At 36.1% G+C, this 288,358-nt stretch overlaps 5 protein-coding genes and 1 pseudogene across 9 annotated transcripts; 5 read left to right on the top strand and 1 right to left on the bottom strand.

Moving 5' to 3' along the window:
- Nucleotides 1–30,486: 30,486 nt before the first annotated feature.
- LOC113108467 (serine/arginine repetitive matrix protein 2-like) lies at nt 30,487–41,454 on the top strand. Of its 3 annotated transcripts, none has more exons than XM_026271613.1 (8): nt 30,487–30,630; nt 33,503–33,635; nt 34,952–35,144; nt 35,244–35,314; nt 35,455–37,908; nt 38,028–38,464; nt 38,792–38,875; nt 39,592–41,454. In XM_026271613.1, the coding sequence occupies exons 2-8, from the start codon at nt 33,608–33,610 to the stop codon at nt 39,592–39,594; spliced, it is 3,270 nt and encodes a 1,089-aa protein (XP_026127398.1). In that variant the 5' UTR covers nt 30,487–30,630; nt 33,503–33,607; the 3' UTR covers nt 39,595–41,454. The 3 variants fall into 3 exon arrangements, with proteins under 3 accessions (XP_026127398.1, XP_026127400.1, XP_026127399.1); XM_026271615.1 differs by having other exon boundaries at nt 30,507–30,630; nt 33,545–33,635; XM_026271614.1 differs by lacking the exon at nt 30,487–30,630 and adding an exon at nt 30,744–31,055.
- Nucleotides 41,455–42,075: 621 nt separating this feature from the next.
- Nucleotides 42,076–51,507, top strand: LOC113108468 (calcipressin-1-like). Of its 2 annotated transcripts, none has more exons than XM_026271616.1 (4): nt 42,076–42,483; nt 49,372–49,545; nt 49,998–50,157; nt 50,295–51,507. In XM_026271616.1, the coding sequence occupies exons 1-4, from the start codon at nt 42,361–42,363 to the stop codon at nt 50,468–50,470; spliced, it is 633 nt and encodes a 210-aa protein (XP_026127401.1). In that variant the 5' UTR covers nt 42,076–42,360; the 3' UTR covers nt 50,471–51,507. The 2 variants fall into 2 exon arrangements, with proteins under 2 accessions (XP_026127401.1, XP_026127403.1); XM_026271618.1 differs by lacking the exon at nt 42,076–42,483 and adding an exon at nt 48,008–48,468.
- A 2,781-nt stretch (nt 51,508–54,288) lies between these two features.
- LOC113108466 (dnaJ homolog subfamily C member 28-like) lies at nt 54,289–56,668 on the bottom strand. Its single transcript, XM_026271612.1, has 2 exons — nt 56,536–56,668; nt 54,289–55,617 (listed from the first exon to the last, which is right to left on the bottom strand). The coding sequence occupies exon 2, from the start codon at nt 55,593–55,595 to the stop codon at nt 54,462–54,464; it is 1,134 nt and encodes a 377-aa protein (XP_026127397.1). The 5' UTR covers nt 55,596–55,617; nt 56,536–56,668; the 3' UTR covers nt 54,289–54,461.
- A 960-nt stretch (nt 56,669–57,628) lies between these two features.
- LOC113109312 (protein mab-21-like 3) lies at nt 57,629–61,028 on the top strand. The gene is made up of 7 exons (XM_026272930.1): nt 57,629–57,787; nt 57,977–58,117; nt 58,226–58,297; nt 58,551–58,842; nt 59,647–59,828; nt 60,295–60,489; nt 60,620–61,028. Exons 1-7 carry the CDS (start codon nt 57,740–57,742, stop codon nt 60,851–60,853), a joined length of 1,164 nt encoding a protein of 387 aa, XP_026128715.1. The 5' UTR covers nt 57,629–57,739; the 3' UTR covers nt 60,854–61,028.
- Nucleotides 61,029–69,122: 8,094 nt separating this feature from the next.
- On the top strand, nt 69,123–90,694 carry LOC113108040 (sodium/potassium-transporting ATPase subunit alpha-1-like; annotated as a pseudogene).
- A 63,205-nt stretch (nt 90,695–153,899) lies between these two features.
- On the top strand, nt 153,900–287,506 carry LOC113108465 (low-density lipoprotein receptor-related protein 1B-like). 2 transcript variants are annotated; one of them, XM_026271611.1, is made up of 20 exons: nt 153,900–154,344; nt 220,182–220,280; nt 231,011–231,026; nt 233,506–233,513; nt 237,314–237,451; nt 252,183–252,302; nt 257,008–257,136; nt 259,936–260,193; nt 261,420–261,582; nt 267,720–267,942; nt 270,635–270,821; nt 271,032–271,175; nt 272,957–273,193; nt 273,389–273,569; nt 279,773–279,992; nt 280,861–281,050; nt 283,099–283,221; nt 284,061–284,201; nt 285,487–285,612; nt 287,312–287,506. In XM_026271611.1, the coding sequence occupies exons 1-20, from the start codon at nt 154,251–154,253 to the stop codon at nt 287,440–287,442; spliced, it is 2,928 nt and encodes a 975-aa protein (XP_026127396.1). In that variant the 5' UTR covers nt 153,900–154,250; the 3' UTR covers nt 287,443–287,506. The 2 variants fall into 2 exon arrangements, with proteins under 2 accessions (XP_026127396.1, XP_026127395.1); XM_026271610.1 differs by lacking the exons at nt 220,182–220,280; nt 231,011–231,026; nt 233,506–233,513 and having other exon boundaries at nt 153,902–154,344.
- The last annotated feature ends 852 nt before the right edge of the window (nt 287,507–288,358 follow it).

The raw sequence follows: 288,358 nt of genomic DNA, 5'->3' as shown, positions 1-288,358 counted from the left end.
ATGAAAGAATTGCAGTAGACAGTATGTTACACAATCACTGCTGCCTTCCATACTCTGTTTCTCAGCTTTCCATTGCAGCCAGTGTTTTTCCCTTCCTTATTTATTCACGTGAATTTATCATCCATTACTCTGATGAAAGGGGAGAACGCTAATTAGATGTTCTCAAATGCAAATTCATAATGATCTGAAAACGTGTTTATACTTTTAACCTGTCAGAAATTAGGTATTTCATGTTGGTGCCTATTAACTGAAATTATGCTTATTATCATGCCCAAACACCAAGTAGTTTTGATCTTTTTCAAATACAGGCATCAAATTACCCAAAATGATGGTTTAGCATACTCAATACAGTTTCAGGCAGCATTCTTTAAACCACTTGGTCAATGATTGTTGCACATGCTGTGACATTATCATAACGATTTGCTTAAAAAAAAAAAAAAAAAAAGATATATCTAACTTACTTGTTTGCTTAAAGCACAAATCTTATGAATATAGGCCAATGAAATAGAATAATGACTACAGCTGTAGAAAGGAGGATGCAAAGGGACCAAAAATGTATCATAGAAGAGGTTCTGAAACTGAACTGACACAAACAAATCACTATAAAAATCCAGTTCAAAAGAATGAGACATATGAGATATATGAGAGATTGTACATCATGCATCATGAGTCATGCAAAAGAGATCTGATTCAAAATAATGATTCAATTATTGCACTAGACATAAGAAAAATATCAGACTCATTAAAAAGATCTGACTCAAAAGAACAGTTAATTCCTGAAAAAAAAAAATATATATATATATATATATATATTTCTAGTCATTTGAACCACTTTATGATGCTCACATTATTTCATCAAATATTAAAAAAATATTCATCAAAAAAAAAGAAAAAAAAGGAAATCAAACAGAATTGATAAAGTTTGAATTTTCTGTCAAGGCACCCATCTGATCTGGGTTTGTTTACGTTGTGTCCTGGTCTGTCTGGAGCACATGGCCATCAGTTGGTATTTGTGTTTGCCATGTGCTATGTTGTCTATTGTTACCCTGCCCCTGCAGATTATCTTGTTAGGGTAAATGTTTGTTTTAGATCACTAGTCACCTTTATATTCCCATCTTGTTTTCTGTCCTGTGCCAGACTGAATCTCTACTCTGCTCAGTTAACCTGGCTTTTGTCTCTGTTGACTGTGATCCTGCTCCTGCTGTTGTCTAGTCTTGCATAGTTTCCTTTGCATTTAATTTATACTTTTTCATATTAGGGGTTTTATTTTTTCATTTATTTTTTTATGTGCTATCTAGTTCCCTGTGCTACCTGCTTTCCTGTCTTTTAAGGCACTAGTAAAGCTGACATTTCTCCTTGTCTTAAGTGGACAGTTTTCTCACCTCACACTGTGGGCTCATCCATCTCTCAACTAACAACAGACCATTCCTAAATCCACCTTGTGTTGCGCTGAATGGAGAAAGCCCCAATCAAGAGCAATTCGGCTATCCTTTGTCTATATGTGTATGCGTGTTAACCAGAAGGCTGAATGACTGCATCAGCCATCGGTGACAACCTATGTATCATCTGAAAAATAGGCACTACCTGTCAACACAAGTTTATACTGCGCAGAGTCTAAAACTCTGAGCAAGATGCTATTTTAATGCTCCTTCTCTTTGGAAGTGCAACAGGCCAATTTCTGCAGCACATAAGTCAGACCCTGCCTGTAAACAGACTACAAAGGCTTTTCAGGCTTCCAGACAGAGACATATCAAAAAGGTTACTGTGAAATAAATTAAGTCACAAGAAAAAAAAAAGAAGAAAAATAATAATAATGATTTCTTAATGTATATCATCCTATACGTTTGTGATTAGTAACTTTAATGTAAATGCACATGAATGTAATGTAAATTATAATGTACATGTGCACATTTAAATTGGATCTCTGCAATGTGATCTGATTTTCACAATAATAGAGAAACACAGTATGTCGAAAGGGATAGTCCAGCCAAAAAATTATGTTCCTTTCTTACATTTCTTTCTTCTGCAGAACATAAAAGAAATCTAAACCCTTGAGCTATGCTGAAAATATTTTACCTAATTTGATGTTCCTGGTTAAAAAATGACCGGCCTGCTTTGAAATGTTATATATATATTATTATTATTATTTTTTTTTTTTTCTATTAGCAGAGCTTTTGTATTTGAATTTGGGACTGATTTGGGATGAACTAAATGCACCTCAGTTTTTCCATTTGTGGATAGTTTTGGCAAGGTTCACTCAAAAACTGAGGACTATGATCAATCAGTTCAAAAAAGGAAATACAAAGCCTATGCCAACTTTAAGACAACAAGTTAAAGGGGGGGTGAAATGCTCATTTTCACTCAATCTTCTGTTAATCTTGAGTACCTACAGAGTAGTACTGCATCCTTCATATCTCCAAAAAGTCGGTAGCACTTTATTTTACAGTCCTGTTCCTCATGTACATACTATGTACTTATTATAGTAATAACAATAACTATGTAATAAATAGGTACTAACCCTGAACCTACCCCTAAACCTAACCCTACCCCATTGTAGTTACCTTGTATTACCAGAACTTTCTTAGTTAAATACACTGTAAGTACACTTTAAGTACATGTTAGTACACGTACTGTAAAATAAAGTGCAACCAAAAAGTCTTTAGTTTTATTATATTTACAAGAGAAAAATAGTCTGTGCCGATTTTTTTCGGAAAAACACGAGCGTCTGGAGGCGTGACGTGTGGGCGGAGCTAAAGAATCACGAGCGCGAGTAAGCTTTTGCGTTGAGAGCGTTTGGAAGTTGTGACATTACCATGAGGAAAAAAAAAAACATCATCCAAAACAAACCATGGCTAACAGTCAGATTCAGCCGTTTATTTATGATCCAGAATCAGATCCCGAGGCTGAAACTGAACGAGAGCAGCATCAGCAATGACTACAGCAGGACATCTCTATGTGGTAGCTATGTATTGAAACTGTATATATTTGCTTAGCAGTTTTGGAAAATGACTAAGTTCCACTTTATGTCGTCTTTTTTTTCTTTAAAGGTGTACAAGGTTTACTTGATGTGCTTACGCGCCGATAGCTAAGTTAACAACACAGAGATATTTGAAGCAGTTTTACTCACCGCCTGCGGTTCCAACAAACGATCGTGACCCTTTTTCGTTGGGACCGCATTATCCTTAAGAAATAAACGATACGCAAATCCGGCGTCAAACTGGGCCTTGTTTGTAAAACAAGCATCTTCGAAATGCAGGGAACAAACACAAACACTTGCACAACTCCGTCGATGCTCTGTAAAAATAAACTCCGTCCACTGGTCCCTTAATGTTTTTTTTTTTTTTTTTTTTTGGTAATCTGTGCAGGGTTGTCTTGCCCTCACAACCAAAAACACACTTCTTTTGTGACATTTCGTGATCCTCTCACTCTGATCAGTGAATGTCTCTGCTCCGCTCTGCTCTATGGCAGAAGTGCCCTTAGGACCCATATAAGGAAATTCCGCTCCATTTAATGTCACACAGACCCATACTCGAAAAAAACTTTCCGTAACTTGTGACAATACGGAAGGAGTATTTTTGGAACAAAAATACTCCTTCAAACGTACAACTTAATTTTTGAAACTTTTGAAAGTAGCATGTTTAGCATGAGAATCCAACTCTTTAACAGTGTAAAAAACTCAGTATGCATGAAATAGCATTTCACCCCCCTTTAATAAAAACATTTTATTCAATATTTGGTAATAACATAGAATAACATTTAGAAGCAGTTTTTTTGTAGCACTACAAGTATAATGAGGGGGGACAAAAATCACACACACAAAAAAAAATTAAGACTTTTTTAAATATTAAGACTGAGTTGTAGCCCAATTTGATGACATTAAGTAGTTGGGGGTTCGATGCCTTGCTCAAGGGCACCTAAGTCGTGGTATTGCCAGCCCAAGATTCGAACCCACAACCTTAGGGTTAGGAATCAAACTCTCTAACCTCTAGGCCACAACACCACCATAATATATATAAATCTTTCTTCATTCTGTATTTTGGGGTAAGAATAAGAAGCACTTCATCTGGTACTTAGTGTTTTTTTTTTCCAACATGTAGGCTTGACACCAAGTGGTTGAACTTGGTATTGCAGTCCAAATTCAAAATACTGGAGAGGGTTTTTTCGCCTGGCACCTCCTCCCCACACTTGATGCACACGCAGGTTGTCAGATTGACGATACAAACAGGAACGAAATATGCGGTGTTTTCCAGCAACTGGCAACCAGGCATGACAAAACAATTGGGTAAACTGGCAGTTGGCAGGTTTTAACAAACCAAAACAACTACAGGCATTCCGGCCTGGAACACACATTTTCAAAGGATAATTAATGACTGTAGCATTGTTTTTCAGATAAACAATATGTTAACTTAGCATGTTTCTTAAATATTATGAAAAAATATATATTATGGTATTTATACTTTAGTAGAGACAAAAACTTACAGCACATTTAATGTATCTCAGAGGGGACATGGATTTGTTTAACCAGATGCATAAATAATGTTTTGTTTTTAACATAAAACGTTAAATACAAATATTTTAAATCATTTAAAACATTGTCAGTAGGTGGCAGCGATTAACTGTTAATAAGTGAGTCATTGAGATTCAACAGATTCATTCAAACGACCGATTCATTCAGGAACAAAGAATTTGACTGTGTTAATGAGTGAATCACTGAATAACTTCATACGCCAGACCACTGATTCGTCCAAACTTTTTTTATTTTATTTTTTTGTATTGAAAATGTATTGGAGTAAAAATATTGATTTTAACAGGGCCCTATCTTCCGATTATTCTGTCAACTTTATATAAAATCTTGTATAAAGTAGAAGTTATTACAATGAATTGATTATCAAATACACAAACAGAATATATATGCGCAAAACAAATTGTATTCAATTCATTTTTTGAGATCTAGTCGTCTGGCTACTTTTCATCCAGGGAAACCACTTTCAACACGAACATGCAAGCAGTTGTCGTTGTAATGAACAACAGTTTGGCAATTAAAAAACATTGTGCAATAAATTTTGAGAACAGAATGAGGAATAATCAACAACAACAGTGCTTTTTTAGTTTTTTAGTTTTACATTTAGGAATGCAAGAAAAATAAGCAGCTACCCAATGTTTCCATACAGACAAACCGTGCTAAGCCTAAGACACCACACTAATGAAAACAAATTATATCAGGACAAAAGAAACCCAAAGTGCACACACAAACACAATTCCATTTCTCATGGGCTTTTAAAGAATAACTTACTGATCACGCTAGAGTGGAATCTTTTTGGCCTTTCTTGCAGCATGTCTCTTTCAATTGATAACATTGATAGTCCACATAATCTTTCCTGTGACATAGTTGTCCATAGATGGTTCTTAATGAATTTAAGTTCTGAAAAGCTTAGTTCCCCTAAAGCTATTGTCACTGGGATGGTCAGTAAAATTTGATATGCAACTTTGGCGTAAAGGAATGTGCCCTCAACAGACATTAGAAATTAAAGGGCCTCAAGTGCTGTGTTGGTTCCCTGTGGTATCATCTCTCGCATCACTTTCAGCTTGGAAAAGAGATCAGAGCTTTCATTTCTTTATCCGACATTACACCAAATTTGGCATCATTAAATAATAAAAAAATAAAAATAAAAAAAAAAAATTCTAGGAAATCCTGCATTTGTTGAAATCTTGAATTCAAAGACACCAGGGCTTTGTCGATGATTACTAAAAAGTAATCTGTTTCAAACTTCTTCTCTGGTGAAATATCAGTGTCCTTTGCCTTTCATTTGTGACGCTTAATTCTGAATTTCAGCACAACCTTCAATTTCAAAGCAATCTCGGTCACTGTAACTTTAGCAGACTTAAATCCTGTTTCTCTGAATTTTTGAAGGAAATCAATTAATACCTTAACAAGTGTGAGGGCAAAGTCCAGTTGCATATCTTTGATTGCAGACGTTTACAGCAAACAGTATTTCATACCAAATGACCATTGCAAAAATTAATTAAAAGTTTTTTTTTTAACTCATAATTTATAAGAGACTCAGTTTAAAATTTTGGATCATTGCTGGTATCCGCTATCTCCTGTAAAGCATCCCTGATTTGACTAGTCTAGTAGGGAATTGCTGTAACATTCTCTATCCGACATTCCCATTGTATGTTGATTAAAGGTTTAGGAGTGATGGATGAATGCTTCTTTATTATCTTCCATTGTTTTGTTGAAGATGAGAAGAGTTTGTCAATTCATTGTACCACTCCGAAAAATATCATTGCTTTATGACAAGACTTTGCCATGTCTTCAAATTAAATTCAGGCTGTGATAACCACATGGGGTGAAAAACGCACGGGGATTGAGACGGAGGATATGTGCTTGAACACCTTTACTGTGTCCCTTAGAATTTGCCCCATTGTCATATCATTGCCCACAACAGTCGCTGATAAGGAGGCCCATTCTATTGATGGATGCCAGGAGAATGTCTGATAGTCCTGTCTGATCTGTAGTCTGTATGAAGTCAAAAAAATGTTCTCTGACGCTTACTTCCTGCAAAGTCATATTTACAAATCGAAGTAAAAGGGACATTTCTTCTTGATGTCTTATGTCTGGTGTGCAGTCTAGAATTACCGCAAAGTATTTGGAGTGTCACAGTGTCTGGGTTGTGTCCCTGGGTTTCCACTAGATGTCCTCTTTTCCCACGGTGTCTGTCACTTTATTAACTATCTGTTCCCTTATTTGGTCACCTTCATCCTTGTTTGGGTTAATTGATTATTCCCCACCTGTCTCCATTTCCCTCATTACCTTCTGTGGTGTTTATACCCGGTCTGTCTGAGTATGTGTCACGGAGTTCTTGTCTAATGTCTTGTCATTCCGTAGTCTTGATCCTGCCTTGTGTTTTGTCTGTTCTTGTTTATTTGGATTCTCTGGTTTTGACCCTGCCTGGACTGTTTACCCTTTTGGATTGCCCCTTAATGAATATCTTACCGGCACTTGGATCTCTCCGTGTTTCTTGTATCGCCGAACGTGACATAGAGGTCTTGACATAATGGATTTTTTTTTTTTTTTTTTTTGTGCATTATATGCCATCAAAATTATTTCATTCTGTATAGAAGGATTAATATTTTTATAGCAGAGCAATACAATATGCTCTTGTATTGTAGGGTCAAATTATGCAATAATTTCAATTAAACCCAAAAGTTCCCATTATTTGGCTCATACTGTTTTGCATTTGTACCATGAAATGCTAGATTGTTCTGTGATAAGTACTCCATAGAAGCCAGAATACGAGTCAGCACTGCCTGCCCGTGTGCTCTCTCCCGATTAATCTCACGTTGAGCCAGTACGTCAATAGTCTTACTTCCCTGTAAACATCGGTGCATTTCAAGCCATTTCATTACATTAATTATGTGATAATCGGTTTATCCTTGCACTTTCAATTTTACAGCTAAGTGCCTCCAGTCATTAATGTCATTTTCTTTGCCAGTTTGGTTGTGGTTTTTGAACCAACCAATTTTACAGTAAAAAAACAGCCAATTTCTTTCTACACTTTCTCCATTTGGCAGTTTTCTACAATAGAACTCCTCTAAAAAAAAATGTCTAAGAAAAACATGCTCTTCGCTAGAGATTTTCAAAGGCCTTCTTTCCACTAGCATGTCTATCATATTACTGGTAAGATTTTCTGGCCATTTAGCAGGGTTAGTGATGTCTTCCACAGTTTTTTCAATGCATATGACTGAAGCTGACTCGATGTCTGACCTCGTACTAGCAGCACTTACCAAGGCGATTTTTTTTCAGGAGGAGGTACAACGTCACCCACATCTGCATGTCCATCTTCCTGCGCCTTTTCCCTCTCTCCATCTCTGTCTTCATCTTGTTCTCTCAGTTAACACTCCTCAGTCCTTGTTTCCACACATCATCTAATAAACTTATTCAATTAGCCTTCTAAAGATGCCTATAATTATTTTTTTTTTTTTTTATTTTTTTACTCCTTCAGCCCCAAACATTTACTTTTGAAACTTGTCTTGATCTCGGCTTGTCCTTATGTTGAGCAATTAGGTATTTGAGCAATTAGGTATGTGTCTGATAAGGTGTAGCATCAACATCACAAAAACAAAATAATAGTATGCCTTAGTATCGCTCAGATAATTATTTTGAATGAACTCTTACCTGATAAAATCAACTGAAACACTGAAATAAATCATGATGCTTATTTATTTTTATTTTTTTCAAATGATTAATATCATTAATATTTTAAATGTTTTCCCATGCCGTGGGGTGCCCCAGAGGGTGGGGCCTGGTGCATAGCACACCCTTCCATTTTAATTAGGAAATGTAATGGAGTAAAATTTGGCTGAAATATAAAAACTCAAGTAAAGTACAGATACTCCTAAGAAATACTTAAGTACTGTAATAATGTATTATTACTTAGTTACAATACACCACTGGTAACATTTGCCAGCTATATGCAAGTCAACACCTCTCAGTCTTGAGCTGCTTTGATCAAAGCATAGCTCACATGAGGAAATGCTTTCTGTCTATAGCAAGTCCTACATTTCACAATGCTTTTATATAGTGCACAGCACACCTCACCAACACCTCGGATCTCATTACATTGATTAGACTTGAGGAAAGTTGACAACAGACAAGCTCATGGATAAGTCATTAGCCTGGGGATTCACATTTTGTTTACACATTGTGTTCAATAAGGCATAAAATGCCTTAATGTATTATTATTATTATTAGTAGTAGTAGTAGTAGTAGTAGTATTAGTATTAGTATTATTATTATTATTATTATTATTATTATTATTATTATTATTATTATATTTTCTTTTTTGTAACTTAGCTGAAGATTAGAATCAAATGTTGTTGTTTTTTTTTTTTTTTTTTTTTTTTTATGAGCAATTAATGCATAACTTATCACATACTTTTTCCTGCAAGGAAGTGATGTTGACTGGTGCTGAGAAAAAAAATAGTTTATCCATTTTATGTTCAGTATTTTCTCATTTCACAGGTATGGTTTTGTTTTCATCAAATGTGCAGCATTCAGCCACATTTAATACAAGAGGAGCAAACTACAAATGTTCTCTCAGACACAGTGCTGAAGGATCACATCTGTATTCGTCATTTAATCTGCAACACTTTGATTTAAAAGCCAGTCTGCCGATTACTTCTGCAAACCTCTGGGTCTCTTATAGGTCTTTGCTAGCAAAACGTGAAGCAAATTTTGAATGTTAAGAAGTCTTCTCAGATGTTGCTGCTTTCAAAAATGTGATTACAGCCTCTTAACTTTGACATTCTGACCTGCTATTGTCTGAAATTATGTTTTATCACCTCTCTGGACAAAATATTATTCGATTTAATGTGAGTAGACTTATTGCTTCTAGCTTCTCAAAAACAAACAATGTGGTTGGTCCACATTTTTTGTTGACATTTAGGCACAAAGAATGCACAGCAAATCGATTGCAGCTCCAAATAAGATGACCTTGTCCTAAGAGAGACAGGAATTAATCAATACCTACACTAGGAAGGTGACCTCCTATCTGAGTCACCTGGGCACCAGCTCTTCAGGGATGTGTGCTGTACATCTGAATGAGCGGAGCATGTGCTCTCCCAAAGAACTAATGACTTCAGCTTCAAAAATAACCCCCTTGAAACAATCTGTCACAGCTGGAGTTGAGCACGGTTCAATCTGTGTCCCGGTTTAGAGGTTTATTTCTGCTCTGGCTCATACACCCTGGTGACTATATGACTGGCATTGAGCGTTCAGCACAACTATCAATCAAAAATGTGCATAAAGAGACCAACACATCTGTCAATGGGGAGAGAGCTGCACTAGTCCATCAGTCCTCTTCTAATGACCCCAACCTGGTATAAACATGGGACAGACTCGGCTCGCTCTGTCTGGTTCTCTAATGGTGTGGACACTGGCCAGCTCAGTAGTGTTTCCATTAGAAGTTCATTGCACCTCAGCTTTCATCCATATAAAAGCCTTCCATTTGAAAACATCTAGTACCGTGCAATAAAAATAAATAAATAAATTCAGTAGTTCAGCACAAAAACCTGTACCTTATTGGTGGTGTCTGAAAGATGAAAAATGTGGTAAACATATATGGTTATATATATGGTTTATATATATATATATATATATATATATATATATATATATATATATATATATATATATATATATATATATATATATATATATATATATATATACTTTAAACCACTTAGTAAATGGAAACCATTTTTAAATTTATGACTAAAAAAAATAATTATTATAGGTTATAAAGAGTATGTATATTTATCTTAGATCATTAGATCATCAAATGGACTATTTTACTGTTGTCCTTGCTGCATTTCTGTGCCTTGATTGTGGTAGTATCCTTGCTGTCTATGAAGGGTCAGAGAGGTCTCAGATTTCATCAAAAATATCTACATTTGTGTTTTCCGAAGAAGAATGAAGGTCTTATGGGTTTGAAACAACATGAGACTAGGGTTGGGTATCAATATATATTGTATACTTTTACAATGGTCCCGGTGCCTAAGCGGTGCCTGAACTGATACTTAAAAAAAAAGAGCCACAAAAAACTATGGATAACATAAAATTAAAAATATTTAAAATATCCATAGCTTTCACAGGCTTCTCAAATCCTCCATTTCCCAGGCTTCCCAAACTCTAAAACTAATAAATGTATTTCATGATCTGGGTCATTATTTAATACAAAAGTACACATAATGTTTCTACTGTATCTCTGTCAATCACTCTGATATTTAGTTAAAATGAGTGCTGTCTGTCACTGTCTTTAATCAGTTCTGTGAATGACTGTATGGTCATTCTTTATAAAGTAGAAACAGTATTGTGCAAAAGTCTTAGGCACATTAGTACTTGCACATTTTTTTTTTTTTTTTTTTTTTTTCAGGTAGCTTTACAGAAAGGTTTATTCAAGTGTCTTGGAGATATGACCACAGTTCTTCTGGATTTAGTTTGTCTCAGTCATCTGTTTCTTCATGCAATCACAGACTATTCGATGATGGTGAGATCAGATCTCCATTTGGAGCACCGGCTGTTGTCAGACTGCTTGTGCATTCAGAAATCTCACTAGATTATTATTAATATTAATGGCAAAATTAATGTTTGGAAATGTAAACTGATATTTTCTAATGACACACTACAGCAGAAAATATAAATAACTGGCCGAACACCATTCTTTGGGGTGAAAATACTAACCTGCCTAAGACTTCTGCACAGTATGTATAAAGTAAGTATAATTAAATTAAGTATATTTAAATAAGTTTAATCAAAGTATGCGTTTACGTGTGTTAAGGGCTAGATTTTCGCTGGAGGAAACAGCTGCGGTATGATGAGCAGTGAACGCAGAGAAAACTTTACAGTAGATGGGAAACAGATTGCTCCCTCGTGACCTTTTATAAACTGTATTTATGACAAAGAACTGCACAGATACAGATATTCTAACAATCTATCGATAAACACACCTTGTGTCCACTGTTTCTGGTTGAGTCTGCTCGCGCTGCTCTGCTGCGGTCTGAAAGACAGGGAGGAGACACGTCTGCCACTGTTTTCATATGAAATTTAAGGGAACTGACTCTGAGGCGATCACAAAATTTGTGTACAGTTTATGGAGCTAAATGCTATAGACCCTCTAAAAAAGCCTAATAACGCCCACGCTTCTTGCCTACACTTCGGAGAACCAGGACAAATATTTCAATCGATCACTCAGGCATTTAAGAGGCACCGAAATGAGGCACCAAAATCTGTGTTCTGATTCGGTTCGGTTCCTACTGGTTCCATAGGTATCCATATTGGCACCGGGTTTCGGTACCCAACCCTACATCAGAGTGAGTAATTAATTACAAAGTTTTCATTTTTGGTTGAACTATCCCTAAGACATGACGTGGCTTTGAAGCCTGTTTGAAACTAATTTTAAGTAAATGCACAAACTTCTTTCCTTAATGCCAAATAAAAAAATATGTATATATTTATTTATTGACTATTGCGGTCTATATTTTCTGGAACTAAATAGTAACTTCTTTTACCGAACAAAATGGCAGCAAGTAGTAAAGAGACAATTTACTCAATTACTCAAACCAAAGTGATCTACAGTGCCTTCAAAAGAGCTAAATGGACCAGTACATTAGCATCAGAATGAGGTTTCTCAGCAGTATTGATACACAAACACTTTATATTGCCAAATAAAAGTCATCATACTTCCCTTCATCACATCATCTGCCCACGCTCGTCACAAACAGTCCTAACGTCCTATAAAGACTTTTCTAACCAGCAGCAAGCGCTACATTCAGAAAGCAATAGGAAACTTTGCTGAGCGCCGATTTCAGTTCAGGCACATTGTTACACATGCTGTGGACATTAAAAATCATTATACAAGTCACTTTATCTGACATTCAAATTGTCAGCTTCATCTCTGAAGAGGCGTTGCATAGCAGTTTAGTATAGCAATTCAAAATATGTCCATGCACAGTATGCACTGCTCCCCAGTTATTTCCAAAAGGCATAGGCTTTTCACAATTCAGGGTCTCGATTAAAGTCCATTAAAATACAGGCAGCTAAGAGAGGGAGGTGGAGAGATTGATGGATTTGTTCATTAACCACGTCGCTGTGTTAAAAGCATGCTGGCAAGATTAGTGACAACATTGCTTGTTTAAACAAATGCCTTGCCACTCTTGTTTTTCACTTCTATTAAGAACAATAAGGGCAAAGGCATTTTAAAAAGACACATATGTGAGGCAAAACCAGTGCCAGCACCTCTTTTCCTTTTTCAAGACATTTGTCTCTCTAGAATCAGTCAGCTATGTCTCAGTGACATGACCACACAGGTCAGTGGAAGGAAAGATAATTTTCATGAAAGCTTTTTGCTTATATTCTCTTTTCCTCTCTACAAAATGTGTAACTCAGCATGAGATGCGGCACTGAAAACAAATGCGGCATCTGGTGTATGCTCACTTTTTGACCTCTGCTTCTCATCATTAATCAAAGTTGCAGCATGTGCCTTTTAATGGGGAAAACTACAACACACTCTGTACAATTCTGCATAGTGAAAAAATAACAGACATCTCTAGCTAAAAAAAGTATGAATAGTTGCATCTAAAGAAAAGTATCAAGACGGATGTGATTAGTATGATTTTGAGTTGGTATTGCCTTTATTCAAAAGTTCTAAAACAAGAAACCTATATCAAGTAACTCTCGTTTTTGCTTGTGTGGCATTGTTTAATTTTGCGTTTGACTGACGCTTCTGCCTAAAGCAACTTTCAAGGTATCACATCTGTACGTGTGATGTGAAGAGTGAATCTGAGTGTTGCATCCAGTGACATATGCTCTTTATATTCAACATATTCAGTGTTTCTTAACAAATACAGATTTTTGTGCAAAAAAAAATTAAGAAGCTCACTCAATTTACTAACTAAATACAACATTACCAAATAATTATATAAAGGGTTCCCACAGTTTTGACCAATACATATCCGTGACTTTTTCATTGTATTTCTGTAATACCTCAGTAGGCAATTTGTTTGTTTGTCTATATTCTGACTAATTCACTAAAGATTTGTTAAAATCAAATCATGTGAAATGAACTGACTTAGTGTAACAATTTGTTAAAAAAAAAAACATTAGTATTTCACATTATACTATTATTATTATTATTATTATATTATTAATAATAATAGCACATTAAAAAAGACAAACCAAAACTCCCACTCCAACAGAGTGCTCCATTCAAGCTATTTTAAGTATTATGGGCAATGTTTAAGAGTAAATCAATAACTAGAAAGATTCTTGGCTATATTCTTTAAAAAATATATATATATATATATATATATATATACTGTAAGTAACAAATTTCCTTTATTATTATTTCAAGATTTCATTTAAAGCCCCATTTTAAAATGCCCTGATATTTCCAGGTTTTCCACGACTGTGGGATCCCAGTGCATAATGATTGATAAAACAGGATATACATTTCCTATTACCACTTTCACATTATATTGTACCAACACTTCTCTCTTATATTCCAACACATTAAACTTTTACAGCATACACTTTATTATTCAGCACTGGTCAGCTTGACCCACAGGGAACCCTGTGCTGGACCAACCACCGGAGTAGATAAAGTTGAGCTAGTTCCACAATGATTGTGATTTACCAAACCTGGAGATCTATCACAACACTACAAGACAGCACACACACACAAACATGCTTCTTTCCCTGCGTGTCAACATACGCATCTATACACTCCAATAGCTTCTCTAATACCCTGTATTTTCCGGTTTGCAAGAGAGAGATTGGATTCCAGCCTAAGCCTTTCTTATGAGTTTGTGCACAAATAAGATTGAAAATTGTATCCGCATAATTCCAGATTGCATTACAGCAAATACATTGTGTGCTCTCCTCAAGGGGCTATTTCTCAGAATATCAATGATCTTGTAAGGGACAGTGGAGAGGAAAGAAACTCAGAGATGAGAAAAAGAGGAAAAGATGATGAAAGCAAGGAGATGATATTTATAAAATTTCTGTGAAATTACAGAAAAATACAGCCTGCTATTTTTGACCAAACTGGACTGAAACACAATAAAAACTAAGAAGAAAATGACATTCATCTCCCACATGATTTTCTGAGAAGATTGTCAAATATTTGAACACTAGGTTCTTTGAACATACACATAACATTGCAATGCTGCTTCATCTCGACTGTTGCTAGGTAGACACTGAGAAATCAGCATCTATAATTTCCAATATCTCTTGAAGAATGTGTTTAATTTGCTCTGCAGGTCTCTCTTATACTGTAGGGTCACCGCAATGCTTTGAAGTGCTCCCAGACCAGCTGTGTGAACGTGATCTGTCGGTGGATCACAGTGAAAGTTCATCGACTAAACCCATGATACTTGGTTCTCCAATAAGATACTGGTCAACACCACCAGAGCCGCCCTGAAGCAATGAGTGGGCTCAGAATCCAGCAATTCCACTGTTAATCTTTTAAACAATTTATTCCCACCCACACCCTCACTTGCTTTTCTCCACTGTATTGTGGGTTGGGTATTATGGCTGTTTGCTATACTCATGGTAAATGGCACACATATGTGAAACTGAATATGCCTAGTTTATATGCAGCTCAACATTTCTATTTTTGGCTTCTGAACAGCTATACTGCTTTTGCTAATTTTTGCTTTACAAACCTGCCACTGCGATGATAACCTAAGGTAGAAAAGCTAAAAGGCATATTTGTACGTTATTTTCTCCTAAATAAAGTGTGCATATGTGTACCTTTTGAAAGAGAACATTTTCAGTGACAGTTCTTTCTTTACCTTTTCTCAAAGAATGTATTCATAGATTTTTATATGTAACACTTTACTGGTATACACACACACACACACATATATATATATATATAAAAACCCAGTTTGCTGTGTGCAGAGCTGTTTTTGGCAAGGTAAAAAGGGTGTTGTTTTACACTACCATTGAAGAATTTTTAATTAAAAACCATAAAGGATCATATCAACTTGTGGAAAATGGGCATCCAATGACCCCTTTAATACCCTATGTGTGTCTTCTCCATCTCAGAAGATCAAATTGTCTGAGGTTCTATAAACCTTATTATATACATTATTAATAATGTAACTTTCAGTGTGTAAACATAAAAATGTCTCTCACTTTCAATACCATTGCAGATAACTGACTCCAATATAACCAGGCATTATCTACACTGGTACTGGTACACACTGATACACTGTGTATACTTTATTCTATTCCAGGTTAATGAGCAGAAACAACCACAAACTATCTTATTATTTATTTATTTTATTTTATTTTTTTGTCCCAGGTCTTGTGAAATTAAGCAGCCTTGGATGTGCTACACCATAAAAAGTGCCATACATAATCTTTTTACCGGGTCATAATGATTCCAGGGCCAAGGCACAGCACTCCTCTATGTATGTTTCATCAGAAAATAGGGTGATGAGAGGTTTTACCACATGCACGGATGGTCTCTGGCAGAACTTTACAGCAGGACATCCTCACAATGTATTCCTAAAACCAAGCAGCCTAGTAGCCGAAGTTCTTTTTTAGGAGCCCGTGGGAGAAGACAGATCAATAGAGGAAGCAAGAAAAGAAAGTGAAAGGGAGAAAGAATAGCTTTGAGTCCTTTGAGCACAATATAGGGCCTCAGACTGAGTTACCTAATGGATGCTCTTTGGCTATTCGAATGGAGGAAGAGAGACGGAGCAGTCCATCCTCTGTTGTCATTCTTCATGATCTGATGGATTTAATGGAAAGGGGAATTATTTTCTACTGTTTGTCCGTGCAGAGGGACCAGGACAGAACTATCAGGATGAGCTGCAGTAATGGGAAGCTGGATGTGATGAGATGTCAGGTCAGACTCCTTCTCTAGAGATGCCACAAGACGTGTCCTGCTGGGATTGCTGGTGACAGGGCCAGTGGGCTGCACCCAAGCAAGAGGCAGGTAATGGGACCGGCTTAATGGGACTGTCCTCGGGCGAAGACATCGCAAAGGTCTCACGCACACACACAAGCAAAGAAAAAAATACACTCAGTGACTTTTCCCTTTCACAATGGCGGCAGGTAAGCACCAGCAATGGACACATGAGCTCGGGATTGAAAAATCGAATTCTCTAACATAAACCAGGGTGAAAAACCATCAGAAGATGGCACAGATGCAGAAGCACATAAATGTACGAACCTGACTAGCCTAAAGCCACACCACATGTGATGACTGCACAATCAATACTTGCTTATTGGGAGTGGAGGATGAATGGAATAAACAGAGAAAGGCCAGAGGGAAAGTAGCTACAGCCATAATTTCAATAGCGAGTTCAAGTTTGCAATCTGAGATGTGGGAGGAGTGTGAGACATAAAATGCATCTGGAATAAGCTTCAAAATATGTTTTCAAAATATAAATGCAGTGGAGTCAATGCTAAGGTGGGTGGCCCCAGTTTAAAGCTGAATGTAGAAAATTGCTGCAATGTTAATAGAAAAACCTGATGAACAAATACCAGCAGAGGGATAGAAAAACAGCATTTGTACTAGTCTAAATGCATTTCTATACAAAAAAAAAAAAAGAAGAAAAAAAAAATCACACTTGCACTATTCAGTTTTTTACATGGGAATATTTGTTTATTTTGTTAATCATTAAGTCTTGTACATGTACTGTACTGTTTTTGCTTTTTCTCAGTATGAACAGCTATCCATTTTCAAGAAATGGCTAAAAAAACATCTCTTACATCTACACTTGGCCCTCTAGCACTAGCATTCTCTATTCTTTTTTAGCTACTTGTTTTATTTTTTTATTAAAAAGGACCCTCTGACAATAGTGTTCTCAATTTGTTTTCTATTCCATCTACCTGTTTTATTTTTTATTTATTAATTATTAATATGGTTATTATTATTTGATAGCTTGTATTGTCCTCATTGGTAAGTTGTTTTGGATAAAAGTGCCTGCTAAATGACTAAATTTAAATGTAAAACTTATTTGTGTTTTTGATCATTAATTTGCATAATTATTGTAGGTAAAATATATATATATATATATATATATATATATATATATATATATATATATATATATATATATATATATATATATATATATATATATATATATATATATATACAGTACATACCAAAAGTTTGGACACACCTTCTCATTCAAATAATTTTCATCACTATGAAAATAGTTTTCATGACTATGAAAATTGTAGATTCACACAGGCATCACACTGAAGGCATCAAAACTATGAATTAACACATGTGGAATTATATATGGAATTATATACATAAAAAAGTTTGAAACAACTGAAAATATGTCATATATATATAGGTTCGTCAAAGTAGCCACCTTTTGCTTTGATTACTGCTTTGCACACTCTTGCGCTTGTCGGAAGGAGAAAACAACACGATTGAGAGAGGTGGGGCATAGAGTACCTAGAATAATGTACAGCATTCTCTTGATGAGCTTCAAGAGGTAGTCACCTGAAATGGTCTTCCAACAGTCTTGAATGAGTTCCCCGAGAGATGCTTAGCACTTGTTGGCCCTTTTGCCTTCTGTCTGCGGTCCAGCTCACCCCTAAACCATCTCGATTGGGTTCAGGTCCGGTGACTGTGGAGGCCAGGTCATCTGGCGCAGCACCCCATCACTTTCCTTCTTGGTCAAATAGCCCTTGATGCCTTCAGTGTGACTACAATTTTCATAGTCATGAAAATAAAGAAAACTCTTTGAATGAGAAGGTGTGTCCAAACTTTTGGTCTGTACTATATATATATATATATATATATATATATATATATATATATATATATATATATATATATATATATATATATTAAATTATAATTAAAAGTGCAATAATTATGTCATTGTGAACCCTCACGTCGTTCGAAAATCGAGTGTGATGGAGGGTCATGTTAGTCATGCTTGCATCAGCTGACAGTCAACTGTTCCTCACGTGTACCAATCCAGTCTCGACACCTATCACCTGTGGTCTATTTAAATTCCCATTATTCAGTGTCTCTCCATCGCATTGCTGCTTGCAATTAACTCCCTCCTCTAACCCCAACTCCACCAACTGAACCTGTAATCTGATCTAACTTGTTCTTTCTTTACAGTGATCTTCATTGGAAGCAGTCTCTATGACATTTTGTTTACAACTCATGTAATTGTGAATTGTAATTATGTATGCTTATAATGGTTCTGTTCTGTAGCCCAGGGGGGTTTGTCTTGCTGCTCTCCCCGCTCTGTCCAAGCATGGCTGCATGGACAGGCATGTGGAGTGTTGCCCAGAACCATACCGCCAACACTAACTGTATGCAATTATAAGTGTCATTAAATATACTTGACGGAAGTGGTCCTGATTGAACTTATGTTCAGTTGCAATTTTGCTTAGTTTATTTAAAAAAAACTTTGCAATCTCAAAAAAACATAACGCAACATAATGCTTTTTTAAAACTGTATGACTTCCTTTCTTTCTTCTTCAGGACAAACAAAGATTATATTTTACAGAATGTTGGTAACAAAAATGGTTTGGTTACCCATTGTATGTAAAAAAAAAAAAAAAAAAAAAAAAAAAAATATGTGCCTGGAAGGACACAAGTCACTATCCTAGAAATTTGATTATCCCGGTAATTGGATTATTGGGGTTATAATGTGAGCCAGTACTGCCACCTGTGATCTCTTCAAAAATAAAAATATAAATTAAAAATGGATATGCGAGATTCCTGACATTCAGTTTTAGTTCCTCAGTTCCACATTGTGTAAAGTGGCTTGGTACAAGAAAGATGCTGGAGCTCAATGCAGTCCAATGCTCAGAGCTGCCCTCAAACAATCTTTAAAAACAGCTCAGTAGTTGAACTTGTCAGAGCTCCCAAATTGTTTCCTAACAATTTAAAGTGGGTAAATGTGCTGGGTCACACACGTACAAAAACTTCTTCTCAGTGTCTCTCACACAACACGTGCATTATAAGATGGCCTATCTTAGCTTATTTGACCTTTCAGCCTTTGTGTAGTGAGCACATCTATATGATGTCTTTACGTGCTGCTTATGTAGGCAGTTTGAGTAGAACATAACTTGTATCTGATGGCACATTAGACACAAACAGAGACACCATCATTAGAATACTTTAATCAATATGGGAAAATAAATGAATCCTCTGAGTTATTAAACTTGTTGAGAGCCAGACATGCATGAACACAAAACCATATTTTATCATCCCCTGCATTCTTCTAATTAACTACTAATACAACAGTGAGCGATTAGCTTATTGTGTACGGTATCTGTGGCATTCCACATTCCAGTTTTATACAGTAAATGAGCTTAATTATTTATGATTACAGACTCCCCTTGTCTATCTTTTTTTGTACGTGTCTGACCCGGCACATTTATAACAGTCATTCAATCGTTATACAATTAGACCCTCATTAACTAATGATTCTCTGCACCAAAAATGTCATTACCATTCACCTCATACCTCATGTGCAAAGCTTTTAATGTTTACTTCGCCAAACTGTATGAAAAGTGCTCTTCAGTCTACTGAAGTTCAGTTCAGTTCAGTTCATGAATGCAGATATTTGGAGATAAAACCATGATGCTTATATTTCATTTACATGATGCAGTCAAAAACCACAATTAAAATGGCAAAAATAAACAGAATCGTTTTTTAAAGGTTTCATTCAATATTTCACTTGAATATTTCATCAGCTCTGAACAATGTTATGCTAAACGATGGCTAGATACAAATGATTCACTGTTAAATTACTTAAAGAAAAAAAAAGGAAAAGCAATCATGACCTACTTGTAGGCTGTAAATGGTTCACTCTGATACTCATTGTTAAAATCGTATCAGTTGAAATGACTTTCACAATTTACTTGCATCAATAACAAACAGACACTAAGACGAATGCTTGAAAAGGTTTATGCAGTTAATTACATAACTGTGTTAATAAATTACATAACACGGCAATAAAAAGGCATCTTTTCCAAGCATTAGAATTAACCTATATTTTAAAGAATAGTTCACCCAAAAATGTACATTTGCTTTTGCATTCAGGATATAGATGAGTTTGTTTCTTCATTAGAACAGATATGGAGAAATTCAGCATTACTTGCTCACCAAATGATCCACTGCAGAGAATGGGCTCCAAACAGATGAGAAAAACACCACAATAATCCACAAGTCATTTACGTATTTTGAAGTGAAAAGCTGTGTGTCTGTAAGAATAAAAAATCTTGAAAAGCTGTGTCTGTAAAAAAATTAATAAATGAATGAATAAAAAAAAAAAAAAAATCTACCATTTAGGAATTTTTAATTTTGGTCAAAATACAAGGCCAGAACTCTCAGCTTTTCATATTTACAAGATGTTGATTGATGGACTGGAATCATGTGTCATTACTTTATGGATTATTGTGATGTTTTTATCAGTTGTTTGGACTGTCATTCTGACGGCACCCATTCACTGCAGAGGATTCACTGGTGAGCAAGTGATGAGATGGTACATTTCTCCAAATCTGTTATAATAAAGAAACAAACTCATTTATATCATGAATGGCCTGAGGGTTGTCACGTTTGTTTAGTTGTGTTATCATCGTCTCCTGGTTCCTGAGTTGTTAATCAAAGTATTTTGTGTTTGAATCACACTCTGAGGGCCCTATCTTGCACCCAGCGCAATTGACCTTGCACACCGACGCATGTGTCATTCCTATTTTGCACCTGCGCAAAGCGCGCTTTTCCCTCCACAGAAGCACGTCGCTAAACTAGTGAATGAACTTGCGCTCCCTGGGCGGTTCAGCGCAAAAAAAAGGAGGCGTGTTCCGGCGCAAACAATCCCTGGTGCTATTTTGCTGTTCCATTAAACAACTGCGCCACTGACCAGAAAAAAACCTAGTCTAAAGTCAGTGGCGCGTTGCGCGTTGTTCATTATGCTATTTTAAGGGCGCATGCTTGACCATAATGTATAGCGTGCACAACGCGCATACACTTTGCTCATGTAATCTACACAGATGCAACAGTTATTTTTGCAAATCATAAATTGTTACACTAAAAAAATATTAACACATGAGATGACGGAAATCATTGTGGTGTGCCACGAAGATGTGAAAAAATAGGCATAAATCTAGCTTACAAATTATTCAGGCTAATTGTAGTAATTAAGGATCAGACCTGTTTGAGGTCATATATGTATATAAGGACATCTGACAAATTGGTTTGTCCGTCAAGAACCAGGAAAAAAAATCGATGAAACAATTGTGGCTATTTCCTCCCACGCCTGTTTAACCGACGCTATTTTGGGTGGGTTTCTCCCATCCCCATACAACACAACTTCTCTGTCTTTCACTGCTCTTACAAGAACATCAGTCTCCTCGGCTGTGAACCGCTCCTGGCGTGGGCCTGGTAAATACGCCATAATAATAGCAATCCATAATGGAACTTGCGCACCTGCTTTTAAAGGGAATGTTGGATGACGCTCTGATTGGTTTATTTCACGTTACGCCCAAACCACACCTATGAATAATGAAGCTACTTCAGACCAACCCATCTTAGATTTGCGCCGGGCGCAAGAGCCATTTATCCCGCCGGGAAAATAGCAACAGCGCCGAGACCCGCCCACAAACTTACTTGCGCTTTGACACTTGCGTTTCAGATCGTTAAAATAGGGCCCTGATTCTTCAGTCCTATTCCTGCTACACACTATACACTGACAAGGGTGAGTACATTTTCAGTAAAAGTTAATTTGTGGGTGATTTATTCTTTTTAAGGTCAATAAAATATGCTCAGACTTTACTTATCAACCAATGCTTTTATCGAGTTGACCTTGCCTCGGAATGATATTTTGGAACTTAGCATTCAGGAAGGTTATGAAGTTCAACAGTGTTCTGTGCTCTGTGGGGTTCTAGTGGACTTCAAAGAGGATTAAACTCTTATCAAATGAGTTGGTTCTGTTCTGATAGAATCAGAGATGGAAGGGGGCTTCAAATCATGTAAGTCAGAAAAATAAATAAATAAACACCCAAAGGGCATAATGAAAATTAGACAGATGTGAGCTTGCTTGGGTTTATCCCTTTTGGTTTGTTTGTCTCAAAAGACAACCTTGGGCTATTGTAATAAGCCTTAATGGTTTCCTAAGTACCAAAGATGACACTTTAACATATTAGGAAGACCATGTGCACACCAGAATCAAGGAAGATCGTAGGATACTCATTGATTCCATCCGTCTCATTTGTTTCCTCTATCACAGATCAATAATGTGTAGATCACAGTCTGGGAGGGATCAATACAACAACTTATTCCTGTCAGCGAGCCTCATTTCTCCCGAGCGAGTGAATTTAGAAGAGACTATGGGTATAAATGTCTGTCTGTCTATTTATCTATCTATCTAATTTCATATGGCACCTGTGCCATATAGATTTTCCCTGAAAATTCAATTTAATAAACAACCATTGAGAAAATTTATGTAGTGAGTTGTGAAAAATTAATAGAATTATTTTATCGCCTTAATAGAAGATGTTGTTTTGTCTGTAGAACTGTGCCACACTAAAAAATTTATGTAAACTAAACCACACACACCCACACAGTAATAATAAACATAGACCAAAAAATAAACTATTAACATCGGATATAAGCCTGCAGCCGTATTTTGCGGTCTCTGAGGGTTATCTATTGCACTGATAAACAAAATGAACTGCCCTCCTTGTCACCATGAGTTAATTGCCTCTGGGTTCCAAAACTGGACCACAAATGTTTATGCATATTATGTATTCATGTAGTTAGCTATCAGTGTTTATAACTCTCACTTTCCCAGTCCTGAAACAGATCCTTATGTTTCATAAACCCTTGAGGGTCAGGGGTGAGATTGTTACTATTTTCTTTCAGCACGAATAAATAATTGACCCATTTACATAGCATTTAGCTGCACCAGAAACATCACTCCACAAATTGTGCTTAAAAAAACAACAAAATGTTTGTGAGCATTTTTTTTTCCATTGTAGATGAACTACATAATAGTAATTCATGTCCCTTGAAGGAGAGGAACAGGGCAATGCAGAACAGAGATGCCCTGCTTTTGAAAAGCAAACTGAAGTTGGTTCAATTTGATTCAGTTCAATCCCTCATAAATGCATGCATGCTTCTTAATTATATATAGATATATAGTTTTTTTTATGTATCTTTTTTTTTTTTTTTTTGCTTATATTAGCCAACCATAAGTCAACCTCATGAGAAGAGTAAAACACACATATATACACATATTTCCTTTATGTCTTCATCTCACTTTCCTTCTCTGCTTAAAAAACATTAGCTGTACTATATGAGGGACATGAGAACATGAGGCGCACATCTCTGTGACTGCACCAGGAGAGACGGTGCTCTATAGATATGTTTTTATGAAGCCATAAACATCGGCCCATCTGCTGCTGCCAATGATCTCGACAGCAGAAAGAAGTGCAGGTTTATGACTCCTACAAAGCCTACAGCACTGAATATAAACAAGTGTGAGAGAAACAACCTGCAGGTGATGGGAGAAACTCATTTGGCAGGTGCTCATCACATGGGCCTCCTTTGAAAACCTGGTTTAACTTTCTGAGTTGTAAAACATACAGATCTCATATGGCTTTTGTGAGAGCAGCTGTGAATTTTAATATGCAACATTCTATGCACAGTATATGTCTGGAAATATTACTGTGGTACTAAGAATGGAGGCATTTAATGAACTCTGGGTTTTATGTTTTCATCCATTTCACGGCTGTTTCTGCTTTAGGTGATGCAAAATCTCTCAAATGAAAAGCTAACTTTAAATGCTGGCTGATGTGAGAGAAATGCTTTGTTGTCACACTACATAATTATCCAGAAAACATCAGTGTGATAAAAGAAAATTGTAAACAAAAAGGAATAAATGACCTTGAAGCACTATTTCTGTTCCCCACAAAAATATATTTATTATCTGTTCCACAAAAAGACAAAACATCATTCTATTTTTGTATATAGCGTTTATACTCTGCACCCTGAATGAACAACAGAACTTGAAGACATTCTATCCTGAGTACATACATGAGAGGAACTTTAGCATTGAAACTTATATGAAACACTAACTGCTTTACATAAAAAAACAACAACATCAGTAATGGCTGCTGTTATGATATAATGGCTGATTTGTCAGTTCTAATTGGAGCTACGGTTGTCTGAAATGGTGTCACCATTGCAGTGATTAGAAATGATACACCACTCACCCCCTTGACCTTCCTCTACAGACCACACATGCTCTCTCTTTTTACATAGCTTAATTGCATCTTGCCCACTGCAGATGTGGGTAATTCAATATAACGTCATGTTCTCACACTAGACTCGTCTGGATTAAATGTCCATCAAACTGCTGCAGTTTTTCATAATATATTTTGTGGCCACAGACTACTCTAGTATTACAGATATGATCTGTCCTATTCCAGCCAGAAAGGTTTCAGAGATTAAATGTAAATGTAGATGATCAAATAAATCTAAATGTGTCACAAAATAATAAAACTGAACCCATATTCCATTTAAAAGTCTGTCCGAACCAACTAAAATGAATTACTGATGCATGCTAACTGGTTCTCTTCAGCTTTCTAATCAAATAATGTTGTCAATAAAACAAATAGAGTTGTAAAGGATAAATACACATTAAATCAGGTGTCAAAATGATTCAGATATTGTCATCATTATTCACCTCTATTTGTGGATGCCAACATCTCATAAAAGGTTATATAAAACATTATAAACCAGAATTTACAGTTTGCTTTTAATCAAACTCAATCACTGCACATGCAACTATAACAGTCAACACATCTTCATCTGATCCTAATAAACATTTATACTACCTGACAAAAGTTTGAACACACCTATAATGAATTTATGATCTGAAAAAAACATTTGATCTAAAATCTAATGCTTAAATGATTAAGAATAATTTTGTTATTTTGTTCCTTTTATTACAAACCCCTTTTAATGGAAAATAATACTGGATTTTTTTTTTTTTTTTTGTCTTTACATAATATTCTGATAAAAAAAGGAAAAATACACAAAGGATGAATATTATTGTCAAAGGGTTATAGACAGAAAGGCTGCTGGGTCTTGATATAATGAGTGTTGTTGTTTTCAGTGATGTGCAACCTGTACATATTAATCCAACACACACACTGGTAAACAATAGACAAGAGACAAACCACAAACAAGCAAAACCGGACCCTGAACACAGGAATTGGAAGGACTTAAATATGAAACAAACAAGGTAAATTAATGAGACACAGCTGAACTCAAGATCAAAAAAAAAAAAGTCAGTAATCATGATAACAAGCAGGAAACTCAAACAAGGCAGAAAGTAACTAAAGAAACAAATTAACTGACTGGAATGAGGGAGGCGACAACAGAGTGGGGATCCAATTGCAGGCTTTATTAGAAGATTGTGGTCAAAACTGGCATGGCCAAACATCAGCAAACAATAACATCCAAGCAATGACAAAAGAGTAATCCATGGAACAAGTGAGGGTAGTTAGCAAACAATCAAAGTCAAGGAAACGGCCCACATTCAAAACACTAAGACAAGGCAAACCTGGAAAACTTAGGAAAACATAGAACTCACAAGAAAAACATACAAACATTCAATCACCAGCGAAGACAGTATGTGTTTGCTATTCTTATAGTATTACTAATATGAGGCAGCTGTAAGTGGATAATTAGTTAATTTACAAAAATATTAATTACGAGTGATGTCTTCATCACTCATACTTTTGGGTCTGTATATGAAAATACATTGCTGTGGTCCCATATAAGACGTTCATAACATTGATGTCTGATGTCCTTACTACTTTTCTGGACCTTGATCGTGGTAGTATCCTTGCTGTCTATGGAGGATCAAAGAGCTCTCAGAATGCATCAAACATATCTTAATTTGTGTTCCAAAGATAAACAAAGGTCTTACGGGTTTGGAATGACTTGAGGGTGAGTAATTAATGACAGAATTTTCATTTTTGGGTGAACTATCCCTTTAATTTAACTTTCTTTGACAAATGATAAACTTTCCCTTTTTCACAGTCCTGCTGAGAGGCATCTGAAAATAGAGACAAGACGTTACCAAGCAGTGATGACTGATCATAAAAGTGAGCATGACTCTTTGAGTGCAGACTCATGTGGTATGATATGAGCGTGTAATTCAAATTTTAATTGCCTACCCTGTGTATCTTTTCCCGCAGGCAACAAGGTGTAGTGTCTGCAGAACAGAGCACCCAGAGCCATTATTTCTCCTTTCTGTTTTGCAGATGAGCACAGAGTCCCACTGTACATTATTAGTGTTGGCATGTTAATATGAGGTGGTTTAAAGAACCCTTTAACACGCCAATAAGTGGCACTACAAATACGAATATTCTGCAAACGAATGGTGAAATGGTGTGTGTCAGATATCTCTACTTTAAGAATCTAACTGATGTAAATTATTTCTCAGGTATAAAGGGATTTAGACCAACCGTTGAAGTGTTGCAGAACATCATTTGAATTTTAAACTAAAGGGCCAATCAAAAGTCAGAATTAAAAGCAGCTGCCATTATGATACTGAACTGTTTTATATGCTGCGCTCAAATGTCTCAGAGGTTATTTATTCCAAAAGGTTACAATGTGAGAATTAAAGTGTCAAACTGGACAGACTGACAGTCCCCTGCTGTATACTTGGATTAGGCCCCTGTGTGGAGCATATACTGTATGACTTAGAGAACAAACAGTGTGTGTCATATGTCTAAATGACTCCATGTTGTGTTGCAGCCCTAAAAGCAAGTCATTAATGTGCTATTTGAGCAGAAAACAACAGAAAAAGTCTAAATGGAATCTGATTTAGCTCTTGGGAGCTTTTATAATGGGCATGCTGTAAAAACAACTTAGTGGAAAAAGATGGCCTCTCCTGAAATTACATCAGTTACATGTAATGCTTCCAGGAATTAGTCATTTATTCAAACTCATTCAGAGGCCTGAGTAAGACTTTAAATAATCTGTTCCCCTTTTAATTTTTCTAGGACGCCTGACACAATGACTGCATGGGCCTCACTAGGCCATCTTTTTTTTTGGGGGGGGGGGGGGGGTTACCCCTCATCACCCCACAGCTGTTTTGTGCAGTGAAAATGAAGCATAACACATACTTTATAAAACAATCATGTTGCCATTTTCATTTGAAAATGTAACTTTCATATTCCAGTGCATGTGGTAAAGAGTTTTGCATGCTTGAGCTACAGAAAGAGGGTTGTACTAGAAATGCAAACAGTAAAATGTTGTGTTTGTACAGTAAACAGGTTGTTTGTGTGAGATCATGAAGACTTGTATTTGACTTATTCAGGACTCAAATGTTATACCTATTTATGCAAACCAGTGGAATACTGCAGTAAGTTTTGTATATGACCCCTATTAATCAAAAATGTTTAATCTTATATATCGGCATTATAATGGTATGCATCCTAAAATTGGAGCTTGATGGTGTACAGAAATAAAAAGCGTGTTCACATTGACAAAATCTTACTGGTGGGGACACTAAACATCTGCGATTCGTCCTCACAGACATCTGAAATACTGTCTCTTCTCCGCAAATGGGCTTATGAGAAGCTTCTTCATGCTGCTGTTCTCTATTGCAGTAGATATTGAGAATCTTTCACTGTGCAGATGTTGCCACAGGTTTCTAGTGGGTATTCCAATTTTTCACCTCTGAGACTTTTACAACACTTGCATGGCTTATCGGAGAAACTCAAACTGTTACCTAGGCAACTGTCGCAATACTTAGAGATAAGTTAACAACCTCAGCCACCTTAACTATTCTGTGAAATCCATAGTCTTGAACTTTAAACATTGTTCCTTGCTTCTTGATGCTAAAATGATTCAGATGAAATGCTTAATGGTATATGTTCTGATTAGCTGTGTCAGTGAGCTCATAATTGCTAGTGGTCTTGTGTGTATCCATTCGGAGGAAGAAGCAATATTGCAGCACAATGCAAGTGCTCCCTCAGTTGATTTTAAATGATACTGCATGTCCTTGCACAGTCAACAAAGTGTGCTTTGCTTCTTTTATAATTAATTTACATATATATTTACATCAGCAATACACCACAAGGTTATTTTATAATGTCTCTACATAAAATTACAAACTTTTCACTGAATTCTCAATACAGTTGGTCTAATATAAAACAAAGTGTACAGTATATCAATCAACCAGATTATCTGTAATATAATTTAAGAATACCTTTAAATCACATTTAAATTACTGAAACATAATACAGAATTTCAGTTTGAATTCAAGAAAACAGAATCGGTATGAAATGAAACTGACAGAAAACTATTTAACAGTTGTGTTTACCTTGGATTTTAAACAATTAAACAATTATATTTAAAAGTTTTGGATAAAGCTTTGAAGTTCGAAGGTTATTAGATGTGACATTAAGACTAGATGGATAGATAGATGGATGGATGGATGGACAGATGAAATTCAAAGAAAATAATTTAACTATTTTATTTATTTATTTATTACCTTGAAAAGCATTTTTTAAAACAAATTGGATTGATGGATTGATGGACAGATAGATTCCTAAGTACTGAAATTTGCACAGTCCTGGTAGTAATTCACATGACTTTCATTGCAAGAACACATCAATGTTTGTGCACTTGATATGAAGCAAAGATGTTGTGCTGTTGTTGAGTAAGGGGTCTCATACGATACATGCTGTATGAGAGATGTGCTGAGTTAGCCTGAGCACACCTCATGAGACTCTCTCCTCCTAACCCAAGTCTGAGAAGACAATAATATTTTGCTAAACAGAAATAGTCCAAATCTATTTAGCGTCTACCCGGAGATGTGGATCAAATGTGATTTCCGCAATAAAGAGGAGAGCTGCCCACACCAGTATGGGTCCCTGGTGTCATGAAAGAGCATCTACATCTGATACAGGGTTTAGCTATTCACTCACTGTGGTCTCATACTGCCCTCTGCAGGAAACTGCAACATCCCTTTTCCATTCTTGTGCGTTCTTACACTTGAAAACCATTTCTTCAAAAAAATAAATAAAATAAATTCATTAAAAAAAATAATAATAATTAAAAAAAAAACCACATTCACAGATAAATTATCAATTCCTTTATCAAAGAACACCAGAGGCAAGACCATCATACATCTTAGAAATGTTTGATTTAAATGGTTTTGCCTTTCCTGTTATTTTCTGTATTTCAAAAGCTCAATTATTTAATAGACTTTTTTTAAAAAATCAAATGAAGATTTAATGCATTTAATTTAATTCTTATACAATATCAACAATTATTAAACTATTATTATTTACAATAAAACTTAATAAATAAAACTGCAACATCTTCAGACCCAGTTATAAACATTTGAATTGTGACACAAAGTAAGAAATAGCTAAATCACTAACACCCTTACTGTCACTTTTAAAGAATATACAGCTTCAGTAGCTCAACTGGTATAATATTTTGCCAGGTTTTTTTTTTTTTTTTTTTTTTTTTTACATACATGCTTAAAATGTATTTACTACCACAAAATTGAATATATATATATATATATATATATATATATATATATATATATATATATATATATATATATATATATATATATATATATATATATATATATATATATATATATAAATGTAAAGAATATGTTTGAAAATGTGAAAATGTGAATGTGTAACTGTAAATTTAGAATAGCTATCCATCTGTCTAACCTCACACTATCTATCTATCTATCTATCTATCTATCTATCTATCTATCTATCTATCTATCTATCTATCTATCTATCTATCTATCTATCTATCTATCTATCTATCTATCTATCTATCTATCTATCTATCTATGTAGAAGCTGTGAATGTGATGTTATTAGGTTGTCACTAGATGCCGCTCTGTTTTTATAGATACGGAGATAGGCGAGCGAAGAAGTCTTGGGTCCTGTTTCATGTGTTTCTGGGATACTGGCGGACTGACTGCGTTCTGAATGTCATGGCGACCAACAGCGAGCAACTGTCCCTTTGCTTCGTAACTGATACAAATCAAAAATTCCACAGCGAAAGTGAGTATAGTGGGTGAATTATTTCTCAAAAAGTATGGCGGCCTGGTTTAAGAATACGACGGGAATTGGGGGGGAACAGATTTTTGTTTTTTTCTGGTTTTGTGTTTTGTAAAGCCTGTTGCGAGTGGGATGCTAAGCTAATACAAGCTATCTAGTCTTTGTCCGCGTGATCCGTGAGACGCGTATCCAACCGCGTTTATAATGCGTTATTATTTTCTACGCCTTCATAATTTTATATTAGCACATCAATTAATTGATTATATAGAACCTGTAAATGAGCAGGCAGTGCAGTTGCAGAGCACGCTTGTAGCCTTTTTGAGATGCGCGTGTTGAGATAGCTTCGCGGGAGCGCATCTCCATTCTGTCTTCTGAATGAAACGCCATGCAAACAAACATTTGAAGTACTACATGTGGTTATATTAACGGTAGGTGTGGTTATATTGTAATAAAAATTAAACTTTCAAAAAAGGGATTGTCTATCCATGTAGTGCATAAAACAAACACACAAGTTGTCTCGTGCGCTTTCTTAACCGTGCTAACGTTAGCCGGTTTGCTCAACTGCATCTAACATCCATGTAACGTTAATGTGGTAACGTTAGTATTCTTATATTTATGTTTCTGTATGCTTGGCCTGAGTGGTCGTTTGTAAAAACTGCACTGATTGGGATAAGTAGTGTTGGTTGTAACCGTAGGCCGTATGCTTACAACATAGTAACATAACAAATAAAAAATATATATATATATATATATATATATATATATATATATATATATATATATATATATTTATTATTATTTTTTGTGAATTTACAGTAACGTAACTGTAGTATCCATGTTATTTGGGGGGGAAACCGATTTGAAAAGAATGGTGATACCTAGTAATATATGTGTTATTCTTAGGGTATAATTTGTATAAATGACTGAAAGTGATAAGAAGATTTTTAAGTTGAGGGATGCATTTAATCAGTCCAATTTACATGACCAGTTCTGAAAGTAGAGAAATTCCAGTTATCTTTGCCATTTAAACTAATTAATTTGGGAAAACATTAAAGGGATACTCCACCCCAAAATTACAATTTTTGTCATTAATTACTTGGCCCCATGTCATTCCAAACCTGTAAAAGCTTCATTCATCTTCAGAACAAAATGTAAGATATTTTGGATAAAAACCGGGAGGCTTGTGACTGCCCCATAGACTTCTAGGTTACACTAAGAAGAAAACAAAAATAAAGACTTTATTCAACGATTCCTTTATTAAACGTCTTTTCTGTGTCTCTCCGCATCACTCAAACTGGCTACACTCTTCTGTGTCAGCTGCATCACAAGGATGCACGGATTACTTTCAAATCAAAGCATGAATACACATAGAAACAAGTACATCCTTGTGGCTGGCTGACACTAATAGCTGTTATTATGCTTAAATGAAAACCAAAGGAGGCAGTGGTATTTGATATCCTATTTCGTTTTATTGTAAATATACAGTAAGGAAAATTGCAGTAGCCAAGACGAGCTGATTGAAGTTATCAAGTACGCTGCTGTTTATAGATTTAATGGACTTGCGTCTTCGCGGACATCACACTCCCGAGACAAATGCACAAAGTCTGAACTAACTACCGAGGATGCACGTCCAAAATCAGCGTACTTTTTTTTTTAATCAGCGGTACTTTGTATTGAGAAACGCGTGCAGACCTACGTCACCGGTCTATTTGCCTAATCTTCCCGGTACTTTACACCGCGGTGGAAACGCAGAAAGCAACAGGTCTGGGGGGAAAAAAGTTCCTGGTACTAATGTTCCGGGTAATTTCTGTGGAAACGCGGCACAAAATATCTTAAATTGTGTTCTGAAGACAAACAAAGGTTTTACAGGTTTGGAACTAGGGCTGGTCGATATATCTAACGATATGATCATGCGCATCTAATCAGTAAATCTGGTTCCTTGATTGCCGTTAAATCCCCATCACCTGCTTGTAATTGGAGCGGCATTTAATAGACAGAGCCATAGATCCCTGACAAGCTACACAATATCGCGTTCATTATCCCAGATGAATCGCCTTCGATAATTAGCGCGATATTGTGTAGCTGGTAAGCGATCTACTGCTCTTTCAATGACAGTTGACAATCGCGGTGGGTTGTCACGGCAACCATCCCAGCCCTACACACTGATTCAGTTTCCCTCTGCAGCGTCAACAATTATATAATAATCAGGCCTGATTCACTGGTTGAAGTTATCTTATGAAGTGATTTGCCAGGCTGATGTTATTATGCAACAGCTCTGCTTATTGAGTGCATAGAATTTCTGTGTGCTCAGCCATGCAGGTCAGATATTATGTAACAAGCCCTAAAAACATCCTTTCATGTCTTTATATAAGATGCATTATAACTATTTTTAATTTCAGGGCTCAACATTAAGGTTTTTTGGCCCAGTCATTCAGATATTTTTACTGGTTGCTTTGCCATTATTCGTATTTATTTTTTTATTTTTTTGTAAGCAAATATATATAACAAATATCTTTATATTTTTATGTTTATAAATGTTTTAATATGTTATGTTACTTTACTAAATAAAAATTTTACTGTAAGAGCTGTACAAATGCGTAGAGGGATAATGTCATAAACACACTTAAAAAAAAATATGGTGATTTTATTTGATTTTCTGCCCATTCAAACTGATGCTTACAAGACTATCACAAATCAGTGTTGCAGAATCTCACTGCTTTTGTGACATAAACAAAATCCACAAAAACAACATAACAGAAAACAAAATGTTTACATACAAAAGTTAGATCACCATCATCCTTTTTTTGTGTGCGTGTATGTGTGTGGTGTTTTTAGTTGGTTTGTTGAATTTATATGTATTTATTTTTAATTTCAGAGTGAAAACAGAGGGTTAACGCATTTCGTGTCCAATTTACAGAGCAAAGACTACAGAAATAATCTCAAAAACTAAGACTGGGATTCAGTTAAATCAGTTTTTAAAATGGAGTGTGCCGTAGACACCGGTCCTGGTAAGTTACAAAGTTTTTGTAATTAATACTCCCACAGTATTAGCATTGTGCTTTAATCATGTGAAATGTTGCTAATGGCACATTTACTGTTGGTATTGTTACACAAAAGTGCTTTCCATGTTAGCATATATTCAGGTGTTTTCAGATGTGCCACATTATTCATTTATTTGATGTCTTCTGACTTCTCCTACATTTTTCTCACAGATAACTTAAGGCTGGTTCACACGGCAGGATAATTAGGCCGATTTTAGCCCGATTCACCCCTTCCGACAATTTTAGGATGCTCCGATTATCGTAAAATAATCTGATCAAATATTCCTGCCATGTGTGGTGTGCTAAGACTGCTCTCCTATGCTCGGAAGAATGTCGGGACCGCTCCGATCTCAAATCGGGGATATCCAACATGTTGGATTTATTTGGCACGATTTCTTCTCGTGTGTGGTGTCCCCCGAGGACAAACAATCATGCTGCCTGTGGACTGTGGCGTGTAGCCAATCAGAAAGCGAGGTGACGAGGCGGTGAGGAAGTACCGGGAAACAAAATCAAAACAGCCGGCGTATATAATATAACAAATACAAATAAAGTCGATGGGCATAACTACATCCACAACTGCAGTCCACCAGAGTACATGGAAACGAATATATGAATGTTTATTTTAACGGTTATTAATCTGTGTAGTACGTAACAATATTTCTATGAGATAAAACAACAACTTATTTCCATATTATGATATAGCAAGTATAGTCCATGCTCGTGTTGTCTCCACCTCTATGACCATCGCCTTTTCTTATTTTTCTTAAAAAAAAAACAAAGCACAAACTATGGCCACTGCATCCTCTTCGTCCGCCATGATTGTTTACTCTAAAGTCACGTTTGATCTCGAGGGACTTGCGAGATTTCCCGTCTGACCTGGGAATGCTCGGGAGTCAAATCGGTTCGTGTGTGATGTGTTGATATTGCCGTGTGGCTGCACACCACACACGGAATGACCAAAACTGTTAGACCCCTTTTTTATTGCCGTGTGTGGGGTCTCTCAGGTTTGGAAAATCGGCCGACAATTTTAAAATCGTCCCGTGTGAACCAGGCCTTAACTGATATTCCCAGTATTTGTTTTAGATATAAGTTTGATATTTGGGATTCAGATATTGTTGCCATTAGGTTCTCTGTGTCCATTTTTAAGGTATAGCTAAGTCTGCATTATAACTTTGTGACTTTTTAATATAACTTTCTTGTAACTGTTAGGGAACACTTCTGTCATGCTGTAGTTACTACGTTAACATAACTATGTTTGTAAACATTGTACGTTACCTCTACAGATGATGGGCCATCTGATACTGCTGTTCCATATGAAGCCATTACTGTAAAGGATGGGAGTGAGACCCCAAAAAAGAAAAACAAGAAACATAAGAAACACAAAAGTAAGAAGAAACGTAAGAAGCGCAAGGGAGAAAAGGAGAGTAGCTCTGAATCTGGAGTAGAGTCAGATGGCGATTCCCAAACAAGAACGAGGTGAGAGGTTTAGTTGCTTGGCAACGCTGAATGTATTTTTTTTCCCTTGATGCTTTTAGATTCTTTTAAATTAAAAGCAAATATTTTCCTTTTTTACAGCATGAAAAAAGATGGCTCATCTAACCTTGAGGCTGATGATCATGCGAATGCCACAAAAAATTGCACAGAAGGTATGTCCGTGTTTTTTTTATTTTTATTAACAGACGTCCGGCTAATTATGTTTATGTATGATTTGAAACCAATTTACTGTGAGTTTTAATTGGAAATGTATTGTTTGTAAAGTAAAAGCACATTATATGTGTCTTTACAGACCTCAGTGATGTGGAAGCTGATGCCAAGGTTAAAAAGCAGAAACATCGTGTTGGGAAAAAGAAGAAAAAAAGAAGACGGAAAGAGGAGGAAAAGCAGGACGTTCCAAAAAAGTCCTCATCTCGCTCAAGATCGGCGAGTACCTCAGGGTCAGAATCAGAACCAGACTCCAAACAATCACAAAAATTGCAGATGGCATCTTTAAATTTGGACAGGAAGTCACCTATTGCTGCAGCTACATTTCCAAAAGACAAATTTAAAGATAGCATGCCCCAATTGGAAGATAAAAAGAGAGGAATGACTTCGGATAACACTGAAGAAGAAAGTTTAAAATTAGAAGGGATAAGAAAGATGTCTCCTGAGACTGCACATGCACTAATTGCAGAGAGGGACATAAAAGTGGAAGCTGTTGGTGAACAGGAAAGTTTTGGTAAAGTGCAAGAACTTCCTGATATTATTCCTAAGCAAGAGAATGTGCACAAAGAGCAAGCTGTGCAAAAGAACATTTCGAAGGAAGCAAATGGTAATCAGAAAGAAAAGAAAAACCAGTCCCTCTCCAGGTCAAGGTCACGATCGCTTTCAGACACTAAAGGGAAAAAATCTAAACACAGTCGCTCTAGAACTCCAAAGCAGTCATCTGGTAAATTAAGACATCATAATGACAGATCATCTTCAAGGGACAGGTCTGTGTCTGCCTCTGGTGGTAAGGATCGAACAAAAAGAAGCTCGAGGTCTCCATCAAAACAGTCACCGTGTAAAGTAAAAAAGAAAACTGGACGCAGGTCAGAGTCGCTCTCTGGAAGAAGAGCATATCGCTCAGACTCAAGGTCCCGCACAAGGACCAAAAGATCGAGGACTAGGTCTCCACGACGTGGTCATCGCTCAAGATCTAGGTCAACTAGAAGACCAAGACATTCACGCTCAAGATCAAAACAATCTGTTTCTCGGCGGAAGAATCGGCGCTCAAGATCACGGTCCAGATCTGTACGGAGAGGAAGACAGTCAAGGTCCCGCTCTCGAAAGAGGACACCTGTTTCTCGGGCAAGGCGGTCCAGGTCTAGATCCGTCAAAAGAGCAAGGCGAACTCGCTCAAGATCCGTTGTGATTCTTAAGCGATCTAGATCACGCTTAAGAAGAAACAGGAGATCTAGATCAAGATCTGCTCGTAGAAGATCAGGTTCAAGAAGCCCAAGATGTCGAAGTAAGTCTCGGTCCCCTCAACGCTCCAGGCCGTCCGAGTCACGTTCTCCTGCAGTCCGTCAAAGGAGGTCAAAATCTAGGAGCCCTCATAGCACAAAGTCAGAGTCCATATCTCCTCAACGATGTAAGAGATCAAAGTCACGGACATCTTCACATAATTCAAAGTCTGAATCACCAAAAGTAAGAACTAAAAAGCAAAAAAGTAAACGGTCAAGGTCAAGGTCAGTTTCTCAGAGACGCACATCAAGATCTATTTCCAGGGAGCGACAGTCATCAGATAGTATATCCCCTACCAAGAAAGCACACTCTAAATCTCCTACTAAAGAGGAGAATTCCTTAAAGGATGAGAGTTCAAAAGAAACTAAACAGCAAATTGTGGATGCTGTAGAGGAAAATGTAGAAGTTAAAGCGACAGAAGAGTCAAATCAATGGAAACCAGTGTCTACTGAATGTGCTGTGCAAAATCCATCAAATGAGGACACAACATCATCAGAATGTGTGATACAAAATAAAAAAATAAAGGAAGAGTCTGAAAATCTCTCTGAATGTGAAGAAAGACCAAACCGATCCAGATCTTTGTCGTCAGAGCCAGTTCCTCAACATGGTACTGCAAGATCAGATGAAGATGATCAATCAGGGGGCTCACGATCACCTACACCAAGTAAAGTAAAACAATCAAAGTCCTCCAACAAAACGTCACCTGTACGGAGAAAGCGCTCCAGATCAGTTTCGTTCACACCGAAAAGGCGATCCAAGTCTAAATCGGTCAGTAGAAAGAAGAGGTCAAGGTCTCCTGTTAGAAAACGCAAGTCCAGGTCTCCCTCACATAGTCGTAAAAGGAGGACGAAATCTCGGTCACCTGTTCGGAAAAGAAGATCACGATCAAGATCAACCAATCGAAGGGCAAAATCAAGATCGAAATCTCACACAAGAGCAAAGCGCTCAAAATCGAAATCCCCCAAGCGGAAACGGTCAAAGTCTAGATCGCCAACTCGAAAAAGGAGGTCCAAGTCACGTTCCCCTGCTAGAAAGAGAAGATCTCGTTCACGGTCAAGGGCTCGTCTGTCCCGATCCAGAAGATCACGCTCTGTTTCACGTCGTAGGAGACCAGCATTTCGTGGGCGATCTTTTGATAGACGAGATCGATGGAAACGTGAACCAAGCCACTCACCAGTTTTGATTCTCCGTAAGAGGAGGTCCACCTCAAGATCTCGACGCAGCTCTAGCAAGACGCCACCACGTCTTACTGACCTAGGTAAATATACGCTTTGCTTGGCTTCCCTTTCTTGGTAACATAAATAATATTAAAGTTGACTTAAATAATAACATGAAATGCTTGTGTACATAACTTACCTTAATTGATTTTTCAAACAGATAAAGATCAACTGTTGGAGATTGCGAAGGCTAATGCTGCTGCAATGTGTGCTAAAGCTGGAATGCCCATACCTGAAAGTCTCAAGCCGAAGGCAATTCTACAGTTACCTCTGCCAACCCCAGGTCCAGCCCCCTTGTCTTTGCCTCTGCCATTGCCTGTGCCCAATTTACCTATGAATCTCCCCATGGGTATACCAGGTATGCCTGCAATGCCAAACATGACAATGAACGCTGCCATGGCAAGTATGAATGCGGCGACAATGACGGCTGCTCTCTCAAACATGGGTGCCCTGGCCTCTATGCCTCCAATGGCTCCACTTCCTACCATTACCAACAAGCCCCCTTCAGCACCAACACCTAATCTGGCCAGTATTGAGGAGGTGAAGAGGAAAGTGGCTCAACAAGCTAACAGCATTAGCATCAAGGAGTTTACAGAGGTAAGATTTGTTTGTGTGAACTGCTATCCCAGTTGTTTAATGTATCATGGAGTATAAATATTGGGTTAAGTAAGGTGTTTTAGTTTTTTGTTTTAAAAACATTAACAATCTGCTTTACCATTATTAATAAATAAATAATAAAAATCAATTATTAAGTTTTCACAATAATATTGTTTTGCTGTACTTTTGATCAAACAAGTGCAGCATTGGAGAGCATAATAGACTTATTTTTAAAACATAAACCTTACCAAGCCCTAATATATCTATATAAAACCAATCTTTATACTATTATTACAATTATTATTATTTTTATTTTTATTTTTTTAGAAATGTAAACAGATCGCAGAGAGTAAGGAGGAGATGAGTATTGCACGGCCACATGTTTCAGATGATGATGATGATGAGACACGGGTGAGTATTTAGGCTTAAATTTAGAGCAGCAAAACCAAGAATGTGTGAGTCTTGAAACAAAATTAATGGAGAATTATTGTTTTTGGCCACAAATTCAATGGGCTGAACACATAATCAAAAGTGATCGTCATGCATATCTTTCAGTGAAGCACGGTTCTGTGATCAGAAGTAAATAATATTCCAAATATGCCCTGCCGACGAAAGGCAATGCAAGTCGTTCCAGGGTTGTAGCTAGAGAAGGGATAATAATACCACATTTAATAACATGTTTTTATTTCAGTCTCACTTAGCATTGCATTATAAAATATACTTATTTATAATTAAATTATAATAAGAAGAACTCAAAAAAAAAAAACATTGTGTATTTATTAGTCCCATTGAATCAATGAAAGCAGTTCAATCTTCTGTTTCCTGCAGCAACATGCTTTACCTTTCTTCCGCGGTGCATATTTGGAGTTTCAGCAAAAGAGTGCCCTCTGGCCTTCAGAAGGAGATTTACTGATTACAGAACTGTGCTTCACTGAAAGATACGCACGACAATAGCAGCTTTTTCCTAATCACGATTGTGATTTAATTTTGATTAATCATGCAGCTCTAACAGTTTTATTAATTCGCTTCGTTAATTTAATCATGTTGTGTCCTTTTGAACTTATTAAAAAGAAATTCAGTCTTGTTTGCCTGTATTTACCTCTTGTTTGTTTGTAACTATTTTGCAGTAACCCACTGTCATTCTGCTGCATCTCATATATAGTCCTGATGATGGTAACCTGTGGCTCGTATTTGTGAAAAAGGATGATCTCCGTCATGTAAATGAAGCTTTTGTTTGCTCACAGGACATTTGAGCATCTGGACACTTGAAGCTACATTGATTTCAGTTATCTTTAAATGGTCATTTGTTGGAACAACTGCAAGCTACAGGAATCTTTTTTTACCCTAGACTAAAACCTACCAGAGTAGACCATTCAGTATGTCTAAAAGTGGAACAAAGGAGGTAAAGTGTAAAACAGACATACTATCTGCCCAGACTGACAGTGAAACAATTCGCTTTCAGGCTTGTTTTTACTTTTACTACATATGGTGCCTCTTGATACCATGAAGAAGGACCTCTGGTAGATTTAAGACGGAGTTATGGGTGTACCTAAAAGAAGAAACCGATTTTGGGGTGCAGTTTAGATCACAGGTCAGGTCTGTTGGTACACATTTTCAGAGCTTTCTGTTAACATACAGAGTTATGATTATTTTAGGAGTATATTTTCCGTCTTTTAAAAATTCATGATGTGTTAATCACTTGTTTAAATGCATTGGTGAAGAGAATTGTGTTTGTTCCTTAACACTTTTGTGAACTTTTAAAACAAATTAAATGTTGAGGTTCAGAATTGTTGCTGTACTTGACTGCTATACTTAACATGATGTTTGCATTGGGGGTGCATTGTAAGGCTTTTGACCACAGACTTTCTTTGAGTTACATTGGTTAAACCTTGCCGTGCTGCTTGCCAATTACTGGCATTGTGGTCTGTCTTTATCTAAAAAAAAAAACAAACAAACAAAAAAAAAACATTACAGATTAATTGATGAAATTTAATCTTTTTTTTTTTTTTTTATATCATGTAATGCATCCTTGTAAATGACAGACCATGGTGCGGTTGTGTGGTATACAATGCTGTTTTATCTTTGTGACTGAAAAATTTGACCCAGCAAAGCTGCAGGGTGAGATGCTGTATTTACAGGAGTGAGAGCATGTCAGCCATCACTATTCTAGATAAGGAGTGATTAAAATGCATATGATTTGAATAAGATTATTGTTTAGACATACTGTATATTGTGTAGGTGTGCATTTTGTCCATTTTTTTTTACCTCTCCCCTCCACTGTGTTCTATGGTGGAGACCCCTTTACCAATTTAACTAAAAAGAAATGTGATGTCACACTTCCTACTAATTCACGTAAAAAAAAAAAAAAAAAAAAAAATCTAAAGAGTATGTTCAACATGAGATGTTACATGCTACATTAGCTGTAGATTTGGCACTATTGTTGTCCACATTAAATGTAAAAAAAAAAAAAAAAAAATCTGTTCAAAACTGCTCTACACTTTATTAGATGAATATTAACAACAGATTTCAAACTGTAAATGTAAAGCATTGTAAATTACAGGATCTAATTTTGCCATTATTTTCTTATTGTTCATTTTAAGGGACAGTTAGCCAAAAAATAAATATTCTGTGGTCATTTACTCACCCTCATGTTGCTTTAGACCTGTATGCCTTAATTTCTGCAGAACATAAGATTTTGAAGGTTTGGATAAACATGAGGGTGAGTGATGACAATGTTAATTTCTGAACCATCTCTTTAATTAGAAAGTCGTCATCGTGAAATGAGTTTGGCCATGTTGAAGTCTCCTTAAGGATAATATGAAAAAAAGGTTTTTTTTCTGCATCTAAGGTACAAGCCCACATTCCTTGCATAAAATGTGTACCGACATCAGTTTTGACAAAGCATTTTTATCCTTTCCATCACATTGTGAAATATGATGGCACTTTCTATATAATGCAACTTCAAATATTAAAGGAAACAATCTACACAACTTTTGGAAATGTGTTTTCTTTGATAACCAGTTAAAATGAAAAAAAGTTGGTCACTTATTAAAAATATAAAAAGATCATTGTGTCTGATTTAATTTAAGCTCCACAGTACATTTGACATAATTACACAGTTTGCTCTCATGATATCAAAGAAAGTATGTACCAGTGATTAACTCTTATCAGTTCTGTATTATCAAGGAAAGCATATCTGCCACTTAGTACATGACTCTAATAATCTCTTTTAGATTAGACAGTATAGGTCATATGAAAGAAAAGGTGCAACACTTTCGTCCATTCTAGTCGCTATTCTACAATTTACTTATATATTAGATATAGGTATTTTAATTTGACTCAAAGACATACTGTCCGTTTGCGGACCGCGGCGTCGAGAAGAGTAAGTAAGCAAACCTAACGTTATAGCCGTTCAATCTTGTGTAATCTATAGAAATAAAGTAAACGGTCGAAGAATAAGTAATAACAAAAATTCCCTCTCAGTGATGTAAATCATATTTTTAATGCAACTTATTTCTAAATACTGCAGTTATTTTCAGGGATGTTTTACCGCCCCCTGCCGGAATCACAGATTATGTCGAAAAGAAAAGGAAACGGGAAGTTGTCGAGTGCGTTACGTCGATTGCTGCTTTTCCGCAAATGAAAGGTTGAACCGAAGTTACTTTGTTCTTATAACACTCTAATTTAAAATTAATAAGTACAGTTGAGCACGTCAATGCCGATATATAAAAAGGTTCCCAAAGTCAGCGTGAGTCGTAAAAGGGCAGTGACATTTGCATATAGAATGGACAGAATAGCTTAGCTTACCAAACCGTATAATTATCGCCAGTTCTGTAAGAATTAAACTTATTTTACTACGTGGACAGTAGTTTCCTATCTGTTCCCATATTAACATTATGGAGCAGTCGAGTAATGAGGACAGTGAGGCCACCGTGGACGTGCATTTTACCGAGCTGACTGATTCACTAGTGGCCTGGAAAGTTCACATGGAAGTTTTTGCCATAGAAAACCCTTTAAGAGTGAGTAATATTGAATTCACACCCCTGTATCCATCTGGAGAATTTTCTTAAAGCTTGACGTGTGTATAACCCCGCGTATAGATGCATTTAAGGACTGCTATATATTAAAATAGCTTTCTTGTCAAACATATAGCGGACATGTCCATATTGCGATGAACTACACAAAAATAGTTTTAAGCACATCATGTGTTTGCTTGGTTTAATAGTGTGTTGTCGGATGAAAAAAAAATCATATTGTTATAGAGTCATGCAGTTGGGGATTTGTTGGCTGCACATTCATGCTGAAAATGTGTCTTTCCACTTTTTCCAAAAGATGCTGTTGGACTGAAATCTGTTGACTGTGAACTCATGGAACCAGAGATAAATTGCTTTGTGACATGGGACTTTATACCGCATAATCTTCACAGTAATCTTATTTAATGGGCCACAAGAAGATATAATCTTTTTCCTAATGATATGATGCAAGCTTCAGATTTGATGATTAGGCATTTGTGAGGTGGTTGAACCTGAATGTCTTTAACTTGGAATTTTTTTTCTTCCCCTTGGTATAAACGGTCACAACTACTAACCTTTTAGTTTTTTGGAATATTTATGGAGATTTGGACGTCAGTGAATTTCCCTGACAGATTCTTTGTTCCTCATCATAAAAAAGGAAAACAGGAACTTGTGGAAATAGCATTGTCATTGTAAAAGTATTTGAATCGATCCAGATAATAATAATAATAATAATTATTATTATTATTATTATTATGACATTTTGTGTGTTTGTGTATGGTGTTGGTTGCATATCATTTATCAAACGAAGCATTTAGCTTAATACACTCTTTTTTTTCCCCTCAAAGTGTAGTGTCACATACTTCCTTCATAATTTGTTTAATGTAAGTTTATGATGTATTGAAGTAGTAGCCGTGTTTTCAGAAATGGAGACATATTATATACCCGCTAAGTCCCTTGAGTTTAGCTCTGAAATATTGACGTGCCTTACAAGTCAAGTAATTCAGTGAATAAACAAAGTAATAAATAACAAAGCATATTGCACTCATTTGTTTGCCATTTTTCTACGAGATGATTAGGACATTGCTGTGTTGAATAGGTGTGTTTGTCTTGGCTGAAGAAATTTTCCACTTGACGTCACCTTTGTTGAGCTGTTACACAAATCCTGGCCATCAGACAGCCTTAAGTCAAGTTGTAGACATTGTTATTATAATGTAGAGCAATGACCAGTTGTTTCTATTGCCATTTTTATATAGTTCAACTCAAAGATTGATTTACAACAGTGACGCACAACAGGTTTTGTCAGTTTGTCTCATGATAAATGAGCATTTGTTAAGGAGATTGAGAAATAATACACAATATACAAGTACTTATGTCCAAAGACTAGAAGTTGTCTATACCACAAATAGGATATTTTTTAGCTTAGGCAACAGGTTTCTGGTGTGTGCAGTTTTCCAAATAAGATGGAAACCTTGAGTTTAATGGAAATGGGATGAGAGAATAATAGTGATAGGAAAATAGTCTGCTGTTGAAAAATGGAGAAAATGGAAAATCTGTTCCATTGTGTTTTGCAATGTGGAAACAGGAAGCAAGTTCTAGGACACGTATTACAATGCGTATGCAAATATGATTGAAGAAGAAGGTCATGTTACCATCATAGACGGAGGTCCCAAATATACAGTTAGAGGTCATTCAGTAATAGTAGAGCTTTTTTCAATGGTAGCTTGATTCTTAAACATATTATTCACTATTATCGGACACTTCTTCATTGTTGTGAAGGAGCCATGAATGGAACTGATGTAAAAAATGCTATATGATTGCATTACAGTTAAATTGTGGGAATAATTTACTCAAAAATGAAATTTGTTTCCTTTTCCATTAAACACAAAATAATTTGTTTTGAAGAAATAAAAACAGTTTCTGGTCCCTAAGATTTTTTGATTAATGTCTATTGTTTTTTTTTTGGCCAAAACTGTTTGGTTACAAACATGCTTCTTTGTTAGTTTTTTTGTTTTTGTTTAGAATACAGGTTGGAACTACATTAGGAGGAGTAAATAATGTCCAAATTTTCATTTTTGTATAAACTGTTCCTTTAATTGTGGTACGCCACTCAAACACTTTAATTTGCTGTATGTTTGTACGCACAGGTTCCACTGGAACACACACATTCTTTTCACAATATCAGCAGTTTTTGCTCGTGGCTGTTTCTTTTCTTTTTTTTTTTTTTTAACCTCTGTGATGCAGATCATGATCTCTGCCCAAGTAAACAATCTTAATTTCAGAACTTATCATTGTGGTGTCATCTTCCACCCTCAGTTCTTTGAACCGGCCTGTTGACAGTGGCACATGCGTGCAGCATTTTGTCCAAACAATAATAAAAGGACACATTTAATTTATAATTTGTCTTAAATCTCATTTTGTAAAAAAAAAAAAAAAACCTGAATCGAATTGTTATTGAATCGTTACATCCCTAGTGAGGTCTAAATTTTTTAAAGGGACAGGCAAAAATCCCTTTCTTATTACATTTACTATACTCTTGGCTTCAATACTAATTTTGTTCAAGCGTACACATTTACAGACTAACAAGTCCGTGTCTGTTGTGAACATGAGAGAGTCTTGTGTAGTTTAGACCATTCTAAATTTGAATTGGGCTTTTAAATTAATATAATTTGCCTAATATTCAAGGCTTTATCAAATGCATTAATTTAAGCATTGCATTTTAATTAATTTCTTTATTAGTTAATTTAGTTTCACTATTACTGGAAAATTTTCCACTGGTTTCACCCTCAATCAATGCGTCAAAATGTGTTTTTTTTTTTTTGTTTTTTTTGTTTTTTTAAAGAGGTTATTCATAGTCAGCTGGTTGTCTCATGGTGAAAGAATCCACTTTGGTTGTTTGTTTCTGTGGAAAGTCTGGAAGGAGTTTTGACACTTGCTGTATGTGACACGGGCCCTGGAGCAGTCATAAACTCAGCTGGGTGTCTAGTCAGTGGAAAATGTAAGCTGTTCTTGTAAAAGTGTCAGATGAATTGACATTCCCTGAGCAAACCCATTCTGATATCATAACCTAAGCCAGGGTCTTATAAACAAAACACTGACTCATTTGGAAACTTGAAACCCACTTCCTGAATTGGTGCTTCAAAACACGAAGTGTGCCATTTAAGTGCACAAGTGGGTGAAAACTTGATATGGAGCTCAGGTCAGTTTGGGCTATTATTATCTTGCTATTTGTACCTTGTGCCATGACCCATATCCCACCTTTACACACATTTCTTGATAATGACCTTATTTGCCATTAAATTGACCACAGGTCCTTTTATTTTCCATTACATTGATGACAGATAATAACTTCATTTGCCATTACATCGACAGAAAATAATTACTTTATTTACTCTTAAATTGAGGTTAGAAAAGAATTGAATTTGCCATTTGACTAAATAATGATCCAGTTTCCTGATTCTTTGACATCATACTTTTATTCATCATTACATGAAAATGTCATTTTCAAGTATTCAATTTAACAATACATATATGCTTAATGTAGTAACTGATATTCCTATATAAATATAGGAAGTGACAAATCAAATTAAGGCAAAGTAAATATGAAAATATTTTTATTATAAAACATCATTTTCTGTAGATTATTTATTTGTTTTTTTTGCTGTAATTTTTACATTCCATAGTCCTTTTATTTGTTGTTACTCTGACGGTAAATAAGAATCTAAATTTGTCCTATATTTTAAACCTGTATTTTCGGCTTCTAGCTATTTAAAGCTGATGAATTCAGCTGTTTGTGTTGTATGCTTTTGAACGGAATGGAAAGTTTTTATATGCATAACAATACCTTTTGGCTTCTACCTGTATAAAAGCAAACATAAAACCCAGCAGCACAACTTAATACTGTCCTGTTCACCATTTTCCACTCTGTATTCCTTTTTGTTATAATTCTGTTTCAAGGTTGTTGTTTTTTCTCTCTCCATTCCCTAATAAGAGGCCTTGTTCCACTTGAACTAGATTCCCAGCTTTTGGACTAAAAACATCTGCACATATGACTGACAGATGCTTATGGCCAGTGTAGACATCTCTGTGCTTATCTTGAAGAGGAAAGCTTTTACCAGATAGAGAGGGGAAAATCTGAGTGAAAGGCATGCTGAGAATTTCTAGTATGTATGCTCACTTCAAGGTTTTATTTAATTTGAGAAAATAGATAGATAAAAGAAATGGGAGTTCCAGAGTTAGTTCTGTCTAGATCAGTAATATTTATTTTGAAAGTAGTCTTTTATTCTCAGGAGGGCTGCAATTATAGAATCAGAAATACAGGAACATTGTTTTCTCTATTGTATGATTTATTTTATGATTATTTTTATATGTAATTTATTCCTGTGATGGCAAAGCTAAATTTGCAGCAGCAATTACTCCAGTCTTCAGTGTCACATGATCCTTTAGAAATCATTTAGGCCTAAATATACTGATTTGGTGCTCAAGAAACATTTCATATTTTCAATGTTGAAAACAGCATTGCTTAATATTTTGTGTGAAACTGATACTTTTTGTTCTCACAATCCTTTGATGAATGGAAAGTACTGACACCAATGTGTAAATATATCAAATCTGTGTACACTTTTTTTTTTCTCTCCAGATTTTATCTCATCAGTTTTGCTGTACAATTTTATATTGCAGTCATCATTAACTGGTTGTGCTTTAGGTAGCAAATCATGGTGAGCCAACACCGAAGCAGTTTGTTTGTGCTCAATTTGTCAGAGTGTTGTTACTTGCATTTTATTATATTGTTTTATTTTAGTTTACTTCTGTTTAGTGTTATCATGCCTGTAAAAGTAGATGATATGTTTAGCTTGATAAAGAATTAGAGTTAATCTCTGTGCATCGGCCGCACTGTCGTCAGTGTCAGTATTTGGTAATAGTTGTGTGTACACAAGAGACTGAGAGAATATGGATCATGTTTGTATTGCTTGCGAAACTGAGAAAATAACACCATGCAGATGTGTTAAAGATAAGACGTGATAACTGAATGCCACTTAAACAGATAGAAAAAGAAAAGCTGCTCTTCAATAATAACAGGACAAATCCACTGCCCCTGGAGTCAGACAGGAGAAAATGAACACCTATGGAAAGTATGCTGCGGGGAGCGCTTGATAACACAGCTGCCCTTCTGCCCAGCTCAGCTGATTTAGATTTTCCATCACGATGGGAGGGGCAGCATGAAAGAGACCGATACAGATCATTGTTTAACCACACTGTGTGTCCTGAAATGGAATGACTGAATTGAGCAGAGATTGGCCCAACTGGATCTGAGCTACATGGAAAGCAATGGCGCATAGTTTCCAAGAGTTGCATTCTCAGGGTGTGTGTGTTTAAGTGTGAGTCTGTGATTAGTCAGCAGAGCCATTCGTTTCGGTACAGAATGGGAAAGTGAGGCGGAACCTGCTAGCCGAGTCACCCCTCCCCTGTAGTAGGCGGAGCCTGTAGTTGTGCAGCTGAGAGGGGCCTTTATATAAAAGGAGACAGCTGAGTGAGCTGCAGTCTTACGAAGCTTTCAAGACGTTTGATCGGTGGTGCAGGAGGACAGACCATTCCAGAAGATTCTGTCTCAACAAAGCAGTGTCACGTGACCACACGGGGGGGTTTAGTTTCTGTGCATTGCTCAGTTTGACCCATTTCCTTTGTGAAAACGCTCTAGGCTCTCTACAGGACTGAGACCGTCTGAGAAGGACAGGAAGAAAAGCAGAAGCGAAGAGGGTGATTTCGAAGCATTTGTTTCCTGAAGCAGGCGTCAATCGTGTCCTCACGCTGGGGAAGGCAAAACGGACACGTCTCAGTCCCTCCTGCCCTTTACATTCTCTAACCTCTCAAGTCCTCCGGAGGATCCGTCAACAGGCTTCCGTCATGCACCTGAAAACCATGAAGTGTAACCCTTTCTGCCTTATTGCTTCCTTGGAGGATCCGGATATGTTTAACAGACCTGAGCAGAGGGTAAGGCTACATTGACATGGTGCCTTATGATATCAAACTAGCTTTAAATGCTGGAAGTCAGACTGCTAGAAAACCATGAATGACAGAACGCTGTCAGAAAGCTATCCAACAGCTCTTTGAATTCCTCATGCAATCTCGTCTTTATTGATGCCAACTTGATTTGTGCTTTCTGTGAGGTTTGTGGTTGACTGAATGACCTACTTATGATATTTGTATTTAGCTAAATATCCAGTTGATTGGTTGTGGTAGTAGTGGTTAGGTCATGGAATAAGATGCTGTGGGAACATTTAAAGAGCATTTGGCTGGACAATTTGGGGGTTTTGTATCTGACGTAAGCACTTACGCACACAACACCTATGCACAATCGGAATAACCCGGGATGTGTGGATCATACTCTATTAAATCTCTGCATAGCTTGAAATGGTCCATCAGGACTTTTTCTGTCAGGTCCGCCTGCATGTTCACAGCATGCAGTAAGTCTCTGTTACCTTGGAAACCAATATCTTGCCGAGCACTGACAGACGTGATCATTTTTAGGATGTGTATTAGATTAGTACTATGTGCGTCAGTATGGTTTAATATAGAAGCGTTTACTGAATATCAGTCTGGCAGCATCCCCAAAAACAAGCTAAATGGATTTGGCACTATAAAGTCTTAGGAGTGTAGACTCACCACGGGGTGGGGGTAATCTAGTGGTTTAGGCTTAAGGCTGGTTAGAAAGGTTGTCAGTCTGACTCTGAGCCTAAATGGGGGCACACTTAAAACCTGACCTCAGATTGCGCAACAGGGGATGTTTATTCGTGTACTCCTGAATCACATGCGAAATGGTCCTTTCTTCATTTCTGTTTCCATGAAGATATAAAGTGAAATGTATTCATCTGAGATGTTTCCTCTCATCCCCAGGCGAGTTTTGAGGATCTGTTCCGTGCCTTCGACCGAAACGTCACCTTCCAGTTCTTTAAGAGTTTTCGTCGGGTCAGAATTAACTTCACCAATGCTCTGGCTGCTGCAGAGGCAAGAGCAAAACTGCACAAAAGTGACTTCAATGGCAGGGAAGTGCGACTCTATTTTGCCCAGGTATGTCAATTTAAATGTAGCCTATACATATATTGCATTTAATAAATGTGTGTGTGTGTGTGTGTATGTATGTGTGTATGTATATATATATATATATATATATATATATATATATATATATATATATATATATATATATATATATATATAAGTAATAATAAGGTTATTTTTTTATGATCATTAATAAAAATAAGAATATATATTTTTTATTTACCACACTTGTCAACTGGGGGGTGGGGTGGGGGGAAAGATAATGACCGACTGTATAAACAAACATTTTGTATTTTTTATATGCTATATCATATTATAATGATTGTATATTGATTTTATGATTGTGTAATATTTTATAATGACTTCTAAACTGTAATGTCTTTTTATTACTGTTTATTTTATCACACCTGGTTAGAGCTACAGTGTACTGATTATTACAAAAAAAAACCTCTTCTTTCTAGTCTGTGCATATTGGCAGTCCACACCTTGAACCTCCAAAACCAGATAAGCAGTTCCTCCTGTCCCCTCCTCCGTCGCCCCCTGTTGGTTGGGAGCAGTCAAAGGATGCCACACCTGTCATTAACTATGACCTTCTGTGTGCCATTGCCAGACTAGGGCCAGGTAGGAAACGCTTTCATAAATGTAATCTTTTTTTTTTTTTTTTAATGTTCCATTCTTAAAAAAAAAATAGGTCATAAATTATTCATTTAATATGACCCGCTCTAAACGTCTAATAATAAATTCTCTCTGTTCAACAGGTGAAAAGTATGAACTCCAACCAGGAACTCCCACCACTCCCAGCGTGGTTGTTCATGTTTGTGATAACAATCAAGAAAGCTCAGGAAATGAGGAGGAAATGGATGGAGGCAGACGTCCACGTCCAAAAATCGTCCAGACCCGTCGACCAGAATACAGTCCCTCTGTCATGCAGTGAGCCTAGGGAAGCTCTCGTTGTGCCATAATCTTTGCTTTACTATCACAGGACCCTCTGGGGATCTGTCGTAGCATGCAGTTGGTCCTCCTCACCATTAGAGGACGCCTTAAGACAGAACCTCAGCTCTGTAGAGAGCGACATAACGTATATGTCCACTATCTCACAGGGCAAGGGGTTCATTGCATGCATTCGATGGTAGACTGACTCATTCTTCTGCAGGCTGGGGGTTTTCAAGAGTGCTTTCATTGGTAACTGTGGCCATGGAGAACATGAGTCTCCAATTGTGTAGTGTTTTTTGTATTTTGGGAAGCATGTTGAATCCCAGTCAGTGGGTGTGATAATATGATTAGTTTATTTCTTTTAAGTTTAGCTTGATATTTTCAGGCTCTTAATAAATACTTGTGCAAGATTACTGGAACCTGAACTAGAGTAAAGTCTGATGATGAAGTAAATATTTTTGTCATAAAATCTGGGGGGTGCTTTTCCCTTTCATATTGCAATTAATTGTAAGTCTCGTTCCACCATGTGCCTCAGCATGTTCCTAAATTACGGATGGCCATTAAGTGCTCTCGTTTAATTTTATTTTTTGGTCTAGACATATACAGCTTAAAATTTAGTTATACGAGAGTCCATTGTTTTAACGTTTTTAATAATAATAATAATAATAAAAAGACTCAAAATGGCTCAAAGTAGTTGTTTATCCATTAGTATGTACTGAAAGGCATGGTCCTCAATTTCATGCACTTGGGAGTCATTTGTAGGACCATAACACTGTAATTAGTTTTTGTTGGAAGACTGTTACACTCTTGACCAGGATAAACACCAGTTGATTTTTTTTATTACATTGACCTTAATAATGTATTTCTGATGCCTTTTACTGTTTGTTATGTCTGTATATGATGGTATATGCTGTTTTTTTTTTTTTTTTTTTTACTTAGTTTTGAAAATGTCACTGACTTGGCAATGGCTTGGGTGTTTGTCCTGTCATACATAAATAACAGCCATAACATGTCATTAAAATGTTTTTTTTTCTTCAATGTTGTGTTTTGTCCTTTTACCTTTTTTTTTTTTTTTTTTTTTAAAGTGAAACTGTATTTTAGTCGCAAAATAGTAAGTGTTCTGACTTTCAGCCCACATGCCTCTTGAGTTTTATGCATTTATCCATTTTCAAAAGATGACTCAGTCTTGTATGCTGGTATCGCAGTAATGACGCAAGTCGAGGACTTTTCAAGGTGATGTCAATTTTTTTTTTTTTTTGCCCTGAAATTGAATCTGTGAGTCTCGAATTCCTGGCTGTCTCAATGTAAACCATTGTTCCCACTTGCATGTGGAGTTATTCAACATCAAGGTCTAGCTGGCAGAGTTGATAGAAATATCTAAATTCCCCAGTGACTCATGCTCCTCTCCACCAACATAACACTTAACTAGCCCGTTAACGTCAAAATAATAAATTCAAAAATATCATTCTCTCTCACATTGGCTTTTAATTACATCTGTGGTTGATTGGTGCAGGATCTGACCACGTCATTGGTAAGACTTCTGTTCAGGTGCAGACTTTCCCTGTGTTGAAGCTGATGACCTTGACTTGTTTTAGATTCATTAAAGCTGTTGACATCTTGAGAGGACTGGGTCCTTCTGAATAAATCTCTCTATGTTCAGAAATGGGTGGAACCATGATCTCAGATACTGTCCTGTCTTCCTTAGTGTTTTTCTATATAGAAGAGCTACAGGGAGACAAGCAGGAAAGATCTACAACACACTGTTTTGGCTTCTTTTCCATTAAACTGAAACTTCCTATTACCACCAAAACTAAGGTATGTCTGTTATGCTTATATTATATACCTTTCTCTCTTGCTTAAAAACCAATATCAATTTGTGTCTGTATATTATATACTGGACTGCTTTGCTTTGACAATGATAATATATATATATATATATATATATATATATATATATATATATATATATATATATATATATAGAAAACTGCTGGGTTGCTTACTATTGTTATGTAAAAAAGAACTGCATTTATTTTAAAATATTTTGTAATATAATCAATGCCTTCAATATCACTCTTGATCATTTTAATGCATCATTTCTGGATAAAAATAATTTAGTTAAAAAATATTTTCTTTCAGAAAAAAGTACAGATCCCAAACTTAAAATTATTCGATAATATTTTTTATTCAGTATAGCTTTCGCATTTAGATCAAAATATTAAGATCATCAGAACGAAATTCAGTCAAGTGTATCCAAACATTTGATTGGTTGTATATATTTAGCAATATAGAAGTATTCCTAAAAAATAAAATAAATAACCAAATGATGAATTCCATATCTGTATATATATATTGAGTTCAGTATCTATATCCACAGTGGAAAAAAATGCTAGAGCAGAACTACACAGATATCCACGCTCTGCTGGTATCCTGGTTGCAGCACTACATTAATGAAACATGGGTGGTGGGCGCAGCTCCGTATACACCACCACATCATCCACCTGTGCATCTGAGTGGAGCTCCGGTCCCTGATAAAGGTCACGGCATGATTTACATCTGTCTGATGGTGGGACTCTTCAGTTTCTTTACCTTTGGCATTATGTTCAGCTATATTCGCTCAAAGAAGGTGGAGAACTCACAGGATCCATATCATCAGTATATAGCTAAAGACTGGGCTAGTATAGCCTCTCCTGTGGTCATCAGTAACCCAGCTGCCCTCGGACACCTTCCGGGCTACAGTGGAAGAGAGCAGGAGCAGGCCTAGATTAAAGCCCTAGACCGAGTTTGATGAAACATATTAAAAAAAAAAAAAAAGTGTCACAGTTGTTCATTATGTCAAAAATAAATGAAACAATTGAATTCTACAGTCAGTTTGGTTTTATAAATGCCACTGGGTCATCTTATCTGCAGGTAATAAGTCTAGTACACAATGTCCAAACAAACAGATTTTGTGGATCAGTGTGTTAACCCTTTTAGCATTTGTTATAATGATCACGTTCAATTGGCATGTATAAGGTCATGGAATGTTTGAGATGTGTAATCAGATTTTCCAAGAATAGCTTTCATGCTTGATCATGAATGACTGGCATGACAACTCCACAGAAACAAAATAATTGCTGTCCTTCGGAGACTTTGGACAAAATTCCCTAGAGTCACTTTTTTTTTTAAAGGAATTTTGTTATTAAAATGAATTGGAAGTAAATTCCTTTTTATTAAGCGATTTTAGGGCTCTTTGGGACAAATCATGCAGTGCCAAAAAGGCCAAGCCTCCTTGTTACTCATTTACATTTATATGTATCTGCCAAATAATGTACTTAATTTGTTCATGTTAATTATCAATATTAAAGATCTATTTCAGCCCAAAATAAAGAAAAGAAAGAATTTTATACATTTTTTGTACATATATCTACATATTAATCAGAACAAATCTTTTTAAAATTGGTAATAATGAGTGATTCTTGAGCACGAAATAAGCATATGAATAATATCTGAAGCATTATGTGACACTAAATACTGGAGTAATGACTGATGAAATTTCAGCTTTGAATTCACAAGAATCAGTTATAATATATGTGTGTGTGTGTGTGTGTATATATATATATATATATATATATATATATATATATATATATATATATATATATATATATATATATATATTGCCATCACAAGAATCAATTATTTATATTATAACTTATAATAATGTAATAAAAAATGTAATAAATATTTGTTGTAATATATGCATAGATAGATAGATAGATAGATAGATAGATAGATAGATAGATAGATAGATAGTAAAAACATGCAAAAATGTATACATCCACATTGTGTTGTATTTATTTATTAATTATCGTCTTTACTTTTCTGCTAGTTTTTAATAACACAAAATAATTGTTTCATACTGTATTACAGTAATGATAAAAAGAAGGAAGGGGCAAAATAATCGTAATCACACTAATAACAGGCCAACATGTAAAATACAACTCTGCTTTTCATTTAAGAAGATTCTGCATCCATGTGATGAGTCCTTGTCTGGTGTTCTGAGATGTTCTTGCTGTCTCCATCTGCTCCTTTTCCTTTCTTTCCTTTTCTCTTTCCTTCTCCTGCCTGAGCAGCCTGTCAGTTTCCAGTATCTTCTCCAGCTCTCTCTTCAGGCTGTAATGCACCATCTGTCTGCTCATGAGAGGCACAATCAGGTTGAAATTGTCCACTTTCTTGTTGAGTTTCCCCAGTTCATTAGCAAACGCAGCGCAATGCTCCTTCCACTGGAGAGTTTCTGAGTGTCTCATGGGTTCTCCCATCCTTGCCCTGACCTCCTGCAAACTCATCCTCATTTTTGCAATGGTTTCCCTGATCTCCTTCTGAGCCACGATCCATTCAGGCTGGTAACCGTTGTCGATAAGGATTCTGTTGAGGTTGTGCGTCATGGGGTCCATATAAGGGTTGTGATCAAACTTGTTGAGTGGTTTGCCAGTGCCACTGAGGTTTTGGAAGTCTCCACGGGCCATCGACTCCTGGATGAGGTCCTCAACCAGCCTCTCCACTGCCTGAGTGATTTTGATCTGCTTGCTGCGCAAACGTGCATCTCGTGTCACCATGGCTCCTTCATCTGCTGCCGCCTTCTCCATCTCCTTCTGTCGATACTCCAGAACCTGGTCAGTGGCACGTTCTACACGAAACTGTCGGTACTGTCGCTCTCTTTGGCTTGGAGTGCCAGAACCAATGCCTTCAAAACTGAGGTATTGTCTATGTTGAGGTGCATTTCTTTTAATTTGATCTTCCTCTTCATCCTCCATCGATTGGGTATACTGTGAAGCTGATTTTTGTAGGGCAAGGTGGGCTAGAACAGCCCGATAGGCCTCCTCTATCTGGGAAAATAGAGCAGCATCTGCTGTTGGAGCGCCAGAATCTGGATGGTAGAGCTTGGCCATGTGAAGGTAAGCCTCCTTGACCTCTGCAGCACTGCTGTCTCCATCATCAGGCAACTGCAGTATACGGTAACTCTCTCTCAAGCTGCGGCTGATAGATCCAGAACTGAGAGCTTGCAGGCTGAGGAAACCGTACAGAGGCAGCAGAGATCTGCGGAGGTCCCCGCTGTGCAACCGTAACAACATCCAGCAGCTCATTGTGCCTATATCAATCCAGCACCTAAATATATACGGAAATTATGAAATAATGCTAAACTGATTTGAACAATCACTTTTGGGTATATAAAGTGAGTGATTCTTGTGCACGAGCTGCTTAAGAAATACATTTAAAAAACCAGTAAATATCCTATACACCTTTAATGTTTATTTATTAATTTCTTTATTTTTATTTTTTTATTTGAACCTTAATCAAACCTTGTTATAAAAACTGTAATACTTAAAAAAAAAAGAACATTTATTAAAAAAAGTAAATGTGCTACTTTTACTATATAATTCTTTTGAGTTAGATAAATAAATACTTTATGTATTTATTTTTAAGCTCAAGGTTTGATGCGCTTGATAGCACTGCACAATTTGGTAAAATACATAAATACTTTTTCACTGTAAAAAATAAAAATGAAAGGTGTTTAAGAAAATAACTTTATTCTCCAGTACAACTGTAATAATTACAACAATATTATATAAAACATTTACACCTTTGAATGTTATTTACCCCTAAAGGTGCCTTTAAGGTACTTATTAGTATCAGAATTGTAGATATTTGTCACAGTGACAGCTTTTGTACCTTTTTTTTTTTTTTTTTTTTTCAGAGTGTGGCTATGACGTCTTCTAAATTTCAGGCTTTTATTTTGAAAGAGAAACTGTCAATCAAATTAGGGCTGGTTTATGTTACATTTCATGTAGGTTTAGGACTTGCTAGATATTTGCTAAGTCAGATCTTGCAAAGCTTTGTCAACACTGTTATAATCCAGTGTTTCTAGATAATATTTAGTGATATGGCCACCATAAACCTCCAGTGATATTGTCAAGTTTGTTGTAGCACAAAAGCTAATGTTCAAAACTAGCCTACATATCAAATATGAACACTTACGATAGTGAAATCTAAATACAACACGAACAATACATAGCAAGGACATACCTCACTGATTTAGCTCGGATGTCTCCACTGCAGAGAGGGTTAGGTCAGCATGTCTTTGTGTTTTGAATGACACTGTTTTGAACGTGCACTGGGGTATGTTGTTATATATTAATGTCGAACAGAATGCGGGGAAATGTAGTCAGTGTTTTCAGGGCAAAGCGCGGTACAGAATTGGTCCTGTAGGTGGCGACAAATCTCAACAGCCACATTACAGGAACATTTATAACTTTGGCTTCTTTCTCCTTAAAACAATTTAAAAATTAACTATTTTATCCACTGTGCAGGACACATCTGCTGCTATGCTCTTTGTGCACAGTCTGGTGAAAGTCAGGGTGTTCTCTGAGATTTGGTACGAGGGAGATAAGCAAACTATTCAAGTAGGTTCTAATATAGGTTTAATATTATATATATATATATATATATATATATATATATATATATATATATATATATATATATATATATATATATATATATATATATATTGGGCTATTTTAGAAGTCAACCAAGTTATGCACATGTAGTAAATTGTGATAAATTAATTTATGTCATGTTTAGAGGTCTTTTGTTTTTCCAGCTTTTGCAGTGATGGCACTCCATGCTTGAACTCTTGAATTATATATATATATATATATTGCCTTTGCTTAAAATCCATGTTTCAAATTGCTCTCAAATTTGTTAGCTCAAATGTAGGTTCCCAATTTTGGACCTCATTGGACCACTTGTTTGTGATTATAGGCTTTATCATTTCATATATAAAATTGCCTCTATTTGATGTTGTTTCTGAAACCAGCTTATATTAATTAGATATATTCAGACTGATATAAATACACAATATAGAAATACATTAGTGGGATCCATCTGCATGTTTGTATATTCCACTATTTACATTGCTAGATTAAAATAAAACAGATGTTTACATTCAAATTTCTCTATGAGTGTGATCTGTCATGTGAGTAAGCAATTGGTGAACTCATTTGCCCAGAGGACCATGAGAGCTTTTTAGCATCTCAGAAATCAATATTGTGAGATCAATGGGTCTCTGCTGAAGTGCTTTTCCCTCGCACAATCTGTGTCACACGTACACGGGGACACAAAAGAACCACAAAAAAAGGGACACAAAGACCTCACATCAAGCTTTGCGGCTGGAAAGAAGACTTAAAAATAGTGTTCAAAGAGAGCACTTCTTAGGATAGACTGCAAAATGACCAACTTTACAGATGAAGACCTGGACAACTATTTGCAAAATCAGGTGACCTATTTTTGCTGTCTTGGGTACTGGGATCTAAATCGAACTAAAGTATTAACTTAATTTTGTATTTATTTTATTTTTTTATTTATTCAGATAGCTCAAAGAAAATGGCGTCTGCCCTGGTTTGTTTATAAGTTGCTAATTTTGTTCTGTTGTGCTGTCAATGGTGGCCGAATGTGTTATTGTCAGGTGGATCTCAGGCATCGTCAGGTTTCAAAGTCCGTAGAAGATGTGCAAAAAATCATAAAAGATCTTACAGCTGAGGTCAGCTCGAAGGATGCTCGTTTCCAGTCCATTGCAAACTCTGGAGTGCATAATGCCAGCCTCAAAGTAATACTTCATGTAGGCCTCTTGTCTATTATACAATGAATAACTGTATTTTAATTATGGCTACTTTTGTAACATCATAATTCCTCTGGTCTCCAAAATCCGATTTAGGACCAGCCAGCTTTAGTGTCAAAATGGTCTGCATTACTCAGAGGAAGATGTGCATACAACCCTGCCATCCAAGTAAGCAACAGAACTGTCAGCTGTATCTCTTACAAAGCAAAATTATTTTTCAATGTACTGCAATGCATGGACCATATATGGATGCATATAAAAAATACATAGCAATGAAGACAAAAGCTGCACTGCATTTTTACATGTAATAGTTTATAGGAACATTAATTAATCCATTAAATAATTTCTTTTCCATGAGTTATCATTTGAATTTTCAGAAAGCTGAACGCATGATCATAGATTTCTCGTTCTTTTTCGGCAGGTGCTCACCCCAACTCTGTTCCTGATTTCAGTGCCCCTACAGGGTCTGATGGGTTATAAGGAGAGGCGCACGCGTCAGTGGCGTTACTACACACTGAGCGGGTCTCGTCTCCTCTCACCGGTCCGTGAGCCAGAGAAGCTCCACCAGTGGCTGGAGCTAGAGAGTTTCGTCAATCCGAATCAGGAGTGGCATGATGCCCGCATGATCATTGAGGGTGATATTGTGCCAGCAAAGGTGGTGAACGTCTTCAAAGAGCATCTGGAGGCATCCATAAAGACCTGTGGTCTAACAAGTCAGTTATGAGAATAATTTTGTATGAAAACTTTGTTTTACCTTAGAATAATACAAATGGTTTCAGATGGATCCCACTGTATGTAGACTAGTCAGCATTTTAATTGGATCACAGCCTTTCATCAAAGTGTCCCTAGAACTTAAAACCAAAATGCGTTCTTGTCTTAGGCAACTTTGATGAACATTTTTGATCCACTTCTATATTTAGTTTCTAGTCGGCTATTAGGATATCCTATGATATCAGATGAGCTGTACCAAATGCTTGATTATTTTCCCAAACCCTTTCAGCAAAAACTCCACCCCACAGCAGAATCTAAACATTTCATTGGTGATGTCAATCAAAGTGATGTATGCTTACACCAAACACAACCCCTAACCCTAACCAATGAAATTAGCTACATAGTTGGGATTTTCACTATACTGGTTTGGGTGGGGAAATAGTTTACCAATTTACAGAATGAAATAAAGCTTAAAAAGATCCTCATTTGACAGACAGGATTTTTTTGTTTTCTGATTTGGTGTGTTAATGGTAGACAGCTTTCCACACACATGGACACCATTTAGCACAATATGATGATATCAACATTCTAATGAGTCAAAATCGCATCAATCTATAGGTTGATAGGTTGTTTCAAGCCTCTAAGTATCCCCAGTTCTAACCCTAAAACTGACTGGTTGACGATGTTGATCCAGGAATAAATCCTACTTGGGTAATGCATTAATGCACACTATACATAAAATGTAACAGCATATATACACCCTACATTTAATTTGGTTTAACTTTCTTTTTGCCTTTATGTGACAGGTAAGGTGAGTATGCTGGAATCAGTCGGGTCAGTGGTGCGTGTTGCTGTGGAAACATCAGAGGCACAAATTGAGGTGGAATTGGTTCCTACAGTGGAGCTAATGAACTACTGGCCAAAGAGAGCTAGGTGGCCTCGTCTTTTTCGAAGATGGCCCTCCACAGAACGGGCTCGCTGTATTAAGGTCAGCGGGTATATATACATAGGAATGTGTGCAAATAATTTATATAATACCAGTCGCAAGGGTCTTTTTTATTATTATTATTGAGATTTATACATCATCTGAAAGCTGAATTTCCATTGAGGTATGGTTTGTTAGGACAGGACGATATTTGGCCGAGATAAAACTATTTGAAAATATGGAATCTGCAGGTCTTTAAAGTTGTCCGAATAAAGTCCTTAGCAATGCATATATTTTTTTTTTTATTACATTTTTGAAATATTTACAGTAGGATATTTACTAAATATCTTCACGAAACACAATCTTTACTTAATATCCTAATTCTTTTTTTGGCATAAAAGAAGAATAAGACTGACACATGCAATGTATTGTTGGCTATTGTTACAAATATTCCTGTAGTAAACAGAAATTGTCCTGAGTACTGTTTACATGCACTACAATGATGATTCATCTAATAAATCCCCTTCAGTCATTTGGATTCAATCTAATGGCCACATCAAACTACCACTGGCTGCTGTCATTCTCACGGGCAGAGCAGGTGCTGCTGAGCAATATAGATGAGGACGGCGGCTGCCGCAGGAAGTGTTATCGGGTGGTCAGACAGCTCAAGGAGGACGTCTGGTGTCCTGGAAGCAAACCTGTCATTACTGCCTACCACCTACAGGTACCAGTCAAGCAAAACAGCCTTCCACTCCTTTCCGGTCTCTTCTTTTCTTTTCATATTTTTGAGACATCATACTGCTTATAAACAAATTCAGGTTTACACACTTTGCCACTGTCTTTGCATCATCTAGACACTGCTTTTCTGGACATGTGAGAAGTACCCCTGCACCAGGGACTGGAGAGACTTCAGAGGATGTGTATTACGGCTGGTGCAGAAGCTGTATAAGTGTGTTAGCCAGCATTATCTCCGACATTACTTTGTACGATCCCACAACCTCCTGAAATACAGCAATACTAATGAGCTTGATGACGTTGCAAAGAAAATCAATAATTTCCTGGACAACCCTGGAACATATGTTCATTAGAAGCTTCCTGTATGGGTTAGATGGCATAGATCTATGTTAGCTGTGCTCCGTTCTGACTGCATCATATTGATGAGATCATCATGGTAATAGGCCGTGGTTGGCTAAGTAAGTATGAGTGCATTTCCTTCTTATGTCTGTCTGATCCTGAAACTTTCACCAGAATTATGTATTGTATTTTATTTTATTTTTTTATATACAGTAGGCCAACTTTGTTGAATAATTGACGTGAACAATGCTGACTTAATTAAATATTTTCTCATCCGAAATTCACCATTTTTATTTTATATGATGTTTTTATTTTGTCTATATTCAAAAGATCAATGCCTTTTTGGACAAGGATGGTCTTTTCAGATAAGATATACTTTAGATGCTGAACTCTCTGTACTCTACTGTACTAGAGGAACCCTTAATTATATTGTATTCCAGCAGAGGGCACTGTTATTACGTGTTACAAGAGGTCTAAATATCCATAGTAAACATGACTAGGTAATAGCACAGGTCAGTAATAAAGAACTATTATTTCTATTTGTAGCTAATGATATGCATTTTTACTAAAAAGGGAATACGCTAGATTCACTGAGTAGTAGTAAGTGAATCAGAGGAGACATCCAGGGTGTAGTTTACCCAAAGGTGAATTCAGACATTATTTTTTTCACCCTTATGTCATTCCAAAATCATATTGACTTTCATCCATAAAGGAGTTACGTTCACACTGCTTTTTTTCTGGACAAAAATAAAATCAGAAGTTCTGACATATTGTGACACTGGCAGTTTGAATACGTTGAAGTTTAAATGAGACACAATTAAAAAAAATGTGTAAATTCTTCCTTTAATGCTCAAAAAAATGTTAACCATCACTGTCACTGGATTGAGATTTATTAGTGTACTCTTTGCTCAGTGGTTGGGGAACTATGGTTTGTGGGCTGGGTCTTTGACTAAAAATATCATGTGGTCTCTCACTATTTAACGAGAAAAGATCCATTATTTAAAAAATACATTTTACTAGAGTTTTAGTGGGTGGGACGGTTTGAAATTATTAATAAAGAAGCATGGATGATTGAGAAAATAAAGAGCGGAATGTGTTTGATTTTAAAAAGCAAGCTGTGAAAGAGAACAGAATCCACTGGTGAAAGGCTGTTTCTGTGCGAACACTCCAAGCAGAACATGCACAACCATTTATAGCCTAAGCGGTCAAATCACACAGCCGCAGTGACATCACACGTTCTAAAGATTTGTGCCTTAACTGGATTCTTTCTCGTGCTCAGTGTGTCTGTAACTACAGGACGAATAGGTAAGTTCAATAACAAAAGTGGTGTGAAGTTTCATAATGAAGCATCATTTAGTTTTCTTAGTGGGCCAAAATTTGTATAATCTTAGAACAATTTAGATCTGTTCTCCCACACAGAAACCATTTGCATAAATCCTACACACTGATGACATCAGCTTATTGCTAAAAATGATGTAACTGAGGTGCATAGACTAGAAGATAGACTTCTTAAACATATACTTCATTTGTTGAACTTTTTTAATTAATCATTAATACTGTATGTTCATGACAAGCTGTCTTGAGTTGTTCATCTGACACTGTCTACACTTATTTACACTTCGTTTTTATTTACAGTTTGAAGAACTAGGAACTACTACTCAACCTGACAATAACAGTCCAACATATCTATCAATAAATCCAACAGCCACCCAAAACATTTCATGAAGTATTGAGTAATATCCAACATCCAGCTTGAAGCATTTCTTTTTCTGTGTCTCTTCAGTGCAGAAATCCATCATTGGAGAGGAAATGCAGGGTAAGTATGCAGAAGCCTGTGGCCAGGAGCCTTTATGAAAAAAAAAAGTCTAGCTTTTCTCAGCACAAAATGAATGTTTTATCTCCCTGAGGTGACAGAATTGTAAGGTGTCAGATTTGTGAGTTTTGCATCTTCTAAACATCAAGTTGTTCATATCATATTCCTACATCAAACAGCTTCATCATCTGTCTGTTACTTCATACTTCTTCATATGTCTCCTCCATCTTTAGCTGTGCGGTGTGCTTTTATTCAGAAGGACATTACTGTTATAGAGGTGTTCAAGTTGTGAGTGAGTGAGTAGCAAATTGACAGCATCTTGTTTGAGCTACTGACTGCTAGCAGCCTTTTACATTGTCAGTGTTTAGCTTGTTAGCTTCAGCCGTTAGCTCCTGCTGTTAGATGCCATAATTACAGAATTATGCTGGCTAAAAACATGTTTATGTTCTTCATTAAGCTTCATTAGCAGAACTGAGCACAAGTAAGTTCCTCACTAGCTGTAAGCAACTACAATTGAGATTTGTAATTTCATTTATTTATTAAGAATTTAATACTTTGGTTATGCAAGGATGCATTAAATTGGTAATTTATAATTCAGCAGATATTATATATAGATATATAGATCAGATATACATATACTATATATATTATATGAATAGTAAATAGTAAAATAATATTTAAATATTAAAATTTCATTATAATTTAAAATAACTAGTTTCAATTGTAATATATATGTTAACAGATTTTCATTTAATGTATTTTAACATGTTCATGGTTATCAATGTAATCAATGTCTACATGCCAGATACATTTTACTGTTGAAAAATGAGTGTTGCAGTATTCTTAATTTCAGTTGCAATCATTAGTAACCATTTGCAGGATAGATTTAACATTCGTTTTTCTAACACTTCTGGAAAGTTTAATGCCGCGTTCCAGGCAACCCGTAACCTGTGTTTTCCCAAACTTCTACACTCTGCTAGATTGTTTCAACCTAACTTTGGGTCAAATATGGACTAACCCAACTTTTGGGTTAAAAATTTAATTACAAAATTTAACCCAGCAACTGGGTTAGTCCATATTTGACCCAAAGTTGGGTTGAAACAACCCAGCATTTTTTTAGATTGTACCTTCCAACCTTCTGGAGCGCTATAAAGTCGTGAGTCGTGGTGTGAAGTCGTGACTTACGGGCTTTTCCCTTTCAACCATGTAGGAACGTTTTGTTTTGTGTGTTTAACTCCTCTAGTTGTGTTTTTATGTTGTGCTTTAATGTGTTTTAATGTACTCTTTTTCACTTACAGTGAATTTCAAGTAACAAGCAGTTCTTTGTTTTGGGTGCCAGGCGCCCGCTCATGCATCACAATAGACTGAGAGACACTCATCTTCCCTCTGTTTCTCATTCACCTTTTCTTTCCCTCTCTATCATTCTATCTCCTTTACTGTCAAACATACATATATATGTATATATGTATATATATATATATATATATATATATATATAATGTACACATAGCTGAGTATGTGTATGTGTGTGTGTGTGTGTGTGTGTGTGTGTGTGTGTGTATATATATATATATATATATATATATATATATATATATATATATATATATATATATATATATATATATATATAATGTACACATAGCTGAGTAGAAGCAGAAAGTATGTTTGATAAGGGAGATAGAATGATAGAGAGGGAAAGAAAAGGTGAATGAGATAATAAATTGTCATTTGTAATAAATTGCAAAGCCTTTAAAATAACAAATGTGTACTTTACATTGAAAATATATATAAAACTATTCACATGGACTGCTTTTAATAAAAAGTGAGACATAATACTATGAAAGCACAAAGTATCTTGTAATCAATAAGTGATTCCGGACCCACTTTATATTAGTTGGCCTTAACTACTATGTAGTTACAAAAAAATAAAAAAATAATAATAAGTACAATGTACTTATTGTGTTCATATTGTATTGTAAAACACTTTTGCTGCTATTGAGGTGGGATAGGGTAAGGTCAGGGAGAAGGTTGGAGGTATGGGTAAGTTTAAGGGTGGGTTAAGGTGTAAAGTATGGGTCAACAGTGTAATTATAAATGTAATTACAGAAATTAAATACAGATGTAATTACATGTAGTTTTTTTATATATAAGTACAATGTAAAACATTTATGTAAAGAATAAGTACATTGTACTAAATTATTAATTAAAATGTAAGTACATAGTAGTTAAGGCCACGTAATATAAAGTGGGTCCGTGATTCCTACAACACAGATAATTTTTTATAAAGCTTGACAGCTTGTGGTTGCAATAATGCATACGTATAAGTGAATATTCTTGAATCTTAAGATTTCTTTCATGGGAAAAAAAAATAAAAGCAAAGGGGTTTTGAAAGATGTGTGAGTGAGTAAATCAGACAGAATTCTCAGTTTTTGGGGAGCTAATCCTTTAATGTGAAAAATGTGGACCGTCTGTTACATTCAGTGTTTGAGATACTTTCACATCTGTTGCATCTTTCAGAGCTGAAGACAGAGCTAGCATCAAAAGGCTTTGATTGAAGATGTTCAGCATCAAGACAAGATTGAATGGCACAGTCTGAGAGACAGACAGACAGTGGAGACAGGTGCACTGATAGAGAGATACGCTTGCAGTTTAGATGTGGGCAGAGGAAAGGAGAGAGAAGGGCTGGTGTGACAATGGGACTGACGTGAAGATTAAGTATCTCCCGTTGACACAGATATAGACTGACAGAGACAAATACGCAAAGACAGACAGAAACTTAGGAAGTATGATAACTGGGGTATGGCAGTAAAGTTAGTGCTTTGGGAAACCCTACCAATGTTGAAAGAGATAAATATGGGACGAGATTTTTGCTTATGCCTTGTTTTTGAGCAGAAGATCCCTTTTCATGAATTTTACATGCTAAGATTTCAAAGTCTGTAATAAAAAGTCTGAGATTTCCATATAAACTCAACCATTACTCATCAGATTGTTCCAAGACCATGTAGCTCTATAACTGTCAACAGCAGCCTTAAATATTTTTTGTGAACATCTGAAGTTTATACTGCACTTATATTCTGTCATCAGTTAAATCTAAATTAAAGGTAACATCTAAAAAAAAAAAAAAATAATAATAATAATAATAATTATATATATATATATATATATATATATATATATATATATATATATATATATATATATATATATATATATATATATATATATATATATTCTTTTTATTAAAAAGCATAAATATACAGTAAAATGTACAGGTATCCTGCAATAATAATATTTGTTTACAGTATTTTTTATTTATTGGCATTGCAGCTAGCTGCCAGTTATCCACAGTAAATTTAACAGGATTTTTTACAGCGAACCTATGTGCAATAAAATTCAGCACTGACATTTTATATCCAACATTATAGCCATCAAACATATTTATGCCTTTGATGCAAAATCAATAGCAGCTCCACTATGTGCACATAGAAGCATCTAATCTAAAGATGTGTTTTGTCAAAACTGCTGTCTAATATACCATGTTGATTTGAAGTCTCATTCTGTTTGCTGTCATGGCTCAGGTCACATCCCCAATAATAGTTTTCTCATTGTCTGACCGGTCTAGAAACTTCATTACAAACAGGCATCAGTAAAGTGATGTCATACTAGGAAAGAAGAAATGCCTTGTCCAACTAACAGAACCGTCACAGTGGCCATTGTACCACAGTACAGGTACAGATGGTGTTATCTGAAGCCTTGTCTATAGTGTGACATGTTTGTGTTTGATTACAATAGGATCCATTATATGAAAGAGTACTTGAGCTGTTTAAAAAGGTGTGTGTGTGTGTGGTCTATATCTGGACTTCTCTGGACATTTGAAATGGGGAGAGGATGAACACCAGCTGGACGCAGATCAAGAGAAAACATAGTGGGTCTTGGATATGTGCCCAATAAGAGAAATACCTTTAATGGTTTTGTATCAGATCAAAGGGATTGAAAGGTGAGAATTACAATGTATTTGTCTAAGGTGGCATCTGTGTCCTTCTGACATAAATAGATAAAACACCAAACAGAGGCTTGAGTGAAATAACCATTTGTTATCACAGGCTTACACACAAAATCCGCAGCTCTTCCTTTTGTGTGTGACTGATATTTCTCAGGTGTTTAAAATATGTTGGTGTCAGAAAAGCATGGCATAACTATATACACCAAAGCTCTTGCATAATAGGTTCTAAGACCCCATGTTAAGCGTTTAGATATACAGAGCAACGACTTTAAAATGCAATAGCATTTAGACATTAGCTGACAATTCTCATCTTGCATAATATAATGTTATAGGACATGTCAAGACTACACAGCAACCCCTCTTTTGCTCCACAGTAGAGCTCAACACCAGGATTGTATTATCTTTTAGCCACTTAAGGTTTCCTGGGTGCTGTTCTTGGTTTCAACATTTTCATGGTTTCCTCATAACAGTGGAAAACATGCCAGGAAGGACAAAGCAAATGATAGTGAAAATGATATTTGATTGATCTGATGCTCTGCATCATACACTTAAAAAGGGCTTTGATAGTGAACAAGTAGCATAGTCGCCATTCACAAGGGAAAATGGGAGTTGGCATAAGAAAAATATGTTTCAGTAACTAGGCTCATTTCATTTGAAGCATATTATTAATATTAATGGAGATGTGCTTAGTTATGACGGATATGTCAGAAAGTTAAAGATTATATTGAGTATGTGAATATTGCTGGTGAAAAGTATCAGCTCTGAACTAAATAACTAGACATTACCACACTAGTATTTTGTATAACTTACTATAAAAAATACTTATATTTGATCTAAAATGTATAAGTTATACACACAAACACACATTCATGTATATTTATTCAAAAAAGACCAAAGTTTCAATTTATTTTTGTGAAATCATGTTGTTGGGCATATGGAGTAATTTATTGTTTCTTAGTTTATGATTGCATTTTATATTAAGTTTGACCTAGAAGTGGGAGTGTTGTGGGCTTTAGTGTGACCTGTGCAGCACATGCAGCACTCATTACTATTCATCGCTATTCACAGCCTTATTTGCATACTCAGTGTGGAATCAGGATTTAAAATTGTGCTTATACTGTTTTGCTTATATCTTTCTTATTTGTTTTTTACTTTATTATTATTGTTGTTGTGCATTTCCTTACTTCCTTACCTTAGTTCTAGAGCCACAGGTTGTTGTTTTGGAGTGAGGTTTTCTCTCCTCCCCTTAAGAACATGGTGCCCTTTATCTAGGTCAGTTCACCTGAATTACAACAAAACTTGATGAATCCTTTGCAATAAGAATGGAGGAAAGATGTCAAAATGCAATTACCTTTTGCCTCCTAATATACGTAGGTTACAACAGCTAATTTTACGATGTAAACTCTTATGTTCTTTCACTGTACAACCAAACAACTGTGTTAATTTGTACTATTTACAACTGCTGTGAATTTGTTTGATGTCATACAAAGAAAGCAGATCTCATTTGGATAAATTTCCTCAAATCCATTTTTCATTCTCACAGACAGTTGCTCCTGTCACACTCCTGTGTGTCGCCAGGAAAGTGGTATAACAGGTTTGCATGAGACTGGACAGTTGAATAAAACATGAGCACAAGTTTTTGTGCGGGAGTGTTTATATGTTGCGAGTTTGCAGATGTGTGACCCTAGCAGACATTCTGAGATAAACTAATGATACTCCCACCTTTGCCTATACTGATGTTCTCTTTGGAAAATGAAATGTACTGAGGGAAAAGGCTTAGTCACTTCTGCTTATTTCATTTCACTGGATAGAGGCCAAGATGACATGGTTGCTTCCATGTCCCTGGTTGAGACTGGCCCTGTGCCACAGAACATTATTATACTTGTTAGTTCCATGTAGCAGATCATGTCAAGAGGAAGCCGATCGCAATGCATCAAAAACCCTTGACAACTCAGGAGGTTGGAAGTAATTTGAATATGTTTTGATAAGTTGGGCTCGTCCTCATGTTCACCACGTGAGATACACAATAATACTGTAACTGAAAAAAAATTAGAAAATGAAAATGTATAGGTTGCATTTTATACAGCTCTCTTTCTTTTTAAAAAGAGGAACTTTACAGACTTTAAGGTATCATGAAAGCGATAACTTGAAATGTGAAGTGCACATACTGTATGGTCTACAAATGTGCTTTTGAAACTTTTAGAAGCTTGAAAACTTCAGAAATCTTAGTAACTGAATGAGAAAAATTGAGCTGCACAGTTTTCTACTTGTATGTTCTGTAGAAGAAAGAAAGTATAATATGGGTTTAAAACGACATAAAAGTAAAAACTGACAGAATTGTAATTTTCGGGGGGTGAATTATTTCTTTAACTTTTTCCACAGAATGACTCAATAGTCAAAGCCTTGTTATTTGACAAAGTTGTTATTTCATGTTTCAAACATCTATTGCAGGAAAGACGGGACCAATATGAGCTGGCGGCAGCGTCAACGCAAGGAGGAAAGAAAGAATAAAAACAAGAAGATGGACAAAGATATGGATGAGCTGAAAAAGGAAGTGAATTTTGAGACTTTACTTAGCTTTGTTCAATATGGCGTACTCATTTGGAAGAGCTCCACCATATATATGGTACAGACTTGGGTAGAGTCTTTTATAAAATGCCTCTTAAAAAATCTCTAGTGTTCAATACCAAACATACATAGCCCTCTCTTTGACTTCACCAGGGTTTCACAAGTGCTGAGAGATTCTGGCCCATGATGGACCTAATGCCCTCCCTCAACCCCCAACTAATCCAGAGTCACATGGTTGGAGTTCTGTAAGCAGATGTTTGGAGGTTTCTCCGTTGTAGACTGGTGCAGTCCTCTGCTTTCGTGCAAATGGCATTCAAGCAGCAACGGAAGATGATGGAGCTAATGACAATGTGAGAGGGTATGCTAAAAAAAAAAAAAAAGGCCTGGTTCTTAGATGTTTTATTTCTAGTCTTTTTAATCCCTTTGTTTAATGCAGTGGTGTTTGGGAGTTGGGCTATTAGCTGTGATAATCACTGAATGTTTCTCATACTATCAAGAGGCAAAGAGCTCAACATTATGGAGTCTTTCAAGAATTTGGTTCCCCGGGGATAAATATATATATATATATATATATATATATATATATATATATATATATATATATATATATATATATATATATATATATATATATATATTCTTTCTAATTTATTTATTATTATTTATTTTTTTGTAGAATTGTTTTCTAGTAAACTAATGTATAAGCTTAAATACTTTGTAGGTTTGTATTCTTATGTATTTTTGATCAGATCATAAACTTTTTTTTTTCCTTTCTAGCAAGCATTAGTTGTCCGTAATGGTGAGAGGAAACCTATCAGTGCTGAAGATGTGGTGGTTGGTGATCTGGTGGAGGTAAAGGTGGTGACAGAATCCCCGCTGACCTGAGAATTATAGCCTCACATGGCTGCGAGGTTATTATGAGCCGCTATTTCTTATCTGAGCTGATCAGTGTAGTGTGAACCACATTTCCTTTCTGTGGCAGTGACATTATGTAAAAATAGCTTTTAAATTGGGTGTTTTAGGGTGAATAACTCCTCTCTGACTGGAGAATCAGAGCCTCTGACACGGTCCCCGGATTTCTCAAATGATAATCCTCTAGAAACCAGGAATATTGCTTTCTTCTCCACCAACTGTATGGAATGTATTTATATTCTCATTCACTACATATGTTCAGTAATGTGTTTTACTTATGTTTGCATAATTGTTAAGATTTCATCATAATTAAATTCATCTAATTTAATTTTAATATTTACACTTTTAATTTTAATATTACTCATTATGCCATTCGGTGGTTTTCGGATGTTTTTGAAAAAAAAAGTATCTTATGTTTCACAAAGGCTGCATTTATTTGACTGAAAATGGAGTAAGACGTTTATCATTTAAAATAACTTTTTTCTATGTAATTTATTATATTTAAAAATGCAATGTCTATTCCCATACAGACAATGCTATCCAGTAGCCATTACTCTTGTCTTTAGTGTCACATCATCCTTCAAAAATAATTGTAATGTTATGATATGGTGTTCAAAAAAAAAAAAAAAAGAAAAAAAAAGAAAAAGAAAAAAAAATATTATCATGTTTTATGTTGAAAACAGTTGTGCTACTTAATATTTTTTTGTGAAAACTGAAAGGTTTTTTTAATTTTCATTTCAGGATTCTAAGGCTCATATTCAGTTCCAAAGAAGAGCTATTTCAAATGGAAAGCATTTGTAATATTATAATTGACTGATTTTTTTTTTTATTTTTTTTACATTTAAATGTTTCTGATGCAATATTTGTGCACAGGTTCTGCACGTGGCATTGTCATCAGCATCAGGAACCATACAGTCATGGGCCGGATTGCAACACTTGCATCTGCACCCCCATCTCCATTGAGACTGAGCACTTCATGCACTTCATCACAGGCGTGGGTCTCTTTCTTGGTGTCTTTATTCTGTCTCTCGCTTTTGGTTACTCCTGGTTGGGAGCTGCTATCTTTCTTATTGGCATCATTGTGGCCACCTTGCCTGAAGGTCTTCTTGCTACAGTCATGATTAGTAAGTTTAAACTTACTTTGTTTGACGATTAGGCCCTAATATGTGTTCGACCGTTGCTCTCTGCTTCTCATTCTTTAGGTTTGTCTCACCCTCACAGCAAAGAAAACTTTTTGGTTAAGAACCTTGTTTGAAACGCCTCAACCATGTTTTGATAACTCTGGCACATTAACTCAGAATTGCATGACCATAGCCCACATGTGGTTCGATATGCAGATCCATGAGGCTGACACCATAGAGAATCAGAGTGGGGTCTCCTTTGACTGCAGCTCAGCCACCTTGGCATCATCGGCTCGTATTGCTGGGCAATGCAACAGGCCTGTGTTCCTGACGGACCAGACAGATGTGCTAATTCTTACAGTTAGTTTTTGATTTGAGTCAAAGCAATTATACTTTGTGTGTTAGTGCGCAAATTATTATTATTATTACTTTTGGTGAAGATCTGCTTTAAAAAAAAAAAAAAGCAGTGGAGTTTGTTATATATTTCTTAAAAAAAATAAAATAAAGTGTTTAATTAATCAGAGGTGACAGTAAAGAGATTTATTATAAAAAATAATAAAAAATGTTTTGAACTTGCTTTGAAAATGGTTTTGAACTTTACATTCAGCAAATAATCCCCCAGACATGTTTGCAACATTGCTAATAATACGAAATGTTTCCTAAGCATCAAATAAGACAATATTATTACAGATAATATTAGAATGACTCCCGAAGTTATCGTGTGACACTGGAGACCGGAGAAATAACTGCTGAAAATTCAGCTTTGCATCACAGAAATATATATTTTTCAATTTTAAATAAATCAAACTAGAAAACAATGCTTCTAATTTGTAACAATCTTTCACAATGCAAGTTTTTTGCCGTATTGTTGATCAACATGCTATGCCATGGTTTGTATGATTTTCTAATAAACATCTCACTTGTGTTTAAATATTTAGAGAGAGATGTTGCATTGAGCTTTGCTGTGGATCAGTGAAAGAAATCAGAGACAAGTACATTAAATTGTAAGAAATCCCTTTCAACTCGACAAACAAATATCAGGTACTGCATTTCTTCAGGATCTTGCATCTCTACTTAGTAGATTTCCCATTCATGAATTGAAAATATGCCACTGTTTAATATGTTACATTGACACAACTAATACATTGCAACTAATCATTCTATTAAATTAATAATCAATGCTTGCATTGGTAGCTGTCAGTGCACAAGAACCCAAATGATGGCACAGAGTCTAAACACCAGCCGGTGATGAAAGGAGCCCTCGAGAGAATCCTGGACTGCTGTGCTACTGTGTTGATCTAAGGCAAGGAGCAACCTTTGGATGATGAAATGAGAGAAGGCTTTCAGAATGCTTATCTGGAGCTCGGGGGCATTAGGGAAAGAGTTTTAGGTAAAGAGAAAAAACTGCTCCTTCCAATAAATGTTTTGAGTTCACCTGAGCACACTGTGATCTGATCATTCACATTCTTCTCCAACAGTATTATGTTATTTCTATCTCCTTGAAGAACAGTTTCCAAAAGGCTTCCAGTTTGATACTGACTTTGTGGGTCTGTATACTGGCTTTGTGCTGCTGTACCTGATGCAGTGCAGCAATCAAGGTTAAACAGATGTACAATTCCTTTACAATGTACTGCAATGACTATATAATTATAGTTTACACATATATTTCTCAAATATTAGGTTACTGCCAAAGCCATAGCAAAGGGGGTTGTGATTTCTGAGGGTAATGAGACTGTGTATATCTCTGTCATTGAGGCAATCCCAGGTATTGTGTTAGTTTTACTGAAAATGACACTCTAAATTTCCTTGACATTAATCTAATAAATCAATGAATATCTCTTTTTAGAGATGCAAAGGCCTGTGTGGTTCACAGTGGAGAGCTGAAGGGCCTCACAGCTGAACAGTTAGATGATATTCTAAAGTACCACAAAGAAATTGTGTTAGAATTGTGTAGAACTGATTATTGTTGAAGGGTATAAGTGACAGGTAATTAAATTCTGAACACACCTACTGTAAATAATGGGCTGTGTACTTAATGCTTCAGTTAGACAGTTTGGGGAAGTCATGAACTAGTGGTTAGAGAGTTTGACTCCTAAACCTAGGGTTGTGGGTTTGAGTCTCGGGCCAGCAATACCAAGACTTAAGGCTGGTTCACACGGCAGGATAATTGGGCCGATTTTAGCCCCGATTCAGCCCTTCCGACAATCTTAGGATGCTCAGATTATCATAAAATAATCTGATAAAATATTCCTGCCGTGTGTGGTGTGTTAAGACTGCTCTCCTCTGCTCGGAAGAATGTCGGGACCGCTCCGATCTCAAATCGGGGATATCCAACATGTTGGATTTATTTGGCCCGATTTCTTCTCGTGTGTGGTGTCCCCCGAGGACAAACGATAACGCAGCCTGTGGACTGTGGCGTGTAGCCAATCAGAAAGCGAGGTGACGAGGCGGTGAGGAAGTACCGGGAAACAAAATCAAAACAGCCGGCGTATATAATATAACAAATATAACAAATACAAATAAAGTCGATGGGCATAACTACATCCACAACTGCAGTCCACCAGAGTACATGGAAACGAATATATGAATGTTTATTTTAACGGTTATTAATCTGCGTAGTACGTAACAATATTTCTATGAGATAAAACAAAAACTTATCTCCATATTATGATATAGCAAGTATAGTCCATGCTCGCGTTGTCTCCACTTCTTTGACCATCGCCTTTTCTTATTTTTCTTATGTTTTTTTTTTTTTTTTTCAGTTAAAAACAAAGCACAAACTATGGCCACTGCATCCTCTTTCGTCCGCCATGATTGTTTACTCTAAAGTCACGTTTGATCTCGAGGGATTTTGCGAGATTTCCCGTCTGACCTGGGAATGCTTGGGAGTCAAATTGGTTCGTGTGTGATGTGTTGATATTGCCGTGTGGCTGCACACCACACACGTAACGACCAAAACTGTTAGACCCGTGATTTTTTATCGCCGTGTGTGGGGTCTCTCAGGTTTGGAAAATCGGCCGACAATTTTAAAATCGTCCCGTGTGAACCAGGCCTTAGGTGCCCTTGAGCAAGGCACCGAACTCCTAACTGCTCCCCGGGCGTCGCGCATAAATGGCTGCCCACTGCTCCAGGTGTGTGTTCACTTTGGATGGGTTAAATGCAGAGCACAAATTCTGAGTATCGGTCACCATACACCATCCTACTTTCACTTTAGAACAGAGGTTTTCCAACTTTTTGAAGCCAAAGAAGCTTCAAATATAACCCCCTTTCTGATGCATCAGTTAAAACTAAAATTTAAAGGCATTTAAGTAAAATGTGTTTGCCTATTACAGTAGTAAAAAAAATGCTTTTATTCCATCATTATAAAATATATATAATACATTATATTATACACACACACACACACATACACACACACACACATACATATATATATATATATATATATATATATATATATATATATATATATATATATATATATATATATATATATATACGTTTTCACCAAAATATTGAGCAGCACAAGTAATTTCAACATTGAAAGAATAAGAAATCTTTCTTTTGCACCAAATCATATTCAAACGGTTTCTGAAGGATCATGTGACATGGAAGACTGTAATGGCTATAATGGTGTCTGAGAATTCAGTTTTGCAATCATAAAACATTTTAAAATAGTACATAAGATATTTAAAATTGTAAATTGCTGAAATTGTTTACATTTGTTTGTTTTGTTTTGTTCACGTACTAAATAAAGCCAAAGTTGTCTAAAGTCAAACAAATGTGTCTTTACTGCCAATGCTTATGGAGGGCACTGTAAATACAATATTAAAAATTACATTTTCTCAATTATTTTAGTATATAAATAATTTTTTTCCACAGACCACTATAGGACCCTTTACAGCCTCTGGTCTCCATGAAAACCTCTGGTTTAGAAAGCATTTGGAAATTGCATGTTGAAGTTATTATTATTATTTTTTTTTTACATTTATTTTCCAAAGGGAGCTATAGTCTCTGTAACGGGATGGATGACAGCTTTGCCTCAGTTGTAGTAGGCATAGAGGAAGGTACAGGAGACCTTTTTTTTCATATCCTCTCAATGATGTAGGGCGCCTTTGTTAGCATTTGCTCTCCACTCTAGACCATCTGATCTTTGACAACTTGAAGAAGTCCATTGCATACTCCCTGACCAATAACATCCCTGAGATCACACCCTTCCTGCTCTTCATTATCGCCAACATCTCCTTGCCTCTAGGAACTGTTACCATTCTGCGTATTGACCTGGGAACAGACATGGTCAGTGCACCACACACTGGGTTATTTTCTTTTTCACACTTTCACATTTGGTATTTCATCTCTACAAGAGATGACAGTTAATCATTTTGTTTTGTTTTCAAGGTCCCTGCTATTTCTCTGGCATACGAGGCTTTTGAGAGTGATATTACACAGAGACAGCCCAGAAACCCTAAAACAGACAAGCTGGTGAATGAAAGAATTATTAGCATTGCATTTGACAGATTGGTAGGTGGACATTTTGTTGCTTTGTTCCAGTAGCTTAAATGGTACAGCATAGCACTAAAAATGCTAAAATTGTCTTAGAAAAGATTCTAAGACTGTCATTTTTAATAGTATTTGATCAGGTGATAAACTAAGTTTTTCCTCACTAACATGCTATCTTATTAAAGTTTTAATAGAAGATATTGTCTCGTTCTGCAGGTATGATTCAGGCTTTCTTTCGATTTTTCACATACTTTGTCATTCTTGCTGAAAATGGCTTTTTACCATCAAGAATACTAGGAATTTGTGTACCTTGGGATGACAAGCATATTAATGACTAGGAGGACCGTTATGGGCAAATTATACCACAGCTGTGAACCATAACTTTGCTACATGCCAGTCAAGGGGAGGGACATTCTCATTCTTAAGAGCATTATTTTGGATAAGATATATATATATATATATATATATATATATATATATATATATATATATATATATATATATATATATATATATATATATATATATTTAGTACCATGAGTCAACAGTATTACTGTATCTTCCTAAAAGAGTATGTCCTTTTAAAATCCACACAAAACCGTTCAAAAGTTTGGCATGAGTAAACTTAAAATATAGTAAACAGTAATATCGTTGCATTTTATTACATTGAAAATAGCCTTTTTCTATTTTACTGTATTTAAAAAAGCAAATTATTCTAGTAGTGTCAAAGTTGTTTTATGCATTTGTATTTATTTATTGTTTGTTTGTTTGTGTATATTGGCTAAAAATGAATGTAGTCCACATTTAGGTGTGCTTTAGCATTTAGATTTGCCTCAAAGCTAACAGGCATCTACTAAAATCTTCAAAACCTTCAAGAGATACTATGGAATTGTTATTGTATCAAAACAATGCTATGTTTTCTCAGACATATGAACAGAGAAATATTGTGGAGTTCACATGGCACACAGCATTCTTCGCCAGCATTGTGGTCATGCACAGGGCCAATCTGATTATCTGCAACACCTGGCGTAATTCTGTCTACCAGCAGGGAATGAAGAGAGTCTGGGAGAACAAGTGAGCATAAGCCATGTTCTTGAGGAGATTTTCTTTTATTTATTGTCTGTTTACTACATTTTTTGTTCTACAAGGAACTAAATCCTGATCTTTGGATTGTTTGAGGAAACAGCACTGGCAGCTTTCTTGTCTTATTGCCCTGGCATTGATGTGGCTCTCAGATTGTACCCACTCAAGTAGGCTAAAACTCATCTATATATGCAGTTTCTTGGCTGCTTCTTTGGTTTATATTCTGTGCTCTATCCAACTGGTGGTTCTTTGCCATCCCGTACTCTCTTCTCATCTTTATTTATGATGAAAATCTCATTATCTCATTCAGTAACTTGATGTTGTTGCTGGTCGGTTCTACATATCCTAGTGTAAATTATAGAAGGTAATTGATACCTGTATATAAATGTATTCTTTCTTAGTATTACCAAATGTAAACATTTTAAGAAACACAGATAATGAATAATGACAGAAGCAGCATAAAAAAGGAATCATTTTGGCATGGATACACACTACACAGCAGTAGTCCTAAACTATTTCATCCAGAATTTAAGGAAGAGAGTGTCCTTTTATTTTCCTCTCTGTCCTTTGTTCATTTAGAGGCCATTGGAATGTTAAGCCACTCTCTTCTGTTTGTTATCATTCAGTGGTGTTTCCACTGATTTAGCATAATACATTAACCAAAAGTGAAGCAAACCACAAATTTTCCCATGTAAGACAGTAAATCAACTACTTTTTTGACTGTCTCATAAATTGTGACTGTATTGTACTATGTACTGTATGGTTTGTTTTGAGTATGACCAACATGAAAGGGCAGTGACACATTTCCCCTTTCAACTTCTAGATCAATACTTTTCAGCCCACTGAAGATTGTGATTCACTGTGAGTTTTATTTTTTATTTTTATTTATTTTTTTACAGCATTTAATATGTTAGGCCTAATGGCAGAAAGATCAACTGAGGGAGAATGTGGTATATGACTGATGTGAGGCTAATCATAGTGTAGAAATATACCTGTCAAAAATGATACTGCTTTTTCTTGAGAAAACAAAAATGCAAATAATGTTAACTGAATATTATTACTAACTGTATAGAACAAGCTTCATATATACTGCTCTTATGGCATCTTACATCCATTTTTTTGAAGCTTGACATCTGTGGTCACTCGGAACTGTTGTTGTATGGAAAAGAGCTACATGAACATTCTGTAAACATTCTTATTTTGTGTTCCTTTAAATTTGAGAACGGCAGCGCAGTTAAAGCCTAAAAGCCCTCAAGAGCTTTTTTTTTTCCATTGTGCAGGTCAATACCTTTATTAACCCAAAGCACTGAGTCTAAGCCCTGGCTTTTGTCTTAATCAGAATGTCGTATATTGTTTTCCACTAAATGTGACTTGGCGGTAACAGCATCACTCGGCTAGAGAGAATAGAGCTTTTGTTGGATTGTAAATGGGACTTGATTCAGGGGTCCATCGCTCCGTGACAAGAATGAAGTGCAGCTCTGAACAAAAAGCTCAGTGGTGAAATTGTAATTTATTTTCTCCGCTCTGAGACAACCACATAATCATGGGACAGGAAAGCACAGATTTCTCACGAAGTTCATGTAATCAATGTAATAGTTGACATATTGATAATACCATTATAATAATGCTCTGAAGGATTGCCACTGGAGAGAGAAATTCGAATGTTGTGCTTCTATAGCAAGTGTTATTGGCAGTATGTTTGGATATTTAATTATTTATATTGCTTTTTGTGTTATAAATGTGAAAATATGGTGTGCTGAATAGTTCACAGTGTAGGATGAGGCAATGATCTAAGCTGTACAGACTGTAACACAGTTTGTGGTCAGTTGCAGGTCAGCATATAATAGAACTTAAGCAGTTCTGTTATTATGCGTATTGATCATATTTTTTCTCTCTCGCTGGTTTGTGCAAGAGTAACTATGCTGGATACTGAGAGAAGAGTTCCTAATTAAACCAGAGGGAAAATGCTTGTCTGACAGCCTGTGAAAGGAATTCGGAGAGACCTGACCCTGTCCAATCATGGCAAGATTGTATACATGGTAAATGATGCATCAGGATTGATGCTTTTTGTCTTCGGAGTCCATCTACATTTGCTCTGACAGTTATATTTCTAACTGACAGTTTACATGGTATGGGCTTTTAACGAATCATTTTCTGCTAACCGATAATGACTGCACGTTTTTGATTAAAACAGTTGGGTTAAGATGTAGGAAGGGGGTCAAATATAGGTTATGTTAGCTTACAGCCCCTACTGGTAAAAATAAAACATTTTAAGCATCCTTGTAAAAAGTAACACTAAAATAGTATTAAATAATTCATACAATTTTAAATATCAGTTTTATATTTTTATGTTATCTTTTAAAATGTAATTTATTCTTGGGATGACATGTTTTTTTGTTTTTTTTTTTAGAAACAATAACTTCAGTCTTTTGTGTCACATGATCCCTCAGATAATTTCCAATATACTGATTTTGTGCTAGAGACATTTCTTTTTATGAATTATTATGTATTATTATGAAAACATATGCTTATATTTTGTTGTTTTGTAAATCGTGATAAATTTTTATCAGGATTCTTTGATGAATCGAAAGTTTGAAAGAAAATAATTCAAAATATATATGAAAAATGTAAGGATACATTTAAAGCATCCTTGCTGAATAAATTAGTGACTTTAAATAGTGTTCTGTTGTTATCTGTGCAGCCAAAAGCAGAACAGTTAGTATGTTTTGCTCAAACTTTCACCATGGCATTAGAGCTGGTACACTGTTGACGCTTGCGAAATCAAAATGATGGTGCCGTGGGTATAAACTTACAGAGGGGGCGGTAATATTATAATGAGATCCCTTTGCCATGTCACTAAGGGAGCAAAATCTGACACACTTGTTTTTTCAGATGCTTGCAGAAAAAGGCTTACCAAAAACAAAGTTACTGGGTTAATCTTTTTCACATTTCCTTCGTTGGTAGATGCACCTGGACCTGATTATAGCACTTAAAACCAGAAAAAGTCATATTTTCATGATATGTCACCTTTAAAATGTCCTCTGTAACATAATATAGATGCCCCATTGACTGCTCCAGGTATGTAGATGAGGCCACCATCTTTGAACGGTCTACTTGACGTCATTCACCATACTGTAGATTCACCATACTGTAGAAAAAGGTCCATTGGCTAGTGGTAGTTTAACTTATTAAATGTTTCTTTACACTATATTGCCCTCTGCTGGCAATGGCTGGCCTATATTATTTATGCCCTGTTCATACAATTAAGAAATTAGATCATGTCCAGATGACACCTAATACTGTTTTCATTCATACATTCACCGTCCACTCTAGCATACACTTGCTTTTTCATAGCTTTCAATTTCACAGATATTTGAATGATTTGCTTTTCACAAGAAGACATTTTATTGTGTCCGCAGACGCTGTGAATCATTGACAACCTCCTTGAATACACTCTCAGGGACAGAAGGGGGAATCCGAATCCTTCAGATCCCAATTACTTTGAATTTCACACCCCCGGCTGAGCTGAGGAGCCTGACACATCTGCAATGCAGCTATCTTCTGAAATGATACTTCCAGAGAAGTCATTTTCTGTTTGTTAGAGAACAGACGCTAAGGAATTGCTGCTGGTTGTCACACTGTAAACAAACACTTATCACCTAAACACACAGTCATTAACCTGTCAGGCATTAGCATGCGCTTGTTAGCAGAGCGAATTATCACAAACTCAGAGAACAGCTGAGGCACAGAGATATTACAGTATACATTAAAGCTTAAAATCATGACTAATAGAGCTGCTTTTAGTAAATACAACCCAAATGCTTAATCTAACTGCTAAAAAAAGAGAAAAAACCTTTCCAAACATGACTGACCTATTCAATAATGTCCTATTATAGGGCTGCACCCTCAATACATATGTGTAAATGAAGGCATTTTTGTATATAAAATATTTCTGGCTGTGACACTTTGATATTATATATGTTTTATATTTACATATATGACGTAATGTAATGCACACAATTGCTCAACTGTAATGCACATGATAAATAGTTAAATATTAGATCATTTGTATTACAGTTGAGTATAAGGAAGCATTGTTAACAGTCTGAACAGAATGAACTTTGCTTGCCCATTTCTGTTCATTCATTCAATTTATTTTATCTTTGGAAGTGGCTCAAGGGAAATTCACAATTTAACAAAAAGACTGAGAAATGTTGGGTGGTATATTCAGTTTGCAGTATATTAGTTGGAAAAAAGGATTTCAAATTGTGATACTTGGCTGTCTTACATTTACACAGATAAGTTGTACAGGGATATACTTACATATCTATATCTGATCAACATTATTTGATAATCTTTTAACAGAGGAGACAAGTGTTTTCATTTAATTTATCGATATAAGCTGTGAAGCTCACAGATTTTACAACTCTTTCATAATGAATTTACATTTAACTGCATAACGCAATAAAAATTCCAGCAGGAACAGATTTATTGTTATTGTATGTTATCCATATTCTTTTGTACTGGTGAAGTGGACAAATGCAGCGTGAAGCCATAACTGTTGTGATTGCCTACCAGGAGCCAGATAAAATTATCCATAGTTTAATCAAGTTATGTCTCTTCATTCCTGTAGTGTCCATTATGCATATGGAAAACTCAGCGGATGTGAAGACAGTTATTACGACCACCTGAGGCTACTAACCATTACTGCTTTATTGTAATTTTCATTTTATGATATTGCCGAGGCTTTCCTGACATTAAAAAATGAAATGAAAAATGAATGAAATAAAATGTATACAGCCCTATTGTAGTGTAAAAAAATAAAATAAAAAAAATCTAATTTGTTGCACCCTCTACTGGTGAAAGTTACTGACTGCACTGACAATTTGATTGCGTTATAAAACCCATACATCATACCAACAAATGGGTTAGGTGGGCTACAATTCTCATCTTCCTGGAACATAATTTAAAATAATTGAAAAGTTCGCACCAACATATTCAAAAACGTGGGATATGGAAATACAAGAGTGATGCTGCTGATAATATTTTCTGCAATCCATCAATATCAGACATTAGTTAGTAGATGAAATTATTTCTGAGAAGAAGGAGAGCTAGTTTGTTAGGGTTGAGTGTAATGAGAGAAGAGGCAAAGAGTTCGGCAGTAAAATGTAGAGGACACATTATGTGTAATAGGATGCATTTGGATGAGCAAAATGAGCCAAAGGCAGTTCAGTACCCTCACAACAAGCTTTGATTGATCTCCTTTACACTGCCATGAGACAGAGCGACTGAACCATAGAGAATGCATGCGATAAAACATGGCAAGTGTGAACCCACCAAAAATCCTTTCCACTGTATAGAGAGGAGAGCCAGTAAGCCAGTCTCAAAAAGTGTACTTTAGCATTTAAGGTGTAATATTCAGCACATATTCAGAAAGCACAAAGCATTATCAGGGATCTCGAAGAACACAAAAAGAAAGCTGTCAGGTGAACAAGAATATTCTCTTAAGCTCTGACTCCTTCAATGGGGACAGAGAAAAGAATTGTGTCAAAATCAGAACCCCCTTGATTACGTGGAGCAGGCTTTCAGAAAAAGTGTCATGCAAAATAAAGAGTGTAGACTGTGATTATGGCCTTGCTGTGAATTAGAAGTCTTTCATGGATTTGCGTAATGCCTTTGATTATGTTTAAGTGGTGGAATGGGAATAGGGCTCATCTGGAAAGCTAGAGGCCGTGTGGGATGAATGCGATTGAAAGGGAGAACTGAACAGCACGCTAGAGGAAAAGCACACATGAAAGCAGACGAACATGTGCCATTGTGGATTTTGGTAATTGCTGTGAGACAATGAGGAGGCCTATTCTTTAGAAACATACTGCTTTTCAAAGCATGAAATCTATGAAATGCATGACGTGTATTGGTGATTAGCGAGGCAGGCCTGCAAGTGACTTTAATATTCGGACACTGATCATTTAAAAAGAGGTCAAAGCTCTAACGGCAGACAGTTTACTCCGATTTATTGAAGATATTTTAAGAAATGCTCGATTCAGGTCTATGTTTCACTGTAGTAACCTGTATATATCTATTCAGTGTATTTCAGAGACCTACAGTAAGCTCGGAGCATGGAAGCATGGAATAGTGCAAAAATTAGTTTGATTAGTTTTTTTTCCTCATCAGAACAGATTTGTAGAAATAGTATTACATCACTTGCTCACCAGTGGGTCATCTGCAGTGAATGGGTGCCGTCAGAATGAGAGTCCAAACAACTGAAAAAAATCACAATAATACACACAACTTTAGTCCATTAATTAAAGGTACAATTTGTAAGACATTTGCAGTAAAACATCAAAAAAACACTAGGATAGTGTTACATATTTTGTCCAGCTGATTACTAACAATATCTCTAATGTTTTCATCTACTTGTAAATCATGAGAAAATTTCCATTTAAACAGTGACACGGGGCAGTGCATTCGCCTGTCAGTGACGTTAGTTATCCTTTGTTACCGCCTTTACTGACGTAGAAACCACATGACAACAGTGTCTTGGACAAATGCGGAAGTAGCTTCGTGACAAACTTCTACAATCTCGCTTGTGTTTTACTCGACAGGTGAGTTGTTTTGATTCATATCTTTACAGAAAACTTATGCTATTATAACGATCAACAAGATTAGTATTATGTGGCATACATGCCAAACGCGGGACATCGCCTCTCTAGAGGCCGTGTTTGATCCATAGTCTGATCGTGTCTTTGCATTGATTTTGTATGTTACCTACTCGCGCAAATCGTTGAACTGGCGTTAAATCGATGATTTATTTTTCCGTTTGATTGATGGCCGTCAGCGGTTGGGTAGAAGACAACAAATCCCATCATTCCTTGCTCCTTCTTAGCGTCAAACCACGCGATTGTTATTGTTTTGATAGTGCGCCCTCTAGAGGCAGGTCCTACAACCTGTACCTTTAATGTCTTGTGAAGTGAAAAGCTGTATGCCTGCTGTATGTTTGTCCATGACAATGTATATATATCATAAATATCTCCAAATCTGTTTTGATGAAGAAACAAAGCCATCTACATCTTGGAAGGCCAAAGATTGTGTTTTTTTTTTTTTTTTTATTATTATTATTTTATTTTCCGCTCTAAAAAAAACACAAGAAACAAGAAATTAGGTTGCAAGTCATAATTAATAATATCAGTCAGTTGAATTCACATATTATGTCACATATATTGTACAAAAAAAAAAAAATACTTAATATGTTTTGAAATGCATAAAATATCTGTTCGAAAATGGACATAATTTATTCTTAGAACTAGCTTTCTGTCACATAAGAACAAGCCTTAATATATTTTATTATATTTCCATTAATGTAATATAAAAGTATTATAAATAACTTTTCTTTTAAACATCTATCTTGTTTTAATGGTATTTTGTTATATATAGGGAACTAGGGTGATTACTGGTTACTGAAAGAAAGTGAAAGAAAAACTGTGAAATATTTTCCATTATTTTCAGGAATAGAAAAGAGCCATATTCTTGCAGTGCACAGTGTACCAGAGAAATGGCATTTTATAATGTCAAATAGACAATTTTGCATTATCTCTCCAGTCAGGTAAGTAGCTAGTCTTACAAGCTTCTTTGTCTATCTGCCAAGGTTGAAAGATTATGTGTGTATGCATGAGTGTGTTTTCTTTTAAAACTCCATTGAGTCATAACAAGTGGATAGAAGTTTTTGTTCCCTTCGTGTATAGTGTCTGTTCTTTTGCTCTGCTCTGATATATTGCACGGTAATAACTCATCACACAATCCAGTAATTCATGCTTTTATGACAGATGAAACCCTTTGGAGACACAGCTCATCAGCAGTCAAGCATGGTCTGCGGACCACACTCATACTGATCAGATAGCTGATCATTATTTTCGGCATGGGACATGTTAGGGAGTAATCTGTCAATTTAATGAGTATCTCATTTAAAGGGGCACGCCCTATTAATCGCACAATATCCATAACTCTGTTGTTGTCTTGCTTGATGTTTGCTTGAATGAGGTGCGCGTCAGATGTCCTGATCAATGCTCACTGCTAGCCATATGTTTACATGGGTTGCAGCGCTACTGACACAATTATGATTATTAAGACTGGTTAATGCATTGAAGATGGTGGAGATACACTTAAAAGTGATGCCACTGCTGCTAATTGCTAGGTGATTTTAATTAAACTACCGGCACTTTAAATGACTAATCAAACCACTTTACAGGCCCATTCCGACAAGTGACGAGGAGTGTGTGTTTTACTCATGCAAGCGTTTCTTTATGACAAGGATGCTTAAATGGGCACAGCTTAATTAGAAAAGGACCAATGGTGAGTAGACGAGACAGGAGCGCGTTGAAATGCTCCTGCTAGAGAAGTGCTAGGTCAGCATTTCCCCAGCCAGCAAGGGACAAAATGCAAAAGAACTTTAATATGTGGGAAACAGACATCTTAGCCTCCCTTAAGACATTAGCAAACCCCTGAACACCCATGAAATGTTCCAGCTCAGAAACAAAAAAGAAAAAAAATCATTCACTACAAGCAAAAGTACCATAAAAGTATTATATTCCATACAGTATCAGAATTCAAACTGGATAATATTACTCTTTGAGACTGATCAGAAGTCATTAGATTATTGTGATTGTTTTATCCTATTGGCTTGACTCTTACACAACTGTTCAAAAGTTTTGGGTCATAAAAGTTTTTTATTTTATTTTTCTATGTCCACCAATATTATTACAATTTAAATAACTTTACTAATTTAATATGCTTTGAAATGTCGATTAATTCTGTGAAGAAAAATCTGAATTTTAAGCAGCCATTAAAATGTATTATTTATTAAAACCATTAAAATCTAAACATGAATGTACAGTATGAACGGTAGTAAAATATTGTATAATATAACAAAATGCTGTATAATAATAAAACTACTGTCTAATAAAATACTGAATATGCATAAATCGGACTCTTGGGGCATCTACTGTAAAAAGTAATATTCATGATTTACAGTGTATATTTCACTGCTTTGAGCTATGTGCCTGCTCGGACTCCATCCTTTGGTTTTCCTCTGCCTTTTTCATTTATTTATTTATTTATTGCCTGTATTGCTCGCGGCTGTGAGTTAATGGAGGAGTAGAACTGCATTCAGAGGCAGGTTGAATAGTAAATGAATTGAAAAGGTGTCATATGCAGAGTGCAGTCTGGCCACCTGGTGGCAGAAACAGCATTCTCAAATGCAGCATCGTTACTCATTCCAGGTGTTTTGTGTGTGTGTGTGTGTGTGTGTGTGTGTGTGTGTGTACATGTGTGTGTGTTTAGGCTGAAAGAAATGCATGTCAAAAGCACTACAAACCCTTTTCTACTCAAACTGGTGGTAATTGGGATATATTTTGGTACTTTCATGCAGATTTTATATTCCTTTTCTTCAAAGAGAAATTATTTTGTGTAATGCTCATGTTGTCCTATATAACTCTGTCTTCAGTTACCATTAAACATGTTATGAGTAGAGCTACACTAATTAAATTGTGATGAAATGTTCACAAGAGAGTGTGTGTCATATAATACACTGCTGGCAACATGTCTGAATATTACATGTGTTTATATTTAGCCTAGTTTATCCTACTCAGAATGACTATTCTCATTGGCACTCTACTTTTGGAGAGAATGTTTATGTCAGAAGTTGGGCTTCTTTCATTTCCTGGTTCCTTTGAGCATTCAAGAAAAAACTCTTTGAATTGAATGCCAGGTGTGTGAATTGAATGCTCTTGCAGTGAATCCATAGGATTTTCTTGAACTCATGCGTGAAAGAGTGAGCGTGGTGCTCTAGAGAACAAAGAGACGCAACAGGATGAATACTGAGCCAAATGTACCTAACACCTTTTTATTATTTTTTCATGAATCCCATGAAAATACATATCGACTTGAATTATAGGAGTTTTTCTTGTGCTTCACACCCTGTTCTCACCACCCACAGTGATGTATATTGAGCAAAAAAAGGACAAACTTGCAAGCTTTAATTTGATTGGAAGGCTGCTATGAAATTTGGTGCCCAAATCTTATGTCATGCTAGAGAAAATGTTTTTGGTTGGAATTCTACCCCAATCTGTTTTATATAACATCCCTGTAATGTCTACATATAACTGCTTAAAGATACTTCATTAATTAATAAAATATAAGTAATTATGAATAATAATTACTACAATTTCATTTGTATGCAAACCATAAAATAAGATTATTCAGAACCTATCTATCTATCTATCTATCTATCTATCTATCTATCTATCTATCTATCTATCTATCTATCTATCTATCTATCTATCTATCTATCTATCTATCTATCTATCTATCTATCTATCTATCTATCTATCTATCTATCTATCTATCTATCTATCTATCAAAATAGATGCATCCTAGTCATGAAGAAAAATATTTGAATCAAAAATGTCAAAAGCCGGAAAGAAAAATTACGATGAAATCAGAATGCCCCTGTTCTAATCCACAAGCCAATCAGTCAAGACTGTAGTCATGTGCGGTGTAGGAGTGTTTAATTTGATTCAAGTTCATTTTGACATTCGCAAAGTATAAGATTCCCGTAAAGTACCGAGAGGATTGTAAACTTTGAAAACAAAAAGACAAAATGAATTTCCTTCAAGGCCATGCTTTTCTCCCCCACAATGTCAGTCACTTGGTGCTAAGAATGCATAAATTATTCATGACACTGCGGTATCTTTACACATGTTGTAGGGACAAATGGAGTGTTAAAAAATAGCCTTAAGCCCAGTTAGAGAGTTTCCGTGCTTGTGGAGAACAGCCCTGTGTTCTGAGCAGCCGTCCATCAAGCTCCTGACGGACAGCGTGGATTATTGATTTTACAGGAAATGCTCGACAGGGATTCTAGGACTGGCATGGAGTAGATCGAAAAAAAGGGTCCTATTGCTCCACACCTACATGCAGCATCATGCTTCACTTTCCTGTCAGGTTGAGATATACTTGAGCGTGGTGGAGGACGCCAAAATAGAGCCAAAGGTTTTTCACATAATTTCACGTGGTTTGAAAGCTCATTCCGAGTCGGAGCATGTCAGTGCAAGCCAAATAATTCTTGATAGGATATACATGTTACAGTAGGCTGTATAAAATTACCTCATGATACGACTTGCATTGCATGCATATAACCCCTCATATATTTCCTTTCACTGAATCCCAAAAAAACCTGACATCTACAGCAGTGTGTCATTGCCAGGATCAATCAGTGTATGACGTCTCTGTAAGAGTCTCTGTTTCTGTGTTTTTTTCTTGCTGTTTTACAGAATAATGTGTTAAATCCACTTTGTATTCCCCAGGTCATCATCCCCCAGATGTTGCTTTTTAAAATCTAAGTGTTTAATCATTCTATTCTCCTGATTATGGCCTTAATGCAGCCATTTGCACTCACCGAACAGGGCAAGGCACCCCAGGAGCACCCCAGTATCAATTGTGAGCAGCACTGTTGCAAAATTTAAACTCAGAATCTTAGTATGCATATACTCGTTTAATTTGCACCTTTTTGTTTAGATAAACTTTAATATGACTTTTTTTTATCTTCTTTTCATGAGGAAGCATCTTGCTGGTTGCTTTGTTTATATTTCTGTTAGTTGCAGTCAAGTGCTAGTATTAGTTGGTCAAGTGCTGGCTAAAAAATATGTGTCTTTAGGTGATTTTTGTGTAATGTGTAAAGACTCGACTTGAGATCGGGAGATCATTCCACCAACTGGGCAAAGTCCAGGAAAAATTCAGTAAAAAGTGATTTTGCACCTCTTTGGGGTGCCACCACAAGGCACCATTCACTTGCAGAATGAAAGCTTCTGAATGGTGAATAAGTTTAAACTAGGAGTTATAGGTAGGTATATAGTAGGTATATTGGTGCAGTGCCAGTGGTCATCTTGTAGGCAAGCATTGGTACCTTGAATTTGATCCAAGCGACTACTGGTAGCCAGTGTAACCTGATGAGGAGAGGAACATCAAGCAGTTCTGTCTTAGTAAGTTTGAGCTGAAGGTGATGGTCCTTCATCCAGCTGGAAATGTCTCTCAGACAGGTTGTAATGCGAGCAGCTACCGTCAGGTCATCTGGTTGGAATGATAAGCAGAGTTGAGTGTCATCAACATAGTAGTCATCAGAAAAGCCTCATAGCTCAAACATTTAAAGTGACAGATGACAAAACTGTAATATTGAAACTAATTTCATTGTTGTTATATTTATATCAGAAGTTATTGTTTCTGGTGTGAATGGGCCTTTAAATTACAAAAGGGAATTATCCTTAAGAGAATAATGCTGAAAAGTGAGTAAAAATTACAAACAGTAAAGCAATAGTTAAACAGTAATTTAAGATTTTTTTTAGAAATAGTTGTGTGTTTTGAAAATGCATTAACCTGAATTGGCAATAACTTCCTTTCCTGCACATTTTCTGAAACTTTCCCTTAATGTCAGTGCAGTTTCAGCCATTTCAGATAATCACAACAAGCAATCCAACTACTGATAAGCACATCACTTAAATGCCCACAATCCACTTTTTTGTCTCTGTCTTTTTTAATGGTGTTGTGTCTGAACTCATCAAAGTCAAGTGCAATAGCAACGCAATCCCCCACTCTGGGGCACGGAACAGCAATAGAATGTCAATGCCATTTGTGTCATTAAAACAAAGAAGAGGATGTTCTTAAACCTGTATTAGCAAGTGGGCAGAATTTTTAAACCACTGTGCAGATAACAGGCTGCTTTACATGGCTTAGGAGAGTTTACCTGAGGGAAGATTAGAGGGCAGAAGGACAAGGTTTGGACCACCTCCTGAAAGCCACACTAACATAAGCCAGCTGAGGAGATACCTTCATCTTTATGTAAACCCACATTGGGAGTCAGGATTAAGAGTGGTTTAAGCCACACTACTCTAATACCAAGGTTAAATGAGAATCTGGTGTGACCCCATCATGTATTGCTTTACAGATAGCAGTGGCTTGTCTATTGAAAGTAGCGAGCATCTCTTGAGTGGCACTGTATAGATTAAAGGCCAAGCACTTTCACTGCCTGTCCTTGACCTGTGCACTCCAGTTTTAATCAGCCAGTCTGATGTTGTTGTTATTCATATTATTTAGTTTGTTTATTTTTATGAAAAAAAAAAAAATCCAATATGGATGCATTGATGGCATCTGAATGTGCATTTCTGTGTACACTACCATTCAAAAGTCTGGAGCCAGCATATAAGGAAAATTGAGCAGTTAAGATGTCTTGGGATATTGATAGGTGATACCACAAGTCATATTTCATGTGCCATGCTCACATATCACTTCCATGTACTAAGCTTTTAATCGATTTGGGATATTTGTTAGACACTCTCACTCATGTCTGATACACATTTTACATGATGTGATACAAGATGTTCACACATAGTAAACAAGCTTCTAAAAGACATTCCATGAAATAGCAAGTGACATATAGACCCGCTGTTCGTGGTTTACACCAAGCCCTCAAAAGACTTCATTCATCCCTTAAAGCATAAGACCAAAACATCAGTACTGTGACATTTGAAGCTGCGAATGCGATAGGGCTCTGAGGAAAGCCCTGCAAGACGGCCAAACCCTTGACAAGAGCAGTTAATCTGTTGGGGCGAGTGAAACAGGTCTGTCTTATTCACAGAGATTGTGTATTTTTTCTCTAAGTCATGACGTGTGGTTATGCTCTCTCTAGCTATGCATTAACCCACTGCTCGGGGATAACCAGTGTGCATCGACCCACGCCAGGGCAGACACGTCAGGCACATTCATCCTGGTTTTCCACATCCTGTTTCTCAAATGCACCATAACCTGAGCCATCTAAATGGAAATGACATTTAACACCGCTCCAATCAGAATGCAGAAAGAGGCGAAATCGTATGAGGTGGGAATGTAGTCAATGTTTTGAGGCGATTGTGAGTGAACTCGTGTTACTCTCCCTTAAATGTTCTCCTCCGTCTCCATAATAGTTGACAACCGGTGTCATTAATAATGGCCGACTTTGCCTGAAAGCTGGTTCGGGCGACATAGGTGCACTGGGGTCTGCAAGGTTGGTGCTATTGGAGTGTGTTTGAATGTTTGATGATAGAGACTGGAGGCTAAAAGTCAATCATTGTCTGAGCACAGATGGTGTTGTGCCTTGTGATGGTAATTAAATATGGCTTCTCTTTCCTGGCTTCCATTGAGAGGAAAACGCTACGCTACCAGTTGTAGAAGTGATATATGGTGCAGAAGTGTTTTATTAGCATTTTCTCCAATTGGTAGATGATGTAACTACACCTTCCAGCTGCAGACAGCTTTCTGCTTTGAATGCATTCAAAAGGAGTCAATAATTCTGTATAAATAATTACAATAATTGTCTAGTTATGTTCTAAAATTGAAAACGTAATTTTTATTAAGTAAACAGCATTTATGTTTAGTTAGGAACAATATAGAATTGGCAGTTTGGCTCTATATGTCAAAAGAAGCATTTTGGTATAACTTCTAGGCAGTCTAAAGTCACCAGTGTGACCTCAAGCTAAGAATGATTGTATTTTCTGTAGCTTTACTGAATGACAATAAAACTGCTCAATAGCAGAACTAAATCGAACCTCATGATCCATGACAAACATATAGCATCTGTCCCCTCAGTATGGACAGAGCTATATCGTACAGAGCTATTCAACTATATCGTACAGAGCTTTTTGCAAGAACTATGGGCAAATGAAGCTCCACTGGATTTGAGTCCATGATCACAATGAAAATTATTTAGCAATCTGATTATATATAAGGAAAACTTGCATGTGTAAAATGTTTTGCAAGCCTATGCTGTCTCTTCTCCTACAAGGTAGAAACTGTAGGTGTTCTATCTTGGAAATAATCCTTAAGAAAATAAAAAAAAACACTGTTATATAATCATGATTTAAAGTGCTTTTTTATTTGGAATGGCATGAAATAACAGTGTTTTGTAAACTCAATGCATTGGAAACAGACTGTGTTTGCAGACAGGCAATATGAAAGTATATACTTTAGTAAAGTGTTTATTTTATCATTCATTATCCTACCTTGGATAGAATGTACATTCCGAGGGCATGGTTGAATAATGCAGTCTATGGAGATATAGTCATTCCATTTTTAACTGAATTGACACCAGACAAAGCTTTTTCAGGCCCATCAGGCCCATCTTGTGACGTTTGATATTGTAATCCATTTGGAATTTCAAGAATCCTCAAATGTTCTCAACAGAGCATTTGGACACACAGTGTTCCAATTTTTTTTTTTTTTTTTTTTTTTTTTTGTCTTTTTGTCCAGGAGATCTTAATAATAAGCAAAAAGGACATTTTCTGTAATTGGGAAGTTTCAATAAATATAAGGCTGGAAAGCCATCTCTAGATGTGGTCTCTCTGGTCTTGCTATGCCTTTTTGAATTTGATGTTACTGGACAGTTTGGAAATTACTGTGGGTTTTCAGTGCTGCATTTGATTAAGATTGGAGCCAATCATAGGAGCTCTGTCTGGCATCTACTCGGCACCAAGTAGCCTGTGCAGCATGCAATTTTTCTGTTTCACATTTTCATAAATTCAGTCAACCTGCTGTTTACAAATAAGTGTAAACAAATGTTGGCAGTGGACACATGCATAATTAAAAGGGCAGTCTCTAGTGAGCTATAGAGATGGCGTTTCCCAGGATATAGGATGTAAATGCACATTATGACTTTAAGCACTTCCACAGGCATGTGCAGATGGCTCTACATGCACACACTCCAAATTTCTGGATGCTTTGTGTTGGTAGATGCATATGCCACTGTTGCACTGTAGTATTTGTGCAGTCCTCTTTTTTTCAGTTCTTCTTTTCAGAATGAGGCCAAAAAATATGTTATTCTTTATATGTAAATAGTAGCCACCATATGGTGACAACAAATATAAAACTAAAACATTTTTTTTTTTTCTAGACAGTGAACATCATTTAAGTGTATTTGTCAAAACAGTGTTATGATGTACATGTATGTATAATTTGATTTGATTTAGTCTGTATATTAGTGCTCTGAGTTTTTATAGAGATTCTTTTTGAGCACATTACATTATAAAGGGACCAGTTGATTGAAAAATTATTAACTCAAATGATTTGCATTTACATTCAGAAACTTTAAGAGATAGGTTACCCCAAAATTAAATTTCTATTATCATTTAGTGCCCCCCCCCCCCATTCCATCCCAATTCCACTTTTGTTCATCTTTGAAATACAAATGAAGATATTTTGAACAAAATTGGAAAGGGTGCCCCTCTAATTCAGTGAGGGGATGAAAATCTTTAACACGTGACTGCGTTCTTCTCAAATGAAAGGCTGCATCCTAGTGAGGACACATTATTCCTAGATTAATTCTTCTGAGGCTTAAAGTCCAGAGGAGAGTCGTACTCAGCATTAAACACTAGAATCAGATGGTCTAGTGAGTGTGCTACTTCAGAAATGTTTCCATTCAAGGATACATTTTATTGAAATCTTAATATTAAGTGATTTTCTATTTTTCCAGTGGTTTACATTACGCACAGTTTAGTGATTCATTGTGATTAATTTACATCTTTAAAAAATAATGATAATTATTAATTAAACTTTTTTTTTTTTTGCATTATTTAATGAAAGTGAAATTGAACGAGCTCGCTGGTTTTTATTTCAACTTTTTTTTCTCTTTTTTTTTTTCATTGGAATTACTGCAAAGGGTTTTAGGTGACTGAAGGATGTGAAGGGTACACCTGATGCATCTTTTAAAACAGGCCGAAGGAAGGACACAAAAATAAAGACTGCCTTCTAGAGATCCTTTAAATTAAGATGTCCTTCAACAGATTTTGATGACATGGCAGCTGAGATATGCTGCCTTGCTAGGATGCATCCTTCTCCTTGAGAAGCACCAGTGAGTCTTTTTGAACAAGTCATTAAATCATTAATTCAGCCAATTAATTTAAAACACTTCATTCATTCAAGAGCTAAAAAACACCATATATGATACATAATGTATGATTTAATTAAAAAAATAAACCATTTGACATTTCAATCAGGGATTATCATGATTATTAGAAGCACATGTCAGGAATCATAAATCATCACAATCCTACAGCACTGATCTTTTAGAAAATATAATTTCTGAGAATTCGGTTGGGTTTGAGATTTGAAGTGCTACACTACCTGTAATCTTTTTATGCAGAAGTGGAAAGCATGACATCCCATTAAATCATGCACTGCTACACATTTTTGACACGGAGTGGTGATATAAAAAAATGCATGCTCTGTTTTTTCATTTTAATAGCAGATGTTATATTAGGTGAAATTTTTTTTGCAAGCAGTTGTTTTGAATGTGACCCTGTATCGGGGGCCAATCCCCAAGTGTTTACAAAACAGCTGACTAGTCAAAGATAACCAGTGTTCTCCTCATCACAAGCATTAATGAAGGAGCAGATCCTGGAGGCATGGAGAGCAAGAAACCAAGGCAGTCGTGACAAGAAGGGGAAAGGTTTTTTCCCCCCTGCAGACCACTCTCACCTGCAGCTCATCACAATTATACAAGGTCTGACAGGGTCTGGGAAATAACTTTTTCTTTTTAGCCCTCCAGCACTCATTTTTCCCTCGCTTTCCTCCATTCCAATAAGGTTGGGGGCCTGAACCGTTTGACCTGTATCTTTGCTAAGGTGAGAAAACTGGTCAAGACAGGGGTCACTGATTGTCCCAAAGGCCTGTGGGTTGACTTTGGTATCACTTGGTGGTGTGTCAGAATGTTCATTTGAAACAGATACACTCCGAGAGCAAATTTTTTACTTGCAGAGGTTAGTTTTACACACAGAAAATAAATTCTAAGTTGTATTTGTCACTGTTGGGTAGTCATTTAATTTAAATGCCAACATCCAAAAATATCAACATATTGAAATTAATAAACTGTTATATTTTTAAACATTTAAAACACCCCAAAAGATGTGACAACATGCCCGACCTGACATTTATATAATAATAAAAAAATACCCTTAGCTCCAGTCTCCTCTAAACTGATAATACAATGTACTGTTTAATGTTTATGTAATATATTTTTTTTTTATGATGAAGACATTTCAAATTCTAACATCTCATCCCAGCATTCACAGGTCTAATTGTAACTGTGAAGCAAGACTTGTGTTCTGTGGCAAAGGAGCCAAGAACAAGCGAGATCGAAAGCAGCCGAGAGAAAGTATAAAGACTTCTGAAGTACATACTACAAACTGTACCCGCAAGATAGAAGAGATTTCCTTTTTCTTTTCTTTTTTACCTACCACACAAAGTTAAGAGTTCTCGACACAGAAAGGACGGCTAGAACTCCCATTTCCATCCACCCTGGAATGAAATGAGAGATGTTAAATATGTCATGAATATGTAGATCACAGAAAATTCCCTCTCCTACAGCTGTGAGGTTTCACATGTTCTAGTTTCAGAGCTGAAGAGGATCCAAAAAATACAGGACATTCCAATCCTTTGCAAATGGAAGCCTGTTTGCCATCTGAAGAGGCCATGAAAAAAACCCTGTATTGTCATAATCTACTCCAACAGGCACAATGCCTGCACTACGATTGGTCTTTCAAGAATAACATCTCTACATTTCTAGCACATCTACTCCTACTGTTACCTCTTCTAACTCTCCCACTTCTCTTTCTATCTCGCTTGCTCTCCTTTTCTCTGTAAAATGCAATCTGCAATCAGAACTACATGGTTCACCTCAGGATAGCACCTCTGCCAATCTCATTTATACGCTGCTTGATTGAAATGAATATTTAAGTGGCTGCATATAAATGAAGAAAGCTTCAGATCTCTCCTCCAGAATGTGACCTTTTGCATGAGGAGCTTCCTGGACTCTCTCAAACAGTCTATTAAATATGTAAAATAATGTAAAGGTGGGCCTCTAGATGCCAAATATTTGTTTAAACAATAACACAGAGTTCCTTAAACATGATATCCTGAAAGGAACATACTCAAAAGGAGTTCATGAATTATTGAACGATTCTGACCAACTAAACCTGTGCTGTTGCTCAATATTTCAGGCATAGAATGTACAGCTGTGTTGATTGCGAGCAGGATAACCTAGCCGTGTAAGAGAGCACACAGAGGAAAAATGTTTAATGAAAATTATGAACAAAAGAACATCCTGTCTATATTCATGCTGTTCTGGCATAGACGCATTAAAAAAGAGATACATAACCAATTGCCTCTATCATTACTCAGATACTGTGGTGCTTTGACATGCTGATGATTTCATTTGAACTCATCATAGTGGCAGATGCGTGGTGTTAAATGTTTATTAGTCCAAATGAGCTGAAAGTACTGAAACTATTAGCTTCACTACATTTCTCAGTAGGGTAATTGTAGTATTGCTATTAAATTGCATAGCATTTTAGCAAAGCTGTTTAGTGATTGTGTTGCTGGGAAGGGTTGATAAACACTACAACATCACAATTTTTCCTGACAGTATATCAGAATCAAGTTGTGTGTTTGCTATTTTCTATTGGCTGTTTAGGATCAGAACTACTCATGTCTGATTTGTAGGTTTTCAATAGTAAACACATTCATTTAACTACATTTATCAATAGTGAGTAGTTTTTAAATAATTAATATTTTCTTGTTAAGTGCAATGGTATTTTTTCTTTTCTTTTAGGCGTTCAGAGTTCCCATTGACTGTTTAAAATGCAAAACTAATTTCATATTATAAAATGAAGTAAAATTAAATGTTGAAAGCTCTTTTTGCGGTATCTGCCTTTTTAAAACCAGTGGTTTCCAACCTTTTTGAATCCAAGGACCCTCGTTGTCCACAACAGTATTTTGAAGGCCTCATAACTTTTTCATTAGTTTTTCATTAGTTTGTGATTTGCTGGATAAGGATTAAGTTTATATATATACAATAATGTATAATGGAAAAGTCAATAAAATCTTTCATGCCTAAATCACACTTTTATGATTCTTCAAATAACCTTTATTTATATAGCTTTATTTATATACAACTGGCAGATTGTGTCAAAGCAGCTTTAGAGTATTAAACAGAAAAACAGTGTGTTGATAATGCAAGAGGGTGATAGGAAATTTTCCAGTTAATGCTTGTTGTGTCTTTATTTTAAATAATTTTAAATCATACAAAGGCCCCCTTAGAAGTTTTTGTGTGACCCTGGCTTCCTGTTGAAAACTGCTGCTCTAAAGAGGGGGTTTAATGTAGAAATCTGTAGATTAGTTGTTAGCTGAACTAGCTACCCATTTTATCTTGCCTAACACTGCTGGATTGTCTTTTTCTCATTAGCATGTTTTATTCTGAACCCACAAAAAAAAAAAAAAAAAAAAATGAAAGAAAGAAAGAAAGAAAGAAAGAAAGAAAGAAAGAAAGACAAAACCAATACTGAAATATATTACTTTCTTTACAAAACTTTTTTGTTCAAGGCAGTGGGAATTCAGACGGCGTGGAGAGATTCCATCAGAGTTTTTCATCTGGTTAATAAAGCAGTCAATTCCCAAGCTAATTGTTTTTTTAGTTCCAGCAAATCCTCTGTTTTGGAGATGGCCGTGTGCTGAACATTATCATGCTGTGCTTGATGAGATGTTACATTTTTTGATATAGGGCTGATCTTGGCTGATTTCTGCTCTACCGGTGATCTTTAGGTACATTTATCAGCACTATATAAAAACTCCATTCTGAAGTTTATTACTCATTTAAGTTGAATGAGGGGACTGAGGACTTTGCTAGTGAGACGCTTAGTGCGCATTAAGAGATTAACAGAACAGAAGGGAGAATTTGTGTGGAGGAAGCTTGGTGCTTTGCTTATACAGTGGAATTAAGTTGGATTTTAGCGCAGGATTTACTTCCATATCCTTTGCCACTACAGAAGCACCCACAGTCCTGTGGGATTTGATCTGGCATTTACATTTGGTGAGTGAACAAAAGCATTTTGTGTGTTTGAAGTGTAATGACTCTGGTTTCACACTATGAATTTCTTTACTTTGTGAGTATGGAAGGTCTCTGTGGAGTTGCACTGCCTATGTGAAGCTTAGGATTTAGGATCTATGCGCTCTGTCTTTACTTATAAAAAGGGTTTGCTTTCTCTAATACTTGATTTAAATCGAGAGACCTTGAAAGACATATATTTGAATGAGAAACAGGCTTAATTTGCATTAGCTGGTGACATAGTTTCCCGTCTCCTGCATGATTGCTTCAACAGCTTTTCCCCGGGACAAAATAACTGTCTGCATTTTATAGCGTCATGTCATCACGTCCAACACCAATTAATGGTCCGCAGACTGTTCATAAGGAAATGCAAATCTCATCATTTGAAACTGACAATTGGGGCATCTTATTAAAATCAAAGCATTCCAAAAGCTATTTCCTGCAACTCACTAGCACAGAGTATCTGAAAGAGTTTCCCCTTCATAACAGGCCTCAAGAATCATGGAGAGAAGTGAAAAGGAAGTGTATCTAAAGAGTTTCTCATTGATGCTAGTCGTTCAACATGCCTTGTAGACATAGATCTAACTCTGTTCCCAAAGTTTGGCATATTACCCAACAGCCCTTAATGCTATTAGGAAACCTCTTTTAAATAAATTAAAAGTAATTTAGCTCATGAATTTAAATGGTTGGAAAAGAGTTAGCATTTGTTCAGCATTTCAGATAAATGAAGTGATGCAACCTTGATGAGTGCCAATGGCCTTGGACCCCCCTCCCCCATTACATTACAAGTTTTATTCCACAACCAGCCTTCATTCAGCACAAGACTTGTTAGGAAAACTTTACATACTGTTAATGTTTGTATGAACACTGTTGATTATGCACATGGTGTTTGGGGAAGATGAGACGTCTACAAATACATAATTTTGAGCATTACTGATTTTTAACTCACTACCCAGGTGATGATGAAATCTTTCGGGCACAAGATTAATTATTGCCATCTAGAAAGGAAGAAAAAAATTACTGTCCCTTCAACTGACCCAGCATCTGTCAAATTAACTGGAGAGGAAATAAGTGGAAAAAATAAAGAGCCATAAATGAGGTTCTCTGAAAATTTGTTTTGACTCACTGCCCCTTGTTTAAAAACCTTATGAAAATTTAGAAATTATGTACTCTGTATTCATGTCATGAAAAGAGACATCATTAAACTGCCTCAAGGATATTACACCTTGTCTGCTTTAAGGTAATATGCCAAAGTAAAATTTGACTGCAAAAGATATGCTTGTTGATGGCAAACATTTGGCAGGAATTACTTTGTCTCCTCAATGATTTAGATACTAAATGCATATCCCAAGCTTACACATTTCATCATATATTGAAAAAACTAATTAACATTTTTAAACAATAAAACTCTTTTTGTGTTTTCATTTCTCCTACATAATTTTGGTTTCTTCAACTACAGGCACACGGGGTTGATTATTATTACAACTTATTTAAACTAAAATTTTATTTTACTGGTTTACTAATGAGACAACAGTGTCAGTGAAAATAAAAGAAAATCAACATAAATATTATATGAATATTTACTTTTTTAATCAAGCTAAATATTGCAAAAGTGTAATATAAATTACCCAATTCAAAAATATAAAAACATACAAAAAACATACAGCTAAAACTTGTTTTCTTGTTTCAAATAGTTTAGCTCTTCATTAAATTATCTGCCTTCTCTTTATAGACATTTTACAAACTTCTTGTCTGTCAGATGTATTTCTCCTCTGTCTGTGACCTAATGGATAAGCGATTACGCCAAGCTGCGTGAGTTTCTTCCCCATCATTAGGTGTGCTCCATGCTCTTTTAGCTCAAGGTCATCGATATTGAGGCAATCAGGAAGTTGACACATTGTTTTCATAGGTGACTGAGTTCTCAATGAAGACTGTAATGTGAGTTTGGGACTTGTTAGCATGAGAGAGGCAGAGCATCGTTGTCACACACACTACAACAACACGGGTCACTAAACAAGCACACTAGGTGATAAATGTTACATGGAACTCACTACACAAAAAGTACAATATTTGCTTTATTTCATTTGAGTCTTTTCTTCACAGACATTAGCTTGAACGTAGGTGTGTTGTCAAAATGAGACAAGCCTCACTGAGAGACTCCATTTCCTTGACCTGCTAAATGCCTGGTGACACAAAAACATCTTTCAAATCTTGTTAAAAAGAGTTCACACAGCGTGAGCGTTTTAAATAACCTCACTATGATGTAAATCAAGATGAGTTGTTCATATTCATGCCATTGTTATTTCACTTCATTTATATTTGACATTTTTCACTCTCCAGTTTTCTTTCACAGATGGTATTTTAATGATAATAAAGTTCAGTGGTCCGTCGCCGCTCATTATGTTTCCAGCCAGCACGCAAAACCGCATTTAACTTTTTGAACTTTTGTAAAATGTTATAATGATGTTATTTTTAAGCAATAATAATATGAAACAAGTTGGGTAATTTTCGAAAGCAGTGAATCCTGCTCATGTTGATTCTAAGGTCACAGCTGGCATGTGAGTGTCATCAAATATTTGACAGTGTCTTTCAAATCACACAGTCCTGTTATATTATCAAGAAGTTTGGTAGTTTCGACAGCTCCTGTCCTCAGAGATTTACTTTTTTGTTATTTCAGCTCATTAGAGAATATTTCAAACATTTCAGAGTATGTTTCTCACTTTCTACTTGTAAATAATTGTGTATTCTCAATGCATATACCTGCTCCTCAGCTTTAAATTACAACAACTGTTGAAATGCCATTTGTGCTCAAATGTTTTCTCTTTGCATTTCTCTTTGCTTTGAAAAAGGCGTCTCTGCGACTACCTTAATAGTCTTGCTGGAAGAGACGCCTCTAAATAATAAGCATTCCATTAAAGATGGTGTCGAGAGCAAAGATCGCTGATCTTGTATATGCACGATACTTCTACGTGACGTGACATGACATGTTCCTCTGTAATTATGCAAGATATCACATGTGCACTGTGGGCTAATTAGGAGCTTACTCAGAAAGAGTAGACACTGCCAGTCTGAGCCGGGAAAATTGTAGCAATTAATTCAGTGTTATTTGACTTCATAATTTGGAGATAACAGCTCTTGCTCATTTGATTTTCAATGTCACCTTCACAGGTACTGAATCTTAAAGTGGAGATTCAAAGAAATGCGAGGAGAAAGGCGGCGATGCAGGAAATCACATCTCATTCGCATCAGGTTTGAATACGCAACATTTGCTAATACACCAATGTGTCCCTCCGGCCACAAAATGTTATTCTGCGGCACAAATACATCAACCCTGAGACCATCTGAGGTAATTTATAATTGGTGGAATGGTCTAGCCGAGTCCCACGCTCTAGTTGAAAACATGAGGCACTGGTGGAGTCCCATGGGAGAATTGTCACATTGGATTTGTTGTTGCAGAGCTGATAATGGCCTGCCCAATCCAATTAAAGTTTAGACTTTTACTACAATGATTTTAATATGACAAAATCCTGAGTCTCCGCCTCGTGACTCACTTTCCTTCACTGGAGTCCTCTGTCTCAAATGTCTCTTTGAATTATCACTGGAGCGCTTTGAAGTTTTCATATGTCATTTACGAAAGTGGAAACTTGTCTGTCCCAATCAGTCCTGGCCGCTGGAATTCAGTATCCATTTGACAGGTGTACCAGCCGCTGACTTCATAGGGGCTTGTTTTACTTCCTAATTTTGCTGCCATTGACACGACTCATTTTCTGCCTTGGTGCAGACACGGACTTTGACAAATGAGGCCATAGGGATGAGTTACTGCCCAGCCACTGTCATGTTCCCAAAGCCCTGTACTCGGCAGGATGTCCAGCAGATTCTCTGCTTCGCATCGTAATCCCATTACCTCACCGCCTGTACTAGCGCACCAAGGCTGCGGTGCAAGGGGATATATTGCAAAGTGAGCGAATGACATCAGTCAGAGTAGCTGATTCCAGTGAAAAGCACTACTTTGTGTTTTTCTGCCGCTCTTGTGGAGAATCCTGATCAGTCTAAATGATAGTTTGAGGGTTGTCAGGTAACCTGTTTGTTAAAAAACTTTTACCATTTGAATCATTCACTGAATGAACTCATTAAATTTGCCAAAATGGGTGCTGAATCAACATCAGTAATATTAGTGATATATTTTAATTTATACAATAGTTAGTTGGGGTCCTTGAACATTATGGTCTGAGTGGTTGGCAGTTATTATTATTTATTTTATTTTTTTGAAATTGGAAGTGCTGGAAACAGTTTTTTTTTTTCTGAAAACAGTGATCCATTCTCCCAAAATCAGTGATGCTATCGAAGTTGTGCTGCAGCAGTTAGCAAGTTGTGTGTGGTCATATAGGAGATGGAGGTTTGAATTCAACCTGTGTCGTGTCCCAGTCCTATTGCCTATTGCTTTCTGTCTGCTGTCTCTGTAAAAAAAAAATTCTGTCTGATAGTTCCTTAAGTGTGGAAAAACATAATTTTATACATTTCTTTACCTCAATAGGCGAGCATTCTTTGCATGTAAAAATCAGCGCTATTATTCGGATGTACAATGCGCATTTGATGAATATGAATAAGCAGTGAAGTAGTGCTTCAGTAATACAATTTGACTGGATAACATTCTGTTTTCCAGGCATTTTCTAAAACAGAAATAGGTATTCTTTGTGCCGTTTCATTATCATCAACATCACTGACCCTCTCAAACGCATTTTTTTTTTCCAAACTTTGACAGCAACTTCTTCTGTAAATCCTTACTTGCAGAGACAGCTTGGTTTCCATGCATGATATTTTTGATTTATGAATATGCAAATGAGCTTTAAATACCATCTTGCCCATGACAGTCTCACAGTGAATAATGGTTATGCAAGTGTGGCATTCATAAACAAAAGACTTCAACTGCACATTGTTTAGTGTGTAAATGAACAAAACTCACTTTGAACAATGACAACAAATGGAAGATGAAAAAACGGCAAGCTTTTGAAAAAATCTGTATTTTTATTTAATGCAACATTCTTTCATATTGTGCCATGTTGTACAACTCATTTACAGAGAGATTCTCTGACGCTCTACTCTTTATAGAACATACAATGCATTTATTTCCTAAATTTCTTAATCCATTATCTCAAATTGTCTCTAAATTATTACCAAATAAACAATTTGTTACCTCTTTTTAAAAGTCCATAATTTTTTTAATAAAGAGTTTATGTACTCAATGTAGGTGAAGGTTTTTTTTTTTTTAATAAACAGATATTGATTAGTTCAAGCCAGTTTTAAAGATTTTTAAAACACTTGAATATTGCAATGGACATTATCTGTTAAAAATGTTTGTGCTTCAGTTTTTAAACCAGGCTCAGAAAATTAAAGACAAATATATGTGGTCATATTATTTGCAATGGTTATGCAATGGTAATGGTTCTTCCTTTATCCAGAACCTGGTCTGGTTGCTTGGCACAAATCGATCTAACCGTTTGTTGATCTCCAGTATGTAGTTTAAAAGTTTATTCTGGCCCCAAAAGCATATTTTGTTTTTTAAACTTTTTTTTGTTAAGAGTTGAGCTATGGTTTTAGTTAGAAAGTTTTAACACACACAAAACAACCACACAAAATCAACTGCGTTTGTCATATTCCCTATCGGCTTTTCACAAAGAGTACTCTCGTGTTTATGTTGTCAAACCCTGTGGTGATACGTTCCTATAATAAACTACTGAAATACATAGATGTGCTTTTGTGAGACAAATGTAGGCACGCTTCTCTTCGGGCATTGAGTCTTTTCTTCTCTCCCATGATTCCTCCACATTGTGAGGGTGCACAAAGCACTGCTGCTCTTGGGGCTCCTTTGAAAGTGTGTGTTTGTTGGGGTGGTGGTGGGGGGAGTGCTGGTGTGCATCTCAGGGAGCCGGGTCAGCAATCGATTTGTTAACTCGCTCGGTGAATGCACTAATCATCTCCCTTGAGCGGTGGAGCTCTCCCTGTGTCTTTGTCTTAGTCATCTTAGCCTGGAGTTTGGCTGCATGGGAGACTTGATACAAGATAAAGACATTTTTATAGAATTGTATACTATGTTTGGAAAAGCTATAAAAGCTCAGCCGTATTCATTAACCATGCATTCACATGTTTGTTTAGATAGAATAGTGAAGTGAGAAATAAAGGTGAGTGTAGAAGAAGATTTTATTGGATTTAAAATATAAAACATCTTGATAAAAAAACTTTTTAAAGATCTATCTATCTATCTATCTATCTATCTATCTATCTATCTATCTATCTATCTATCTATCTATCTATCTATCTATCTATCTATCTATCTATCTATCTATCTATCTATCTATCTATCTATCATTTATATTGTGGTTGTTAATTTGAATAAAATGAATAATAAAATGCAAACACACACACACACACATATACACACACACACACACACACACACACGCACACACACACACACACACACACACACACACATTATTTTTTATATCATTATTATTATTTGCATTTTTGAATGCTGATTTTTTTTAAACAATAATAAATTTACACATTTACTAGAATTAAAAAAAATATATATATATAAATTATAATAATAGAATCTGGATAAAAGCCAAATGTGTTTAAATTGCAGCTGGAATTTTATGAGAACTTTTCTCTGCACTTAAATGTAATTTATTAGTGAATGAGACCCACTTAGATTCATGAGTAGCACTGTGTGAGAGCCCAAGTTTAATTAATGCAAATTTAAAAGTAACTCAGTTATGGTTGTTTCATGATCAAATGTTTCCCATTCAAAGTAGTATGTTCAAAATTTGACACATTATATGATCTGACACGAGCGCATCCGGGATTAAAAATGTAACTCGTCCCGATGGGATCGTGGCAGTCATCAAACGTCCATCACATGACGGCTGAATGCATTGGGGATGTGACCAGAGCAAGGCTATTGTTGGGCTGATCAGAATGAAAATGAAAATGAGACTGACTTCCAATAATTCTGAAAGCCTGCTTCCATTGTTCCTCTACTTTCCTCCTGTCAGGGAAAATTGATGGAGTGCACTGTGGTCTAAAAACGGGAGGAAGAACTGCAGATAAGGGAATAATGCCATAGCACTGAAGTGAGGAAGATCCACTCTCTAGGGAACACATCTCAACAGACTCAGACACATGGGAGAAATTGCAGCTTGGTCTTAGCCCACAAAATTACATTTGATGTCTGCTGGGACATCAGCTGATGGGTGGTAAGAACAATCAAATGTTTTTTTTTTTTTGTTTTTTTTTTGTTTTTTCGTACAATGCAAATGAAATCCAGGAGAGAGATCCAGCAGTTATCATCACACTAGCCTGAACCTGACGGTATCCAATAAAGTTAGTTTACGCTTTATTTTTCAACATCTCTGAAATGCTAATATATTATGAACAGTACCTGATGTTTTCCACCTCGGCGGGATGCAGTGAATTCTGATAATTTTTTTGCTGCTAATTAGCATGGCCTAACTTACATTGAACATGGCCTAACTTACATCTATTTTTAGGCATTGTGCAGGTATGCATCATCATCAGCATTGCTGTGTCCTGCATTTCTGTAATTTGCTTCTAATTAGATAAGGAAATCAGAAGGAAAGTAGGTTGAAATTCATTTTTAACAAGATAGCATGTTGGTTCAGGCAGTTTAATAGGTTGCACAGAGGTTGCAGTGCGGCACTCCCTGAGGCATACCCAAGTGTTTCTTTCCCACAGCGTACAGGTGGTACGGGCAAACAGAAATAGGGAACTTTTTCAAATTATGTTGAGCTGTGGAGAGGCAGGTCATGTCGATGGAACACCAGGCTTGTCTCATTACGCCCACTCAATCCCTCATTAGAAAAGCCCAGTTGCTCTGAGTGGGGCAAGACAGAGACCAAATGCATCTCTGCATTCTTTCATTACCTGCCAAGGCCGTCAGGACCACATAAACACTGACGGCTCATAATGAGATAGTGATGGAGAGAAATGACCAAACAGTGGAGTGATTGCCATGACAGGCAGGCTAATATGGATGATGAGACCCTCGGATGGCAGGCAGTGCTCTGACAAACATGGTGAGGGATTCGGATTGAAGGCAAGCGGTTGAAATTCTTTTTCCTTCTCGTCTGTCTCAACAAAACTGTCAGGGCTGCCTCCGTCTTTCTAAACGAGGCTCCCACATCCGGTCGACTGCTCCAACCTACATATTTACACATAGAGCTTGAGAGGTTATGGATCTGGTCTGCTGGTAAAGGTTTGGAAATGCTCATGTAATCTCATTTGGCATTAATGCAACCAAAAGTGGGATTTCAGGAGATTTGGTTCAACAGCTGTCTGGACGCCTCCTCCATTACACAGCCGTCAGGTAAAAAATGCAATAAGAATGGCCAGAAAGTTTTATGAACCAGCAAAAAGGACCCTTAAGCCTGTAAAACGTTACCCAGCAAATTGCTTTGAGCAGTGCCTGAGTATAATCTAGTTATTTCTGGCTGTGTTGAAAAAGGTCACGTCACATGCTGCGTAGTGGTGTAGGGCTACTAGACAGGTAGTTCTGAGTCCTGTTTTATTAAAGAACAGAAATTCGATTAGAGACTCTACCCATGAGCTAATCATCAAGGTAACACAAGCAACTGTACCTGAAATCTCTACAGGTGGATTGCACTCATGGCTGATGATTGAATCTCTGTCCGTGGTGCTGAAGATCCCTGCGCCGTGCTCCAGATTGATTCTGCAGTGCTCCACAGGTGCAGAACCACAGTCTGGGCCTCATTAACTGATAGTGGCTGATATGGAAATATCAGCGGGGAAAAGGTGAATCAGAAAGAGAGCTTAGACGGGGACTGTCACACAGGGGCTGGCAGGGTGCTGACAGGATCTCAACAGTCCACTGTTTGTAGTTAGAATGCAGAAGTGAAACTTTCTTTCGGGGGATTTCTCTCTTTTTTTAGAATTGCAATGGCAAAACTACCACAATATAAAAACAATTACTGTTCATGGTGTTTTGGAGGTTAATAAGATAAGATAAGATAAGATAAGATACCCATTTTGGAAACTCTGGAATAGTGGATCATTTTTTTATTTTATTTTATTTTTATTACAGTTTTTAAACAAAAGTTAAAGAAATATATCAGTACATTTTTTTTTAAACTATGATATCAGCTATGATATTAAAAGACCAAAACATAAATAGATAACAGATTTACAACTTGTAAAAAGGGCAAAGGGTATTAATCTGATTAATAATTAATTAATTAATTATGAATAATAATTTATTGATAATTAATACATTATTAATAAATTATTTATTATATTGATTATTTATTAATTATTGGGTATTATTAAATTATAATAAAGAAACTAACTAGCTTTCTAATCTTTTTGTATTCTGTCTGTTTTATTTTCATTTATTATACAATTAACAAAAGCAACAAAAAAATAAATAAATAACACTACTTTGCTCTATTCTTTTTCCATTCTATCTGTTTTCTTTTTATTTATTATATTATTTAAGAAACCCTTGGTATGTGTACTGCATTAAGCTAACTGAGACTTGTTAGCACTTGTATATCATTTCTCTTTTGTTGATTTTGATTGCTTCCATGGCCCTTATTTGTAAGTCTCTTTGGATAAAAGCGTCTGCTAAATGACTATGTAATGTAAATGTAAATGTGATCAGAGGCAGGGGTGCCACTAAGGGGGTAAAGTTAGGATGATTCTAAGGGCCCATGCACTTTTGGGGCCCCCAGAGATTGGTTTTATTAGTAGTAACAGTAGTAGTAGTCATGTAATAGAAATTATAAATTTACCAAAGAGTAAAATAATAATAATAATAACATTACGGCTTATTTCTGCAATTTTTGCAAAACTATCTCCCCCCATTCACTGCATGGTTATGTCATGATCAGATGGTAAACTGTAAAATTAGATGTCTTTGAGTTCGAGGGCCGGATGATTTTGTCAGTCACACTTTTAAATACAATTAATATTTGCTGTAAAAAATCTACAAATTCGCACTCTGATTACATAAAGCAGCAGCAGGAGGCGCCTGAGGCTGTCATGGCAACCAGATACACCACACGCAAATTAAGGTTGCACTTCTTTTTTGTCACACTACACTTAAACACCTTGAAAATAATACACAATAAACATGTCTGTCAAAACAATCTCAAAGGAGTGAAGTAATGATCCACTGCTTTAAAAAATACACTAGCTAGGTTTCCACAGGCAGGAAGGGTCACATTTAACTACAGTGTATGAAGCTAAATGTTTTTGGGTTAAGGTTTATAATGTAGAACATTTTTAACAAGGTATGTTTGTAAACAAGCTAGTAAACAAGGTTGTTTTATTAAATTATTACATGACAAAAGTATTGGCACACCCCCTTCTAAACAGGTTTGACTACTTAAGTAATTTCCATGAGTACAAATCTTAATGTGTAAGCATATGAATGATATTTTGGGGAATTGTGTCATTTAATTTTATACCAATTGTTTGGACAGGACCCTTTTCTATTCTTCCCAATACTTTGGGTAATATAGTGTATGTTTGGTGTGGTAGGGGGCCCAACCTCATATTCTTTCATAGGGCCCAAAATTGCTGGTGCCCCTGATCAGAGGAGATTATAAAGAAGCTGAAGACTAACAGTAATAACAAAATATATAGGCTAGGCAAAACAGAGATCTAAGCCTCTTATTACTAATTTGAATTACATTTAAATGAATAACAGCAATTAAGTACACTGTTTCAGTATAATAATCAGGTGCTAATGGTATTGTGAAATATTGAAGATTGCTTTAATGATGTTGGTCTTGATGAAAAATAATAACTTCATGTTACTTCCATGTAATCACTCAAATCCACCTAGTGAAGAAAACATCTCCAGTGATCGTGTATTTGATTCACTTTATTTGGTGGCAGGAAGTGAAAACAAAAGCTGTCACTTTGCCACCCACAAAACATTATGGAGCTGGCTGAGAGTTTGAAGGGTGAGTCATTAAATCAATCCATTTCTGTGAAAGGAGCTATTTAACTATTAGTGCTGGACTTTAATTGAGAGAATAATAACCCTCTTGATGACCAATTACATTTGACAAAGTTTTCAAACTTTTAATGGAAAAGGAAAAACTCAAGACCAAACATTCAGGAAACAAATAACAGGGATATATATTTACATTGGGTACATTTCCTATGATGCTGTTACTATGTTAAGTTTATCACAGACAAATAGATTTTAGATTTTGACTAGTATTGGCTTTCGATATTGAAATTCAAGGTGATATTTTCTCATATAAAAAAACTTCATTTAGGATGTAAAATAAATAATAATTTTGCATTTTGTCTATTTTAATTTAACTTCCTTAGACACACTATAAGTAACATTTCCATTTTATTACACAGGTTAGGTATGCTACTATTTTGGATGCAAGTTAAAGTAAAAGATTCACCAGAAAAATACATTGCTGTGATCTACGCATAACTCAAAACAATTGATAATTTAACGGCTTTACATTTATTGAATACAACAGAATTAGGCTGTCAGCCTGTGTAGTTCCCCTGTAATTTGCAAGGTTCATCTCATTTGTAACATGCTGTCTCCTCATATTAACTTTCTAACCTCTGGCAGGTAGTGGTTATATCAACATGTTTATGACTGAAACTGAGACAGTGTCGCCAGGCCATACTGGAATGTAAAGTGTTGCAGTACGAAATGTTTATTTTAGTTCTGCTGACTAAAAAAAATATGTTTACTTTGCCTCTGGAGATAACCATGCATTTCCTGACTCTATAGACTCTCTGGAGTAATTGGTAATTTTATCATATTATGCATGATCATGGGCTTCTAAAGGTGTACATTTGTTGAGTATATACTGTAGATGAGAGTGTAATTCAGTGTTCAGAGAATTTCACTGTGGAAATGATGTATTCAGAATATGCGTATTGTGGTCGCACTGTAGGATTTTGATTTGTTAAAATGCTCATAGGAGTCATGCCACACTATAAGTTGTGGCATACTCTCATGACAATAACCATTATATGTTTTTTTGAATTAGTGTGAATGAATTTGTATAATATCAAACACATTTTCTTTGTGCCAAATGCTTATACCTCACTGACACATTTTTCTTAATAAAAATCAATCAAAAATCAATATTTGGAATTGGTCAACTTTTTTTTTAAAGAGTCATCCTTTTAAATTGGACTACACCAGTTGCATCGTAAAGTATGTTTTTGCATGTAGCCTGTGAAAATGGAAAGATTATGAAAACATAGTGGTATATAATAACAAAGTCATTTTTCAAAAGAAACTAGTTGTCAGATCCTGACAACAATTGATTGGTGTACCGGAATCTTTAGAAGGCATGTGGACCTAGAATTTGAACACATCTACTAACTGAACTAGACAGAGAACATAAAACAACAGGGCTAAGATTAGAAGATCATTCTTTTTACTCTGTAAATGGCATGAGGCAGAAAACATGCGAGGAGTGAACTGAATCAAAGATAGTGCCTATCATGGATGTGAAGAAAGAATTTCAAAATCCAGTATCAAAACGCTGGGATTTATGGTTTGCCGTATTTCACCCAGCACCAAGCTCATGAGTTTGAGCTCATTAAAGCTCATTAAAATTTTAAAGATCATAGTTTTCTATATCTGACTGTTACATTTCCGAAATGCTTTGTTCACTTGTTAGAGTAGAAAAGTAGATGAAATTCCAATTATAGAGCCTTATTGCATATGAGAGAGATGATTTTATATTCCTGACAATGACCTGACCTCATCCCACTCATTTCAGGGCATGTGCTCTGTATTTCTTCAAAGTGTCTTCTGTCTTCCTATTCTTGCTGCTACTTATCATTTTAGCATGTTTAAAGTCGTATACTGTTTCTTTTTCTTAAAAAAAAATTTTTTTGTTATTAATAATAACCAGAGAACTGATTATGTGCATTAATGTTTGAAAAGGTAATTTAGCCACTGTCCTCTTTAATTTTGTAAAGAAATTAAGATGTAATCGCAAGTATGATAAGCTGACAGTGTAGTGTAATGTCACAGTGCTGTAATAATGTTATCCAAACGAGATGATTGTATTAGCATAATTGAAAATATACCAATCTGCGTAGACGTCAGTGGGGGATGCCAAATAGTTGACAGGCAGACATGATTGTAATAGATTCCAATGACTTTGTTAGATTTGTTTTTAATCAAGGGAGAAGTGCACAGAGATCAGTAAGAGGACCCTGGATTTCATCAGGAGTGACTGTAATGACTCCATGTGAGCTTGAATAAATGATCAGGTATGTGCTCCCAAGGCACAGTGAGTCACACTGAGTTTTATAAAAGCACCTCATTCATTGCTGACCTTTGAAAGCTTAAGACCAACCTCACATTTGCATTTTAAGCAAGCTCTCAGATCATTATAAGACGCTCCAGGATAAAAAGTTGAGTTGGCCTTTTTCTTCCCGAGACCTTAGCGGGTTTTTTTGTATGCATGCATGCCCTGAGTTTGGCAATAAGAAAAATCTGTCAGGCCAGAGGCACAACAGAAGTTGAATGAAGGTAAATATACAAATCTGTTGATGTTACACTGTCGAGAAAACATTCATAGATCAAGAATTCTGAAGTTCTGGCTTTCAGGTCACTGTATGCACCTTTCCTTTGCAACTTAAAGGTGACATAGAATGCAAAATTAACTTTTATAAGGTGTTTGCACACAGTTGCGTGGCTGCAGTGTGTGAAAACAACCAGCTTATAATAGTAAAAATCCACCCACTCATTATTTTATAACTCCAATAATTCGTATTCAGTCTTTCCACACTAGCAATTCCAGGTTTCCCACTAATATGACATAATAGCTGGGGAAAGTCCCGCCCATTTGGGATGCTGTCTGTCCTATTAGCGTATACACAACCCTGAGTGAGAATCAGCAGTCCGCCATTACTGTTTTCTTGCTGTAGCTGCGGGAGATACAATGTCAGTGCCAAAGAGCCATTAAAATTGTTGTGTGTTGGGATGCATCAATGAACATAGGAGTCTCCAGAGACCGCTGAGGACACGGTGGTTAAATTTAATATTCTAAGAAAATCTCCCGAAAACCCCCCAGAACAGTCATATACATTTGTGCTAACGTTTTATACCGGACTGCCTCTCAAACGAGTGTCAGTTCAACGCTGGAGTTGTGCAAAGATTGCTTCTGAAAGAGGGATCGATACCAAGGCTATGTGCTCAAACATCCAGACTATAGACAAAGCATCACACATCATATTTTGTTTTCCAAAAGAGCATCTTGGCTTTCTGAAAGGCAAATTTTGCTAAAGCTATCATTGTCTCTGCCTGTATAAATGTGGTAGATAAAAACTGCATTAGGGAGCAATGTGAGGTCAGTAACATGGTCAACACCAGTTAAACCATAACACCGGTGGTATGCCCGCGAGCAAGGGCTCTTGAAGCTCTGCACTCCTCTGAAAAAGGAGGTTGGAGCAGCAACTCATTTTCATTTTAATATTTTAAAATATCTATTTTGAGGTAAAACTTAACATACACACTCTGGGGACATCAAATAACAATTTCAAGTATTGTATCAATGCATTCTATGGCACCTTTAAGTTAAACTTTATAGCAAGTTAGCTGGACTGATGCAATTCTTAAATAGGCCTGACAGAATTTTTTTTTTTTTTTTTTTTTTTTGTGGTTCAGTCCCAGTTGCCCTTTCCCCAGCATGCAGTAGTTCATGAATAATTTATGTGGTTGCACTGTTTTAATGTTTACACTGTTGTTGTTTTTGTCATGTTTTAGCATCTTTTTGACTTGTGATGTTTTGACTTGCATCCTGTTAAAAAGAGCACTTGATTGTGTGTAACCCTTGTTGTTTCGTGGATCAAGTATTGTGTTTCATTTCCGACTATTTTCTTTCTTTTTTGTTTTGTCAAGCGAGTGTTCAAATGATGCATATTCATGTAAAGCTGTCAATAGTTTAAACAAGTAGTTCACCAAACAACAACTTTGTCACCATTTACTCATTCTCTTGTCATTCCAAAACACTTTCTTCTGCAGAACACAAAATAAGATATTTTGAAGAACTGCTCTTTCCCAAAAAATGAAAGTCAGTGGGGTCAACACTGAACCCAGCTGACTTTTATTTTATGGATAAAAAAGATAGTAAAATATCTTCAATTGTGACACAATTGGTAACACTTTAGTACAAGGACAAATTCTCACTATTAGCAAATTAGCATCCGGTCATTAACATATTGGCTGTTTATTAGTACTTAATACTACGGGGCCGTTGAATGCTTTAATCTGATTGGCTGACAAACGTTTTGAGGTGTGCGATTATGCACAGCGAATGTAGTTCCAGGCAGCACTCCTGATCGCATACAGTTCCATATCACTTCGCATGGTAAAACTGTAATAAAGGAAATTAGACTACTAACAAATACAACAACACGACAGATGATTTTCAGAGAAAAACAAAACAAAACACACATGACATTTCTCACTAGCGAGATAGCGCTGCTCAGAGATGCTGCTGCAGCCTAATTCACCAAGCTCTCTCTCTCTCTTTCTTTCTTTCTTTCTTTCTTTCTTTCTTTCTTTCTTTCTTTCTTTCTCTGTGCGTCTCTGTCTGTCTCGCTGTCTTTCTAATAACTTCATTAATAACTGCATCTGAATGCTATCAATGGCTCTAGCCTCCATTTACAGCTTTAAAATGGTTATTTGGATCCAGCAAAAGATGCGTTGGATGAGATGCGGAATAAATAATCCTACTAACCACAGCGATTTAAGTATAAAATCCGGACCAATCCCTTTAAATATGTTATCTGATTGATGTCTTGAGGATTGTAGTAACCATAGTATAAGCGGAATAATTGACAACGGCCCATTTAATTATTATTAAAATAAGCGGAGTGGCTGTTACACCTCTGGTGTGCATTGTTTTTCTGCATGAATATTTTCTGCATGACCATATTCTACATTTCTTATCCTACCCAATACCTAAACTTAACAACTACCTTAATTGTTTTTAATAAGCATTAAGAATTTATTGAGGCAAACATCATAGTTAATTGTTTTATATTAGCGAGAATTAGACTTTAAAGGGTACCTATTATACAAAATTCACTTTCACATGTTGTTTGGACATAAATGTGTGTTGGAAGAGAGTGTACAAAACCACCCTATAATGATAAAAAACCACCCACTCCTTTTTTTAATCCCCATAAGTAAAAAGCAGTGTCTCCCAACTGCCTGTTTTCAGCATTGCTGCTAATGTGATGTTAAATTATCCACAGGCCTCATGTCACCGAGTGACTGTGACGGGGCGGAACCAAAAATGAGGAAGATTAGTTCCATATATTCCATATATTAGGACCATATATCGCAAACACCGCCGCTTCCGGGAACGCCGGCGAACCCAAATCGGCGTGTTATTGGGAACAGGTGTCTTGTTGAGCGTGGCGATCACTGATTGGGCAATTTGGTGAGGAAGAGACACATAAATAGGGCATCAGAAACACAGGAAGTGGTTGGTGATTCCCAGTAGTTATTGTGGGTGCAACGGAGCGAGTTGGAGAGAGAGTGTATGGTGTACTGTGGAGCTTGTCATATTCCTCGAGTCAACAGTTATTTTGCAAGTGTGGAATATCCATATACCTCTTGTGAGTTGTGACCAGTGTGAGCGGCCCCACCGTAATATGATTGGTGGGTGAGCCAGGACCAGCAAAAAGGAGTCTGGTGCCTTGTCGTGGCTGTGACGTTTCCTCTGGCCGTCTGTTGCATCGGTGCCCCCAACGTCCAGGAACTAATCCCCGGTCCTATGTGGTTTTGACCCTAATTCACTGAGTGTGTGGAGTGCAGTGGGTGAGTCCTTTTCTTTGCTGTGTGTACACTTGAAGTCTGCAGTGTCGTGCTGTCATGTCATCAGTAATCACCCTCTAGGCTGGGAGAGAAAACCCTGTGGAGAAGAACGTGCACCGGTGTTGTGAGACGACCGACTTTTATATACATGCCCGCTCGTGGCTTTGGACTCCTACTCCGCCGAGTGGTGACGTGTAGGGATGGGCATGATTAATCGACGATCGATAATTGATCGTTAAGAATTTCTTCGATCACGTTAATTTGTTATCGATTAATCTAATGCATTTTTTTTAATCTAACGCAGGCTGCGTTGCGTAGTGTGAGTCTTGAATTAATTAAATGAATTTCACTGTGTGGCAGCAATTAAATATTTTACCACCAGGGTGCAATATTTGACACCCTACGCGGTTATCTGTGATCTTCCGTTTTGATTTCAAAAGAATAATCATGAAGAGGTCACGGCGAAGTGTGGCGTGGGACCATTTTGATTTAAAAAACGAAACAGTTCACTGCAAACATTGCGATGCCGTGTATAAGTACAACACGGCCACGACTCAAATGATGTACCACTTAAACAAAGTGCATCCGTCACTTGTTAATGCCTGCTCTCAGTCTCAACCTAGCATCAAGTCGGCGTTAGCACGGACTCGGAGCTGTGATGCACAATGAGCAGAGAAAATTACCCAAGGGATCTGCAAGTTCATTGAGATGGATATTCTGCCCTTAAGTATTGTTGAGGGCAATGGTTTTCAAGAACTGATACATTTATTGGAATAATCATCAAGCTTCAAGATGCCAGGATCCTGGAGTTGAAGGATGAGTACTGGCAGCTGATGGAGGACACACAGCCCGTGCTGTCAGCACTTAAATGTGCCACCACGGTTATGTCTGCAGAGAAAGACGTCTCCATCTCGAACACTTATCCCATCACCTTCGGCCTCATCAATATCCACCTCATGCGTAGTGAAGGAGACGGGCCCAGACTCATCGAATTCAAGACAAAAGTGCGTTCATCTCTCATCCAACGAATGAATGTAAGCTAAACTGTTTGTCTTAGTTTACATATACATAAGTACATGGATACTTTCCTGTTATCTGCATGTTACCTTTTTATATTTAAGCAGTAAGCCCCTCAAATAATAAAACAGTTACTCCATAAAAATATTCATTTTAATATTTATTTTAATTCATAAAATAAACAATAAAAAAATACAACGTTGATTCCCCATCATATATTTATACAGATTGAGTCTGGTGAGCTTGTGTCATTCGCCCCCATGATCTCATCAATGCTGGACCCTCGTCACAAACACCTGGGCTTTCTTACACCAACACAGAGACTGGCTGCTAATGTGAAACTGGTTGAACTGGGAGAGGCGGTGGGAACCGATAGGGCGGCTATCCAACAGGCTGGGGGAGACGAGGCTGCGTTCTCTGACATGGACGAGGGGAGCGCAAACACTGAAGTCGCGACCTCCCAGTCATCTGCTATGGCACAACTCCTTGGGGATCACTATACCACTCAATGCGAGGCTGGCATCGAAGCAGAACTTCATAATTTTCTGAGGGAGACTCCCCCACCCCTGAATTGCACACCTACAGACTGGTGGAAAGTGAACGGAATAAGGTTCCCCGGGCTGGCCAAGTTAGCGCGGAGGTACCTGTGCATCCCGGCAACGTCAGTTCCCTCAGAGCGGGTGTTTTCGGCGGCTGGACTGACGGTCACCAGGTTGCGGTCGCGTCTGACCCCAGATCATGTCAACATGCTTCTATTTCTAAACAAAAATCAGTAGACTCGTGCAGAAGTTGTATGCTAGTTACTAAAGTTAGTTATTTTTCACGAGGTTTAAATAGCATAATTTGTTAAGTTAGCCTTATTGTTAGGAAGGCTAAAATCTTTTTTTCTGGCTTGGAAAGTTTTGAGTTACATTTTGACAAAACCTGTCAGATCTAAGTATTATGTTTTTTTTTAAGTTATTGTTTAACATGATACTTTGATTATTATTATTTTGGAACGAATGAGGTCTCTGTTTAAGAATGCCGGCTCGCAGCTGCAGGTTCCGCTGCTTTATAGCACCGCATATGCACGCGCATATATGTTCGGTTTGCCGGAACGTAACTGTCTGCCACAAGTTGATCTTGTAATAAAGGTCTCACCGTGGAAAAACACGCTGTGTTTTTGTATTCATTGCATTTTTGAATTATAAAAATTTAATAATTAATTATATTAGCTATAAAAATATTAATGATTAATCGATAGTCGATCGTTAATTCTCCCGACGATCGACTACGAAAATTTAATCGAATGCCCATCCCTAGTGACGTGTCAACAATCGCAAGTAAGGAACAGTGTACATATTGTGGGGGACGACGACTGAGAGAAGTGTTGGCTGCTATATGAACATCCAGCTGTGTAGCCCTTGTGTATGAATGCCTGTCTGTGGAATGCTTTCAGAGGTTCGCCCCTGTCTAGATCTCTGGTCCGTTGTCTGGAAGAGAGGAGAGGGAAGTGTTCGAGTCATTCCTGAGGTACATACCCGGTGGCACAAACCTACCTGAAGTCACCCAGCGTGGTGGCACCAGCTGAGGCCGTGGAAGGCCCAACGTGCAGCAACTTCAATCTGTACTCCTGTCCACTCTTGGTCAAATTCGAGAGGTGGTGCGTTCTTCTCCATATATTCACTGAAGCTAAGTAAATTTGTGAAGGAACTCTGTCTGTTACCAGTCCTACAGGTCTGAGCTTGAGACTCAGCGTCGTCGTGGGAGAGTTTCCACGGTTGGAGGTGACCGTGTTGAGTTTTGGTCTGGGAAGTCTGCCCCGGTGAGGAAGACCACAGTTGTTGTGACATATACACCCTCTCTACACCCCCGAGCTGAAAAAGGCTAAAGCCTGACGTCCACCTCTTCGAGGGTCTTTGAGTTGTATCCATTCAGCATTGTCACTGTATAACCACCTGCATGCCCAGAGCAAAGCTCCAGTTGCCCCTGTATGCCTATCTGTACACCTCAAGCTAAGAGCCAGCATATTGTCCTTGTATGCCCAGAGTCAAGCTCTAGTTGCCCTTGTATACTCACCTGTACGTCCAAAGTAAAGACCCAGTTGTCCTTCTGCATACTTACCTGTACGCCCCGAGTGAAATACCGGTGCATCGCCCTTGTATACTCATCTGCAAACTCCATCCGTAGGTTTTACCTGGACGAAAAGTTAAGGAGTTAAGGATTGTGTATCTTTCTTGCATACTTACCTATACACCGAAGGCTAAGACCCCAATATATTCACCTGCAAACTTACCTGTGGACCTTTTAGGCATTTCCAACCGCGGACCCAGAATCTCGTGGCGAACTGCGTCAGGTACGCACCCCACCCAATTCATCAGAATTACTTGCCTTCTTTGCTCTGCGTGCAGGGACTGGAAGGGCCCCACCGACGGTTCTCCTGCAGGAGAAACACAAAAGCACTACTGAGGAAAACCCTGTCGAGTCACGTGAAGGAAAGGATACAAATTACCTACAGGCTTACCTGGGAGTCCCCGTGACAGAGTCAGAAGTGACTCGGACCTATACTCTCTGGCCCCGAGAGTGGATTTTAGATTCCCTTTTCCCTTCCCATCTTTTAAATAATTTAAATAAAGTTGTTTTAATTATACTCGCTCTCTCTCTCGTGTGTCTGGTCATTGGGGTGTTCTTGTGACCTCCTCGAGGTGGAAACTAGGGAGGGGCGAGACTCACGACATCTGTGGTCCGCTCCGACCTGTGACACCTCACCAACGAAAGTTCACAGCGAGTTGAACACAGTCCGCCATTGCTGCACTGATGAGAATGTCTCCCAAGCATTTTAGGTGTTCTGTAGTTGGATGTATGAATCAACATAGCTCTTTCCATTTACTTCTAAAACCTGAGCGGCTGAAGACGAGGTGGATTAATTTTGTTTCATGCTTATAATGGTGTTCCGTACAGCGAGGATAACTTGGGTATTTTTTTTTTATTGGCGAAAATAATTCTTTAACTGATCGACTTTGTTTATTTTAACTTAAAACATTATTTTAATGAATATGAAATAGGAGTTAAAATGCAAGTTAATTGCTGCTTTTAAAGGGACATGCGCGTTAGTCTTCGCTAAGTAACATGTTCATTTTCCGAACTGCCTTCCTGAAAGACCTTCTTGCCACTCTGTAAGGCTAATGTTGCTAAAGCTACCATTGTCTATCTGTTTTAACTGATGCTGCCTTCACGTGCTACCAGAATGATCTTGAATGGGAAAGTGGGAGTTAAAATTGCATATGAAAGCAATGTGAAGTCGATTGCTGGAATTAGTTGAGCTCATAATCACAAGTGGGGCTTATAAAGTTTGTAATAGCATGCGATTGTAGCACGCTGTCAAAGAATGAGAACAGCAAAAAAGAGATATATTCAAAATAGACTTTACTGAGATTAGAGACTGGATACAGCACATATCACAAACTATTAACTGACAAAGGATAGAACAGAAACAGGACTATAAGTACACACATGGTAAATGAGAGAACTAAGGAGGAACAGCTGGACAAGGATTAATCAGAAACCATGGAACTTAACTAAACTGAACGTAATTGTGACAGCGATGGCACCATGAGTTATTTTTATCGTGTCATGTTTTTCTTAACTACATGATATTAAATGCATGAAATGTAATATTTAGGCAGATTAATTCAAATATGTAATGATGGGGAAATACATTATCTGCCTACAAAACTGTTGCTTAATCTAAATTGACAATTGTTATAATGATGCCAGATTGCATTGTTATAATGATGTAATTGCATCTTGACATTTTGAATTCAGTCAAAATATTTTCTTGAAGTAATTGAATAAATAAATTTAACAAGAAAGGAAAAAACATCCAAACTGCTGCCTTCAGATTTTTTTATGCTCAACAAGCATCCATTTGTTTGTAATATGTACAGTACCGGTAAAGCATTGCTTCATGAGTTTTCTAAGAACCCTTGCTTTGTGTACCAGCTCTGCTTTTGACAGCAGGGATGTCAGAAACTGTCTCTGCTAGCCATCCATTTTGAAGAAGGCTCTAATGGAACAAGATTGCACATAATGATCTCTCTTCATCTGAATCCTCCAGCCGCTGTGGTGGCATGACTGGGATTTTACACAGGCAAGGCAGCACTCTGCACAAGTCAAGTTTTTTTTTTTTTTTTTTTTTTTTTTTTTTTTTTACACATGAGAAGGTGGGTCCCCATTAAAGGCCAACAAATAGATATTATGGACAGATTCCCAAATCCCAAAGGAGGTCATTATGCGTGTCTAAGCACAAACTTTGGAGAAGGTCCCCTAAGGACAATGCAAGAGCATGCAGCCATAGCCAGAGCAAGAGAGATTCAACAAAGCAATGTCAAAATGGCAGAGATGGAATAAATCAGTGAAAAGGCTTTAAGAAAAATAAAAGGGGTGGGGGAGGGGAGGGGTTGATGCTGTCAGCAAGTTGGTCCTCTGTCAAACTTTGCTATTTCATAGTTTAGTCTAGCAATCAGCCCTGTAGCTGCATAAAAGAAAACACTTTCTCCATGACAGCCCGGGATAAGAGTTAGTTCACTTCCTGCCATAGTTTGTCACTCATCTGAGAAAGACAGATCAAATTTTAAAAGTCCAAATGTCTTCCTTAGCACACTTTTAGAGATTTTGGTTTAACTTAAGTTAACTTCCTGTTTCAGTGAAAGATGATACTGTCAAAACAGTTTATTAAATGTTTTTAGACAGAAATGAACAAAATTGAACAAAGCTCTGGCCCAGTAGTGGTTGCTAGATTTGGCTAGGCTTTGGATGTGCAAACGAGGCACAATTTGCCACATTCAGCCCGATTATAGACCATAAGGGCCGGTCTGATTTTGGCTGAGATATGGGCATGCATAACCGGACCAGTTTAGGTTGAGTGCTGGGTTGGGTCTTTTTTTACAATGTTGTAAATAGTATGTAGTAGTGACACTTAAACATCTTTTACCTACCCATGTTATGTTATTTGTTAGTGTATTTATATATTTATTTTTTATTCCTAATAATATATATATATATATATATATATATATATATATATATATATATATATATATATATATATATATATATATATATATATTTTCCTTTTATCCAACATTCTCTTTTTTCTTTAAATACATTTGGAAATTAATGATTTAATTCATATAATTAAACATGCTTGAAGTGGCTGAGGTTACTTTAACATTATTTTTGTTTCAAAATATGCACACTAGCTTTGACATCTAATGACAATACCTGACAGGCTTTTTGTGCTGCTGATTGCAAGAAAACCAGAAGAACTTGTTATCCTGGTGAAAAAAAAACATTTGATAATCTAACATATAATATAATTTGAACAAACCGTTCTACACATATACAATGAAAGTAAGGTTTATTTATAATGAAGCTATAATTGTGAGTTTGCTGAAACAGTAGAGTTTAGCTCTAACCATAATCAAGCACAACTGGGGACTGTTTCATAAAACAAGTTTACCAAATAAGCCAGGCTTATTTCAGTTAGTTGGATTTTGGATTGGATTTTCACTTGATTTGGTTTCATAAAGCAAAATTTCTATATCTTAAGCTCAGTCACTGTGACAACTTATGCTGGGAAACTAACCTAGTCCAGGGCAGGCAAACTGTCAGGCTAATATATCAATAGGATCAATAGGAACGCATTGATATTACAGTGCTGACTCTCTCACATTCAATTATTTGACGTTATCAGTCCAAAAATTTAAATCTACAGAAAATGCAACTTAATTCAAACAATTAAAAATATAGGCTACAACTGACTGTATTTAACCCTCTAGAGTCTAAGGGTATTTTTGGGGCCTGGAGAAGTTTTGTCAGGCCCTGATATTTTTGCTTTTTTCACTTTCTTATAAATATCTTAATGGGTAAAGTCTAATCTAACTGTAATCAGCACAAACTGGGCTATAATAATATGTGAAATGCATGCATGTACATGATTGTATTTTTGAGAAAAAAAAAATGTTATTCGTGGTTAGTGAAAAACTAAAAATTGTGCCCAAGATTTAATGACTTTGTTTTAAGATATTTGAAAACATTGTAACATGCTGCTACATGGCAATTCAGTTTATCAGCAGTTTATTTATGAAGCCTTTCTCTCTGGTTTTATGACAGCTTATGGTTATTAGTAGAACATTAAAACATTACAATATAAAATTACACTTTAAAGCATTAAAAGTTAAAATCACTAAATTAAAAATGAAAAGAAATAAAGTAAAACATACTATATTTTATATGATAAGAGGAATACACTAACTAATCGGGGGTGCGTTTCCCAAAAACATAGTTGCTAACCTTTTAGCAGCTTAATTGGTTGGCAATGGGAAATTGCATTGCCACCAACAAAGTTGCTAACTTAGTTAGCAACCATGGTTTTGGGAAACGCACCCCTGAGCTAGTAATAGGGCTGTATTAGCTAGCTTGATTTGATTTACAGTTACTGCTATCATAAAAATACACTTATATTTAGCATTAAAAATATACATGTCACATTTAATGTCCAACAACAAATATTTTAGCAGAATGCATATTTTATTCAGAATTATTGCACTTTTATTCTATTGTGTGCCATCTGTTTAGCGTGCAAGCTTGCAGCAGCGGTCGTTCAGCGCTCACATAAGCCTTGCCACTCCTGACAGCAAAATGTATATATTTGCATGACTTTCTAACATTTACAGATGAAAAATATACCTCTTATATAATATATATATAAATAACGTCAGTTATTCACAGAGGAAAACACAATGTCTCAAATGCATTAAAGGGTTACTCCACAGCAAAATGAAATTTTTGTCGTTCCAAACCTGTAAAAGCTTCGTTCATCTTCTGAACACTATTTAAGATATTTTGGATGAAAACAGGCAGGCTTGAGACTGCCCCATAGACTACTTGTAGACTGTCCCACTAGACTTGCTGTAGTCAGTACACATCTACAGAGAGAGAGGGTGCCACACAGAAGTTCCAAAAGAAGACAGATTTTAATAATAAAGACCAAACATGTACATAACTTTAAGAACCGACAAAGAAAGGCAAAACAAACAGGGTTATAAACTGATGGAACGTATTCAGGGAGAAAAGAAACAGGTGGGGAGCAATCAATTAACTAACTAAATGGCCATGGTGGATCAGGAGACTCGGACAGCCATCGTGGATTAGGAGACTTGGACGGCCATAGCGGATCTGGAGACACGGGCAACCATGGTGAATCTGGAGATGTGGGCGACCATGGTGGATCTGGAGACTCGGGCGACCATGGCGGATTAACGGGAAATCAGGAGCCCCTCCTGGGCTTGACTTGGGGTTGGGAGCACCCCCTGGGCTTGATTTGGGGTCGGGAGCCCCTCCTGGGCATGACTTGGGGTTGGGAGCACCCCCTGGGCTTGATTTGGGGTCGGGAGCCCCTCCTGGGCATGACTTGGGTCGCTGGCTGCTGCATGGATGGGCTGGGGAAAACATTAGAGCTTGTGGGAATACTGGGGTGGTTGGGTTTGGGCAGCGGGCAAAACACAGCACGTTCCTGAGGTGACTGGATGAGGAAATTTGTTCATAAACTTCCTCCACTTCTAAGTCCGAACTGTTCGACCAAAGGATTAGATTGTACAGCAGATTGTATCCTCGTCTAGCCATAGCAATAAACCATCACCCAGGAACAAGTCATGATAGCTCACCCAGTTAGCGAGCTCAAGGAATTATTCTAATTTTGTGGAAAAACTAATTATACAAAGCTCTGATTTTATATCAAAACTGGAATGAGTCTTTGATAAGCATATTTTAGAAGTTGTAATGTATGAATAAGTGTAAGTGTGTGTGTGTGTGTGTGTATATTACACCAACCAAAATAGTACTTTTAGCCATTACTGGCCTGATTCTGGGTACTGAAACTGAGCCAACACCGGCATTGGGCCACAATCATGCCAACCAAAATGTTATGCTTAGCCAGTACTGGCCCTAGTCTGGGTACTAAAACACACTATGTCGGTGTGTTTCAGCTGTGTTTCAATTCTTGTCGGCATGATTATGGCCCAATTCCCAATTGGGCCCCTGGATTTTACAAGTGAACTTCTTTGCTCATTAGTTGGAGCAGTGACAAAACTATAATATAGCATTAAACAATAGCACTATAAATACACCATAGGCTAAGTAGATGTGTTTCAGTCAAGACAGAATAGGGCTGTGGGAAGGAGAGTCTGATATTTGACAGAGATATTGGTGAGCTATGAAGAATGGTTTAGTTCTGTAGTCCTCAGCATGCTATCCCCACCTCAGAGAGACATTTCTTCTGATATATGAAAGATTTTCCTGGTTCCCATATCTCAAATCCCCTGCCACAAAAAGGTCTACTATGAGAGTAATGGTCTGATGTTGTACTGTACTGATGTAGTGTTCGCTACTGCATTCTTTCATTTTATCTCGTCAATCTGCAATAATTAGAGTTTTCCATTATTGTACAGCACTGTTAAATCTTACTTTTTTTTTTTTACTTAGCACATTATTTTAACACTATTTTTATTGTAATTAATTATTTATGGTTATTATTCTATGCAAACATCCCACTTTTAAATTAAAATTAAGTTTTTGGTTACCAAATATCAATGATATTTCATCAGTTTACCCCAAAATGAAAGTTCTGTCATCATTTATTTATCCTCATGTTGTTCCCACAGGACTCTCTTTAAGTGGCTCCCAAAAGATGTTAAGCTGGTTTAGGAATGACGTGATGAGGGTGAGTAAATAATAGCAAAATGTTCGAAGGAGCAAAAGTGTCGCTATTCAATCAGCTGCAAGTGTGATATTGCTTTATTAAAATACAACAGTAACTAGCAAAGCAATTTAGAAGCAATTTTCATTTTAGAACCAATATTGCACATTGCTTTGCTTGATAGATTGAAGCGACACACACTTTAGAATTTCTAATGCAGTAGGTCATTCTGTTCTATAACTAATGTGAATTCAGACATACTCTTATCACATACTGCTCTTTCTCCTAGACATTATGCATCAGAGAAACAAGTGTGCAGCCATATTTGAGCTTCTCTTTTTTAAGCTCTATAGCATTACTGTTGAAGAGTAATTAGCTGGTTATTGCTAACTATGTTACCTATTGTAGCATTAATGAAAGTTATCATGAGCATTGTAAAGTTTGACGCAGATTTCATAACAAATGTCAGTAGACTAGGCAGAATTTAAAGCCAGTTCAGTGTGTACGATTTTACCTTCGCGATGTGTAAGACAAAGAGCACAGTGATACAAAGGGGGTGGAGCTACATAAGGTCATAAGGAAAGTATGCATATTTAGATATAACCACTCTGCCTCCAAGCATCACTTTGACTCAGGTTTACTAATTTCAAATGGTTTACTAATTAGTACAGCACCTTGTTTCATTACTTGAGTGAATCTGTGTTTTTAATAAATGAATGGTGTAGTGACTCACTCATAAAGTTTAGTCACTTGTTGATACCAGTGATGTAACCTACAGAAAGAGTCACTGAAAAATACCACTGTTCCCCAGTAAAAAAATGACTGACAAATCCTTGTCTCACATTGGAGATTACCATATACAGACCCGAGAATCATTTCCATTGCAACATTTCAACAGTTATTTCATTTGGATTTTCTTTCAACATTTAGCAGACGCGTTTATCCAAAGCAACTTACAGTGCATTCAAGCTATAATTTTTTTTTACCAGTATGTGTGTTCTCTGGGAATTGAACCCACAACCATTCATGGTACAGACACAATGGTCTACCACTGAGCCACATTTTAACAATTTACAATCTAAATTAGCAATGGGAGATTTGCAGATCAGTCACTCTTTTGTTCTTATTGGTCAAATTGTTTTGCATAAAGGTATGTGATTTATTTTGATTCATTGGACAGGTTATTTGTATGCAGCTCACACAGAAAGAGTAACAGGATATGAGATAGAAAACAAAAAGAGCTTGAATGAGATATTTCCATTGTAGGAAATAAAATTGCAAATGTCTTTTATCATTTGTCAGTAATGAAGCTTATCCACTCTGTACTGCAAAGCCATTATATAAATATAAATATATCCATATCTAAAAAAAGAGAATAAAATATTGGGATATTTTTTGATGGGGGTCTGTGCACCAGTATGGATGAAAGGCTGTTATTGCCCGTCTATCACCATTATTGCATTTTGTATAAGAACTTTACCAAAGTATGCAGTTGTTATCTCTATATGCACAGTTATGGAAGCCTGTTCCTCCTCCATTCTCTCTTTCACTATTTTTCCCCTCTCTTTTAATGATGACTTTTAATGATCTGGAGTTGGTGGACACAGAACTTGATGAACGAGCCCCCGAGTTTGGGCTCATCAATTTGAAGTTAAACTCATGACATGAGCATAATAAAGCATGTAGGCAGATGAACGCAGAAAGTCCTCTATCTCTTATTTTTAACAGCACAAAATCAGAGTCTTAATGTTTTAAGCCTGAATACGCAGTTGTCAAACAAGTCCAAGCCCTATAATTACTACCATCACCAGCTCAATTATGTCTTTAAATGTGAAAAGATCTGCCCACAGAATCAAGTTTGTTAGTGATTCATTAGTCATGTTGTATGACGCATAAGTAATTTGCCAAACTGCCGAGCAATGCTGGATGCCGAAGAGTAGTTTGCCTTTAAATGAGTAAATGTCAGAGAGACATGATGAGGGATCAATGTGTGTCAACTATAATTTCTGGATTTCCATCACACAGATTCAATATGACGAGATATAGATGTGCTTTCGAAGATCTGCGTAATTTAAGACTGTCAGTTTGGAATGTGAGCTTCACATTGAGTCCACGATTATATTGCAGTTTTTAACTACTTGTTCTTTAGGTTTATTCATCATAATTATTCGTTCTTTTTTACCGTAAATATGAGACTACAGATGCCTAAGTGTGCTGGATATGTAATTCAGGATTGTTTATTCCCCAGAAAATACTTTAATCATTTGGAAATTGCTAAGTACATTTATTTAGACATTCAGGTCAAAAGCCTTAAAACTGCAGATTATTAAAAAACAAATAAACCTGAATGAAGGGTTACAGTATCTCTACCCAAACGTAAAAATAATATGGCTGCAAACATAACAAACATTATATGTAAGATGAATAATATCTTTATAAAGACAGATACATACTTTTAACAACATATAAGATATTACTTCTACATTTTTGTAGAATTATGGATCTGTCCATAACATGGGCTGAAGAACCACATCTGGCCACCCCTAGATTCTTAATTGACTACTATTTTATGTAATTGGCTGCTCATCAGTGACTGATTGGCAGATATTCCCTTCCAATTTAACAGAGGTTAAAAAGGTGTTTCAGGAAGAAATGTTCTTAACAGTTTAGAACATCATAATATGGATACTGACATATTCTTCTGGTATTTCGACAAGCTTGTGAGGGGAGGATTAAATCATCTCAGACACATTTTGATAACCTGTCAGGCAGTTCATGGCGCCTTGGAGAATGTGTCGGCTTTGAAAAGCTTTGGGCAGGTCTGCTGTCTGAATCCAGCCTTCGTTTGTAAAAAATTCTATTGAGCGACGTCATGTTATTGTCAGGAAAGGTTGATACTTACTTAAGGTCACCTTACGGAGCCAAGATGAAGGTTGAAGCACAACTGGGTGCTGTATCGAGGAAATGGCACATTCATCTGTTGAACACACTCTGGGGGGTTTAAAGCTGCTCCATACATGTCTAAAAATATAAGACTGGAATGTAATCAATGAGACTAATATCTGCTCAATGAATTATGCAGCAGGTCCCTTAACACGAGAGTAAACAGTTTAATAGTAGGAGTGTGAAGTGGGAAAAGAGTTCTTGTGACCAACAGGAGAGAGCAAGAAAGAGTTAAAATGGATCTGTGGTTTTATGTGCCCTAAATAGATATTCGTGCTTTTCAAAGGCAATCCTCCTGAGGTGCAGGACTTAGTGAGCTGGGCTTCACCAATAGATCGGAGGGTGTTAGCCTTTCAGAAAATACTCCTTCAAAACCTCTCAAGTATGTGATGGAACTAATCTACGCCTCTCCATGGGGTTTGAACGGTAAACATCAGTGCCCTGACACGAATAATACTTTTCAATGCTTTTTGACTCTTTTGTAAGTGGGCTGGCAAATTAACAATTTTTAAATCAATTTGAACCAGTTAACCCAACCCGATCTCACAGGGAAACTTGAAATTTATGATGTGGCATTTTCATAGGAATTTATATGGGTATTTTTTAATATGTTTCATATGGGCAAATTTGAAGTGCACCCCTAAACATAACCATCACTGTGGCATAAGTAACCAAAACGTAGAAATAGTTACAAACTGTTATGACACCTTGTGTTGGTTAACGTGTCAGGATCAGTCCAGTCCAATATTCCTTTTCTTAGAAATTGTCTAAACAGATTAGTTTTTTGTCTTTGGAATAGTTTCTCAAAATTTTTTATTCAGAAATGTTCTACAAATACGCAAAGAACAAGCACAATTTACAAGCAAAACCAAATATTTGAGTGGATTTTGATGTGAAAGGAAAACTTTTTCACTGGAGGAAATGAAAGTGTCAGAAAAAAAAAATTGCAAAAATTGTACTTTTGGGGGTATAACAGCTTGTCACTGGGGCCTTACCCTCAAAGGGACACCTTTGTACCTTCTTTACCTCTAAAGGGTGCATATTAGTAATTTTGAATAGTAATTTTTGCCCTTAAAATAGTAATATGAAATACTCTTATGGTACTAATATGCACCCTTTAGAGGTAAATAAGGGAAATTTGTGCTCCTTTGAGTGTACGGTCTTAGTGACAAGCTGTTATAGCCATAAAGGTAAAATGGGTTCTGGAAGTGATACTTTAAAGTCAAAGCATCTTAATTATGGACTTGTTTCTTACAGACATGCAGATTTTCGCTTCATGAGATGCACTTGTGTATTATTGTGATTTATTTATTTATTTATTTTTTTTTTTTTTTTTGGGATTCTCTGATGACACCCATTCACTGCACATGATTCATTAGTTAGCAAGTGGCATAATGCTACATTTCTACGTCTTTGATTGCCTAATGGTAAGTACATTTTAACCAAATTTCATTTGTGGTTGCACTTTTCCTTTGAAATTCTGAAAAATATCTCAGCCTTTAGTAAGCACAGCAATAAACCAGAGCGAGAATGCAAAACGTGGGAAAACAGAAGATACATGGGATTCTAAAAATAAGACAAGACAATTAAATGAGATTGACATACACGAATGCACATTTTACACAAATGACTGAAGTACTTAACTTGAAGAATACAGATGGTGAAGAACTTCACAGCCGTGAAATTCATTAGCACAAATCATTTTTCTCCAAAAGGTTTTCTGAGAAATTGTTTGTGGCCGTGATGCTGTTGAGGGAAAAATGAACACAATGATAAATGTGTTGACTCGCTATCATGGTGGTGACTTGGGAAGCAAAGGCTGACCCACTTTAGACACATGTGAAGTTGATGTATATACGGTGTTAAGAATGCAAAGTGTGAAAAAACATGAAGAAAGGCTTGATTAAAACCTTGTGGGACTTGACAGGAACATTTAATCGCTCTACTTGAGTCTAAGTGGATGATTAACATGTGTAACATCAAAGCTTGTTCTTCTCCTCAGTTTTGAGGCCAACATTTTTTCTAGTTTTAGCTCCAGTTTTGAGTTGCTGAAGTTGTAATGTTTTAACACTTATGCAAAATTGCAAGAATACTATACTTGTAGCATTTTTGCCTTTATTTATCTGTAAGGACACTGCACACAAGTCTATACAGGCCTGACAGTACAATAGATTAGACATTTAACAGATTACATTTGGTCTAAGGTGTGACATCAATCAGATAATCAATCAAAAATGATAGATTTTACATACTTGATTTTAAAACTGCAATGAGAATCTACTTCTAGCATATTATCTGTTACATGCTAATGCATTATGCCTTAGTCTGTTGTTGTTTTAATGTTGAAGGTAAGTTTTTGTTAAACCACAATGGCCTGAATTTGCATTTATTTTTGGCAAGAAAAGAACTCTCAAGATAAAAAGTATTTTTAATATTGTTTGGAAAGCGAATTATCAAGTTGCTGCAACCTGCAGGCCAATAGTAGTGAGATATCAGAAGCCAGGATTGTGCAAACATGACCCTTCCAATCTTTCTGTTGGTTATTTCTTCATATTTGAGCTGCACGTTTTAACAGCACAGAGGGAAAAGTCACAGGGGTGAGAAAATCACTTGGAAAATCATGTTTGCTGTCCATCTTTCTTCACGGTTTACAGCTACAGTCTCTTGGCTTTCAAAACACACCATTAATGGTAGCAGTAAATCAAATGCTTACCTGCAAACATGGCCTAAAGTGATGAGCAGTGCAATGCTGCCACTCTTGCAGGTTTGGTAAATAGAATTAGAAAGACCAAAGACTAAAATAATGCAATAATGCATTTTGTTTAAAGAAAACTGCTTGCTCAGTCATGCAGATTCTGGGAGCATTTCCACAAAGAAGAGTCAGCTTTATGTCATAAGATATATATATATCTTGCATTATATGATTAAATATATCTAAAACGATAAGAGTGTGTTGCATATTAGTGCTTATAAGGATAATGCAGTGTTTTAAAATACAAAAAATTCTACATTGTTGGGATATATTTTTAACCATAATGTCCAGGCATTTTGTTTTTAGTTACAATTCCAGATTTTAATTTGATTTTCTATGATGTTTTATTGCTCTCTGATTATTCTTACATCTAACATATCAAATAATGTAAGGAAACAACCTTGTGCAAAAGACAGTGTCTCACACACATACACAAGCACCACCACACAATAAGTGAAATGTCTCTGCAGGTCTTTGATCTCATCATGCATGTAGAATATCCAGAGTTACATTGGGATGGAGACAGGATTAGTGTCATAGTAGTTTGATCCTGTGGTAGACATAAATTTCTTCCATAATGATACAGAATCCCAGTCTAAGGTGACCTGCCACTGACTTGACTGTAATTTCAATGCATGATAGATGAGCTAAAGCTTTAAGTATTCTGCTATCTGTTTTATTTCTGCTCTAGACGAGTGACAGCACTGATGCTATCTACTAGTAGTACATTGTCTTGCAGTTTGCAATCAGATTTCAAATGTATGCCAGAGTCTCAAGTGGTGATCTGCTGGCCTGGACTGAACACAAGCACAAACACACACAGTCCACATCGCTGGTTATTTCTTTAATAAAGCAAATTTCATAAACCAAAAGAAAAATAAATAAATAACTTAAAGCCTCTCACGGGTATGGATATGCTTCCATACACAGAGGAAGGAAACTGTGACCATGTCTTTACACAAAGGCATGTTTGCTAGTGTTTGAACTGGGTAAACTGAATGATGTGATGTTTTAAGCAAAACTATTGCAGCCCAGGGGTTTCAGCTACTTAAATCAATATTTCATCTGTCCATGTGAAATTGCCTTTGGATCTCACAGCACACATATTTCAGAATATGAATTGTTTCCTCGCATTTCCATGTGCTTTCTGCTTGCATTCTGAGTTTATTCACAGAATTCTATGACAATGATAACTCTCTAACTCCCTTGATATTGTTTTGAATTGTTGGCATTCTCCAGCCCTTGCTCTCCTATTTTAAACAAACCACAGTGGATGGACAGATAATATCTATTAGAGTTAAATGTCGTTAAAATATTCATTTAACCGATTAATTCAAAATAAGGAATTCAGCTCTTGAAATAAACTCGTCCACTGAACTAATTTGCATATAAATGCTGACTCATTGAAGAATGAAACAAGTGATGATTTGATGCCTTATGAGTGAGTCATTAAATCGTTCACTCAACCGATTTGTTCACAAACACTGATTCAATCAGAAATTAACAAAATTACTGTCTTTATGATTGAGTCGTTAAACCAGTCACTCAATAGATTTGTTCAAAAACACCTATTCATTGATTTAAATATTGTGTCTAAAATCTAATTTACTCAATTTTAACTTCCTATTTATTGAACTAAAGCAATATCGCATTGATTAGAATACAGTGCATGAGTCAGCTATTATTATGCTAATTTCGTAGTGCTTTTTATTGTTTTTGGAGCTTGTCAGCCCCTGATCTCCAATCAGTATTCATCATTGTTTTGTTTTCATTGTCTTATCCCTTATTGCTTGCTTTAATAGATTAATTTTTTTGTGATCCACATGGTCGGTGTTTAAAAACAAGCAGCGATATATAGCCACTTCAGGATTTACAGATCTAAACCATGTTTCATTTCAGGCTCCACTGAATGTTAAACAACAGCTGAAAAATTCCACGCTTTTTTTTCCTTCCTCTGTTTCGCCACACAGAGGTTGATGAAATCCTTTGGGTGGGAGAAACAATTATTCAGGAGGATTCTGTGAAGTTGCATGCGTATAGAGGTGCTAATTACCTCCGAGAGTTCAGCAGAAGCTTTAGGTTTCCTCTAGTGTCTTTATTAGCTTATTAATTATGAAACAATGCATAGGCTGTTCACCTGGAAGCAGGAAACTTTTTCCTCAGCATTAAAAACCCACAACCCAACTCACACTGCCCAGTGGGTTGCTTTTTATTAGAGGTAAAGAAAAAATTGTTTAAATTACAAGGTGCATAACATACCGGGATTGAATTTTAAACAACATTCAGTTCAAGTGTATGGAACAAGGTACCAAAATAATTTAAATAAATAAATACCTCCTCACAATTTGGAGGACATGCAAAGAGACATCAGTTCTTTCCCATAAACATGTCCCAGAAAAAAAAAAAAAAAATGCATTCTGCTCATAAAGGGATGCTTTTTGTCGTTTTCAAGGGATGGGAAGCCTGGAAAGCATCAGTACGAAGAAAAGTCTCTGGAGACTAGCTCACCTGGGGAAAGATGCAGATCTTAATCATGAGGGACCCAGTTCCCTCAGTGCTATACCAGGCACTCCAGGATTCCAGAGAATGTATTTGCATATTTGTAAATCTTTAAAAATGGCATCGTCCCACTGCTATGGGTCAAAAGCAACCTCATTTAAATCTGTTGAATATGAAACCAGTAATATATCTTTGTACTTGCTTCCGAAATTGCTCTCTTTTTATGTGCTGTTAGTAACTCCAGCACGCCAATAGTGCTTCCATCCTGCACGGCTGATTTTAATCTTTTGTAATTGGGAGGTACGGAAGACTCACTTTGTGGGATTGATCTGTACAGTAATTTCCTTAAAAGATAATGTGCAAATTAAGTTGCCTATGCACAAGCGTACTTCAGAAGTCACGGCAAGTGTAAAGAGCCTTTAAGCCATTAAAACCTTTGCAATGGTTCATCATGTTAATCACAGCGATAACTAGCAAGACATGTTCAGTATCATCTGTTCATTACCAGTAAGCTTTCTACTGAGCTCAAAGTGTGTACAGTATCTGCCTGTACCTGTGTAATCTATACTGATACCTTATTTCAAGAGCCATTAAATCAAGCCAATAATTTTTATTTTTTTTACTCGGTTGGTTGGAACTGCTGGTTTACATGTACTTTATTTATTTAAAGTGGAATCGAGGACACATATTCACTCAAAATCAGAAAATGTGTTTCTCCTTTGGATTCGTGACATGTTCCTTATCTAATGACGTCAGTTTGACAGCTAGGATTGAACATCCTTAAAGAGCCACACAGATGGGAAATCAAAAATTAGCTGTATTACAGTGTATGATGTAGCTGTCCATCAGTGTAAACAATGTGCAAATAATTAAACCAAAAAGTACACGATTTATAAAGTTATTGGCTTCTAAAGTAAGGAGTTGACTCTGAATCGCTGAAATGAGTCGTTATAGATTTCAAATCTTTTGCCCATCTCTATGTACGTCACTAGGAGCACTTTGCATGATAATCTCCGCCTACCGTCTTGGGAAAAAACGAAACTCTGACCTGCCCCACCTCCCCACACAGATGCTCTGGTTGGTGTGAGAGCATCATGTCGAGGAGACAGTGTGTTTTTAATTGTAAAGACAAGTTTGTTTTATTTTCACTGCCAAAGAATGAAGATCAGAAGAACCAATGGCTAAAATTCATTTTTACCACAATACCAGAGCAGTACAACATTTCACTGGGCGGGATTTTCAAAGCGTTAGGCCATAAAAGAGGGTTCATTACCAACTTTATTTGGACCAACAAGCATCTCCGAATTTCAACCTGTCAGTGTGATTATATAGTTATGTGTTTGTTTTCTCCCGTCGAAATATTGGTTGCAACTGTTGGTTCACATGGAATTTATTAATTGAAAGTGGAATCAAAAACGCTCACTGATTTGCACATCTCTATAGATCTCCACCCATAAAGACATTTATTTTATTTTTTTTGTACCCTTGAATAAACCCTTCACATTCTAAGTTCCTTTCCCAGATGAACAATACATGCACTGTCTCTCATTTTGAAGGCTGCACATTCCGGAGGTCGCATTTGACGGCCAATATTTATTTGTCATTTTAGAAAAACAACTGTTCTAAAAAAGTAAGAAAGAAAGTACTGTAACACATGCCTCGAGGAATAACAGTCAATTATATAATGGTTACTTTTATTTTTATTATAATGGTAAACATCTTCAATGATGTATGCAGCCGAAAATATAATGTCTGGAGGGCAAAGTCTTTAAAATGAGACACAGCTGTATGGCCACTAAAGAGATGAAAATGCAACATTTAAAATCCTTAATTACTATCTATCTATCTATCTATCTATCTATCTATCTATCTATCTATCTATCTATCTATCTATCTATCTATCTATCTATCTATCTATCTATCTATCTATCTATCTATCTGTCTGTCTGTCTGTCTGTCTGTCTGTCTGTCTGTCTGTCTGTCTGTCTGTCTGTCTGTCTGTCTTTCTGTCTGTCTGTCTGTCTTTCTGTCTGTCTATGTTTGTCTGTCTGTCTGTCGATATGCATTCCCCAATTTCTGCACCTAGCTGTTTCCAGTACTCAACAGTGCAGTTTGGGAAAAACTAATTTGTAATACGTCAGTCAGTGGGCAGATAACATCCTAGAAACTGAGAAGGTGTAAAACAAAAAACAAAGGAAGGTTTCTTATACAAAGACTGAAGAGAATATCCCATGGTTGAATGGTCAAATCTGCTAATGCTGTTTTTCTGTAAAGGTTGAACGTAAATCTTACAGTAAAGCGAGATAATGGACTTCTGTGTGAGTTTATAGGAAGAACAATTGCACTCAGCACTAATGCCCACTGGTGTGAGCATTCACAAATAGAAACATTCATTATTTAGGATCATATGGCACTCGAGACAGTGCACTTCATTCTGTGGTTTGAGCTAAAGGATAAATTCCACCTGACAGTTCAGCCTCACTCAATCAATCATAGAGGCAAATGCAAGAGGTGGCATTCTTTGACCACAAAGTGTCAGCTTTGATAAATCTTGATTATAAATTGTAAACTGTGGCTTTCTGTTGACAGTGTGGTTTAGAAACGGACTGCTGAGGCCTAATGAGAATTACTGATATGACACATACACAAATACACTGTAAAATCATTGTCTGAACAAAAGTAAAAAAAATAAATAATAATTATAATAATAATATTTGGACATTTTCTGTGTATGTGTCATCTCAAACTTTAGCAAATAAATTAATTGACATTATTTAGATTCATTTTAGAAATGCTTATGTGGTTCTCACTAGAAAGCAAGGCAGAGATCAACATTTGTTCACTCACATTTACTAGGGAATATGAAGTATTTACAGTACAAACACATCATAGACTAACAATATGCCAACCGATATTGTTCTAACCATCCTAACTGGGACTATAGATAAAATATATTTATATTTAACCGTGGCTTTTTGAAATTCTGTTACTGTTGCTGCTGTATGCATGATGTTTTCTGTTACATTGAACACACTAGAGTATATTTAAGATATACTATTCAGTAGAGGACATATGGGATACTGCATGCCGTAATGCTGTGCGCTTCATCTGACATACCATTTCCACTGGGGATCTTTCTCTTGCCTCATTATTTGATCAGGCTGCCAGAAGTTTAAAACAACACCAAGACAAAATGCTATTTTGTGTTCTCAATGTACCAAAAATAATGGTCTTATTATGAGAAAACAATTTCTGCATGTGTCATATGCAATGTGCTTACTGCTTAGTTAAAGATGAAAAGTATTCTAAGTTTTCTGTCAAAAGTATTTTATAAAATAAATAATATTGCTTTGATTACTATTTTTATTTAATATGTAGTTATGGCCAGTTATTGGATTGCATTAATGGCACCTTTTAAAACACTGTGAAACAAGAGCTGAACTTACACGTTGCAATAATAGTTTTAAATAAATGTATTATTAAAATGATTGCAATTATTATTAAATTGTTAAACTGAAATGATCAATTTAAATAAAAGTTTTAAATAGTTTTTTTTTTTTTTTTTTTTTTTTTTTTTTTTTTGTAATAGTTTTAATTTGAACAGATTTGAAATGCCATTCCACTTGAACAAAACCCATTGTTACATCATTGTTTGCTTATTCCCAGCATGCATGTGACATATAAATGATACAGATAGGGTTATAGGATTATTATTTTATTGTTTACTGGCTTTATTTATGCTGCTGCTGTTGTTGTTTTATCACCACCGTTAGTTATTTGTTGTGTGGTGATGGTGTTCAGAGCTCATCTATTTCCTTAATGATGTTTGCTGAGGTTGGTGTATTAAGCTCTGAAGTTTTTCTGCCTTCTATATGAAACTATTGAAATGATGGTTTTGTCTGCCATACTTTCTTATCTCCAGATACTGCACGATCTTTGCTTTGCAGAGCTGTGCTAACGTAATCAATTGAACCCATGTATAAAATGTTAATTATTATAAAGTTGCATTTATAGTTGCATTAACAATTTATTGAACAAATATGATGGTTTATGTTTCTGAATTAATTCAGCTTTAAATATTGAGTTGACTGTCTTTAGAATTCAAGACATGTTAACTTGTATTCACAAACTAATATAATTGTGTCCCACACCTCATTAAAAAATTGGTTAGATTTTCTGTCTTTGCGGTATAATTTCAGTTGGACAGACTTTAATTGAGTTTACTCAAATAGGGATTAAAGTGAGGTTCACATGGTGTAAAGGTTTTTACTGTTCTGGTGAAAAGTTAATGTTGAAAGCCCATCAGAAAGTATTGGCCCACCTTTGTTGACAGCTAAAGTTACAGTACCATATTTTATATCCCTTCAACTCTATTGATTCACATTATCAATTCTAGCAGAAGCATGGGAGGGTTACTTCAGTCCTTTACTTTGAAAAACACAGGCTTATAAACTAACCCAATTTGGCTTGTTATTAACCCAGGGGCTGGGTAAATATAGGACAGAACCCATCTTGGGTTAATTTTACCCAGCAAATTGGTGGTTTATTTAACCTAGAATAAGGAGTTGATTTAACCCAGCTATGTTTTATTCATTTTTTTATATAATGTTTACAGGTGAACTTAAATCCTAAAAAAAATTACAAACTTTTCTTCACACAACCACTGGTTTGTATGATAACTTAATTTTCCTTCATTTATCATTTACAGCATTGTTTCGTTTTTAATAGGCTATACATATTGCCCATATTTAAGCTCAGAGGTAATATTTTAATATCGGAAGTATTTGTATTCCGCAACTTAATGAATACAATCATTTATTTTATTTATGCAAAGCATCAGGCTTTTCCATCATGCGAAAAGACCGCGCCACTCATTAAGGGTGATTCATACCACGCGCCTGTATGTTGCTCTGCATAAAATTGAAAGATATACAGCACAGTAAGGATTTTACAGATAAAATAAAATGTATACAAACCTGTATTTTACTGACAAATGTATTTTACTGACAAATTTCCTGCGATGTTACCCAGCATCTGAGTAACACAAAAACTACCTAAACATTGGGTTGTTACATTTGACCCAGGAGCTGCAAAACAGTGTTTTTTCAGTGTTAGTAAAAGAAACAGACTCAAATTCTCTCCCATGAAAATGGTTTCTTCTCTGTGTCAGTACATCAAAATATTAAGGTGAGAAGGTGTTTTCATTGATCTGTTTTTCTCACACTAACTATACTCAGAGGTATAACATTCTCAACTGTGAAAAAAATAAAAATACCCACACACACCAGTATTTGGAAGCATTGCTAGCTTTTGTGGCACCATTATTTCACACACTGACTTTGCTCTTAGCTTTGTCCTCTCATTTCTTCCTTCCCCTTTTTATCCACACAGTATCTATCTGTTTTTTTTACCCCCATGCAGACACTTGCTGGCTGGCACAAATATATTTGATATCACAGAGTTTCATCATAAATTACAAATTGATTCCAGCCTGGCAACAGGCCTCTTACACAATTAATACCCCAGTTGCATATTAATAAAGCAGCTATCAAATCAATATACACTGAGACAAATGAACATTATCACCCTTGGATATAAGCAGCAGCAAGGCAGCCTGATCATTTTAGGTAAAAATATACTGCACTGTGGCAAAAAAAAATAAAAATAATAAAAAATAAAAAAAACACATACGCACATACGTTTTTTTTTTATGTGCAAATATATTTTTCAACTGTAAACAATTGTCTGTAATTCCATAACATTATAAGAAATCTAATGAATTATATAAAATATTAGTTCTATGAAAAGAAAGAACAAATTATCTGAATCTCTTGAATGGGGTGTCTTCTTTTCATTCCTATTCTTGCTTGTCCTCATACCAGATGGCACAATGCTGACCTGAGGTGAAGGGGCTATTTAGCAACAGCAAACATAATAATTCCAGTCCTGCAAATGGAATGGAATGAATTTCCTTCCCTGTCAGGCAATATTGACCAAGCCAGAAGTAAAATAGCCTTGAATAAAATGAGTTTCTAATCCTGACTGCCAAGACCTGTGAAGGGATAGAACGTGTAGAGCAGAATTCACAGTCTGGTCAAATGTCAAGTTTTTGAAATGGCCATTGACTTGAATTGACCATTCATATTCTTGTGTGAAGTCAAAGGTTAGGATAGAGGTTTATCACGTGTGACTCACCGCCGCCATCGCTCCGCAGAAGCAGGATGACGCTGTTATGGAATGACACAGCCTCATTGCCTGTGTGTGTGTGTGTGTATCCAAGTAAGTGTTAGGCAATGGCTCTCTGCCAATGCAACTTAAAAGACTCACTTTGGCACAGCCCTGTCAGTCGAAGAAAAAACGGTGTGTTTCGATTTGGGGGGTTAGTGGACCATGAAAGCACTGAGTAACCATTGAGCAGTTAGATTTCAGCATTTGTATTCTCAGAAAGCACACCCACAGACCGCTCACTTACTGTCTGATGGATACTGCTCACATGACAAGCACAATACAGAAAACAGAAGGTTTTAATATGATTTATTTCTATGCATTTTTCACAAGTGGCACACTCTGCTAAGACGCTGGCCCCGAACCTCTAAGGTCGTGGGTTTAAATCCAGGGTGGCACATATCCAGATTGCAAGAAGTTTTGTGGCAAGAAGTTCTACGAATGTACTTCTGTTCCAGATGTTGGATTTTGCGGGGAAGTCGTGGCCTTATGGTTACAGAGTCAGACTCCCAATCCAAAGGTTGTGAGTTTGAGTCTCGGGCTGGCAGAAATTGTAGGTGGTGGGAGTGAATGTACAGCCATGACTGAGGTGCCCTTGAGCAAGGCACTAATCCCCCAACTGCTCCCTGGGCACCGCAGCATAAATGGCTGCCCACTGCTCCTGGGGGTGTTCACTGTGTGTGTTTATGCACTTTGAATGGGTTAAATGCAGAACACGAATTCCGAGTATGGATCATCATACTTGGCTGTATGTCATGTCACTTTTACTTAAAGAATTTTTGGTTTAATTGTCAACCCAGCGCTGGTTAAATATTGGACAGAATGGGTTATCTTGACCCAGCATGATGGGTTAATTATATGACCCAACATGCTGGGTTGTTTTATTTATCTAAAAAAATACTATATTGCTGGCTAAAACTGGGTTGGAAACAGTGGCGTAACAAGTCAACTTCCTTGTCCTTATACAAATAAATTTGTAAAGGGGCACTGAAACACTCTGAAGGTTAAAGTGGGCTCCAACTTAGTTAACCTGAGTTATATAGTTTTCTTTTCTGAGGTGTTTTAATGATGGTATAAATACTTGGAAATTATATGTAACATTTTCAAATCCATTTAGTGTGCCAGCCAACCAATAATTGCTATACGCTTCGTGTTTTGTTACTTTTAATATAAGTCTCAGCTTTCAAGTTATTTTTTTTTTTAAGTGAAATCTCTTAAAAGTGGTTTGAGGTTGCTGTATTTGCCACAGTTCAAGTGGCATGTGAATCAATCATCTTTTCCACTTTAATACTAGTTACAGCACAAAATACACCTGAATGAACATCAGAAGGCAAAGTGAAAGAAACAGTACAATTTAATGAAATAAATGTGTCGTGTAATCAATCAATTGGTGTTTCAACCGCAGAAAAAAAGTCATTTAAACAGCTTGTAAATGGTCGCTTGATGTTCTCGTTAACAAGGTTCGGGAGGAGCGAGTCAGATACTTAGCCTAATCAACACAGATGGACCACAATCTAGTAATCAGTCCCACAGTATAAATATCGCTGACTTACCTCTATCCATCGACGGTTTATCAGCATCCCTCCTCCATCTCATCTCCTCACTTTGAGTTCAAGTTATAATTAGATGGGGAAAGGGGGAAGCTCTAGGTTCGAGCTCGGAGCACTTCCCCAGACAGCACGCCAAATAGCATACCATATCACAGCTAATTAATTATATGTAAGCTAAACTCCTGAAACAAAGCCTACAGTATAACATTGCCAACATTGTTTTATTATTCTCAAAAATCAGTTAACTGGGTTGGAGTGTTGTTATTGTTAACTAAAGCAGTTCATAAGGTGTGTTAAATTAAAGCTGAAATAAAATATTTAACATTAAATGAAAAACTTTAACTTTATAACAATGACAAATGTGCTCTTTGCAGCTAACTAAAATTAAATAACTTGAAGTACTAAAATTACTTAAACTGAAATAAGATGAAAGCTAAAGAGAAATATTAAAAACCTATGGAAAAAAGCACAAAATAAATTAATCAATACATACATTCCAAATTAAAATGAAAACTGAAATATAAAAATGAAAGCTAATTCAAAATATTAATAAATACTATTTCAGTATAGAGATAATACAAAATTATTGTGTCTTTTAAAGCTTGCTTTATGTTTAATGTTCCAGGTTGATACAGTGAGCACTTTTGAGGAAGAACCACTGGAATTGCTGGATCTGTTTACAAGGTTAGTGAAACATATATGTCTCTGCTGTTTCCTTCTTTTTATTCACAGACTGCTGTGTATTTTATTTTAATGTTTAATTAAATTTTTGTTTTTTGATGCAATATACTATATACATTATCAACTAATTCAGATCAAACTGCCTCTAAATGGCAGGAAAAGGCAAAACAAACTCTCAATGTTTGTAATACAAGTCATTCAGAAAGACTGTTCCTGTTTACAGGCAGTTCTTTTACATTTAAATTAGCCTGTATATATCTGGCAGATCCTTTTATTCAAAGTGACTAACAAGGTATCCATTGAAAACGATGGTGTTGTTAGTGTGTTCTGTTTGAACTACCAGAGTAGAAACTGTGAACAGAATAGGCTACGATGTACGGCCAGATGTTAGTCACAAGTCTGTATATGTGGCTATTAAAAGAGTGACTTGTTGCAGTTTCCTGTATTAGTAATGACTGTTTATATATATATATATATATATATATATATATATATATATGCTTGCATTGGCACCAGTATTAACAGGTTACAGCATCCACAGTGCTTGTGTATGCAGTGTGATATGGAACTGAGCCTATTTTTGCAGTGTTCAGCAGAAAATATGTTGAAAATGCACTATGAACTTATTCATCTTTTGCAATATACTGTAGGCTTTTATGAGGCAACATAAAATAGAGCAAACTACGTACATTGAAAAAATGTTTTGGATTGATTGATGTTTCATAGTGGTAAATACACAGCTAACACATTTTATTCAGTAAACCTGACTAAATTTAGATATTTTAGAATTATAACTACATTTTTAGGTCTGGATTCTGTTTACTTACAGTATGGTTTAAATGCAAACTTAATTCCTCTTCTCATTTTAATTAGATTGCAAGATGATCAGCTTTTTTTAATAATAAGTTACAGACTTTTAGAAAAATCTAAATAGTCCACACAAAAATACTGTGATTTTAATATTTATATTATATGATTTAATGTGTTAATATTTAGAATTCATTTTTATTTTTATTTTTATTTTTGTAATTGAGCTTTGTTGTGTTGTTTTTCCATTAAGTTTTAAATAATCCCCGCCGCCCAAAAAAGAAAGAAAGATGTCAATTAATCACAACAGAAAAAAAAAAAAAAAAAAACTGTTTTGGCTCCCATGGACTTTGATTGTATTTTTCCACTGTACAAGTCAATATGAAAGGAAAATGTTTACTTAAAAAATAAACATACTTCCAACATATTTAAAAATATCTTCTTATACATTCCACAAAAGAATGTCAGGTAACAAGTTGTCATGGATGTCATGAGGGTGAGTAAATTATGACAGAATTTTCATTTTTGGCTGGATTGTCCCTTTAAAATTTAAATACTTTATTTTCAGTAAGCAACATAAAAGCTGCCAGCATGAACTTTGGCCTGCTGTCGCAGTTAATGTGCTAAATCACTTACATAATGCTTAAGCATTCAATGCGAAACAGGCCCAAGTTTCAGGATCTCATGGTGTGGATCTCTGGAGAGTTTAGACCGTGTTAAGTGATTCACTGGAAGAGAAGAGGGCCACTGGGAGAGAAAGAGATGAGATGGATGGTTGTACAGAGGTCAAAGGAGGTAAAGGGGGCTTACTCATTGCTGACCCCTGCAGGCTTGTTCTCTGGCGCCTCTTAATCTCAATCAGCGAGGAACAAGGGTTCATCAGTCATTAGCGAGGTATCTAACGGCATCCTCGTCCCATGACTCTGCACTCATCTTCTGCCCCTTCCCTCTGAGACTTCTTTCTCTCTCATATGCGCTTTTTCCATCTCTCTCTCTCTCATTGCCCGCCAGGATGATGACCAGCCGTGATTGTGCTTTGGAAACCTGTCTCAGCCTACAGCTAAACTGCTCATCCATGACCAATCGATGGTAGAGGGGCCCACGGAGGAAGATTCAAAGTGTGTGTACGTGCGCCTGGTAACCCATGAGTGCATAAGTGCAGATCAGAGAAAATACCTTTAGGTTAAATTTCAAATCCATTGAGCATCATCTGTCCATCCCTTCAGGATTCCAGGTTCCCTCTGGAGCTTTGCCAACCTTTATTACTGAGCAAAAGACTGAAAAAGGCCTGTCATAGGCAAAGTGATAAAGAATCGTTACCACACTGCAGAGGAGGAATGAGGGCAGCCTGCTTTGACACAACTCCTTTCATAAAGAGCTTCACTCCGGCATATTGGACAGACAGTCAAAGAGCTCCAGCAAAGAACAAAATGACTAGTCCGGCTAAATCCTATTCTGGTATTGACATACCCTCTTTCATTACACCCCTCTGCGCTGTACTGCACCACAGGCAGGGCTCAGGCTCAGGCTGGTGTGACTTTACGGACGTTGCCATCGGATCTTTCACATGACAGATGGAATATTCAATTTCCCAAAGCAAGTGCTTTGCACCATAACATGACAAATCTGAACACTCTGGGCATAAGTGAAAGAATCAACCATCATTTCAGACTTCGACTGTTTGACTGGCTGTCAAATGTAGTTGCAGCTTATAATATATTATATTATAATTACTTGTCATTTGTAGAAATAATTGTTTATTTTTATATTTATTACCCTGGATTTATGGAAAACTGTAGTTCTAAACTAATGCTAATTTGATAAATTGGTATCTATCTATCTATCTATCTATCTATCTATCTATCTATCTATCTATCTATCTATCTATCTATCTATCTATCTATCTATCTATCTGACATCTAATAATGTTTTTGTACCATGGTTAAACTATTGCCAATTTGAAGAAGTTGATAGAAAAATTGTTGCTTTTCCTTTTGATCATGTCTAATCTAACTCTGACGCACCTTAAAAAAAACAAAAAAACACTCAGACACAATAAGTGGAACCAAGTGCCAAAAGACTCGCCAGAAAACATTCATCTGATTTATTCAGCAATACTTCTGTCCTGTCTGTAATATTAGAATGCAGCAAGTAATGTCTTACAGACAAACTGCTGCCATGGTTTGCTTCAGCCTCATAGTTTAACTACAGTGTGCAGCTGAAATATAGTCTTTATTTCTTCGTCCATATTTGTCTTCTCATCGTTTCAAGGCTATGAAGTAATGCACATTACTTTCCTCATTCAGTTCCGAGTAATAAACGTGAAGAATTGTGGGTAGATTTTATGACTAAGATCCATCGTTTTCTGTAGATGGCAGTATTAAGTCAAGCATTTTTCAGTACATTGTGCACGTCCCTGTGTCTGCCTGGAAAGAGTGTGAGGATAGACCGTAACCTCAGAGACAAATTCATGCATGTCTCTTTATTTGTGTGTGCACACAGCAAGGGAACTTTTTAACTCAGACTGTAAACAAACAATTTGAACGTCATGGCTTGTTAGAGTGTTTAAACAATTAACTGTAGCATGAATTTAAAATCTCTCTGCTTTATGCAATTTTCCTCATTTCCTCATAAGAGCTTGAATTATATTATATCGCCAAAGCCTCTGCTACAGATGTTTAAAGAGACAATCACGTAGGCTATCATGACAGGATGACAAAAAAGCTCTCCATCTATGCAATGTGAATTTTAAATTCAAAATTTTTATGTCTCTAGAGCCAGCCTGTAAATATGACAGATAGTCCTCCTGGTGTGAAGAGGTGGCAAATGTCCTTTTTAAATTTCATAAAGGGCTGTTATTAAATTTGAGCTATTAAATCATCCTTAGTTTATCCCAAATGTGAACACGCGCACATGTTGTATAGGCAGAATTTTGCATGGACATGCTGTGGGCTGACAATCCCAGGATGCACTGCTGTTACAGGGCTTGCAGGTTAAATCAATTGTTTATTCATTTTTTTCAACTGAAGCAATTCATTTAACAAATAGCTGTCATCGCCACCCATGATTAACAACCCTTTCAAGACCTCAGGACGCATCATTTAAGCTATTCCCCTTAGCGAGACTGTAAGAAATCCCACCAACGCTCCCTATTCATTCTAATTCTGCTTTCCAGCTTCTTTCCATTTCATTATAACTCAAAACGAGTCTTAATTTAAAAAGCTCCAGCACTGTCTGTGAGCAGACTTTGAAACACTCATGACAGATGTCGCAACATTGCCTTCACCTCACAGCGATTGGCTGCCAGCATGATGTTTTTACAATTCATTTGCATAAAGCTGAACAGTCTTACATTATGACAACATCAACACTTGAATGTTTAGCATGCATGTATGCATATATTTAAAATGACAAATACAAATGAAAATTCTGCAAAAGTACAATAGTTAACAAAGCTGATTTTTCTTTAGACACTCCAGTCATATCAATGCGATATGCTGATTTGGTGGTGCTCAAGAAATATTTCTTATTATTATCAATGCTGAAAACAGTTGTGTTGTTTAATATGTTTGTGGAAACTGTGATAATATTTTTCAGGATTCTTTGATGAGTTTAATGTTCGATGAACATTTCTTTGAAATGCCTTATTTTAAACAAAACAAAGGTTATTACTCCTCTTTTGGTCAATTTATTGAATCTTTGCTGAACTGAAGATCATTTATTTTTTATTTTTTTCAAACTTTATACATAATTGTTTTGCTAAGTATTTAGTAGTGATGTCAAACAATTAATCACAATTAATTGCATCCAATATAAAGGATATTGTTTAAATTATGTGTTTGCATACTGTGTATATTTATTATAATGCCTATATATAAATACACAAAAATGCATGTATATATTTTTAAAATATAAAATATGTATATTTATATAATTTATATTATTTATAAATATATATAATATATAAACATAACATATTTTTCTTAAATATATACATGAATGCATGCATATTTATATATAGGTAATAAATATACAGTATATATTCAGTACATATGAAAACAAAAAACTTTTATTTTGAATGCAATTAATTGTGATTATTATAATTTTTTATCATTTTTCTTTTTTTTGGCTTTGTATACTGTATATATACTTTTTGGATTCTTTTTCAAACTCTAGTTTAAAATACACAACTTCAGATTGTAATAAAATACAAGGTGCTATCTGTATTAGTGTGTATGTTGTATTATTGCACAAGTTCCCCCGCAAATGTGTGTATGAGTGTGTGCCAAAATTCACAAAGGGTCCTGATTAAACATGGGTGTGATGTCAGCGGGGCACTGAGGTGTCATGTTCACACATGTGCCAGTGGGCCTGTGGAACTTCGGCAGGACCAGGAGGTTCGCTGTGAGCATCACAGCTATTGACAGGGCCAAACCCCTCCACGACGTCGCTAGAATAATTATTAGTACAAGGGCTTTGCATTTTTGCATTCACCATTCTCTCTGTGTTCCTGTCTTGCTAATTAAGGTTAAAGGTGAGAAGATAGACTGAGAGAGTGCATGGAATGGTGATGCAAATCCCAGCATGACAGAATATTCATTCATGCTAAACAGTGGCTTCAGAACATCATGGCATGGAGAATTAAGATGCAATATTGCAATCAAGAATTTTATTTATTTTGTCATGACAGACAATATAGCTCTATAACTAATAGTCATATTGTTAACAAAATAACAAAATATACTTTTCTGCTCACAAAGGCTGCATTTACAAACCCGATTCCAAAAAAATTGGGACACTGTACAAATTGTGAATAAAAACAGAATGCAATGATGTGGAAGTTTCAAATGTCAATATTTTATTCAGAATACAACAAATGACATCTATGATATCAAATGTTTAAACTGAGAAAATTTATAATTTTAAGAAAAAAAATAAGTTGATTTTAAATTTCATGGCATCAAAAAGTTGGGACAAGGCCATGCTTACCACTGTGTGGCATCCCCTCTTCTTTTTATAACAGTCTGCAAACGTCTGGGGACGGGGGAGACAAGTTGCTCAAGTTTAGGAATAGAAATGTTGTCCCATTCTTGTCTAATACAGGCTTCTTGTTGCTCAACTGTCTTAGGTCTTCTTTGTCACATCTTCCTCTTTGTGATGCGCCAAATGTTTTCTATGGGTGAAAGATCTGGACTGCAGGCTGGCCATTTCAGTACCCGGATCCTCCTTCTACGCAGCCATGATGTTGCAATTGATGCAGTATGTGGTCTGGCATTGTCATGTCCCATTTTGTAATTTCCATTACATTAGCATCCCTGTATGTGATACAGTGCTGTCTAAGGGCCAGAAGATCACAGACATCCAGTTTGGTTTTCCGGCCTTGACCCTTACGCACAGAGATTGTTCCAGATTCTCTGAATCTTTGGATAATATTATGTACTGTAGATGATGATAACTTCAAACTCTTTGCAATTTTTCTCTGAGAAACTCCTCTCTGATATTGCTCCACTATTTTACACCACAGCATTGGGGGAATTGGTGATCCTCTGCCCATCTTGACTTCTGAGAGACACTGCCACTCTGAGAGGCTCTTTTCATACCCAGTCATGTTGCCAGTTGACCTAATAAATTTCAAATGGGTCCTCCAGCTGTTCCTTATATGTACATTTAACTTTTCTGGCCTCTTTTTGCTACCTGTCCCAACTTTTTTGGAATGTGTAGCTCTCGTGAAATCCAAAATGAGCCAATTTTTGGCATGACATTTCAAAATGTCTCACTTTCAACATTTGATATGTTATCTGTATTCTATTGTCAATAAAATACAACTCGCAATTTGTACAGTGTCCCAACTTTTTTGGAATCGGGTTTTTATTTGATCAGAAATCAAGAGTCAAACAGTAATATAGTTATTTTTTTTTCTACATTTTTTAAATACCTGATTCCATTTTAATATATTTGAACAATTACTTGTAATCAATTAAAATCCACCCATGTTATATAGATGTTATGTTTCTTAAAAAATATGAAATAATAAATAACCCAAAAGTGTGGAATGGTACAAAATAAACATAATAAACAGTATGTCATACCAATTAGTGCATTTTTCAGATTTGTGTGTCAAAAGTATGCAACCTTCATAATGAAGCCAGAGAAACATTTTTAATGAGGTTTGAATCACTGACATGTAATTATTTAATTACTGATGGTAAGACTTTGATACCTTCTCTCCCTGGAGTATTAACAATATAGCTGCTTGACTCTGGGCCTTGTTTAACTTGGAGAAACTGCAGTCCTTTTAATTGCTGACCTTTAAGAAAGGGCCGACCATTTCGAGAAGAAGCTCAATTACTCCACATTGGACCTCAGCACTCTATTATGGCTCCAAAAAAAAAAAAAAAAAAAAAAAAAAAGGCACACGACTGAATGCTCCACAGATAACAACAGCACCTTATGTGAGACCACACTATAAGAAATAATTGTTAGATCCAGTAAGTGATACTGAGAAATAACCAAAGATAAACTCCATTATTATTATTTATTTGGTTTGCTTAAAGGAATAGTTCACCCAAAACGAAAATTTGCTGATGATTTACTCACGCTTAGGTTTGTTTGTTTGTTCATCTAAACAATTTTGGAGAAATATAGCATTACATCACTTGCTCATCAATAAATCCTCTGGGTGCTGTCAGAATGAAAGTCCATACAGCTGATTAAAAACCATACTCCAAAACTCCAAACCATTGCTCTATCCATAATATTGATTTAACCAGTGAAAAAGCCTAATTTGTTATTTGAATCAGGAGAGAAATATGCAACCATTTACAAGGGAAAACAGCCCTTGAGTTGTGCAACATATAAACAATTATGTTGTGAGAGGACTATGGGGAATGGACATTTTCACTGGAGGAAGGGTTATTTTGACCAGAAGAAGTGGTTTAAATTTAAAACGTCTAAATGATGCATTTGTTTTATTATAAACACAGCTTTTTTTAATCAACAGGTGTAGCAGTCAAGTTGGAATTATGATGAGTTTTGTGGTTCATTCCCATTTGCTTTACTTGCCTTCCCAGCATGCACTGGATCATAAACAAATAAACGGTTGCATTGTTCAACAGTTTGCTTATTTTATCTACAATATTTTAGCTTTTTTTTATGTTGTAACATTAGATGTGTTTTGTGGTGTTTTTCTTCTAGAAAAATCAGTCTAAATGTATTTGATTTTTTTTAGTGTATGTTGCCATGAATGTTCATATGTCTTTATATTGACAAAAAGCTCTTTGCTCTCCACACCGGCGGCGCCGGGGGGTGGGGAGGGGGGGACTTGCGGGGTCTCAAGACCCTGCAAAAAAATGCTCTGACCCCCCATTTGACCCCCGATCCTCTTCCTGATTAAGAAATATATATATATATCTGGGATAAAGATTTTAAAAAAAAATTATCTTCAAACTACACAGAACAATAATAAATAATAATTATTTCGACATTTATTCGTACACTGAACCGAGAACTGTTTCTGTCAGACGCGTCCAGGCGGCAAGGAAGTCGACCGGAAAATGAAGTCGGCCGGGTGCCGCCATCTTGTAGCAGTACTTCACTTGCGTTAGCAAGCGATTAACTTTACATCTGAGGCGTTTAAAGACTCCGTTTGTCCATTATATATTTCTAAAGATACACGGCAATGTATAAAGGGCTCCATTACCTTCCATGTTACATTATGGCCCCATAGAAACAGTTTTTGTAAAAATAGGCTAACGATTGCGTCATAACCACGCGACTCTCTGTCACACAGTAGAGATATTACCGTACAGACAGGAGGAGAAGCTCGCAGGCAATTAACTTAATATGGCGTACTGGCGTTACATTTTAAAATACTAGCCTATACAAAATAATTAATCAGAATACTTACTCCTGCTCACTCACGCCAAAGAACTCCCTGCTCGAGCTCGCCTTCTCTGTAAGATTAACGATGGCAGTTTGCACGCACAGTTACTAGAAGATTTACATATGTCAGACAGGTTGGTGACGTCATCAAGCTTAGTTTGAAACGCGTCAGAAACGGAAGTGCTAAAAAACGCTAAAAATGGGCTTCACTTGTCTCAATTGAGTTCCAATGGGGTCGCTGTGTCCATTTATTTTACTGTCAATGGACACGTCTGATTCGAGAACCGAGGAGCTGATGATACTGCACATGTGTGATTCAGTGTGAAGCAGACCGACACACAGCTCGTCTGAACCTAACTGATTCTTTTGGTGATTGATTCTGAACTGATTCTGTGTTTATGTTATAAGCGCGGGTAATCTGAAGACTTGAATGAAGGGCAGTCATCTTTAATGGCATTACATCGAGCGCAAAAGAACCGGTGAACCGGTTTTTTTTTCTCAACTGGTTTATTTGATCGAATTGTCCGAAAGAACCGGTTCACTTGAGCACCTGCTCCTGTGCCCCTTAAGCGCCCTTTTGTCAAAGCAAAATTTCCTCGATTTATTTTATTTATTTATTTTTTAATAACATACCCTTTTGAGAATGCCTGCCCACGCCCAATCATAATATTAGTACAATTTATTAATAATAATTTAGCCGTAAATAAAATGACCAACATGATGACCTTTCACCTGACAGGGACGATTCCTCACACCGCACGCGCATTTTTTAATTGTTAGAGGATATTTTCAACACCGTGGCAGGTGGTAAGTGGTGTTTCATTCTCAGCTAAGTGATTTTGATGTTTATTTACTTATTATTATTTTACAAGAACGATGTGATGTGAGAACATGCAGATATGTTGCTGTGTCTAGCCTGTAGTGTAGAAGTAATGCTGAGGGAGAAAATTTCACAGGCATCGAGGGGTCTGGTCTATGTTATTTGACAAAACTTTTATTATATTACAGTACTTATATATTTTTAAACACTTTGAGTGCCTTAAAAGTAATTATCACAACACTGGTAAGGCTTATTCAGATTTTCTCATTCTCTGAATTATCATTATAAAAATAAAAACAATTCAGAAATTAATTATATAATTATATTTTAAAATGTGACGCAAATATATATATGTTTTCTACAATAGCAACAGTGTTTACAACAGCAAGACCACTTTAGCCTGTGAACTCAATAATATCTCTCTGGAAATAAATGTAAAAATATCAATGTCAATAAAAAATGCATAATATACCTGACATCAAAGTGTAGTGTGAAGGATATGAATAACAAATGTAGCCTGTCATTTGTTTACATCGCAAAGGTGTTCAATTTTAGACAATAACAACCTCAACAGTAATAATAATATTAATCACTATATTCCATTGTATCCGTTTTTTTTTTTTTTATGTTTTGTATCAGTATTTAAGGTGGACTTATTGATTAGGTGCAATAGTAGTATTGATGGTTAAAATAATATATTGATGCTGATATAGTAAATTGAGCCTTGTTCCTAGATGGACAGAGAGTGGAAAGTAATAGATCAAATGAGGAGATGTAGATAGAGGAAGAAAAAGAGGGAAATGTAGAGGCACAATAAGACAATGCTGAATAAAGTCATAGTTTTTGCTATTTTTGGACCAAAATGTATTTTCGATGCAGTAATATGCGGTTATTAGCTGTGCCCACTGTATTTTTTGTTGGTTTTCATGAGACCCCCCTTGAAATGACCAGGACCCCCCATTGCCCCCCCCCCCAATCAAAATTGCCTGAAGCCGCCATTGGCTCTCCATGATGTGCATGAGATTTATAGAAAACATAAGATTCAGTAAATTTAACTGTAAAACATTTTATATTCAGTCAACACATTTGTTGAAGTAAATTAATAAAAAAAAAAAAAAAATGGCCTGTTGTCTTATTTTAAAAAATTATAATAATCAACTGTGCAACACCTTATTTATTTTTACACATACACCATGTTTATTTGCTATCTCAGTTGTTCATCTTCACATGGTTGCATCAGAATATATGGTTAGCAGTGGAGAAGGTACTGAATTCAATGTAAGTGGATATGAAAGCTTTTGTCCAAACACAGCTGTGACTATGCTCAAGAAAAAAAAAAAAAAAAAAGAGTGCTGTGCATAAAGGAAGTTTCATCCTGAAAGCCTCCGTACTGCTTGTGCTTTGGAGGGGGTCAATGCTGCGCAGGCACAAGTGCTTTCCCTGGAGCGAGCCATTGGCTGTGAATGTGTGGGCAGTCTACGGCAGACCTTGCATTCTGTGTACTGAAAACACAATCTTCAATAGAAGTCTGCAACATCTTCACATGTAGCCATGACCACTGGAGCACAAACAGACAGACACACTAAACACTGACTTATGATTGAGAAAGTCACAGCATGTTGGGGTGTCTTCAAAGTAAGCCATGTTTCCTAGCAATGCATATATTTTTCTCTGCTGTCTAAAAGTAAGAAAATAATTTCAATTCAGTATTTCATGTGCATTTATTAAGTTATTAAGTGAGATAACATACAGTCAGATTGCCACTTTTGTTTGAATAAAACAACAGGTTGATCACAACTCTGAAGTCTTTTTCTTCATGCATAATAAAATCCAACAAAAAATGCACAATACAGTATTCTGATCACCCTATCAGATTTTTATTTTGTGTTAAAGGGATAGTACAACACACACACAAAAAAGTTATCATTTATGAATAATTTTGGCGACCAAACAGTTGGTTCTAGCCATTGACTTCCATAGTATTTTTTTAATTTTTTATGGAAGTCAGTGGCTACAACCGTTTGATTACCAACTTTCTTTAAACAAGACATAAACTCATACAGGTTTGAAACAACGTGAGGGTGAGTCTTTCCATCATTTTCACCAATTGCCTGTATGTTATCCCTTAAATAAATACTCTGTGACTGTTGTACCCTTATTTCTGCTATCATATTATCTGACTTGGTTGTGAATATATATTTGATGAATATATAGCCCTTAATGTATGAAGGTAATGTATGATTTAAAATGTTCCATTGACAAACAAGGGCAGCAACTCATTTTTATGGGAATGTTTATCCTTAGAACTGACCGTTTTGGCTCAGTTTTTGACTATATTTTATCTAAATTGCAGTCTACTATCAACATAGCACCGGGATCCAGTGTGAAATCGAATTTGCCTTGGGCTGTTATTGCTTATTATAAGCATACATGGAAAAGCTTGTGTAAATATGTCAGTAGTGTTAAAGGGCAGCCCTTTAATATGCAGTTTCACTGACCTTAAACAATTTATGGGTTTCTCTGGTCAGTCATGGATTTCCGTGAATGGAATCTAAATTCAAATACCAGGGCAAAAAAAAAAAAAAAAATACCCAAAACAAAATAAATAAAAACTTTTTCCAAAAGCAAAATTAACATAGCTCAAGCTCAATTGTGGCAACCTATGCTGAGAAATTAACGTGGGGCCTGTTTCATAAAACAAGTTTACCAAATAAGCCAGGCTTATTTCAGTTAGTCTGTCTCATTTTGAAACAAATCAACTGACAATAAGTCAAACAGTCAAAAAAAAAAAAAAAAAAAAAAAACCTGGCTTATTTGGAAAACTTGATTCAAGAAGGGTTTAGTGGGTTTTACACATTATTTTAGGAAAATGCTCAAACCTGACAGTAACTTAGAGCGCGCCATTTCACCAAGATGATGCTCGCTAACGGAATGTGCGTTGATCGCGAAGGTATGGTTACATGGTTATTATTTTTCAGATTATTTTGTATTTACATGTCAGAAAACTTTGTACTTTGATTAAAAATAATCTTATTTAAGTTAGTTAACGCGTGTTAGGGTGGGTGCCAAAACACAAATTGGCTTTGCGCAGCGACATTATCGCTCCTTTATTATATATAGGCTATATATATATATATATATATATATATATATATATATATATATATATATATATATATATATATATATATATATATATATAAAGTTGGTTAGCATTATAGTTACCGAACAATTGTGTTCCCAGGACCACCTCACCAAATAAGAACATTTGAAGAAAAAGCAATAAATTAAATTTAAATTAAATATTTATTTATTTGCGTAGCTTAATTAGCGCATTCCCCTTGTTACGCACCCCCGCTTTCCTTGCGCTACGTCAGGTGCCTGGAAACCGATCAAAGTCGAGCTCACAGTGCGTTATTGTCCCCATCTATCCGCACACCCTCCGTCTCTCTCCTTCTCTCTCTCTCTCTCTCTCTTCGCTCACACTATCGCCTGCAAGCTCATGTGTGTGCGCGTCTAGAAATCCATCTGAATGCGAGGAGTGAAGGAGGGTCGGTGCGCTCTGCAGACAAATTTCACTTGTCATTCCTGAATAACGGCGCTGTACCGGAGGGCTGGAATCGGACTTCAGTAAAAGAAGTGCGGTGGCCTTCGCCCTCACTCAGCAACGATGTCCGAGTATATCCTCACCTTACTCTTCATACTGGGATTCGGGGATGTATTCTCAAATGTTCAGACACTGAGGGACGCTGATTCAGAGCAAGGTAAGACAGACGCAGCAGCTCTACAATCAAACTTGCGCTCGCGGAGCATCCCATAATCTGTCAGCGCATCTCGCCACGCGCCTGATGTCGCTGCACGTTTTTGATGCGACGCAAGCATTTCCCCCGAAATGTTGCATTGAAGTGAATTGAGAAATAGTCAGGTTGAGGTAGGAATGTTTCACTCGCGTGTTGTAGTAGTCGATGGTGTAATACAGTTCCCTGTAGGTAGTGTTTAGTGGTGTAGCGTATCAGTGGTGTGCTTGTATAGAACCAAAAGAGTATGAATAGGCTCAAGCCATCATAATCATATTGTGAATTTTAAGACGGAAATATTTAGTATGTAGGAGGATGATACAGATAAATGATAATGAAATGAAATGAAACAAGAATATAATAATTTGTTCGATAAAAATGACTTTTTAAATAGGCTACATATTGTTAGTATTCTTTGCACGTCTCAAAACATATGAATTGGCTTATTTACATATATTTAAAATGCAAAATAACGATTGAATTATTGTAATTAGTACGAGTCCTCATATAATTTGTATCATATTCCTTGCATTCAGTTTGCTTTTATTTTTGTTATCACTTAAGCTCATTAACGTGATTTATGTTGCACTAGGAAGATTTAGGAAGAGTTTGTTGTATTACTTTAGTATTGTGTGTTACCCATATGGTGTTTTGTGTTTGAATGGGTGTCAGTGTTCTGCCTATTTTATTATTTGTCAATAGTTGCTGAAGAAGACAAATTTGAGCTGAACTCAGATGAAATCATCATTCGACCTTCTGTTGGACCATCTTTTTTATTTTCAGCAACAAATTGTATTAGGCATCCTGTAAAGTCTGAAACATAGTCAGTGTTTTGTTATATTATAAATGTCTGGAAACTTCTAACCACTAGTTATGGATGTTACAAGTTTCTCGAATATTAAAATGTCTTCCTTGTATGGGTTGCATAATGTAAGCTTTTGGCTGAAGAGTAGCATGTGTGAGTGACACTGTCAGAAAAATCTAAATCAATAAGGGCAGATATTTAATGAATCTTGATGTAGGGATCAGTGAGTCTTGAACTAGTTGCAGGGGTTTTGTTCATTTGCTGCAAATCCCTGTGCACCGCCGGATTGAGATAAAGCAAAGATTGTCAGGTTGTAGCGCAGACAAATCTGTCAAGTTTGTTTTCCCCTTGTGCTCTCAATTGTCAACGTGAGATGAAAAAGAGATTCTGGTTGAAAGTATCATATCTGAATGCATACACAATATAAAGTACAACTAGGCATTTATTGCAAGGTTGTCTTTTATAAACAAAAACAGCATTTGTAAACAAAGACGGTCTCTGCAGAGTTTTTGCAGCTCTGTCGCCTTTAGCATAACAACAATATTTATGATATAAAAAAAACCTGACAATAACAGTTAATAGTTTATCATAGTTTGATCAATTAATTAAAAAGTATACATATTTTAACATCCATATTTTATGAAACTTGACTCTTAGATGCATGGCATTCACTGTAGTTGACAGTTCTTTAAAAATAATTTGAAACCTTTCATGGTGTTTTGTAAAATCTAAACCATCATACATAATTTGCCTTTGACCCTTGAACATAATTAAAGGTTTTTTTTTTTTTTTATGACAAAGTAAATTCGTCATGTGTTGAAACACTTAGTATCCCTTAAATATCTTCTTTTAATATAATGTATTGCATTGGACAAATCTTTATCTTGTCAAATGTTTACCCTTGTGTTTTTTCCCTTGTTTTTTAATGAATACTTCATGCATCAAAGGGTTAAGTCGAAAGAACTTCTTAGCACACGTGCACTGGATCTTAGTGTTCCTTCATCCAGGTGTGTTCACAGAGAAATAGTGCCAGTTTCAAAAGCTGCGTATTTATCATATCAGATGAATGCAAATGTCAAAATGCCCTGCAAAGAGTTTATAGACTTACTCTGAGGCTTGTGTTCACTTGTTAAGTGCTTGCATTCATATCTCCAATGTATTATACTGTGTCCTAATTCTTAGCATTGCTCATTCACTTAGCGCATATTCTAAAAAAAATAAAAATAAGACTGATCGCTGCAGAGTCATCTGTGTGGTTGTGTCATATATGCTCTCTTAGGATGCTTGATAAAACGTCTCTTTCCACAGTCTGTTTAGTGAACCTTTAATCATTGTTTGCCATCTAATCCAGTGTATCACAGCAAAGAGTTTACAGCACCAGTGCAGGCAGATGGAAAGGCATCATTGAAAAGTAGTTTACTCAACCCACACTTCATTATATCAAACCCTCTGTTATCTTACCGGTGACTCTCGCTTCAGATATTTATCGGCTATTATAAACAGTTCAAGGTTGCTGGAAATGTTTCCCTCTTTAAGAGCATGCCCCAAAAAGCAGGTTAAGCAGTATCCTTTAGTAAATAAATCGGGAGGACGCCCCCAGAGCCTAATTAAATGAGATTATATCTAAGCATGCTGTGCTGGCTTATTGTCCAACTGTGATTTTTACCTGCTTTTGGAGGAAAGTCAATAAAGGCACAAACAGTGATTTTTCAAATGACCTCAGTCATGCAAAGGCAATGCTGATTTTTTACACTACATAGGGGAAATTGTTTTGTGAAACTCAAGGTAAGGACAGATATCATTGCTCTTTTATGAAACCTAGGGAGCTGCTTACGGAGGCAGTATTGTAGGGCATGATCATAGCATTCCAGATGTGGAGGCTGTTTTAAATGGTAAGCAACTTAATTACGATGGCTTCTTTTACTAGTATTATCTATATTTTTAAAGCAAAACTTCAAATGCTAGGGTTAATTCAGTAAAGTTGGGACCTTTTTTCCATTTATCTCAATGGCAAAAAGTATCCTGATTTACCTGAATTCCTGCTGCCTTAATAGAATATTCTAAGTCGATCGTGATTCAGTTATGGTTTGGATGCTTCCTTTATGGGATAGTTCACCCAAAAATGAAAATTCTGTAATTAATTACTCACCCTCAAACCTGTAAGACTTTTGATCATCTTGGAACACAAATTAAGATATTTTTGATGAATTCTGAGAGCTTTCTGACTCTGCATAGACAGCAAGAATCCTAACACGATCAAGGTCCAGAAACATAGCAAGGACATTGTTAAAATAATCCATGCGATAGCAGTGGTTCAAAACGTACGAAGCTACACGAAAACTGTTTGTGCACAAAGAAAACAAAAATAATGACTGTATTCAACGATTCGTCTCCTCCGCATCTCCCTGGTGCCATTTTGGAGAGTATCACATATGTAAACAATACATGCAATGTATGTTTCATACACTGTCAGTATCTGTTTCTGTTGGTCAGTGTTTGTTGGGTTGTAGAGTGTCTGAAAGCTGACGTACTGTAATCTGATGATTATTGACACTGAATGGCGTCTGTTGGTTAAGTGTGAATTGGGATTTAGAACAGGGTTGTGGTTGTAAACCACTTCCATCCCACCTAAAAGACTGACCTTCTCAAGTTGGTCTGCATTTATTTTCATAGGTGGTTTGCGTCAATATCTGGAAAGTTTTACTTGGAAAAAGTGTGATTTATATATATATATATATATATATATATATCTGCCAGATGGAACTCATTTACAGGCCTCTTCTGGGTATAAATCCATGCCTCAGCTTCAGGTGTTTCCTACTTCCCAACCAGGTAATTGGTCTAGTGGTCTCAGTAAAATTACCCCTGCTTGGTGGATGACCTTACAGTTATCCATGTAATACTCTATAAAACGGGAGCAATAATGCATGCTAATCCCCAGCCATAGCACTTGCTGAAAAGGGGTTTAAAATGACAAGGGAGATGACAAAGCAAAGCACTTGGGTTCTGGTAAGAGCAGTAGCCTTGCTTCTGGAGGTGATTCATCTAGCACCTGTGTGGCAGGCTTCATTGTTTTTGTTGGCGTTCTATTGCACGCCCCATTTGATCCAATTGAAGTTCAGTTGAAGTTGGCCACACATTTAGCTGAGTCATTAAGTGTTCTGACCTTTGATGGATCGAGTGGTTGTGGCTGAGCATTGCTGTTGGAGCTAATCCTGCAACGCCCAGGTAATCTGCTGGCCTATGACATCATGTGCATCTACATTTTATGTTGACATGCTGAATCCAGCACTGTGCAAGCTGATGTAGATGGTCAAATGTTTTATTGTACTACAGGGTGTTCCATCTGGTCTACAGGTTCCAAAATGTATTTTTTGCCTCCCTTGCCAGTTTGAATTGAGAATTTTCCAGTCTTAAATATATCTTACATTAAGTTGTATATATATATATATATATATATATATATATATATATTTTTTTTTTTTTTTTTTTTTTTTATCAAATAAGTATTTTTGTCAGCCCTGTGATGGACTGGCCGTAAATTATTTTTTCCTGCATAGTCCAAACAGTGTGATGGATAAATGGAATATGTTTTTCCCTATGATAACATTTTTACTCTTTGCATATTATGACAAATATTGCAAATAATTATTTTAGTCTGAGAATCATACAGTATACTGTAGTCTACAAAATGAACAGATATGTTCTTTATGAGACAGTTTGTGAGGATCTGACTAACTTTTTTTTGATGTAAATGGATAGTTTATACAAAAATTAAAATAGACACCATAAATGCTTCTGCATGTCAGTCCAAACCTGTATGAACTTCTTTGATACAACAAGTCATTGATAAAACGTGAGGGTGAGAAAATTATTACAGAATAGAAGATTTTTTGGTAAATTATCACTTTTTAATCACCATTTATTATGTTGCAGTTCTATATTAACAGACAATCTGTTGGCTACTAATTCTTTTATTGGCCATGTATTGGCTACTAATTTGTTTTATTTACCCTCTGAAGATAATTTGGACTTGTATTGGGCCTTCTGAGTGTTAATTTTTAAGCTTGTGTCTTAGTAAGCAGAAACAAGTGAAGAAATCAATGAGTACTTGGAATGCATCACAGTGGCCACTGTTTGAGCAAAGTATTCTGGATGCTTTTAATAGCAGAGTCAGGAGTAGAGTGCATATGTTGTTATAGTTTGTGGATTTATGCACCAGTTTTAATTGGATCTGGATGTCTTTGCATCGTTTTTTTTTATTTTTATAAAACAGTCTGTCAGCTATTAGATCTGCTAAAACACATAGTGGCCTGTTATCGTAGTTGAGTGCTTGGTGAATTACTTTCGGGCAGGAGAAGAGACCCAAGTTCAGAACGGTGTATATGTTCATATGTGCATTCTCACTGTTGAATTCATTATTCAGAGCTTAAAGATGAAGCTTTTTGTGAAATGTGCAGCATAAGTAATGTGATTAATGAAGCAGTGGATCTTCTGCTCTTCTCTTTCCACATTTTGACTTTAGTGGAGGAGTACCAGTCATTGCAAAACATTAATAGAATACATGGAAAGGATTCAATACGAATATAGCAAATCGGAGACAATGACTTATGGGTACGGAGTAAATTATTACTGTTTTTATACTGAAGTCTGAAAGATTAGCAAATATTCCTAATGAGCAAAACAATGTGCTTTGTGAAAAGCAGAGGAAGTTAGTAATATACTGTATCTGTTTTCAAAAGCAGGTATTTGCTACTTTGCATATAAAGAATTTTTCATTCTCATGTAAAAATAAATGACACAACAACAGGTATTGAAACAGAAATAAAATAAATAATTTTTCTCAAATGATTTGCATGAATTGTGATAAAACGGTCTAAAGTGTGCTTCTCATATGTCTGGTCTGAGTACATTTGGCTTTAGGACTGCTGTGCGGTTCGTTTGTAATATTGTGAACCATATAGAGGTAATGATGTCACACAGAGAAGATGAGGAGCTGCTTATTTTATTTCTGTTGAGATAACAATGAGGATCATATTATATATAAACTATTCAGAGACTCTCAGAGGTCTTCAGTGTTCTGCACAAATTATGGCTCGAGGGTTTAGCTCGACCACCTTGTAATGCTGCTCTGAAAGTCATGAAATTACATTAGAAATATAATACTTTTGTGTGAATGGATGTAGCCTGAGGCTTTCAGTAGATTAAAAATTTATTTTAATTAACCAAATTGTTTTGTACGATTAATCAAAAATTATTCAATTTGCTAAAGTTTACCTCTTAATATGTATAGTTATATGTAAGTTTATTTTTTTTTAATTCCTGTACCATCACAGGAAAAAATAACATTTACAAATATATAACATTAGAAAACAGTTCATTTAAATTGTAATACATTTCACAATATTACATGTTTTTACTGTATTTTTGATTCAATACATGTAGCCTTGGTGAGCTTACAAAATTTATTTCAAGAGTATTACAAAATCTTACTTCTGAACAGTTGTGTCTATATCAAGAAACTTACAGAATGCATACATTTTTATCATGTAAAAATATATTTTGAGTGAAGAAAAAACAGCTAAACAAGCTAAACCAAAACCAAATTCTGTTGATAGTTGCTTTTGATAAAAGCATCTGCTAAATGCATGAATGTTAATGTGAAAAGAGACCTAAAACTGTGTGAATACTAAACTTTTTTTTTCCTCTGTTCACTTTTTGGTCCACTTAGAGGGATTTGGCTCTCATTCTATTAAAGAGGACTCAGCACGCTAAGAAATGGCATAAGGGTTTAGACGGGTTAAAACTAATGCTAGACTCAGAGCAATGTATGCAGACAGTGCTGCAGACCAGAGCTGAAGAGATTCATCCATCTGCGAGACAGCTTTATCCTGGGGCTAAAGTATGCCTATCAGTGTGACAGCCAGAACAAGTAGTTGGGCATCCTCATGAGGTGCCTCATAGTTACAGTAGCATGTAGTTTTGTTACACTGTTGAATCTTTAAAAAGCATCGTAATAACACTCATGACTCTTGACTGAAGCATGAAGTACGACCAAAGGTTCTTTCGGCCTACATGACCGACTCTGGTTTTCAATGTCATACCACATAAATTAAAACTTGTTTTTGTGCAGGCTCCTGTAGGTGCCCTGTGGATATTAGTGGTTCACTCACTTGACATATGGCAAACAAGGCCACACACCTGGGGAGAGAGTGAGACAGAGTCCAAACCATGGTCAGAGGAACGTCTGAGTGAATTTCTTTTCCAAACTCCCCTACATCATGCCTGCTGTTGTGGCAGTGATTTAGGACCGCCAAACCAGATTAAAAGGCAGCTCTCCCAGCTGCCACCTGGCATGCAGCTATAGGGCTGAGAGACTGATGCTGGAATTTAAAAAAAAACCATACAGGAGCCTCTTTCAGGAGAAATACATTCAAAAGGATTTAACGTGGGTTGATTTCATTTGAATTGGTTTTATATTAATGTACTTGGATAGCACAGATTTTTTGATTACAGTTAATTACCTCCAACTTTGGTTTGTAACCCCACTCGGCAGGACTTGTCTGGTGATCTACCCTCTATGTGTCCTCTTTGTATTTTGTGATGGAATATTGGGCATCAATTTGAGGACCAGCAAACCAGGTTTTGGAATTGAAAATCCTGTTCATTTTCTCCAAGGTGTGCATTAATTCAGCTTTTTATTTTTTTATTTTTATTTTTACAATAATTGTGTTTAGCAGTGGAATTCCTGGTTAAAACTAAATTACTACATTCTAATTATTATTCAATTTTATTAAGTTTTATTCAATTAGATAATTAAATGGGGAAAATGACTGGAAAAATATTTCAAATCTAATGCAGCTGAAAATTTTGTTTTTGTCAAGTTAAATGAATAGTTATCTCAAAGATGACAGTTTACTCACCCTCAGGCCATCCAAAATGTATATGAGACTTTTTTGTTTGTTTGTTTTTTCATTTGAACTGATTTTAAGAGAAATGTAGCATTGCATCACTTGCTCACCATCGGATCCTCTGAAGTGAATGGGGGGGCATCAGAATTCACAAAACGTTGATTGGTGGACTGTAGTTGTATGGATTACTTGTGAGTTCAAACAGCTGATAAAACATCACATTCTGACGGCACCCATTCACTTAAGAGGATCTATTGGTGTGCAAGTTCTGTAATGCTAAATTTCTCCAAATTTGTTCCATTGAGGAAACAAACTCATTATGGATGGCTTGAGGGCAAGTACATTTTCAGTAAATTAAACCCTAAACTGTTCCTTTAAAAATAATGTGTACCCATCCAGACCCCAATCTACTGAAAAATGTTCATGTTTAGTGCAGCACAGAACCGTAACACAGTTCATTATAAAAATACACAATTGTCAAAAAAAATCTTTATCATCTGTATGACCTCACTAATCGGTTGTTATATTAGTCCACTTAACTATTTTGATCCATCCCTTATTTTAAATGCTTTATGTGTTAATAGTATGCAATTTAATGCATGTTGTTTCATGAAGTCCTTTCGGTAACAGCATCTCCTGTTTGATTGTTTAGGTTCACCACCTGCTCTGGTCTGTCACAGCTGACTACTTTCTGTTTCTGACTCTTTTTGTTCTAATTAGATACATGCCTGCTTGTTTTTGTTTCTTTTCTTTCTGTGGTGGAGAAGTGCATTCACCCTCTCCGCATCTCTGATGCGCCTCAGCGCTCTGTGAAAGCACAAGAGATAAAGCACTCAGCTTCCCAATCCCTGACTGTCTTTCACTTCCAGTGCTCGCTGCTGGATAAATAACAGTCATCTGAAATGTTTTTCAGGACTCAGTCTTATAATGTACGAAGCAGAATGGAGGGGAAGCTAAGAGAGAAGATCCCTGTAGTTTCTTTTTTGCAGTTTATAGTAAGTGAACATGACAGGGTATTTTTGGGGCACAGTTTTGGATTCAATGAAGCCTTGATGGTTTTAGAACTTGTACAGTTGTAAAGGTATTCAAAAGTTAGGTGGCACCTTGATTTTGACCCACGTTTTTTTTTTAAGAAAGGTTGGGTGATTCAGCTTAGACTATAAGAGCTTGTATGACCCCTCCTGTAATTTATTCTATAAGAAATAAGTATTTTTTCTTAGGCTTTTTTTCTGAGTTATCATTTTATTGATATGGTAAAGTTATCATGATTCTTTCTTATATTATCTATCTGTGATGTTTTATGATAAATTTACACTGTAAATATACAAAGAATATTTATAGTTTTCACACACACAAACAAAAATGTGGTAATCAGTACATTTTAAGGTAAGAGACTTGGTAGTTCAAGTGAAATTGGTAAATTAACATTATATCAAATGAAATATACAGTTGTAAGATTAAAATACACAGTTATAAATAAAGTATACAGACATTAATACAGTAACATTCAAACTATTGTCACCGTATTTTTACAGTAAATTTCTGGCAACCACAGCTGTCTATTTTGTGCTATAATTTAACATATTTTTTATTTATTTAAAAAAAAATGTTGTGTGTATACAGTACACATTCATGTAGTATTTACTTTTCAAATTCACTCAAATTGTTAGGTTGATACCTTTATCCAACAAACATTAAATTATAAAATTACTAAGGTAAATTTTCAATTGATTTGTGGTCATTTTAGATTACAATTTAATAGCAGTCTTCCTGTAGATTTTTCCATCTGACACTGCTGTAATACAGTTAAGGCACACTGACTATATAACATTAAAGAGCCAGTAAGATGAAAATTCTAAGCTTCCTATCACTGTTTATAAGTCCTGTACATTAGGTTTAAATCCATCCAAGGTTAAAAAACATTGTCATTTTGTCAAAATATCATTTTAAAATTACCTCAATTCTCAGAGATCCCCAAACGGTTCGCGCGAAGCTGTTCAAAAGATTCAGTTTCCTTAAACCCCACCTTTCGGTAGCATACTGTGTTCTGATTGGTCAACTAACATAGTCAGGTTTGATTGGTTGTTCCGCACACACCTCCACGGTAAACTATGCGTTAGCATCTGTTTGGGGTGAATTATTCCTCTCTTCGCGAAGCAAACAGTAAAATAAAAAACTTGAACAGTCTCACTCCTTTTTCTTCTGTGTGTGTGTATTCAAGCCACGCGCTTCAGTTTGAATCTGAATAGCGCGTTCAGCGCGGGGGCGTGGTCATGAAGGGAGACATGAAAAACAGACATTGCATTGTTTTCATATGGATTACTTTATCACAGAATATCTGTTTTCGGCAGCACTTCTTTAGTTTTAAAGTAGACATGTCAAGCTTTCTATAGATATCTCTCTCATGTCTCTTCGTTGAGTATTCACGGAGTTACACTTCATTTTAATGACGTGTTTGTACATGACGATCAGCACAAAAAAAGGCTGCAGACAGCACACATACTGATAAGACACTCGGGAGAAAGCAGACACATAACTTCATAATCATACTTCGCGTTGTGATTCGGAAATGCTCGTTGTTCTAAATAAAGTTGGTAATGAACCATCTTTTATGGCCAAACGCTTTGAAAATCCCGCTGTACTCACCGAGATTAGAAAAGCAGTCATCAATGAAATCTTGTGAACACAACAAAAGGGATTTGTTGTACTGCTCTGGTATTGTGGTGAAAATTAATTTTAGCCATTGGTTCTTCTGATCTTCATTCTTTGGCAGTGAAAATAAAACAAAGAATAAAACAATAAAACTCGACATGATGCTCTCACACCAACCAGAGCATCTGTGTGGGGGGGTGGGGCAGGTCAGAGTTCCATTTCTCTCAAGACGGTAGGCGGAGATTATTATGCAAAGTGCTCCTAGTGACGTACATAGAGATGGGCAAAAGATTTGAAATCTATAACGACTCGTTTCAGCGATTCAGAGTCGACTCCTTACTTTAGAAGCCAATAACTTTATAAATCATGTACTGATTTTGGTTTAATTATTTGCACATTGTTGCAAGTTGTTTTAAACCTGTATGAGTATCGTTTGTCTGCTGGCTGAACACGAAATAAACTATTTTGAGGAATATGAGTAACAAAACTGTTCATGGAACCTAGTATGGAAACAAAAATACTATTCATAAAAAATTATATGCAGAATACAGAATTACAATTTAAAATTTTTAATCCCTTTAAGTCTAGACTCCCTATTCTTGCCATATATTTTTCCTGGGCTTGCCAGGTCTGTTTTGGTAAAAATCAATGAAAACATTCAAATGGATGTGAACAGCCATTACAGCATTTCAGCCGAGTTAATTCCTGGCAATATTCTGTAGGCCTGTTGATGCATCATAAGTCACCTGTTATGTTTTCTCCACTATAATTAGGAGACAGAAAAAAACAAGAGGCTAAGAGAGTTTAATACATCCAGCCCGTTGTTTCACACTGAGCCTCCATGGTGATACCACAATGTGAAAACGGCCTTTCTTTATGTCGCTTTTTCATTTGACTGGGATCCCTGCTTTTGGCAACGGTGCTTGTCACTTGCTATTTATCTCCCCTAAAGGCAATTAATTTCTTTGAAACAAAGAAGTCAAAGCCCTCTGGGCTTAACAAGCCAACATAGGTGAAGGAAACCAGCTTAGCAAAAATGCTTCAGCGGGGCAGCTTGTGGTTGCATTTGGTTTCTAAGGAAACAAAAACTTCAGCAGGGGATTAATTATTTTCAAGTAGCCCTTAAATCAACTGTAATGCATGAATTTAATGTTGAGGTTGATTAGTAAATTCAATCTATTGGAAACAACAGATTGCCCTAAAAAAAAAAAAAAAAAAAAAAAAAAAGGCTGGTGGGTCATTCGTTGGCATCCCATGGCTTTGAAAAACCACTTTGTAGTGCAACTCTATCAAAATGGGCTGTTATAAGTACCGCATACAAATTATGTTACATTTTAGTGTTTGATCATTTAGCAAATCGTTTTGGGAGTTTGAATGAGTTTAAAAACAACTGCTTTGTGAAATACCTGATGTTTAGACCACAAATATCAGATTTTATTCATTACAAATGATTGTCCCTTTTTTGCAATATTGTCTAAAAGCCTAGAGGGAGTAGCAGAATCAGAAATCGAGAGCTGAGAGAAGCTGAAGGTAAGCAGACATCTCGACATGGCAGTTTCAGAAATGATTTGCCTTGGATGGAGGAACGCGGATAATGCTGTCATGCTACCTGCTGATTGACAGGACAGGAGGGACCTGAACTTCATCAAATGAAGTGTGCCGCAGCGGCTGGAGTCTGTGCGGTGTTGAAGTCATGGGTCGACTGCTGTTTTTGATTGCTCAGCTGTCATGCTGACTTGTCTGACACTGGGTGGAGAGGTCATGCTTTGACTTTTCCTCACTACGTGATCTGGATCCAAGAGTTGAGCCCTTATTTTAGCTGGTTAACAATGAGTTTGTTGGTGTATCTGGACAGAGACAGAGTCTGGGAAAAACAAATGAGTAACACTGTGCCCTTAACATGGTGAGATGTTGTGCAAATGCTGCTTTTGTTGCACTACTATTTTAATTTAATAGAAGAATTTTAACCCTCTTTTTTTGTTGGGGTCAGGTTTCAAACTGCTTAACGAACTCTTTATATTCTTGTCTTTAAATTGTTCATCTAGGGTCATGGTTTTGCATTCAAAGTGCACCAACAAGTCCCCCACCCCCCCTGTTTTAGATGCAATCTGTCAGAAAGCAACACACTGAAAAACACCAAGAGTCAGATAAAAACGTAGTTCTTTGTCAAAGCTTGTTAAACACTGAAATTTGTAATACATGAAAACTTATGAAACTAAAGACTCAAAGTGTACATGAATCTGAAACATGCCTTCTGAATCACCCTAGGATAATTTGCAGTTTCTTCATCTTTTTTTCGATATACAGCCAAAAATCTTAGTTTTTTGGATCACAATAATTAAACTAATGCAGCAGTGTGAGAAACTCATTTTAACCTCGCAGAAATAGAAAAACCTTTATTGTCAAATTTTGTTAAACACTGTAATTTGAAATACATGATACCTTATGAAATTAAAGTGTACAAGAAAGTGAGACATGCCTTCTGAATCACCCTAGGAAAAGTTGCCGTTTTTTAACCCTTTTTTTCTTTTTCTTTTTCTTTTTTTTTTTTTTTTGATTTTCACAATCTAAAAATCCGTCAAAGATTTTTTTTTTTTTTTTTTTGGATCTCAATTACTAAACTACTGAAGCATTAATAATGTGTGAGAAACCCATTTTTAACCTCACACGGGTATGTGTGTATAATATAAATTATTTAAATGTGTTTTTTTACATGACTAAAATACACAAAATAGAAGGGTTCTATTTTTACATAGATTTTTTTGTATTTTTCATACTGTTGATTTTGACTCATAACACGTTTTATTCAGTTTTTGAACACAATTGAAAGGTTTAAAGAATAGTTCAACAATAAGCTGTATCACTCTCAAAAAATACTTTTATTGTATTTAGTGTTATAATCCTTTGTGTGTTTTGTGTTTACATTAACATGAGGGTTAGTAAAGATATTTTTTCATTGGGTGAACTGTCCTTTTGAGAATTTAAACATCAAGGTATTTGAAAGTTTGTGCCAGAGTAATTCAGTAAATTGAAGGAAATATGAGTTCCCTTTCAAGGGAACTTTAAACTGCGTCCTCTAGGGGGCACTATGGGGAACACCTCGTCATGACCCATGTCTGAAGCACCAACAAGTTGGCCGACAGCCTGTGATGTCACTACTGGTGCGACTATAAACAGGCACCAGGAGAACACGTCATTCTCTTCTTTGTCTTCATTGACTGTTTTGTTTGAAGCATACAGTGTCTAGGAGTGCATGTTTCTCACCAGAGGCTTTGCTCTGATACCTGCAGTTCACAGGGCTCGCATACTGTGGTGTGTGTGAAGTGACATTCAGCCAAGTATGGTGACCCATACTCAGAATTTGTGCTCTGCATTTAACCCATCCGAAATGCACACACACAGAGCAGTGAACACAAACACACACACTGTGAGCACACACCCGGAGCAGTGGGCAGCCATTTATGCTGCGGCGCCCGGGGAGCAGTTGGGGGTTCGATGCCTTGCTCAAGGGCACCTAAGTCATGGTATTGAAGGTGGAGAGAGAGCTGTTCATGCACTACCCCCACCCACAATTCCGTCCAGCCAGAGACTAGAACTCACAACCCTTCGATTGGGAGTCCAACCCTCTAACCATTAGGCCACGACTTCCCTTGTGTGTAGTGAAGAGCAAGCACAAGCATTCAGCTGTTGAGGGAGTTGGATGTGCTCTGCTGCGCTCATTGTGATGCATTTGCGAGACCCAGAGGGGATGAGAGTATTTCACTATTTACCAGAATTTGTAGCAGCATTTGCATGAGTGCGTTCACCTCTCGCTGGAATAGCGATACATACGCGGCAGCAGTTTTTGCGTTTGATTTCTGTGATAATCTAGCGAGTGGGCGGAGAGTGTTTAGCTCCCACGGGAGCTGAATACATGTTGTGCGTTGTGTCACAGTGAGTACGTGTAAAGGATTTGACAGGATCTGACAGGAAAAGGCTGTTGAGGTTATGGAACACTCCGCAGCAAGGTTGGACTTGCTATGGAAACGTGCTAAGAAGGTAACACCTCGAGGTCGTCTTGATGAGTGTTATCTTTCTGGCAATAGCCCTCCAACTCAGGTGAGCCTTCCATTTCTTCCTGTTCTCCGCAGAGATCAAGTAGAAATGGAAGAGACTGTTTTTCTTGTGCACCCAACGATTCTAGCATATGAGTATGCAATATCGAGATGATCCGCAGAAACGGTTTCAGGATGAGGTAGCTGAGTTACTCTGCCCTGGCAGATATCTGGAAGAAAGTAATGCTTTCTTCGTGTTGCTCCGGTCTCGCCTTCCGAATGTTTCGGTACCTCCGTTGAGACTGTGGTCAAGACATTCAGGGAAGTGAAGGCACACTCAGCAGCCTTCAATCCTTCATGACCAACCAGGTCTGAGCCTGAAAAACATAGGGCTTGAAAAGGGATGCCCCACTCCATAGGTTTGTAAATTTGAGCTTGCCTCTCCCGTGTGGTTTGGCACCTCTGTGATGTTTATTAAGCTTTAAATACACACACTAAGCTCTGTGTACTTTCTGAAAACCATATGGTGGTGAGTGTGCACATTGAACACTCTGCACTTTCTAAAATCCACATAAGTGGTAAGTGTGCATACAAGACTCTGCACACTTTCTGAAATCCGGTACAGTAAGGGTTACGTGCTCAGCTTCATTCCCTTTCTTCGAGATGGTTAGACCTTGTTTCCTTGGGCTCCACTCAACCAGTGTGTTTGTATAAATACACATCAAGCATCGCTTCCGTCAATATGAAGGGCTATTTTGAGTCTGGCACTTCCCCTTAAAGGCATGAGTTCTCTCCCCTTGTGAGGAGTTGAATTCCTCGATCCAGGGGCTGTTCTCGTGGTAGTTTAGCAGCGCTCCTCTTTACCAGAAAGGGTTTCTTATGAGCGCGCTACTCTCTTTCTGTATCCGGAGTTCTCCTCTAACATGAAAGTTGAGTTTTCTGTTGTTCCCAGAGCACCTAGCATCCAGTAGCATCAGGTAAAATAGGCCCTTCCTTTTTGAGTTTTTGGCTAGCTTGCAGTACTCTTACCCTTCTGATTCTCATGATCAGGCTGTGGGCTGAGCCCCCTCTCTTGTTGAGAGTTAAGGTTGTGCTCCCTCAGCTAGGTAGACTACTTCTGGCCATTCCGGAATGGAATATGCTGCAGGTTGAGCCCCCTCTCCTGTGAGAGTTGGGTTGTGCTCCCTCAACTAAGTAAATTTATTTCTAGCTGTTCCAGCTTGGAACATGCGGTAGGTTGAGCTCCCGCTCATTTGAGAGCTGGGTGTTTGTCCCCCCCTCAGCTAGATATTTACTGCTAGTCGCTCAAGCATTATTACCATTGATCGAGTTGATGACTTTCAAACATTGTTTTGGGATGCACCATTCCATCTATGAGCTGGTCTATCAAATTGCCATGAGAGCCCCCCCCCCCCCTTTAGAACAGCATTTAAAATCCATGCTATTGTATGTGTGCACGTAAAGTCTTTTAAGTTTGCACGCTAGTACTCTGCGTTCTTTATAAAAATCCTATATTGTGAGGGCTTTGCGCAGTAACTTCGTGCCCTTTCTTGAGTTGAGCTCCGTTTATCTTGGGCACCGATCCACCGATGTATCCTCTGATACCTATCTAAACAGGGTGTTGCTACTAGGATCTGTTGAGAATTTTCCTTCAGCAAGCTTATGCAAGATCAAGCGGTAGCCCCTGTGTGACAGACAATACTTATTATAAAATGCTAGGCTCTTTGACGTATCCCTTTAAAGGAATCTTTCTTGATTCCAAGCCTTGAGCTCTACCCTGGGTCGAGGCCCTAACAAGTTGGGTAAGTTGGGTATGTAGCCTTGGCCTTTGGCCGTAAGGGATGATGTCACGGACAGCCATCTAATGTCCCAGGGGCAACTCCCATGGAAATGGTAGGGTTGATACTTAGTGCTCGCCATTATTCTGGTCTGCACTCCCCTCAGCATGGCGGCGTGGGTATACTGTTCCCCATAGTGCCGCCTAGAGGACGCAGTTCGAAGTTCCCTTGAAAGGAAACATCTCAGGTTACGAATGAAACCATGGTTCCCTGAGTAGGGAACGAGACACTGCATCCTCTAGATTCCTGCCATGCTTTGGATCCAAGCTTCAGACAAAGAAGTGAATGACGTGTTCTCCTGGTGCGTGTTTATAGTCGCACCGGTAGTGATGTCAGGGGCTGTCCCCGGCCAACTTGTTGGTGTTTTTTTAATGTATGCTTCAGACACGGGTCACGACAAGGTGTTCCCCATAGTGCCCCCTAGAAAATGCAGTGTCTCATTCCCTACTCAGCGAACCATGGTTACAATCGTAACCTGAGATGTTTTTTTTTTTTTTTTTTTACTAGAATGAACCATCGTTTTAGAGTGTTTTGCATTAGTCACTTCTACCTAGCTTCTTTACACAGAACATCTGCTGCTTATAGAAAATGTTTGAATTGGCCATGTTGATTACCTGTAATTAGATGCAATATTATTGCACTGTAATTTTTCTGAAGGTCTTCTTGTTTTGTCTCCTGCCAAGGAGCCTAATGCATTCTGCAGGGATGTCTTTCTGCTCAGCAGATAATATATATATATATATATATATATATATATATATATATATATATATATATATATATATATATATATATATATATATAAAATTCTTTTTTTCCTGTGGATATGCTATTGTCCATGGAAAATGTCCATGTCTCTAAGAAGAGTACTGAAGTGGATAATTCGCAGTAACTGTCAAAGCACTCACTGTGAGTCTCACTGTGGATACTCTAAGATATTACAAGTTAAGGGCCAAGAAAACATCCTCTCCTTTTTTAGGATGCAGTTTGTCGAGCAGTAGCACTGTTCAAGTTTACTTTTCGAGAACAGGAACTTCTATCTTTCTGAGATGTTCCACTTAAACAGTCTTTCAAGTGGCTCATGTGACATTCAAACCCAAGCTCTCTCCTTTCCCGCCAGATCACCCTAAACAGGTCTTGTCACAATAGCTTGTCACTAGGTGCCACAATCTGACTGAATGATTTAGCACATCCTGCCTGTCAGGACTATTATATCTAATAGAGAAGCTGATGCATAGATTCCATCTGACAGTGTGGCTGTAATCAAAATGCCTTTGTACGATTTGGGCACCTTTTTGCTCCTGGATATGGCAGCCAGCGGGTGCCCTGGGGGACCCTTTGCAGATAGCACCGCAAAAACATTAATTTTCAGATCTGCCAAACGCAAGCAGTGGCCCCCGGCATTGGTTTCCCTCAGGAGCCCAAGTGCTTCATTATAAAAAAGGTCCTCTCTCACCATCCTCCACAGTATTTTGACCTAATGACTTTTCTGAAGATTCAGCACGGGATTAAAGCTCATCCTTATTTCTCCCTTTCAGCAGACTTTCACAGCACACGACTATTACATTTATTTTGGCTGGCGAACAGCATGACTACCATTTGCAATGCTCCTCATTGATTAGACCTCTACAGTGGCAACGCTTTTTGCAGGAGCTTAAGAAAATGAAAAGAACATGTAATCCTTTCTGGTTTTAGTCCCTGAACCAGCGTGGAATAGAAATGAACGTTAAAATAGGTATAGGCATTAGATGCTAATAAACATTCGAGTAGCAGAAGCGATGTTCAGCATGAGGATGCATTAATATGTATTAAGTGTGCTACCAGTCAGATATTTTCTTATATAAGAAAAATGTGTGATAGAATGTCATGGTATCGTTAGTATTATCTGAATCATTTATCAAAGTGAATAACATATTGAGGTTGCTATTTGTTCAATGCTTGTTGAGTGTGAATGCCAGAACGGGGAGCCATTAATAAAGTCCTGTCATATTGTTGCTACAAATGATTTGCAGTAGCGTAGAACAGGTTGGGGTGGGTGGGGAGGTAATTTTTGAGACATTGTGGAAAGGGAAGAATAATTGAAATCTGGAATGTGATATGAACAAGTTACCCTCGCTCTATATAACCATTACAACATGGTTCATTGGATGTATTCACAACTGTAATACCCTTGCTAAGCCATGCGTGCTAACCTGCTGACAAGCCAAAAAAATGTCCTCGTAGTAGCTGTGATTGATAAGGCCTGAATTGAGACGCCTCTACTGCTCATTAAGAACATAGAGGAATAAGGGCGATCACATTAATTGACTGATAAAACAACAGCACGTGTGGTGTTTGTACAGTAGGAGCTGTGAAAATAAGATGATAACCACATGGCTATTGATTGGCTGATGTCATAGGAAGGATTTCATCTGGGGACCGCTTAATCTCTCAGGCACTTTGGAGGGTCAAATTACATAGCCGACATGCAATAGTTCCCTTAAGTTGATTTAAATGTATTGGATTTATGCTACATCTGCACAATGATGACAAAAAGCATAATGTTTAATTAATTAATTTGATAATTTATGATGATTTATTTTTATCAAAACCTGATGTAAATTTTGTCAGACCTCTCTGTCTGTGTGTTGGAATTGTCTGCTTTTTTTTTTTTACTTTTTTATGTTTTTAAAAATCTCTTTTTTTATTAAATATTGAACAATGGAATTTAATGTTTGTTATATTTATGTGAGATGATATTCAAAATCGTCAATGGTTGTACATCCAAAACAAGCTGAGGACTGTTCCTTGCTGTTTATTGCTTATTCATCAGTAAATCAAAAGTAAACTTAGAACCTCTTAGAAACTTGAAAATCAAAACTGCTATTCAACTGTTAAATAAATTATTTACAGAAAATTAGAAACAAGACAATGCTGTTATAATTAATGAAGCTGTCTGTATGTTTACACAGTTTTATGTGACTTTTTGAGGCCGGCTGTTTATGGCCTGCTGTTCAAATGCTCCCATTATAATCAACAAAGCTCTACAAAATCTGTACTGCACCATAATCTTGTTAAAAAAAGGCTAACATGACATGCTTCAGTTTAAACCATTAAAGAGTCTGATGTAAAATCCAAGTAGCTAAACTTTTAGTATTTGACTTCATGTCAATGTATGTTTCATGGAAGAACTTTAAGAAATGTACAGTAATATTCAGTGATACAAATTATTTAAGTTAGATTTTTTTTTTCAACTTTAGCCAAAGCTGTAATTTTGTCAAATATTTATTTTGAATTTAAAATTGCCTGTATAGTTTACATAGTTATTGTAATGTTAACCCGTAATTGAGTTTTAGAGAACTTTAATTGAGAAATTTACACGCCTCCCCCACCCTCAAAATAAAATAAATATACCGTATTTTTCGGACTGTAAATCGCATCCAAGTGTAAGTCGCATCAGTCCAAAAATACGTCATGACGAGGAAAAAAACAAACATATGTAAGCCGCATAGGACTATAAGTCGCAACCTCGAGAAGGCACTCTATGTTTTCAGGGAGAGGCTGCAGGATCACTGAGCAGCATAGAGCGCCCTCTCAAGGTTGTAGACGGTAATGTTTTCTCTTGGTTCACTTCTCTTGGTTCATGTCAAATAAATTTTGATAAATAAGTCGCCCCTGACTATAAGTCACAGGTCCAGCCAAACTATGAAAAAAAGTGTGACTTATAGTCCGGAAAAAACGGTATAATTTATTTATTTTTTTGTCCACTGCTATGTTCAAGACATGGTTACGGCCTTAAGGGGACGATGCAACATCTAGAAACTTAAAAGTAACTTTAAAATAACACTGTTCTGGTTCCTTGGCTGCCAGGTGTTATTTCTTAATTATTATTTTTTTTGTGGGCCAACACTAACAGAAATTAAACACACTTTGCCTATTTGTAGCAGTTGCCAATACTGATATGCATTTAAATTATTCTATAAGCTTCTGATTGGATGCACAGTACACGTTAGTGATTGGTTACCACACATCACTGCTGCTGCTGCTGCTGCAAAAAATAAAAAAATATAATAATAATAAGAACACTCGTAAACGCATCGTAAATGAGAGATGAGAGTCTACAGAGACCTGGCAATGCTGTGTTATATTGATACCGAAGTCACTCTGCAATAATATTGCTATTCCTTTTTTAGAGTTAAAGTTATTTAAAACTGATACATTGTGATCTTTTACTTATTTATTCAACTTTCATCAGTCAGTGCTGGACTTCTGGGCTTGGCTCATCAATCTTTTTTTCCCCTGAAATATTCTTGTGAAAAATTTAGTATAAATATTGACTGGGCTAAGAATATCAATACAGTATCATGATGTAAAATATTGCAATACTTAGTAACATTTTTTTTTCAGCAGCTGTAATCATAATTTCTATTATATTTTTGATTTGTGCAGCCCTGTTATTTTATTAGCAGTGAAATACACCACACCTGAATACCGAACCACTACTAGAAAATAACAAGGATACACATGACAGTGAAAATCCATGTTTTTGGATTAGTAAAATTCTTGGATGGAGGAAAGGCTTAAGGGATCATACGTTTTACATTTTAAAACCAATGCTTCCATATTCAGTGACATCATTTCAAAAACAGACCATGTGCCATTTTCCTCAGGCAGTTTGGTGTAGCGCCATAAAGCACTAGATGTTCCTGGGGTTTTGAAATTTCTTGTGCCGTGGTTTATAATTAGCTAACGGTAGCAATGATAGACAGCTGTCTGATTTATGTTGTGTCCTTCTTTTATAACTTTTGGTAACATACAAGTTCACTCATTTCTTCTGCTTGAGGTCATTACTTAAGGAAATGGGAGATTTTCAACGCAAACCTGTTTTGAATATGGGAATAAGTCTGCATGAGTGTATACATGATATATAGGGTTTACCTGATTCGATTGGAGACCTGGAACATGGCCAATTTATACTGAATACCTATAATGCTTTTATTATGCATAGGCTGTATGATAAAGTACAAAGTGTGCTTAAGTAGAACCGTGGACCTTAAAGGACTGGTGAGGAGATGGACCGCTGTCACTGATTTTTATTATGAGGAAAGGCGGTAATACAGGCAATTCACCTCTGACCACCAACACACACAGGAAAGCAATTTAGAAATGTATAGATGACATTAAAATCTCCTGCCAATCATAGCTCTCAGGCACCTTTAATTAAACGAGGAATCTGAGTTATAATAAGCCAATGCCCTTCGGGAAATGCAGCAGCTCAGATTTCATTTTACAGACCGTTTTATTTGGCAACGGCACTTCAGCCGCCCTCTCTTTTGCTACCTGATCACAGACACTGATCATTTCTCCCGGTGCGAAAATTGAATTTTCACCTTTTTATATTAGCCCAGCTTTATCTAGTATGATTACAGAAAGAGAAGCTTCCTTTATATGCCACTCTGGATTAATTTGATTTGCCTGCTTTTCTGTAGCACATGTAACTTTCAAGATCCTTTGCAGTTGTCACCTAATTGAAATTTCCCCTCTGCTCTGATCTACTGATTTATTGCATTTGCATCAAATTCTGCAATGGGAGGCATGAACTGAACTGCAGTTTATAAGATTTTAAATCAGAAATTTTATTTCAACGCCTGGCATTCTTGTACATATCCTTCAAGGGCTCTCAATAAGAATATTATGAGGGCCTTTTATAGATTTTTACGTGCTTTTCTATTGTAGTGCATTGAATTGAAAGTTTGATCATTGCATGCACTGTGACTGGATTAAAAGCGCTATAAAATGGCCCGATTGTGGAATTTACAAGTCTGATGAGTTCTAGACAGCCCTAGCTTTATGAATGTATCTGCCCAGTTAATGATTTAACACCTTAATACCCCTAATAGTCTCTTAACAATGTTGCCGGCATTAGCAGGGTTCAGTGTCTTCCCATAATATTTCTAAGACAACTAGAATTGCACTGTTTGGAAAGCACCGGCCTAATGATTTTGTTTACTTCCAGGCAGCAATTAGTCCATACTAGAAATCATAATTGTTTTTTTTTTTTTTTTGAGTCTGTTCATCCATCTTTGTCCATTCAGCAAAAGAACAAGATGTTACAGAGTGACTCCATAAAAGCACAGGATTCAAGACAGGAGAATTGAAATTGTGCATTTGTATGCTTCGACACAGCAAGCGAGACGATGCATAATATGTGGGCTTTGTTAATGCCATTCTGTGAGGCAGAGAATATTGTGCTTAACGTGTCTATCGTAGGGGTGAGCAAAACTTTGCATCTTCTAAATCAGCTATTCGATGGGTTGCCTGAATGACTGGTTGGCTAAATTTTCTATGGAGGCCTGTTTCCTAGGTGGCCTTTAAGTAAGATGCATTCTTGCATTTAAAGATATTCAGACATTGCGCAACAGAATGGAGCACTGGGATTTTTTAAATTGCAGTCATTATGTTACAGTCGATGATTTATCAATGCCTTGATTCTTTTTTTTTTTTTTTTTGGCTGGCCCCTAAAGAGATAGATTAGTAAAAAAAATCACACTAACCTTCATGTAATTTCAAACCTATATGGCTTTTTTTTCTTCTGAAGAACATTCAGAACATTGTTGACTTTTATTGAATCAAAAAAAAAAAAAAAAAGAGAGACAAAATAGAAAAAATATATATAAATAAATAAAAATGTCAACTCGATTTTCCCCCAAATTGTGCAGCCCCAATGCAGACCTAATGCTGCTGGTTTAACTGGTTTACATTTGGGAAATTACTATTGGTGAGCTTTAACTAGAGGAAAAAAATCTCCCTGAAGACAGAAGCGCTGTAGCTTAGTGGCACATTTCAATCAGAACGAAACAGCAGGGGATATGTCTTCCACGAGTGGAATATTTAGTTCTGCTCAATATGGCCAAAAGCGATAGAAATGAGACTGAAAACAACAACAAGAAACATTACCATTCTGACTGTATTTTGTCCGGGCACAGGTTCAGACATTTAATGTAACTCATGTCATTTTTGTATGCTGTTAGTGCCTCAAATGGAAATGATGATTCTGTGATCTTTTCCCCGTGCTCTCTTCATGTTTTCAACTCATTCAGTATCAGGGCTTATTTTACAACATTCATACCTGTTCAAGACGTGTTGGCTTTTCTTTGATTCTCTCTGAAACAGGCCACCTGTTTACTTATCTGATGTGTCGGCGGTAGATAGAGTATGTCATGTATTTTAGTTGTTAAAGCGCTGGAGTGAAATTGCATGCCCTTCTTTGACTTTAAAGGCTTTTTGACAAGCCCCAGACCAGATCGGTTATTGCCTGAAGGCAGCCCTTGGAGCAGACCCATAAAACCTAGGTATAGATGTTTCCAGGGAGGGACTTTGTACCTCTTTGACCGTTTAGCTTTTTAAGAAAGCCACTGGAAAACCTTTAACCTGTTATGATGATGTTCTCAGGCTGACATTTGATTTAGGATCTTTACTTTATGTGAATGCCCCTCGGCAAAGGTTTGGATGATAGTACCACTGAAACGTAAACGGGGATGTTATTGGGCGAGTGGAAAAAATGATTTGCAATGGTTACCTTAATGTACCTTTGTGGTTTATTATGTCCTGTAACCCTTATTCTATTAACATTCATAAGATTTTTTGTTGTTGAAAGCAATACTTTTATTTAGAAAAGATACAAAATTAAAATGATTTCTTCTGTCGAAAAATTTATGAAATTTAAAATTTCAAACAAATACAGTGTTTTTGAACTTTATATTAATCAAAGATTCTTGAAAAAAAATCAGCTTTGCTATCACAGAATTAAATAATCGATTTTAAATACATAGAAATAGAAAGGTGTTTTATTATGCAATGTATTTTTTTAACAAAATTTTAATTTTAACTGTTTTTTAGTTTGTTTGTTTTTTTAGATTTATTAGGATGTATTATATATTTACATTAGAAGACGCTTTTATCCAAAGCAACTCACAAATGAGAAAAATAGAACATTATTAGGTCATCATAACATTAGTATGTTCACTATATTTCAAGTCTCCTGAAGCCTATATGAAGCCTATATAATACAGCACAAGTCATATAAACTGTTTTCATGGATAATTTTACGTTGTTTTCAGTCCTATGGGGAGCTTTGCAATCCATGGTCACTATGAACTGTTCAACAATATTTTGTATTCCGCAGTAAAAAATAACAGCATAAAGATTTAGCATGGCATTTTTGGGTGAAGTACTCTTTTAACATTGTTACAAGACAACATATTGCCTCCTTTCTGTTCCTTCTCACTAATTCAATCAAATCATACTTTGGAATCAGGATGTGTTTTTCAGGATGCCGGCCATTGTGGCAGGCGGGTTTGGCTGCGGATGCTCCTGTGTGATCAGATTTCCAGATACTTGGGTAATGTAGTCCAAACTCCTCTAATGAGAGAGCAGCTCTGGGCTCAACAGTACATGCCAACGCACCGAGCCAAATCACGGGGTGTGAAAAAGGATGTTTGCAATTGCACAATGCCAATTTACTGCTTTAGTGTGGCTGTTATCAATGGAACTACAGCAGTTGTCAAAGGCACTTTCCAGATATAAAAATCACCATGGAATTGTTCAGTCAATGTGTGCTCATGTCACTTTGTTGCAGGTCAGGCATGTCAAATACGTATTGTGTTGTGCAGTGGCGAGTTTTAGATTATTGGCATGTGTACAGTATTTAATGTATGCTTCTCACCTGAGCACACTGCTTCAGATGGCTTGATCAGTGAGGTTGATGATTTTCTCCCTTTTTTTTTTTTTTTTTTTAATTGGCATGCCCACAACCTGGTGTGCATTAGCTGTTAGACAGCTGGCACAGTAAAAACCTCTTGGAGATGTTTGGTCTTTGAATTCATCACTTTTAAAGCAACAATGCTACAGGCAGAAGAGTCAATCTGATTTGTCTTCTGTATATTGTGTTTAAAGATCGCATTATAGCAACCCTCTGATTAGGAGTTTTTGTATACATATATACATTTTTTTTTTTTTTTTTTGCATATCTGTATTTTTTAGTATCTGAATTTTTCAAGACTTGGACTTCCTGGAGACAAAACTGCTTTCCACTGTTTGAGCTCCTTAGCTTTGCTGTTTGTGTAAAGTAAATAATAGTCATGGTATTGCTATTGACAAAGCCATTAGCCATTACAGTATATTAATGTGCTAAGTTATATGTAATTACAGTCTTTCAACAACTGTGAGAAAGCTTACGTAAAAGCTTTTTTGGAGCTCTATGTATACCCAGTAGGGTTCAAAAATCTGAAACCAATGATGGTGCTTTTTATTTTAATAATTTATAAAAAATGGTGTCATTGCACATAAAGTTATTAGCATAACATATTTAAGCACAAATTATAAACGCAAAAAAACTATTTTATGAAATAATTTGCAGAGATTACCATTTAGAGATTTTTTTTTTTAAGTCCTTGATCTCATTATTTGTAATTTTTTAGAGGTTGGCGTTGTTTTCAAGGAAGTGATATATGAAACAAATTCAATTTAAGTTTTTATGCTGAGCGTGGTATTAAATATCTACACGCATTAAGCACCAGCGTTGTATGGGAGGATTTACAGGTGATTTTTCTAGTCTTTACTCATTTATTTATGGTGCTGTATTGCAGCCTAAGCATTATGCATCTCTGGGATCATCCGTCAGTTGGGTTTGGCTCATTGGAATCGTGGGAATCAGCAGACTGTTCCAGGCTCAACATGAAACTCTGCCGCTCAACATTAACACAACAGCACAAACCTAACAAGCTCCCATCAATCACTGCAGGGATAGAATATTATTTTGAGCATCTGACATGTACAAGTGCCTTCAAGTTTATTTATTTATTTCCAGATTTAATATATAATATATATATATATATATATATATATATATATATATATATATTTTTTTTTTTTTTTTTAAAAATAATACATTAAGAATCAGTTATTTGAAAATACAGTATTATGAATATTTCACAGTATTGAGCCCAACCCCATCCTCCCAACACTGGTGAGCCTAAGGGACTTCTTACACAAAATTGTAATGACCCAAAACCTATAAATACCTATAAAAGACCCAGTATAAATATATTAGACGTTTTAAAGGGTTAGTTCACCCAAGAATGAAAACTTGTTTATCTTCTACTCACAATTGGAAGGATTCTAGGTGTATGTCACTTTCCTCTTTCAGAATAATCCAATCTGAGTTATATTAAAAATTGTCCTTGCTCTTCCAAACCTTTCAATGGGGGTAAGCGGGTGATTGTTGTGAACAGTTCAGAAGGCGTGAAATAAAGTGCGCACATCTGTAATAAAACGTCCCTCACACAGCTCCGGAGGGTGAATAAAGGATACCTGTAGCAAATCCATGTTTTTTTTGTAGGATAAATATCCAGGTTTCAAACTTAATAAACACTTTTTTTCTCACTTCATCTGACCGTTGGGAAACGGAAGATGTGCAGAGGTGGATGACGTAGTACGTCAATGCTGATTGGTTAGTGACGAGTGCAGAGAGAGAACAAAACAAAACATTAGCCACGAATTAGAAGCACAAAATTAGGATTTGTAAAGAAAAACTTCAGAGGATTTCGATATAAGCCAAGAAGAAACTGGTTTTCTTTTGCCGAAGTTAGGAGACTTTGTTTCCTTTGATCCTACATTTCCCAGAGGCGCGCGTGACACACATGCGTCTTCCGCGTCCCACAATCAGCAGATGAGAGAAAAAAGTGTTTATTACGTCCGACTGGATTATTCTTATAGAGAAAGTCGCATACACCTAGTATGCTTTGTGGGTGAGTAGAACATTACTGTATTGTCTTTATTTTCTGTAAAGCACTTTGAATTACCACTGAGTATGAAATGTGCTGTATAAACTTAGAAAGTCATAAAGCTGAAACTTGAACACAAATGTGTAACTGTTTCTCTTACTCTGTGACCTGAGAAGGTTGTGATTGCTACGATTTATGGGCCTGAGAGATTCAGCTAATCATAGTCATCTCTTCCTCACCACCTACTCCCCAAAAAATAACTCCTACACACACACATTCTCCTATGATTTTGTTAAAAGAAAATCCGCTCCTGCATTTTTGAAAGACAAATTCATTATGTGGAACAGACAAATAATTGAGGGTGGCTGTAATGAGCATGTTTGAGTCCATTGTTCTAGATCTTCACAGTGCCTACAAATGGAAGCTCAGTGTAGTGAGTCTAATGGCATATTGCTTTTTGATGGGACCACTAAGCCTCTTAATGAGGTTCAGATGCCGTGCTCTACATGCGCGTACGGTTCTGCTCAAGGTAACATATTGTCCCCCTCTTGTGACCAAACTCATTCATTTAGAGCTTCAAACAATGTCTAAACATGAGGGCTGAAACTCTGAAAAATGGCACAGTTAATTATTAACACTCTGCTTTACATATTGTGTAATTGAATGATTTGATTGCACAGATTTGGGAATAAACTGGTTGCTACCACAAGGCCGCTGTTAGAGCTATGATGAGCTGGAAAGCAGACCGCAGACATGGCGCCGGCCTCCCTAACGCCAGGTCTCTCAGTGCATGACCTTATTCCCTATGACATTCTCCACCATTAATCTTTCGACATGGAGTGATGGAGTACCCTTCCAAGTCACAATGTAGCGGTGTCACACTGTTTGATGTGTTTCTGATGGGTCGCTCGACCTGGTTGCGAGTCACTTTGCTCAGCCATGAGGTGGCTGTAATTTAATCAGCTCTACCTGAAGGATCACTGCCTCAGGAGTTTGTTTTTTGTTGAAAGCCATTCATGTTGTATGTGTGACATTGCACTTTTTTTGATCATATCAAACCGAGAGCCAGTTTGCATATAAATTCCCTTTGGCTAAGTGTGACTCATTGACGTTTCTTTCAGTGACTCATGAAGTAGGCCTGAACAGTTTTAGAATTTGTAGCACTTTTCATATATTGTAATTCAATTGTGCTTGATTACTCTGTGACAAGGGATGAGGAAGAACAGCTACAAAGTAAATAATATGTATGATAAATGAAGAAAACATTCAGTGAAATGAAATCAGATGTTTATTCTTCATGGTGGATCACCTTTAAAGGATAATTCACCACCGATTCATTTTGTTCTTATTTATCTTCACGTCATACTAAACTTCCATGAAACATACAAACTTGAAAGCTTGATCCCGATGTTTTTTTTTTTTTTCGAACTTCTGTAAAATTAAAATGAACATGAACATGTTTGGGATCCAGATTAACCAGATAAATTGACATTAGATAAATAAACCAGATAAACTGACATTCAGGCCATTACTGCTATCCCATAAACAATAATATAATATAATATATATATACATGTATATATATATATATATATATATATATATATATATATATATATATATATATATATATATATATATATATATATATATATACACATATATATATTTTGTAGCAAATAACATTATATTGAAGTCTGTCATACTAATCTTTTACATTGCTTTAGATAGATAGATAGATAGATAGATAGATAGATAGATAGATAGATAGATAGATAGATAGATAGATAGATAGATAGATAGATAGATAGATAGATAGATAGATAGATAGATAGATAGATAGATAGATAGATTTTTTTTTTTTTTTTTTTTTAAATCATATAAATGTAGCCTTGGTTAAAATAATAGACTCCAAACATTTAAACTTTATTTTATATATAATAGATGAGTATGGATTAAATTTATAATTCTACTTTTGTTGTCCATGGACGAAAGTCAGTCATACATGTTGGAAACAACATGAAATTGAGTAAATTATGATACAGAATTTATTTATTTTTCTGTGAGCTAATACTTTAACAATTTATTGTGTTGTCTGTGTGCCATTTGACAGTGAGCACAAAACCCTAAAGCAGAGAAGACAGATATTACAGCAGTGACCCTGGCCTTTTATCAGCCTCGCTGTACCATAGCCTTTAATAAGACTTTATAGATCGCAGTGATAGGCAGGTGTGTGGAGGGAGTTTATGGATCCGCTGATGAACAATATCGCCCCACTCTCATCCTTCTATCACTGTGGGCCCATACTAATTTAATGCTTTTCTCTCTGTTCAGTAGGCATTATAGCCCGAGGCTTCCCACAAACACTGCTGTGATTCTTGGTGATATGTTTTCATGATGAATTGTAGAGCGGCCGCATCTAGGAGAACGCTGTTTGTCCCAATGTCAAAGATGTGCCTCTGCTTGGAACATTTATTTTTGTGAGGACAGCTGTTGCAGCAGGTTCCCTACAGCACTCTGCGGTGCCAACCACCTTGGCATCCCTTAAAAAATGATGTAGATAAAAGGGCTGCATTTGAGGCCATGTCTCAGAGCACACAACATATTGTCAGCCCTGAATAAACAAAAAAGGCTCAGAATAGATCACAACAAGCTGTGCTTTTACTGCTGCCCATCTGCTGTAATTTTTAGTGATACAATCAACTAATCCTTCTCTAAATATTATTATGTTTCGTTTTAAGTTTAATTGCTATGTTAAGACATCAAGAGAGTGACTCATATTTTCTTTTCTTTTTTTCTTTTTTCCTAGTTAAATTTAAAAGCTGATGAAAGTCTATGAACTCCTTGTCTAAGTCATTTAGAGCAATTCTCTGTTTTCTTGAGAAGTTTTGCAGTGCTCAAAGAAATTGGTTTTATCTTTAGCTCTTCTGAAGTTTCCTCGAGACATGTTCTATGAATAGAATTCAGTTGGAGTTCATGTAACTATTATCCAACATAAAATGAACATGGAATGAAAAGTGTCTTCTTTTGAATAATTAAAATAATTTGAAGCTTAATTAGCATTTTATTTTATTTATTTATTTATTTTTTATTGTTATTTTTTATTGTTTTGAGCCAGTTCATTCTAATTACACCCTTTTCAGTATGTTCAAATGTTTATGGTCAGTGTCAGTAAGATTTTGTCCATAAGATTTCTGGAATAGATAACTCTTACTCAGCAATTGAAAGTGACAGTAACTTTGTCAAAATTTCAACACTTCAACATTGTTATTAAGAATGCATATTTAGGAAGCATCAAATAAGCATATAAGACTTATTTAAAATGGATCGTTTGACTAGAAGACTAGAATAATGGCTGGAATTTTTTTTTTTTTTTTGAATACATTTATTTTTTAAATATATAAAATAGAATTTCAGAATTCTGATTAAGTTGTAGTAGTATTTCACAATGTTACTATTGTGAATTTATACTATACTGTATTTCTGATCAAACGAATGCAGCTTTGGCGAGTATAAGTATATTAGTAAGTATATTAGTATATTAGTAAAACAGCACATAATATTTACAGTATTTTATTAATTATTATTTATTTATTTTTTAAATAAAGAACTTTTTTGGCCAGACTTTTAACATTGACCTAGACATTTCCATTCATTACCAGTCGTCTCCATCACATAAGAATTAGCAAATGAAACCTCGGTGTATGCAGAATTTCTTTTGACATTAGCTTCTTATTAACCTCATTCCAGATTTCTTTCTGAGCCACCAAGGTTTCTGTACCCAAAGGCATTTGCTGTCAGAGCGCAGGAAGGGCTCGCCGGTGACCCTCATCATTTGAGTGGCTATATTGACAGGCAGAAGGAAGGGTAGAAAGCAAAGCTGCAGTATTACTCCCCTTGCGCTTCAATTTCTCATTTCGGCCTTTGAAATGATACTGTGGCACCCATGAGCCAGAGACTGAATTAATAATGAACAGTCAAGAGACACCCAATGTCCAATTCAGCCAAATATCACCTTGGAGTGACTTTGCTCAGGTATTGAATCCCGATGGGGGGGAAGATATTTGCAGCAAGGTTTTCTCCTTTAACCCTGCAAAGAGATGAATATGCTTTTTCTCTCCGCCGTTGGCCTTGGCACCCAGATTCGGAGCTCTCACGTCATTGTCACAGGACATAAGCTTCAGTGCAGCGAGTGCTGTGTGATTTTCAGGGTAATTAAACCCATGTCCACCTGCAGTGTCGTTTCCTTTACTTGTGAAAAGGGAAGTGCTCGCTGTGCCTCAGAGTGGCTTGTTTTTCTTTCCTTTGTTTCACCGCTGTAATCTCCACAGAGGGAAGCTCAATTTTACTGGGCTGGCATCTAGAAATGAGATTGTTCTGCATTTCCTATCGTGCAAACTGATAAATTATGCATCAGTCAAACAGCATTTAGAGCCGTTGATCAATACATGCCACTGTTTCTATATGACGAATCTTGGGAACGGCGTCTTGTCATTCTGTCAAACATCTTTAGTCTGATTTGAAGCACGATGGATTTTAACCCTGAGAGGAACGTCGAAGAAAGTTGAGGCAGATAGACGTACATTTCATTACAGGTTTCAATTGCTTTGCTCAGGAATCCACAGAGCTGAGAAAGCCATTTCCATTTGAGGTCTCATTTTTTATGCATGGCACTGAAAGTATTATTTATATAGTGTAAGTGATGACGTTTTGAGGACATTTTTGGACATGCCACTGGTTTTAATTATGATTCAACAGCAAAATACAGGATGGTAACTTAAACTTCAAACACGTCTAAATATTTTGGAATTGCAGCTTGGATACCTGTTTGAATTGGATAACTGTTTCAAACATCTGTGGTTTTCCTTATTATCATTTATCCACTATGTTCAGCACTTTCGTCTTTGATTCCAGCTGAGTCTAGTGGATGTGCAATTAAATACCACAGAGAACGTCTGCGGTTTTTAAGGTGGTCACTGGCAGAGAACTGAAGTGGTCCTAACCAAGGAGCTCTATAATACCTGAAGAGAACTATCAGTTAGCATCCTCGTTCATCTCAGTGGAAGGGGCTTGACTTGTAAAAGCCCCTACAGAGGTTTGAAATTTGAGCCGTTTTATTTTAATATCATTTATTGTATTCGATACTTACATATTTTAAAGTTAAATCAAGACACATTTGTGTGCATTCAGTTTTCATTTGATTTTACATTTCATTAATTTTAGTCACTTTTTATTATTTGTTTTATTATTTCTGTTGTACTTTAATTTTTATTTCAGTTGCAGTGATTTTAGCCTTTTACCCCCCCCCAAAAAATGCTAAATAACTAGCAACTGAAACAATAGAAGCTTTTCATCTAATATTATATTATCCGTGTTATTTTATATTTCTTTTGTATAAATACTGGATATGACATCCATCCATAATTAGTACTGGTGTTAATTTTTACTTTTTTTTTTTTTCTCGATGCATCGCCATGTATTTTTCCATTTTAGTTGACAAACTATGCAAAATTAAACCAAATTTTATTTTTTTTTAATATTAAGTTAAACATGTTTCAGCATGACATTTTATTGTGCAAAGTGCTTCAGTTTGCCGAGGACCATTCATTGTTCAATTTGACCTCGTACAGCTTAAGTGGCTAATTCCTCATCACTGATGATAACTGGATTATTTTTTTTCCTAATACATTTTTAATGCATCAATAATTTATTGAACAGTTGTTTTCTCACATTTTTTTAATTCAAAATGTTTAATTATAACAATTGATGCCCATTTTTCATCTCATAGATCTAATGATTCACGAAAAAACTTGCTTTAAAATTGCATTGACAAGGTTAACATTGACTTAGACCTGACTTTTCCTTTTGTTCATTAATTATGTCCATAACAGGTCTGACTCAATAACGTAGCCTTTCTTACTGATGTGACCTTTTCTTACTGGAGCTACAAATTGAGCATGTTGCTGGCAGAGTGTGAAGACACAATGTTATTTGTCAGAGTACTTTTGAGCCTATTCCAGTGAAATAGTCCCAACGGTGTAATAGTCACCCCCTCTCCCTGCTGTAAAAATAATACCTCTATACTGCATGAATTCTCAAAGCTGCGCTCATCAAAAATAGCCTCCTCTGAAGACCGAGACTCTGAGAGGTGCCACTCCAGCCTGATGAATCTTTGTGCTTCACGCTGATATTCCACCTCCGCACTTCAGATACGGTCCTCATATGCTCGCAGTGAAAACTGTAGCCACTGTACACAATAGCCATTTTTTGTCCCCTGTTGTGAAATGGGCATTAGCTTGTGTGTAGGGGTCAAAGATAGCAAATGGTCAGCAGGTCAGTTCAATTACACAGTGGGTGATTGTCTTCTCGCACTAGGAAGTGGGAGAAGTCTTCATGGCAACTCCCACATCATTCTATTTCTCTCCATTATCTCGCAACATAAACCTCTGTGCATGAGGTGTCGGGGCTCTGGAAACACATGGGACCAGTGAGCTAAATAAGAATCTTTACTGGAGCAAAGAGCAGTGCACTATTGCATCACAGGACGCTCTCGGAGTCTCCACTAATGAGCTTGTTAAACAGATGATAGAATATGTGCAAAAATGGTGATTGGCGAGTAGAGAAAAAGTTCATGTTTACAGTTAAATGGACCTTCTTGGCATTAAACATACAGGCTTAACTTTTACCTCTGAACTGTGTGGGAAGTGCTGTCCCACCCGGCATATCATTTGGCTTGGAGCTGAAAGGAAATGAGAGAGAATAAAAGACAGAACATTAAACTCTGAATTGTTCTTTTTTTTTTTTAAATGTCTTCTTTTTAAAGACATCTTTAGCCTTGATTTGAGTACAAGGTTTTAAAAGTGGATTAAATATGGTAGCATTATTAAGTGCTTGATGGATGTTGATCATAGAATGAATTATATGAAGAAATTCTTGACATTGTTAGATCTGAGATTGCCTTTTTAAATCTGTCTAAATTGCTGGAATTCATCGCCTGGCATGGAGCACTCTTAAAATGAAAAAATGTAGCTTTGAAGGACGTACCTTTTTATGCTCGAGAAGGAAACAGAATTAGACCTTGCTAAATGTATGTCAGCAGATGCATTTGCATGTCTGGAACTGAATCTGTAATGACAAGGAGGGATGTGCTAAATGAAAAAAGTTCAAAATCGACTTGTTACCTTGAAGGACTAGTCGATTAATCACTGCATTCCAGAAAAAGCCGGTGGTGGGAAAAGCAACATTAAAACAGCGTTTTTACATTCATGACAGTAACATTTCTCTGTTATATTTAGGGCTCTAAACTGGTTCTAGGAATGAAAACGAAAACCAGAAACAAACTAAATTTTGACAGAACCAGAAACGAAATAAAATTTTATAGTTCCGAACAGAATTGACAATTTGAAATGGACTGTGGCGAGTGGGGCGGGGCCGAGAGGCGTGGGAACGAGGAGTGAGGCCAGGTGTAGTGATTGGAGATGAGCTGCACCTGCGCCCCACCGCCAGTATGGAGTCCCACGTAGGAGATGGAAGGATATAAAACTGGATCGACTATAGTGAAGGACGAGAGAGGACCAGGCCTGGGACATTATTTTATGTGTTTGCTTTTATTTATGCACACCAGTCGTCCGCGAGGGGCTGGTGCGCTGTTTTGTATTTATTTTTCAATTATTAAAATGTTTTGATTGTGCGCCGGTTCCCGCCTCCTTCTTCCCGATGATTAGGAAGTTGTATATCATTACATGGACATTAACCGCTTAATAACTTTATTTTAATGTTCCATTTAGGGTAATATTTGAAATTTTCACTTAAATAATTGACAGATTGCCAAAAAAAAAAAAGTCCTGAGTTTCTGTTCATTGTGATGCAAGTTCATTGAAAGGTAAACGAGACAGCAGAAAATAGTTTTCTTTATTTTGCAAAAGCTTTAGAGTTTTATTTATTTTACAGTTTTATTTATTCAGCAAATCTTAACAGTTTCGAATAAACAACCAGTGTTTGGTATGCCCATATCACGCCGATGCCTCACGCACACGCAGACGCTACATATTTTGCAACATTGCAGTCTGTTCATTATCATTAAAATATCAATATCAAATATCAAAGCTGAATATTGTTTGACCTTGAGTGTCACATATGGTCACACCAGCCCTCCATATTTCGTATATATCTCCCTCATTTATCACACCTGATTCAACTCATCACCTCATCAGCTCATTAGTGGAGACCGCAAGACCTGAAGTGGGTTTGTCAGGCATAGGGAGACATACAGAATGTGCAGTGCTGGGGGTTCTTCATGGAGAGGTTTGAAAACCACTGTCTTGGGGTTTTAAAAACAGAGTTATTAGCATTTAGCCTTTAAGCCATTACTTGGCTTAAAATGCATTGCACAGGATCCCTCAGAAAATATCCAACTAATCGACCTTTTCTTCCATTACATGTTGACTGTTGTGACCTAGGCCTTACAACAAGTTTTGTTCTAGCTTTGTGTATTATTGAGACATTTTCCCCTTTTGTGGCACCAGCAGTAGCACTGGAGAAGGCAGTTGGGAGGGGAGTTGTTGGTCATCAGAGATAGGTGGAATGAGGCGTGCAATAGCCAGGCACAGGGGTGGACAAGCAGACCTTTTTGATGGAGAGCACTGCTGGTTAATGTTGACTTATCAAAACGAGAGACCTCGGCTGAGTGACTGCCCAGTAGAACGAGTTTTGTCCCTAGAGATCCTATCCTGGAGAGGACAAATTCCAAGCACTTAGCTTGGAATTCATCTCACTAATCGCGGTCGAAGAAACGAGAGAAAGGGGCTATCTCGAGTCCCTGAGAGTGATGGAGACGAATTGGTGCTTCCATCTCTCGCAGATTGGATCTCGAGCGACTACTGATGCCATTGGATAGCTCAGACATGTAGTCATGTGATACAGATTTCCAGAGTGGGGGCCTCCATCAGTAATTAGAGCTAAGTTATTATGACAAGCTTTCAAATGAGAGGAGCATAATGTATCGACAGACTGATGTTCCATTTACTCTTTCCATGTTACAAAGAACTCCATTTTTAGATCCTAATGAAATACCCTGCCAATGTAAGTTAGTGAAACTGTGAGTCTTGAGTTTTTAGATGTCTAAAGATGGGTATGACTGAAGTGCCATCTTCATACAAACTTCATACAAAGCTGTGCTGTACACACAATTTGAGCTAATAGATTAAACTGTAAAGCTGGCAGGAAAGTTTTGAAAGAAATTCCTGCCAGTAATTGAATTCGTTCAAGTTTGGTATTTCCACCCAGGTTTTGTAGTATTATATATTATATTTACTGAATTTATGAATTTAAATTTGATGTATTTGGTTAATTATGATGATGCTAATGTATTTAAATACATATTTTATCTTCTCTTATCATCCTCTCATGTGCATGCAGTTGAAGGAAAATAATAACATAATGAATTAAGGTTTCTTTTCTTTCTTTTGTAAGAACATTTTCCAGAAACAGCATGAACAAATATATATATATATATATATATATATATGTATTACTATTTAAAAAAATACTGTCATGTTTAATATTATTTAAATGTAAAACAATAGCATACACATAAGCAAAAATAAATGAAGGACTGAACAAAAAAAACATTGAAAGTTGAAAACTGTTTGAATAATAATAATAATAATAATAATAATAATAATAATAATAATAATAATAATAATAATAATAATAATAATAATAATAATTCTTATTATTTGTATTATTTTTATGATTATCATTAAAAACAAAAACAGTTACAGGAACCTTATGAATAATTCATACATAATTTTCCCACTTGATTTTCTTCATCCAGAACAGATTCTGGACCTCATAGCAGTCTGTCATGAGCAGTGTTCCTGTGCAGTCAGCGTACTTTCAGCTGTGTCTTTTAATTGAAGGAACTGAGAACCATTTCATGTGGGATGAGGTGAATAGATGTTTCACCTGCCTTTAGCACGCCAAGAATAGAAACAGAATGAAAGAGAATCTCCTGGTGCTCTGTAATGTAATATTACCCCCGGCCACCTATTTTAATAGCAAGGGGTTCAGTGTCTAGTGTGGTTGCATTCATTTGTGAAGCTATATCTTGTCTTTTTGTCATACCACTGGGATGTAAGGATTTGCAAGACCTTGCCATTAATTGTAAGATTTTTAATTGGCTCTTTCCCCAGATAAGTGTCAGGTTTAAATTTAACATTTTTTTTTTTTTTTTTATGTAATATCATCCCAGTTGACCTTATTGTGCAATAGATCTCCTCTTATATTTTAAGCAATAATGAAGGAAATGAAGGATGATGTATGAACAGGAAATGTGAGAATCTGGGTAAAAAGAGCCGCTTGCTAGATGAAAATACCCACACCTGAGCGCAGATCACACTGCACTTGATTCCACTGCCAAATTACTTTTTAAATTATGCATTACTTTTTAATTTGTTGGGCTTGTAGTGGACATAGGCTTGCTGTGCAGATGTTATTGAAAGTAAAAAAAAAAAAAAAGAAGAGGCAAACAGCATTACCACACACTCCTAGCAGAGATTAAAACCCCACCAGAAAGGGGTGTCGTTCAATCTTCTGCACCCGCAACTTTATTATATTTTATTTTCAGTATTATTTAAGTGATTTTGAGCATTGCACACAAAGTTGGTGTCATTGGTATTTTTCACCTTTGTAAGTGACAGGTGTTTGCAAGTGAAGTATGTGAAGTTGTATAAATATATATTTTTTTATTTAGTCTTTTTCCCCCCCAGGTCTGATTATATCAATCAACATGAAACGGGCATCATGTCATTACATTACATTCTTTTTTTAATTAGATCCAATTAGTATTTTCCTTGAGAATGTTAAAACTACTGGAATACTTTGTCGTCCCAGGCTTTAAAATTTGTGCTCTGTAATATGCGTAAATATGTAAAAATCACAGTTTGTATGTTAAAATATTCCACCAAGAGCTCACAATTTTCCCATGCAGATAGGAAATGGAAATTTTAAGCTCAGTTACTTCATATGCTCTCAGGGTAAAAATGTACCCTAGGTTTTATCACATTCCTCCAAAGTGTACAGCACCCCGTGTCCTTAGCCCCCATTGACCTTGGTGACAAAAGTGATTACGACCTCATTCTAAACCCACAGGATTAAAACTAGTAGCCTGCTTGTGTAGTAAATCACTTCACCCAGGGTCCATAAAGCTCGCCGTGTGCTTTTTTTTGTGCTCCGAGTGACTTGCTAATGCTAACTGCATCTCGTAGCACTTACTATCCATACGAAAAATGACCCAGCCTCCCTCTAATGCATCATTAACATTCCTGGAAAGGTTCACAATTTATGCGCTTGCAGTGTGTGAAGAGGGACAGGACATTTAATGTTGCACAGATAAAGCGATTGTGAATGTTTCAAAAAGAGAATGATTATTGTATGTCCTCAAACTGTTTAAAGGCCATTAATGAGAGTACTGCATTTTTGGATGTGTTTACACTTGCTGTCGTTTCATTTGATTTTTATCATTTATATTTGACCCACAGAAATTGGCTGCTGACCATCGTTTGTCAATTATGTATATGTAATATAATTTTGCATTTGCTGTGATTGACAATCAGATTGGCCTCATAATGTTTTCTTTTTGAACGACATTGTACATGAATAATTACTGAAAATATTTCCAACTGAATGTTTTGAAAATGCCCTCAAATGTCAGTAACCTCTAGTGTCATTTCTTCTCCATGTCATTTTGTTGTAGAATCAACCGTTTGCCAGTGACTTTGTTTGTACAGTACACCGTCATGGCCTCTCTGAAGACTCAACCTTTGATTTTCATAATGAAACCTTGTGTGGTCTGCCCTCTATACTAGACCAGAACGTAGATGCCAGCAAGCTGGCGTGGTAGCCATCCCACCTGTAGGCATTGCCAGCCTCTGGCGAAGCTCAATGAGCTGCCATCTGACAGGCCTGGCACTGCCCCTCTACCCTCTCAAACCCAGTTAAACCCTGTAGTGTGTGTGCCATCACAACACAGTCCTCATAGTCTACAGCCATCTGGGCCTGTACAACCGCCTCGAGGGAGAAACATCAATTTTCATGTCTGCCTCTGAACTCGGGCATTTTCCCAACAGCTCAGTTTCCACCTGTGAATGGACGTAATCAGTATGTCTGCTTTTTTCTATCTATCTATCTATCTATCTATCTATCTATCTATCTATCTATCTATCTATCTATCTATCTATCTATCTATCTATCTATCTATCTATCTATCTATCTATCTATCTATCTATCTATCGTTATTTTTTTTCCATCTATTGTTTTATTGTTCTTTATACAACAGTTCTTTCTGGTCCTCGACTCTGATTGGCTGAGAGCCTTTTCCAGGAATGAAGTTTCAAGAGTTTTTAGGTGAGAATGTAGTTGTTTGGACTTTAAATATGTTAATAATGATAACATCCATTTTAAAATATGGTTTGACGTTTTTGTAGATGTGAGCTCCAGGGTACTGGCATCTGTTCAGTGCTCATGGACCCTCCAAGAGCAACCTCACCTTGGCCAGATCATCTGGAATTTGCCACCGGCTCTGATGTTTCTATAGTGGTTAAACATGAGATATCATTAGTTTTGGGGAAATCTAACTGGTAGACCTTGGTTTCATTGGTCTGATTACTAGTTCTAAAATGAAATTTTTTGAATCATTAACGGAGGCTTGGGCTCAGCTGCTCAGCTGTCAAACTGAGATTTGAATCTGTGGCAGGCGGAAGTAGTTTTAGGCAGTAAGGACCTAAGAAATTAATTAAATGATTTGGCGAAGGGATATAGAAGAGTGATGTGGTCAAGACCTGGAGCTGTGTTAGCCATGTGATTCCTGAAGAGTAATTGCAAATCTTGGAATGTTTGTCATCAGATTTAAGCATTCAAGAGCCCTGTTATATAAGTGTAAATTAAATGTAATACCCACTTTTCACAATCAATCAATACCCGAAAAATAAAATCTGATTCTGCTGTAAATTCATTTTGTAATTGAAACATCATGATTCAGTCTGAAATATGTCATTATATGATGGTGAAATGGGTTGTAAACGGTGTTACATGCTGACTTTAAGTTGTACGAGACCATTGTTCACCATGAAAGGCCCTTTTTTAGGCTGCGGTAAAGAGGAAAATATGACACATTAATGGCATTATTAAAGTTAATAGAGGCAAAAGTCTCATCCATGATTGGTAAACACATCACTGCCAGGCTCTGTGAACTATAATTGAAATGAGAGAGAATCATTCATAACAGCAGCATTTTACTTTTATTTCTAAGCACACTGATTAGATCAGAGGAAGGGGTGGATTTCTGTCAGCAAAAAAACCTGTTTGTTTCAGCCTCCTTTATCAATTTAATGCTCTGCAAAACTGACATGTAGCAAACAATGTGTTTATATCAATACTTTGATGCTTTTACTATAAATGTTAAACTACATACAGATGTATTTTTCTGATCTGATAAAGCCTATACATATATATATATATATATATAGGGCTGCATGATATTTGAAAAAAATTACATTGCGATATTTTATTTTTCTGCGATATATATTGCGATATGAAATCTAATCTACTTTTTTCTTACAAACAAAAATGGGGTGAGCAGATTTACATTCTCTTTTTAAATGATTTAAACATCAACACCATCATGTCCATTGATTAATATGCGCGAGAGAGAGAGAGCAAGACAGCGATGTTTGAAGCGATCTCCCTCTCCCTCTGTCTCTCTTTCTCGTGCGTGCACTCTCTCTCGCGCTCTCTATCTTTCGCACGCTCTCCCTCTGTCTCTCTCTCTCTCTCTCTTTAATGCGCGCTCTCTCGTGCTTTCTCTTTCGCTCTCTCTCTCTCCTTCTCTCTCTCTCTCTCTTTCGCAATCTCCGTGAATCACATTCGTCAAGGGCCGGGGAGCAGCTGGCCCATACAGTTAATGAATAACAGATCGACTACGACAGCTTACATCGCACATCCTGCGATGCGACTATCATGGATTCGTACATCGCGATATCGATGCTTAAACGACACATCGTGCAGCCCTAGCTTATAGCATATATTGTTGAAGTTGTAATTAACTTCATTGTATACATCAATATTCAGAATAACTCTTCTGCATTGAGTTATTTTTTTAATGGTTTCATGTTTATGTAAAACAAAACCGTGTTCAGTTACTGACAAGTCAGGTTACATCCATTTGCTTGTTGAGCTGATCCATTTGTTCCCAGTTGAAAGTCATGCAAGCTGATCTTAAAATCATTCTGTTTTATGATTATCCCACCACTGATAGCTCATATCAGATTAAACGTAGGTGTCTGCATCTTACACTGATGGCGCCAAACAAGACATTCACTGAGAGACTTGCATTAAGAGGTCTATTAAAAGTGTCAGGGAGCTTTGAATACATGTGGATGATTGCTACATGAAATTGTATACCGCCATTAAGATTCTTGTAAGTGCATTGATACTCTAAGATGGCTTTTGATACTTGTCAAATGACGGAAATCCAATCAGTATTCCGGTGAGATACTTGTTTTGCATATACTGACTCCCTGACCTATTATGGATTTCCATTTTTTTCAGATGTGTCTGCATATCACACTTTCATATCTTATTTTTATGTATTTATTTTATTTGAAGTAGAGTTGGGTGATATACCGGTAGGCACAATTAACCAGTAGAAATTTGTCAGTTGGTAGATATTTGCTGTGCTATATGGTCACGAAAACCTAATGTTTTTATACTGTTTAAAAATAACTAATTTTAAGCTGTTGAAACACAATCAACAGTGAATGAGAGCTCATTTCACTATATCCCTGTGGTGTCTGAAAGATTGTTTCTGTGCTGTCAGAGAGGCAAGCGCACATGAAGAAGGTGCTTATAGAGTGTGGGAGAATTGAATACGAGTTAGTTTTTTCTGCTTTATAGGCCTTGATTGCTTAGATACACACACTTGTATGTGTCAGAATGTCTGTCGTTGCAATTATCCTTATAAACACAATAATTTAGGTCTAAAGTGAAAGCAAACATCATGTGAAGACCCAGGCAGCTCTTAAAGTGACAGCAGTTTAATATTCCTGCCCTATGTGATTCATGTTAATCTGAAAACAAAAGAAATAAAATATCTCACTGCTCTTGACTAAAAATCTAAATATTTAATTTACTCAGTGAAGAATAAGCAGTCTTTTTATTTATTGAATTACTTTATAAAATGTTTGTAGCATTTCTTATTTATTTGTTCTACTGTAGTTTTTTATTTTATATATATATATATATATATATATATATATATATATATATATATATATATATATATATACACACAGTACATTCATCCATCTATCTATGATCATTGTTTTCTTAAGGTTAAGAGCCTATTTTCTATTTTCAGTAACCATTTGCTGAAAAAAAAAATACTTTAAAGAATGTCAGGCCCTCTTTGTTACAATTTAATTTGCATATAACTCTTTCAGCACCACTAAAATATATCTAATCGGTGCACATGTGTGGAAAGAATTCCACCAATTACATGGTTAATCTACCACCTTTCCAGACTTATGACTGGCATGGCTCACTCTCTCGCTTTCACTTTATCTGTCTTTCACCGTTTCTTTGAGCAGCCTTCTCATGACAACCATGTAGCAGAAGCTCTATTTGTGGTTTCTGCATGTGTGTATGTGTAATATATAGGGCTTATACTCTGGGCCGCAAGAGCTGGGAGTGTGTGGAGGAGATAGGAGAAAACGAAAGGAGACCCACTGTTCAGACCTTCGCACCTCTACATGGAACTAACGGCTGCCTCAAGCCCAGCATTGCCATTTTCTTTATTGGCTCATGACAGATTTGGTAGGGATGTTGGGAATAGGCCTGGCAGACCTCAGTAAACACACTGGGGTCAGCGGCACGATTTCGCAGTGATAAGAGCACTGGGAATGGCTGGATTACCGAACAAGGAGGACGTCGATGAGACCAAGAGCACCATTCTGCTGAGATTTCTGTCTCAACTTCACACGTATAAATCTCTGGACTGCACTGATATATTGCCTCCAGGCCTGCATTGTTTACAACATGCTGGCTGTCCAAATGAGTTGTTTATGCCAAAGAAAGGAGGCAACAGCTATAAATCTGATGTGCAAGATGCAATGTTTGGGTTGGGCGGCACAAGGTTGCTACATGGAGCACACCTGTTGTGTTACACCGGGCTGATAGCCTGGGGTAGAAAAACGGCGGCATCCTGTGGACATTTTATCATCGGCAGATGCTTACGGAGGAAACTAGCTGTTATACATCAGTAAGACAACATGAGCGCAAACAGAATCACATTAGCGAGTTGTTTTCATTATCATTAGAAAGCATCGCGCAAACACATTTATTTGCATTGGTCGACTGCTGTAAAGTTACTTGCAGTAGCATTCGTCACCTTTGTACAAATCGCGCCTCCGATAGTTTAATTACACGGTCGCCTCCACCTGCGTAAATACCGTCTGAACCATCAAAGTAAAGACGCTAACGATTGCTCATGGGTAGATAATTTCAGTAGGACGGCTAATAGGAAACGAGGCCTGACACATTTATTTACAATAGGGACGCACAGTCTGTGGTGCCCATTAGCAATGTAAATATTTTTAGAGGACATATTTAAATCAAAAGTAATTTCCTCAAGGAAATCTAAGCAGCATGTGCTAATTGGTTTGACTTTGAATGAGACAAAATGGTAAAGTTCCTGAGTGTGCAGTGGAGTGTGTGTGCGTGCATCAGAAGTTACATGCAAATGCAGCTTCCGAGTGCTTGTAAAATCTCTCACTTCTGCGGCTTTTCAGATCTAGCCTCCTGTAGTTGCTTTTTTAAAACTTCTCCCAAAGAACTTGACAGACCTTGAAATGGCCTGGTACACTGTACGGAGGATGATGTCCAAGATCAGACACTTCCTCTGCTTTTAAGAAAATCTGTAATAAATAATAATAGCATCTTCAGTGAGTTAGTTTTGACAGAACTATTCTGAGAGATCTTGTGACAGTCAGACCATTACCCTATCTATCTATCTATCTATCTATCTATCTATCTATCTATCTATCTATCTATCTATCTATCTATCTGTCTATCTGTCTATCTGTCTGTCTGTCTGTCTGTCTGTCTGTCTCATCCATCCATCCATCCATCTGTTGCCTTTCGTTCTCTCTGTCATTCTAGCTGTCTCTAATTTTATAGTTATGACATTGTCTGTTTTGCTGTCTATATATCTATGTATGTGTCACTCTGTTTATCAATCTACGTTTCTATCTATCATTGTATTTACCTACAGTATCTGTCTGTCTGTTTACACTATCCAAATACAGTATTGCTTCATTGCAGTTAGCTACTTTTTATTAGTAGCTTCTAGAGTAGCTAACAACTTTTTCTGAAAGCTATCTAGACTGTAGTTTCATTCATTTTTTAATTATGAGTAGCTTGCCCCAAGTTACAGTTTCATATTAACTTCTTCGACACTGGTCATTTAGCTGTCACACAGTGAAAGCTGAAATATCACATCGGTTTTGCATAATGAATCTTTACCATGATTGCATCGTGTATATGCATAGTGAATTGTTTTGTTGTTGTTGTTTATATTATGGCGTTGTTTTCCAGCTGAATATCCCCTTGAGGGTCAATAAAGTATTTCAGTTTTTCTGTCCAAGCTTGGCAGATGGAGTTTCATTTATCCAGATGGAGAGAGAGAGGGGTGGGCCCAGCAGATGGTGGACTTAAGTGGTGAGGAACGGATGGGTCAGTGTTATAACAGTCAGGTGAAGGAGAGAGAATACTCAGAATTCACTTCACTCTTTAAGTCTGGAAAAACATGTCGCAGTGTACTATATGTTGATATTAATTTTGCAATTAATTATGCATAACATATCAAGTTATATGTGCATGTGAATTTATAACTCTGCTGTAATTTTTTATAATATCAGAAGCTAGGGTCATGTGACACAATGACATAAAATAAAAATACCAGACTCCGTGGAAAAAAAAGGTATAATAATAAAATACTTTGATGAGGTTTAGTTTTTATTATCATCATATTCTGAGCTCATTGCTGGAAATTCCATGAACAAATTTTTTTTTTTTTTTGGATTTTCAACTAAATTAAATTCTTAGTAATGCATAAAGATATATAGTATTGCAATTATTATATTTTTGAACTTGCACAAACTGTTATATACTGTTTATACTATAATTATACTATATACTGTTGCAGTGGTGTAAACTTAATCATACCATTTTAAATGAATTGATCATATTCCCCCTCCCAATTTGGACAATACAACGTAAAGCAAGACATTAGTGTGATTATGGCGACTTCAGCCAATTTAAGTTAACTTTTGAAATGAGTCTCAAAGACCTTAACCTTTAAGATAAATACCTTTTTAATCTAACCTGAATCTCCAGAGCATTTTTAACATTTGTATTGATGTCCTACTTACTAGAATATTACATGTCTTACACTGGCCGACGAATCAGTTGCTAATCACTGGGCTTTCATTGGGGCCCTTGCAATTAAGGGTCGTAATTGCTATATTAACATGTATTATTAATATTCCAACCGAGGTTTGATTAATGGACTGCAGTTTAAATATGTGCCCTTCCATCACTGAACTCAGTAATTAGTTGCCTGAAGAAGTATGAGTGAACGATGTAAAGTTTAAAATGTATGAGTGAACATTAGTGATATTTCTAAGAAGAGAGAAGAGTGACCAGCCAAATGTGTCACGGCAGAGATTCATTTATTTATTTATTTTTACGTTTCTGGGAAATTTCCCCAGAAGTTTGTTAAATAAAATGGTCTTTATCTTCAGACACTGAAAATCAATGTGAGGCCCAGGGATGCATTATAGAAGTGTTGTGTGCTGAGAAATCTGAAATGGGATCAATAATTTGAGATAACTTAAGGTCAATATTTCCTCATGTCAGCATCGGCACGTCATCTTGGTAAATTACTCTAATTTGACTCAACATTTATTTCCACTGGATCCCTTTTAAATTGTTTTGTGATGTTTTTTTTTTTTTTTTATTATTATTATTTTATTATTTTAGCAAAATCTGAGATTTAGTTTGTATGAAAACCAAAGTTGCAGCCGAATACTGTTTGTGTGTTTTTTCAGACTAAAATGTTCAAGTGCTCTTCTGAACACCAGACATTTATGACAAAGCCCTCTATTTTTTAGAGTCCTTGAAAACCAGCATTTTATATCTGCTATTTTTCCCCCCTTTGTTGAAATATTGAAGTTAAAGTAAGGTGAACTTGAATGACATCATCCTTGTGTCCAAATATGCATTTAGTGGACAAGGCCGTAATTTAGCATAAGATCACAGGTCTTTTACTGCCCTCACAGTAACATTTTGTGGTAAAACTAACAAATTTGTTAAGGTTATTTATTTTTCTTCCATTATCAGTGACAAGTGGGAACCAATGGCAGAAGACTTTGTATCCTCTAGGTGAGAAGACATGAAGAAAAAAATGGAATAAAAGTAAAAGTAACACTGTGCACGAGTGAATAGTACAAATGAATAGTGCATGATATAATTTTTGTTAAGCATAAAGAGAAACCAGATCTGTGACTGTGCACTATAATGCAACAATGCTTAAATTCAGAAGTTGCATTTAAGATGATTTTGTACTTTATTTTTGTATATATATATATATATATATATTAATTATTATATTTCATTATAGTATTCAGTAAAAATAAACTGACATTAGGAATCAATCTCTTGCTCTCCTTATGTTTCTATATGCGTGTTAACACAATTCAGCAGCAAATGAAGACTGACGCCAGGATTTGGTTTAAAAAAAAAAAAAAAAAAAAAAAACATTTTACTTTAATTTCAGAAATAATTGAAGTCACATAAATCACTGTTTACACAACTCATTTAATTACACTGCTCATTTATATCACATTCCTCACTTACATTACACTGCTTACATAATTACTCAGTTATATTATGCTGCTCCCTAATATCCATATGCATCTTTGCTCTTTTGTGTTTTTTCACCTTCTCCGAGAGATGATGCATTTTGATGACACCTGTAGTTGTGTATGTAATGTCCGCCATGCTCTCAGGATGGAACAAAATGCAGTGGTATATCAGCAGAATACCACATCCTTGAAAATCCTTGTTTATACGACTTCCCGCCCTTTGTAGATACTTGTTCAATGTTTAAATTTGGTCTTGGTTGTTCTAATTCTTTGATTGCCAATTTATCCTTATTGCTACAGCGAATGAATGGTATTTCTTTCAATGACACAATAGAATTAATCTGCGCTGAGGTAACGTTCACCTTGATGTCAATCAAGTTCAGCTGACAAAGGCATAAATGTCTCTCTCTCTCTCTCTTTTTTTTCCGCATTTGATAAAGATATTAAAGTAGTTTTTCATTTTTTCTTGTTATTAAAATTCGAAATAGTTTTTAAATATTATTGGATGTCACTGTTCCCACCAGTCATTGCACAAGTTAAGGTTACATACGATGACGAGAGCACGTTAGGGATAGTCCTGTGCCCTGTAGTCCTGGATATATATATATATATATATATATATATATATATATATATATATATATATATATATATATATATATATATATATAGGTTTACAGCAAAATATTAAGCAGTACAACTGTTTCTAACATTGTTAATAATAAGACCTAAACCAATGTTTATTGAGCGCCAAATCAGCATATTAGAATAATTTCTTAAGTGTAGAAATATGGACTGTAGTAATGGCTTTGTAATCGAATGGTTTACGATTTGAAAAAATATATTAAAATGGGAAACGAAAATTGCAGCGATATTTTCACAATATTAATGTTTTTTTTATATATTTTTTAGATGAAGTTGAGCATAATATGCTAACTTTCAAAAACCTTTAATTATGAGTGCAGTATTAACAAAAAGATTTAGCTTACTGTCGTCTCTAAACAGAACTTGACAGTCAGTGATTTACCAAGGGTTGTTGTCTCATAGAAAAGACCATGTTCTTTCTTGGGTGGTGTAATTCAAAGTTATATGACAGCTCTACTTCTTTATAAATTATGCTATATTGACAATCTTTAGAAATTCACTTAATTTCTTGACCATTCCTTTATGGCTTTAGCATGACATATGCTTAACATACGATAGAGTCCATGAATGAGTGCCCCTACTTTATAAAGCATCCGTTGTGATTTGGGCTTGTTTGTTGTGCACGCTGTAATTAGCTGGGGCCATGAAGGGCACAGGCATACGGAGGGACATCACTTGATTATGCCCATTAATCATGTCTCAGTGAGACGACCGTAGGAGGATTTGGGAGCTGAAATGGACTGTGTCATTTTCTTAATGCTCCATTTCAGCTTCGGCTTTCGTCTTCAAACCTCCGCTTACCAAAAACTCCATTCTTATGTACAACAAAACCATCTGCTGAGTCATATCTATCACAGAAGTGGCCCTTTACCCAATACTTGTCACATAAAATCTATAGTGGACTTCTCCAGCACCCCATGTCCTTAAAGCATATGCCTGCAATTTGGTATATAATTTGGAGTTGATAGGGCATTTTTGTGCAGCAAAATAATGTACCACTTCCATTGTGAGAAAAAGGGCATAAACCCGCATCCCTCAAACTCGCCCTGAGAGAACGCCGAAAGCCATTTGGCGCTGTGAGGCGTGTTTCTCCTCTAAGGGGTTCAGGGCATTTTTTCTCACTTCTTCCATTAGTCTGCATTCAGAGTGAATGTGAAAGCAATACCTGACCTGCATAACAGAGCTAAAGAGCTGTGATGCTGGAGGTTTCAAATAGAGTGTAGAAAACAAGAATAATTTCTTGCATGAGTTTAAAATCAACATCTGTCTCTTTAATGGTGAAAATTGGTGTCAGGTCTGTGTATTTTCTCTCTGTTCATTCCAGTCAGTTATACACTATGCAGTCACGTTAAAGTAAATATTTCTGCCTTTTTTAATTTCTTTTTTTCTCACTGAAGAGACCATGATAAGTAATCCATTAAAAAAGATGCACTTTTTTTGGAAATAACTTAGTGGAAGTCGTGGCCTAGTGGTTAGAGAGTATGACTCCTAACCCTAAGGTTGTGAGTTCTGGTCTTGGGCCAGCAATACCACGACTTAGGTGCCCTTGAGAAAGGCACTGAACCCCCAACTGCTTCCCGAGCGCCGCAGCAGAAATGGCTCCCCACTGATCTGGGTGTGTGTTCACTGCTGTGTGTGTGCACTTTGGATGGGTTAAATGCAGAGGACGAATTCTGAGTATGGGTTAACATACTTGGCTGTATGTCACGTCAATAAAAAAAAAAAATAGAATTATTTCAGTTCTCTTTCTCATTCGTTAAGCCTGTAAAAACTGACATTATTGTCAGAAAAAAAAAAAAAAAAAAAATATATATATATATATATATATATATATATATATATATATATATATATATATATATATATTAATCATATACAAGTAAAAAAAAAATATATATATATATATATATATATATACATGTATATATATGTATACATATTTATATATTGTCTGAAGGTTCATGCCCAGATGCTGCTATTTGGCAAAAATCTAAGATGAGATACTGATAGATTGTAATATTAATCAGTGAAACCTTTATAACAGTATTACAGGCTAATAATATCTGTCACTCTAAACATCCATATAATATGTCTTAGTAGGTAATGTTTACTTAAAAAGCTCTGTTGTTTTTATTATGTTGGACAAAAAATAATGCACTGCAGTGATGCTTGAAGTTGTTTCTGTCTGTAAGAGTTACAAAATTATAATTAAAGCCCCTTTTCCTTGCTAAAAGTGTAAGCTATCGATCAAATGACAGAGGCATGTAGTAGGTTGTGTACAAGAGGTTTTTTTTTAACACAGTTTTGATTATACTAATTATTTAGAGGCCTTATTTGTGTTTCTAAAAGTTTAATGTTTGTTGTCATAAGAACAACAGGACATTAGCTAAACTGATTTACTGATTTACTATTGAATGCTTTAAACTATAAACTCATGATTTCAAATTATACTGCACTTTATGCCTTTTCCCACTGTCATATTCATGTAATTTTCAATGCATCATGTACGTAAAATGGGGATTACCCTGGTTTTATTTGAAAAATATGATTCCCATATTAACCCCCCCCCCCCCCATGTTTCCAAGATATCGGCTTCGGCTGTCAAAAAACACATATCGGTCGACCACTAATATGAATTTTCTCAGTCCTTTTGTAACTAAATATATGGTCACCTTAAATGTAGGTAGGCAGTCATGTGTTTTTCTTTCCTCAGCAGGCTTTGACACGTCGGAGCCAGACCCAATGACTCAACATAGCTGTGAGCCTCACGAGTGAATTACTCCTTGCACATTAATCAGTAAACTCACATGGCACGTTTGCCAGAGTACCTCTAAACATTTCTTACACGTGATATTTTAACAGAGCATGACAGAAGCACTGTCAGTTATCTTTTTAATTAGGCTTCTAATTGTTCAGAGTGTCTTATCTGTATGGTCCATACTATATCACGGTGCAGGTGGGGGCAGCGGTGGACACTCTACATGTGAATCCAGCACCCAGTCTGAGATTATTAATTGAGAGCATCAATAACGGCGAGCTTTGTTCTTCTTTGCCCCGAAGAGCACATTCATCATATGAGGTCAGTGCAGTCAGGCCGGGGAAAATGGGACAGCTTTGGCCACTAGGAGCCCAGATTCACTCCACAGTAAATCTCGCTGGCCTCACGGCACTGACAAAGTACCATAGCAGCTGAGACGCTTGGTGTGAGATTACTAAAGCATGTTCCTGCCTGTGGTCGTGTGCTGGGGATGATAAATCCAACCTGGTATTTGGCTCACTTGAATGAAGAACTGATGCTAGATACTGTACATAGAATCGGCTTTGAGACAAAGACATGAAAACTACAGAGCACATGCACAAGGTTAAAGATGGTATAGGGTTACTGGATGTCCATGTTTTTGGGGGGCAGTCCTGCTTTTTTACTGTGTGTTCCAAACATCCTCAATAAAATTGGTTGTAGAATGTTAACTATATGTATAAGAATAAATAAAAAGAAACGGAACATGGGAGTGGTGAGTAGTACTGGTAAGTGTACTGTATGTGTGTATTTTATTGATTACTCACCATCATTTCATTCCAAACCCGTTAGACCTTAAATGAAGATGTTATTGATGAAATCCGATCTCAGACCCTACATAGACAGAAATGCAACTGACACATCAAGGCCAATAAAGGTAGTAAAGACATTGTTAAAACAGTCCATGTGACATCAGTGGTTCTACTGTAATATTGTGAAGCTACAAGAATAATTTTTGTGTGCAAATAAAACAAAAATAATAACCCTACTGGACAATTTCTTCTCTTTCGCGTCAGTCTTGGATGCGCGTTCACGGCAGTACCACAACAGCTTTTGAGTTTGGACTGGATGGTGCCAGACATTTATATATTTATTATGATTTTATGATGGTGAAATATTAGTTTGGAGTTCACGTTGTTTTGGCTTGGCTTAGATAAATTATGTGATATGTTTAGTATTAGAGTTTGATAGCTAGCTCTCCTTTGGATTGGATTGGACCCAAAAAAAAAAAAAAAAAAAAAAAAAAAACTAAGTTTGTAAGTAGTTCAAATTACCTATGTTTTATAAAGTGAAGACATAAATTTAATTAAAAATTGTGAATAACTCAGAAAAAAAGTGTTCAGTCACCCATAATAGATGCCTTTCTTTATCAATTCAAATATATTTTTAGCCTTTTTGTGTTGATCCTAAAGCTCGTGGACGTTATATATGAAGTACCCTCATACCTCATACAAATGAGAAGGACATTCTCTTTTGTTTGCTTTCATATGTAAATACATCAATCTTTGCTTCTTTTTCTGTTTTGTTTTATCTGCTGTGTCTTCAGCCTTGGAAGAGGAATTTTACTTTGAATAGCATCAAAATGAAACTTTTTTTTTAAGAAGGTTTAAAGCATTCTTGTGTGGTGTTGCAAGGGTCTTCTAGATTATTTATTTATTTTTGAAGGAGGCAACATAATCAAGATTCCTACCTTTTAGAACAGCATTTACATCAATAGTGCACCTAAAATGCCTCTGTTGGCAGCTTACTATCTACTGGATTTTGGTTTTGGAACACAATATGAATGGTTATGGGTTTTTTCTTGAGGTATTTTTTTTTTTCCAACTGATCCAAGCACTTAGAAGCTGTCCAGATTCATCTTTGCATTGAAAGTTATGCCAAATAGCAGACAAACCAACTCTATTTCATTGAATTTGAAAGACATGAAATGTTATGTCTAGACAGTGCAGATGCACTTTATGCACTAGTAGATAGGCTAGTCGTCATTAACTAATTGAATAAACTCATTAGAAACGTACAGCTTAGGGGACTTTCATTGAATGGGCTCTTTCCATGGGAAAAATAGACTATAAAATGGATTTTAATGTTGAATAGATCTGAATGAGTTAGGGGGTATATCTGTTTCTAAGAGAGCTAACATCTAACATGTTTGATACCTCTCTTGAGCATTGCACAGCTTAGGGGTGCAAAAATGTGGAAGTGAAAAAATCAAGAGTAAAATCTGACAAATAAATGTCCTAGCGCTAGTGCCTGGGGTGTCAACATGAGTGGGGGAAAAAACTCCACCATGTGGAACATTCATCTCTATCTGAACTCTAATGTGATTTTAAATAACTAAAAGGATTAAGAAGACCATTGCATAATCCAGATTTCAAAGTGTGGTGATTTGTGATGTTTTGCATCTAGTTCCTGTGCTTGTGTGCAGGTTTTAATCCTCAGCAGTGAGTGATTCCCAACCAGGGGTACGTGTACCCCACGGGCTTCCAGAAACCACTTGGAAAGATTTTGGTTTTTCTTTGTTACGCCTATAAAACAAATGATTAAACAAATGATTATAAATACAAATGATTAAAATAAAATAAATTATTGTAGATGTAAGGGGGGCAATCAGGAAAATAAATGGGAGAAATTTGAACACTCATTGCGGCTGCAATTTTCATAAATTAAAATTATGCCTTTTGCTTAAAAGAACCAATAACCTGTTAAATAGAGTTTGTTTACTTAAGCTTCAGCCTAAATACAGGCTAATAAAATCAGCCTAATACATTTATTATGCTTAAAATCTCCGTTGTTGTTCTGTTTTTTTTTTTTTTTAACATAATTTAATAAGCAGTTATGAAGTTTTCTGTGTTTCACCATTCATGTAGGTAGGAGCAAGGTGTACTGAAATCAAAGTTAAAATAATAATAATAATAATAATAATAATAATAATAATAATAAAAAGAAAACAATTCTTTAAAAAAGAAATATAAAAATCTTAAACTTATTTTATTTCAGCTGCTGTATTTGCCAAGGCATCATTTCTCATTTCATTTCAGTGTAACATAAAGTTATAAAATGACTAACTGAAATACGAACTATGTAGATATGTAGATATGTAGATGTAGATGTTAAAAAAAGATATTAAAATTGAATCACTTCATAATACCGTATGTGTTTCAAGAACTCTTACATTAATCAACAATAGTGTAGGCCAGTGCATTTAAAAAGAAAAAAAGACCTACAGAGATGATTGCCTTTAATTAAATTTAGCTTTAATTTTGCTCAAATACCTGTCCAGATAATTTCTCAAACATATATGGCTGATTCATGGCTACAGTGTCTGAGTCACACAGAATTGTCTATATTGTAAAGAGGCCTGCCATCTATCTGTAGCTCAGTTGCCAAGCCAACAATTGCCTGTTGCTCTACAGGAGTGTGTACAGAAGGGATGCATGATGTCTGTGTGGAATATCTGCCTTGAAGTGAACTGGAACAGAAGCAGTGCGATTGCTGTGTCAGATATTAAGACATTCTCCCAGGCCTACCATGAAAAAGAATGCACAAGTAAATGAGAAATCCAGTTTCTTTGTGAAGAGAAATTTCATCAGTTTTATTGCTGATCAAGTGGACATTAAAAAGGTATGAAGACATCACTGTCAAAACCACAACACTGACCCAACCTCCACCTCCTGATGAACTAAAATGGTTCAGTTCATGAACACTTTGGCCTACAGGAATAATTCTGGTTTCTTTCAAAAGTAGGTTTGTTGTCCATTTGTAGTCAGAGCTTTTTTTCTGTTCTCTCTTCAGATAAGACTGAATTTCTAAATGCCCCTCATACATTTTTAGAGGATTTTTGCATTGACTATATGTCTTTCAAGGCAATTGGTTTCTTTCGGCAGCAATTTAACCTCTTTCTTGATGAATGGGGAAATACCAAAATCTGTATTTTAAACTTGCACTCCAGTGGCGCATTTCAGTCACACTTTAGTTTGGGGACCAATTCGCACTATTAACTATCTATTAACTACGACCTTTTCCTAAATAAACTGCTAATGTGCTGCTAATTAATAGTTAGTAAAGTAGTTTTTATGTTTAGGTATGGATTTGGATTAAGGGACCTAAAATATGGTCAAGCAGAATAAAGAATTGATGTACTAATAAACAGCCAACATGCTAGTAATATGCATACTATTAAGCATCTCGTCTTATAAGCGACGTATTACTGCAAAATAGCTTCAATGCACATGTGTGACCTGCTCATTCTATTCTGATGACGAAATTTACGTCATGCACACTTGTACGCCACCCCCCTCCAATGAAGGCAGAACTTGAGTAGAGCCATAATATTGGGCATTCCAGTTTCTCGCATTGTAATGCCATGGTTCCATCTCAGCTCTATAGTCTTGAACATTATAATTAATTTGACTTTGCAAATGAGGTCAGAAATGGCTCCATTTTGGATGTTTTTAATTTACATGAATTGCTGCTAATATTACAGCTCTGAAGCAGGCATTTGATCACATGTAACAAAAAAAACAAAAAAGCCTTGGAAAGGTAGAGTTAGATGGCATCATTAGCTCTAGTACACATTTCAGCCTGACAATCAACCACCATTGTTCCCTCAAACACTTTCCTTAGGCCAACATTTTAGCTACTGCCTTGACCCCATGACATTGCTTTCTCTCCAGCAAGAGTGGCCATTATTGAGCTTGCCCTCTACACAAACCCACTCAAACAGGCCCTCATATCACACAGTCATTGGATGTCTGTTTCTGCTGTTCACATGGAGGTTGAGGAGGGGTATAATTCAGGTTTTACCTGTCAGGAAGGAAAAAATTGAAGGCTCTTTGAGCCTTTTAGGGTGGAAAAAGTGAACAGCATTATTTGTGTCTGGTATAGCTGAAGTGACATGAGTCTTTTTCGGTGACAGGCTTCGTCATGGGTCTTTTTGGCTGCTATTTTAGATCCACTTTGGAAGCTAGAAGCATTTGTGCAGTATATTTTCTATTAAGTCTTATTTTGCTTGTAGTGGAATCCAGTTTTTGCAGAAATGAGCAAGCTGAAAATGAATAGACTGAAATGAGACTGAAAACGGTTTTATGAAATTTAGTGTTGACATGTTTGAGATTAGCCTGCATCTCTGAGGATGTGCAGTCAAAATACGTACTAACCTTCACAGAAATGTACTAACCTTTTTAAATTATCCCATAAAACAATTACTAGGACATGAAGCACCAAATTTATGTTGTGAATGTGAGGCACTAGACATTTAATGAAGAGGATTGGGGTTGGAAGGATCTGATTAGCATAAATATGTTAGCAAGGAGCAGCAAATTTAATTTTATACCAAATGTGTATTGACGTTTTGGGTTTATACAATGAGCATTAGGTAATGAAGAGTTGAGGAAAGTTGTTTTTAAAATACAAAACAATTTTAATGATGTTCTCATGGCAACGTCATCTCTCTCTCTCTCTCTCTCTCTCTCTCTCTCTAGAGGTATAAGACTTTTATATTTTATATTTTTATTCTTCAGGCATTTCAGAGTTAAAAATAAATGTTGGAATGGACTTCATGTCAGACCGGATATCACAAAAGGAATATTTTTCTGTAACAATTCTTTTAAATATCATAAATGGACGTTTGGAAGCCATCCCAAATGTCACATTCGTAAATAATACATGTAAACTTAGAAATCAAATATGCTCAGAATGAGGGTGGGAATCAGGCAAAACTGGCACAGTGGCAACAAAATGGAAAATACTGGTGAAGCAAATGTGTGCTGAATTTGACTACTGACACTACTGACACTTCTTTTCCTGTGTGCAGCTTCATCCACACATCTAAGGGTTTCCCAGGAGATTTCAAAACCCTTTCCTTGGCCTTTAATGAGTACACCATCACTGTAGCACCCGGGCTGTCACCAATTCTTGCACAGTTTGAATACAGATGCATTGAAAGCACAAAACATATTGCAGGAATAAATAACATGAATTGGAAGTTTGTGAGGTTTAGCATTGTCTAACTAATGTCTGTGAAAGTATTGGTTTATCAAATTATGTAGAAAATGAGTTTGGAATTTTATAAATAACACACATTTTTAATGACATTACATGTTATATATTAAGTGTGTGTGTGTGTGTGTGTGTAAACACACGTACGCTGCCATTTCACTATTGGTATTCATTTCATTCACTATATCCATCTATCAAATAGTTTATAAGTCAGCAATATATCTTGTACTGTACCTCTAATTTGTACGCCATGATTTATGGCATTGCAAAATTCACTCAAAAACAGTGATGCATTGTCTCTGACTCTGTTTGAGTATTAATGTGATCTTCCGTGGTGTGAATGCAAAGCGATTAACAGATTTATTTGCCAACTTAATGAATTAATTAAATTTCAAAGCTCTTTATGTCAGTCAGTTATGAATAATTTTTCAGTGCGCTTCTACATGTCTGACAACGGAACTGTATTTCTTTACATGCATCTGCTGTTGCTCTATGTATAAGATGCTATACTTGCAATTACATACTATAATTATGATGAAACGGTGTGTCTGGAAACCTGTGCTGCTAACAACCTTGTTAACTAGCTGCATGAATGAGGTCACATGTTAAGTAATGAGGCCAGCCACTAAGATGCACTGTAATTAGACACTATTTATTGCAAATAGCTATTTTTCAATTTAGCTGATCATTGCCTGTATAATGTTTTTGTTTGTTTTTTTGTTACTTTTCTAGGTTGACTGACAGTGTATCTTTGTCTGCGCGCATTTGACTCTTTGAAAACTTGACTAGCAGCTAAAATATTTGAGTCCAGTTTTGTCCTACCTTAGGCTGTTAAAGATGGATAATTTGAAATGGGCTGTTTTGCCAGTGTTCATGGTGTGTGAAAATCAAAAGCTAGTGGGATCAATACTGAGCCCTGAGGTTCAAGATTATGTGAAATCAATTCAGCCAATTGCCATTCAGCATGACAGACCCTTTATGACCCCTAACCCTAACATGCTCCATACGTGCACCGTTTGAACCTATCATATTAATGCATATGGTCATCTTATCTTAATGCAACTTCATATCTCACATTATTTCCCCTATAGTTGATGCCAGGTCAAACTTTGCTGCTCTCCAGAGGTCTTCTGCAGCAGATACTTTTATGTTCTCCACTCTTCTACCTGCAGAAGAAGATAGAGCTAATTGACTGAATAATTTGCGGCATCAGAGACGTGCCATACCCTCCTTCTGCAATCATGGTTTATAAGGCTTTTAAAAAGCAGTGATCGACTCGCATGATAGATTCAAATGGAGCATTCTGGCCTCGTTTTGCTCTTCCACCTGTTCATTGGAGTCTAACCGGACCCATATAACAGTAAAGCTAATATTGATTTTGTTGAAAAACACTCATTGGTTTCGTTGTCACACTTAATGGTTGTGTCAAAACATTTCAGACTTCCTGATAGCATACTTTTCCTTTAGAATCTGACCTCAGGGCTCAAAAGCACCTTTTAAAAACTCTTTAAATGGTTTTAATCTTTTGTCAGTAGTTCTAAGCTGTTATCATATCTTAAACGGATGGAATTGTATTAAAAACATTGTCAATAAGCTTTGGAGCAATGATTTTATGCTTTGAATTGCATTAGCATATAGCATATAGAATAGCATAGAATACCTCCCCCCCCCCCCCCCCTTCTGACTACAAAACAAACTTGGGATTCCTTTTCACTTTGTCCTTTTCTTTTGCTCAGAGCATGTCAAAGAGATCCTAAAAAGCACTTTAGGTAATTACAAATAGAAGCCAAGCTTTAGGCCCATGGGAAGAAAACTTCTCACACTCAGCCCTGTGTAATGATTCTTTAGTTCGTTCATCATTTTCTTATCTCATTGAGCTTCTAGACCTGCGGCAATGACTGTACTAGCCCTTGCTGGAAAATCAAGGGCTTCATAATTCAAAAACGATGTGCTTTTTTTTTCTAGTTTAGCTAATCATTTGTGGATTTAATAGTGACTGAATTTGCTCTAGATTTCATATGGTCTTGTAAAAGGTGGGAAAAAGCCTTAGTTTCAGTATATGCCAATAGACAAAGCATTTATGCTAATTGTCCCAGCGGTAAGAGCCAACAGCTCTAAAGTCCCTGGAGAATGGCAGGGTCTGTTGATAATTGTGGTATCCTGGGTTTATTCAGATTAGCTAAGTGACTTTTTCTCCATTAGGACTGTGAATCCAAATAATGACATAAATATGGAAAGATGCAAATAGACAAACTGAATTGTCAGAGTTTTAACCTCCTTCACAGCCCCTGTGGAAAAAACCCCTTCACCTGAGAGCAGCAAAAGCAGTTTAATTCAGCATTTCACAACCACCCACATTATACTGTAGCATTTCAAATGATCTCAGCATATGGAGCAACACTTTATAAGATTAGCCCATTCAGCCGTACTTATCACCACCCACATGCATAGTAACGATTACATACATATTAACTTCACCCAAAACATCAGTTATAGCCCATTATTTTTGACCTCAGATACAAGATCATTAGCAGCTGAAGGCTCTAACTTGATATTGTTATGCTAACTTTACATTTAGATCTGACGTGTGTGTCCCTGATTTTAGGGGAATGAAACTAATCAAACCTTCTGGAGAAAATGTCCCGCTGCGTGAACCCGCTGATTTCATCGGCAGATAAACTGCAGAAGCTGTAATATCAGAAGAGTTTGGGCATCGTAATCACAGCCCCCCTCTGCTGCTTCCCACACAGTGGGAAACTCCTACTGGAAATAACGGTCCAAAGTGGATAAAAAAGTCTTTGTTAAGTGCTCATTTGGGAAAAGACTCTTATCGTTTTCTTAAAGATGGTAACATGGATTTCAAGGAACTTGAAAAAAACATCTTTTAATTGTGTAAATTAAAAGAAGACGCATTTAACTTGAAGTGTATTGTTCGAGTGCTCTTCTCTGTTATCAGGACTACAGAGGCAATCTTTCCCAGCTGTAATGAAACAGTGATATTGAGAGAATAGAATCCTTCACGCCTTCCTCAAGAAGACATGTTGTTTAGGGAACCTTGACTGGTGGTTCACCTCATGGAGTGACTGAGATACTGCCTGCTTTAGTGCCCATTATCTTCCCTGATTGATAATCATGGCATGAGGGATATAAACCCATAAATGAGGCTTAGCACTGTTAAGAATGTCAGCTGTCCATGTGACCTTGAGCGGAGAAAGGAGATTTTGCACAATTCTGATGTTTGATGAATACGGTATAGCAGAGGTCGCCAGAGATGCAAATAGGGTCATGAGAGATTTATATGAAGTATGACAGAATGTATGGTATTTGCAAATTTATTTTTAAGTAGAATTTTTACAACTGTACAAAAAAAGTGTAAAAAGAAATATTGAAATATTGTTCTTCAACCTTGTCTTTGGATTAATCTGTTCACAACTTGAAAAAGGTTTCCTGTGAAGACGTACTAAAGTTTTAGCAGTACATGCAAAATTAATAAGATTAATTTAATGGTGTATTTTTTGTGAGACATTACCTATATATATAGGTAATATATATATATATATATATATATATATATATATATATATATATATATATATATATATATATATATATATATAATATATTTATGTATAGGAAGTTTATTTGTTTTGTGCAACAGTGTCTTTACTGTAACTGGGTTACTGTGACATTTTGAATGGTAGTCTGTATATGGTGCTTAAAATATTATGTTAAATGTAGGTTATAATGAATTCAAAGGTGACCTGGATGCAAAGATGAACTCCACGTGTCAAACCCACAGCCTCAAAAGATGAATATGCAAATATGCAAGTCTCACTAACTGAGCGTCCTTAAACTACTGGCACTCTCTGCATATTTTTTGCACTTATTTTAAGCTCTCTTGTTCAGTCAGTAATAATGTATATATAGTAAAAAGTATTGTTTTCCTCAAGAATGCCACCACTTATAAGTGTGCAGCTTAATTATTTTAGACAGATGCAGTGTTAAGTCACAAAATGTTTCAGACATGTTTAAAAGGCTGAGAGCCCTCGCAGTATAGCTTTTGATGCATTGCTTTTACATTGGCACTGTATACATAACCCTGAAACAGCATACAAGCATATAGTCGCCTATGATGCATTGTGAGTTTAAATCTATCTGATGTGTACAGAGATTTAGATGGTGCCTTTATTTGTCTTGCATCGAGCAACACCATGAAAGGAAGAATATCTTTTGAGGACTGTACATTTAAACTCACGCTCATGAATAATTCATTGTTTACAAGGTAGATTATACCAAGCAGTCGGCTTCTCTGGCAATGACTGTTAAAAATCTGACTGCGTTCCCTTTGATAATTTGTTGACATGCCCCCGCTGTTGTTTCGAAAATAAAAATGACCTCACTGGAAAAGTGAAGGTCAGGCAGAGCTTAATGAAGGCCCTGTTGTCCTTTCCTATTGATTTCTCCGCTAGCCTGGCTACACACAGTCCGACTGGCTCAGAGTTGCCATGGTAAAGGTCTTTTGGCAGAGGATGTGTTTCCTGGATGGAGTGCCTTGTGGAATTTGTAAATGTGCGGCACCTCCGAGCATCATTATCCCCTCCCTCCTCTAACTCAGCTGGCTGGCCGCACATGGGCACAAACCGGAGCCTCAAGCATGGTCTCCACGAAACCCATTTGATGTGCTTTTTCAGTGGAAACGCAGATCAATATGAATGAAAAGTGAAGCAGAACAAATAGTTTAGCTCTCGCACTGACATTCACTGGTGTTATATGGGTGAATCTTGCTGCTAAATGACATTCTCAAGACATTTATGTAATAGGTGTCTGGTAATATTAATGTTAATCACGGTTTTCTGATCAAAACTGAGGCAGCTGACATTTAGATCAAAATACCATGTAGTATATGTCAAGGTGAGAATTAAATAGTTCACTGGCCGTCTTGGGTTGGGAAGCTCAAAAAGAGGAGCGCATGACGGTTGCATGTGTTTGTGTTAGACGCAAGGTTTAGCATGCGTGAGGTTTTATCCTTTCACAAGTGTCAGAGAAGCATTATATGGATCATATCTAATCTTGAAGGATTTTCACAGCCTTAGAATGACTTATAGCAAGATTTCCTATGAAATCTAACTAGGATAATGTCATATTACTGTGTACATTGACCTCAACATGAAAGTGTCACTTACATGGCCTAATACCTTTTTGGTGCAAATTAGGTAAATCCTTCTATGCTGTTGACATAGTTATTTTCTCTTAGCTATGATTTAATTGACAGTGATTATCTTTCTTGAGTTTGGAAATTGTTATGATGTCTTTTCTATTATGCCACGGTAGGGCCGTCAAGGTAAGGAGACAGTCTTGGGTGCGTTGCATGACAGCGAACAGTTGGAAAGATAATGAGACTGAAGGGGCTTGAACAGCTGTTGAGCATCCGGTTAAAGCTTAAATTAAATGCAAGGTGATTCATTTCTGAGGGTTATACTGGAGCATCATTGATTCAGGCTCATTAATGGGGCTCAAAATTGTAGATGAGCATATTCAAACAGTTGTTTTGTTGTCTTTGGTATATTAGGGATGCAGTATGAAATGTAACAACATAGTTAGCCTAAGGTTAAATGCATATGTTTTTTTAGAGGTTTTATAATAATTTACTTCAATCAAATAAAAAAAATTGTACACTGAAGAAAATAAAACATGGATTATTGTATGTGTACATCAAATTTATTTTGGGAGAAGTATTATTTTCCCTATTTTTACCCAAAATAGTATGAATTGGCCATTATAAAGCACTATATATATATATATATATATATATATATATATATATATATATATATATATATATATATATATATATATATATATATATATATATATACACACACAGTACAGAAGTTTGGAAACATTACTATTTTTTATGTTTTTGAAAGAAGTTTCTTCTGCTCATCAAGCCTGAATTTATTTGATCAAATATACAGAAAAAGCAGTAATATTGTGAAATATTATTAAAACTTAAAATAATAATTTTCTATTCGAACATGTATTCCTGTGACGCAAAGCTGAGTTTTCAGCATCATTACTCCAGCCTTCAGTGTCACATGTAACATCCAGTCTATCACATGATCATTTAGAAATCATTCTAATATTCTTGTTTATTATGAGTGTTGGAAACAGGTCTGCTGTCTAATATATTTGATGAATAAAAGGTTAAAAAGAAACTGCATTTATTCAAAATATAAATTATATATATATATATATATATATATATATATATATACTATATATATATATTCTAATAATATATTTAATAAAATATACTTGAGTATGACTTTCAGGTACTTTATACACCACTGTTCTAATACACGTATGAATTGCATATGTTCAAACAGCGCGGCACGAACTCATGGAACTGTCTCGTTAAGCCAGGGTTCCAAGTCCAAAGTGCAAGGGAGAATTATGCATTGAAACTGTTATGGCATTTTCACACACAGGACGTGTAATGTGCTGCGCTATGGTACTCATTCATTTCTATGTGTGCCGCACGAGGACGATTTGTTGCTACATCAACCAAAGTGCATGCGAAGCGGATATATATATATATATATATATATATATATATATATATATATATAGCAAATTAATTTAAGTATTAAAATATATTTTCTGTTTTTTTTTTATTGCAAAATGTATCAAATGTATTATGGAAAATGGAAATGGTTTGTGAAGATGCTTGAATAGGTTGTGCTTGAATATTTGGATTAAACAACATCATGTATATGAATTGAGCTTACTCTGTGGCATAGGCGCCTAGCGTCAAACAACTATTTTCCTTGACATATTCATCAAACAAGATTGGCAGAGCCTCCATCTAGAGTTCTGAAGACCATCGTTTCTATTCACCAGCTCCCTGTCACAGTTTTACATATCGAAACTGACGAAATCACAAAGGCTGAGGAGCTTTAATGAGCCAAAGTTCTCTCCTCGTTGAGGTGGCAGCTTGTGTCAGAAATGAAGCTCATAATAACATGCCAGTCCAAGCTTCACTGAACATTTCCTACTGTTATGGTAATGGGTTACCGCTACCTCATCAAAGAGTTAGGGCCGTTGTTATCTTTATCTTCCTTCTTCGTGCCTGTATGAAATTATCTCTGAATGACCGCTGCATTTAGTGGTTCAGTGTAGCATTCCCTCCATTCAGATGTTAATTCCGTTTTTGCGTCAGAAAACAAATGATGCAAGATTTTACTCCTTGACAGGTTTGAAGTGTTTTGTGCAGTTTTTCTTTTTGTACATTTTGAACTTTCTGTGGAGAATTTACTGAAACAGAGCTGTGGAAGCATCAAACACTCGAGTCAAGAAGTGAAGGCCTCTTGAGGTCTGCTGAGGGGAGGTAAAGTGGCATCACTGGTCATTCCAATAATTCAAATTGGGCTATGCTTTAAAGGGCATCCCGACATGAAAGCAGATACACATCTGTGGACAGATGCCGCTCCAAGGCTCTGAAGTTGCCTCTTTTATGGGTTTTGCAGCTTGCGAAAGAAACTCTCCTCAGGTAAAAGGAATGTTTTTTAAATGGTAACCAATTCAGCTGCAAAGATAAAGATGCCTTCAGACTGGACTCAAGAGATCTTTTATTCGGAGGCCTGACCAAACCTTTCCTCTCCTTGGCTATTTTTCCTCCAGTTGAATTTGATTCAGGTGAACTTTTTTTGTTTTTAACTGTCAGTCAGCATTTTCCTGCAAAATATGAAGCTAGTATCGCTTTGGCTTGAAATCTGTTTCAATAACCACTCATCCGAAAATATAGACATGTCTTTTTAAAGCCACTACAACAATCAAATCACCGTCACTATTCATTCGGGGCAGCAGAATTGCTGTTGTTTTTGTTAGTAAGAATGAAGGACAGAGGGCAGTCCTCATCATATTCCCTGTAATTGCTTTTTGACTGATGTGCAGCTGCCATTGAATTGAATCAGGCCAGATTACCAACCGAGTTTCAGAGCCACTGTGGCTCAAAAGAAAGTGAATCAATTGTAGAAGAACCCAGCCCTCAAACAATTTGCTAGATCCATTCTTTCCCATAGAACTAATCTTCAGTCATGCTAGAGAGAAATGGAGCAGTGCCTCTTATTATAAGATGTGCAAGAACACATTTGGATTTTAAAATTATGTAGGATCAATTTGTGAAGTCAGTTGTCTGGTGCTGAATTCCCATGTTGCTGCATTTGAAGATGTGTATCTGTGTATTTCTAACCTAAGAAAACACCAGTTTATAATTACACGACATGTTCAATAGTGCAAGTGCTTTGTTCAGTTCCTATTTGTAAGTGAGATATTAAAGAGATGAAATTTAATGTGATTGACTCATGCATATGTCAACTTGAACTTCTTTTGCGTTCCACCAAAGAAAGTCATAAAGAATTGAAATGAACCTGAAGGTGAGTAAATTAAAAAAAAAAAAAAAAAAAAATTTGAAGCTTCTTTAAAAACAAAGCATTGCAATATACTAGGTTATGGATTTCATGTGACCAGAACCAGAACAAGGTAGCATTCCTTGGCATGTAGCAGTGAGCTACAGTCGTAGTGTGTGGAATTGGGAATTGTTCAATATACAAGTTCCAAAATGTAACACTATCAAAGCATTAAATGTAGAGGTGTAGTGAGAAACGCTGTTCATTTACAGTTTGTTGTGGCCTAATTTTGAGGCCTGCAGCTTGAAAGAGATAAAGAGTTTGAGAAAGACAGAGAGGGAGAGACTGGGAGCAAGATGAAACCGTTTGACATTTATAATTCTGTCCCTTGATAGTGAATTTGCTTGGCGGGGATTGTGTGTGTGTGTGTGTGTGTGTGTGTGTGTGTGTAGTAATGTGGTGGTGGGGCAAAGCAAGGACAGAGAGCAGTGGTGCATAGAATTATCACTTGCATTCCTGCTCAACATTTCAGATTTGGAGCATTTTGGATCATAATCATTTTGATATGTTCATAAATCATGTAGCTTCTTTAGAAAGGAAATGTGTGGCCCAGTTCTGAGTAATACCTGAAGGATTCTCATGGCTGCTTGATATTCTGATCTTATAGTCGTGTTTTTTCTTGTAAATATCACTGGACGTCAGGTTTGTTGTACTGACAAAAGAGAACGGACGAATGATGTTCTGATGTTACTGAAACTGAAATCGCCCTTAATACTGATTATTCCAGTCTGACTGTTCAGTAAAATTTATTGACATCACATTCATGTCACTATAATGAATTATTGTGAGTTCATGCATTTCATGGATACTTACTAATCATTATTTTTATTACACAATCATGTAATTTAGACATTTAATAACTGTACTGCACCTCATTCCATACTCCATCTCTGTCTCCACCCCCTCTCTCATTAGAACCCATTTTGTGTGACGTTGGAGAGTTTCTGTGCGGTGACCAGCTGACCTGTGTGTCCGAGAGCTGGCTTTGTGATGGGGAACCAGACTGTCCAGATGGTTTCTGATGAGGTTCTGGACAAATGTAAGTAACCATTAAACCAACCCACAATGCCTCAAAACAGATCATTATGTCAACATCACTGCATTCCCATATCTCTGTGCACCAAATAATCAGCATCAGCCTGCGCTTCAATGTTCCTCAATTTATTTCATTCCAGGTGGAACTTCACATGCAAATTGTGGGGAATGATAGCTGGGAATTTTAAAGAGATGGAAGTGTCCTGTTTTTAATATTTAATTGTATTCATGAAAAGATCTATCAGTTTAGGCTAAAACCTTGTGCCCAATTGCTTCATGTAGATGCAGGACATTTCTAGAAGAGCTTAATTTATTACAGATTCCAGGCACAGTGGGTCAACTATTCTCACCACTGGTATTCTATTATCATTTAGATTAATCATGTTCGCTCTGTTTTATTTATAATGTCTTAGAATGGATTCCAGGCGTATTTATCATGGGGATTTTGTGGGGCTCATTACCATAGATTATGTATCGATAGGAAATGCGTTTCAATCAGCTTTTCGCAACAAAATGTGCAGTGCAATTTAATGTGTTTGTAAGCCAACACAGATTGGTATCGCATGAGTGTACTAACAGCACTCCAATGGCATGGGTAATTTTATTCATGTGTTTGTGCATATATTGGGCTTCCCGAGGTTACCGTGTTGCTTACAATAGTGGAGTAAAATCAATGAGTAAGCAGTGCTGTCCCTTTAATCTATGAAGCTGTATGTATGTATACATACTAGGGCCGAGACTCGATTAAAAAAAATAATCTAATTAATTAGAGGCTTTGTAATTAATTAATCGAAATTAATCGCATTTTAATCGCATATAAATATTTGACCTGAGAACAGTGAGAAGTTTTTTTTTTTTTTTCACATGGATTTATAGTATACCATTGAATAATGACTGAATACATAAGCTTAAGCAACAAAATATTGTTTATTTTTGTTCAACCAAGTCTAGCAGACCAGTGCAATTGCATATTTAGAAACAATTTAGAAATAGTACATTTCAGAAATTCAGGTAGCTTATAGGTGCTGGAACCTTCTGTAAAGTGTTTTTTTTTTAAGTAATAAATAATACTGTCAATTACATTCAGAACATTAGAAACACTGACTATTAGAAAACATCTCTCTGTTGCTTCAGAGGCCATAACATACTAAGTCCAACTCTCAATAACCTTGGCCAAAACAATAAAGAGTTCAACATAAACTGTTGCACCAACAAAATAATACATAGTTCAACATAAAGTGTAAAGTCCACGCTAGCTGCTATATGTTTTGTGTTAAGGTGATACTTGAGGCTCGATGTGCTGCTGCGGTGAGATGCGAACGCTAGTTGGTGCTCCAGTATAATCGGTCCCGCCGAAACTTTCCGCGGTGCAAAAATATGTTATTAAAAATGCGGGAATTTTTTTTCTGTAATTAATTAATCTTAGTTAACGCGTTATTTTTTGTGTAATTAATTAATCTCAATTAATGCGTTAAAGTCCCGGCCCTAATACATACAGCTTCATAGATTCATAGATGTATTTATCTATATAGTTAGACAGTCCTAATCATATAGAGCTGCCAAGGACTGAAAGAAGCACATTAGAAAAATAAAACAATTGTCAATGTACATTTTCTCCATAAGAGGTAAAATAAAGATCTAAGATATAGATTGTCCAATTTTAAAACCATAAAAATTGTTTGGCTAAAAATTATCTATTAAATTATTAAACAAAACATTTTCCAAAAATGGTAGCTGTGGGGTAAGATGTGCCATCTGCTTCAGGGAAAGCAGTGTCAGTAACTCAACTGATGTTGATGATAAGCTTTGCATTTAAATGCAGGAAATACTTTGGAAATGCATTGCTCTTGTTAAAATGGTACCCAGTTTCTTTTCTAAAAATCTGAGGGAGTGCTGGCAAAGAAAAAAACAATCACCTTTCAAAGAAAACAATCAAGAGTTTGATTCCCACACTGAAGAAGCTACCTCAGCCACACAAAAACTGGACAACTACTACAGTAGGACATGGACATATTTCATATTTACCAGCAGCTTTGGTTGTTGGAATGTGCAATAAGAAAATATATACGTTTCTTCAGTCTAATAATAGATCTTTTGAATGCTTTTTTTTTTTTGCAAGAGCACCCCCTCACCCCCTGTGAATAATGTTAAACTTGAATATATTATAATTAGCACTAGTTTAAGACTCTAAAGTTGGATAGTAAAATGGGATTTTTATTTTATTTTGTATATCATTATGAGCTTATTTGATTCAATTTAACCCCCTCAGTCACCCCTTTTTAATTATTATGCAGTCCTTTTTTCCTATGGTCCTGCATTCCGGACACTTTCCTCTAATGTTAGTTGATAGCAGACATTGAAATTTAATAAGATTCATTAATTCCATCTCTATCTTCTTTCTCCTTGACTAGAGGTTAACTTAAGTAAAAGGTGACAGCTTACCCCACTCTGTGCTCTAACTACTTTAATTTATCCTCACCTTTTTTAGGCTAAGACACTTCATTAATTTTAACTCTTGATAGAAAGGACACAATTTATTTAAAGTCATCGTTCTGAGAAGCTGGAATTCTTATTCATTGGTTAATACTCAGACCAATCTTCAAAGTAATTAAAATTTTGAAGCATCTTATTGCTTGTTGTAATTGGCAAGTAAGTGCCTAACTAATGTATCACTCACAGTGGGACTGTTTATTTTATATTATGTCACTACTGATATTCCTCAAGTAAGACTTGCTTGAGAACACCTTAAATGACTGTCTCCTTCTTCTTATGTAACTGAATCTAGTTATAAAGCGATACTGCAGAAGCTTTTGCCTCTCGGCTCATATTCATGTCTCAAGTCGCATTATATTATGATGTTCAACTCTTAATTCTATTAGTTTTATAATAAGATTTACCTGTATTGTTTTTAATTTCTGAGTCTGGCGGTTACCTGATATTAAGTCCTTGGTTTTCATGTTATAGTGATTGCTTTTGCTGTTCCAGTTTCTGGACTGTGCATATTCCTAGCGTTGGTGTGCCCAAGTTCTGCCACCACAGAGAAATGTAATCACCGCATTCCCAGGGCCTCCAGGGAAGGGCAGCTGCACATTTTCAGTGCCACATGGCCAGCGGGGACCTGGATAGGCTGCCCATCCAGCTTCCCTATGGGACCAGCCCGACATCTTGGGTTATCAGGGGAGCTGGGAGACAGCCCACTTTCCTGTAATGAAGAAAAACGTGTTGTGATGACAGTCTCAGAGCTTTCCAAGCACATCGTGCTATTTCTTATATTGGTCAGTGGAGTATGGCCCGTCATGTGCAGTGAATGTTTTGACATGAGTTATGAGTAGAATGACCACACAGCCAAAATGATTCCTGTATCGCTGAAAAGAATTATGGGTAGACTAAAAGCTCACAGAGAAGCGGCTTCTTAGGGTTTTAATGAAACGATATGGTTAATTTCATTCTGTTCCATATGCTCCTGCCTTTTGTCTTGAGCACAGTGTTCTTTATCAGGAAATACAAAGACATGCTTCAGTGACAAATTGCTCAACTCTTTTTTCTTTTCTTTTTTTCTTTTCCTCCCTTGAAGTTTGAATTGAACAGAGAGGGTGAGCGAGATTGATTTTTGTTTTGTTCTCATTTTTGTTCTGGGCAAAACATTAACTCACAACACTCAGGCGATGCAAGCGGTGAGCCACAAGGCGAGCACATGATGTTCTTGTTTTTGAAGAGATGACAGCTGTTTTCTTTAGACATCTGTCAAGTTAATTGTACATTACTGGCCCTTAAACCCTTCTTTGATCAACTATGATATACTGTAGAACCTGGATTTAACTTTTACAAGAAGCTCTTCGTGTAATTCCATTCACACAGAAAACTATTTTTTAATGTTTTTTTTATATATATAAGTTAAATATGCAGAAGACATAAACATTTATATTTAAAGAAGTTGAAATTAAGCTAAATGCTAAATTAATGTAATACTATTCAGTAGATTTACATAATATACAAGTACAGGTACATCAATAATGGTTATAGTTATTATAAGCAAAAAAAAAAAAAAAATCTGTGCATATATAATCTTGTACAATATATTTCGTTTTGTGGTCTTGCAAAAATAGCTTGTTTGTCGCTTTCCATCTAGAATAGAATGCATAGAAACGCGTATGGATTTTATGAGCACTCCTCTCCGGGCAGTTTACTATGGCCCCCTTATACTGAAATAAATGGAGAGTAAATGTGCCTATTCCCCAAGAGAACTGACACCTGCGGATAGGAAGTTTGGGAGGTAATGTAGCATAGCATCTTGTTGTTGAACTGTGGGACAGGCATTATGCAATGTTTACCTCAATAGCCGCCTCTGAGCGTAGAATGAAATGCTAACAAAATAGACTGTGCAGGGGACATTTATGAGATCATCAGGTGACATTCAACATGATTAACATCTTTTGAGTTCTGTGTTTCATGAGGAGACGTACAGTAGAGTATGTCTTGGAAGTGAATATGTACCATTACCACTAATATGTACCATTTAGGAGTAAACAGGTACAGTTATGTACATTTTAGCTTTTGTACCATAGGTTACTGTCCCAGTTGCAGCTTACCCTTTTTTTCAGAGAGGAATGGGCATTGTTTTGCGTGTTATGCAATTATTTAGTGCTGTCAAACGATTTATTGCATCCAAAATAAACGTTTTTTTGTACATACTATATGTGTGTACTGTATATGTTTGTACTCTAAATATACACACATGCATGTATATATTTAAGAAAAAATATATGTTTATAATATAAATATATACATGTAAATATATGTAAATATTTTCTAAATATGTACTGTATGTGTCTGTATTTAGATATACATAATAAATATACACAGTACACACACATATATTATGTAAACAATTTTTCTTTGGGATGCGATTAATCGTGATTAAACATTTGGCAGCACTACAATTATTTGAGACAAATATATCGTCTGGAAATGTTCAGAGCACAAGCTGCTGTCATTTTTTTTTCTTCTTATGATTTCTGTATTGTCTCACAACATCAAGATGAGCCAAATCAAAGCAGCTTATTAGAATGACATTTTTAAAATGGGAATTTCATTATTGGTACTTTCTAATTTCTCTCAGTTGTTAGATACAGTTACAGCACACATATATAGACATCAAATGGTCAAATGTATGGTTATATGCACTTAGGCATCTGTACAGATTGAAAATACCTACTAATAATAATAATAATAATAATAATAATAAAAGTCTAAGCCTTTAAAATCATGAAAAATTGCCCACAGAGAACATAATTAAAAAAACAGGCAGTGTTCCTTACTAAGACTTAAATATAGTTGAATTGGCAAGTACTCAATCAGATTAAATGTGATAAAAGAGTAAAACGTGTTTTCTTTACCTTATTGTGGCCATCAAAATATATTGAATAAATGCATGCATGAGTGTGTATAGCATATATATCATAACTTCAGACATCCAGGGGGTTTGGCATGTAAGCAGGGAGCTTTGGAGATGATCCTTTTAATTTAGTGGGAGCCTCTGTGCAGTGAGAGCCAAGCTGATTCACTTCCTGTGGATGATGCCATCTGCTTGGGGGCAGCAAACAAACAGACAGACCAAACAAAGGCAAAGCTTTCTTCACTCTCTGTGCATGAATCATGCAGAGTTGGGTGCAGCTTAAATAAGATTGAGACTTGATTTTATTTTTTTAAACTGAGAGATTGTCAGATGTAAAGGTTTTACCTAGTGCGTATGTTTTTTTATGTGTGTTATTGATGTTTTTTTTTTTTTTAGCAAAAAAAACTATAGATTGGTTTTACTATGCAGTATTTTATTTTATGTGTTACAATGTTCTGGGTAAAATATTATTACTATGTGATGTAAATAAATTCTTGTTAATATTTTTAAAAGATGTAAATATTAGTACTTAGTTGTCTTTCACCATAATAGCACATTTTATTTTATATTATTTTATTTTATTTTATTCACAAAGGGGTTAATGCTGTAGCTTCTAAATTGAAAAATAAATGTATTGCAATGAATTAAGATTCTGCCTTTAGAATAACAATATTTTAAACAAAACTTCTTGAGGCTATTATTTTAATAGGCAATTCATTTATAGTTTTACTTTCCATCTTGTTATAAATTTTTTATGACATCATCTTAAGAAAGTTAAACAGCAGCACATGTGCACTGAGCATTTAAAAAACAAATTGTAATGTATGAAATTATAAAAATACTTTTATAGTTGTTCAGTCATTTGTTTGTTTGTTTGTTCATTTGTTCTTTCATTCGTTCAGTTGATTGAAAGTTGCTGCTTAACAGGAATTAATTTATATGTATAAAATTATATGTAATGATGTTTGCTGTTCATTCTGTTTATTCACTCATCTCTATAGTATTAATGCTACATCAGGTCTGGTTACATTGAGTTTGTAAAGATTTTGTCATATATTTTGGAATAAATAGTTTTTCTTGGCAGATATTGTGCTGCCATAGTTAGAGATTCTTTTTCTTTTCTTGACAGATCTTCGAGTTTCACTGCCGTCTTCTCTCTTTCGCTCCTCTGCTCCCTTTGTTAGGGACAAAATCACTAGCTTGTCAGCAGCAGCCCTGTGAAAAGAGCATATTTCAACACCTTGACAGCTTTGCTGTCACGATACCTCTGGATGACACCAAACTACTAAAGCCTACATTAGCCCCCTGCTGTTGTCTAAGAGAACTCTGTTGGTATACGCTAAGCTTAGAGGCAGGAGAGCAAACAGATGGTTTTCATTCAGTGAGGAAATTGTCTACTGTGAGGCACAATAGCATAGGGACCTTCACCTTCCGCAATAATGACGAAACTAACACCACATCTTTGTGAATAATCTGTGCCTGTGTGTTATGTGGCAGCATGATCCCTTTCAAAAACGGATCCTCAGTTAAACAAACAGAAAAGTCTAGACGTATTATAAGATCATTCTAGACATGTTTCAACCCATCGTCTGTTATGTCTGCAGTGCTTCCTACAAAGTGTTGCCTTTGCCAGAGCTACTTTATGTGCAATTCAGACAGATCTCTAGTTTAGTCAATGAATCATGCCTTTGTCACCATAAAAACGGTCTGATCGCAATAATATTTGTAGGTATTTATACGTTACACTTGCATTTTCCCTTCATTTGATCATAATGCATGCAAGAAATATGTGACTAATAAAATCACATTGCAAACAACCATATGAGACAGAGAACTGCCAGTGTCATCATTTACTCATCAGATGTACAGAATATGAATTTATTTCTTCTACAGAACACAAAAGATGATGCTTTGAAGAATCTTGTGGTCCGGGCAACATTAGACCCCATTGACTTTCATTGTATGGGCATTTATCTTTGAAAAAAGTATAAACCGCATCTTCAGATGGCAGGAAATGGTAGACAGTTCGACTGGACAACAGTCATATTGTATACAGTGACAGTCACCGAAGACATGCATTTCAACATTCATTCCGCGGTTTGGATGACCAACATCCCTTGAAGGCAAGTCAGCATAACAGCATGCTGGAAAGTACAGTAGTCTATTTTCTCTGAAGGACAGGATGTGAATCTTTACAATTATTAATATCACAGAATAATTTTCTCTATGTGAATCCTGTCTGCTATGTCTGCAGATCTCTTTCCCCCGAATTTTGTAGAGTTGGGACCAAGCCAAGGGTTATTCTGTTCTCATGAGTACAGTACATTTATTCCCAGAGTAATGGACTGGCAGACTTGAAAACAATGCTGTAAAATATGTCCTTTGCAAATAATTGTTTGCAGAGAAGTTGTTTTTGGCTCTGTTTCTCCAAAGAAGCTATGCATTATTTATATGAATGACATTAATACTAAGGTGTTTTCTCTGGAATGGAGCCCGTACGGCGATCTACATAACAACAGACATCAAAAGATCTGGGTATATAAATTCTATCAGCTTTGCAACGGATCCAAACACAAAACCTTCCGAATGCACTGGGTCTTTGAAAGGGACTAAATAGCAGTGTTTAAAAATGCATGAAAGTGTGAATGTGCCGATTCTCCTGCAGGGGCTTGGGTGTGATGTATGGACACTTTATTGAGCAGTGAGTGGTTTTGAATGTGATGTATTAACAGACGGTGCATTGGAAAGCATAGCCCGGCGGAGGAAGTGATGGCTCCATTTCATAGGATGTTGATTACATTACTCTGTGATGATGAATTAGTTTAATTAAATCCAACCAATGATTTACAGAGGATACATGCCAATAAGCAGTGAGAAACAATGGGCTCTGTGCATGTTACTGTCCTGTGGAATTTCTTATTCAAGTTTCTGTTTCTTTGAGGGAGAAGAGGGAAGCTGTGGTGTAGTTGTTAAGGTCCAGGTGCTGGTAACTGAAATGTTACACGCTTGATCTCCTAAATTGAGTCGTTATCTTGTTTATGATGCCATTATATGTTATTCATTATACAGTTGTTCCTGTTAGTTGAAATAATACAGTATATATATATATATATATATATATATATATATATATATATATATATATATATATATATATATATATATATATATATATTTGATAAAATACTATATATAATTTTTTGCATTTGCTTAAGACAACATACACTGTTTAAAAGTTTGAGATCGTTTTATCGCTGTTGAAAATATATAATTGTTTTGTTAATACTTTTATTCAACAACAAAAAAAAGCATTACATTTATCAGTAATTCACAGTAAAGACTTGCATTGTTACATTTCAAATAAATGTTATTTATTTCATTTATTTCAAAAAAGTTATTTTTCACTTTTTTGAATCCTTGCAAAAACACAGTTTCACAAAAATATTAAGCAGTGCAAATTGTTCTTTAAACAATGGTACATTTGTTTAGTCAACCAAATATGTCTCACAAGTAAACAGAATATTATACCTGGGCAAAAATCTGTCAACATTTCACTAGGCAAATTCCTCAAAAATAATCATCATCATCCATAGGCCTTAATTAGGCTGTCGGCTGTGCCATTAAAAACACATCCTCATCTAAAATATCCTAGTCTTTAAAATCCAATAAATCCAAGAGCCCCACATAGTGTATGGACATGGGAGGGGGCATGTGAAATTGTCCTTACATTGAGATAACAGATGCAGACAGTGTGGCCTGAAGCTAATCTCTTTGACATTTGAAGATAAACCCAGGTGGACATTGGATGGAATGCCACTGCCTCTCAGAACCAACTTTAAGAACACAAACTCTGCACCCCATGTAAATGACAAATATAGCTTCTGAGAGTAAAGAAAGGAGGGGAATTACAATGCTTCTCTCTTAGGATAGTGAAAAATACACAATACTGCAACACCTACGCAACCTTGACAGATTGCTGTACTGTTGCCAAGAGCATCAACAAGAGGCCGATAACTAAAAGAGCTAATAAACAGCACGAAACAAGGAATTCAAGTGACATGTTTGTACATAACCACAAGGGTTGTGGCTGCTCAGTCAAAGGTGTTACATTTTCAGAGTACTTCAATCCTTGTTTATATGAGTGAATTTAAACTAGATTTGTTTATCCTGAAGGAAATAACCACTGTTTACAAAAAATATTGTGACAGTTTTCTGAAAGTTGTCGATTTTTAGCTTTGATTCTGTGTAAATGAAAGCCAAAGGTTATGACACTAAGCACACGTCATGTTTTCTTATTCCGAGAAATGCCTTTGAGACTCTTCTTCTGTAAATGTCTGACAGACATACATGTTTGGAAAGACCCGAGGGTAAGTAAATAATGATAGAATTTGCATTTTTGTTGTGTACGTTGGTAGTGAATGACACAATGAAATTAGCCCAGCACAACAGGAAAAAGCCACAACACACAAAAAAATAGAATAACAGGGCGGAAACAAGTCGCAAAACATCATAAAAAAAGTCACAACACAACAGAAATGAGCCACATCACAATGAAATTAACACAACCAAATCAAGTCGCAGCGCAATGGAAACAAGCAACAAGACAGCAAAATTAGTAAAAACACGACAAAAACAAGCCACATCACAATGAAATTAGCACAACACAACGGAAACAAGCTTCAACACAATGAAAACCAGGCACAACCCAATTTAAAAAAGCTGCAACACGACACAATTAGCACAATACGATTGAAACAAGCCACATCGCAGCAAAATGATCATGACACAATGAAATTAGTCCTATGCGCTGTGATCTTGTGATTTTGTTGAGTTGTGTACTACTAGGCCACTGCATCAAACAGCATAGTGTGCATCTGAACATATAAGTACATGGAAAGTGGAAAGGAAATAGGTTGTATGTACATGACGTCATTGCTGTGAAGCGAAATTCAGCTGGAGGGCAGGAAGTTTATATATATATATATATATATGAATTTATAGCAAGCTCAGAATGCCTATGTTTTGCATTGTTCATTAATGCTCAAATCGGTCAAACTGAGAAACCACAAGGAGCTTTTATCATGTATGAAAATCTGTTGTACATAAGTGGGGAAAACACAGGAAAAAAAGTGTCTGTAGTTGGGAGGAACAGAGTCGGATAATGCTTTTGTGTGTTAATGGTTAATATATGATATAATAATAAATTAAGTTATTAATAAAGAAATATATAAATAAATACAGGTCCGCTAACTAATAAGACATTGTATTTGCAGTTTGTAGAGCTTATTTGATTATATTTTCTGTACATTGTGAGATTGTGATAAATCAACGTGAGTGACAGCTTTTTAGTTATAATGGAAGTGCTATTTTGTCACTTTCTAGGCTATAATCAATTCAGAATTTCAATAAACGTTGTTTTACATGCTACATACTAACAGGATCAACGGCCATATAACCTGTAAATGAAGCAAAGTTTCAGGAGTGACATATAACCCACAGACCTCATATAAATGGGGGATTTACTTTCGAAATAGCTTGTTTGCAATCGGGGTTAGTTGCTTATCCTATATCCACTGCCTCAATGGCAGGCAAGTATTTCAATAGAGTTGAAAAATTGCTCCTCTTCATAATATAAGGATCACATCCAACATATGTTGTGATTTTCTATTTATACCCTTCTCTTGTATTAGTGTCTAAATCAGTACAGTACGGACTTTCCTCCATCTCATCCATTCTGCTTTTCACTTTCTGCCCTCCATCTGAATTTTGCACGTCATCAGAATCATGCGACTGTAAACAAGCTCTTTGCTCAACAGTTATTGCACACCACCTACATGAGAACTACATGACGTGTCTAAGATAAACAGTGAAAAAGAGTTGAGGTTCATTGAGTGGAATAAAGGCAGCTGAATATATAGTATGTGACATACAATTCATCTACGGTTTCTTGCCAGGCAAAAAAAAAAAAAAAAAGGCTATTATTTTGCTCTGTTTCTTTTCATAGCTGTAAATGTGACCAGCAAGTTTACGTTTGATTTTTCTCATTTACATTTATGCTTTGAGGAGATATACCTTCTTTTAAATCACTTTAAAGTGTTGCAACAAAAATATTAGACTCATTTGCATATATATGAACAATGCATCTTGAGGCTTGTGCTCTTGTGCTGAATGATGATTAAATAACCATACCGAGGCCTCAAACTCTGAGAACCCCATATGGAGGCCCATATGATCTCTCTCCTGTGAAAAATAGACAGCACGTAAACCGCGGATGGGAGCCATAGGGGTGTCTTTGAGGAATAACCATTGTAGAGTTGTCCTTTGGCTTGTGTTTTTATTGGACCTGAGGCTTTTCTTTGGTTCTGAGAGATATTGGTGAGAGTGGAGCTCAGAAGGCATGCCCAGGGACCTCATGTACTGCGAACAGTTTGCTTTCCTGTCCAAGGTCAGTTTTAAACTGGCTTTTCTTTCGCGAATGCCAGTGCACTGAACATTTCAAATGTCACTGACCTACAGCAAGGGAGGGAAAATAAATACCGTGTCTGAGTGACTCTGTGTGTAGGAGAGAAAAAACTGATTGCAGAAATGAAGATAGAGGAAAACACTCTTACCGTAAACAAGAAATCACTTTAGGAGTGTTTAATGTGGGAGTTTAATATACAATGTCGGCAATGTTATAGAAAAATATATACACTGGCAGAGGTATACACATAATCATGAAAAGAAAACTGGTTTACATTGGGAAATCAGAATATGGGAGAGTAAGTATTTCTGGTTATGGATAAGATGTATTACTCTTAATCTATTAACTTGTGCATCATTTAAATGGGCTGCCCATTTACCACCCCCTGTTGCTGTACAGAAATGCATGGGATTTTTTTTTCTATAAAAATAAAAAATGCTAATAAAATACTAATTATTATTTTCAGGTGCACTAATCATATTAGTTTTTGCTGTGATTTCAAAATTGCCATTGAGAATTAAATTTTACAAGTTTTGGTATTGACTACTTAAATGCTGGCAAGGTGTCATCCCTTGAGCTTGCCATGAAAAATGTTTTAATTATTTTCCTCAAAGAATTCATTATTTTAGATTCCTTGATTAAAGAAGCAGAATGGATGATTTCATATGAAAGCCTTTAGTTAAACCTTAAGTAGATGGATTAGCTGATCTCTCTTCTTTTACATTGAGAAAAGTGGGTAGATATCACCATGGTTTTTTTAATTAAAAGCAGTATGTGAAAGAGAAGGGGACTGGTTTATTTTGGCAGTGGACTATCTTTAAAGTGACACAAAAGCCATTCCAACAAATTAATGAAAGGGCCAAAATGCTGTTCACTTGTGGTGGCTCTACTTTGTATGGAGCAGGAGTGCATTCTCCATCTGTATGCTTATTGTTCAGCTCAAATCATTTGATTTCCTGAGACTCCTGGTTTCTTTGGGCAACTAATTGAGGCTCGTATTTACATTTCATCCTGAAGTCCTTTTACAGAGCCAGACAGCTGAAGACCTTGAACAGTAATGAATTCTAGTGAGATTATGTGTGCATTTGTAAGAGAACGTAAAATGTTATACCTATATATATATATATATATATATATATATATATATATATATATATATTATATATATATATATATATATAACGTATCAGTGCAATTACACCAACTTTAGACTAGCTCCTCTTCAACATCAGAGGTTGAATAGCAGTTTAGAACTTCAGCCTTCTACAGCCTTACTTTATAATGTATTAGTCAGTATGCACAGTCCTGAAATGGAGTTGGCTATTTATTTTATTTGTTTCATATAGTGAAACCTGTAACAAATATTATGCCAATTAAACAAATAACTGGCAAAGGTGCACATTTTAATTTTTTCCCAAATTATCATGTTTGGTTGATCTGTTTGAATTAGACATACAGAACATTGGGCTATGTACACTTTTATGTAAATCTGTAAGTATGAAAATTTGCTCACCTAAAAACTATCAAAGATGTAGATGAGTTTGTTCCTTCATTAGAACAAATTTGGAGAAATTTAGCATTACACTACTTGCTCTTCAGTGCATTATCTGCAGTGAATGGGTGCTTTCAGAATTTGAGTTCAGAAAGCTGATAAAAACATTGCAGTAATCCATACGTTATAAACACTAATAAACTTCAATTAATGTTGTGTAATGTGAAACACTCCATATTTTTAATAAATTAATTGAGATGTTTTTAAATTCAATTAGTTGCTTCGGGCTTAAATGCAAGTCTTCTATCCATAATTTTGATTTCTCCAGTGAAACAGTCATGAATCAGGTGAGAAATATGCACAGATCAAACAATGTTGTAAAAAAGTTTCAATCAGTTCTAAAAAAAATGTGACCCTAGACCACGCATCCAGGCATAAGTAGCATGTGTATATTTGTAGCATAGCCAAACAAAAACAAAAAAAAACATCGTATGGGTCAAAATTATCGATTTTTCTTTTATGCCAAAAATCATCAGCACATTAAGTAAATATCATGTTCCATGAAGATACTTTGTAAATTCCCTACCATAAATATATAAAACCTTAACTTTTGATAAGTAATATCCATTGCTAAGGACTTCACTTGGACAAATTTAAAGGCAATTTTCTCAATATTTAGATTTTTTAGCACCCTCAGACTGCAGATTTTCAAAAAGTTGTTTTTCTGCCAAATATTGTACTTTTCCTAACAAACCATAAATCACTGGATATTTATTCAGTGGTACCTTTGTGGTACAAGGTCACAAATATGTTAGTAGATTTTTCACAGTAGGATGAGTTATTTTGAATTATGAAATGGTGTTTTGGCTCGAAGCGATGGTTTAAAGTTAATGATGGATTTGTTTCTTAAAAACACAAAGCTTTTCACTTTACAAGTCATGTAAATTAAAAGGCCAAAGGCATACATATTCACAATAATTCACTATAGACTGTTATCCTATCTCTTTTTTTTTTTTTGACAATTTTCCTACATGCAAGTATGATAAGCATGTGTTTTCCGTCTCCACTTTCATGAGTTTTCTCATGATGGAGGATGTTTCACCATGAGTGCTATCTGGCTTCTAATTCGGTACAGGGTGAAGAGACAAAATTTCCTATCATCCCTCAACTGCACAGACGCCATCTGTGTTATCCAGCACGGTGCATCTGAAACTCCTGAATATTCATCTCTCCCTCTCATCTGATTAGATTAGTCCCCAATCAGTTTGTGAGTGGAATGATTCTGTATTTGACAATGCAGTTTTATTAGGATAATCACAGTTTGTCACAGCCCCTCACTCCGCTGCGTTACCAGAGCAATACATGTGACACGGGCCCCTCGATTGTTTTGCTGCCGTATTTACTCATGAATAATGGAAAAGTGCCTCATGAATGCATAATTTGAGAGATGTTTGCCAGTATATCTGTACAGTTTTAATTGAAAATTAGCATGGCTATTAATCAACATATTTGGGTCCCAAAATCCCTCTGACACTGTTAAATCAGCTGAGCTGTGTGTGTGTGTGGATGTATGGCCAAGGATTGAAATAAATGGTGTTTTAATTGAAAGCCTGTCCTGTGTCTTCTCCTCAAGCTCTCTGAAGAAAAGCCACGAGGTTGTGAGGTTGATTAGCCTGCCTTTTGTACTCACGTTTTGAAATATGAGTATGCAAACTTGAGGTCACTTACATTTGACTTTCCCTAATTTAGAATATCCTTGGGGCTCGGAGAGAGGTGAAAAAAAAAAAAAAGTTTCAGTACATTTCCATGACCACGAAAACGGGAAACGTCTGTGAGAACAATGGGATACTTTGGCGAAATGTGAAAAGCATAAATGTGCATCGGCGGATAAATCATACACTTGTTATATGCTAAGGGATGACAGTCCCCCATTAAACGACCCCCTTAATTACAGCGTCATTTTATCTCATGAAGTCTAAATGAAAGCTGATGAATAACCTCGACTCTTCCGGAGGATGTTTTCAGTTGTGTAGGATCAGAGCTCAGAGGAAACTGGGACTCCGGAGATTTGTAAGAGGTCCTGTCACATGAGCTATAAATCTCACGCTAAGTGGCTGTGTTGCAGTTATGGTAATTGATACCAATGTAGTTAAGGTGCAATGTGACATATTCACAGTGTGCGAGATGGAAGTCGATGTTTCACTTAGACATGTTTTATGTGTTCTTGTGGCTGCTCAAGCAGATGAGGGTCACCTATGTGCTTCATGAATCTTTAAACAGCTGCTTGGTGCAGCCGTGTCAATAGATATCTCAGAGGCTTTGGCTCCGTCTCTCTCTTTCGTCCTCTCTTTCTCTAGCTCTCTTTCTCTTACACACAGAGTGATTCAGAATAGCTTAGCAGCATAGCCTACATGCGAACGTCTGTTTACTGTACAGAATAATGCCTTCAAGTAAACTCATTTGCATTTGTGGCTGCATTTACAGACTATTGATGTATTTTTTTTAAAGGAGAAAAGGGCTATTTACAGCAAAGCTATCATTTACTGCATGCAACCTGTTTTAGTGAAGCTTTATTGTTTATCTGGAGTGCTATCTTTGTAATGGTCTGAATAATATTATTTCTGGAGTGTTTTTACATATTGATTCTAACCGTTGTTTATTTAATTTTATTAACATTAAATTCATAATTTTGGGGGGGTTTATATTAAGAACTTAGTTTATAGAAAGTATGTTTAAAGTGCATTGCATTGTGCATTGCAGTGTGTGTGTGTGTGTGTGTGTGTGTATGCACTGCATATAGTAATAAACAGTAATATTGTGAAACTTTACAGTTTACAATAGCTGTTTTCTACTTTCATATATTTGACATTATATGTTACTTCTGTGATGCAAAGCTGAATTTTCAGCAGTCTTTACTTTAGCCTTCAGTATCAAGTGCTAGTTCGGAAATCATTTGAATATGCTTATTTGGTGCTCAAGAAACATTTATTCTTATCATCAATGTTTTTTTTTTTTTTCTTTGATGAATAGAAAGTTCCAGAGACATCCAAGAGAAATTTCAACATTTATTTGTAATCTTTTGTAACTTTTTTTTTGATCAATTTAATCTGTCCTTGCAGATTGGTTATAAATAGGTAAAAATTAGTCATTTCTACGTTGTTATTATTTCTACTTTCAAACAAATACCAATTTGCTTTAATGGTTTCTGCAACCTCATTGCACGGCAGAACTTTACTTTTACAGTAAGAGACATATTGGCTTTAAGTTGCTAATTAAATTAGCATTCATTAGGATAAGAAAGAGCAAGGTTGAATTGTAAATGAGAAACCTGTATCCATTCTATTAGAACTTTTCTAAAGGACCATCAACAGGAAATGATGCTGAAGAAAAGTTTAGCCACAAAATGAAGTCACTCTGAGGCTGGCAGTGCATTTTAAGCTGAATTCAATCAACTGGATTGTTTCCCATTTTCATTTGCATCCCTCAAAGCTTAGCAAATTAAAGCAAGTGACATTTGTCTGAACCACGTAGATTTGCATAAAACTGTCTTAGCAGTTATCAAAGTAATTACTGACAATACAGTGAAACTGTGTGGATGATATGTTTTCACCAAAATCACACCAGACCTGTATGACCAGACCTCATTCTTTTCTGTTCTTTAGGCAAGGTGGAGGTGATAGTCAGATGTCCTCTAAATCACATACAGTGTATTGGGACGAGAAAGTGCATTCACTTCAACAAACTCTGTAATGGGGCGAAAGACTGTGAGGACGGTTTTGACGAAGGAGTCCACTGTCGAGGTGAGTACTATAAATTATAATGTCTTTGCTAGTCAGATATCTATCTTGATATGTCAATATCAGTAAGCTCACTGTTTGGAAACAAACAGCCTTTATATTGACAGCGTAACGCTGCATATCTTTACATAAATTGGTTTTACGCTAATGGAAGGCAAACAGGTGAATGACGCCGCAGGTGTGATGTTGGACACTATCAACTCTTGTTCACAATCATCCAGACCACAACAACAAGCCGGTGGAGCCACCTGGTCTCTGTGATATGACAATACCGACTCAGCAGTTGGCATTGGGTGGATGCCCGTTAGTAGAGGCGGCACACCTCAGACTGGCCAAGAGTGCGACCTTTGGTGAACTGGAAGAGTGTGGCACCCAGCTGGGTAGTGCCATGAGCAGCTGATCCTGCTCTTTGATCCAGAGCCTGGCTGAAAACTGGCTAGTGATCCATATAAACAACACCAGATTATAATGTCAGGTGGATTGCTGGGGGGTCCTGAAGGGTTGGATCAACAACATGTTTCTGTAGACTTGAGAGACTGGTCGAAGAATAATAATTACTCTTGTATTACTTGAGAAATATGACTTATGTACATGCTATTAGGTTTGCTTACAGAGTTGTATCCAAAAAAATGTAGTAATCTCATTGCATGTGACTCTTTTTCTCAGAATTCTGTTATTATCTCAGAATTCTGAAATTATATTATATTGTATTGTAATTTCAATAAAAAGTCAGAATTCAAAAAAAAAGTAAAAAAAAAAAAAAAAAAAAAAAAAAATCACAATATCCTTTATTTTTATCTAATAGAAACACATTTTATGATTTATTTACAGCAAATTAATGTAAAATTTAAACTAGTGCCAAAAGACAATTTAGTTTAGATTAGTCTTTATTTTTTATTTTATTGTATTTCAGAAACAAGCTTCCATAATTGTTAAGTAAATATTTTATTTTATTTTATTATTTTATTTTTTAATAATAAAAAATAATAATAAGCCAAGTTTACTAACAGCTGAGCTAAGATTCATTATTTCTGGGTTTTGGAAATTGTATAAAAAAAAAAAAAGATAAATATAATTTTTTCACTAAGTATACTTTAAATTGACTTCAAATTATATTTCCTCTCATAGAAACAATGGAAAGCTGCCTGTTTTTTTTTTTGTAGTGTCTACATTGGTATATAAACATGACATTATTAGTTGTATTACCCTGTATTGCCACCATATTAGCTAATTCCTTATAAGCCAAACCTCACTTCTCAGGTTTATCTGCCCTAAAGGAAGGGCTGACCTCAAAACATCTTTCTCTGATAGAAAAACCTTCCAGTGCAAGGAAAGAGACTGGTCTAGTTCAGTGGGCAGAAAGATTAAGGTTTTGACTTGACGTATTGCAGATAAAGAGAGAGGTGCTCAGAGCCTGAAGTGATGTATCACAGAAAGTTATCCTTGGGTGTTAGGAAGCATTAAGAGACATTATGTTCATTGTTCTCCTCCTCCATTTGTTTGTTTTTAGATACAGCTAATTAAGCAAGGAGTGCCTGGGGCAATAAATCCTTTTTTTTTCATTCCACTCTTGCTCATTTCGCAGACTTCTGGGCCTCAGTTTACTTCACTGCAGTCCTAACGCAAATGTTCCCTTACTCAAGTGTCTTCATTCTGTTTAGTCTTTCACCTCTATATTGATGTTTTTGCAGCTTGTGTGCAAGGAAAATTACATTAGCTTTTAAACCCCATGCAGATGTTGGTAATGATACGTAAGACAGATTTAGAGGTTGCACAGAAGTGGAAAGTCTGGACGTGTTTTTGTTGGTGATTTAACCGTCTGCAGAACTAAGCAACATAGTTTACTTCATCAAAAGGGCTAATTGAATGAGCAAGCACTGGTTGCTGAGTTGTTTGGGCCGGGACATTCGACATGTGTTTCCAGCCATACACCTGCAGACGGGAGGAAATGAGGTCACTGCGGAGAAGTTGGTTCATGGCAGCTGGTTCTCCTCTGAAACTTTCCCTCCCCCTCTCGTAATGAATATACATAATGAATCCCAGGAGGGTATTACGCAAAACTGTGGCCATATGGAAGACAAAGACAGCATTCTATTTCACCTTCACACACTTCTGCAATTCTTTATTTTACTGGTTGTCCTTCAGTGGAGTGGAGACTTTTTTTTTTTTCCACCGCCTGGCCGCCTCTTTTTCACTGTGCAAAATCTGGCTCCTCTCAGCCAGTACTGCTTCTTGACAGGTGGAGATGAGGAGAGGGCATATTTGAATTTAGGAGCTCTTAGGTGGGATTTTCAGAAGTTCCTCACAAGCTGTGAGCATACAAGTGGCAAGAAAATGTCTGGTGACAGCATTTGGTCATAGTAACAGGTGGTTATACACATAAGGTCTTTCAAAGGGACTGTAAAATACTTTTTTGAATATTTTATTTCAATAAGCACAGGTTTTATGTTTTCTTTTTGGAACTGAGTGGTCTTAGGCTTTATTGAGTGCATTTACGAGCACATTCTTTAACTAGTTATGCTTAATAAACCTCATGGTCATGTAAACATGTTAAACCTTTTTTCTTTATCGAGGTATGTTCATAAATGGCTTAGGAATAAACTGATTGACACAGGTGGATTTTTGCCTATTTTCGCAACTTTTGTCAGTATATTAACACCTTAACCTGCATTTTCTGGGTAATTTAAGTGTGCATGTGTGATATGTAACAAAAAATGTCCAACCACAGCGAGTGATTTGCAGAGGAGGAAGAAGTATTTCACAAACTTTTTTTTAACCCAAGAATTATCAAAAATGTTTTCTCATTTCATGCAGGCATAGGACAAGGGCTACAGTTGTACAGTTTTTTGGCTAGAAAATGATTTGTGAAAAGCAAGCTAATATCAAAACAAATTTTATTTACATTGTCTTTATGCTGAAATGCAATAACAAATTAACACCCTTAGGTAATTTCATCGATTGTGGTATGTGCTTGTATTATGTTCAGTCATAAAAAAGCAGCTCATAATTCCCTTTCTCAAAAGCAATTACATACCAATTAAAGTATTTACAGGAGTAGAAAATAAAAAAGAAGAAAGCTTAAAGTCTCTTTCAGTACAAAGGAAGTCTCTTCACAGCCCTGAGATATGATTACAGAAATAGTTCTCTATATGTGTTGCACATTAAAACTGCCTGCTTACTGTTGTACAGTCTGGATCCATTGAGATGCTTCTCTCCCATTTAAAGCATGAACAAAAATCTATGCCTAAAGACATGCACAGCAATTAAACAAAATTTAAATGTTGTTTTAATTTAATTTCAATTCAATTCATTCAATTTCTCCCTGCTCTGTAACACGCACTTTCTCTCTCTCTCTAGTTTTTTTGCCTCTTACTCCAACTTTGCATGATATGTAATCACAATAACCTGCTTTCTGTCAGCTTATTGAAGTGCTCATGTGTGATACGTGACAGGAACGCATTATTAGTGCAGATTTAAGAGCATCTAGACCAAGCAAACGTCTTGAAGTAAAGAAAGAAGGAAATATATCACAAAAGACTTTTTCATGGCTCAGAAAATAATACAAATTTCTTCAGAGAACATGCAGCAGAAGTAGAAGTAGTTCAGTCACAATTCATAGTTTATAACTGCATGAGAGGATAATATACAAGCTGCAAGTTTCCCGACATGTTGCAAGCTTAATTTAACATCATCTGACAAATGTATGGAATACTCTTGAGTCAGATATGCAATTGATTATATTTTGACGTCACTACTTGGAAATAACCTGATTTATTAATCAAGTCATGTAAACGCAGCTCACTTGCATTGTCAGGTTAATGATGTTTATGTAAATGGGGAAAACTGATTATTTTAATAAGCTGATATTTGTGAATTATCAGCTTACTAGTGTGCATGTAAATGTGTTCAATTAACTGTTCCAATAATTCACTTATTTTCACATAGCTATGAGAAGTGTTATACATAGATACATATGTACTGTATTAAAGGGGACATTTGACATTGCTAAAATAACATTATGTTGTGTATTTGGTGTAATGCAATTTTATGGGCTTTAAGGTTAAATATATATATTCACAGTGCAAAGTTGATATATTTCCTCAGCAACCAGCTCGGATCAGCTCTAGGCATGAAGAAAAACAGATATCATTCTCTTTTGGAACATCAAACAAAGTAGTTTCGCTTTCACAATGAAACACACAGCATCTCCACAACATGGCGGCGCGGGAATAACAATACTACAGCCAGAATGAAATTATGCCTCCTTTGCAAATCTTCCCACATTGTGATGTAGAAATGGGGAGTCTTGTTAAAACAAGCCGTTTTAGGTATGAGTGGCTGACTCTTAACATTTGTAAAGAATATCTCTTTGGATTTGAGATTTTATTCTTTGCAACTTTCCAGATCTTCTATATATATATATATATATATATATATATATATATATATATATATATATATATATATATATATATATATATATATAATTATTATTATTATTATTCTTAATCTTGCTGACCTATCGTCATAAGTATTGATGCAACCCTACAAAGACAACTTTGAAAATTAACTATATTATTCAACAAAACCTTGCTGAAAGTAAATTAATCAGTGTGCACATCAGCAGGCATTAACTTGTCGTAAGTAAAACAAGCATTTGCATAGTTGTACAAATTTGGAGATGTCATTGTTAATAGATAACACTTCTTTTGCAAAGTAATGAAAAAACATGTCACAGATGTACCTTCCCTCCCTCGCTTTGCCTCTCAACAGCATTCAATTATTTCACTTGATTAACTTTTAATTTCCAACAATTCATATAAACAAACAAACAGTATCCCCCAGGGTCAGGATGGCAGCGGTAACAATGGTGCCAATGTAAATATCCACAAATGCAGTGCAAGCCATTTCCTGTTTTCTCTTCAGTTTAAAGAAAAGTGGAGTGCATTCACCTACACATAAGCTATTAGCATATTTATTGAATTTTTTTGTGCAATGATATGTAATATCATCCAGAATCCATGAAGCGTTCCCCTTGCTAGCTGCTGGTCATTTTCAGATGAAACCGATGATGTTCAGTGATGCTGTACAGTTTGTGGCCGTTCACTGTTGTTTGAAGATGGCTCATATTGTTAGTCTCAGCGGGTCACACACCTTTCATTATCAGGCTACCATAAATGTGAAAGTCAAGTACCTCATTTGAATGGTATTATGACAGTGTAGCACTCAATGTGGAGTTGACTGTGCTTCGTTTGGGGATAGTCCTAAACTGTAATGTGGGGTCAAGTTTGTGCAATAACAAGAAATCACCATTGACTTTTTGACCCGTTTGAGTTCATAAAGGCATAGGCTAACTCTGGAGGATTAACCCAGGAACCAAATGCTTCTTAATCCAGGATCCTTCGGTCAGTTTTAGTCTCATAGTCACATTATTTTCACTAATAGGATTATCTAGAAGAGAAGGAACAGTCTTTTTGGTAATGATCGCAGCAAAGCTGGCTAATGGTTTTTATGCATGACTTTTGTGGTGTTTTAAACTGAAGGTTGTGTGATATTCCATGATGAAACTCACACATGCCAACACTTAAAAAAAAAAATGTAGAAACAATTAAAACTTACAAATTGGTTATTGCACATTTCAAGGAAATATTGAAATACAAAAATAAAATATTGTTTTTATTATTATATATTTTTTATGTACTCCAACAATCTTTGTTGTTTTATTAACATATTTTTAACAGTAAATGCTAGAGCATTTAACAAGTTAAACTCTTTACGCTGTAGTAACTCTAAATGCTGTGACTGACTTAAAGCTCGGCTTTTTCACTGCTATTTTTGACTTCTAGAAATGCCAGGCTTTTGCATTAGTGTTTGACGTGCTTCTCTGTTTTCACTGTATCATCTGAATCATCTGTCAAATCATTACCTTTTGTAATATTTTGAAAGAACCCAATACAATCTGGAGATATCAAATCCAATTACAGCATTATTCTTTCTCTGTAGAAAGGGAGGTTAAAAATGTATTGAGACGCTAAATTTTTTACACTGATGCTTTTGTCTTGCATATTTATGGGAATTTCCATCACTTAAATGAATACAGAAGATAATTCTTAATGCTTATTGCATCGGGATTGACAAGAATATGCACAGCTTGGACATTATTTAAAAAATATATATAATAAAGTAACAAACAGATAAAAAATATATAGTTGTTTTAAATTCAAACTAATTGAAATTAATACTCTATTTGACTGTATTTTCTATCAAATATAATTTTCAAATTAATTCCAATCCATCAAATAATACCATCAGCCTTGGTGAACAAAGTGTTCTTCCAAAACATTGTATTGCATGTGTATATCAAATTCATTGCAATTTAATTAAGAAATGCTTTGTGGACTTTTCATTCACAAACATATGTTGATAAATATGGCATTTACTTTAACATCAGGAATGCATGAAGTTGCACACATACTGTGTGAATTTTAATTTGTCAAGAGAGTAAAATTTGTAACAAATTGAATTCCTCTCAGAGAGGCAGGCCTACGGCATGCTTATTAAACACTATTGCTTCTTCAATGGCCATGGCTTGTGCAAAGATCAGCATCTTAATTTGGTCCCAGATTAATTAGGGGGCCCTGAAAACCAGGCAAATGATTGGATTAAGACAGACCTTGGAGAAACAAAGGCCATGAAGGTCTCCAGAGCTGGCCTGTAATTAATCCATATGGGAAAGTAAAATTACAGACTTCTGCTGCTCTTTCTTTTCACTCATGTTTGTGTGGGTGGGGTAATAAGTAGTTTTCAGGCCATCTGTGTATTACTTCAATAGAAGAAAGAATCTTCTCTAAGTTATTGATAAGAATAACAACTTTATCATTAATTTGCCACAGGTTTAATTTGATGTTTTCCAAGTTCTGTTGAGCCTCTCAATGAAATGAATAATAGTTGGAGATGTGATCTGTTGGGCAATGCATAAACATGCATAAAAATTCATAGGCAAAGAACAATTTTCAGCCGTCCTTACGTCAGTCTTCGATTTTACACCCTTCCTATATGCTGATTTGGTGCTCACTATTTTCATTGTGTTTTCTAAAGGGATAGTTAAATGAAAACGCCACCATTTTTCCATATTCCACTATGTTTTCCCTCAACTTAGACAAGCTGATATGTACCTCTCCCGTCTCAGTGAGTACACTCAGTCGCTGTAGTGCGCTGTGCCACTATGCTAGCCTTTATCTTAGCACCATTCATTCCTTAGGATCCAAACAGGGATGAATTTAGAACCCACCAAACACTGCCATGTTTTCCCTATTTAAAGACGGTTACATGAGTAGTTACACGAGTTCTAAGCAGATAAAAAGTGATAACTATAATGTATGGTGGAAGAGCACTTTGCAGCACTTCGACCTTGGCGCAGTAATATCACCATTTAAGTGTTTGGTGGCTTCTAAATTCATCCCTGTTTGGATCCCAAGGAATGAATGGTGCTTAGCTAAACGCTAGCATAGTGGCACCGCGTGCTACAGCAATTGAGTGCACGCACTGAGACGGGAGAGGTACGTATCAACCTGTCAAAGCTGAGGGAAGAACATATTAGAATATAGAAAAATGGTGTCGTTTTCCTTTAACCCCAAAATAAAAATGATGTCATTAATTACTCACCATCATATCATTCCAAATCTGTAAAACCTTAGTTCTTTTTCAGAACACAAATTAAGATATTTATCTGAAAACATGCACGCATGTCAAAGACTGACATGGAAGAGAGAAAAAAAGTTGTTAATTGTTTTTTTGTTTTTTTTGGACACAAAAAGTATTCTCGTAGCTTGATAAAATTACAGTTGAACCACTGATGTCACATGGACTTTTCAAAAAGGTCTATACTACTGTACCTTTCTGGGTCTTAAACATCTCAGTTGTGTTGCTGTCTATGGAAACTCAGAAAGCTCTCGGATTTCATAAAATTTTTTTACAAAAAAAATGTTTTTTGTTTTCTGAAGATGAACAAAGTTCTTACATGTTGGTCTTACAGGTTTAGAATCACATGATGGTGGGTGACTAATGACAGAATTTTCATAATCGGTTCACCTAACACCTTAATATTTTTTGTGAAAATTATACTTTCTTATGATTCATTTATAGATAAGATTTGTGTTAATACAGTATAATTGCTGCCAGTTTTGATCTATTTAGCTTGGCTATAACAATAGAGCGGCAGAAACATATATTCGCTCTCTTGAGGGTAAGTAAATGAATCTCCCTTTAAGACAATTGTTTGCATATTGGACTTACTTTTATTTGAGAGTTTACTGTATTTTATTGTATTTTTGAAAGTCACGGGATGCTGTCATCAAGGTCAGCAAGTGAGGACCACCATTGATCTTTTGCTACTGTATGTTTTTCAAGGCTTTTAAAGTTAGTATCTGTCCTTGACATTTTTCTGTAGGAATTTTAAAGAAAAGGTCCCTTAAAAGGAGATTGTTCCCACTTGGCTAGGCCAGGGAGTCAACAGCTTACTGGTGGCCCCTCGTGTGGCAGAACACCCCGAGGACAGTTTGTGATGCACAAGAGGAGGCTGGCTCAGCACAGGAGAGATGCGATGCTGAATTTATGGCAGTGGTGACAGGGCACAATAAGCATCAAGTGAGCCTCGTCACGCACTGCCAGCAGCATTCCGTTATCACGCCCCTCCTGTGGTAAAGCTTCATGTGGGCTGGGGCGACAGTGATTGGAGGGGAGGCTGACCCTCTGTCACAAGAAAAATAAGTGCTTTGCCATGGAGAATATAAAGGTTTACTGCTTCTGGTCCCAAATTCTTGAAACATTCTAAAGTAAAATTCTTCTTAACTGCTATTTTCGTCTTGAGAATAAGTTAAGAGTATTTTGCATTAAAAACAAAACTTTTGAATAATTCCTGAAAATAATGTGTCTCATTCACTAATAATTATGTGGATTATTTGTATTTATAAGATGAATTTGTACAAACATTAATTTGTTCTTAACTTTGTTTTAATGTTAATGAATCTGGAATATTTTAAATAAGCAACTCTGTGCCAGAAGAAGCAGCCAAACTAGTGGCATAAAATGGCTTTCCACTAAACTCTCCATTATGGCCTTTGTTAATTCCCAGCAAACATGTTATACTTTCTAAAAATACAAATTTTCATCTGAGAGATGCATTGAAAAATCTTTGCGCAATGCTGCTTTTCTCAAAAACCGCTCGATCACAATAAACACCATTAAAAACAAACCAAGATTGCAGGCTTCTTATTAGTCAGCTGCACATATGCATATTTGTAATTCATTTTAGTATGGAATTTATTGGTGAATTATGTTTTTCTCTTGAAAACATGCATAGGTAGATTGGTGTTTATGCATCATTACTGAATGAGATCATAATTAGCATCTTAAAGTTGGGATAAAAACTTTTAAGTACCAAAAGTTAAGATGTTTACTGAATGTATTAGTTTATTTACAGTATCTAACCATACAATATAACACTAGCTGTATAAAATAATCCAATAGGGAGCTCATTTTTAATTTAAGAAATTGTAATTTATAATTTTTAGCAGCATTCAGGGCATATGAGAGCACCCATAACCAGGACACGTTCTCTCTAGCAATACACATACTGTGATACAGGACACATTTATAAAGTGCAAGAAAGACGATGCAACATTTACAGAATGCAAATGATTGCAACAAACCACTCTACCTTGAAATGTTTCTTTAAAAATAACTATTTAAGATAAAATTGAAAAAACACAACAAGAACAAGTGCTAAACTCATGTCAAGCCAAAATATGCTCACACAACATTTAAAAATACATTTTTGGTGGACTGTCCTTTTAAAGATGTGTTGTACTTGTCACATGACTCTGTTTTAATGTTTAGAATTCTCTGATATGACTTCTGTAAACTTTTCTTTAACTTTCCCTAGTAAAGCCATGACATTTTCAGCATCAGCAAAAGACATTGTTGTGAATATCCGTTTGCTACGTGCCGGGTCATGAGAGCTTACTGAAGTTTGAAAGCAGATATAAGGATTAGTCCTGTCTGTCAGCATACCATCTCATCCCTTTGCTTGGGCTTTTGTCTCCACAAAGCAGGTTGCATCCAATAAAAAGTTCATGAATGCAGCTGCTTAGAGTTATGGAATACCTGTATGAATAGCAAGATCAGATCTTAAACTAGTGTAGCTTTTTTTCTGGACTATCAAAACACAACAGGTCCTAAATGTGCTGTAGGCAATTTTAGTTCAACCACAAGCTCTTTCTACAAAACCCCAACCTCCAATCAGTCCACCAACCCCATGTCAATAACCTGAATGTCCAGAATAGCATGCAGAGAGCATGCATGAGCTGCATAATGAGCATTTCGGTCAGCTGTGTGACTGAGAGGGAAGAGTTACAAGAAATAATGTGAGGACAAAATAAACGTATATAATTTTATGTTTGTAGTTTATTTAGAATATATTTAATTATCCCATAACATAATTTAATATCCACTTGCAAGTGCAGATAAACACATTATTAGGAACAATCAAAGCTGACTTTCAAAGCTGATTTTTTTGCATCATTACTCTAGTCACACAATCCTTCAGAAATCCTTTTAACAATCAGATTTTCTACCAAAAAAAAAAAGTATTTATTATTATTATTATTATTATTATTATTATTATTATTATTATTATTATTATTATTATTATTATTATTGTTATTATTAATGTTAAAAAGAGCTGAGAATATGTTTTCAGGATTTTGGGGATAAATTGAAAGAATGGACATCAAGCTTTTGAATGGTATAGTAATGTAGTGTATATATTGTTATTGAAACTTCATAACGTTTCTCTTGATTATACATTTAGTAAGGAATTATATTTCTGAAAAGGTCTAACGTGTCTAATGTCTAAAAGTGTAATGTTTACAGGTTATGTGAAAACTAGTACAAGTATATAAATAAATAAAAAGAGACTTACTCATGTTTATGATCTCTGCTGAATGAAGCGCTTCATTCTTTTTTTCTGAGGAAATCCAAATCTCAAATCCTGAGGTAATCCACATCACATCTTTTTGGGGTAGATCATGCCTTATTCCCCTCATTGCAAAGCAAACGGTAAAATAAAACGGCTGCATTGTTTTCTGTTTTGTGGGCATTTACAAGCCGCGCACATCAGTGAAACATTAGAATCTGAATAGGGCGTTCAGCGCGGGGGCGTGGTCACATTAGAAGATAATGAAGGGATACTCCCTAAATCTTTGTTGACTATTATCCAACCTGTATTTGCAGATTCTGTAGCAAGCATAGTTCCATTTAAGCATGGCACTGCTGCTAGGACATATCATGAAACTTATGAACCCATAAATCTTTCATATCTACTTTAGCATGGCTGCTACGTGTCTCAGCCATAAATTTAATTTTCACAGACCATCTGCGTTTGTTTTATCTGTCTGATTTCAATTGCACACATAACTGGAAAGCACTTTTTTATTTTATTTTATTTTAAATGAAGAAACTCAATAAATGTTACTTTATAAATATTGTATTAGTATTATTAGTAGTAGTAGTCATATTTTTATTGATTAATAATGCATTTTATTTTGGTTTGTATTAAACTCAAGAGTCAAGAATGTCGATGGATGCTAATTTTATACATGTTTTGTTAGTAGTTGTAATAGTAATTATAATAGTAGCATGTAAATGTATGTAGATTGATGTATAAAATCAGTATTATAGGATGCACAGGGCAGAAAAAGAAAATGTACAGAAGTAGATTTGGTTTGATACAATGAATAAAATATAACCAGATATATGGCTTGATTCTATTAATGAATGCTCTTCTAATGATGGTAATCAGACACTAGATGTAGGAAATCAAAAGAACAGATTTGCATACATTCCTTTAATGAATGTTAACAGTCACATGTCTTGTAATACCTGAAGTTAAGCTCTTCTTTGTGAGGGCTCATTATTTTAGATCGGAATAGTGTCTTATTCACATGTGTTTTTGTGAAGCTGTTAAATCAGTTGTCTTTGTAGCAATTGTAATTATGCAGCTGAATCCACACCCACAAATGTCTTAAGAGTGCAGTGAACAATAGCCGGTTGGAACTAAGGAACTGCCAGATGATTTAATATGTGACAGGCAGACAGAGGGGTTCAGAGACGTGCTGATGTGGCCTTTGTTGCACTGTATGAAAATAATTTTAGGTTGTTGCACTAGTATTCCACTGAGACCTTCCAGAGAGAATGACAGACGGCACAGCACGCAAGGCAGACAAAAGACACCTCGAAAGTGAATTTTAGGGTCGTCTTAGTAGAAAATTGTCATGTTATGCTCATTTTGTCAGATATTCCACACACAAAATGCAATGCATTTTTGATGTTTGCCTTACAGGATCTATTGTAAGAGCTCAAATAAAGAAAATAATTAAATAACTTCAAAAAGTATTATTAAAGTGGTTTGGGGTCTCTATTTTTAATCCAAATGATAGAAATTATGTTTTGTGATTTGATGTTTATAGCTTACAGTGACATTTTTTAATATGACTGTATGTGTAACTACGGAGCCCCGCACATGGTATACAGGGAAAAAAGTAGGCTAAATCGTGCACACGATTTACTATTTCGTTCTCTCGATTTGCTAAATTGTGTACATGGTTTATATATCGAGAGAACAAATTGTGCGGACGATTTAGGAAATCGAGGGAATGAAATAGTATTTGCGTGCATGTTTTAGTACATTGAGGAAACAAATGAGAAAACGTGCCTACTTTTTATGACATCGGGGGAACAAATTAGTAAATCGTGAGGTTGCGCTGTTTCTTCTTGATAGATGAGTTTTGTGTCAACTTCATTTGTTTCCTTGATCACTGTGTGCATTATGTGTGTATGTGCATGTGAGGCAGAGATTTCAAAATAAGGGCCTGTTGGGTAATGGGTGTGTCTCTTTTGGTGCTTATCAGTATCATTTGGAAAAAATAATTTAGTGCACCTTTAATTATAGCTATGTATTTATTTACTTAAACTTGTGAAAACTTTCAAGACTTGTTAAATTCACCCTAAAACACCAACGTGATCTCATGAGTATAAGTGTGTATTTTTACGTTAAATGTGGTTCTACCACACGTACATTTACTTACGTTTTCATGCACATAAAAATGTACAACCTAGACGTATTTATAGCAGTAAAACGTACAAATACTTACGTGTTAGCAGCTAAAAAAACGTAAATAATCTAACGTTTACGGCACTGATATCGAACTCTCATTGGTTCTCACATAATTCGTCACAGATTGCGACATGTCGTGTTTCAGTTGATAGACATTTGAAATCAGTACTGCGCCAGTGCGCCTTCACGGAGAGAAGACAGATTCATAATTTCATGGATTAATAAATTAAATTCTGCTCTGTACCCTATAAAAACTATTACCTCCAGAGAGGACTGCGACTGGAACTAATTATCATTTGAACTAGTTTTGGTACCACTTTTAATATTTTTTTTTGCAAAAAATAAATGATTAACGTTATGTTTGTTTGTCTGCTATTTGTTTATTTATAACAGTAACGTTATGTAGTTTTAAGAAATGGTTATGGGTAGGTTTAGGGGTAGATGTAAGATTAACGTTAGTGGCTCAAAAAAACATTTTAATGTTATATTTTTTACTAAAATTGTGTTTTATGTTTTATTCTTTTAACATTCTGTATAAAATGGGTAGGTTTAGGTTCGGGTGAGGTATAGGGATCTTACATTTATCAAAAAAAAAAAAAAAAGATAAAAAGGGAAAATACACATAAATTAAAAAAAATAATAATCAGATACGCATTGAAAAGCAGCTTCATGAGCAAATTTATATGGATAACTTATATGGTCGTCTAAATATGTACGTTTTGACTGTGAGATCAGGCTGAAAACACAACATGCAAAATACCATTATATTTAAGGAGAAAAAAAATCGGTATCAGTGGTTTTTATGATCTTTAGGGTCTTTATGGGTTAGACTGCTTGTGTCATTGTGTCATGTGTAAAGAGTTTGTTTTGCATTTGTTTTCTGTACTTATTGCAACTGGAAAATAAAATGGCCTTCAAACTATTTTTTTCTTCTTCCCCTATGAGATGTAGTTCATTGGGATCATGAACCTTTCTGCATGTGGTACATTATAACTGTATTTTTGTTCCTTAGTGGCATTTTTGCAATAGTAATGGAAGATTCATATTCAGTTATTAGAAAAAGGCATTGGATACCAATCAAAATGTTTGTTATGGGATGTCAAACAATCATGGAAAAAGCAGCACTTCCATTCTGTGCTTGCTAAATGTGGTGTTCAGCAAAGGTTTACTGTGGAAACTATTAATGGAAAACCTAATAGCAGTTGTGCACAAGTCTTTTGTGGCAGGTTGATTGAGTTTTGAGGACCGAAGGCCAGGAAGAATTGCTAAAAGCTTCTGCAGGTCTCCAAACAAAACCTTTTTCTTTCCCCATAGAATTTTCAGCAGAAAGGTTAGGTATTTCTTCTAATTATACCTCTTTTTCCTTGTGTGGAGCACCTCTCTGATTCCACCCTCACGGAGTGCTATTGATCCCCGCCTCTGGCTCACAACTGTCAGTACGCTCTGGCACATCCTTGCGCTGATGGCAAGGAAGGGCTTTTAGAGGGAGTGAAATCAAAAAGCAATTTACATGTTTTTCCCTCTCTCAAACTCTTTCTCTCCCTCTCTCTCCTCCTACAGAACTCCTGTCAGCCTGTCACGAGCTGCATTGCCGCTATGGATGCATCATGACCAGAAACGGCACATTCTGCTTCTGTGCCGATGGATTCGAGGTGGGAGATGATGGGCGTAGCTGCAGAGGTAGGCACTCTCAGGGTCACACCAGGCATATCAGACAAATGATCAGCTTTGGGCGATGAGGGGGAGAGGGGTGGCTGTCTGTCCCTAGGGTGTCTTTTCACACCCCTGTCCTGCTTTATTTGACACATGGCATTGACTTCAGAGGTCAAAGTGACTTCTCGGCCTGGTTTGGCCTAAATGAGACCCTCTGAATATAATGTCGAGGCTGGTTGTTTTACATGATGGTGAAATATATCTGATCTATTGCCATGTTGTGACTAATTGTCTCAGTAGCAGAAATCAGAGGAAAGATTTACAGCAATGAATCTGTTCCAGTCAGGGAATGCAGTACACAGCGAGTTCTCTTGCCTTTTTAAGCATCAACAGCACAAATCCTATACTTTAGATTACAACCTGCAAAGAATTATGTACGTATACTGAATCTACAGTGTACGTTTCTGTAATTATAGTGTATCTATAAAAAACGTACATGTATGTATAAGGAAACAGTATGTTATGTTAGGGATAGTGTACATCCAGCCGGTTGTTCTCTTAGAATAAACCCAAACAGGGGTATCAGGACGCGGAGGGGTCTTGTATCAGCCTGAAGGTATTTATTCTAAGATAACAACCGGCTGGATGTACATTATCCCGCTTATAACACAGCTTCTTGCCACATAAATAAATAATTAGATGCAAAATATTTATTTGAGTTGAAATATTTGAACGCAAATCTTCTGTGAACACTGCAGTTGTGAGCAAGCATGAAATTCAAACTAAACGGACATTTAAGGGAAATGACACAGTCAAACCACTTATTACACAACATTTCACCACATAAATAATTAAGGTAATAAAATAATTTTTGTTTGTTAGTTCTCTTATAATCCATTACAGTGCACAAAACAATCATAGCAAAATGGCAGCAGCTGCGTTTGAATGAAACGAGAGAGCGAGTCTCTAGGATGACATAATTAAATAATTTTACATCATTTTTTTTTTTATTGAGATTTAATATTTTATTAGCTAAACAAATGCAAAGCTTCCAACAAGAAAAACTGTTCCTAGCAAGAGTGCAACGCTGACTTCAGTTACCCGGATGAGCCTGTGTTATCAGCTTTTACCGGTTGTTACCGAGGGATAACATACCTCAGAATGTCACGACTGACCAGTCAGAATCAAGCATTCCACAGAGCCGTGTAATAAGTTTGGGTGATAATGGGGTAACAACCAGATATGCAACCTGCAAATAACAAAGTAAACTGAAGTTTCGGTGTAACTTTAATTATTATAGTGAGCCTATTTAGTTCCTCTGTGTTAGTATAATGGAATAATATGCAATGTTTGAGGAATAAAGGGGTAACACAATGTAAAACTACAGATAATTTATACTTTAAGGTATTTTGAAGCTAAGGGGTCCCTATTCTAATATTGTGTGGTATGTATGGTCTAAACAACAATCTTATGTCTGGGAGTAATTTAGAAAGATAATACTTTTTATAATTTTATATTTTATTATAGGCCTGGGTATTTTTTAACCATTCTATTATTAAATGACATATGATGGAGATTACTGAAAAACAAAACTAAAATAATCTAATTAAATGAGTTAATGATTTTCTGCTGAATTATATTTCATGATTCTACTTACCTTATGAAAGCTTATTTTTCAATCTCAGCTGAGTCACAGCAGCAACCTCCCAACACCACTATCACCAAATAACTTTACATGATAAACCATCAAGGTGTTCAATATAGATAAAAACATACTTATCCGCTTTCCAGCTGTTCGCAGAAACAATACACAATACACCATTTGTATTTTAGTGGATGTATACTGTGATGTTTTTATAGTCAAAAGAGTAGAGGGTTTAATTTGGCAATAAAGGCAATTAAAGGCAATTAAACTAGTGCAATATTTTTTCTCAGTAATTACTGTGCAAATATAAACTTGTTCTGTGTTTAGGTCCAACTTTTTCTCTCTTGTTCCAATCAGTTACAGGGTAAATACAACACTTGCAGCTTGTAAAAAAAAGCAAAGCAACTATTGTTTATTCAATTAAACCAAATTCTTTTGAAAAGCTTGTTCAAGAACACATTTAAGATTTTGTTCAATTTATTCATGTTTTTCACCCACTGACGAAACTGAACTATTACGGGGAAGTCGTGGCCTAATGGTTAGAGGGTTGGACTCCCAATCGAAGGGTTGTGAGTTCTAGTCTCGGGCCGGACGGAATTGTGGGTGGTGGTAGTGCATGAACAGTTCTCTCTCCATCTTCAATACCATGACTTAGGTGCCCTTGAGCAAGGCATCGAACCCCCAACTGCTCCCCGGGCGCCGCGGCATAAATGGCTGCCCACTGCTCCGGGTGTGTGCTCACAGTGTGTGTGTGTGTGTTCACTGCTCTGTGTGTGTGCATTTCGGATGGGTTAAATGCAGAGCACAGATTCTGAGTATGGGTCACCATACTTGGCTGAATGTCACTTCACTTTCACTTTCACTATTATGTCCAAACCATTAAGCCAATAAACACACAATAATAAACACTGAAAGTTAAGATTAAACTGTTTATTATAGTAAACTGACAGGATTTTACCATCTTTGATTTTACCGGTTTGATCCACGTCCTCAATCACCATTTTGACTAGTTCAGTTCCCGGCTTTACCTCTCATCAGTCACCGCTCAATGTTGTTGGACATATCCGGACAAAACCCTCCAGTTTGAAAAGAACACATTCCAGTTAGTTTCAAAAAGCTTTCTCCTCTTCGCTTCCGGCTGTTTCCAGTAACAGTTCCTCTGCGTTCACATCAATCTCATGGTCTACACTCACTGATGCAAGTGCTAAAGAAGTCAAATCAACACCTCTTCTTCATGAGACAGCTGAGGAAGTTTGGAATGAGCCTCAGAATATTCTACACCTGCACTGGTTTGGAAACAGCACTGCTGGCAACCGCAGAGCTCTCCTAAGGGTCGCGTGAAATTCCCGCCACATTGTTAGCTTCCCTCTCTTCAGGACATGTACACCAGGCGGTGTATGAGGAAAGCCCAGAGGATCATCAGTGACTCCAGCCACCCATCCCACAGAGTGCTTTCTTTTCTGCTATCAGGAAGATGTCTCCACAGCATCCGATCCCACACAAGCCAACTGAGGGATAGCTTTTCCCCCAGGCTATCAGACTAATGAACAGTCAGAACTAATACACCCTACTGCAAAATCCTACAGCATAAACCTACAATATGGTATGCCACACACAGTACTTTAACTCCAACACAGTTCAATACTGGACTATACGTACACATTTCACTTAATACAATAATATATCTGCTACCACTGGATACCATCCAATGCATCTCCATAATAATTTGCATATCCAATTCATGTATGATCAGTTGCACCCTTGCAAATTTTGTGTACATTTGTCTACATAATGTTGAATGTGTACATACTGTGTCTAATGTGTATTATTAACTGTAAGTATGTACAAACTGTGTATAATGTGTACTGCTAACTGTAAGTATGTTTAATATTACACTGTGTGTACTGCGTATAGGTATGTGTATATTGTATTTGTTCATTGTCATCTGTTTAAATCTGTTTGTCTATATGTAAATTGTTTCTGCACTGTCTGAAGCACGCTCCAAAGAATTTTACTCACCAAGGCACATGTGCTGTGGTGATGTGTCAATAAAAGTAATTTGATTTGATCTGATCTTAAGCACCGCAGACACGGAATTCGTCGCACACACATCCGTTCGCGTTTGAACTTGCGAGACTCGCTGCATGCTACCTTTCACATCCTGCACATTCCTAACACATCATCGTCGGGTTACTGATTGCTAATATTAACCCAAATTGGGTCAAATCAAGTCAGCTTTCTAACCCAATAATCCCACATGAGCTTTTGGATTGAAACAATTACCATATATGTTTTATTTATTTAGTTAGTTAGTTTGTTTTGTTTATTTGTTAGGAAGATATGCAATACAGTAAAAAATAAATATGTACAATTCATTGAAGCATTGTTATTTATACTAATTTTTATATTATTATTATTGAATTTTAACCAATCAAACCTTAAATGCGGATATGGCATACAATTGTATGTACTTACTTATTTTTTAATACTGCTCCAAACTGTTAAACATTACATTAGAATTATATTAGAAATGTTTTAATAAATATTGTATGTAGAGTATATGCATTTTGGTTCGATTTTTGTTTTTTTTCTAAGAGAGATTCTTAAAAATCTCAAAAATAGATGCATACTTATTTTGTTATAGATTTTGTGTGAAATAGCTTTTATTTATTTAAGGTCACAAAATCCTCATTATATATATATATATATATATATATATATATATATATATATATATATATATATATATATATATAAAGTAACACTCCACCACATTGCCTTTTTTTCACTTGCTATACATTTGTTGGAAGAAGAAAGAATTTTTAGGCTCTATTTTATACCCTGATCGAAGAAGGTGTCTCTGGACATTCAATTAATAAAAAATCAGTAAATCACCAGTGGAACATTACACTTCAGTACAGCTTAAACAGGCAAAGCTCTAGAGACTGGTGCAAGGCAGGACTTGCCCGGAAATATGAGATGGCATAGGGAGAAGCCACCGAGAGGCCACATTAAGTGGATTTTATGTATTTGGGTCATGTTTGAGCACACCTAATTTGTCATAAATGACTTTTCCTCTGTGTACAGATCATGATGAATGCGCCATGTATGGGACATGCAGCCAGACCTGCATGAACACCTATGGGTCATATCGCTGCAGCTGTACAGATGGGTACAGCCTGCAGCCGAACAGACGATCCTGCATAGCCAAACACGGTAAGAGCATGATAAATTAATGACCGGGGATCTATAAGCTGCCTGAAATGTTGTCACGTCCTGATATTGTTCTTTCACAAGAGTGCACCGAGTTGAAACGAGGTGGATTATTACTCTGTGTGATATGAATGAAATTAACTTACAGCTGCTGCAGCACTGCCTTAAACTGGGAATTTTCTGACCTTGAAAAACATGTTCTGTATGCTTGAGAAATATGCAATGCTTATTAGATGTTGGGTGTATCTGAAATGACTCGTATCTGAAAAAACTTAGTTCTGCTTAGTGATCACCACGCAGATGGGAGAGATTGGGCCTAGTTGTCTCAGAGGGCAGATGTCACATAAGATTTCACAAACTTTATATACATATATAATTTAATTTATTATATATACCTCACAAAGTGACAACATGCCCCTTTACTAAGTCAATGCTTGTTTAAACTTCATTTAACTTATTTTATTATTCATCGAGTCATTAGCAATTCTACGTATGTATCAAAATTCTTTGCAGTTGTCAGGTTTGCCTTTTCCAAGTAGGCTTTCAGGGATCACGTATGAATCTAGAGTCTAGACTAAACACGTTCAGCTGCTCATTCTCATAAGGACCTGAAAATTGAGGCAGTTTGCTTGGGATATTCTGCTACAAGTCCTTATATCAGTATTGGTGTGCCAATGGACAGAAATAATGGAGCTATTGGTGGAAGATAAGCCAGACATTGAGGATTAAGTGGAGGCTGAGTTTTATGAAGAGCAGGGCCTGAAGGACAGCTATTCTCTGTCTTTATCAGCCCATGACAATGATTACTTGGCTAATGGCACCTGCCAGTGAGAGTGTCTCTCCACCAGCCACAAATCCAATCAAGTTTATCATTAAATCGCCTGCTTTTGTAATAAGGGGGTTTTGTAGGGAAAACACTCACTACAATGCTTAATAGATTCTAATCGCTTTTGAAGATTGGTCATTTGTTTGTGCTCAGGTAATTGAAGTCGTTTTAACAAAAAAGTGTTATTGAGTCCCAAATGTTCAATAACTAGCTTTTTTATTTAGCTGTGAGAATTATTATAAAATAAGGAGAAAATGTGCCGCATGTATTTGAATGGCTTAAAGTGTTAACAGTGGGAAACTATATAGATTACAGCAAACATACTCAGTACGTACAGTATATGAGTGGATCAGAGTGCATTGTCTATAAAGTATTGCTTTTTGGCTGCCTTTGAACACTTTTGTTCAGGTTTGCTGGTTTTGGATTGGCTGCTGAGTCTTAGCAAAATGGTGCAAAAAAATAAAAAATAAAAACCTTTTGAAATTACATTTTTGTTACAGTTTACAGCACCATTCAAGGAGTAATTCACCCAAAATGAAAATTTGCTGACATTTTATTCACCCTCAGGCCAGTTAAGATGTAGCTGAGTTTGTATTTTCATCATTGCATCTGGAGAAATTTAGAATTATGTCACTTGCTCACCATTGTATTCTCTGCAGTGAATCCGAAAGTAATCCAATCCATTAATTGAGATCTTTTGAAGTAAAAATCTTCCTTTTTATAATAAACAAATAATTTATTAAGATCTAAAGAGTAGGATAAAATACGAGTCTTCTATCCATGATATTGCGTTCTCCAGTGAGCTCTCATTCTGACCCTGCAGAAGATCTATTTAAGCATCATTTTTATGTTTAAACATATAATTAATATTTTTTAAAGATTTACATCCATTTTTAATGATAAACGTTGTGGGAAATATCAGCTAAATGTTGTAAGAACTGACTGGGACTATCTGGGAAATTATACACTGCAATCAATTAAAAAAAAATCTAATTTTTGGTGGCCTATAATGTAATTTGCATTCCTATGATTTTTAGCGTTATAAACTTGTCCCTGCTTAAATTTATTATATTGAGTACACACAATTTACAAATAACGTCTGTTACAGTGTGTGCTTGGTGTGATGGCTTCAAAAGATGCCTTGAGCAAAGCATTTTGTGACCTAAAAAGATGATGCGCTCTAGTATTTATATTGGTGTGGTGCACTGCAACTGGTTTGCATATGTGTTTTAAATTAAATGGAGATTACACCACTGTACGCTCAGTGGGAAATAGCTAGCAGGCAGCAGCGCACCTTGCTGCTGGATGCGGAATCTGTCCCGCGTTTAATCAATGTGACTGCTTTCCTATGAGGAATAAACTGAATATCATTACCCATAAACTTAACTGAACTCAGTGCTCACCCACATTAATATTAATTTAGCAGAAAGAGGTTGTTGCACTGGGATAACTATGGGGTTTCCATTAAATGTAAAAGCTCATGCATATAAATTTCAATGCATCATCTTTTCCCGGCCGTCTGACGGGGGCCAGCGGAGGATGACATAGCCATTAGAAAGGTGAATGTTAAATAAGACTCTTAAAAATAAATGCACTGCAAAATAATTTAAAATAAAGATCTGTGTTGATTTATTTTACTTATATACTGTATATACAAACATGAAAATAAAAAAAAGTATTCACAGTTTGAGACATTCACACACATATGCGCATATATACACATAAATTGCATTATACAATGTGAATATAATATCCACTTTCACTTATGAAATACATTGCAAAACTGAATAAGAAAAGAAATGTCCAGCTAACCGCTGTGTTCTGAAAATGGGTTTCTCTCCTAAGAGACATGCTTCTCAATTACCCATGCCCTCTGCGGAAGCCTGTATTATCCTATTCTACTGAAAGCATGGAATGCCAAGGAAATGCCTGGCCTCAAGCTGTCTTGACACTATTTTGCTATCCATCTATTCCAGAGACCGGTGAAAACCCTGCAGCACTGCTGATTGGAGGCTCGGATAATATTATAATCACAGCCCTAAACGGATCCCGCCTGCAAACCCTCAAACAACTGGACTCAAATGGAACTCATGGTTTGGATTTCAACCATAAAGAGGAATCAGTATGCTGGGTCACATCCTCAGAGTCCTCCGGACAACTCCGGTGTGCCAGGATGAGGAAAGCAAGTGGTTTCACTAAAGAACAGGAAGTAAAGACAGTCCAGAATCTCCACGGTATGATTCCGGTTTAACTCTCCTGCTACATTGAGAATGCAGTACATTGAAAGAAAAACAAGATTTCTCTAAGAATTATCTAAACTACGCCAAAATTAAAGAAATATTTTGACAGTGTTATGAAATATCTCTGTAAAGTCCAAAGTAATTTAGTATTTAAAAAAAAAAAGAAAAATGTCGTTGGAATTTAATAAACATCTGATAAACTTCGCTTAAAGTTGAAGTTAAAAGTTCAGTACATTTTCTCCTTTACTCATGAGACCTTATCTTCTCAGGCTGAACAAAACATTCAGTGTAACACTGAGTTCTGCTTGACTGCGTAGTGCTTATCAATGCAAGCTGTATGGAAGCTAACAGTGCTTATAATTTATTTACCGCTACAGGAAATGGTTTATTCACATTTGTATAGTTCATCCTACACTATGTATCCATTAAGTATTCATTAAAAGATCTCAAATCGAAAATGATCCATTACTCTTTTAATAATTAGCCTATTAGTTTTCAGTGTTGAATCAGAGAAAAAGAACATGCTCTCATTCCAGGATATTGATCCAAAAATAGCCTCTAAAACAAGAATTTCTTTGACTTAACAAAGCATTTCAGTTCTAACATATTTCAAGTCTGGCACAGTGCATTAAGAGCCTCTAATGGCCCCCGAGTTTATGATCTTAAAAAAAGTAAATAAATTGTACTAATATGACTTAGTTTATTGGGCACTTTTTGTTTTTGTTCAATGGTAGGCTTTTTATATTTTTAGTTTAAAAAGTGGACTGTTTGTTTTAGTTATTTCTTAAATATTTCATGCCTGAAAAGTGTGTTTATCATAAAGTGTGTTTATGTGAACACACACACAAAGACAAAGAGAAACACAAGTCCACGTGGGACGTAACAATGCATGTTAATGCATTTAATTGCTTTTTTTTTCTTAATTCCATCTCAAATCCAGTTAAAATGGATTAATATTCTATTTAATACATCATATAAAGCAGCAATAACAACATTTAAAAATGAAATATTAATAAAAAAGTAAAGTAGCAATTATAATATGTAGATTAGGAAATTGTTTTCATGAATAAGGACTTTCATGAATATGATTGATTGATTAACACTTCATGGCAAGAATTCGCAATGACTTATGCGTGAACGCATGCCAATTAATGTTGTGTCACATCAATATACAGTATCATCTTGTTTCGTGTAAACTGACATGTTTTCCTTTGTTTCAGATGTTGATCAATTAGCCTTTGACTGGCTCACGGGAAACTTTTACTTCGTGGATCAAGCAAGCGACAGGATATTCGTTTGCAACCAGCATGGAGACACCTGTGTTACGGTGATAGACCTCGACCTTTTGAACCCTAAAGCAATCGCTCTGGATCCTCTAATGGGGTGAGCTGAAAATGCATGAAGCGAGATTTCATTTTTGACAAGGCCTTTGATAATCTGAATCCTCTCACATATATTGCAAGATTTTAGGCAAATATTTCTCTGAATGTGTCTTGTCTGTACTGTTCCCAGAGCTCAATATTTACTTTTCTTTTCGACACTGTCTGGTTGCATGATTGTGCTACAACTCCCACAGTCAGGAGTGCCATTAGTATTCCATGATTTATCCAGCATCCCACAGTCTCGAACGCCCTTGCAGAAATCTGCTTTACATGAGTTTTGTTTTGCTTTGACACCACAAAGCCGCAGTTGAAACAAGGGGGTGGCGGATCCCTCACGTCAGCACGGTGATTGTGGAAATGTTTCAGGAGAAATGAGTAAAAGAACACAAAGAGTCCTCAAAGGAGAGGAGGGCAGCATGATTATTCTAGTCATTAGCTGCTAAAAGGAGTGCCATGGTAATATTCCCGGCGAGCTTAGAATAGGAATTCAGGAGAGAGTTTGTCCCATTTATTCATGAGAGTGCAAGGACAGGCAGAGCACTCAGTTCCGGGTTTTTTAATGAGACGCCTTTCGCCCAGTAAACCTAAATTGTAGCACCTGTGTTCAGCAGACTAAAGACTGCAAAGAGAGCCCAGGCCATCAATTTCGCTTCCGTTCTTCGGTGTGTGGTTGTCATGCTTTTGTTTTCGTGCTGTGGCTCTGACAAAAACGAAATCCTGACTGCCCTGAATGAAGGCGTGTTTAAAGGAAATGACAGCCGTTTATCTCTTTGAGTCTAAAGGCTGTGTTCTTTCTCCTGTGATCATCAACAACCTCGCAGATGTTTCAAAATCTTTCAAGAGATTTTGAATGGAATGCACAGAGGACTGAATTCTCTAGTTGCATTACTTTAATGTTTGGCATTTTAGTACTAAAGTATTTTTATTGCTGTCTGTACAGTATAAGGCAGAGGTGGTCCATTTGTACATATAGTATGAATGATAGAAATTGTAACACTCAATAAGGTCGCTGTCTTTTTGCTTTAAGGTAAAAGTAACTTTTTTTAAGGTAAAAAAAAAATGCCTTTTTGCTAATGCATCTCGATGCTCAATATGTCTGTAGGAATAAACGTCCATTTCACTCTAAACCAATTTTTTTCCATCTAAACCAGTTTTTAATATTACCTAATTTACATATTGTATCTGGTATGGATACATTATATCATTAAAAACCATGTGCCTTTGTGTACATATACATTCAGTGATATTAAAAATATATTTTATTTTTTTTACATTTAAGAAAATGAGCTTATTCATTAAATGAATGCATACACAAATGCAAATATATATATATTGATATATATATATATATATATATATATATATATATATATATATATATATATATATATATATATATATATATCAATGTATCGAATGTACTAAAGAATATTAGAATAGTATGTTCAGTGGTGGCCAGAATTATTAGAACACTAGATTTTTTTAAGCATCTGGAGACATTGCCACAGTTCTTCTGGATTTAATGTGTCTCAGTTGTTTCAGTATCTACACTTAATTCCAGACAGACTGGATGATGATGACAAAAATATCTATGTGTGGAGCACTGGCTGTTTTCAGACTACTTGTGCAAACAAAAATTTCACTGGATCATTACAATTAATGGCAAAATGAATGCTTGGAAATATAAACTGATATATCCTACTGGCACACTACATCAAAATATGGAAATTACTGACTTAAACATTTTTTAGCTGGTGAAAATACTAGTGTTCTAATAATATTTTACCAATGGCCACCACTGTATGTATTATGGGCAAAGAAATATAAATTGGCTATGATAAAACTATCTACGATTTGAAGCAGTAGTTGTGCAAACTGCACAAATAAAGTGAAAGCAAATGCTTCAGTCTTTTTTGGCCAAATGAAATGCTTGGCTAGATACAGTATTGCTTTGTTTTTCTAGCTTTCAACTCTGCAAAGCTCTCGGTGTGCAGTACAAATGCTGTAGGATATGGCTTTAGAAACATATGCTTCTGGTTTGGAGCTTTTCTCTTGGGCTCCCATATGTTTTCGGAAGATCCCCTTATTCACCTCACAGAGCCGACCTTAAGCAGAAAATCCGGTTTTGGAAAAATCTTGAAGTTGGCCCTTTTTAGCCTTATCAAACAAGCTCAACACTGTTCCTCCTCCGTTCACTGTGAACATGCCTTTTTGTGTCCATTTATGGCCTATGATGAGCATGTAATTGTACCAACTTAAACGCTTCTTTTATTTATTTATTTTTTTTATGTGCCGTTGGTGCGTTTACATGAACATAACCCACGGGAATGGCTCTCTCACATTTGTACATGGCCTTCAGTGCATCCAGCCAGTTTCCTCCCGGGAATGTGGGAAAGGAGTACAGCGGTTTAAGCCTCCAGGCTTCAGCAAAGTGCTGTTTACTACATTACACTGCCGTTCTGCTTTTCCTGGTCCTCCTCCTGTAATTGGCGAGATGAGGTTGGAGCTGCATGTGTGTGAGGGAGGCTGATGGATCACAGGAGGTCTGTCAGCCTGGAGCGCTTGAGTGAAAACAAAAGAAATTGAGGCGGTTTGTGATAGTGGCACAGCATGAGGTATAGTAGTTATGGAAAGAGTTCACAAAACGTTAAGTGTTTCGTTTGTGGTTCAGAAATAATTTTCCTTCCCTAATTTTTTTTGTTCTTTTTGGTCTGATTTCTCGCCTGCTTTCCTGAAGGAGTCTCCGTCCTCTTGTATGCTTCTAGAGAGGCTTTATATAAAATATAGCTTTCTAATTTGAAACAAAAATCCCAGAGAGGGAATAAGACTGAACTTGGTTTAACCCCGCTTTTCAAAGTCTAACTTATTCCCCAAATCAATTCTAAAAAGCAGGCATTTTTTTAGTCAGCGGAGATTGGGAAACTAGAATTTTATTTGGAGCAAAATAATCCTGTTTGGTAATCTGTTTTAGTGAAAGAAAGGGGAGGCATTTTCTGTTCTGTATTCTCTTCAGTAATGAAATTCCCCTGCGGTCCGGGTTTGGGTTGGACCATTGTGTCACCTTGCAGTGATTACTTAAAGTCAGGGTTGAAAGGTCTAAAGAAACAGATGAGATATATGACTGGGTCAGATTGGTTCCCATTGTGTTTTGTGGTTTGTCTGGGTTTACTGAGTAACAGATAACCAAAAAAATACACTATTGTTGATGTATGATTCTGTGGTTATTGTTGTGTGGTATTAGAATGCAACATTCACTGCAATAATATCTTCTGGATCGCTGTCTCATCTGTTTGTATTATTAAAATCAGATGTAGAAAGTATATACACAGTACAGTGAACAATGGTGGAAAATGTTTGTTTGCCTCAAACACATACTCAGAGCAAAATATGGCATAAAAATTATAGATTTATTTTTTTTAATTCATTTTGCTTTATTGCATTTGTTGTCATCTAATTTTGTAGTACTGTTCCTTGGTGTATTTTGTTGGAGATATTGCAGACCTGTTGAATGTCGCTGATAATAACGTTATCAATTAATATAATTTATTTGAATAATTCTTCATTCTAGATTTTGGTGAGGATTATATGTTCTCTTAATGTAGCAAGTTGCTAAATTGCTTGGCAACAATGTCTACAGTCAACCTAACGGACTGTATTGTTCATTACTAACTTTGGCAGGAGAATATTTTGTTTTGATTAATGAAAGTACCTATTTTTTTTATTAAATGATGACACATCACCATTCTCGCCTTGATTTGCTGAACACTAAAAATAATTAAACTATTGTTAAAAATCTTGTCTGTATTTAATTTAGAAATAACATCATTTGTTTACCAATAAAATTAAACAATGTAAAAATAAAACTATAACATAGTTTTTTTTTTAAATATACTTAAATCAAGTTGACATGTAAATGTGTTCTTTACAGATTAAACTGCTTTATTATAGTAAGAATGGCCCAACCATCTCGCAGATTACATATGGATGAGTGAATAATATCATGGATTGCTGTATGAAAGATTTTCTTCCATATAATGGCAGGAAAAAGACACTGAACTTGCAGATACCTTATCAGCTTTATTCTTATGTATGTCATTTATTTTGGTGTTAAAAATCACATTCAGCAGCAATTGAATTTAATGGCAGTGGGTGGCTCAGAATGAGATGGATCCTCTTGCTAACAATATATAATACAATCATTTATTTAAACAAAACAAATATTATTTCAATTTAAAACCATCTATTTTAGTGTTTTTTAAAAAAAATTGTTTATTCAGTAGCACTTTAGTTTAGGGACCAACTCTCACGATTTGCTGTTTGCTTATTAGCATGCTTATTACTAGCAAATTGGCTGTTTATTATGTACAAAGCACATATTGATGTCTTATTCCAGCGTTTCCCAATCGCAGTCCTCACGCCCCCCTGCATATTTGGTATATTTCTTTTATCACATACATCATTTGTTATATTCGATCATAAGTGCCCTACGAAGTGGACATCACTGGATATTCCACCATGATTCCAGTTCAAAACGACTCTATATGTTTTATTCAAAGGGCCATTTAGAATTGTAGTTAAGAATTTAGATCCTTCAGAAATCACTCTAATATACTGATGTGCTGCTCAGCAAACATCTTTTCATCCTTTTCTTTTATCTTTTATAACATTCTAAATTCCTTTGATGCATCCTTGCTGAATAAGAGTAATAATTGCTTAAAGAACACCAAACTTTTGAACAGTGGTGTATATTATTCATATTATGTAATGTATTTATTCCTCACTTTTAAGTGGCTTGTTACTTTAGTGTTGCATATTTAAGATGGTATGTCAAAACAGTGAAGTTTGCCACATTGAAAATGTGCTTTCCAGTATTTGTACAATATGCATTAGACTGCGGGCAGTCCGAGGATGTGGCTGAGAGTATGTCTATCTGATTTTTAATCCTATTTGTACAAATTTGAACATAACGGAACAATGCAGTTATGTGTTTTTTTTTTTTTTTTTTCTAGTATGAATTGTTTTTTTTTTTAATGGAACAGTATGGTATCCATTTCTGTAATGAGGGCTGAACTGTTCCAAATTAGAAATAAATAAATAAATAAAACCTGGCTGAGAAACACAGAGCAAGTCAAACACACCAAAGTGTACTGGAACTTTGAATCTGATACAGGAGCCAATTAGTTTTTTTGTTGGCAGGCAGAAGAAGTATCACTGATTCATGGTTCAATTATTTCTAACATTCAGAAAACAAAAGATATGAGGAGGGTCAAGAGGCAGAAGCCTTAGAGAGACATGCTTTTTACATCATTTACTAATATTCTAATCAGCTAAAAGTCTGACTAAACATTTAATGAGTTCTCCTACTTCAGTCCCCAAGGGACAAACGAAATGACTTACAAGAAAATGTTGATATTGCACTGCAAAGAATTCTGTATAACAACAGACTACAAGATGGATATCCCATGACAAAAAGCTCCTTATGGTTTCGTTTTTTTGAATTTCCTTTATGTTTTATGTTTGCTTCTCTGGAGCAATTAAGCACTCGGGGACTGCTGCTGTGTGTGAATTCTTTCTGTGTTAGATTCCTAATTAAATTATGTGTTTGCAGTATCAGCCACTAGGTATCTGATGTTGTTAGAGCTTGAACTGGTAGGCTTTTTGTAGCTGTTTGTAGCCTGGTCATTTATTTTCATACACAAAGGGCAAACATATTTTTTTTTTTTTTGAGCAGGGCTACTGTAATTGAAATACTTCAAAGGAGGATGGCGTCATTCGATAAATGCATTTATGTCACTAATGAGGTCTTGCTTTAATTGGCAACATGTTTTATGGGTGGAAACAAAAAGAAAGTCTTACAGGAACAGCCGGTGATGAAAAATTGTACTCATGAGATCTTGCTGTTTTATGTGTCACAGAAATGTGTACTTAGGAAAAGTATGTACTTTAGGAAATGTGTACTTTACTTTTCCAAATGTTGTTTCAAACCTGTATAGTGTACCGAATGCTTCATTGGTCACTTCTAGCTGTTGTCTTATGGAAAGATTTAATGGTGGTGGAATGCCATGAAAAATAGGATATAAGTTACATTTTTTGGGTGACCTCAGTAAAAAAGACATTGCACTTCTTGATCACTTGCAGGATGCTCTTCTTCACTGACTATGGATATCAAGCAAAACTGGAACGCTGCAACATGGATGGCACCAACAGAACTCGACTCGTGGATTACAAGGTTGAGCGGCCGACTGCCGTGGCATTGGATCTGGTAAAAAAGTTGGTGTACTGGGCAGACGCATATCTGGATTACATTGAAATGGTGGATTACAATGGCAAAAACAGACACACTATCATCCAAGGATATCAAGTAAGTTATTTTTCTGTTTTTTGTCTCTGTTTTTTTGGAATTGGTTTGTCATTTTGCAGCTTCATACATTGCTGTTTAAAGATTTGGGGTTTAAGAATTTAGTTTGTTTTGCAAAGAAGTCTCTTATGTTCAATCACGCCATATTTATTTAAGCAAGAATAATGTGGTGCTCAAGAAACATTCATTGTTATAAGTGTTAAAAACACTTGTGCTGCATTATATTTTTGTGGAAATTTCTGTCACATTTGATCAATTTAGTTGCTTAGCAGCAGATGATCATAAAAGAGAGTTCTTCTTAAGGTTATCCTAGCCAAAAGGTGCAGTCACATTTACTGATGCTTGGCGAAATTTTGTTTGCAAAAATCCTGTCATTTCATTTTGAATAAGCAAAAAAGTTACCTATGTTGATTTCACGCATGTTCACATTGGTCATGCAGATTTGAAGGATTTGGACTTTCAAAACTGCTTGGTTTGAAAGTGACTTATGCGTGACCTGCATCACTACACTATTGAAAATTGTCATTTTTGTCTGTGAAATCTTGCCAAAATTTAGCTTATTTAGCTAAATTTAGGTACCATTTTTTAATACACCAAAAAAATTGTTGTTTAAATTCTTGAGCTCTTAATAGACAAATTAATATGATATGCTTACTTACCAATGGTGATGTGAAGGGAAGTAAAGGGTTGTTTGTCTGTTGCAAGATTTAAATTATTTCCTGATAGGAGGGGAAAGAAACCAACACAGTTGTACACAGATTGATTTCAAGTATTAATTGGTTATGGCATTTATACCCAGCAGCAACTGTATCTATGTGGTTTCATCTGCATTTTAATTGCTCAAGCTAGTTCTTGCATTAATTAGTTAAAATGAACACGGACTACTGAAACAGATTCACCATTTGAATATTTTACCTGAAGTGCACTTAAGAGGATGGTAATTATGGATCATTATTATTCAAAAGTAGACCTCAGCCAAGCCACCCAAAGATCTTCTCGTTGTTGGAAAGTGTAGAAGGCCACGTCCATTGAGCAATGGATGACTGTATGCAGGTAGGTGTGGGTTTGCTTGGTTTAATGGAGCTCTTAAATGTGAACTGCAACGTATTGGTGAGAGGATGCAAATTAAGGTGAGTTTCTGCGAGTCCTGAAAACGGCATCTACCCTTTTTCAACTTCATTGTTTTTCTAACAGGTTTCTTATTATGTGATGATTCCCCAATCTAATTAGGCACCCTTGCAGAACTTTTTGTTTTTTATTTAAAGCAAAAATAGTAAAATATAGTAAAATATGATTTATTTATTATAATAGTGTTTGTACTTTCATTGACATAAAACATCCTTCACATCGACTTCTATCAGCACAGTGAGGCGCGGTCACGCTGACTGCAACCTTTTGTACAACGGAACAGTGTAACTTTTTATTTGTTTCTTTAACTCGATTTTATTTTGATAATGAACAGGCTTCAATATATGTTCAAAATTATGTTATCTGTGCGCATAAGGTCATACCAAAGCTGGTTGGTTATACAGATTTCACATTTGCATAGGACATACTACTGAAATTCATGATTGGTTGACAGCAAATTTCAAATATTAAATGGAACGATAAAATAATGTTATTAACTGGTTAATGGTCATTTAAAATTTTTGGTTCTGTTCGCAACTATAAAGTTTGATTTCGTTTCTATTTCTGGTTCTGTTCCTGGTTTTCCGGTTTTCGTTTTCTTTTTCGTTTTCAATTTTTTGTTCCTTGAACTGGTTTAGAGCCCTGAATTATAAGTACTCATAAACAACCAATATGGTATTAATGGGCATGCTAATAAGTGACTAGTTAATAGTGAGAACTGATCCAAATAATAAAGTGTTACCCTTCTCTCAAAAACTGTATCAACCCAAAAGTGGATCACTGGTGGAAACTGGCATTCAAATAGTTTCATTATGAAATGTTCTTTGTGAATATGATGGACCCCTGTGTGAACTCACTTTATACATATACTAAAACTGATCTCAAAACCATTTGATTAAACAATTGTTTTATTGTGCATTAAGTGTCCAAATAATTTGCGGGGAAACTGGAATATCCACTCTTGCCCTGGAGGAATGGTTGAGTACCTGACTATAAATTTAAAAGAGAATAGCGTTATGAGCCACACTATTTTGCTACCATTTCTTACCTCTTGCAGTTAGGGAAAGAGAGGATAAATTATCTCCCTGTGGGTTTAGGTGAAGCACAATGCACTTTTTAATATGTGTGTATTTGCAGGCATGGTTCAGCACTCCCAGTCTGCTCCTGTCACATGTTGCTTGCAGAGATAGCATGTAGGCTAGAATCACTCCACAGAATCGAGGTGTCCCCAGAGAAACACATGCACTCTAGCTGACCCTGCCAAACGTCCTGAACTGCCTGAATGCATAACAACACAATTCCGTTAACTTCAGCCTGTCTGCAAATCTGCACCTCTTTATTCAGCTTGTGGGTTGTTGCCAGGTCAAATTAAGTCTAATAACAGCTTTAGCTAATGGCTAATTCAATGTTGAATGTTGATGTTGAATCAAATGGAAATACCAAGGACTGTATCAGTGCTGTTCTGCTTTTTTTTTTTTTTTTTTGAGCTTACAAGGTTCTATTTACCTAGCTAAGTAGCTTCTGGGTGTTCTAATCAACCTGACATGGTCAATGTTCCTTTTGCTAGGTGGCCCACCTGCATGGATTAGCTGTTTTTGAGGACTACTTGTACGCAACTCGCTCTGAACCCTCAAGTGGAGCAGTGGTAGACATCTTACGGATAAATCGCTTTAATGTCACAGACCCGGAGACGCTAACCAGCATAGGAAATGCAAAAACAATACGGGTTTACCACAAGCTCAGTCAGCCGAAAGGTAAAGTATGTGTTTGGTTTGAATTGCTTGTTTAGATCGAACAGCATGTCTATGCATCTTTTTTTTCTTTTTTTTTTCTACATCATGTGCATCACTTTTTGGCTTTGTTTCAGGTTTTGTATTACATATTTATAAATAAAACATTATTCAAGATTATATGCATATATGAATATGCTAATTGCAAATGTGACACCCGTGTCCTCTCTTCAGTCAAGGGCCATGCGTGTGAAGTTGACCCTTATGGTAAACCAGGAGGATGCTCGCACATCTGCCTTCTCAGCGGGAGCTACAAATCCCGGAGCTGCCGCTGTCATACCGGATTCAGCCTGGGAAGTGATGGGCTGTCCTGCAAAAGTCAGTCCACCTTAGTTCACAGCCTCACTTTTGTGCACTGTAGCTGTTCAAATGTGTTGTTCTGAAATAATATGATTTATAATGATAATAATGATTATAATAATAATTAAGTCACTTTTTGTTTCTTTTAACCTTATAAGCATGAATTATCAAGTAATAGTATGAAAATATATTAACCTATCAGACAACAGAAGGCATCTATCAAGTATGATACAGTATGCTTTATAGGATTAATGCAATCAGTTATAAAAAAAAAAAAAAAAAAAAAAAAAAAAATATATATATATATATATATATATATATATATATATATATATAAATTCAGTAATTCCCTATTATGTTATATATAGCAATTGACCATCCTAATAAAGATATATTTCTTCTCTGGCACAAGAGTGAAAAATTTACCCAATGATTTTATGTCACATAATGTCACGTCATCCATGCAGAAATGGTGATGGAATATGTCTTTGTTTTATTCGATTCTCGTCAGCAATCTAGACCTGGAAATTGAAATGTACGTGTTACACTAGAAGATTGAGCGCTTCTGCATTTGCGCCAGTCTTGGCACTGACAGAGATGGAGATTAACTTTTAAGGAGATTGGCCCACGTGGTTGTGATGTTATTTTATTGACTGCCTATAGCATGATTCATTACTGACATTACTGCCATTTCCACTCTGTTCCCCCATACGCAGATCCTCCTGATCAATGGACGTTTTACTTAGTTGACAATGAAAGCTATGGGTCAATTAATGACGATCCTGAGTTAAGCATGAAGTGACTGCAATAATGAACCAAGCTCTGCATCTTGAGATGTTTCTGATTTATACCGCCACCCAGATGTTCTACTTCCTGCCTCTTTCCATCAGATGAGAAGCTATTCTAAATGACTGTGGCATCCAGTAGTCCCTGTGTTGTTTGATATATAGGTCTCAAACTGCTTAATTGTCTTCAAGGTAGTGGAGCTCTTCCATTCAGAATGATAAATTGAAGTGATATTTGTGTGGTATCACCCACACTGTTGTGGTCCCATGAGGGAGGAGGAGGATGTTGGGGTGAGGTCCCTCTCATTACCCAGAATCCACCTCATTTCCCATTGGCCTGCCACATAACAGACAGGCCAGGCTGCCCTTTGTTTTATCCCCACTGTGACTAGAGGTTAGATCATTTGAGCTTGTTGCAAGCCCATGGATAACCTCAGTCTCTGTTGTGTGCCTGTGCTAATCTGACAACAGGAAATTTATTGTTTAAACAGAGTCCCGATGAACAAAAATATAATTGCTGAGGCTTGTCAAATAAATACTCTCAATCAAGATAATTTCTGCCTGAGGATGCTGATTGCTCCATTCATTTCTCTAACTTATCCAGGCCATAAAATCACCCTCAGACCCCAGGGGGTTAACACCTCTGCCAGTATTGGGCTTTGTAGATCTTCACACAGCTGATTTGGGTTCAAAAAAAAAAAAAAAAAAAAAAAAAAATTATATATATATATATATATATATATATATATATATAACTAATAGCTCTAAATAATTCAGTTCTTTTTTGACTTTGTATTCATCAATATGCTGCAATAATAAGGAACATAACCACCAATAATAATAACCACCATATATATGTGTAGCACTAATAATAAGTGACCAGCAAATCAGCATATTATAATGATTTCATGTGACAAAAAAACAAACAAAAAAAAAAATCATAATTATTACAAACTTTTGACTAGTGTATATGGCATATATTTATGTTAATACTTCCTATCTGTGTCTTCACAGAACCCAGGAATGATCTTTTCCTCTTCTATGGAAAGGGACGACCTGGGATAATCCGGGGTCTGGACATAAATGTGAAGTCTAGCAATGAGTACATGGTTCCTATTGAGGACTTGGTGAATCCAAGAGCTCTCGACTATCATGCTGAAACAGGAAACATTTACTTTGCCGATACTACAAGTTTTTTGATAGGGCGGCAGAAAGTTGATGGAAGCAGTCGGGAAACAATTCTCAAAGATGGTAATTACTGAACATTATGTATTCTTCTTCATATTATTGGTGTTTTCAGTTTGTAAAGTTGCTTCATTTTCTTACACAAAGACTCTGAAATTGCATGAATTGAAGTCATATAAACGGTACAAAGGTTGTTATTTTATTTTATTTTTTGTCTTCGATAACAGCTTTTCAGCTGCTGAATTGTGTGTGCTCTTACAGATCTTGATAATGTGGAGGGGATTTCAGTGGATTGGATTGGAAATAATCTCTACTGGACCAATGATGGCTACAGAAAAACAATCAGTGTGGCTAGGCTGGAGCGGGCATCTGAAACCAGGAAGACTCTTTTGGAGGGAGACATGTCTCACCCTAGAGCCATAGTGGTGGATCCTCTGAATAGGTACAGTAGAGGGAACAGCTGTCACATCATCACAATCCTAAATGTAGATGATGTATTATACAGTGATTTGAAATGCCAATCGTCATTCATAAATTTATGATTTGGGTAGAGGCATCTGTTACTTTTTTTTAATATTATTTAACTTCCAGGGCTTTTCATATATGGTCAAAGGTTTCTATTGCATGTGTTTTTGCAGCACTGAGTAATGTAGCCAATCGTAGACAATACTTTATGCATTGGTTTCGTGAAAGCAATGGTCATTCAGAGGCGTTAAAGTTAGTCACTCACCGCTCAAAGGGGTTTGTTTCAGTGCAGAGGTCTGCACGTTCGCAGATCTTCTCAAAAGAAGGTGTAGATACTATGTAAATAAGAGATTAACTGTGCAGTGTAGAACTTCACTCATTATAATGTATCTTCATAAGATCACGATTAATTACGATCACTGAAAGCCTTTTAGTGATTGTGAGGGGAGTGCTTTTTGCGCATTTTTTGCGCACTCACTCAAGGATTCATTCTCGGGACTGCAATGAACGACATAGCAATAACCATTAATCCAAGATTGCCACTTGCCATTGTGTAGCATTTACTACTTCAGTTAACTGGATGAAAGTAGAGCAGGTTCGGACTGGTATGTTTGAGTGGAGACGGGGGCTAACTAGCATATTCATGGTTTCACACATACTCAATGAGGTAAGGGTGTAGAGTTATTTTCAAGAGATATATTCCATTTTAAGATGTAAATAAATTGTTTTCATGGGGGAAAAATACATAATTTTGATGAGAAAGGTGAGAAACCAGACAAAATATCAGGCATCCCTAAGCATGTTCTATGTTTGGTGGATATGGCCATATACCTTGTATTACTGAACAATCACTTTATTTCGACAGTCCACTTTAGGCATTCTACTAACTATAAGTAACTTTTCAAGTTCAGGTCAACTAGCTCTAATAAGAGTATTAGTAGATTAGGTTTGGGGTTTGTAGAATAAATTGAAATGTATTGGCAAATTTGGTATAATCATTAAAATGTCTGTTGGGGCACCAACGAAATTAAGTGTTAGCAGATGTTAAACAGGCAATTTACTAATGCTCTAAAAGCTAGTGGTTGATATATAGTTGCAAAGTTATTTATAGTCAACCGAATTTCTAAAGTGAGTCGCAAAATAAAGTTTTACCAATAAATCTGGATGAAATATGCTTGGAAAAACATGATTAATCTTCCTTTACATCAACATTTGCAATCTGGGATGAAATGCTGAGCTCTACTCACTTTCCACCTGGCCTGAAGAACAGTTCTCGTTCCAGTTTATTTACCAGCATTTGTTTACACCGCATGGCTTCAGAGTCGAATGCAATTGTACATAAAGTAGTGAAGCATGCGTGCGCCCAGCCAAGCATATCTCCGTCTACACTGGTTAATGTGTGTGTGTACCAGTAAGCTGACATGGCACGGCCAGTAAAAAGGTGAGTTTGATGGCCCAGAGCCAATCTCATTATCACCCTCCCTGGGTGTGAGAGTAACTCATGAATCCTGAGGAGGTGCAGCCAGCCAAGGCTGAAGAAGCGAGATACTGCAATGAGGAAACAACCCCTCTCGGTCTTCTCAGATCCAATCAGACAACCCGCTCACTCTCTTTTTATCTGATTAAAAAGTACTCAAGTACCGAAATACTGATTGGTCGTTGGTCGTCAGATCTTTTGGGGCATTCCACGTGGTATCTTAAGGGTGCTTTGAGTACTTTATAATGAATTTATTTTGAAATCTCTGTAAATAAAATGGCTTATTTAAAACAGTGCACTTATCCTTAAGTAATTAATATACATTGGAATAGATTTTTACCATCTTTAGTGAACCCAAGTGGTGTTGATTACCAAATCATTTGAAGAGAGGGAAAGCAACTGCAGAATAATTTCATTATTTCCAGACACAATGGGTTCATTAGCTCAGAGCCATAATTATATTCATTGCTCAGGCCTCACGCTTGTACAATTTATGTGACTCTCTCTCTCTCTCGCATTTAATGATGCTAATGTGTCTTGAATGGCAGTGCTAACAATAAAATAAGCAAGGGGCAAATACAGGAAGCTAGAAACTGTCAAATACTTGCAAATAGTACACATGTGCTTGAGTAAAACGTGAAAATGCCATCTTATCTCCCAGTCACCACCGCATGTCACTCCCGATGGGATAACTTCAGTGGTGTGGAAGTGATTAAAATCTGCATTAAAAGCATCGTCTGCTGAACTGCCAGCTCAGAGGATGTCACGCAGACTACTTGACACTATTCTTTGGGAGTGGAAAGCTAAGGCTTTCTGGAGGTAGCGCTCAGACAGGAAATGAGAGGCACACCTCTTCTGAGGTGCCATTGATGTGTCCTGTTTTGACAGCCAGTAAAAAAGCCCCCGAGGAAAAAGTTGAAGGTGGAAGATGGAAATGTGGAGCGGATGCAAATTTTTGGCCTCTCTTACAGGGCATCAGAGGAAAGAGTGCATGAACTTTGAACGATGGCTAAAATAGAGTTATTCATGTACTGTGCTTCAAAGCTAAGCTAGCGTTTTTTGGCTGTTTTTCAAGTCATGAGTTAGAAACTTATCAGATTAATGATTATTACATTTGATATTTGAACAACTGAATCATTACTAGAATGTTATGCAACATTATTAGAATTGCTTAATATATTTTTTTTAATTTTTAATTAAAATTTTATAATTTGACCATTCTAATATGCATTCCTCAATGTCAATATACAGTCATTTAATGCAAAATATTCTGTGTGTATATAAAATATAGTGTTAACAATACTTAAACAATATTTTGATTACATATCTGAACGGAAACAAAATAAAAATATTTTTGATCAATTCAGAATTTTTATTAATCTCTAGTTCAATTTTTCAGTCAAATAAATGAAGCCACCATGAGCTTTAAATGTCTTTCAGAAACATGAAAAAAATATTATTGACTCCCGAGCTTTTTAATAGCAGAGTAAGATAGCTTATTAAATTTATAAGTTAAGAGATAGCATAGTGTTCGGTGGCCCAGACAGCTCAACACGCTGCAACTTAAGAAAACGCAAATTGAAAAAACATCTTCACCAGTTTGACAATACAAGTGTTGCAAATCCTCACAACACATGCATATAATGAAACGTGCTGCAAATCATCACAACACATGCAGCAAAACGCACTGCAAATCATCACAACACATGCATATAACGAAACGTGCTGCAAATCATCACAACACATGCAGCGAAACACGCTGCAAATCATCACAACACATGAATATAATGAAACGCGCTGCAAATCATCACAACACATGCAGCGAAACGCACTACAAATCATCACAACACATGAATATAATGAAACGCTCTGCAAATCCTTCACAACACACGCATACAATGAAAAGCCTGCTAATACTTCACAACACATCCAAATTAAGAAACGGTGCAAATCCTCACAGCACGTGCACATTAAGAAACAATTAATGAAGCATTGCAAATTTATTTTCATTAACCTGAAATTATATTTAGCTGAGGATATAAAAAGTTAGCCATCTTAAGTAACTTTTTACATTTAATCATGTAATTATTCATCTTATTTAGGCAATAATATCCAAAAGATAAAGGAATCAAGGTGTTTAAAAAAAACACCATGAAAAAAAAAAAAAAAAACTCACCTTTCAATTCACCAACAACTCCACTGACCAGTAGCCACTGCATGATAAGCAAGCAAATCCAAGCCGGGTCTGACACTTTTTGAGGTCTCCTTGAAACATTTCCATTGTGGTCTGTGCTATTTGCAGTGCGTTTCGTTATATGCATGCATTGTGATGATTTGCAGCGTTTCTTAATATGCATGTGTTGTGAAGGATTTGCAGCGCGTTTTGTTATATGCATGTGTTGTGAAGGATTTGCAGCGCGTTTTGTTATATGCATGTGTTGTGAAGGATTTGCAGCGCGTTTTGTTATATGCATGTGTTGTGAGATTATGCAGCACATTTCGTTACATGCATGTGTTGTGAAGGATTTGCACCACTTGTGTTGTCAAACTGATGAAGATGTTTTTGTTTTTTTTAATTTGCTGGTGTTTTTTCAATTTGCATGTGCTTTGCAATCTGCAGCGCGTTGAGCTCTCTCGGCCACCATAATAGTGAGATAATTTATCCAATTTGATATTTTAACAATTTAAAAAAAATCTGATATATAAAAAAAATCTTACAACAATGTAAAAAAAATATAATGCTAAAATATAATGTGATTCATTTATTGATATTAATAAATGTATCAATATAAATGTACAATTTGGTTTAGTGTTTAACATATTTGTTGACCCAAACGTATTGTTATACTGTATGTATAGTAAATATTAACAATCCAGTAAAAAAAACTTGCAGCCAATTTAACCTTTATTTTAATAATCTCTAGTATAAATGTGGCTGTGTTGTTTTGACCCACCTCAATAGGATTATTTATAGAAAGGGGGTTAGGCCCCAACGTTAGGGGTTGGCCATCTATCAGGTGAGCAGGTGGCATGTTGATCTTTGTCTGGTCTGCTGGATGGGCTTTCCCCCTGAAATAACACCCACCTGTCCTGATTTCTTTATCTCTTCCACCCATACAGTATACATCTCTCTGTTGATGCAACAAGCAGCCTGTGATAACATGATAAGAATGAACTAGCCTGCCTCAGTAACTCTTTTCTCTCTTTTGGTATCTTGTGTTCTGTCATTTGGACTTTCAAGATTTACATCTCTGTCTGTCCAATTGTTTGATGTTTTTATTTATTTTATCTCTACTCTGTGATCACTTCATTGCTGTCCTATAGTCATTCCCAGGAGGAGATTTTCTAAGCTGTGTGATTTTCAGCCGGTCAAAACCTTTGTTGATGCTCCAGTTTAAGGAATGTCTCGCTCTCATGCTCTTATCCTCACCTATATTTACTACTTATTTTTGTCTTTCATCCACTCACTCTCTAGCCATTAACATTTCACAAACACTACCATTCAAAACTTTGGGTTCAGTAATTTTGGGGGAAATAAATTAATACCTAGAAAGGGCATTGAATTGATTAAAAGTTTCAGTATAGAACAACATTGTTGTTATCAAATAAATGCCATCAGGTTGAGAAGTTTTTCAAAAACATAAAATTTTACCAACTTCAAACACTGGAACTGTATATACGATTAAATCATGATCACGATCATCACTAAACTAAACATTTATAAAATCCTCATAGAAAATGAACCAAAAATAAAACTGGTCATATAGGTTTGTTGTTGTTGTTTTTACCTTAAAATTATACTGTTATATTAAAAATATTTGATATAATATTAGGTTAAACACCTCTTTCACTGAAAATAAGTTGAAAAAGTTAAAACATACTAACAAGACTTCGTTTTTTAAGAGCCTCAGGCCCTGTTTTGTGCTCTACTCGTGGAAAATGCCATGTAATCTTTGCTCATTTTGGTTAGAGCCTGCATGTTGTTACATTTTGAACAGTACAGGATGAGACTTAGAGCATGCTGTTTGCCTACTGAATAATTCATGGGGTCACGTAGCCAACACACTGGGACAGAGAGCGCTTGATTTGCCCTCTATCCAATTCTGTTTTATGTGATGCACATGAAGTACGGCTTCTATCATTGATGAGACAGAAGAGCTTGCGTTGACCGCTGAGTAGTACTCAGAGGCAACAAATCCCTTAAGCACACTTACTAGGGAAAGGATCATGTCAGAACGTTGACCCAATCACTTTTCAAATATCACTTACCCATTGAGAGTCACAGTTCATGTTGGCACAGAAGTCTATATGCCAGAAACACAGAAAAGGAAAAAAAAAAAAAAAATATATATATATATATATATATATATATATATAATGTATATATATATATATATATATACATATATATATATATATATATATATATATATATATATATATATATATATATATATATATATATATAGATGAGCTTAATTTCCCCTAGGTGTGAGTTGCTGACTTTTTTAAGCATATTTTATTTGTTATGTTTAGTTAAGCTTGTGCAGTTTTAGACCTCGAGGCAATTTGTTTCAGTCTGCTTCAACTGTACATTTCCTGTCTTAACGAGTAAGATGCGACTAATATTCATGACTGCTTCAAAGTGAATACAAGAGCTGTTTTCATGGACTACACTGAATGGGTTCTGGTTTTGGTTGCAGTTGGATGTACTGGACCGATTGGGAAGAGGATGAGGTGAACGACAGCATTGGTAGAATAGAGAAAGCCTGGATGGATGGTTCCAACAGGAAAATATTTGTCACATCTAACATGCTGTGGCCCAATGGACTCACTCTGGAACATGGAACCAGTACCATGTACTGGTGTGATGCCTATTATGATCATATTGAGAGAATCTATCTCAATGGGACTGGCAGAATGGTGAGTGAAATTACTCAAATGTTTCTGTTTCTTAGCTTAAATTGTAGAAAACAAATGGGATTATTATTAGTGTTGCACGATAAATCACATGCTATATTATTTAATGAACATCTTGTCAGTAAATCTGGTTCTGTAATCAACTATATATATATATATATATATATATATATATATATATATATATATATATATATATATATATATATATATATATATATATGCCTTTTCTTTTTCTCGAACATATAAATTATCCACAGTCGTACCTCAAATGTGAATTTAGTTTTTAATAAGTTGTTAATATGGGCTACAACTCCAATGCTAATGCTGACTAATAAGGACCACAATTCAACAATGAATCAAGCAGGTAAAAGCACATTTTTAATCAGGCAATCATTAAAAAATTGACATTTCAGGTCTGGATTGCAGAATGGGAAAGTATCTTCAAGTAAAGTTCACCACAAACTTTATTTTACTCCAGATCGAAAACCCATTACAAATTCCTGAGGGAGCTCATGGAAAATTAGCTTTCTGAATAGGTCTATGGATTGACGTCATGACTAAACGGCTCTATTATTGAGACAAACGCTGACAGAATAAACATCTAGAGCTATAAAATGTATGCCGACTGCAGAGCTCAGATAATTTGTTCAAAAATAATTCAATGCATTTTGAGAGTTTGCTGGCATATACTTAAAGCATCGTTAACATCACTTTTTAAACTTTTCATTCCATCACTGTGTAGGAGAAAGGAAAAAAGAGAGAGATGTTAAATGGGGAAAAAAGGGTTTATCCTCTCACACAGTTGTCAAAACAGTGCATGCTAATGTTTTTTTTGTTTTGTTTTTGTTGTTTTTGCAATTCACTGTAGGTTGTGTACAGTGGCAGGGAACTCAGTCACCCGTTTGGGATTGCACAGTACCAAAATTCCATCTTCTGGACGGAGTACATGAACGGCTCCATCTTCCAGCTGGATCTGGTCTCTGGTGAAGTCTCTCTGCTGAGGAGTGAACGACCCCCTCTGTTCGGGCTCCGAGTATATGATGCACAAAGCCAGCTGGGTAAAGTCACTTTAACTAGAGAAAAGTTACAAGATGACACATGTTTTATCTTTTTTTTTCTACATTTTGATAAATAATGGTTGTAATATTTTTCGATTTTAATTCATACAGGTAAGTTGGAATGTAAATTAAATTGGCCTCAACAGGAAATGAAATTCCAAGAAATTAATCTAATTTTGATTGTTGGCAGAGCAGATGACTTCTGTTCATAGTCTCCATCTTGTGACCTAATTAATAATAGTTGCTTCTATTTTGAAGACTATGGAGTAAATTAAACCATTCTGGAAAATTAAAGAATGTCAGTTTATTAATGTACTCTACCATTACATAGCCTGGGCTTAGGAAGTTGCCCCCCACAAATAAAATTATATATATATATATATATATATATATATATATATATATATATATATATATATATATATATATATATATATATATATATATATATATATATATATATATGGTAACACTTTAGTATACGGTCCAATTCACACTGATAACTAGTTGCTTATTAGCATGTCTATTATTAACATATTTGCTGTACATATAATGCATAACAGCCATAATCCTACCCAATACCCTAAACTTAACAACTACCTTATAAACTATTAATAAGCAGCAAATAAGGAGTTAATTGAGGCAAAAGTCGTAGTTAATGGTTAGTTAATACTGACAATTGGACCCTAAAATAAAGTGTGGCCATATATATAAATATATATGGCATATTTCAAATAAATGCAGCCTTGGTGAGCACTAGCGTACCTTTTGCATGCTTTTAAATTCACTCCTGAATGATGCTCAGCACTGGAATTTGGTACATAATGGTGAATTTTACCAAATTGTAATATGCATGAATTAAGTAGACGAGAAAAAAAAAAACCTGGTGGAAAAGTGTTTTACGTATTACATACAGTAGTGCATTCTTTCAGAAAATTCATAATAAACAACATTTTTAAACACATTGCAGATAATACAAATGTTCATGTCTTTAGCTTTGATTAGCATAGACCCAACTGCAGAGCAGGAGCCTTACTGTTGAGTGGGTGGGTTTAATCCACTGAAGTGGGGACTAAAGCTCTGTTTAGAATGTTTAACTCTGTGTGGATGTCTGAGGCAAGGTGGGATGATTACTGTCATCCTCCCTCATAACTGCCAGTCACAACACGCAGAGGGAGGGATGCTGCTCAGCGGGGGCCCTTGCACATGTAGACGAGCGGCACAGAGAACGCAGCCATGTGTTCGACTCCCACATGTTTCATCTCTTACTTACCTAAGGGTGGTGCAGTTTCAGGAGAGCAGACAGTACGCTGCTTGTCAGAGAGACTCACTCTTTTGAGAATGACGATGTAGGCAGTGGGGACCAGTATCATGTTTTAAATATTCTCCTCCTGACATCGAACTTACAGCATTCGTAACACCAAGACTTCTGACAGGGGAAGGTGAGGAACTGCCATTATGTCACGCATGAATTTCCTGGCCCGAAAATGCGGGCTTTTTGACAGTCTACGTTCTCAGCAGAAGAGGAATTTCTTCAAAGTGCTTGTCAGGAGAAAGATTAATTGTGTTTCCGCTTCCTGGAGTACCACAGAATGGCCATTACAAAACAGTTTTTATCTCATTGGTTCAGGCAATGCCTTTCAACCCCTCTCTAAATGAAACCTTATTATTGTCCCCATGCCTCAACTTAATAAGTGACAGTTTTCTCACAAAACTGTGTTTTTCTCCTCTCCTCCCCCATCGTAGGTGTCATTGCCCACACAACGAATTATGTCTGTGAAAGAAAAAGAATGTCAAATGGCTCTCTTCTCCAGTGTTTCCCATAATTTACTTGACGTGTGATTAAAAATAATGCCCCCGTGTACCACCGGCATCCCAGAAGACCAGGAAATTGGTTCTGAGTGGGCAGTGAAGAAGAACTTTATGTTCTGTGCTTCAAGGAGAGACGTTGCTAAAAGCCATAAAGGGATGAACACATAAACAGCCATCCTGCTGGTGGGAAAGAAGATTTGTAGATATCTGTTGTTTAGGCCTATGTTTGTTTTTAGGTGACAATGCCTGCAGGGTGAATTATGGTGGTTGCGGTACCCTCTGTTTGGCCGTCCCAGGAGGCCGGGTATGCGCATGTGCCGACAACCAGCACCTGGACAAGAACAATGTCACGTGCTCTGGTAGGCTGCTTTGAATACCATTCACTTAAAAAAAATATATATATATAAATAAATAAATAAATAAAAAATCACAGGACAAGAAGTCTGAAAAGGAATAGGAGTGTTACAAATTAATAGTGCATTCTTTCATGATCATTTAAAATTGTAAGTACATTTCACAAATTGACAAAAATAAAAATGTCATCTTTGATATTAAATAAAGTTTATAGATTATAAATATAGTTTAGTAAATAAAAATATTAAATATAGTTTATTATTTTTTTTTTTTTTAAATGGAAAAGCTCAATATGTTATTACCTTTTGGGCGAAAATTCCAATAACCTGTGCCTTTGCTGGCAACCATTGATATTCAACATGTATTTTATAAAGTACTCTTTTTAAAATGTAATTTAAAATATTATTTTATTTTATTTTATTTTCATTCCTTTTCTTTTCTTATGTGATCTTTGCTTTTAGACATAAGTAAAATAGTTGTAAAATAAAAAAAGGATTTTGAAAACTGGTTTAAAACTATTAGAAAAAAATAATTATAATTTTTTTTGTTTTGTTTTGTTTTGTTTTGTTTTGTTTTGTTTTGTTTTGTTTTGTTTTGTCTTTGTATTGAATTAGGTTCACTCCTAGTCCTCCATAGAAGAAATCAGTTACTCAAATAAAGACAAATAGTTTTTGTCAAGTTGCAATGAGAAGTAACACTCTTGATTTGTTTGAAAAAAGTGGCTTGAGTATAATAGTATAAATTCAAAAAGCAATCTGTTGCTTTATTTGTTGTATTAAACTCAGACTCCACATCACCCTTACATTGTGACTGACTATATCAGACTATATTTTCTCTCCTGAAGATTTTGTAGGTCAAGAGGAGCCCCAGCGGTGCAAAAATGATGAGTTTCAGTGCAGGAACTGGCGCTGCATACGAGTCAATTGGATTTGTGATGGAGATGATGACTGTTTAGATGGCAGTGATGAGGTGGCCCACATATGCTGTACGTATCTTGCTGTCTTTCTCTCTAACAGCGATGTATAATCCCTGTTGTGTCTGCTTTACTGAACCATTAAACCTCTTTGGCCTCAAGCTGTGTCATTAAGCATGCACATAGTGTCATATATGTCTGTGATGTATCACTCAATATCAAATTTCCATTCTGTTCAGGTATCATAGGTGTCATCAGTTCTTTACCAACCTGGTAGCAAGATGAACACTGCTATATATATATATATATATATATATATATATATATATATATATATATATATTTTTTTTTTTTTTTGTCTTTAGTATATGCAGTTGTCGAGTATACAGTTATATTATGATATTTATGATCATTATGCAAAAATTTTCAAACTCACAATGCCCCAAATGAACAGCCAAAAGCAATTATTCCAGAAAGCAGTATAATAAGTAAATATATATGCTGATAAAGTGTATACCGTAGCTTGAATTGCACTGGATAAAAGCATCTACATAAATGTAAATCTGAATAAGCAAACTGTTTGCATATAATTTGTAGATAATTAACAAGTTGCTAATTGACATCTCAGGGAAAAACGGCTGCAATATCAAACGGGAAGAACGCCAGTATCAAATTGTTCTTCCACGCACAGCATTCCATGGCACAATCATCTTATGAGCTAATCGATAAGATAAGCACCATGTTAAAACGTCGGGGGCTGAGTCATTTTTCACTATGAGAAATACTTTAACGTGATGTTCTGCCAGAATTATCAGAATTGCAAAATCAATTTTCTGCTCTGCTGGGATGTCCTACAGTTTAATATGGCTGAAACTTTACTGTCTGATCCCACTCGAATCCGGTTTTTCATTTCATCTGTTACTCATTGTCTGTTGGGGACGCGTTGAGTATCCAGGGTTATGAGTAATAGCAGGTTCTATTATTAAATAGAGCAAATAGTAGAGGAAAACACAGGCGCTACTTTAAATAAACTCAAAAGCCTGAGGGCAAACGCATATTTTTGAGATAAATGTGAAGCTAGCTCAAGAGAATAGATGAATAGCACAATGAAAACTGCTGTGTCAAAACAAAAGTAGAGTATTATGCATATGAACACACTTATATGTAGAGCGGACTGTCAGCAGTATAACAAAACATGTCAAAAAAATAAATAATACAAAATAAATATATGTCAAGCTTGGAAATGCTTTGTAACAATCTTAGATACAGTATGGAAGGGTTTTATTTTATTTTTTTAAAGCAAAACATTTCCTGTTTGGCATGCGCTGAATTTTTTTGTTTCTGTTGTTCCTTCCAGCTAACCACAGTTGCCCGGTTGACCAGTTCAAGTGTCCCAATAATCGCTGCATACCCAAAAGGTGGCTTTGTGATGGAGCCAATGACTGTGGAGATAACGAAGATGAGTCTAATAAAACATGCTCAGGTAGAGCTCGACTCCCTCATACATATTAAACAGATCCATCCACTAATATGTGCCAGTAATACATTGGGGTCACTTATTATAAAACTCCTAAAACTTATTAACCCTCTATGAAGGATTTTAATATTTTTTCTTTGTCTTCCTGTCATTAAGTCACATAACTGTAGAATCATAAAACGAGCATTAATATGACTTAATTATTCATATTTAATAATGAACACCATATAACATCATCAAGTAGCATAAATGGCCAGCAAATTGCCTTGGCAGCATTACTGAGAAATTACATGCATATTTTCATGTTTTAAGAGGCTAAATATGAATTCTTCTTAGATCATATATACTATTAGTTACAAAAAGGCTTTAAAACATGGTTTTCAGTTGAAAGAGAGTGACAGCATCAGCCAATTCACCTTCTATTTTTAAAATGTTGGTCCGTTATTTATCTCAATGTTTGAATTCATAATATCTGTTAGAGAGTCATGCTACCTTTTCAGGTACTGCAAGGAGCACTTACTCTCTTATGCGAGCAATGATAATCAATAAATGCGTATGTGCAATGAAGTGAACTTTCTCGCTATGGATTGTCAGAATCACTTTTTCCCAGCCTTCTTTTTACAAACTGGAGTAACACCTGGCCCGTTTCCAGGAGTTAACACTCTTTCACTAGTTTAAGTGCTGTAAGATCAATGGAAGGGAAGAACAGATGTGATAAATGCTGTCAACAGTCTGACATCCCGCTGATAAAGCTGACCCTCCAGCCGGAGACGGCTCAGACCTTTGTTGACTTGGCAGAAGCAGTTAGAGCAAAGCGATGTGGAACACAAGTGATTATACTGAATCAGTGAGGAGCTGAAATTGACAGCAGATGTTAAAGCGATTTAATATTTCATGATTCAAGATGATCTGAAGCAGAGAATTGCTTGAATTGGCTGTAAAATAGTCTCTGGTGTATCAGGGCAGTTTTGATCAGTAAGCTCAGAGTTAAATGATTGCCTTTTGGTGGGGCTAATTCCTGGAGTCACACATGAGATTAAACTACCTTAAAGAAATTACCCTTATACTTAAATTGATTGTCTCTTATAGGTGTGTTTAAAGTATGGCCAGCAAGATTAGGAATCAAAACTGGTGCAAGGTCATTTAATTGTGTGTGTTTCAAAATAAAGTTTGTTGTTCTGTTAATGGTTTGGATAATTGTTTTTTTTTTTTTTTTTTTTTTTTTTTAAATAGAACAAGAATGCTGGTTAAGAAGGGTAGCCCTTCTGTTCTTTGTTATCAGTTCTTATGAAAGGAGATGAAGAGTCTTTTCCCCCTTAGACTTTTAATAATAAATGTAACAAACTAAATTATAGTAATGTATACATTTGTTTTAAGAAACTACTCAGCTTATTTATTTTAATTATAGAACTAAACATGTTTTAATTGGAGCTTGTTTGTTTAATTAGGCTACTTTTGTTTTGTTTCTCCAAGAAGTACAAATTGTATTACTCTGTTGAAACAATCTGTTCTCTAAACATTTCTTTCTTTCTTTTTTTCTGAAAATGGCGAAACAAGCAAACAAACAAATAATAGCATTGTTATATGGAAGCATAATAAAAAATATTATTTTCTTTGTGATTAATATCTCAGGTGGCCACTGCTAAATACTTTGAATGCCATGAATAATAAGATTATCTTGCTTCTTTTATTGTTTTGTCTTTAGCCCAGCCATGTCGGGCTGGTCAGTTCACCTGTGGTAATGGTCGCTGTGTACCAGAAGCGTGGCGCTGTGATCAAGATGATGACTGTGGAGACATGTCAGACGAGTCCACTTCCTGTGGTGAGTCTTACTAGCTAATTGGCTTGGCAAATTTGACATCTTGAACCTGCTTTATTTAGGACAAGTCTCTCTTATCCCTGTCCACCAACACATTGCCACTTCTTGAACCAAATCTGGCCCCATTACACGTTTCTGCAACCAAATAAACTAAAAACAAACTGAAAATCTAGGTTTAAGAATGTAACAAATACAGTAATTTGCCATGATATTTTTGTGGACAGGTTATGCTATAAAACAGTAAGTGTGTCTCTCATAAAACTCTTGCCAGTTCTAAGAGAGCTTTGACTCTAAAGGTGTATTTTCGCCGCCCACTCTTACATTATTTCGCCAAAAACATCTACATGTCAAGGACCGAGTGCAATGTTAACCAAGTACACTACATTTCTCCAGCCCCCGAGTCTGTGCTTTTAGAAGCAGAAAGGAAAAAGGAACTAAACTTAGATGCATGGGCTTTTAAGAGTGTGGTGGTGATACAAATCATAGATTCCCTGATGTTAAAAGCTCACCATGACCACATCCCAGACCTTGAAAGCTGCCGAAATGAAATGACACAGGGCTTTGAGAGGAAATGACCCAGGAAGTTTACCTCTGTGAACTCCAACAGTGAAACACCTATTTAAAGCAGCACATGAATGCTGGTAGTCCGTTGAAGAGGCTCAGCAATCCCAGTCAGAAAATTGTTCCTTTGTCATCAGTCCCCCCGGACCATTCTCTAAATAAATGCAGCTTAAAGTAATGTACAGTATACATTTAAGGGCTGTCTATTAATTAAAATATTGAATCATTATTAATAACATGGTTGTGTCATGAATTAACTCGTGATTAATCACAACTTTATCGCACCATTTTATCTGTTCTCAATGTACCTTAAATTTATGCTTTTCAAGTTTTTAATACTCTAATCAACAAGGGCATAGACAAATATGGATG

This window comes from Carassius auratus, chromosome 9, assembly GCF_003368295.1.
Source record: "Carassius auratus strain Wakin chromosome 9, ASM336829v1, whole genome shotgun sequence".
In the NCBI taxonomy this organism is placed as follows: Eukaryota; Metazoa; Chordata; class Actinopteri; order Cypriniformes; family Cyprinidae; genus Carassius; species Carassius auratus.
This window is presented reverse-complemented; position numbering and strand designations above follow the sequence as displayed.

Excerpts from the sequence above, each read along its gene's own strand:
- LOC113108467 (XM_026271613.1), top strand. The coding sequence starts at position 33,608 with ATGGAGTGTGCCGTAGACACCGGTCCTG. Across the intron at positions 35,145-35,243 it reads GATTCCCAAACAAGAACGAG|CATGAAAAAAGATGGCTCAT; the intron begins GTGAGAGGTTTA and ends CCTTTTTTACAG. Across the intron at positions 38,465-38,791 it reads GCATCAAGGAGTTTACAGAG|AAATGTAAACAGATCGCAGA; the intron begins GTAAGATTTGTT and ends TTATTTTTTTAG.
- LOC113109312 (XM_026272930.1), top strand. The coding sequence starts at position 57,740 with ATGACCAACTTTACAGATGAAGACCTGGACAACTATTTGCAAAATCAG. Across the intron at positions 58,298-58,550 it reads CATACAACCCTGCCATCCAA|GTGCTCACCCCAACTCTGTT; the intron begins GTAAGCAACAGA and ends CTTTTTCGGCAG. Across the intron at positions 60,490-60,619 it reads TTACTGCCTACCACCTACAG|ACACTGCTTTTCTGGACATG; the intron begins GTACCAGTCAAG and ends TGCATCATCTAG.
- LOC113108465 (XM_026271611.1), top strand. The coding sequence starts at position 154,251 with ATGTCCGAGTATATCCTCACCTTACTCTTCATACTGGGATTCGGGGAT. Across the intron at positions 261,583-267,719 it reads GCTCTGGATCCTCTAATGGG|GATGCTCTTCTTCACTGACT; the intron begins GTGAGCTGAAAA and ends GATCACTTGCAG. Across the intron at positions 271,176-272,956 it reads TGATGGGCTGTCCTGCAAAA|AACCCAGGAATGATCTTTTC; the intron begins GTCAGTCCACCT and ends GTGTCTTCACAG.
- LOC113108468 (XM_026271616.1), top strand. The coding sequence starts at position 42,361 with ATGGAGCAGTCGAGTAATGAGGACAGTGAGGCCACCGTGGACGTGCAT. Across the intron at positions 42,484-49,371 it reads CCATAGAAAACCCTTTAAGA|GCGAGTTTTGAGGATCTGTT; the intron begins GTGAGTAATATT and ends TCTCATCCCCAG. Across the intron at positions 49,546-49,997 it reads TGCGACTCTATTTTGCCCAG|TCTGTGCATATTGGCAGTCC; the intron begins GTATGTCAATTT and ends TCTTCTTTCTAG.
- LOC113108466 (XM_026271612.1), bottom strand. The coding sequence starts at position 55,595 with ATGAGCTGCTGGATGTTGTTACGGTTGCACAGCGGGGACCTCCGCAGA.